At 44.0% G+C, this 288358-nt stretch overlaps 1 protein-coding gene across 3 annotated transcripts; it reads right to left on the bottom strand.

The window, feature by feature from the left end:
• Nucleotides 1–53170: 53170 nt before the first annotated feature.
• Nucleotides 53171–288095, bottom strand: LOC134956875 (putative ferric-chelate reductase 1). Of its 3 annotated transcripts, XM_063938760.1 has the most exons (17): nucleotides 288015–288095; nucleotides 189147–189348; nucleotides 178521–178657; nucleotides 145911–146002; nucleotides 142666–142729; nucleotides 142362–142550; nucleotides 137412–137510; nucleotides 134577–134730; nucleotides 129137–129247; nucleotides 128481–128593; nucleotides 113818–113904; nucleotides 108862–108959; nucleotides 108617–108675; nucleotides 108346–108483; nucleotides 97212–97325; nucleotides 55788–55810; nucleotides 53171–53367 (listed from the first exon to the last, which is right to left on the bottom strand). In XM_063938760.1, exons 2-17 carry the CDS (start codon nucleotides 189340–189342, stop codon nucleotides 53278–53280), a joined length of 1764 nt encoding a protein of 587 aa, XP_063794830.1. In that variant the 5' UTR covers nucleotides 189343–189348; nucleotides 288015–288095; the 3' UTR covers nucleotides 53171–53277. The 3 variants fall into 3 exon arrangements, with proteins under 3 accessions (XP_063794830.1, XP_063794829.1, XP_063794831.1); XM_063938759.1 differs by lacking the exon at nucleotides 55788–55810; XM_063938761.1 differs by lacking the exon at nucleotides 97212–97325.
• Between the last annotated feature and the right edge of the window lie 263 nt (nucleotides 288096–288358).

The following is a 288358-nucleotide window of genomic DNA, read 5'->3' as shown; positions in this document are numbered from 1 at the left end:
GTTGTATACTATCTCTTTATCAACCAGTCTATATTAGCAGCAGACACAGTACAGTGCGGTAGTTCACGGCTGTGGCTACCTCTGTGTCGGCAGTCGGCACTCGGCAGGCAGTCCGTCCATCCATAATTGTATAACTATATACCACCTAACCGTGGTATTTTTTTTTCTTTCTTTATACCGTCGTCATAGTCATACTAGTTGTTACGAGTATACTACTATCTCTTTATCAACCAGTGTACAGTGCGGTAGTTCACGGCTGTGGCTACCTCTGTGTCGGCAGTCGGCAGGCAGTCCGTCCATCCATAATTGTATTATTATAATATATACCACCTAACCGTGGTTTTTTTTTCATTCTTTATACCGTCATAGTGTCATACTAGTTGTTACGAGTATACTACTATCTCTTTATCAACCAGTGTACAGTGCGGTAGTTCACGGCTGTGGCTACCTCTGTGTCGGCAGTCGGCAGGCAGTCCGTCCATCCATAATTGTATTATAATATATACCACCTAACCGTGGTTTTTTTTTCATTCTTTATACCGTCATAGTGTCATACTAGTTGTTACGAGTATACTACTATCTCTTTATCAACCAGTGTACAGTGCGGTAGTTCACGGCTGTGGCTACCTCTGTGTCGGCAGTCGGCAGGCAGTCCGTCCATCCATAATTGTATTATAATATATACCACCTAACCGTGGTTTTTTTTTCATTCTTTATACCGTCATAGTGTCATACTAGTTGTTACGAGTATACTACTATCTCTTTATCAACCAGTGTACAGTGCGGTAGTTCACGGCTGTGGCTACCTCTGTGTCGGCAGTCGGCAGGCCGTCCGTCCATCCATAATTGTATTATAATATATACCACCTAACCGTGGTTTTTTTTTCATTCTTTATACCGTCATAGTCAGTCATACTAGTTGTTACGAATATACTACTATCTCTTTATCAACCAGTGTACAGTGCGGTAGTTCACGGCTGTGGCTACCTCTGTGTCGGAACTCGGCAGGCAGTCCGTCCATCCATAATTGTATTACAATATATACCACCTAACCGTGGTTTTTTTTTCATTCTTTATACCGTCATAGTCAGTCATACTAGTTGTTACGAGTATACTACTATCTCTTTATCAACCAGTGTACAGTGCGGTAGTTCACGGCTGTGGCTACCTCTGTGTCGGAACTCGGCAGGCAGTCCGTCCATCCATAATTGTATTACAATATATACCACCTAACCGTGGTTTTTTTTTCATTCTTTATACCGTCATAGTCAGTCATACTAGTTGTTACGAGTATACTACTATCTCTTTATCAACCAGTGTACAGTGCGGTAGTTCACGGCTGTGGCTACCTCTGTGTCGGAACTCGGCAGGCAGTCCGTCCATCCATAATTGTATTATTATAATATATACCACCTAACCGTGGTTTTTTTTTCATTCTTTATACCGTCATAGTGTCATACTAGTTGTTACGAGTATACTACTATCTCTTTATCAACCAGTGTACAGTGCGGTAGTTCACGGCTGTGGCTACCTCTGTGTCGGCACTCGGCAGGCAGTCCGTCCATCCATAATTGTATTACAATATATACCACCTAACCGTGGTTTTTTTATACCACCTAACCGTGGCAGTCCGTCCATAATTGTATACTAGTATCCAATCCATCCATCTCCATTGTTTACCTGAGGTGCCTTTTAGTTCTGCCTATAAAATATGGAGAACAAAAAAGTTGAGGTTCCAAAATTAGGGAAAGATCAAGATCCACTTCCACCTCGTGCTGAAGCTGCTGCCACTAGTCATGGCCGAGACGATGAAATGCCAGCAACGTCGTCTGCCAAGGCCGATGCCCAATGTCATAGTACAGAGCATGTCAAATCCAAAACACCAAATATCAGAAAAAAAGGACTCCAAAACCTAAAATAAAATTGTCGGAGGAGAAGCGTAAACTTGCCAATATGCCATTTACCACACGGAGTGGCAAGGAACGGCTGAGGCCCTGGCCTATGTTCATGGCTAGTGGTTCAGCTTCACATGAGGATGGAAGCACTCAGCCTCTCGCTAGAAAACTGAAAAGACTCAAGCTGGCAAAAGCACCGCAAAGAACTGTGCGTTCTTTGAAATCCCAAATCCACAAGGAGAGTCCAATTGTGTCGTTTGCGATGCCTGACCTTCCCAACACTGGACGTGAAGAGCATGCGCCTTCCACTATTTGCATGCCCCCTGCAAGTGCTGGAAGGAGCACCCGCAGTCCAGTTCCTGATAGTCAGATTGAAGATGTCAGTGTTGAAGTACACCAGGATGAGGAGGATATGGGTGTTGCTGGCGCTGGGGAGGAAATTGACCAGAAGGATTCTGATGGTGAGGTGGTTTGTTTAAGTCAGGCACCCGGGGAGACACCTGTTGTCCGTGGGAGGAATATGGCCGTTGACATGCCAGGTGAAAATACCAAAAAAATCAGCTCTTCGGTGTGGAGGTATTTCACCAGAAATGCGGACAACAGGTGTCAAGCCGTGTGTTCCCTTTGTCAAGCTGTAATAAGTAGGGGTAAGGACGTTAACCACCTCGGAACATCCTCCCTTATACGTCACCTGCAGCGCATTCATAATAAGTCAGTGACAAGTTCAAAAACTTTGGGTGACAGCGGAAGCAGTCCACTGACCAGTAAATCCCTTCCTCTTGTAACCAAGCTCACGCAAACCACCCCACCAACTCCCTCAGTGTCAATTTCCTCCTTCCCCAGGAATGCCAATAGTCCTGCAGGCCATGTCACTGGCAAGTCTGACGAGTCCTCTCCTGCCTGGGATTCCTCCGATGCATCCTTGCGTGTAACGCCTACTGCTGCTGGCGCTGCTGTTGTTGCCGCTGGGAGTCGATGGTCATCCCAGAGGGGAAGTCGTAAGCCCACTTGTACTACTTCCAGTAAGCAATTGACTGTTCAACAGTCCTTTGCGAGGAAGATGAAATATCACAGCAGTCATCCTACTGCAAAGCGGATAACTGAGTCCTTGACAACTATGTTGGTGTTAGACGTGCGTCCGGTATCCGCCGTTAGTTCACAGGGAACTAGACAATTTATTGAGGCAGTGTGCCCCCGTTACCAAATACCATCTAGGTTCCACTTCTCTAGGCAGGCGATACCGAGAATGTACACGGACGTCAGAAAAAGACTCACCAGTGTCCTAAAAAATGCAGTTGTACCCAATGTCCACTTAACCACGGACATGTGGACAAGTGGAGCAGGGCAGGGTCAGGACTATATGACTGTGACAGCCCACTGGGTAGATGTATGGACTCCCGCCGCAAGAACAGCAGCGGCGGCACCAGTAGCAGCATCTCGCAAACGCCAACTCTTTCCTAGGCAGGCTACGCTTTGTATCACCGCTTTCCAGAATACGCACACAGCTGAAAACCTCTTACGGCAACTGAGGAAGATCATCGCGGAATGGCTTACCCCAATTGGACTCTCCTGTGGATTTGTGGCATCGGACAACGCCAGCAATATTGTGTGTGCATTAAATATGGGCAAATTCCAGCACGTCCCATGTTTTGCACATACCTTGAATTTGGTGGTGCAGAATTTTTTAAAAAACGACAGGGGTGTGCAAGAGATGCTGTCGGTGGCCAGAAGAATTGCGGGACACTTTCGGCGTACAGGCACCACGTACAGAAGACTGGAGCACCACCAAAAACTACTGAACCTGCCCTGCCATCATCTGAAGCAAGAAGTGGTAACGAGGTGGAATTCAACCCTCTATATGCTTCAGAGGTTGGAGGAGCAGCAAAAGGCCATTCAAGCCTATACAATTGAGCACGATATAGGAGATGGAATGCACCTGTCTCAAGTGCAGTGGAGAATGATTTCAACGTTGTGCAAGGTTCTGATGCCCTTTGAACTTGCCACACGTGAAGTCAGTTCAGACACTGCCAGCCTGAGTCAGGTCATTCCCCTCATCAGGCTTTTGCAGAAGAAGCTGGAGGCATTGAAGAAGGAGCTAACACGGAGCGATTCCGCTAGGCATGTGGGACTTGTGGATGCAGCCCTTAATTCGCTTAACAAGGATTCACGGGTGGTCAATCTGTTGAAATCAGAGCACTACATTTTGGCCACCGTGCTCGATCCTAGATTTAAAGCCTACCTTGGATCTCTCTTTCCGGCAGACACAGGTCTGCTGGGGTTGAAAGACCTGCTGGTGACAAAATTGTCAAGTCAAGCGGAACGCGACCTGTCAACATCTCCTCCTTCACATTCTCCCGCAACTGGGGGTGCGAGGAAAAGGCTCAGAATTCCGAGCCCACCCGCTGGCGGTGATGCAGGGCAGTCTGGAGCGACTGCTGATGCTGACATCTGGTCCGGACTGAAGGACCTGACAACGATTACGGACATGTCGTCTACTGTCACTGCATATGATTCTCTCAACATTGATAGAATGGTGGAGGATTATATGAGTGACCGCATCCAAGTAGGCACGTCACACAGTCCGTACTTATACTGGCAGGAAAAAGAGGCAATTTGGAGGCCCTTGCACAAACTGGCTTTATTCTACCTAAGTTGCCCTCCCACAAGTGTGTACTCCGAAAGAGTGTTTAGTGCCGCCGCTCACCTTGTCAGCAATCGGCGTACGAGGTTACATCCAGAAAATGTGGAGAAGATGATGTTCATTAAAATGAATTATAATCAATTCCTCCGCGGAGACATTGACCAGCAGCAATTGCCTCCACAAAGTACACAGGGAGCTGAGATGGTGGATTCCAGTGGGGACGAATTGATAATCTGTGAGGAGGGGGATGTACACGGTGATATATCGGAGGGTGAAGAGGTGGACATCTTGCCTCTGTAGAGCCAGTTTGTGCAAGGAGAGATTAATTGCTTCTTTTTTGGGGGGGGTCCAAACCAACCCGTCATATCAGTCACAGTCGTGTGGCAGACCCTGTCACTGAAATGATGGGTTGGTTAAAGTGTGCATGTCCTGTTTTGTTTATACAACATAAGGGTGGGTGGGAGGGCCCAAGGATAATTCCATCTTGCACCTCTTTTTTCTTTTCTTTTTCTTTGCATCATGTGCTGATTGGGGAGGGTTTTTTGGAAGGGACATCCTGCGTGACACTGCAGTGCCACTCCTAGATGGGCCCGGTGTTTGTGTCGGCCACTAGGGTCGCTAATCTTACTCACACAGCTACCTCATTGCGCCTCTTTTTTTCTTTGCGTCATGTGCTGTTTGGGGAGGGTTTTTTGGAAGGGACATCCTGCGTGACACTGCAGTGCCACTCCTAGATGTGCCCGGTGTTTGTGTCGGCCACTAGGGTCGCTAATCTTACTCACACAGTCAGCTACCTCATTGCGCCTCTTTTTTTCTTTGCGTCATGTGCTGTTTGGGGAGGGTTTTTTGGAAGGGCCATCCTGCGTGACACTGCAGTGCCACTCCTAGATGGGCCCGGTGTTTGTGTCGGCCACTAGGGTCGCTAATCTTACTCACACAGCTACCTCATTGCGCCTCTTTTTTTCTTTGCGTCATGTGCTGTTTGGGGAGGGTTTTTTGGAAGAGACATCCTGCGTGACACTGCAGTGCCACTCCTAGATGGGCCCGGTGTTTGTGTCGGCCACTAGGGTCGCTTATCTTACTCACACAGCGACCTCGGTGCAAATTTTAGGACTAAAAATAATATTGTGAGGTGTGAGGTATTCAGAATAGACTGAAAATGAGTGTAAATTATGGTTTTTGAGGTTAATAATACTTTGGGATCAAAATGACCCCCAAATTCTATGATTTAAGCTGTTTTTTAGTGTTTTTGGAAAAAAACACCCGAATCCAAAACACACCCGAATCCGACAAAAATAATTCGGTGAGGTTTTGCCAAAACGCGTTCGAACCCAAAACACGGCCGCGGAACCGAACCCAAAACCAAAACACAAAACCCGAAAAATTTCAGGCGCTCATCTCTAATTTTCATATTTACTAAGACCCTACCGCAGCGTTTTCGGCGTCCAGGGTTTCGCCATCTCTGGATGGCGAAACCCTATAGAAGCCTATGGGCTTCTTTTCGCTGACCGCCGCAACCCGCCGACACCGTCGACCCCCGCCGCAGACGCCGACCCCCCTTCCCCCTGGCTTACCTTCCTCCAGGCTACCCTGGACCCGGAAGGTAGTGTCCTCCTCCCCCTAGCAACGCAGCCGGACGTCCTTCCGGCTGCAGGGGGGAGGAGGAGGTGCCGGGGACAGCCTGCTGCTGCTTCCCGGCATCTAGCCAGTGTGGGGAGCCCGGGGAGGTGACGGAGACCCCCCGCAGACCACCTAACAGGTATCGCGGGGGGCCTCCGTCACCGCATCGCGATGTTGATCGCATATGTTAGTACATATGCGATCAACATCGCTGCGGTAACCGGCGAGGGGCGGCGATGTATGTTAATACATCCCGCCCAATAAGTCATATGTGTACCAAGTTTGTTGTAAATTGCTGCAGGCATTCCAGAGTTATGCTGTCTGCTGAAATACTCAGTGCTGCTGCCTCACCCCTAAGGGAGCTAGGGATGTCTTCCACCCACAGCGTTTGTTACCAGATTGTAAGGCATATGTGTACCAATTTGTGAGTACATTGCTCCAGGAATTCCGGAGTTATGCTGTCTCCTGATATACTCTGTGCTGCTGTTTACCCTCTAGGGGTGCTGTGGATCTCAAATTGTTTTAGATGCCTCTGCCATGTTTTAATATACATGTATGTAAAATTTCACGATCTTCGCTTGTAAACTGTGGATTTGTATAGATAGACAGAAGGACACATTTTCATTTTTATATATTATATATATATATATATATATATATATACACACACACATACATACATACATACATACATATATACATACAAAGAATCCAGCGGGCAGCACATCCATACAATCCGTAATACAGGTGCCTTCCAATAGGTGCTCATTTGCATGAAGCCCAAAATAGCATGTGTGTTCGACGGCACTCAAAAATAAATGGTCAAAAGACAGGTAACTGCTTCAATGTTTCGATGGTTTATTCCATCGTCATTAGGAATCCTGATGACGATGGAATAAACCATCGAAACGTTGAAGCAGTTACCTGTCTTTTGACCATTTATTTTTTGATTGCCGCTGAACACACATGCTATATATAGATATACAGTATATATATACCGTATATACTCGATTATAAGCCGACTTTTTCAGCACGTTTTTTTGTGCTGAAAAAGCCACCTCGGCTTATAATCGAGTCAGCATTAGGAGGGACACGGAGAGCGCAGCGCGCGGCTCTCCTGTGTCCCTCCTGCATTTCCGGCGTTGCGTGTGTTAAAGGAAGTGCACGAACCGGCACTTCCTTTAACACACGCCGCTGCCGCCGGAGACGCAGGAGGGACACAGGAGAGCCGCGCACTGCGCTCTCCGTGTCCCTCCTTCAGAAGACAGCATGGGAGCGACGGAGGGTAAGTATCTAGCACTGTGGGGCACATCTGGCACTGTGGGGCACATCAGGCACATCTGGCACTGTGGGGCATATCTGGCACTGTGGGGCATATCTGGCACATCTAGCACTGTGGGGCATATCTAGCACTGTGGGGCATATCTGGCACATCTGGCACTGTGAGGCATATCTGGCACTGTGGGGCATATCTGGCACTGTGGGGCATATCTGGCACATCTGGCACTGTGGGGCATATCTGGCACATCTGGCACTGTGGGGCATATCTGGCACTGTGGGGCATATCTGGCACATCTGGCACTGTGAGGCATATCTGGCACTGTGGGGCATATCTGGCACATCTGGCACTGTGGGGCATATCTGGCACATCTGGCACTGTGGGGCATATCTGGCATTGTGGGGCATATCTGGCACTGTGGGGGCATATCTGGCAGTATGAGGGCATATCTGGCACTGAGGGCTGTGTACGGCTAGAGCTGCATTTCCTACCCTAGGCTTATACTCGAGTCAATAAGTTTTCCCAGGTTTTTGGGGTAAAATTAGGTGCCTTGGCTTATATTCGGGTCGACTTATACTCGAGTATATACGGTATATATATATATATATATATACACATGAGTCACATGTAAACCCCACACCTCCATGGTAAGGTCTAGACAGAACCAGCACATTGCGTGATATTCAAACCATTTTTACTCCATGTGTAAAGCAGGTAATGCAGTTCGACTTCAACAAATACTCATCGTGATGCAGCAGGTCTTGCACTGCACGCAGACACTTTTGTACATGGCACTATGGCACTTTAACTGGTTATTCCCCTGATGAAGGTGAGACACCGAAAACGGCTGTTTGGAAGCTTGCCAGTAGTCTACACCTACTGCATCACGATGAGTATTTGTTAAAGTCGAACTGTATTACCTGCTTTACACATGGAGTAAAAACGGTTTGAATATCACGCAGTGTGCTGGTTCTGTCTAGAACTTACCGTGGAGGTGTGGGGTTGACATGTGACTCTATAAATTTTACTTTAACCGGACACTTGCATCTATATCAGAGAGTGTCAGTGCGGCTTCCCGGGACTTTGTTCTGTGATTTCTAATATATATATATATATATATATATATATATATATATATATATATTTACAGATTTATATAGATAAATAGATAGATATAGATATATAGATAGATATATATATATATATATATATATATACACACACAGTATCTCAGAAATGCCATATAAACAGTGATAACCAGTATATATGCACAATAATATATGATTTCCTTCCTTTCAAATCAAGGGGGTAACGTCAGCATATCTAAATATATTTTGGGGTGAAAGGTAAAGAAGTTCCCTGACCCCTGCTTTAGATGATACTTATCAAAGTAGCTATTATTTTGATGATCTTTTTTTTTTTTTAGATATACAGTATTCTACTTTCTAATCTATATTGCACCATTGTATCATTGGCACTTTTCAAAACGTTTGGTATACCCCCTTGTTCTGCGCTGCTAACACTATGAGCGGGATTCAAATGTATTTCCTGCCGGCAGCCACCAGATGGCACCTAACTGAGCTATTCAATTGTAGCACCGTTTCGGGCATGATCACCTGCCGGCACCTGTATTCTAGATTGCACCCCGCAGGGGTGGCGAGCTGACATGTAGGAAAATTAAACTGTTTGGGCACCCAAACTGCACTTTTCTCGATTGTACCTATTAGTTCAATACTAATGGACGTGATCAGCGCGATAGGGGACAATTAAATCCCCCCTTTCATGGTGCACTTTAAATTACAGATAATAATAGTTAATATTATTAGTAGTAATGACCTCAAATCATTCAAGGTTTGATGATGTGTTTTATTTCAATTCAATTTCAGCAAATTTGGAATATCTTACCCCAACTTTCCAGGAACCAGGGAAACGATAACAAAACTCAAGAAAAGGTAGCGGTAAAACAGCATAGTCTGTCAACATTGTGCAGAAATTTAATTAATACAATATTTTAAATTAAATTTGTTGGACTTCTCTCTAACGTAAATCAATTGCATTTTATATGTATACGTGGGTGCATGCGTGTGATATTGTGTGTATGTGTGTGTAAATATAGTAGTATAGTGAACCGCCTTTCATCAAACTTTTGACAGGTGCCCCGCCCCCTTTAAAGCCCCGCCCCCTTTTAATAGTGTTTGATATAAAACTGATATCAAATGATATAAATCTGATATCAAATGATTATTGATTGGCTATTAAGAACAGAATCTGACCCTTAGACAAGCCGCATTTATATTAAATGGACAGCTAATAGCGATGTAATCTATACATCTTTGTTAAATGACATGTATACAATTATGTGAACCAAATGTAGGGTTTTTAGGTATTAAACATTATTGATGGGCAGTGCATTAGGAAACTAACATTGTGTGAACCAGATGTAAATGTTTTAGAAGTCGGCTCAGAGGATGGGGGATGATCTATCTGCACAAATGGTCAGCGTCTGGCTACGTAATACATCTGCCACTCATTATGAGGGCTGTAGAATCCCTGGACATATGGACAACTATTTGCCATGTAACCAATATTTGGGAACTGTAATGTATACCACCAATTATGAGGGCTGAAGTATCTGGACAAATGGCCGGCTATTTGATATCTTTGTTAAATGTAATGTATACCACTTATGTGGTCAAGCAGATGGACAATTAGCCCCTATGCAAGCATTGCGGTTTGTGTTGTAATCAATTAAAACTTTATAGTACACACAAGACAAAAAATATGTTTATTTGAAGAAATTAACTTTATTTTAAGAGCAAAAAAATGGATGTTTAAAACAACTTTTTGACTGTTCCCTTGATATTTTAGGAACAATAGTATATATTGTATTGTGATAATCTCCAGGGCAATTCCACTGGCTATTTATCCTATAATTTGGGTATACTTTTTAAACAAATTATACTATGTGATCATGTGCAATCTTCCTATCTACACCAGTATTATGTGTTCCAGAATCATAATATATATGATAAATATATATAATTTAAATAAGATACAGTAATTTCACACTGACATACATATGAAAACCTTGTTAAATGAAAGACACAAACATTATTGTGGCTTATAGAATATTAGTTCATCACATCATATGTACTTTCAAAAAGGGTCATGTTCAGACATGTTTGCTATATGTCTGTATATATATTAGATATATCAGTTTATCACCTGTGTATATTATATTGTTACACTGATAATATGTATCATAAAGGTCTGAGTATGTGATAAAATTGTTACTGTTCCCTTGATAGTTTAGAATATAAGTCATGTATATTAATGAAAAAAAGATTTACACCATTTATATCATTGCATACATACCACATATTATGGTGTATTAAACCGTGTATATCATTGCATACATACAACATATTACTGTGTATTAAACAGTTTATATCGCTGCATATCATATATTACTGTATATTACATCGTGACATGTCCAGACATGTATATTAACGAGAAAAAAAAGATTTACACAATTTATATCATTGCATACATACCACATGATCACTAGAGGTTCATCGTCTGCAGATCCACTCTGTCAGTCCCCCCATTGGTTACCTGTACTCTACCACATTCAATATAAAATACTTTTACTCACACACAAGGCCATTAACCAAACTACACCAACGTACATCACTTCGCTTATCACAAAATATCTCCCAACCCGACCTCTTCGCTCTTCACAAGACCTGCGTCTCTCATCCACACTCATTACTCGCTCCCACTCACGACTGCAGGACTTTCATCGGGCTGCACCCACTCTGTGGAATGCCCTACCACGCACAATAAGACTCTCCTCTAGTCTCCAAACCTGCAAGCGTTCCCTGAAAACTCACCTCTTTAGGCAAGCGTATCAAATTCCAGAACCGCCCATATAACTTTCATAAACCTTCCTATCAAATTGCATCCACTCTGTACAGTCCACACATATCCTCGCATGTCTTCTCATTCTATGCAATAGATAGGCATATGTACACAAGGAAAGGTGCTATTTCCCTATAGATTGTAAGCTTGCGAGCAGGGCCTTCCTACCTCTATGACTGTTATCACCCAGTTTGTTAAACCATGTTCCGGGACACACACGTCGGTCGATGTGCGGGCCCGGTGTCCGTGGTAAAAATATTGGGTGTTGCTGCTACACAATCAACTGCTGTAGTATTACCAGGAATACCTGCAACAACTATTAACATTTCACCAGAACTATTCTGCTGTTCTTGTGTCATTGTCTCTATTATGCTGTTACAGCGGACACGTTACTGAAAACTTGATACAGTTTGTAACGCAATCCTAATCCGTTGAGGCACATCATCTTCGGAATATGACAATTTCTTTTAAGATCGGTAAAATGCTGAATTATAACCTTTGTCGTTCATTCTTGGTCGAGGCGGTCTGCGTTTGTTCGGGTTGATACAGCCGTGATGTATCCCCATAACCAACGGCCTAGCAGGCCTAGCATTCTTCTTTAGGCTGTTATGTCCGATCGAGGGCGTTACAAATTGTTCATTCGCCGTTTCAGCGACTGTTGTACGAATTGTTGTTTTCCCAATTATGCTAGTCCTGTGCATTAGCGCATCTGTAACATTGCAACTTGGTATCGTTGAATCATATCGCTGCGCTACAGCATCATCTTTAATACATATATTGTAAAATAATTATAATAGCAGACACATGTAAAACAACATTTAAGTTACATTTGTGTCAATATGGTAATATATCATATAACGGTATTAAAAGTATACCTATAAACAATGTTTTAATAATTTTGATACAAGTGTACATAATAAATACATTTGGTCACTATTGAAATCCATTAATAAAAATTAATAAAAATAAAAGATAAAGTACTTCAAGTAAAAATCATTTAATTCATATTTCAATGTGTATTGTACACGGTTTACCTAAATAAATTATATGTGGTCCACTAATCATATGTGAAAGTACAAAAACAATAAAAAAACAAGTGAAAGATTTGGGAGAAAAACAAAAAATGACAGTATGTGTATAGTAATGTGTTGACAAAAAATAGAGAAGAAATATTGTGTTATACAGAATTATGATAAAAGAAGGGATGCATATCCATAATAAAAAGAGTGAGAATAAATATAGTGTAAATATGTGAGAAGAGTTATTGTGATTGATATATATGAATGGTATTGAATGTGAATTAAAAAAAAACAAATCATCTCTAGGGAACAGGCTATAATAGGTAGCATGTATCACAATCCCAAGGTTGTGATCATCTCCAGGGCAATTCCACTGGATATTTAACCTATAATTTGGGTATCATTTTTAAACAAATAATGCTACGTGATCATGTGCAATCTTCCTATCTACACCAGTATTATGTGTTCCAGTATCATAATATATATGATTAATATATATGTATTATGTGTTCCAGAATCATAATATATATGATAAATATATAGCGTTTAAATAAGATACAGTAATCTCACACTGACATACATATGAAAACCGATAATAAGCAGTTCCAGCTACTGTAATCCTTTACATGTTGATTTTGGTATATACACATATACTACAGGTCACTACAAAGATATGAATCATGATATATAAGATCGCTAAACAAAACAAAAGAGATCTGTAATGATGACTAACTATTTAACTCAGTATACAGTAATCATATAGGTCCCTGTGTCATATACATATGTGCTTGGCATAAATATTTCCAAACGTTTCGAAATCTAAGATGTTTCATGCATGTTGTACCACTAAATATTGTAAATAGAATATCAACATGACAGATGATATTACTGAATTTATCATGATGAATCTTATATATTCCTATATTTTACTAATGTAGTACCCTTATGGGTATAATTTTTTAAACAAATAATACTATGTGATCATGTGCAATCTTCCTATTTACACCATTATTATGTGTTCCAGAATCATAATATATTTGATAAAAATATATCGTTTAAATAAGACACAGATGAGTTAAATTTAATAGTAACAATACTCATATGTTATGTTGGTAATAATGTAATGGGTTATTTTAACACAACAGATCCTATTTAGGAAAATGATGACATGATATGCCTAGTGACCCAATAGTTATTAAAACTTTTTACTGTAAATATAATGTTTGTGCATACATACCCCATGAGATATGCCCTTCTATTAAGCACAATCAAACATATTGGCATTCTACTCTAACATTTAGGGTAAAAGATTAGAATGGATCAAGGTAGCATATCTTAAGGCCAGATATAGGTTCAGCGGCCTCTTTGCCAATCCATGTTATGGTTATGAAGTAAACCCACCATTAATAATCATTAAAAATGATACCAAGAATATGATTTTGACATATGGTCCCAGATTTTCAAATAAAGGATGTGTAGTGTATCTTCTTATTTAATCCTAATGGAGTCATAGTATTCAACAGGCAAATTGTATCTGGATAGTAATCTATAACATCTGAGGTGGATTCCTCACCTACATCTGCCAGCTCCCGTAGAGTGTTAATAGCATCCCTTCTAGAAACATTATTAAACTTCTTAATAATAGCTACTTAGTACTTAAATTTACATTGGATATGTCACAATAGTAATACTTTTCATGACTTGAAGATTTCCAAAACAGCCGTTGGAGAAATCAGCACCGATGTTTTCCGTAAGACCACGGCCGCCAGCAGCATTTTACATCACATCAGTTCCCATTATCCCGCCACTCTGAGATCAGTTCCAAATGGAGAATATATCCGAACCAGAAGAAATTGATCGGATGTTGAAATTTATAGAAAAAGAGCAAGATGAGTTAAAGATATACACTAAGATGGTCTATGAAAAACAGAACCTACAGAAAGCTTATAATGCCAACAGTAAAACCTAATGTATATCCTTACTTATACCCAAGACAAGAGAAATCACCTTGTGCCAAATAAGATACATTGTTACATACTATAAAGAGTGGATATACATCAATGCGTCATTACACAAATACCGATATATACTCAACACGGATGATGATCTGAAGAAAGAATTTGATAAGAACATACAGATTATCAGGATTTACGGGATAATTTGTTTAGAAGTCACTTTTCCAAGCATCAGAGGAAAAATCCATCATTATCTATCTGTTATCCCTGTGGCAAATGTCAAGCATGCCAACATGTTCATATCATTCAGAAGTTCTCTGACAGAAATAACAATGAAACAGAAATAAAAAGCTTCATTAACTGCTCCACACATTTGGTATAATTTACTGCTTAATAGGCCCATGCGTTTATAAATATATCGGCATGATTAAGATGCTTTTTAAAAACGAATATTGGATCATGTATATATCATTAAAAATACACAAAGAGCTATAAGCAACATGAAGAAAATTACAAGTGTGGCGAAACACTTTCTATGATCCACAATAGTAATCACAAAAAGGTGAACATTTATGATCTAGAACAGGTTGAGTTAGGGATAAGTGGTGGTAACATTACTAAGTAGTCACTTAAGAAAAAATCCAGATACAATTTGCCTGTTGAATACTATGACTCCATTAGGATTAAATAAGGAGATACACTACACATCCTTTATTTGAAAATCTGGGACATTTGTCAAAATCATATTCTTGGTATCATTTTTAATGATTATTAATGGTGGGTTTACTTCATAACCATAACATGGATTGGCAAAGAGGCCGCTGAACCTATATCTGGCCTTAAGATATGCTACCTTGATCCATTCTAATCTTTTACCCTAAATGTTAGAGTAGAATGCCAATATGTTTGATTGTGCTTAATAGAAGGACATATGTCATGGGGTATGCATGCACAAACACTATATTTACAGTAAAAAGTTTTAATAACTATTGGGTCACTAGGCATATCATGTCATCATTTTCCTAAATAGGATCTGTTGTGTTAAAATAACCCATTACATTATTACCAACATAACATATGAGTATTGTTACTATTAAATTTAACTCATCTGTGTCTTATTTAAACGATATATATTTTATCAAATATATTATGATTCTGGAACACATAATAATGGTGTAGATAGGAAGATTGCACATGATCACATAGTATTATTTGTTTAAAAAATTATACCCATGAGGGTACTACATTAGTAAAATATAGGAATATATAAGATTCATCATGATAAATTCAGTAATATCATCTGTCATGTTGATATTCTATTTACAATATTTAGTGGTACAACATGTATGAAACATCTTAGATTTTGAAACGTTTGGAAATATTTATGCCAAGCACATATCTATATGACACAGGGACCTATATGATTACTGTATACTGAGTTAACTAGTTAGTCAGAAATCATTACAGATCTCTTTTGTTTTGTTTAGCGATCTTATATATCATGATTCATATCTTTGTAGTGACCTGTAGTATATGTGTATATACCAAAATCAACATGTAAAGGATTACAGTAGCTGGAACTGCTTATTATCGGTTTTCATATGTATGTCAGTGTGAGATTACTGTATCTTATTTAAACGCTATATATTTATCATATATATTATGATTCTGGAACACATAATACATATATATTTATCATATATATTATGATTCTGGAACACATAATACTGGTGTAGATAGGAAGATTGAACATGATCACATAGCATTATTTGTTTAAAAATGATACCCAAATTATAGGTTAAATATCCAGTGGAATTGCCCTGGAGATGATCACAACCTTGGGATTGTGATACATGCTACCTATTATAGCCTGTTCCCTAGAGATGATTTTTTTTTAAATTCACATTCAATACCATTCATATATATCAATCACAATAGCTCTTCTCACATATATTTACACTATATTTATTCTCACTCTTTTTATTATGGATATGCATCCCTTCTTTTATCATAATTCTGTATAACACAATATTTCTTCTCTATTTTTTGTCAACACATTACTATACACATACTGTCATTTTTTGTTTTTCTCCCAAATCTTTCACTTGTTTTTTATTGTTTTTTGTTTTTGTACTTTCACATATGATTAGTGGACCACATATCATTTATTTAGGTAAACCGTGTACAATACACATTGAAATATGAATGAAATGTTTTTTACTTGAAGTACTTTATCTTTTATTTTTATTAATTTTCATTAATGGATTTCAATAGTGACCAAATGTATTTATTATGTACACTAGTATCAAAATTATTAAAAAATTGTTTAAAGGTATACTTTTAATACAGTTATATGATATATTAACATATTGACACAAATGTAACTTAAATGTTGTTTTACATGTGTCTGCTATTATAATTATTTTATAATATATGTATTACAGATGATGCTGTAGCGCAACGATATGATTCAACGATATCAAGTTGCAATGTTACAGATGCGCTAATGCATAGGCCTAGCATAATTGGGAAAACAACAATTTGCACAACAGTCGCTGAAACGGCGAATGAACAATTTGCAACGCCCTCGATCGGACATAACAGCCTAAAGAAGAATGCTATGCCTGCTATGCCATTGGTTATGGGGATACATCACGGCTGTATCAACCCGGACAAACGCAGATCGCCTCGACCAAGAATGAACGACAAAGGTTATAATTCAGCATTTTACCGATCTTAAAAGAAATTGTCATATTCCGAAGATGATGTGCCTCAACGGATTAGGATTGCGTTACAAACTGTATCAAGTGTCAGTAACGTGGCTGCTGTAATAGCATAATAGAGACAATGACACAAGAACAGCAGAATAGTTCTGGTGAAATGTTAATAGTTGTTGCAGGTATTCCTGGTAATACTACAGCAGTTGATTGTGTAGCAGCAACACCCAATATTTTTGCCACGGATGCCGGGCACGCACATTGAATGACGTGTGTGTCCCGGAACACGGTTTATCACAAGGCCATACTTTGCCCCGCTGTAGTAGTCCAGGAGCACTGGTTATCACCCAACATAGCTGGTGGAATTCAAAATTCAGAACAAGAAGACCAATACGCTGAAAAACAATTTTATGCGTTGATGGGTAAGATACGGGAAGATGTTGAGAACATGGGTGTAAATGCCGGATATTTGTTAAAACCCATTAAAGGTGCATGCCACAGTGCTAAATGTAAACATGACATTATTAAAGAAGTTGTTGAGACGTATATGAGTGGCCTGCCAAAATACATAGATCGGTCAGTTTAGAAAAATGCTTTCGATATATACAGTGTAATACATAGTAATATGTGGTATGTGTACAATGATATAAATGGTGTGAATCTTTTTTCGTTAATATACATGTCTGGACATGTCACGATGTAATATACAGTAATATATGGTATGCAGCGATATAAACGGTTTAATACACAGTAATATGTGGTATGTATGCAACGATATACACGGTATAATACACAGTAATATTTATTTATTTTATTTATTAACAGTTTCTTATATAGCGCAGCAAATTCCGTTGTGGTTTACAATTTGAAATAACAATAACAAACTGGGTGATAACAGTCATAGAGGTAGGAAGGTCCTGCTCGCAAGCTTACAATCTATAGGGAAATAGTACCTTTCCTTGTGTACATATGCCTATCTATTGCATAGAATGAGAAGACATGTGAGGATATGTGTGGACTGTACAGAGTGGATGCAATTTGATAGGAAGGTTTATGAAAGTTATGTGGGCGGTTCTGGAATTTGATACGCTTGCCTAAAGAGGTGAGTTTTCAGGGAACGCTTGCAGGTTTGGAGACTAGAGGAGAGTCTTATTGTGCGTGGTAGGGCATTCCACAGAGTGGGTGCAGCCCGATGAAAGTCCTGCAGTCGTGAGTGGGAGCGAGTAATGAGTGTGGATGAGAGACGCAGGTCTTGTGAATAGCGAAGAGGTCGGGTTGGGAGATATTTTGTGATAAGCGAAGTGATGTACGTTGGTGTAGTTTGGTTAATGGCCTTGTGTGTGAGTAAAAGTATTTTATATTGAATGTGGTAGAGTACAGGTAACCAATGGGGGGGACTGACAGAGTGGATCTGCAGACCATGAACGTCTAGTGATCATGTGGTATGTATGCAATGATATAAATTGTGTAAATCTTTTTTTTCGTTTATATACATGTCTGGACATGTCACGATGTAATATACAGTAATATATGATATGAAGCGATATAAACTGTTTAATACACAGTAATATGTTGTATGTATGCAATGATATACACGGTTTAATACACCGTAATATGTGGTATGTATGCAATGATATAAATGGTGTAAATCTTTTTTTCATTAATATACATGACTTATATTCTAAAATATGAAGGGAACAGTAACAATTTTATCACATACTCAGACCTTTATGATACATATTATCAGTGTAACAATATAATATGCACAGGTGACAAACTGATATATCTAATATATATACAGACATATAGCAAACATGTCTGAACATGACCCTTTTTGAAAGTACATATGATGTGATGAACTAATATTCTATAAGCCACAATAATGTTTGTGTCTTTCATTTAACACGGTTTTCATATGTATGTCAGTGTGAAATTACTGTATCTTATTTAAATGATATATATTTATCATATATATTATGATTCTGGAACACATAATACTGGTGTAGATAGGAAGATTGTACATGATCACATAGTATTATTTGTTTAAAAAGTATACCCAAATTATAGGATAAATAGCCAGTGGAATTGCCCTGGAGATTATCACAATACAATATATACTATTGTTCCTAAAATATCAAGGGAACAGTCAAAAAGTTGTTTTAAACATCCATTTTTTTTGCTCTTAAAATAAAGTTATTTTCTTCAAATAAACATATTTTTTGTCTTGTGTGTACTATAAAGTTTTAATTGATTACAACACAAACCGCAATGCTTGCATAGGGGCTAATTGTCCATCTGCTTGACCACATAAGTGGTATACATTACATTTAACAAAGATATCAAATAGCCGGCCATTTGTCCAGATACTTCAGCCCTCATAAATAGTGGTATACATTACATTTCCCAAATATTGGTTACATGGCAAATAGTTGTCCATATGTCCAGATTCTACAGCCCTCATAATGAGTGGCAGATGTATTACGTAGCCAGTCGCTGACCATTTGTGCAGATAGATCATCCCCCATCCTCTGAGCCGACTTCTAAAACATTCGCATCTGGTTCACACAATGTTAGTTTCCTAATGCACTGCCCATCAATAATGTTTAATACCTAAAAACCCTACATTTGGTTCACATAATTGTATACATGTCATTTAACAAAGATGTATAGATTACATCGCTATTAGCTGTCCATTTAATATAAATGCGGCTTATCTAAGGGTCAGATTCTGTTCTTAATAGCCAATCAATAATCATTTGATATCAGATTTATATCATTTGATATCAGTTTTATATCAAACACAATTAAAAGGGGGTGGGGCTTTAAAGGGGGTGGGGCACCTGTCAAAAGTTTGATGAAAGGCGGTTCACTATACTACTAAATATATAACAGCTACTCTAGGACTTCTTCAATACCAACAATAAAAATATTCTGGTCTGCACCAGTGTTATTACATATACACGTGTGTGTGTGTGTGTGTGTGTGTGTGTGTGTGTGTGTGTGTGTGTGTGTGTGTGTGTGTGTATATATTATAGCTACTCTTAGGACTTCTTCAATAACAACAATAAAAATATTCTGGTCTGCTCCAGTGTTATTACATATATACGTGTGTGTGTGTGTGTGTGTGTGTGTGTGTGTGTGTGTGTGTGTGTGTGTGTGTGTGTGTGTGTATATATATACACACACACATATATAATAGCTACTCTTAGGACTTCTTCAATACCAACAATAAACAGTGGGATCATTAACTGCACAGCTCATACGAACACACACTATAAAGATTATAATTGCAGTTCCCAATCCAAGGGCACATGAATGTGTGAGGAATGGCAGCTTGCATGTTATCTGTGAGACATACACTAAGTCAGATGACAGTGACTATATAAAATCTATATCAGTCTTAGTGATAAGAAGACAGTTAAATGCACGGATATTACTGAATAAATAAATGAGTACATCTTATCCTGCCTAATTTCGAGAGAAATCTATGTAAGGCAGATAATGAATGATTGAGGAAAGGATAATGAATGTACACTGTTTTCATATAAAAAGTAACAAATTGTATACCGTGTAACTAGATATCCACTACAGCAGTGGTTTCCAAACTTTATTGAATCACGGCACCCTAGAATATCAGAATTTTTTTCACGGCAACCCTAGGCCAAAAATTTCTTATTGAGATATTTAGAAAGAAATATTACATTAAGTAGATCGCGTTTATATGTCATTCTTGGGGTCAGTTGTGTGGTGAGGGACAAGATTTGCTTCTGTTTGGCCACATATTTTATAACTGGCAGCCACCAGCACTGGTTTTGCCTATTATATTGACCATGAATAATTTGAATTGGTCCTGAACCACCAACCCAGGGCACCCCTGCAAGTGTCCCAAGGCACCCCAGGGAGCCACGGCACTCAGTTTTGGAACCTCTGCACTACAGTCATACTCTGTTGCAATACACTGAGGGAACCACAGAGAGTGTTACAACTTATACATGCTTGCAACATGAAGGAGAACTAAATATTATAATGACAATTTGCTGTATAACCCACAGATGAATATTAGGACATTGGAATAAAGATACAAACACACACAGTTCCTTGGCAAAATAGCCCTTTATTTGGGATAATAATCACATTGGGTAACCATTGATCAGTCTTGTAGTTTTATATCACACTTTGTTTTTCTAATCACACTATATTTTAATATTTCACCAGTCCCCATAATTTTAATATATATCCAATAAAGAATAGATATTTTAACCATTATTGTGGTTCCTGTGCATCCGACAGAAAAACGCTTCTTTCTTCTTTCTTTGTTTTTGAATCACTCTATGGTTAGCACTGGACTGATAAAGTTGCTTCCACACTTTCCCTACCTTGCCTTATTGGATGTTATTTGTGCACTTGGGGTCAGATATAACTTATAGAGATGAGCGGGTTCGGTTCCTCGGAATCCGAACCCACCCGAACTTCATGTTTTTTTACACGGGTCCGAGCGACTCGGATCTTCCCGCCTTGCTCGGTTAACCCGAGCGCGCCCGAACGTCATCATCACGCTGTCGGATTCTCGCGAGGCTCGGATTCTATCGCGAGACTCGGATTCTATATAAGGAGCCGCGCGTCGCCGCCATTTTTCACACGTGCATTGAGATTCATAGGGAGAGGACGTGTCTGGCGTCCTCTCCGTTTATAGAGATTCGAGAAGAGAGTGAGACAGAGAGAGACACAGTAGTAATTTGGGGAGCATTAGGAGGAGTACTACTACTACTAGTACTTGCTGAAGTGATAGAGAGAGATAGTGTGACTGTATTATCTGACTTGTGGGGGAGACACTGACAGTGGGGAGCAGTTAGAGTCTGAGAGCAGGACTCAGGACTCAGGAGTACATATAACGTACAGTGCACACTTTTGCTGCCAGAGTGCCAGCCACACTGCCATTGTTTGTGACCACACTGACCACCAGTATAATATATATTGTGATTGTCTGCTTAGGACTCAGGAGTACTACTTGCAAGTTGCTGATAGTGTGACCAGTGACCTGACCACCAGTTTAATAAATCACCACCAGTTTATGAGTTTAATATATATTATATATATATATATATATATATATATATATAATTGTATATAATATATATATAATATTGTATACGACCTAGCACCTACCCGTGTTTTTTTTTTTTTTTTCTTCTTTATACATACTACTATAGTAGCTTACTGTAGCAGTCTGCGGTGCTGCTGAGCTGACAGTGTCCAGCAGGTCCGTCATCAGTCATTACATAATAAATATATAATATATACCTGTCCGGCTGCAGTACTAGTGATATTATATATACATATATATTGATTTCATCTCATTATCATCCAGTCTATATTAGCAGCAGACACAGTACGTTAGTCCACGGCTGTAGCTACCTCTGAGTCGGCACTCGGCAGTCCATCCATAATTGTATACCACCTACCCGTGGTTGTTGTTTTTTTCTTTCTTCTTTATACATACTACTATAGTAGCTTACTGTAGCAGTCTGCGGTGCTGCTGAGCTGACAGTGTTCAGCAGGTCCGTCATCAGTCATTACATAATAAATATATAATATATACCTGTCCGGCTGCAGTACTAGTGATATTATATATACATATATATTGATTTCATCTCATTATCATCCAGTCTATATTAGCAGCAGACACAGTACGTTAGTCCACGGCTGTAGCTACCTCTGTGTCGGCACTCGGCAGTCCATCCATAATTGTATACCACCTACCCGTGGTTGTTGTTTTTTTTCTTTCTTCTTTATACATACTACTATAGTAGCTTACTGTAGCAGTCTGCGGTGCTGCTGAGCTGACAGTGTCCAGCAGGTCTGTCATCAGTCATTACATAATAAATATATAATATATACCTGTCCGGCTGCAGTACTAGTGATATTATATATACATATATATTGATTTCATCTCATTATCATCCAGTCTATATTAGCAGCAGACACAGTACGGTAGTCCACGGCTGTAGCTACCTCTGTGTCGGCACTCGGCAGTCCATCCATAATTGTATACCACCTACCCGTGGTTGTTGTTTTTTTCTTTCTTCTTTATACATACTACTATAGTAGCTTACTGTAGCAGTCTGCGGTGCTGCTGAGCTGACAGTGTCCAGCAGGTCCGTCATCAGTCATTACATAATAAATATATAATATATACCTGTCCGGCTGCAGTACTAGTGATATTATATATACATATATATTGATTTCATCTCATTATCATCCAGTCTATATTAGCAGCAGACACAGTACGGTAGTCCACGGCTGTAGCTACCTCTGTGTCGGCACTCGGCAGTCCATCCATAATTGTATACCACCTACCCGTGGTTGTTGTTTTTTTCTTTCTTCTTTATACATACTACTATAGTAGCTTACTGTAGCAGTCTGCGGTGCTGCTGAGCTGACAGTGTCCAGCAGGTCCGTCATCAGTCATTACATAATAAATATATAATATATACCTGTCCGGCTGCAGTACTAGTGATATTATATATACATATATATTGATTTCATCTCATTATCATCCAGTCTATATTAGCAGCAGACACAGTACGGTAGTCCACGGCTGTAGCTACCTCTGTGTCGGCACTCGGCAGTCCATCCATAAGTATACTAGTATCCATCCATCTCCATTGTTTACCTGAGGTGCCTTTTAGTTGTCCCTATTAAAATATGGAGAACAAAAATGTTGAGGTTCCAAAATTAGGGAAAGATCAAGATCCACTTCCACCTCGTGCTGAAGCTGCTGCCACTAGTCATGGCCGAGACGATGAAATGCCAGCAACGTCGTCTGCAAAGGCCGATGCCCAATGTCATAGTACAGAGCATGTCAAATCCAAAACACCAAATATCAGTAAAAAAAGGACTCCAAAACCTAAAATAAAATTGTCGGAGGAGAAGCGTAAACTTGCCAATATGCCATTTACCACACGGAGTGGCAAGGAACGGCTGAGGCCCTGGCCTATGTTCATGGCTAGTGGTTCAGCTTCACATGAGGATGGAAGCACTCAGCCTCTCGCTAGAAAAATGAAAAGACTCTAGCTGGCAAAAGCACCGCAAAGAACTGTGCGTTCTTCGAAATCCCAAATCCACAAGGAGAGTCCAATTGTGTCGGTTGCGATGCCTGACCTTCCCAACACTGGACGTGAAGAGCATGCACCTTCCACCATTTGCACGCCCCCTGCAAGTGCTGGAAGGAGCACCCGCAGTCCAGTTCCTGATAGTCAGATTGAAGATGTCAGTGTTGAAGTACACCAGGATGAGGAGGATATGGGTGTTGCTGGCGCTGGGGAGGAAATTGACCAGGAGGATTCTGATGGTGAGGTGGTTTGTTTAAGTCAGGCACCCGGGGAGACACCGGTTGTCCGTGGGAGGAATATGGCCATTGACATGCCTGGTGAAAATACCCAAAAAATCAGCTCTTCGGTGTGGAAGTATTTCAACAGAAATGCGGACAACAGGTGTCAAGCCGTGTGTTGCCTTTGTCAAGCTGTAATAAGTAGGGGTAAGGACGTTAACCACCTCGGAACATCCTCCCTTATACGTCACCTGCAGCGCATTCATAATAAGTCAGTGACAAGTTCAAAAACTTTGGGTGACAGCGGAAGCAGTCCACTGACCAGTAAATCCCTTCCTCTTGTAACCAAGCTCACGCAAACCACCCCACCAACTCCCTCAGTGTCAATTTCCTCCTTACCCAGGAATGCCAATAGTCCTGCAGGCCATGTCACTGGCAATTCTGACGAGTCCTCTCCTGCCTGGGATTCCTCCGATGCATCCTTGAGTGTAATGCCTACTGCTGCTGGCGCTGCTGTTGTTGCTGCTGGGAGTCGATCGTCATCCCAGAGGGGAAGTCGGAAGACCACTTGTACTACTTCCAGTAAGCAATTGACTGTCCAACAGTCCTTTGCGAGGAAGATGAAATATCACAGCAGTCATCCTGCTGCAAAGCGGATAACTGAGGCCTTGACAACTATGTTGGTGTTAGACGTGCGTCCGGTATCCGCCGTTAGTTCACAAGGAACTAGACAATTTATTGAGGCAGTGTGCCCCCGTTACCAAATACCATCTAGGTTCCACTTCTCTAGGCAGGCGATACCGAGAATGTACACGGACGGCAGAAAAAGACTCACCAGTGTCCTAAAAAATGCAGTTGTACCCAATGTCCACTTAACCACGGACATGTGGACAAGTGGAGCAGGGCAGGGTCAGGACTATATGACTGTGACAGCCCACTGGGTAGATGTATGGACTCCCGCCGCAAGAACAGCAGCGGCGGCACCAGTAGCAGCATCTCACAAACGCCAACTCTTTCCTAGGCAGGCTACGCTTTGTATCACCGCTTTCCAGAATACGCACACAGCTGAAAACCTCTTACGGCAACTGAGGAAGATCATCGCGGAATGGCTTACCCCAATTGGACTCTCCTGTGGATTTGTGGCATCGGACAACGCCAGCAATATTGTGTGTGCATTAAATATGGGCAAATTCCAGCACGTCCCATGTTTTGCACATACCTTGAATTTGGTGGTGCAGAATTTTTTATAAAACGACAGGGGTGTGCAAGAGATGCTGTCGGTGGCCAGAAGAATTGCGGGACACTTTCGGCGTACAGGCACCACGTACAGAAGACTGGAGCACCACCAAAAACAACTGAACCTGCCCTGCCATCATCTGAAGCAAGAAGTGGTAACGAGGTGGAATTCAACCCTCTATATGCTTCAGAGGTTGGAGGAGCAGCAAAAGGCCATTCATGCCTATACAATTCAGCACGATATAGGAGGTAGAATGCACCTGTCTCAAGCGCAGTGGAGAATGATTTCAACGTTGTGCAAGGTTCTGATGCCCTTTGAACTTGCCACACGTGAAGTCAGTTCAGACACTGCCAGCCTGAGTCAGGTCATTCCCCTCATCAGGCTTTTGCAGAAGAAGCTGGAGACATTGAAGGAGGAGCTAACACAGAGCGATTCCGCTAGGCATGTGGGACTTGTGGATGGAGCCCTTAATTCGCTTAACAAGGATTCACGGGTGGTCAATCTGTTGAAATCAGAGCACTACATTTTGGCCACCATGCTCGATCCTAGATTTAAAGCCTACCTTGGATCTCTCTTTCCGGCAGACACAAGTCTGCTGGGGTTCAAAGACCTGCTGGTGAGAAAATTGTCAAGTCAAGCGGAACGCGACCTGTCAACATCTCCTCCTTCACATTCTCCCGCAACTGGGGGTGCGAGGAAAAGGCTCAGAATTCCGAGCCCACCCGCTGGCGGTGATGCAGGGCAGTCTGGAGCGACTGCTGATGCTGACATCTGGTCCGGACTGAAGGACCTGACAACGATTACGGACATGTCGTCTACTGTCACTGCATATGATTCTCTCACCATTGAAAGAATGGTGGAGGATTATATGAGTGACCGCATCCAAGTAGGCACGTCACACAGTCCGTACTTATACTGGCAGGAAAAAGAGGCAATTTGGAGGCCCTTACACAAACTGGCTTTATTCTACCTAAGTTGCCCTCCCACAAGTGTGTACTCCGAAAGAGTGTTTAGTGCCGCCGCTCACCTTGTCAGCAATCGGCGTACGAGGTTACATCCAGAAAATGTGGAGAAGATGATGTTCATTAAAATGAATTATAATCAATTCCTCCGTGGAGACATTGACCAGCAGCAATTGCCTCCACAAAGTACACAGGGAGCTGAGATGGTGGATTCCAGTGGGGACGAATTGATAATCTGTGAGGAGGGGGATGTACACGGTGATATATCGGAGGATGATGATGAGGTGGACATCTTGCCTCTGTAGAGCCAGTTTGTGCAAGGAGAGATTAATTGCTTCTTTTTAGGTGGGGGTCCAAACCAACCCGTCATTTCAGTCACAGTCGTGTGGCAGACCCTGTCACTGAAATGATGGGTTGGTTAAAGTGTGCATGTCCTGTTTATACAACATAAGGGTGGGTGGGAGGGCCCAAGGACAATTCCATCTTGCACCTCTTTTTTCTTTCATTTTTATTTGCGTCATGTGCTGTTTGGGGAGTGTTTTTTGGAAGGGCCATCCTGCGTGACACTGCAGTGCCACTCCTAGATGGGCCCGGTGTTTGTGTCGGCCACTAGGGTCGCTTATCTTACTCACACAGCTACCTCATTGCGCCTCTTTTTTTCTTTGCGTCATGTGCTGTTTGGGGAGGGTTTTTTGGAAGGGACATCCTGCGTGACACTGCAGTGCCACTCCTAGATGGGCCCGGTGTTTGTGTCGGCCACTAGGGTCGCTTATCTTACTCACACAGCTACCTCATTGCGCCTCTTTTTTTCTTTGCGTCATGTGCTGTTTGGGGAGGGTTTTTTGGAAGGGACATCCTGCGTGACACTGCAGTGCCACTCCTAGATGGGCCAGGTGTTTGTGTCAGCCACTAGGGTCGCTTAGCTTACTCACACAGCTACCTCATTGCGCCTCTTTTTTTCTTCTTTGCGTCATGTGCTGTTTGGGGAGTGTTTTTTGGAAGGGCCATCCTGCGTGACACTGCAGTGCCACTCCTAGATGGGCCCGGTGTTTGTGTCGGCCACTAGGGTCGCTAAGCTTAGTCACACAGCTACCTCATTGCGCCTCTTTTTTTCTTTGCGTCATGTGCTGTTTGGGGAGGGTTTTTTGGAAGGGACATCCTGCGTGACACTGCAGTGCCACTCCTAGATGGGCCCGGTGTTTGTGTCGGCCACTAGGGTCGCTTAGCTTACTCACACAGCTACCTCATTGCGCCTCTTTTTTTCTTCTTTGCATCATGTGCTGTTTGGGGAGTGTTTTTTGGAAGGGACATCCTGCGTGACACTGCAGTGCCACTCCTAGATGGGCCAGGTGTTTGTGTCGGCCACTAGGGTTGCTTAGCTTACTCACACAGCTACCTCATTGCGCCTCTTTTTTTCTTCTTTGCGTCATGTGCTGTTTGGGGAGTGTTTTTTGGAAGGGCCATCCTGCGTGACACTGCAGTGCCACTCCTAGATGGGCCAGGTGTTTGTGTCGGCCACTAGGATCGCTTATCTTACTCACACAGCTATCTCATTGCGCCTCTTTTTTTCTTTGCGTCATGTGCTGTTTGTGGAGTGTTTTTTGGAAGGGCCATCCTGCGTGACACTGCAGTGCCACTCCTAGATGGGCCAGGTGTTTGTGTCGGCCACTAGGGTCGCTTAGCTTAGTCATCCAGCGACCTCGGTGCAAATTTTAGGACTAAAAATAATATTGTGAGGTGTGAGGTATTCAGAATAGACTGAAAATGAGTGGAAATTATGGTTTTTGAGGTTAATAATACTTTGGGATCAAAATGACCCCCAAATTCTATGATTTAAGCTGTTTTTTAGTGTTTTTTGAAAAAAACACCCGAATCCAAAACACACCCGAATCCGACAAAAAAAATTCGGTGAGGTTTTGCCAAAACGCGGTCGAACCCAAAACACGGCCGCGGAACCGAACCCAAAACCAAAACCCGAAAAATTTCAAGTGCACATCTCTAATAACTTAAGGTGGTATATTTGCTAAAGGTCGATTTTGATTGTTTCTATTCAGTTTTAGATTGGTGTTAAATCGATTTTAATCGATGTTGAGCTTCCAGGGTTAAAACACAGATGATTTTTTAAATTCATTTTTAAATGTTAGTAAATGTGTGTTTTAGCCCTAGAAGCCCAATATCAATTCAAATCGATTTATCATTGATCTAAAATCGAACAAAAACAAAAAAATCGACCTTAAGTAAATATACCCCAAGATGTCATGGTCGAGCATATATACAGTATTGAGTGTTTCTCATTTTTTTTACCAAACATATTTGTCACCCACCCTAGCTAGGTCATGGGCCTTTCTTCCTCTTCTACTTGCCCTAAATTTCTTACTGAAAATGCTAATTAGTTCCACTGTTTGTGGGAAAGTTCCATGCAGTGTTGGACTGGGACATGAAGGGCCCACCGGGGGAAGGCAGGGATAAGGCCCCTTGTGTGAAGTTGTGACCCACTGCAAAAGAGGTTTGACTAACCATTAGAAAGTGCATGATCTGGGCTTCTTAATATATATATATATATATATATATATATATATATATATAGATAGATAGATACACACAGTATATATATATATATATATATACATATATATATATACATATACACACAGGTTGAGTATCCCATATCCAAAATGCTTTGGACCAGAAGTATTTTGGATATCGGATTTTTCCGTATTTTTGAATAATTGTATACCATAATGAGATATCATGGTGATGGGACCCAAGTCTAAGCAAAGAATGCATTTATGTTTCATATACACCTTATACACACAGCCTGATAGTAATTTTAGCCAATACTTTTATTAAGTTTATGCATTAAACAATGTTTGTGTACATACACACAATTAATTTATGTTTCACATACACCTTATACACACAGCCTGTAGGTCATTTAATACAATATTCTTAATAACTTTGTATACATTGAGTCATCAGAAAACAAAGGTTTCTCTAACGTCCTTGTGGATGCTGGGGACTCCGTAAGGACCATGGGGGATAGACGGGCTCCGCAGGAGACATGGGCACTTTAAGAAAGAATTTAGGTTCTGGTGTGCGCTGGCTCCTCCCTCTATGCCCCTCCTCCAGACCTCAGTTTGATACTGTGCCCAGACGAGCTGGGTGCTTTTCAGTGAGCTCTCCTGAGTTTGCTGAGAGAAAGTATTTTGTTAGGTTTTTTATTTTCAGGGAGCTCTGCTGGCAACAGACTCCCTGCATCGTGGGACTGAGGGGAGAGAAGCAGCCCTATTATCTGAAGCTAGGTCCTGTTTCTTAGGCTACTGGACACCATTAGCTCCAGAGGGATCGTACGCAGGATCTCACCCTCGCCGTCCGATCCCAGAGCCGCGCCGCCGTCCCCCTCGCAGAGCCGGAAGACAGAAGCCGGGTGAGTATGAGAAGCAAGAAGACTTCAAATCGGCGGCAGAAGACTCCGTTCTTCACTGAGGTAACGCACAGCACTGCAGCTGTGCGCCATTGCTCCCACACACCTCACATACTCCGGTCACTGTATGGGTGCAGGGAGCAGGGGGGGGGGGGGGGCGCCCTGGGCAGCATTTGGACCTCTATTTGGCAAAAGTAAACATATATACAGTTGGGCACTGTATATATGTATGAGCCCCCGCCAAGAAAATGCATATTTAAGCGGGACAGAAGCCCGCCGTCGAGGGGGCGGGGCTTCTTCCTCAGCACTCACCAGCGCCATTTTTTCTCCACAGCTCCACTGAGAGGAAGCTCCCCAGGCTCTCCCCTGCAGATACACGGTAGAAGAGGGTAAAAAGAGAGGGGGGGCACATAATTAGGCGCAAATATCAATATAAACAGCAGCTACTGGGTTAACATTAAGTTACTGTGTTATTTCTGGGTTTATAGCGCGGGGTGTGTGCTGGCATACTCTCTCTCTGTCTCTCCAAAGGGCCTTGTGGGGGAACTGTCTTCAAAAAGGGCATTCCCTGTGTGTGTGGTGTGTCGGTACGCTTGTGTCGACATGTTTGACGAGGAAGGCTATGTGGAAGCAGAGCGGGAGCAAATGAATGTGGTGTCTCCGCCGACGGCGCCGACACCTGATTGGATGGATATGTGGAAGGTTTTAAATGATAATATTAATTCCTTGCATAAAAGGTTAGAAAAAGCTGAAGCCTCAGGACAGTCAGGGTCTCAACCCGTGCCTGATCCTATGTCGCAGAGGCCGTCAGGGTCTCAGAAGCGCCCACTATCCCAAATTGTTGACACAGATACCGACATGGACTCTGACTCCCGTGTCGATTACGATGATGCAAAGTTACAGCCTAAATTGGCTAAATCCATCCGTTATATGATTATAACAATTAAGGATGTGTTGCACATCACAGAGGAAACCCCAGTCCCTGACAAGAGGGTACATATGTATGGGGAAAAGAAGCCGGAGGTAACCTTTCCCCCCTCACACGAACTAAATGAGTTATGTGAAAAGGCTTGGGAGTCTCCAGATAAAAAACTGCAGATCTCCAAAAGGATTCTTATGGCGTATCCTTTCCCGCCAACGGACAGGTTACGCTGGGAATCCTCCCCTAAGGTGGACAAAGCTTTAACACGCTAATCCAAGAAGGTAGCCCTGCCGTCACAGGATACGGCTGCCCTCAAAGATGCTGCGGATCGCAAACAGGAGGTTACCCTGAAGTCCATTTATACACATTCGGGTACCTTGCTGAGGCCGGAGATCGCGTCGGCCTGGGTGTGTAGTGCTGTAGCAGCATGGACGGATACCTTATCTGAGGAATTTGATACCTTAGACAAGGATACTATATTGTTGACCTTGGGGCATATTAAAGACGCTGTCCTATATATGAGAGATGCTCAAAGAGACATTAGTCTACTGGGTTCTAGAATAAATGCTATGTCAATTTCTGCCAGAAGGGTCCTGTGGACCCGGCAATGGACAAGTGATGCCGACTCAAAAAAGCATATGGAGGTTTTACCTTACAAGGGTGAGGAATTATTTGGGGAGGGTCTCTCGGACCTGGTCTCCACAGCTACTGCTGGAAAGTCAAATTTTTTGCCATATGTTTCCTCACAGCCTAAGAGAGCACCGTATTATCAAATGCAGTCCTTTCGATCACAGAAAAACAAGAAAGTCCGAGGTGCGTCCTTTCTTGCCAGAGGCAGGGGCAGAGGAAAGAAGCTGCACAACACAGCTAGTTCCCAGGAACAGAAGTCCTCCCCGGCTTCCACAAAATCCACCGCATGACGCTGGGGCTCCATAGGCGGAGCTAGGCCCGGTGGGGGCACGTCTTCGATATTTCAGCCACAAGTGGGTTCACTCCCAGTTGGATCCCTGGGCAATAGAGATTGTGTCTCAGGGATACAAGCTGGAATTCGAGGAGATGCCCCCTCACCGATACCTCAAATCGGCCCTGCCAGCTTCCCCCCACGAGAGGGAAATAGTGTTAACTGCAATTCACAAATTGTATCTTCAACAGGTGGTGGTCAAGGTTCCCCTCCTTCAACAAGGAAGGGGTTATTATTCGACCATGTTTGTGTTCCCGAAACCGGACGGTTCGGTCAGACCCATATTGAATTTAAAATCCCTGAACATGTACCTGAAAAGGTTCAAGTTCAAGATGGAATCGCTGAGAGCGGTCATCGCAAGCCTGGAAGGGGGGGATTTTATGGTGTCTCTGGACATAAAGGATGCATACCTTCATGTCCCCATTTATCCACCTCATCAGGCGTACCTCAGATTTGTGGTACAGGATTGTCATTACCAATTTCAGACATTGCCGTTTGGTCTCTCCACGGCTCCGAGAATATTTACCAAGGTAATGGCGGAAATGATGGTGCTCCTGCGGAAACAAGGGGTCACAATTATCCCATACTTGGACGATCTCCTCATAAAAGCGAGATCAAGAGAGCAGTTGCTGCTCAGCGTAGCACTTTCTCTGGAAGTGTTACGGCAACACGGCTGGATTCTGAATATTCCAAAGTCACAGTTGGTTCCTACATGCCTTTCCTAGGCATGATTCTAGACACAGACCAGAAAAGGATTTATCTCCCGATAAAGAAAGCTCAGGAACTCATGAAACTGGTCAGGAACCTATTAAAACCAAAACAGGTGTCAGTGCATCACTGCACTCGAGTCCTGGGAAAGATGGAGGCATCATACGAGTCCATTCCCTTCGGCAGGTTCCATGCGAGGACCTTTCAATGGGACTTACTGGACAAGTGGTCCGGATCACATCTTCAGATGCATTGGTTAATCACCCTATCCCCCAGGGCCAGGGTGTCTCTACTCTGGTGGCTGCAGAGTGCTCACCTTCTCGAGGGCCGCAGATTCGGCATTCAGGACTGGGTCCTGGTGACCACGGATGCAAGCCTTCGAGGGTGGGGAGCAGTCACACAGGGAAGAAATTTCCAGGGTCTGTGGTCAAGTCAGGAGACTTGCCTTCACATCAACATCCTGGAACTAAGGGCCATATACAATGCCCTACGTCAAGCGGATACCCTGCTTCGCGACCAACCGGTTCTGATTCAGTCAGACAACGTCATCACAGTGGCTCATGTAAACCGACAAGGCGGCACAAGAAGCAGGGTGGCGATGGCGGAAGCCACCAGTATTCTTTGCTGGGCGGAAAATCACGTAAGCGCACTGTCAGCAGTGTTCATCCCGGGAGTGGACAACTGGGAAGCAGACTTCCTCAGCAGACACGACCTCCACCCGGGAGAGTGGGGACTTCATCAGGAAGTCTTCACACAGATTACAAGTCGGTGGGAACTGCCACAGGTGGACATGATGGCATCCCGCCTCAACAAAAAGCTACAGAGGTATTGCGCCAGGTCAAGAGACCCTCAGGCGTTAGCTGTAGACGCCCTGGTGACACCGTGGGTGTTCCAGTCGGTCTATGTATTCCCTCCTCTTCCTCTCATACCCAAGGTGCTGAGAATAATAAGAAAAAGAGGAGTGAGAACAATACTCATTGTTCCAGATTGGCCACGAAGGACTTGGTATCCAGATCTGCAAGAAATGCTCACAGAAGACCCGTGGCCTCTTCCTCTAAGACAGGACTTGTTGCAACAGGGGCCCTGTCTGTTCCAAGACTTACCGCGGCTGCGTTTGACGGCATGGCGGTTGAACGCCGGATCCTAGCAGAGAAAGGCATTCCAGATGAGGTCATTCCTACGCTGATAAAGGCTAGGAAGGACGTGACAGCTCAACATTATCACCGTATATGGGCCCTCATTCCGAGTTGATCGGTCGCAAGGCGAATTTAGCAGAGTTACACACGCTAAGCTTACGCCTACTGGGAGTGTATCTTAGCATCTTAAAATTGCGACCGATGTATTCGCAATATTGCGATCACAAACTACTTAGCAGTTTTAGAGTAGCTCCACACTTACTCTGCCAGTGCGATCAGTTCAGTGCTTGTCGTTCCTGGTTTGACGTCACAAACACACCCAGCGTTCGCCCAACCACTCCCCCATTTCTCCGGCCACTCCTGCGTTTTTTCCGGAAACGGTAGCGTTTTCAGCCACACGCCCATAAAACGCCGTGTTTCCGCCCAGTAACACCCATTTCCTGTCAATCACATTACGATCGCCGGAGCGAGGAAAAAGCCGTGAGTAAAAATACTATCTTCATAGCAAAGATACTTGGCGCAGTCGCAGTGCGAATATTGCGCATGCGCACTATGCGGAATTTCACTGCGATGCAATGAAAAATACCGAGCGAACGACTCGGAATGAGGGCCATGGTGAAAATATGTTGCTTGGTGTGAGGCCAGGAATGCCCCTACGGAGGAATTCCAGCTGGGCCATTTCCTTCACTTCCTACAGTCAGGAGTGAGTTTGGGCCTGAAATTGGGTTCCATTAAGGTCCACATTTCGGCCCTATCCATTTTCTTTCAAAAGGAGTTGGCTTCTCTACCTGAAGTTCAGACGTTTGTAAAGGGAGTGCTGCATATTCAGCCCCCGTTTGTGCCTACAGTGGCACCTTGGGATCTTAACGTGGTATTGAGTTTCCTGAAATCCCACTGGTTTGAACCACTGAAGACGGTGGACTTGAAATATCTCACGTGGAAGGTGGTCATGCTATTAGCCTTGGCTTCGGCTAGGCGTGTGTCAGAGTTGGCGGCTTTGTCACATAAAAGCCCCTATCTGGTTTTCCATGCGGATAGAGCAGAATTGCGGACCCGTCCACAATTTCTGCCGAAAGTGGTTTCATCCTTTCATATAAACCAACCTATTGTGGTGCCTGTGGCTACTCGTGACTTGGAGGATTCCGAATCGCTTGATGTGGTCAGGGCTTTGAAGGTTTATGTAGCCAGATCGGCTAGGGTCAGGAAAACAGAGTCTTTGTTTATCCTGCATGCTTCCAACAAGCTTGGTGCTCCTTCTTCAAAGCAGACTATTGCTCGCTGGATCTGTAACACGATTCAGCAGGCTCATTCTGCGGCTGGATTGCAGCTGACAAAATCAGTTAAGGCCCATTCCACTAGGAAGGTGGGCTCTTCTTGGGCGGCTGCCCGAGGGGTCTCGGCATTACAGCTTTGCCGAGCGGCTACTTGGTCAGGTTCAAACACTTTTGCAACGTTCTACAAGTTTGATACCCTGGCTGAGGAGGACCTTGTGTTTGCTCAATCGGTGCTGCAGAGTCATCCGCACTCTCCCGCCCATTTGGGAGCTTTGGTATAATCCCCATGGTCCTTACGGAGTCCCCAGCATCCCCTAGGACATTAGAGAAAATAAGATTTTACTTACCGGTAAATCTATTTCTCGTAGTCCGTAGTGGATGCTGGGCGCCCGTCCCAAGTGCGGAATTCTTCTGCAATAATTGTATATAGTTATTGCTTCAATAAGGGTTATGTTATGGTTGCGTTAGGGTTGACCTGATGCTCTGTTGTTGTTCATACTGTTAACTGGGTAAGTTTATCACAAGTTATACGGTGTGATTGGTGTGGCTGGTATGGATCTTGCCCTGGGTTACCAAAATCCTTTCCTTGTACTGTCAGCTCTTCTGGGCACAGTTTCTCTAACTGAGGTCTAGAGGAGGGGCATAGAGGGAGGAGCCAGAGCACACCAGAACCTAAATTCTTTCTTAAAGTGCCCATGTCTCCTGTGGAGCCCGTCTATCCCCCATGGTCCTTTCGGAGTCCCCAGCATCCACTACGGACTACGAGAAATAGATTTACCGGTAAGTAAAATCTTATTTTCACTATCTCTGTATCACTCAAAAAATTCTGTATTTTGGAAAATTCTGTATTTCAGAATATTTGGATATGGGATACTCAACCTGTATATAAATAGTAAATACTGCTAGTGCATGCATGATAATGTACCAGATTAATAACAGCCATGCACTGTAGAAAATACACCATAGTCCTGTGCAGTATAAGGTAACATATGTATAATGTATAATTCAAGTGCACAGTCTGGAACCTGATCCCAAGAAGAGGAGGTGGATCCTCCCAGGCAGAATAATCCACCTGGGGTTTCCCCTGTAACCCTGTGGGCTAGTCCAACCCTGGTTCCATGGTCCGTCATTTTGTGCTCCAAGTTATGAGACATGTAAATATCCATTTGGTGACTGGGTATTTTCCCTGGAAGATGGGTGGTGCTGGGTATTCTCCCTGGAGACAGCATATGTCTGGCCTGAGACACAAAACTCAGAACAGGAGTCTGAACTAGAGAACTCAGGACTGTAGCCGGCATTAGCAAACCAAGGACTAGAACAGGCCTCGGGACACTCAGGACTGAGACCTGAACACAGGCGCCAGAACTGAAACCCACTAAAGGGATCAGAGAACTAAAATACACCACAGGAGACTCAGAACTGGCACCAGCTACAGAAGACTTGGGACTGAAATCTGCTGCAGTGAACACAGGACTGGAACCAGTTACAGAACATTCAGGACTGAGACCCGAACACAGGTGCAGAGACATGGGACCTGCCACATGAAACTCAGAGCTAGAACAAACCACAGGAGACTCAGAACTGCTACCTTGTGAAGCAACCAAAGAGAGACTGAACCCACAGTGAAGTCTGCAAGATGAAAGCATGTTGAGGATGTTGCATTTTTCCAGACACTCCCTGAAAACGTTCAGTTGCCACCCACAAATGGCCTATTCCTGTCAATCACCTTGCTTATGCCCGTGCGAATGGATCCTTTGCACCATCCTGTCTCTGACCAGCGATGCCCGTTGTTGCTGTCCTATGCGCCTGCGCATTGCGGTGCATACTCATGCGCTGTTCGGATCTGATCACCCACTGTGCGAAAACATACAACAGGTGATCAGATCTGAATGAACCCCATTGTCTCCCTAATGTCCAATTCAATGGTCTTTACCATTTCTACATCATTAACTTATTTTAATTTTAGACATTTCATTTAACTGAGTTTTCTGCTGTTATTATGATGTTAAATTGTGTTTTAAACCTACTCTCCTCACAGTCATCAACAATGCTTCATTTTTCCACTGTAACTTAAAGCAAGGGCTAGACCTATACAACATATTGGAGCACAGTATGGGAGCATTAACAAAGGCGAATAGTACTTGAAAAATGCAGAAATAGAGTGTCCAAGTCCATAGAACATTTTTTGTAAGGTATCAAGAAAAGAAAGTTGTTCTGCATTATGGGATCATAAATCCTAATTCACACCTGATCGTAGCCGTGCAAAATTTTGCACGGCTACGATCAGCTACTCAGATATACGGGGGGACACCCAGCACAGGGCTAGTCCGCCCCGCATGTCTGCTGCCCCACCCTGCACAAGTACAAAAGCATCGCACAGAGGCGATGCTTTTGTACTTGACGAGTAGCTCCATACCTGCGCAGCTTCTGCATGCTGGCAGGGAGCTACCCATCGCTGTCTGGGTCGCAGCGGCTGCGTGTGACATCACATAGCCACAGTGGCCCGCCCCGCCGCCCCATGGTCTGGGCACGCCTGCATTGCCCGGACCGCGCCCCCAAAATGGCGGCCAAACGCCGCCGGCCCGCCCCTCCCGTGCAGCGACCACCTTTGCTTGTCAATAAGGCAGAGGCGATCACTGGGCTGAGATAGCCATGGCGGTCTGGCATACGCCGGTGCACTGCGGCACCAGCACATGCGCAGTTCAGACCTGATCGACTGCTATGCAAAAACACACAGCAGAGATCAGGTCTGAATTAGGCCCATTGTGTTCTCAGAGTGGAGCAGTCCAGACAAAAGTTTGATCAGTCACAAGTTAAGTAGTTTAACTCACCTTGGCCTTTACTAAAGGAAATGTCACCAGAGGCAGATAAAACTGGATAGCATGTTAATTTAAAAAACATCTACAGGCCTTGAGTTCACCATCAATCTTCATAGGGTTGGAAATCTGCACTGAAGCAGAGGTTACAAAAGCATAAACTATGGGACTGCATACGTTGTCTTGGACTAGCCTCCTGTTTTCTGAGATTTTGAAAAGATTAGTTTACAGTCATTCATTACCAACTGGCTTGTTCTGATGTTTCCTTTTGGCTACTGGGTTCTCCTACAACTATCTTCTACCTCTGTACTACCAGCCTGTCACAACTATAGGCAATCCCATAGGCAACCCTATGGTTGCTCAGAATGTCCATTTCAAGTAAGCTGCCAGGACCAGTACCACTGCATTTTCAGTGGTACTGGCACCCAAACTGGAACCCACTAAAGGCGCCATAACTGGAACCCACTTAAGGGATCAGAGAACTAAAATACACCACAGGAGACTCAGAACTTGCACCAGCTACAGAAGACTCCGGACTGAAATCTGCAGCAGTGAACACAGGACTGGAACCAGTTTGGAACATTCAGGACTGAGACCTGAATACAGGTGCAGAGACCTGGGACCTGCTACATGGAACTCAGAGCTAGAACAAACCACAGGGGACTCAGAACTGCCATCTTGTGAAGCAACCAAAGAGAGACTGAACCCACAGAGAAGTCTGCAAGATGAAAGCAGGTTGAGGATGTCGTGGGTATAGCCAGAGTCGCTTTGTACTGTTTTCAGGAATTACAGCAGCCAGGAAAAGAGCACTTGGTAATGTTGGTAGGAGATACTGCTGTCAGGAACAGTAAACTTGGTAATGCTGGTAGGAGATATCTGCAGTCAGGAACAGAGTATTGGATAATGATGCAGCTGGATAAGAGCAAGGAGTCCTTCACCTAAAGGCTGAGAGTTGTTCTAGCAATGTGCGACGAGCAGTTCCTTGTTTAAGTATGGCATCATGTGCACCAATAAGCTGACTGAGTCATGTGACTGGAAAGCTGGAGACTGGTTTGACAGAATGCATCATGTGAAGTAATCCAAGATGGCCACGCTCATGAAGCAAGTAGCAGGGAGTGTTTGTTTACAGATAGTGACACAGCACTCAGGAGTGCCATTGGTGGCCAGGAGGGGTATGTATAGCCAGGAGGTGACACCACTGGACCAGGTTAGTGAGACTTAGACCCCAATGTATGACACAGGTATGCTCCCCTATTCTGGGAAGTTCCTTCCATCATTAATTCTTGGCAGCATGGTGTTCGTGACTGGAACTTTTCTTTGATTACTTTTATTTAATCTCACTAAGTAATCTTATGTACATTTATGGATATTGGAGGTCATTCAGATCTGATTGCTGGCCTGCGTTTTTGGCTATCCCGCGTTCAGTTAGTCGCCGCCTACAGGGGAAGTGTATTTTCGCTGTGCAAGTGAGCGATCGCATTTATAGCATGGCTGCTAAAAATCATTTTGTGCAATGTCTGCGCAGCCCAGGTCTTACTCTACCAGTGCGATTGATTCCTGCTGATCAGGGCCGGAGCCGATGTCAGACACCTTCCCTGAAAATGCTTGAGCCAACCTGCATTTTACCGGACACTCCCTGAAAACAGTCAGTTGCCACCCACAAATGGCCTCTTCCTGTCAATCACCTTGCGTATGCCCGTGCTAATGGATCCTTTGCACCATCCTGTCACTGACCAGCGATGCCCGTTTTAGCTATCCGACGCGCCTGCGCATTTCGGATCTGATCACCTGCTGTGCGAAAACACACAGCAGCGATCAGATCTGAATGACCCCCATTGTCTCCCTATAGTCCAATTCAATGGTCTTTACCATTTCTACATCATTAACTTATTTTAAGTTTAGATATTTAATTTAACTGAGTTTTCTGCTCTTATAATGATGTTAAATTGTGTTTAAATCTTACTCTGCTTCATTTTTCCACTGTAACTTAAAGCAAGGGCTAGACCTATACAACATATTGGAGCACAGTATGGGAGCGTTAACAAAGGCAAATAGTACTTGAAAAATGCAGAAATAGAGTGTCCAAGTCCACAGAACATTTTTTGTAAGGCATCAAGAAAAGAAAGCTGTTCTGCATTATGGGATCATTGTGTTCTCAGAGTGGAGCAGTCCAGACAAGAGTTTGATCAATCAGAAGTGAAGTAGTTTAACTCACCTTGGCATTTACTAAAGGAAATGTCACCAGGGGCAGATAAAACTGTATAGCATGTTGATTTAAAAAACATCTGCAGGCCTTGAGTTCACCATCAAGCTTCATAGGGTTGGAAATCTGCACTGAAGTGGAGGTTACAAAAGCATAAACTATGGGACTGCATACGTTGTCTTAGACTAGTCTCCTGTGTTTTTTCGGAGATTTTGAAAAGATTAGTTCGCAGTCACATGCAGTCACTGGCTACCCCCCCCCCCCCCCACACACACACACACACTCCTCTGATATGGTCATTCTGCATTCAAGGTGCAGTCTGCAGATGCATGTGAGGATATTGGCAAGTGGGAGCTTGGATGCTGGCACCCTAAGAAGCTGACAAGATTCAACTCACAGAGGGCCTTTAAGCTCTGGAAGGAGATCGCCCAGATGATTTGTGGTCGCTTAGTGCTATGTGTGAGGTCCCGACACACGTCTGGACACGCACGTTTCATATTTATTATAGACGAGTGCTCACAAAGGTTAATTTGTAGATGTAAAAATTTGTATTTTTATTCTGTAAATAAATTGCAATATCTATTGCAATTTCACTACCCTAGCACCAGCCCTATCCTGACCCCATATCGCCAGCGGCAATTCAAGGGTACCCCATATTTTCTTTTTTCTTTCCCCACCGGCACCAAAAGACATTCATTAACTTCACTACCAGCTCTGGACATTTTTTTGCACTTATTAAAGACTCCACTCAGAGGTGGGACGCCACCTTCTGTAGTGAACAGCATTACTTATATTCTTATCTGTATACACCGAGGAACTTCATCACTGCTATTGATAGCAGAGGAATCCCTCTACAACCTACTACCCCTCTCCCCCCTTTTTTTGCTTTAAAGCAATAGATATTGCAATTTATTTACAGAATAAAAATACAAATTTTTACTTCAACATTGTTTATTGCATATTGTCATTATCATTACCATAATTCTCATTGGTCAAGAACATCAATGTATTATTAATTAGGAAACAGGCCATTACACATTTCTTTTCAGACACAATCCATGCCAGGTGCACCTGTGAAAACCCATTACTAATATTGTCTATGTGAAGTCATTTTGAGGTGCTTCATTCACAGGGTGCAGCCCACGCAAAATATCCAAATACACGAGCGCCATTTACCCCTTTCTGTATAATTTGTAGATGTGACTGTTTCTTGTTTTTTTTCTGTATCCCTTTGTAAATCGGATTGCAATACTATAAATGGATTATTGCGTGTTTGACAGGTCTCTGTACTAGAGGGAACTTACACTTACATTAGACGTATAACAAATTAACAGAACTCCACCTTAGGTTTAAGGGACTTTAATCAACATAGAATGAGTGGGACAGTGACGTAAGTTCGTCCCAGGTGCCCGGAGGCAAGATAAATATATGTATGTATGTATGTATGTATGTATGTATGGAGTGTTCTGAAAAAAAATTATGTACTGTGTATATATACATTTCATTGTCTTTTATTTTAAATCACACATTTCTTAGCAGTCATTCCCAGGATTAGAACCAATGACCTGTTACACTGACAGCAGACACTTTACTGATGGAACTATTTGCTCTTGTACAGTAAGCATGAGCATTCTAACTATATGAAGTTGCATGTAATTGTCAGAGAAGTATCTTCATATAGTTAGAATTCTCATATTTCCTATACAGGAGCAAATAGCTCCATTAGTAAGGTGTCTGCTTCCAGTTTAATAGGTTGTGGTATCTAATCCTGGGTGTGATACTTGTAAAATGTGTATCTACAGTATAATAAAAAGTGTATGTTTTGTAAGGTGCAGGGACCAGTGAGGAAGTCGGCCACTGAAGAGATATTGGCAGCTATCAATTAACTTAATTAAATGGTGTCACAGAATGGGAGGAGGGGTGCCCCCTTCAGAGCAGGAGCCCGGTGGCAGATGACTCCGTTGCCTCCCAGAGTTAAGCCTCGCAGGATTAACAATCTCACATAGTGCATATCTTGTCAGATGTATGCACACTTGGAGCAAATGTTCCATGGTGAGTACCTCTGCAGGAGAGGTGAGCAAATGGTCTCCTTGGAAGCCCAGGAAACTGATCTTAAGCAGACCATTGCTACACTGAGGGAAATCTCTGATCTTGAACATAGTTTGCAGCTCACCGTGGAAGCATTGGGGGAGCAGGGGGAAGAAGAGAAAGAGGAGGATGGACAGGCAGGCAGTTGGGTTAGAGTTAGAAAAGGTAGCAGATGGAAAAAGAGGCAGGCCAGCTCTGACCTGACCAATCCCAGCAGATTTGCCCAATTGGATTAAGATAGTGTGGATGGCAGTGCAGATTTGGTGAAGCAGGTGAGATTGTTTCCTCTAGCAACCAGAGGAATGGTCCCTCTGGAACAGAGGGAAAAGTTGTTACTGAAGTACCTAGCCAGATTGTGGTGGTAGGGGATTCAATCATCAGAAGGTAGATAGGGTAATCAGCTACCGGGACTGTGATCGTTGTACAGTGTGTTGTTTTCCAGGTGCTTGGGTATGACACATTGCGGGTCGGGTAGACAGATTGTTGGGAGGGGCTGGGATTGACCCGGCAGTCTTGGTGCGTGTCGGCACAAACGACCAAGTTAGAGGTAGATAGGATGTCCTTAAAAATGATTACAGGGATCTAGTCCGTAAACTTAAGACAAGGACATCTCAGGTAATATTCTCTGAAATATTACCGGTGCCATGTGCTAGTCCAGGGAGACAGAGGGAGATTAGGGAGGTTAATGTGTGGCTGAGAGATTGGAGTAGAAAGGAGGGATTTGATTTTTTGGAACAATTGGGCAGACTTCTTGGTTGGTGCCATCTTTTTTGTCATGATGGATTGCACCTGAACGAGGAGGGGGCAGCAGTGCTTGGGGGAAGAATGGTTAGTAGGTTGGAGGAGATTTTAAACTAGGCGTCGGGGGAGGAAATAGCAAGAAATTTTGGGATGACCAGTGAGAGTAGTAAGAAGGGATGTATAAAGAACAATGGGGGTGGAGAGGGGGATAGCGGAAGGGGAGGAGGAGTATGGGCATCATTCAGAGTGGATAGCTGCAGTGGCAGCGATCGCAGTCTGAAGCCCAGTCAGATGCGAAAGCATCTCAGGGCTGCGATTGCCTCTGCCTCACTGACAATCAGAGGCATTCACTGGGCGGGAGGGGGCGGGCCAATGCTATTGCCTGACAGCAGCAGTGGAGGGAAGTTTTTCTACCCTGCCACTGCAAACACTCTCTATCTGACTGGTCGCATCATGTGCATCCATGACAGTTAAAGCACTTGCTGGTGTGGACGCATCTGATGCGACCATGCCAGGAAAGTGGTTAAGTACATTCTAAAGGACATTAATTAGGAAACATTGTTTGAAGGTAAGAACACTGTCAAAATGTGGGACACTTTTAAAATGTTGTTAGTCAAATATGAGTTAATTCCCATGAGCAACAAGTGCAAGAGTACAATGTATAAGCCAATGTGGCTTAACAAGAAAGTAAGAGTAGAAATGGAAAAAAAGAAGTGCACTTTTAAAGCATTCAAGTCAGATGGGAATGTGGGGGTCATTCCTCTACTATAAGGAATGTAATAAAAAATGCAAAAAGGAGATCAGAACTGCTAAAATAAATAACGAAAATCAAATTGCAAAGGAAAGTAAAACAAACCCCAAAACGTTCTTTAAGTATATCAACAGTAAAGGATTAAAAAAAAGACAATATAGGACCCCTAAAAAGGGAGTTAGGCACTTTTGAGTTTGAGCGAAGAAGTAGTGAGGGACTAAGCAAAATTAAGACTAATAAATCTCCTGGCTTGGATGGACTTCACCAAAGGGTTTTAATGGAGCTAAAATCAGAAATAGCAAGGCACTTATACTTAACCTTAGTGATTCAATTACATCTGGATTGGTACAGAGGGACTGGAGAAAAGCAGATGTAGTGCCATTATTTAAAAAGGGAAATAAAACCCATCCTGGAAACTATAGACCGGTAAGTCAGATATCTATAGTGGGGAAAATATTAGAATGTATTTTAAGGGATTACATTCAGGAGTACTTATGGTCCTGCAAGATTATTAGTAGGAATGAGCATGTGTTAATGAGAGACAGGTCACGTCAAACAAACTTAATTAGCTTCTACGAGGAAGTCAGTGTGAACTTAGACCAGGGGTGGGGAACCTTTTTTCTACCAAGGGCCATTTGGATATTTATAAAATCCTTCGGGGGCCATACAAAAATTATCAACTTAAAAATGAGCCTGCCCCCAGTAGATATGCCCCCAGTAGTTATGCCCCCAGTCAGTAGTTATGTCCCCAGTCAGTAGTTATGTCCCCAGTAGATATACCCCCAGTCAGTTGTTACGCCCCAGTAGATATGCCCCCAGTAAGTATGCCCCCAGTCACTTGTTATGCCCCATTAGATATGCCCCGTCACTTGTTATGCCCCATTAGATATGCCACCAGTCAGTTGTCATGCCCCATTAGATATGCCCCCTAGTAGCGATGCTTACGTACACACATTAAAAGAAAAAAACACACAATACTCACCAGCCCCGCTCCTGCTTCCGGACCGTTGCCCTCCGCCTGGCCGCCCGCGCCTCAGAACTATGGGAGAGAAATCATGACATCTCTCCCATAACACCGCACAGCAGCACACGCACACTGCCAGAGCCGGAAGCCGGAGCTCAGGAGTAAGCCCCTGCCTCCGGCTGCTGCTGAGGGTAAGAAGCCAGGCGCCCACTAGTAACAAAATCTCAGCGGGCACCCAGCTAGGTGAGCCTGGCCAGGCCGGATCAAGTGGCTCTGCGGGCCTTATACGGCCCTCGGGCCTAAGGTTCCCCACCCCTGACTTAGACCATGGAATCGCAGTGGATGTGTTTTTGTTTATTTTAGATTTTGCTAAAGCCTTTGACACATGCCGCAAATGAGGTTGATACACAAACTTAGAGGGCTTAGTCTGGGAAGCAAAATTTGTACTTGGGTCAAAAAAAAATAGTTGGAAAATAGGGAACAGAGAGTTGTGGTCAATGGTAAGTATTTAAACTGGGCTAAAGTATTAGGTGGTGTACCCCAAGGGTCTGTACTAGGGCCACTTCTGTTTAACATATTTATAAATGACCTGGGGGATGCTCTTGAGAGCAAAGTGTCCAATTTTGCAGATGACACTAAACTGTGTAAAATAATTACATCAGATAGAGATGTTGAATGTCTACAGAGTGACTTAATCAAACTGGAAGTTTGGGCAGATAAGTGGAGTATGAGGTTTAATATAGAGAACTGTAAAGTAATGATTTTTGGGACTTAGGACTAACATGCAATTTATAAATGAAATGGGGAAATGGTAGGGGAATCGATAATGGAGAAAGATTTGGGTGTGCTCATTGACAATAGACTTAGTAATAGTGCTCAGTGCTGTAGCAAAGACTAATAAGGTATTAGCATGCATAAAACGGGGGGTGGAGACAAGGGAAGAAAGTGTAATCCTGCCACTATATAAATAATTGGTATGGCCACATTTGGAATACTGTGTTCAGTTTTGGGCACCTCACTTTAAAAGAGACATATTGGAACTTGAAAAAGTTCAGAGAAGGGCTACAAAATTGATTAAGTGCATAGAGTCATTGAACTACTATGAAAGGTTATCTAGGTTAGATATGTTTACATTACAAAAGAGATGATATGATTAATATCTACAAATACATTAAGAGGCAATATAGAGAATTATCAGGCAATTTGTTTATCGAGAGATCTATACACAGGACACATGGCCACCCCCTAAGGTTGGAGGAGAGGACTTTTAATACCCAGAGAAGAAGGGTTTCTTCACAGTGAGGGCAGTAAAGATATGTAATTCTCTGCCAGAGAAGGTTGTAATAGCTGACTCAATTGATAAGTTTAAGAAAGGGTTAGACAAATTTTTAGCAGAAAAAGAAATCCAAAGATACAACCATCAAAAATGAGATTAAAAATAGGTTGAACTCGACAAATTGTCCTTTTTCAACCTATGTAACTATGTTACTATGTCACATGTGACTTGTAAGAATACAAAGACAGAACGTTATTAAACCAACTTTAATATGACATAGAAAATAATAATGTGTATTATACAAAAAGGAAGGTTAACATAATGACAGACAGAACTACATATACAATTCAGTTTCCTAAAATAAACCGGAATAAAAACACAAAATTCCCTTTTCGTGGAATTGCTGCCTGGGGTAAACTATATAATGTAGGCAGCTTCTTAATAGAAGACTACAGGTCCAAATCCTAGGGGTGTGCAAGGTATGTACAGTTGCACAGGGTATAGGGCCCTGGGGGAGGCACTGCAGTTGCACTGCAACACCTGCATTTGGCTTGCAGAGTGCAGTAGCACCCAGAGCATCCCTTAGGATGCTCTAGGCAGTCCTTGACATCCTGGTGCTAGCACCCCCCTTGATATCATGATATCACGTGTTTGGGGCGATGGGCTGGCACACTGCAGTAAAGAGCCCTGCTCAGTCACTGGTAGACTATCTCCTGAAAACAAATGATCACTCTTCACAATATCTACGTCTCTCATCCATACTCATTACTTGCTCTCATGCACAATTACAGGACTTTCTTTGGGCTGCACCCACTCTGTAGAATGCCCTACTACATACAATAACACTTTCCGCTAGTCTCCAAACCTTCAAACGTTCCCTGAAAACTCACCTATTCAGACAAGCTTATCAAATTCCAGAACCACTCACATTAACTTCATAAGCTTTCCTATCCAATTATATCCCCACTGTACAGTCCACACATATCCGCCACATATTTTCTTTCTTCACTCTAACTTCCTCCTGACCCTGCTTCATCACTGCTGTGATGTAATATCATGCAGCCCAACCAGAACATTTTCAGTCTGGTGGACAACTATGCAATAGATAGCACCTCTCCTTGTGTACCAATGCCAATTTCCCCATAGATTGTAAGCTTGCGAGCAGGGCCCTCCTTCCTCTATAACTGTTTGTTATTACCCAGTTCTGTGTTATCATTGTGTCCAGTTGTAAAGCGCAACGGAATTTGCTGCGCTATGTAAGAAACTGTTAATAATAATAATTCATTAGATTACTCTTTAAAAATATACTCTTGTTTCTTTAATTGCTTTTTACTGTGAGATAGCAAACAAAAGTACAGTATGTAACCCTTTTAATTTCTTTTTACAATTCTTTTATGGTACTTCTGCAGTTACGAATTCTACAGATAGGATATTTCTCATTGACACAACAGATTTAATAATTTCATTAAACAGAGAATATATTTAGACAAAAATATACATGAAATGTAAATATAATTAAAGTACTTGGTAAGATATATACAGTAGGTCTTCCTTTTTTCCTTTTTAGGCTGGCACCTGTGGTGCACATACAGTATTGGATGTCGTTCATTCCCTTGATTACAGATACAGTACAGTATGTCGAAGCAATATAGAAGTGGGACAGACCCTCAATCAACCATTATCTTCTGAAGTCACAGGGCCTGATTTAGAGATAAACATAGATGCTGCTTTTGGGGGTCATTCCGAGTTGATCGCTCGCTAGCTACTATTAGCAGCCGTGCAAACGCATAGTCCCCGCCCACGGGGGAGTGTATTTTCGCTTTGTAAGTGTGCAAACGCATGTGCAGCCGAGCTCTGCAAAAACAGTTTGTGCAGTTTCTGAGTAGTGCTGGACTTAATCAGCCCTTGCCATCACTTCAGTCTTTTTGGTGCCAGAATTGATGTCACACACCCGCCCTCCAAAGGCCCGGACACGCCTGTGTTTACCCTACCATTTCCAGGAAACGGTCAGTTGACACCCATAAACGCCCCCTCTTTCTGTCAATCTCCTTGCGATCGGCTGTGTGAATGGATTCTTCGTTAAATCCATCGCTCAGCAATGATCCGCATTGTACCCGTACGACGTGCGTGTGCATTGCGGTGCATACGCATGCGCAGTAGAAACCTGATCGCTGCGCTGCGAAAATCGGCAGCGAGCGATCAAATCGGAATGACCCCCTTTATTGCTTGCATCCATCTCTGAAACAGGCCCATTGTTCTCATAAAAAAACAAAAAAACAAACAAAGTAATCATGTTTTAAGAACTATTTTGTAACACATAGGTAATGGGGTTTCTACATATAATATCAGCTTTATTACAAAATAGAATATTGCTCTTCCTCTAGTTGGTAGTACAGTAGTAATTTAATAATTATAAAACCATTTTCCATAGCGGCAAATTTGAAGATCTCAAATTATTTCTGGATAGTTAAAATTCTCGATAATGAGAGTCGCATCTTGCTTCATGTCTAGTTGCATTATGGGAGTGTGAAACCAAGTTAATATACAGGTAGGGGACTAAATATTTAAATTCCCATTAAAAGGTTATTCAGCCTTTAACCTAAAAAGGCTGTAAAAACGTGAGGCATTATTGCCCATTTTTGGCCCTTTTTTTGTAGAAGAATCAAGAGAATTCAAAATATCAAATGTCACATATATCCTGTAATGCAGTTTTCCCTATAAAGTTTATTTGGTATTCAAGATAAAATAAACAACTATGTTTCCAAAGAAACATTAAGAAGCGCTAGCATATATGTATTCAAGATATCTTTTAATAATGCTTAGAACCATAAAATCAAAATATCAATATTCAAAAAAATATAGATAAATAATAACAAAGCTGTATAATAAAAACAGTAAAAGTATATAATCAGTACAAACTGCTCATTTTTTAAAGTGCAGTACTGCAGTCCATTGTTCTAAGGAGACGTGCTGGAATTATCCACAGATAAGTAAAACTCAAGTGCACTAGAGAACCTTCCCCAGGTTTTTAGAGGAATTGATTATGCTTAGTTCAAGCCCCTAGATTGCGGGGCACTAGTCTCACCCAAAGCTGGAGGTCTCCGCTGATTCCCGTCAATAGCGTGTTGCAGCATGTACTGAATGCGGCTAGAGTACTCTTGTCTCAATGCATCCGGAAGAAGAGCCGCAGATTCACATGAATCAGTCTGCAGACAGGGCTTTTCAAGCACAGCGGTCGACACTTGTGGTGTAAGGTCCGGTCAGACACCAAACGGGGAGAATTATTTCAGCAAATGCAGGGTTGAGAGCGGTAAAGAGAGGTCTCCTTTAGTGGACTAGCAGTTGCCACAGCCCTCAACGCGTTTCTCTGCCCAACGTAATCGGCAGTTTCATCAGGAGGTGTAGATACCAGACACGCAGGTAGAGAAGTATTTAAATAAGTTACAGCCAATCAACTCTAAGGTGTTGTTGAACACACCTGAGTAATCAGTCCTTGCTGCATAGTTAATGCAAAGTTCATTCACATGTTTTAATTAATGAAGGTGGTTTTATATAAAATCTCAGTACAACATATAAAATTCAAGAATATTTACATAATATCATTAGTATTAGTATTAGTATAAGTGGGTGGTATTTGGCATTCAGATGTTTTTAATTTAGTAAGTTATAGCAATGACTGTTCAAATTCTGCATATGTAAGATACAGTAGAAGAACAAAGGTTATTTCTCCAGTTTCAGACAGCTTCTTTCACAAAGTTGTGTGAAAGAGAAATTAAGGATGCCTTAACGTAAAAATAACTTATTCAGCCTCAAGATGACAGGTGGGATAATGTCATTCTTAAGAAGCGTGTGACACAGGATCCCCTCAGATCAACTCGTTAACATAATTACAAATTTGATAAAACAAAAATGTACCCAACTGCTTATTAAGGAGAACAACATGGCCGGGGATCAGAACTGAGAGGAATGGCAGATTTTTAAAGTTGTCATTTCTTGTGCGAGTTTGACTTCAAAATGTAAAGCAATACTAATATTAAGTACAAAGGCTGGAGTGTCTTGCGCTTAATATTTGTGCAGCTTTAAATTACACCAATCAGGCATAACATTAAAACTACTTGCCTGTTATTGTGTAAGTCTCCCTCATGTCACCAAAACACATCTGACCCATCACGGCATGGACTCCACAAGACCTCTGAAGGTGTCCTGTGCGATCTGGCACCAAGATGTTAGCACTGCAACAGATCCTTTAAGTCCTGTAAGTTGTGAGATGGGGCCTCCATGGCTTGGACATGTTTTTCGTGTGCATCCCAATGATGCTCGATCTGGTGGAAATACAGTTGTGTCCTCATACATTTTGCCTCAATGCACCATGCAGTAGGAGTGTGCCGACGCAGTAGGAGTGTGCTGACTTCACTAGCGTCAGGCATCTTTTTTCACCAAAAATGCATCTGATTTGCAACGCATTGCAACTAGGATGCACCAGGAGATTAATTTGATATGTGACACTTGAAGATCTTGTATGACTGAGTCTGTATATGAAGCACAACAGTACTTGGTATGGAAAAGCCTCAGCTGCTGTGCTTTTTTTTGTTTTGTTTTTTGTTTTAACTAACATTACCTGTTTATAAAGTATGGTATAGGGAATACCGCTTGGAGCTTTTATAATATATACAAGGAATGGCTTTTAAATAGGAAGACTGTACGTGTAATAAAAAAACATACTGCGTGAGCTAAAAGGCAGTGTGAGAGCATTGACCTTGAACTATCCCAAAACAGTTTTGTAGGTTTCACCCCTCTCGTACAGTTAAGTCTGCGGTCATACAGCGTTCAAAGAAGTTGTATTTTTCCCATGCTTCGCAAAAATGCTTAGTTCAAAAGTAGAGCAACGTGTTAACTTACAATTAGTAGTTAAATTGAACAAAATGCCCACCAAAATGCCAGGGTTGTGGAAAATGCTTTCATCATCCATCAGGACAACACACCAGCCTACACAGCTCTGTCTGTGAAGCAGTTTTTGGCCAAGAAACAAATTGCAGTGCTAGAACACCACACCGTGACTTCTGTCTTTTTTTCCGTAAAGTCAAATCTGTACTCAAGGTAAAGAAGAAAACGATGGAACTTTTGTGAGAGATGGTAGATAATGAGATACAGCACGGCTTTGACCAATGGAAAATAAGAATACAGCGGTGTGTGGATGCAGAAGAGGAGTACATTGAAGGGGAAGTTAGAATGTACTTAATATAATTAAAATGTAAATTATAGCATAAGTCTCGTTATTAATAACCACACCTCGGGCCAGTGTTAGTTACAATTGTTGCAATTGTTGTGGTGAGTGCAGAATTTCTGTGTGATATATATATATATATATATATATATATATATACATACATACACACATATTAACATGAGATGGCGCATTAGTCATATGTTGACTAGCTGCTGCCATGATGTTGTGCTTGAAAAAGGTCCCCCATGTCCGAAACGTTGCAAACTGTATGAATACAACTTGAGGATTCTAATCAAAACAAGATGTACAATTGAAGACTTGGTGAGTGCCTACTATTTTGATTTTATATATATATATATATATATATATATATAACATAAGCGAGTCCAACGGCACCCATACAGACATCAAGCTGGTTTACTGAAGTAACATTTAATCCATCCTACGGCGTTTCAGGGTATAACCCCATCATCAGGGACAAAGCGTTCACAGGTAAAAAATGAAAAACATTTGCAAGAGTCCTGCCGTATTCACTTATGTCCTGTGGGTTTGGTATTCCTAACTCACAGAGGGCACCGCAGTAGGTTACTCTTTGAATCCACAGATGAGTGCCAGGTGATTGTTGGTTTATATATATATATATATATATATATATATATATATATATATGTAATATTAGCATTTACCAGAGGCTTCACTCGCGTGGATGACTGTTATTGCTCAGTGGAACTAATTCGGTATCTCATATTAATTAATTATATCATGTCAATTTGATCTAATTTGAAGCCAACTCCTGTTGTTGCATGTTTTATTTATAAGTTATGTGGTTAATATGTGTTTACTAATAAAGGGAAATAACAATACCAGCATTAACAGCATGAACTAGTGTAAATTTAACACAGTAGTTCGTAGTACTATAAAATACATATGATGTGGTTCAGTTTGTATGCTATAATATTAAGACTTGTAAACCTGCAAGTAGGAATTTTGATTCTAACTTCTTCTAAACATAACCTTACTGCAGTCTTACAAAAACATGGTACAGGGGCTGCTTTGCATGCATTCTGTGCTATTATTTAAAACCTCTACATAAAATATTGACACATTTCTCATACAGGCACGGCTTTTTTAAACCTAACCTAAGGTGCAATAAACAGCTGGTTTAAGTATTATATTATTACCTTTGTGTTATGCTGCATGTGCATGCTGGATGGTTGATTACACTTCGCTATGGTCCTACAGGAAAGGTATCTAACCACTAGGTTATTGTTGTAAAAGTTATTTAATATAAAAAGGTCACAGATTATGAAGGACAAAAAAAATTACAAATAAAATGTATCAACAGGTGTTACATGCCTCTGACAACTGCAACCACAGACTGGTTCTGCTGAGGGCTATCCTATTACCCCCGATAAGTCAGCACGGTGGCTTATAGGGGGTTACCTTAAGCTGCACCGGTTGCCGGCTCCTGACAGCGCCCCGTGCAGTGCTGCTCCTCCGGCTCCCCCGTTCACATGACCACCATGTGACCGCTGCCGGGGGTGGAGGAGAGGGGGATGCGGTCACGGCGCTGCCCCGGCTTCTCCGCCGGGGGTCACCGCACATAGGGCAGCTTCCGGATGCCTGCAGTCCCAGCCTGCTGCTGCAGCGGGCATGGGACGCTGCATGTTGTCCCGCTCATCTGGGATTTTGTTTGAAAGCGGGGCTGTTTCTACCAAAAACACACAGGTTTGACTGAACCTGTGTGTTTTCGGTAGAAATGTCATTTTTTTTTTTACATGCGATCAATCTGGATAGCCTGTAAAAAACAAACAAACGGTGAAACATCTGGAAAAATCGCAAAAAAACATACGTTTTTCGCACCCGATGTTTCACCGGGCCTAATAGGATATCCCCCTGTATGAGACTTAAGATGATCTTAAATTAAAACAAAGAAAACAAAACAAAAACACACAAGCATTAGCATAGTGTTGTGAAGATGTGTCCATGTATCCTTTGTCCTCTCTTTTATGTCAATGAATCAGTCAATGTAGGCATTTCACCCGTGTCCTGCGCAGTGAATGTACTCTGGATCCAGACACATCAGAGATGGACTTTGGCAAATTAAATTTAATAAAAATGATTTATTGTAGCTAATTATTTCCTTCTACAGTCACAGTTAGTCCTTTGAAAGGGAAAGGGAAATCCCTCCAGCGAGTAAACAAAATCAGTTAAGTGCGTCCAATACCAACCAACAGGGATATTAGAAAGGCCAGATTTCCAGAAATGAAGACCAAAATAGCCACAGTCTCCACTTGCATCTGTAATATACAATTATGTAAATTAGTTGTATTTAATTCAAACATAAGTAAAATTATTTTATATTCCGTTCCATTGCTATGCTATTTCTGTGCACACTAAGTAAGACTACATGCCCATAAGCATCTTTCATTGATGCCCCATGCGGCCTGAGAACACTGTGCTCTGCTTGGAATGTCAAGAGCACACCGCAGTGCACCACAAACCCCAACATACATTTTTGTTGAATAATAAATTGTTCATAATTGTATTAGTTAATAGAATACTTGGGCCAAAGAGCTGTTCAGCCTAATTGTTTATAGGAATAATGACCGGTGTTTTCAAATAATCAACCTGATCAGAACAAACATTAACTATTGTGTGCATTAGTTTTACTAGAGGTGAGCGGAACCCCCCCCCCCAAACTTCACTGTCCGAGCCCGGATCCAAGTCCGGCTCAGGACTTCCCGCCAGACTCGGAAACCTGAACGAGGCAAAATGTCATCGGGATTCTCTCGGGTTTTGGATTCCATATAAACAGCCACGCGTTGCCGCCAATTTCACTCCAGACTTGGAGAGTGAGGGAGACAGACCTCTGTCTCTCTGTGGGTGATGGCGTTGGGTGGAGTCAGTGTGTACTCTGTAGGGGTGCTGCTCCTGTCACTGTGGTGTACCTGTGCCGTTAAGGGTGCTGTCCTGGCTGTCACTGGTGTTTCTTGTGCTGTTAGGGGTGCTGCAGCTGTACATGGGTGTTGCTGTCCTGTCTGTCACTGGGTTGTACAGGGGGCAGAAGCACTGTCCTCCTGTATGCTGTAAAAATTCAGGGGTGCTGCTGTTGTTTAAATAAAAGCACACTGGTCTTGGATGCTGCGAAAATACAGGGGTGCTAGCCCAGTCTTGTATGATGCAAAAATTCAGGGGTGCTTATGTTGTTAAAATAAAAGCACACTGGTCCTGGATGCTGTGAAAATACAAGGGTGCTGGCCCAATCTTGTATGCTGTAAAAATTCAGGGGTGCTTCTGTTGTTAAAATAAAAGCACACTGGTCCTGTATGCTGTGAAAAAACAGGGGTTCTGGCCCTGTCTTGTATGCTGTAAAAATTCTGGGGTGCTTATGTTGTTAAAATAAAAGCACACTGGTCCTGTGTGCTGGGAAAATACAGGGGTGCTGGCCCTGTCTTGTATGCTGCAAAAATTCTGGGGTGCAGTAAAATAAATGTACACTGGCCCTGTCTTGTATGCTTTAATAATTCTAGGGTGCAGTAAAATAAATATACACTGGCCCTGTCGCACCTCTTTTTTTTTTGCATTATGTGCTCTTTGGGGACTATTTTTTCAAACTGCCATCCTGTTTGCTACTGCAGTGCCACTCCTAGACGGGCCAGGTGTTTGTGCCGCCCACTTGCATCACTTAGTTTAGTCATCCAGCTACCTCAGTGCAACCATTTGGCATAAAAACAATATTGTGAGGTGTGAGGTGTTCAGAATAGGCTGGAAATTAGTGGAAATGAATGCTATTCAGGTTAACAATACCGTAAGATCAAAATGACCCCCAAATTCTGTGATTTTAGCTGTTTTTATGTTTTTTTCAAAAATCATCCAGCTCCAAAACCAAAACCCGAAAGGATGGTTTTGGTAAAACCAATCCAGATACAAAACACGAGCCGGGATCCAGATCCAAAACCAAAACACAAAACCCAAAAAGTGTCAACCGCACATCTCTAGTTTTTACACTCAATGATAAAAGTTGTATAGATTACTGGTGCCTCGCTGAGAAGTGTAGCTTTACCCTGCATCAGCTTTACCCTGCATCGGCCTTACTATCACTAAAAGCACACAAAAGGGCAAAATGTATTATAATGGGCATCTCAGATGTAAATGGGATGTCATAAATTCACCCAGACTTGCACTGTAATATTTGAATACATCACAAAAATGCATGAAATATCACATGCAGGGACAGAGCTTGCGCCCTGATCCCCCTCGCTAAGATGACACTTACCTCCATTCAGGAAAACAGTGATCCAGTCAACTGATTGCTGTGCTTGGAGTTACACAGCATATCAGTTCACAATACAGATCAGATGACGGGAGAAATAGCATGCATAACACCATCTGAAGATGATGTTATTATCACAAGGCTCCACCCCGGTATTTTTTAACAATTTAAGATTAGTAAATTTGTGCAGAACACATTTCCCATTACAATTATAAGAAATTAGATCTGATTACAAAAAATATGCAATATTAAGAGCTTGGAGTATAATTTTGCAAATTCTTTTCCAATTGCCCATTAGTACATTTACTTGATACTAAGATACAGTATTTTACTAAAAATAATATTGCGAAATTTGGCAAAAAAGTATGGCATTAATAATGAGCTTGTGTAGCAGGAAGCAATGCAATAATAAATAGCCACAACAAAATATATAACATAGTTTACCTTATAAGTATCGTCGTATATCTCTGAGGATAAAAAGAACACAACAAAATTGTGGGTTATATTATTATGTACTACGCTACTGATATACAGACCTAAAATGGTAATCATAGAATACTAAACACCAGAGGTCTTCCAGCTTATGATATCACCGCTAATAGTTATCTCTAAATAATACTTCCCTAACCTTTAGTACTCCCCTTCAGGAGATACCACACAGGAAGTAAAAGGGGCAACTGTGGGGTGACATGATTCCCATCCTGACCCCGTTTCAAAATATTGTGTTTGATGACATTTTGCTCCATTGGACTGGGCCATGATAATACATTTTCAGCAGTTGGTCTCATCACAGCTCTATTTGGATAAGGAAGAGAAAGAAGACTCTCATACCCTCCAGCTGTACCTTTTTGGCAGGTACAGTACCTTTTTTTTCTGGACTGTACCGATTTCTGGCTCTCCTGACTTCCATTGAAAGTATAGGAAAAGGGGCATGGCCACACACCCTTTACCCATGACCACGCCCCCTTTTCGAATTTGTGCCGATTTATATGTGTAAAATGTTGGAGGGTATGAACTTGTTTGGAGGCACTCTCTTGTATTTAAATATACATAAAACTTAACTTTTATTGTCTATCTCATAAAACTATGTCAATCCTGTTTTTTGTCACAAACACACACTCAAAAATAGATTAAATCATTGGAAGTATATTACCTTCTTTTTTCATTACAACGGGGATCAACAATAAAGTTTAAAGGTAACACAAATAACAGCAAACAAGAGTGACAGCAAAAAATTACATGACAACTCCAGTAAATCTCTGTGTGATCTGATTGGAGATCGTCAGGTCACATGTTCTCTTGTATTAAAAACCTAGAGATGTAGCCAAGCTCACTTTACTGACTTGATAGCTCTTTGTTGTTCATTCGCACTGTCCTTTATTACATTTCAGGATTCTGATGTGCCCAGGATTCAAACCCGTTGCCTATGGCATTGCAGTCGGACACTCTATTACCTGAGCTATCTGACCTTGCATAGAAAGCTAGAAAATTCCAACTGGAGCATTTTAACTGTTTGACGCTCACCTTGTACTTTGTGAATGGGTGATCAGCGCTGCGGCTAGGCAGATCTATGTAGTGTGTGGCTACAAAGGATTGGATGTGTGGCTGTACTCTGCATGGATCTGCTTGATTATGGTGCTGGTTATTTTTTTTACGGGGTGCAGGTAGCTTCATGAAGTTAGAAATCTCATTTTTTATGCAGGATTAAGTGGCTCGGTGGGTGGGGTGTTTGGCTGAGATGCAGCAGGTTGTGGGTGTGAGTCTTGGGTGTGGCAGTATATTGAAATATGAAATTTAATGAGGGGTATTGTTGATGAATGGCAGCAAGCTCTCAGGTTGAGTGCATGAATGTGGTATAAACAGTGGTGCACCAAAAATGGGTGTGGCCACATGCCACATGGGGCGTGGCCAATGAAAATGGGGGCATGATACACATATGGAGGGCCAGATACACATATCACCCTAAAAGTGCAGTGCCAGATACACATATGCCCCCAATAGTGCCAGATACACATATGCCCCAATAGTGCCAGATATACATATGCCCCCAATACTGCCAGATACACATATGCCCCAATAGTGCCAGATACACATATGCTCCCAATAGAGGAGTGTAAGATACACATATGCCCACAGTAGTGCAGTGCCAGATACACATATGCCCCCTCTGTGCCAGATACACATATGCCCCTATGGTGCCAGATATGCCCACACAGTGCCAGATACAAATACACCCCTACAGTGTCAGATACACATATGTCCACAGTGCCAGATACAAATATGCCCCCACAGTGCCAGATACAAATATGCCCCCACAGTTCCAGATACACATATGCCCCCTACAGTGCAAGATATGCACCAACAGTACCAGATACACAAATGCCCCTACAGTGCTAGGTATACATATGCCCCCAGTGCAAGATATGCACCCACAGTGCCAGATATGCTCCCACAGTGCCAGATACAAATATGCCCCCCCACAGTGCCAGATATGCCCCCAGAGTGCCAGTTACACATATACCCCCACAGTGTCAGATATGCCCCCCCAGATAGACATATGCCACCCCAGTGCCAGATATGCCCCCACAGTGCCAGGTACACACATGTCTCCACAGTGCCAGATATGCCCCCCACAGTGCCATTTACACATATGTCCCCCAGTGCCAGATTTGACCTCACAGTGCTAGATACACACATGTTCCCACAGTGCCAGATAGACATATGCCCCCCAGTGCCAGGTACACACATCCCACCCCCTGCTCACTGCTACTGCTGAGGTGTGAGGGAAGGAGAGTACAGTGCTGCTACTCGGTGCTCAGTCTGGTCTCTGGCAGTGGTGTGTCTCTCAAATCAGGCGCCGATTTGTGAACCAATCAAATTTCGCACTCTGGTAGCCAGTCAGGAGTCGCAACTGCTGGTCCGTGAGCTCTGATTGGCTAACGAACTGGAGCTTCATTTGAGAGTCAAGCTGCCCCTACCGGAAACCGGTCTGAGCACTGAGGGGCAGGAGAAGTGCACGCTGCGCTCTCCTCCTCTCACACACAGCAGCAGCTGCAAGCATGGCAGTCAGGCTGGCGGAACTGCATATCGGCTGGCAATTTCTAATGGTTTGCAGTACCGCCCCGTACCGCCATACTTGCAGCTCTTGGTATAAAAAGGATCTGTGTCCAAATCCATTTTCTTGCAGTGTTCTATAAATGTGTGCATAATATATATATATATATATATATATATTTATTGTGACAAGGATCACACACACGGGGACTCAGATGAACACTTTCATTGTTTATTTTGCACAGCAGGTCACCACATAGCAAGTTAAGTCCATATGCAGTCGGTATTACAGGCAGAAGCATACAGGCACTCTCAGCATAGCAGACTCTTGATAGGCTCCATAGCAGACTCTTGATAGGGACCCTAGTCTAACCCACACACCCCGGCCTATCGCTTGGGTAGCTAGTCCACCATCAAGAGCAAGGTGACTCTGCCCTGGAAACCCTTATATCAGGAAATCCCAGGTGCTGCTGATCACACACCTGGGATTCTGCTACTGCTTCCAAAACCTGGGCCAGTATTTACTAAAAATCCGAGTTTGGCCGATTTGTGTTTTTTTTTCTAAGTCCCAATCCGGGAATTCACTAAGCACCAATCTCAGCAGTGTCTGGTCTATTCGTAATGGTTTGAATGACAACCTTCCGAAATACGAATGAATAGACCATCGGTCAAACGCGGCTGTTATTTCATAGAATACGGGCATTCACTATTCATTCGTATTTGGGTGTTAGTTTCTGAGTGCTCAAGTGCGGGTCTGTTTTTTTTCGATTCGTTAAAAAAAGCAGCAAAAAAATAGACCTGCTTTTTCCAGTCGAGTTTGGATAACCATGCACGGATCAGTGAGATCTGTGCATGGTTATCTATGGGAAAGGGTCTGTTTACTGTAAAAACAGAAAAAAAAATTGCGTGGGGTCCCCCCTCCTAAGCACAACCAGCCTCGGGCTCTTTGAGCCGGTCCTGGTTGAAAAAATATGGAGAAAAAAATGACAGGGGTTCCCCCATATTTAATCAACCAGCACCGGGCTCTGCGCCTGGTCCTGGTTCCAAAAATATGGGGGACAAAAAGCGTAGGGGTCCCCCGTATTTTTAAAACCAGCACCGGGCTCCACTAGCCAGGTACATAATGCCACAGCCGGGGGACACTTTTATACTGGTCCCTGCGGCCCTGGCATTACATACACAAAAAGTCACCCCTGGCCGGGGTACCCTGGAGGAGTGGGGACCCCTTCAATCAAGGGGTCCCCCCTCCAGCCACCCAAGGGCCAGGGGTGAAGCCCGAGGCTGTCCCCCCCATCCAAGGGCGGCGGATGGGGGGGCTGATAGCCTTGTGAAAAATTGTGAATATTGTTTTTAGTAGCAGTACTACAAGTCCCAGCAAGCCTCCCCGCAAGATGGTACTTGGAGAACCACAAGTACCAGCATGCGGTGGAAAACCGGGCCCGCTGGTACCTGTAGTACTACTACTAAAAAAATACCCCAATAAAAACAGGACACACACACCGTGACAGTACAACTTTATTACATACATGCACACCAACATACACACATACTTACCTATGTTCCCACGAGGCTCGGTCCTCTTCTCCATGTAGAATCCTTGGGGTACCTGTGAAAAAAATTATACTCACATAATCCAGTGAAGAATCCGACCTTTGAATAATCCACGTACTTGGCAATAAAATAAAACGGAAACCCGACCACGCACTGAAAGGGGCCCCATGTTTACACATGGGACCCCTTTCCCCGACTGCCAGGACCCCCCCGACTCCTGTCAAAGAGGGTCCCTTCAGCCAATCAGGGAGCGCCACGTCGTTGCACCCTCCTGATTGGCTGTGTGCTCCTGTAGTGTATGACAGGCAGCACACGGCAGTGATACAATGTAGCGCCTATGCGCTCCATTGTAGCCAATGGTGGGAACTTTGCGGTAAGCGGTGAGGTTACTTTCGGTCAACCGCTGACCGCAAAGTTCCCACCATTGGCTACAATGGAGCGCATAGGCGCTACATTGTATCACTGCCGTGTGCTGCCTGACAGACACTACAGGAGCACACAGCCAATCAGGAGGGTGCCACGATGTGGCGCTCCCTGATTGGCTGAAGGGACCCTCTTTGACGGGAGTCAGGGGGGTTCTGGCAGTCGGGGAAAGGGGTCCCATGTGTAAACTAGTGATGAGCACCGGAAATTTTTCGGGTTTTGTGTTTTGGTTTTGGGTTCGGTTCCGCGGCCGTGTTTTGGGTTCGAACGCGTTTTGGCAAAACCTCACCAAATTTTTTTTTGTCGGATTCGGGTGTGTTTTGGATTCGTTTTTTTTTTTTTTTCAAAAAACCCTAAAAAACAGCTTAAATCATAGAATTTGGGGGTCATTTTGATCCCAAAGTATTATTAACCTCAATAACCATTATTTCCACTCATTTTCAGACTATTCTGAACACCTCACACCTCACAATATTATTTTTAGTCCTAAAATTTGCACCGAGGTCGCTGGATGACTAAGCTCAGCGACCCAAGTGGCCGACACAAACACCTGGCCCATCTAGGAGTGGCACTGCAGTGTCACGCAGGATGGCCCTTCCAAAAAACACTCCCCAAACAGCACATGACGCAGAGAAAAAAAGAGGCGCAATGAGGTAGCTGTGTGAGTAAGATAAGCGACCCAAGTGGCCGACACAAACACCGGGCCCATCTAGGAGTGGCACTGCAGTGTCACGCAGGATGTCCCTTCCAAAAAACACCCCCCAAACAGCACATGACGCAAAGAAAAATGAAAGAAAAAAGAGGTGCAAGATGGAATTGTCCTTGGGCCCTCCCACCCACACTTATGTTGTATAAACAGGACATGCACACTTTAACCAACCCATCATTTCAGTGACAGGGTCTGCCACACGACTGTGACTGAAATGACGGGTTGGTTTGGACCCCCACCAAAAAAGAAGCAATTAATCTCTCCTTGCACAAACTGGCTCTACAGAGGCAAGATGTCCACCTCATCATCATCCTCCGATATATCACCGTGTACATCCCCCTCCTCACAGATTATCAATTCGTCCCCACTGGAATCCACCATCTCAGCTCCCTGTGTACTTTGTGGAGGCAATTGCTGCTGGTCAATGTCTCCACGGAGGAATTGATTATAATTCATTTTAATGAACATCATCTTCTCCACATTTTCTGGATGTAACCTCGTACGCCGATTGCTGACAAGGTGAGCGGCGGCACTAAACACTCTTTCGGAGTACACACTTGTGGGAGGGCAACTTCGGTAGAATAAAGCCAGTTTGTGCAAGGGCCTCCAAATTGCCTCTTTTTCCTGCCAGTATAAGTACGGACTGTCTGACGTGTCTACTTGGATGCGGTCACTCATATAATCCTCCACCATTCTTTCAATGGGGAGAGAATCATATGCAGTGACAGTAGACGACATGTCCGTAATCGTTGTCAGGTCCTTCAGTCCGGACCAGATGTCAGCATCAGCAGTCGCTCCAGACTGCCCTGCATCACCGCCAGCGGGTGGGCTCGGAATTCTGAGCCTTTTCCTCGCACCCCCAGTTTCTGGAGAATGTGAAGGAGGAGATGTTGACAGGTCGCGTTCCGCTTGACTTGACAATTTTGTCACCAGCAGTTCTTTGAACCCCAGCAGACTTGTGTCTGCCGGAAAGAGAGATCCAAGGTAGGTTTTAAATCTAGGATCGAGCACGGTGGCCAAAATGTAGTGCTCTGATTTCAACAGATTGACCACCCGTGAATCCTTGTTAAGCGAATTAAGGGCTCTATCCACAAGTCCCACATGCCTAGCGGAATCGCTCTGTGTTAGCTCCTCCTTCAATGTCTCCAGCTTCTTCTGCAAAAGCCTGATGAGGGGAATGACCTGACTCAGGCTGGCAGTGTCTGAACTGACTTCACGTGTGGCAAGTTCAAAAGGTTGCAGAACCTTGCACAACGTTGAAATCATTCTCCACTGCGCTTGAGACAGGTGCATTCCACCTCCTATATCGTGCTCAGTTGTATAGGCTTGAATGGCCTTTTGCTGCTCCTCCAACCTCTGAAGCATATAGAGGGTTGAATTCCACCTCGTTACCACTTCTTTCTTCAGATGATGGCAGGGCAGGTTCAGGCGTTTTTGGTGGTGCTCCAGTCTTCTGTACGTGGTGCCTGTACGCCGAAAGTGTCCCGCAATTCTTCTGGCCACGACAGCATCTCTTGCACGCCCCTCTCGTTTTTTTTAATAATTCTGCACCACCAAATTCAAGGTATGTGCAAAACATGGGACGTGCTGGAATTTGCCCAGATTTAATGCACACACAATATTGCTGGCGTTGTCCGATGCCACAAATCCACAGGAGAGTCCAATTGGGGTAAACCATACTGCGATGATCTTCCTCAGTTGCCGTAAGAGGTTTTTAGCTGTGTGCGTATTCTGGAAAGCGGTGATACAAAGCGTAGCCTGCCTAGGAAAGAGTTGGCGTTTGCGAGATGCTGCTACTGGTGCCGCCGCTGCTGTTCTTGCGGCGGGAGTCCATACATCTACCCAGTGGGCTGTCACAGTCATATAGTCCTGAGCCTGCCCTGCTCCACTTGTCCACATGTCCGTGGTTAAGTGGACATTGGGTACAACTGCATTTTTTAGGACACTGGTGAGTCTTTTTCTGAGGTCTGTGTACATTTTCGGTATCGCCTGCCTAGAGAAATGGAACCTAGATGGTATTTGGTACCGGGGACACAGTACCTCCAACAAGTCTCTAGTTGGCTCTGCAGTAATGATGGATACCGGAACCACGTTTCTCACCGCCCAGGATGCCAAGGCCTCAGTTATCCGCTTTGCAGCAGGATGACTGCTGTGATATTTCATCTTCCTCGCAAAGGACTGTTGGACAGTCAATTGCTTGGTGGAAGTAGTAAAAGTGGTCTTACGAGTACGACTTCCCCTCTGGGATGACCATCGACTCCCAGCAGCAACAACAGCAGCGCCAGCAGCAGTAGGCGTTACATGCAAGGATGCATCGGAGGAATCCCAGGCAGGAGAGGACTTGTCAGAATTGCCAGTGACATGGCCTGCAGGACTATTGGCATTCCTGGGGAAGGAGGAAATTGACACTGAGGGAGTTGGTGGGGTGGTTTGCGTGAGCTTGGTTACAAGAGGAAGGGATTTACTGGTCAGTGGACTGCTTCCGCTGTCGCCCAAAGTTTTTGAACTTGTCACTGACTTATGATGAATGCGCTGCAGGTGACGTATAAGGGAGGATGTTCCGAGGTGGTTAACGTCCTTACCCCTACTTATTACAGCTTGACAAAGGCAACACACGGCTTGACAAATGTTGTCCGCATTTCTGTTGAAATACTTCCACACCGAAGAGCTGATTTTTTTGGTATTTTCACCAGGCATGTCAATGGCCCTATTCCTCCCACGGACAACAGGTGTCTCCCCGGGTGCCTGACTTAAACAAACCACCTCACCATCAGAATCCTCCTGGTCAATTTCCTCCCCAGCGCCAGCAACACCCATATCCTCCTCATCCTGGTGTACTTCAACACTGACATCTTCAATCTGACTATCAGGAACTGGACTGCGGGTGCTCCTTCCAGCACTTGCAGGGGGCGTGCAAATGGTGGAAGGTGCATGCTCTTCACGTCCAGTGTTGGGAAGGTCAGGCATCGCAAACGACACAATTGGACTCTCCTTGTGGATTTGTGATTTCGAAGAACGCACAGTTCTTTGCTGTGCTTTTGCCAGCTTGAGTCTTTTCATTTTTCTAGTGAGAGGCTGAGTGCTTCCATCCTCATGTGAAGCTGAACCACTAGCCATGAACATAGGCCAGGGCCTCAGCCGTTCCTTGCCACTCCGTGTGGTAAATGGCATATTGGCAAGTTTACGCTTCTCCTCCGACAATTTTATTTTAGATTTTTGAGTCCTTTTTTTACTGATATTTGGTGTTTTGGATTTTACATGCTCTGTACTATGACATTGGGCATCGGCCTTGGCAGACGACGTTGCTGGCATTTCATCGTCTCGGCCATGACTAGTGGCAGCAGCTTCAGCACGAGGTGGAAGTCGATCTTGATCTTTCCCTATTTTTGGAACCTCAACATTTTTGTTCTCCATATTTTAATAGGCACAACTAAAAGGCACCTCAGGTAAACAATGGAGATGGATGGATACTAGTATACTTATGGATGGATGAGCGACTGCCGACACAGAGGTAGCTACAGCCGTGGACTACCGTACTGCGTCTGCTGCTAATATAGACTGGATGATAATGATATAAAAAATATATATATATCACTACTGCAGCCGAACAGGTATATATTATATAATGACGGACCTGCTGGACACTGTCAGCACTGCAGACTCCTAAAGTAAGCTACTAGTATCAAGAAGATAGAAAAAAAAAACACAACAGGTAGGTGGTATACAATTATGGATGGACGAGCGACTGCCGACACAGAGGTAGCTACAGCCGTGGACTACCGTACTGCGTCTGCTGCTAATATAGACTGGATGATAATGATATAAAAAATATATATATATCGCTACTGCAGCCGGACAGGTATATATTATATAATGACGGACCTGCTGGACACTGTCAGCACTGCAGACTCCTAAAGTAAGCTACTAGTATCAAGAAGATAGAAAAAAAAACACAACAGGTAGGTGGTATACAATTATGGATGGACGAGCGACTGCCGACACAGAGGTAGCTACAGCCGTGGACTACCGTACTGCGTCTGCTGCTAATATAGACTGGATGATAATTATATAAAAAATATATATTTCTCTATCGTCCTAGTGGATGCTGGGGTTCCTGAAAGGACCATGGGGAATAGCGGCTCCGCAGGAGACAGGGCACAAAAAGTAAAGCTTTAGGATCAGGTGGTGTGCACTGGCTCCTCCCCCTATGACCCTCCTCCAAGCCTCAGTTAGGTTTTTGTGCCCGGCCGAGAAGGGTGCAATCTAGGTGGCTCTCCTAAAGAGCTGCTTAGAAAAGTTTAGCTTAGGTTTTTTATTTTACAGTGAGTCCTGCTGGCAACAGGATCACTGCATCGAGGGACTTAGGGGAGAAGAAGTGAACTCACCTGCGTGCAGGATGGATTGGCTTCTTTGGCTACTGGACATTAGCTCCAGAGGGACGATCACAGGTACAGCCTGGATGGTCACCGGAGCCTCGCCGCCGGCCCCCTTGCAGATGCTGAAAAGAGAAGAAGGTCCAGAATCGGCGGCAGAAGACTCCTCAGTCTTCTTAAGGTAGCGCACAGCACTGCAGCTGTGCGCCATTGCTCTCAGCACACTTCACACGGCAGTCACTGAGGGTGCAGGGCGCTGGGGGGGGGCGCCCTGGGAAGCAATGTAAACCTATTTTTTGGCATAAAATACCTCACATATAGCCTCCGGGGGCTATATGGAGATATTTAACCCCTGCCAGAATCCGTTAAAGAGCGGGAGACGAGCCCGCCGAAAAAGGGGCGGGGCCTATCTCCTCAGCACACAGCGCCATTTCCTCACACAGTTCCGCTGGTCAGGAAGGCTCCCAGGCTCTCCCCTGCACTGCACTACAGAAACAGGGTTAAATCAAGAGAGGGGGGGCAAAATTTGGCGAAATTGTGATTTTATAAAAGCAGCTATAAGGGAGCACTTATTATAAGGCTATCCCTGTAAAATATAGCGCTTTGGTGTGTGCTGGCAAACTCTCCCTCTGTCTCCCCAAGGGGCTAGTGGGGTCCTGTCCTCTATCAGAGCATTCCCTTTGTGTGTGTGCTATATGTCGGTACGTGTGTGTCGACATGTATGAGGACGATGTTGGTGAGGAGGCGGAGCAAATTGCCTGTAATGGTGATGTCACTCTCTAGGGAGTCGACACCGGAATGGATGGCTTATTTATGGAATTACGTGATAATGTCAACACGCTGCAAGGTCGGTTGGCGACATGAGACGGCTGGCAAACAAATTAGTACCTGTCCAGGCGTCTCAAACACCGTCAGGGGCGTTAAAACGTCCTTTTACCTCAGTCGGTCGACAGACACAGACACGGACACTGATTTCAGTGTCGACGGTGAAGAAACAAACGTATTTCCCTTTAGGGCCACACGTTACATGTTAAGGGCAATGAAGGAGGTGTTACATATTTCTGATACTACAAGTACCACAAAAGAGGGTATTATGTGGGATGTGAAAAAACTACCTGTAGTTTTTCCTGAATCAGATAAATTAAAGGAAGTGTGTGATGATGCGTGGGTTCCCCCCGATAGAAAATTATTGGCGGTATACCCTTTCCCGCCAGAAGTTAGGGCGCGTTGGGAAACACCCCTTAGGGTGGATAAGGCGCTCACACGCTTATCAAAACAAGTGGCGGTACCGTCTATAGATAGGGCCGTCCTCAAGGAGCCAGCTGACAGGAGGCTGGAAAATATCATAAAAAGTATATACACACATACTGGTGTTATACTGCGACCAGCGATCGCCTCAGCCTGGATGTGCAGAGCTGGGGTGGCTTGGTCGGATTCCCTGACTAAAAATATTGATACCCTTGACAGGGACAGTATTTTATTGACTATAGAGCATTTAAAGGATGCATTTCTATATATACGAGATGCACAGAGGGATATTTGCACTCTGGCATCAAGAGTAAGTGCGATGTCCATATCTGCCACAAGATGTTTATGGACACGACAGTGGTCAGGTGATGCAGATTCCAAACGGCACAAAGGTGTATTGCCGTATAAAGGAAGAGGAGTTATTTGGGGTCGGTCCATCGGACCTGGTGGCCACGGCAACTGCTGGAAAATCCACCGTTTTTACCCTAAGTCACATCTCTGCAGAAAAAGACACCGTCTTTTCAGCCTCAGTCCTTTCGTCCCTATAAGAGTCATATCTGCCCAGGGATAGAGGAAAGGGAAGAAGACTACAGCAGGCAGCCCATTCCCAGGAACAGAAGCCTTCCACCGCTTCTGCCAAGCTCTCAGCATGACGCTGGGACCGTACAGGACCCCTGGATCCTACAAGTAGTATTCCAGGGGTACAGATTGGAATGTCGAGACGTTTCCCCCTCGCAGGCTCCTGAAGTCTGCTTTACCAAGGTCTCCCTCCGACAAGGAGGCAGTATGGGAAACAATTCACAAGCTGTATTCCCAGCAGGTGATAATCAAATTACCCCTCCTACAACAAGGAAAGGGGTATTATTCCACACTATATTGTGGTACTGAAGCCAGAAGGCTAGGTGAGACCTATTCTAAATCTAAAAAATTTGAACACTTACAAAGGTTCAAATCAAGATGGAGTCACTCAGAGCAGTGATAACGAACCAGGAAGAAGGGGACTATATAGTGTCCCGGGACATCAGGGATGCTTACCTCCATGTCCCAAATTTGCCCTTCTCACTAAGGGTACTTCAGGTTCGTGGTACAGAACTGTCACTATCAGTTTCAGACGCTGCCGTTTGGATTGTCCACGGCACCCCGGGTCTTTACCAAGGTAATGGCCGAAATGATGATTCTTCTTCAAAGAAAAGGCGTCTTAATTATCCCTTACTTGGACGATCTCCTGATAAGGGCAAAGTCCAGGGAACAGTTGGAGGTCGGAGTAGCACTATCTCGGATACTGCCACAACAGCACGGGTGGATTCTAAATATTCCAAAATCGCAGCTGTTCCCGACGACAGGGATGATTCTGGACACAGTCCAGAAAAAGGTGTTTCTCCCGGAAGAGAAAGCCAGGGAGTTATCCGAGCTAGTCAGGAACCTCCTAAAACCAGGAAAAGAGGCTTCCTACGAAGCAATTCCATTCGGCAGATTTCACGCAAGAACTTTTCAGTGGGATCTGCTGGACAAATGGTCCGGATCGCATCTTCAGATGCATCAGCGGATAACCCTATATCCAAGGACAAGGGTGTCTCTCCTGTGGTGGTTACAGAGTGCTCATCTTCTAGAGGGCCGCAGATTCGGCATTCAGGATTGGATGCTGGTGACCACGGAGGCCAGCCCGAGAGGCTGGGGAGCAGTCACACAAGGAAAAAATTTCCAGGGAGTGTGATCAAGTCTGGAGATTTTTCTCCACATAAATATACTGGAGCTAAGGGTAATTTTATAATGCTCTAAGCTTAGCAAGACCTCTGCTTCAAGGTCAGCCGGTATTGATCCAGTGGGAAAAACATCACGGCAGTCGCCCACGTAAACAGACAGGGCGGCACAAGAAGCAGGAGGGCAATGGCAAAAACTGCAAGGACTTTTCGCTGGGCGGAAAATCATGTGATAGCACTGTCAGCAGTGTTTCATTCCGGGAATGGAAACTGGGAAGCAGACTTCCTCAGCAGGCACGACCTCCACCCGGGAGAGTGGAAACTTCATCGGGAAGTTTTTCCACATGATTGTGAACCGTTGGGAAATACCAAAGGTGGACATGATGGCGTCCCGTCTGAACAAAAAACGGGACAGGTATTGCGCCAGGTCAAGAGACCCTCAGGCAATAGCTGTGGACGTTCTGGTAACACCGTGGGTGTACCAGTCGGTGTATGTGTTCCCTCCTCTGCTTCTCATACCTAAGGTACTGAGAATTATAAGACGTAGAGGAGTAAGAACTATACTCATGGCTCCGGATTGGCCAAGAAGGACTTGGTACCCGGAACTTCAAGAGATGCTCACAGAGGACTTATGGCCTCTGCCGCTAAGAAGGGACTTGCTTCAGCAAGTACCATGTCTGTTCCAAGATTTACCGCAGCTGCGTTTGACGGCATGGCGGTGGAACGCCGGATCCTAAGGGAAAAAGGCATTCCGGAAGAGGTCATTCCTACCCTGGTCAAAGCCAGGAAGGAGGTGACCGCACAGCATTATCGCCACATGGGGCGAAAATATGTTGCGTGGTGTGAGGCCAGGAAGGCCCCACGAGGAAATTTCAACTCGGTCGATTCCTGCATTTCCTGCAAACAGGAGTGTCTATGGGCCTCAAATTGGGGTCCATTAAGGTTCAAATTTCGGCCCTGTCGATTTTCTTCCAGAAAGAATTGGCTTCAGTTCCTGAAGTCCAGAAGTTTGTCAAGGGAGTATTGCATATACAACCCCCTTTTGTGCCTCCAGTGGCACTGTGGGATCTCAACGTAGTTCTGGGATTCCTCAGATCACATTGGTTTACAACCAGTCAAATCTGTGGATTTGAAGCATCTCACATGAAAAGTGACCATGCTCTTGGCCCTGGCCTGGGCCAGGCGAGTGTCAAATTGGTGGGTTTTTTTCTCAAAAAAGCCCATATCTGTTTGTCCATTCGGACAGGGCAGAGCTGCGGACTCGTCCCCAGTTCTCTCCCTAAGGTGGTGTCAGTGTTTCACCTGAACCAGCTTATTGTGGTGCCTTGCGCCTACTAAGGACTTGGAGGACTCCAAGTTGCTAGATGTTGTCAGGGCCCTGAAAATATAGGTTCCAGGACGGCTGGAGTCAGGAAAACTGACTTGCTGTTATCCTGTATGCACCCAACAAACTGGGTGCTCTTGCTTCTAAGCAGACTATTGCTAGTTGGATGTGTAATACAATTCAGCTTGCACATTCTGTGGCAGGCCTGCCACAGCCAAAATATGTAAATGCCCATTCCACAAGGAAGGTGGGCTCATCTTGGGCGGCTGCCCGAGGGGTCTCGGCTTTACAACTTTGCCGAGCGGCTATTTAGTCAGGGGCAAACACGTTTGTAAAATCCTACAAATTTGATACCCTGGCTAAGGAGGACCTGGAGTTCTCTCATTCGGTGCTGCAGAGTCATCCGCACTCTCCCGCCCGTTTGGGAGCTTTGGTATAATCCCCATGGTCCTTTCAGGAACCCCAGCATCCACTAGGACGATAGAGAAAATAAGAATTTACTTACCGATAATTCTATTTCTCGGAGTCCGTAGTGGATGCTGGGCGCCCATCCCAAGTGCGGATTATCTGCAATACTTGTACATAGTTACAAAAATCGGGTTATTATTGTTGTGAGCCATCTTTTCAGAGGCTCCGCTGTTATCATACTGTTAACTGGGTTCAGATCACAGGTTGTGCAGTGTGATTGGTGTGGCTGGTATGAGTCTTACCCGGGATTCAAAATCCTTCCTTATTGTGTACGCTCGTCCGGGCACAGTATCCTAACTGAGGTCTGGAGGAGGGTCTTAGTGGGAGGAGCCAGTGCACACCACCTGATCCTAAAGCTTTACTTTTTGTGCCCTGTCTCCTGCGGAGCCGCTATTCCCCATGGTACTTTCAGGAACCCCAGCATCCACTACGGACTCCGAGAAATAGAATTATCGGTAAGTAAATTCTTATTATATCACTACTGCAGCCGGACAGGTATATATTATATAATGACGGACCTGCTGGACACTGTCAGCAGCAATGCATGACTCCTAAAGTAAGCTACTAGTAGTATCAAGAAGATAGAAAAAAAAAAAACACCACAGGTAGGTGGTATACAATTATGGATGGACGAGCGACTGCCGACACAGAGGTAGCTACAGCCGTGAACTACCGTACTGCGTCTGCTGCTAATATAGACTGGATGATAATGATATAAAAAATATATATATATATCACTACTGCAGCCGGACAGGTATATATTATAATGACGGACCTGCTGGACACTGTCAGCACTGCAGACTCCTAAAGTAAGCTACTAGTATCAAGAAGATAGAAAGAAAAAAAACACCACAGCAATTATACAATTATGGATGGACGAGCGACTGCCGACACAGAGGTAGCTACAGCCGTGGACTACCGTACTGCGTCTGCTGCTAATATAGACTGGATGATAATGATATAAAATATATATATATATATATATATATCACTACTGCAGCCGGACAGGTATATATTATATAATTAATGACGGACCTGCTGGACACTGTCAGCAGAATGCGTTTATAGAATAAAAACACCACACGACGAGTGTTTAACTTTTTCAGGCAGACAATCACAATATACTGGTGGTCAGACAGTGGTCACTGGTCAGTCACACTGGCAGTGGCACTCTGGCAGCAAAAGTGTGCACTGTTAAATAATATGTACTCCTGCTACTGCTCCCCAGTCTCCCCCACAATTAAGCTGTGTGAGCACTGAGCACTCAGCACAGTCAGATATACATAGATGATGCAGCACACTGAGGCTGAGCACAGATATGGTATACTGTTACTGTGTCACTGTGTATCGTTTTTTTTCAGGCAGAGAACGGATTATATTAAATAATAATATAATAAAACTGCACTGGTGGTCACTGGTCAGTCACTAGTAAACTCTGCACTCTCTGAGTACTCCTAAGCTCCAGTAAATCAAGTGTCTCACTCTCACTCTCTCTCTTCTAATCTAAATGGAGAGGACGCCAGCCACGTCCTCTCCCTATGAATCTCAATGCACGTGTGAAAATGGCGGCGACGCGCGGCTCCTTATATAGAATCCGAGTCTCGCGATAGAATCCGAGCCTCGCGAGAATCCGACAGCGGGATGATGACGTTCGGGCGCGCTCGGGTTAGCCGAGCAAGGCGGGAAGATCCGAGTCGGCCTCGGATCCGTGTAAAAAGGCTGAAGTTCGGGGGGGTTCGGATTCCGAGGAACCGAACCCGCTCATCACTAGTGTAAACATGGGGCCCCTTTCAGTGCGTGGTCGGGTTTCCATTTTATTTTTTTGCCAAGTACGTGGATTATTCAAAGGTTGGATTCTTCACTGGATTATGTGAGTATAATTTTTTTCACAGGTACCCCAAGGTTTCTACATGGAGAAGAGGACCGAGCCTCGTGTGAACATAGGTAAGTATGTGTGTATGTTGGTGTGCATGTATGTAATAAAGTTGTACTGTCACGGTGTGTGTGTCCTGTTTTTATTGGGGTATTTTTTTAGTAGTAGTACTACAGGTACCAGCGGGCCCAGTTTTCCACCGCATGCTGGTACTTGTGGTTCTCCAAGTACCAGCTTGCAGGGGAGGCTTGCTGGGACTTGTAGTACTGCTACTAAAAACAATATTCACAATTTTTCACAAGGCTATCAGCCCCCCATCCGCCGCCCTTGGATGGGGGGGACAGCCTCGGGCTTCACCCCTGGCCCTTGGGTGGCTGGAGGGGGGGACCCCTTGATTGAAGGGGTCCCCACTCCTCCAGGGTACCCCGGCCAGGGGTGACTAGTTGGGTATGTAATGCCAGGGCCGCAGGGACCAGTATAAAAGTGTCCCCCGGCTGTGGCATTATGTACCTGGCTAGTGGAGCCCGGTGCTGGTTTTAAAAATACGGGGGACCCCTACGCTTTTTGTTACCCGTATATTTGGAACCAGGACCAGGCGCAGAGCCCGGTGGTGGTTGATTAAATATGGGGGAACCCCTGTCATTTTTTTCTCCATATTTTTTCAACCAGGACCGGCTCAAAGAGCCCGAGGCTGGTTGTGCTTAGGAGGGGGGACCCCACACAATTTTTTCCTGAATTTTTAAGACTTTAATCAACTTTTTAAGGTACACAATGAAGCCCTGCACGGATCTCACAGATCCGGCCTGGATTCCTTGTGTTTTTTCAGGCAGTGTTTTACTCATCACTCCCGTAAAACGCTGCCTGATATTACGAATCACATCGAGATCGGAAAAAACGATTGTGCAAAACTCCGCAGCTTAGTGAATGATCGTATCAGGATTCAAAAAGTTGCAGTAAAATGCACCCGATACCATTCGAGTTCAAACACCCTTCAAAACGGCCAAAACACGACTATTAGTAAATAAACCCCCTGGTCTGGTTCCTCCACATTACTTTCACATGGAAAAATGCTGTCTCTGCCACAGTATATATATATATATATATATATATATATATACACACATATCTAAATTTTGTCATGCCCCTTCCTGCAAGGCATGCGCATTATGTCTCTATTGGAAAAAAGGGGGGAGGCACCAATTCTCTTTCTGGCAAAGGGCACCAAAAAGTCTATTTACAGCTCTGCATCTATAAATACATATCTCAATTTTGTCGTGCCCCTTCCCCACAAGGCATGCACCTTATGTCTCTATTGGAAAATGGGGGGAATTCTCTTTCTGGCACAGGGCACCAAAAAGTCTACTTACAGCTCTGCCTCTCAACTCATGTAGCATAATGTAATGCCCTGAGACCACATGCGATATTCCCACCATGTGCTAGTCTTGTTGTCATCATACACAAGTAAAAATGCCAATTATTTATCACACTGTAGATACAAAAGATGAGTCTCCCTATGCTATAAGAGACATATACAGATGGAGCAACGCTAGGACACGACGTCTCCATCTCCGACTGGGTGCGTGCGTCCGTGACTGAGACGCGCCCCATTAACTTGAAGGTAGAGCATCTCCATCCGCGTGTCCAGACAGAGACTCTCTGAATGAGAGCATCTCTGTGCACTCTCGGCGTGACTAGGCAGATGGATCGCCTAGTCACACCGGGAGTGCTCGTTTGCAATGGAGCCGCATGAGATGAGTGCGGTTCCATCTGTAAATACAATTTTTTTCTAATCTGTTTTTGTGTTATCGGAATATTGAAGATTTTCACAAGGTATGTCACACAGTGGAAAATAGTTAATCAGAAAAATATAAACAATTAATTACTTTTTATTAGAGATGAGCGGGTTCGGTTCTCAGAGAACCGAACCCTACCGGACTTTGCCTTCCGAGTTCAGTTTCCGAGCCAGGCTCGGGTTTTCCCGCCTGACTCAGAAACCCGAACGTGGCAAAACGTAATCATCCCGCTGTCGGATTCTCGCGGGATTTGGATTCCATATAAGGAGCCGCGCGTCGCTGCCATTTTCACTCTAGTCTCGGAGAGTATATTGAGAGGACGTGTCCTCAGTGTTCAGTGTCTGTGTGGGGGCGGGAAAGTGGGGTGGCGAGTCTTGTGCTGTGTTGTGCTGCTCAGTCCAGTCCAGTGTAGTCAGTGTATTGTGCTGCATTAGTCTAGCCAGTCACAGTGTTGGTGTCCTCTCCTGCCAGTGTAGCTGTATAAAGTGGTGCTGATTGTGCTGTCTAGTCCAGTGTAGTCAGTGTATTGTGCTACATCAGTCCAGCCAGTCACAGTGTTGGTGTTCTCTGCTGCCATATATCCAGTGTAGCTGTATTAAGTGGTGCTGTGTTGTGCTGTCCAGTCCAGTGTAGTCAGTGTATTGTGCTGCATCAGTCCAGCCAGTCACAGTGTTGGTGTTCTCTGCTGCCATATATCCAGTGTAGCTGTATAAAGTGTTGTGTTGTGCTGCATCAGACCAGTGGTAGTGTCCTGTTCATCAGTCATTCCAGTGACGATATACGCTGCTGCTATATGTCCACTGATGCCATATAATAATAATAATAACAACCACAAGTCCCTTACAGTGTTGTTGTGTTGTGCTGCATCAGACCAGTGGTTGTGTCCTGTTCATCAGTCATTCCAGTGATGTGGCAGTCACAGTGGTATACGCTGCTGCTATATGTCCACTGCTACAGTGTTATAATAATATTAACAACAAATACAAGTCCCTTACAGTGTTGTTGTGTTGTGCTGCATCAGACCAGTGGTAGTGTCCTGTCCATCAGTCATTCCAGTGACGATATACGCTGCTGCTCTATGTCCACTGCTACAGTATTATAATAATTATAACAACAACCACAAGTCTCTTACAGTGTTGTTGTGCTGTGCTGCATCAGACCAGTGGTAGTATATTGGCCATCAGCCATCAGTCATTCCTGTGCCGCATATTGTGTTATGTAACTCCAAAAAAATAATGGAGAACAAAAATTTGGAGAATAAAATAGGGAAAGATCAAGATCAAGAACCACTTCCTCCTAGTGCTGAAGCTGCTGCCACTAGCCATGACATAGAAATTACATGCCATCAACGTCATCTGCCAAGGCCGAAGCCCAATGTTATAGTAGAGGGCATGTAAAATCCAAAAAGCCAAAGTTCAGTAAAAAGACCCAAAAAAAGAAATTTAAATGGTCTGAGGAGAAACGTAAACTTGCCATAATGCCATTTACGACACGGAGTGGCAAATGGCATAGTGGCCTATGTTCATGACTAGTGGTTCAGCTTCACATGATGATGGAAGCCCTCATAACTGAGGCCTTGCCACATGTTGGTGTTAGACGTGCGCCCAGTATCTGCCATTAGTGCAGTGGGATTTAGACAATTGATGGAGGTATTGTGTCCCCGGTACCAAATCCCATCTAGATTCCACTTCACTAGGCAGGTGATAGCGAGATTTTGCCATTTAATTCCAGTGATTTGGATGTATAATTACAGTGATTTTGCTAATTAATGTCAGTGATTTATAATTATTAATTACAGTGATCTTGCCTATCAATTCCAGTGATTTTGACATATAATTACAGTGATTTTGCCAATTAATGTCAGTGATTTATAATTATTAATTACAGTGATCTTGCCATTTAATTCCAGTGATTTGGACGTATAATTACAGTGATTTTGCCAATTAATGTCAGTGATTTACAATTATTAATTACAGTGATCTTGCCAATTAATTCCAGTGATTTGGACGTATAATTACAGTGATTTTGCCATTTAATGTCAGTAATTTATAATTATTAATTACAGTGATCTTGCCATTTAATTCCAATGATTTGGACGTATAATTACAGTGATTTTGCCAATTAATGTCAGTGATTTATAATTATTAATTCCAGTGATCTTGCAAATTAATTCCAGTGATTTGAACATATAATTACAGTGATTTTGCCATTTAATGTCAGTGATTTATAATTATCAATTACAGTGATCTTGCCATTTAATTCCAGTGATTTGGACATATAATTACAGTGATTTTGCCAATTAATGTCAGTGATTTATAATTATTAATTACAGTGATCTTCCTATTTAATTCCAGTGATTTGGACATATAATTACAGTGACTTTGCCAATTAATGTCAGTGACTTATAATTATTAATTACAGTGATCTTGCAAATTCATTCCAGTGATTTGGACGTATCGTATAATTCCAGTTGTAATTGTTTGTGTCGCTTGGCTTAGTCATACAGCTACCTCATTGCACCTCTTCAATATCTTTTCATGAGGTGCTGTTTGGGGCCTAGTTTTTGAAAAGTGCCATCCTGTGTGACACTGCCGTATGAGTTCAGGGGTACTGCTGTATTAGTCCTGGGGTACTGCCGTATAAGTCCACCAATTGCAGATTTTTTTAAAAGTGACTTGAGCATGCTGGAGGTGCTGTTAGTGGACCGAACAATTGCAGCCCACTCTCGACATTCAGCCACTGCGTGACACTACTAGATGGGCCAGGTGGTTGTGTCGCTTAGCTTAGGCCTACAGCAACCTCGGTGCACCTTTTTTTCTTCTTTGCATCATGTGCAGTTAGGGGCCTTTTTTGATATCTGCCCTCCTGTCTGACACTGCAGTGCCACTCCTAGATGGGCCAGGTATTTGTGTTGTCCACTTGTGTCGCTTAGCTTAGTCATCCAGCAACCTCGGTGCAACCTTTTGGCCTAAAAACAATATTGTGAAGTGTGAGGTGTTCAAAATGGACTGGAAATGAGTGGAAATGAATGTTATTGAGGTTAATAATATCGTAGGAGCAAAATTACCCCCAAATTCTGTGATTTTAGCAGTTTTTATGTTTTTTAAAAAATCATCCAGATCCAAAACCAAAACCCGAAAGGGTGGTTTTGGCCAGACCAAGCCAAACCAAAACACGAAAGTGGAATTAGAACCAAAACCAAAACACAAAACACGAAAAGTGCCAGCCGCACATCTCTACTTTTTATATACATTTTCAAGGCATTCAGGAGATGTTGGAATATTGACTGTTTATACTGTAGGATGGAAAGAGAGTTGGAAAGGCATATGTATTGTGTCCTGGGTAGAATTCTACTGTACTTTTAGCCATGTGCCATTGGGCAGAGAATGGTTAATGAGAGTTTCAGATGCCCATTATGTACATTTATAAGGTTAACCCCATATCTGCTGTCAGCTGAAGGTTCTAGCTGATGAGAGTACGGATAGAGAAATGTTTTCTTGATTTGTGCTGGTTATGTCTCAAATGTATATTTACGGGCGATGGTTACCTTAACGATAAATGGGGAAGTTAACATATCCGGCCACACACCAGTACAACTTAGTTCTGTTTAGTAAACAAAACTTGTGCACACTACCACCCCCCTTTTTTGCAACCACTCATCACAGCTCTGCCGACTATGGGGAAGTGTACGAGATCTAGGATGGTACTGTATTTTACTCTCCGGAGAGTCCGGGAGAATCCTTACAAATACAGTAGTCTTCTGGACAGAGAGGAGACATGTACTATATGCTAAAAATATAAGAGACTTACATAACAATATATTTGGGATTTTGGACAATAAGAGAGCCCAGATCTTAACTTATACATGCTGTACACATATGTTGACAAAAGTAAACCTGAGGTAAGTACTGTAGGTAACTATTTTCTAATGAACATAAATACAAGTTGTTGCTGATTACTGCAATTGCTTGGCTTAGGAGACTTCCTGAATTAGATTTATGAGTATCCCAGATGGATAGCAAAGAATAATTACAGTAGTGCTAACTTATAATACTTTTTCATATCAGATTATCAACCAGATGTTGATTCATTTATTGAAAGATAATACACCAGCAATGTCTTTTTTTGGCTTTACTGTATACCATTATACAGTAGTTTGGAACATGAGTAAAATCCAGAAGCACCACAATGATGAAGTTAATGGAACCTCATATATGCCCAGTGCCAGATTAAGATCTACATGGGCCTGGATCCGAAATTTATGAAGGGCCTATTGTGTGCTGCTGCAGGGGGGGTGAGAAGCACCACATGGGTGTGGCTAGTGATGTGGGGGGTGACCAGTGTTGTGGAGGTGTGGTCTGAGAAGGGGTGTGGCCTGTGCATATGATGTGACTAGAGCCTAACTTCAAACACCTCACTCTTCTGTCCTTCACTTACATGAACAGTGCAATGCACGAGTCTATGCAACTGTATAGCTAACATAGGTGCAGGGAGTGCAGCTGCAATGGGGCCCAGAGCTGAGAGGGGCCACCTCCCCTGTCACAGTAACATGTGTTATATACAGGGGTGTAGCTACCATAGGTGCAGGGAGTACAGCTGCTATGGGGCCCAGAGATGAGAGTGGCCACCTTCCTTGTCACAGTTACATGTGTTACAGTGCAACTGGAAAGTATTCACAGCGCTTCACTTTTGCCCCATTTTGTAATGTTACAGCCTTATTCCAAAATGGAATGAATTCATTTTTTCCCCAAAAAATTCTACACACAATACTCCATAATGACGTGAAAAAAGTTTTATTTAGATTTTTGCAAATTTATTAAAAATAAAAACACTAAGAAATCACATGTACATAAGTATTCACAGCCTTTGCCATGAAGCTCAAAATTGAGCTCAGGTGCATCCTGTTTCCATTGATCATCCTTGAGATGTTTCCACAGCTTAATTGGAGTCCACGTGTGGTAAATTCAGTAGATTGGATATGATTTGGAAAGGCACACACCTGTCTAAATAAGGTCCCACACTTGACAGTGCATGTCTGAGCACAAACCAAGCATGAAGTCAAAGGAATTGTCTGTAGACCTTCGAGACAGGATTGTCTCGAGGTACAAATCTCGGGGAGGGTACAGAAAAATATTTGCTGCTTTGAAGGTCCCAATGAGCATATTGGCCTCCATCATCTGTAAATGGTAGAAGTTAGGAACCACCAGGACTCTTCCTAGAACTGACCGGCCATCTAAACTGAGCGATCGGGGGAGAAGGGCCCTAGTCAGGGAGGTGACCAAAACCCGATGGTCACTCTGTCAGAGCTACAGCATTCCTCTGTGGAGAGAGGAGAACCTTCCAGAAGGACAACCATCTCTGCAGCAATCCACCAATCAGCCCTGTATGGCAGAGTGGCCAGACGGAAGCCACTCCTTAGAAAAAAGCAATGGCAGCCCACCTGGATTTTGCCAAAATGAACCTGAAGGACTCTCAGACCAAAATTCTCTTGTCTGATGAGACAAAGATTGAACTCTTTGGCATTAATGCCAGGCATCATGTTTGGAGGAAACCAGGCACCGCTTGTCACCAGGCCAATACTATCCCTACAGTGAAGCATGGTGGTGGCATCATCACACTGTGGGGATGTTTTTCAGCTACAGGAACTGGGAGACTAGTCAGGATAGAGGGAAAGATGAATGCAGCAATGTACAGAGACATCCCGGATGAAAACCTGATCCAGAACACCTTGACCTCAGACTGGGGCGACGGTTCATCTTTCAGCAGGACAACGACTGTAAGCACATAGACAAGATATCAAAGGTGTTGCTTCAGGACAACTCTGTGAATGTCCTTGAGTGGCCCAGCCAGAGCCCAGACTTGGATCCGATTGAACATCTCTGGAAAGATCTGAAAATGGCTGTGCATCAATGCCTCCCATCCAACCTGATGGAGCTTGAGAGGTGCTGCAAAGAGGAATGGGCGAAAGAGCCCAAAGATAGGAGTGCTAAGCTTGTGGCATCATATTCAAAAAGATTTGAGGCTGCCAAATGTGCATCAACAAAGTATTGAGCAAAGGCTGTGAATACTTATGTATATGTGATTTCTTAGTTTTTTATTTTTAATAAATTTGCAAGAATCTCAAAAAAACTTTTTTCACATTGTCATTATGGGGTATTGGTGGTCATTCCAAGTTGTTAGCTCGCTGCCGATTTTTGCAGTGTAGCGATTAAGTTAAAAAAAATGGCAAAAAAGCACAAGTACTTTCACACAAAACTTTGTAGATTTACACAAGCTCGAGCGACGTTTTTTCATCGCTCAAGTGATCGTAGTGTGATTGACAGGAAATGGGTTTTTCTGGGTGAAAACTGTCCATTTTCAGGGAGTGTGCTAAAAAACGCAGGCGTGCCAGGTAAAAACGCAGGAGTGGCTGGAGAAACGGGGGAGTGGCTGGACGAATGCAGGGTGTGTTTGTGACGTCAAACCAGGAACCAAACAGACTGCAGTGATCGCAATCTAGGAGTAGGTCTGGAGCTACTCAGAAACTGCAGAGAAATATTTAATAGCAGAACTGCTAACCTTTTGTTAGCAATTCTGCTAAGCTAAGATACACTCCCAGAGGGCAGCGGCCTAGCGTTTGCAATGCTGCTAAAAGCAGCTAGCGAGTGAACAACTCGGAATGAGGGCCCTGGTGTGTAGAATTTTGAGGGGAAAAATGAATTTATTTAATTTTGGAAAAAGGCTGTAACATAACAAAATGTGGAAAAAGTGAAGCGCTGTGAATACTTTCCAGATGTGTTATATACAAGGGTGTAGCTACCATAGTACATTACATTCCTGGGTACATGGAAATGGACTCCTCTGGAGAAGAAGCGTCCTCAGCAGCATAAGAAGCAGAATCCCTAGACATGGCTATGTGAGAAAACATACACCCACACACACAGGAAAATGTCAGACACAGTTTCCCCCCAAGCATGCCACAGAGAAACACAGAGCTTGGAGCCAGCACACACACAGCGCTTCCCTAGGTAGATATAATACAACTACCTAGCACTGACTGTGTACCTTAATAGACTACACAGTAATTACACAGCCTCCCCCCCCTTCTACAACCCCCTGGTAACGCACAGGACAGCTGGAGTTGCGTGGAGGGACAGCACTCCCTGTCAGTGTCTCTGTAGTAGGATCTGCAGGCAGGAAAATGGTGCTGAACACAGCTGGGTCCACTCTGAGGAGAAGCTCCGCCCACGAACATGGCGCTGCTTCCCGCACTTTACATCTTTATACTGTCCTGAGGAATGGTGCTAGCAGCATTACCGAGGTCCCTGACAGCCTTGGTGTCCAGTGTAGGGCATAGGCGCTGGCTCAGGGTGCCCCTCATAGTGCCTCACTGTGTACCGCTGAGCCACCGGAGCGCAGTCAGTACTGCGCTCCCACCCTGTTGCCACCATTTTCACACCGGCTATCCACTTGCTGGGGAGCTGGTGACTCACTCGCCACCAGAATCTTCTGGCTCTGTTAGGGGGTGGCGGCATGTTGCGGGAGTGAGCAGTCGCCTGGGGCGGCTAACGATCATCACCCCCAGGAGCTCAGTGTCCTGTCAGCAGAGATTGTGGCCATTAACATCTTAGGGTTGGACACTTCTCCCCCCCTAAGTCCCACGAAGCAGAGAAGCTGTTGCCAGCAGCTTCCCTGTGCCTAAATCACTCTTAGAAAAAAATTTAACTATAGAAGCTCTAGGAGCTCCCCTAGCTGTGACCCACAGCTCCGGGCACATTTTCTAAACTGAGTCTGGTAGGAGGGGCATAGAGGGAGGAGCCAGCCCACACTATTAAACTCTTAAAGTGCCAATGGCTCCTAGTGGACCCATCTATACCTCATGGTACTAATGTGGGCCCCAGCATCCTCTAGGACGTAAGAGAAAAATAAATAAATAAATTAATACTTACCATCCCTGCTCCTGATTCCCGACCGCTGCAGACCTCCGTCTCCGGCCGTCGGCGCCGCTCCTCGGATCTATGAGAGAGATGTCATGACGTCTCTCCCATAGCACAGCATAGACACTAGAGGTCAATTATGACTGCTAGCGTCTATGTGCTGGTCCCACAATGCCATGTGGTGCACGATGATGTAATCGCGCACCGCACAGTAGGGACCGCTCAGCACCGGGGGGAACCACCAGTAGCGGATCTTGCCACAGCGGCGGCACCCTCCGGATGGCGGCGGCACCCTCCGGAAGGTGGCACCCGGGGCAAAAATCCTGTGTGCCCGTAGCAAGATCCGTTACTGCATGCGCAGTAGTTACCTGATCGCTGCGCTGTGAAAAACGGTAGTGGGAGATCAATTCGGAATGACCCCCATAAGGTGCATGCCTCGTGGGGAAGGGGCATGACAAGTTTGATCCCAGAGAAAGCCCATGCTATGACGCCCCTTACTACATTTTATATATACACTGCAAGAGAATGGATTTGGACACAAATCCTCCTTATACCACATTCATGCACTTAACTTGAGAGCTTGTTGTTATTTAGTTACAATACCCTTTATTAAATAACACATTTCAATATACTGCAATACCCAGGATTCAAACCTATAACCTGTTGAATTCTAATGAGACACCCTACTCATTAAGCTATTTGATCCTACATAAAAATTAACACTATATGAAGCTACTGGTTCTTTGTAATAATAGTAATCAGCATTGCAATTGAGCAGGTCTGTGTAGTGTGCAGCCACACATCCAATCCCTTGCAGCCACACACTACATAGATCTACTCAGCCGCAATGCTGATAATTTTTTCACAAAGTTTTTCAAGTAGTTAGAATTCTCTAACTTAGACGTATCTGCCTTTCTATGTAAGGGCAGATAGCTCAATGAATAGATTCTCTGACTGCAATGCCACTGGCAATGGGTTTGAACTCTAGGTATTTCAGCATCTTGAAATGTAATAAAGGACAGTGTGACTAAATAACAAAGAAATCTCAAGTGAGTTCATGAATGTTGTATAGGTATTAGCGACAGAAGGGGTCAGGGTAGGAGACAGCGGCGGTCAGGAGATGCTGTGCTTCAAAAAGGGGGGAAGCTGAAAGTGAAAGTAATTAAAACAGATAATTGACAAGTGCCACCAACAGCGCCCCCTACCCTGCAACGCCATGTGCGGTGCCCCCTCCACACCTAGTTACGGCCCTGGGCATATCTTCTAAAGGTACAGGGAGTGCAGCTGCTGTGGGACACAGAGCTGAGAGGGGCCACCTTCACAGTCACAGTCACGTCACGTGTTATATACAGAGTGTAGCTACCATAGGTGCAGGGAGTGCAGCTGCTATGGGGCCCAGTGCTGAGAGTGGCCACCTTCCCTGTCACAGTTACATGTGTTATATACAAGGGTGTAGCTACCATAAGTGCAGGGAGTGCAGCTGCTATGGGGCCCAGAGGTGAGAGGGGCCACCTTCCCTGTCACAGTTGCAAGTGTTATATACATTTTTCCTCATTGGGTGGTACACAGAGGTACTTACAAACTTTTGCCTTGTTATACTGTTACATAATATAAAATGGGGCACAGTACTGTGGCATAATATGCACTAGGGACACTGTATGTCATAATGTGATTTGGGGGTACTGTGTTACATAATGTGTACTGGCAGAAATATAGTGTGGCATAAAGTAGGGCACTATCATAGGGCAAAAAAATAACAACTGCTGCGGAACAGGGGCCTCTTCAAAATGTTGGTATTGGGACCACAAAGTGCTGGCTATGTCTCTCAGTCTACAAATGTACAAGCCCCTTGTTAATGTGACCGTAATATAACAAAAAAGAAAAACATCACTTAATGATAATGTAATGATAATAATGTAAGTGAAACCCCTCCACCAAAGAGCATATGGGTCACTTAGTTATGTCTGAATGTGATATCTACATAAAAAAGAGACATGTTACCTTATAAATAGCTATAGGGGCATAGTTATTATAATATGTGGTCTGCCCCCCAAAATTAAGAATCCTTATCGCCGCATATCACTGCAAAACGGATTCTTCTTCTGCTCAGAAAATCAATTTTAATCGCCCAGACACAGGCTCCAGTGAACGATCAGGAGAAATAAAGTGATTGCATCAGTCGCAAGTAGACCTTGTAAAGCCTTCCGCTCCACCGCCGTTACCAAAATGAATACAGTATGCCCGATTTTTAAACCCTGGAATGTGCGGCAGACACTTTTCGCGTTTTGTGTTTTGGTTTTGGAACTGGATATCAGCTCATGTTTTGGATCTGGATTTATTTTGCCAAAACCATCCTTTCGGGTTTTGGTTTTGGATCTGGATGCTTTTTGAAGCTAAAATCAAAGAATTTTGGGGTCATTTAGGTCCTACAGCAGGGGTGGCCAAGCAGTCGATCGCAATCGACTGGTCGATCGCAATCGACTGGTCGATCTCAGACATGCGACCAGTCAATCGCGATCCGCCGCCCATCCACCCGAAGCCGCGCCTCTCCTGCCTGCCGCCCTGCCCCTCAGTCTGGTCTCCGGCAGTGACGGCGGAGTGTATAGCTCAAATCAGGCGCCAGTTCGTTAGCCAATCAGAGCTCACGGACCGGCGCCTGATTTGAGATATACACGCTGCCGTCACCGCCGGAGATCAGACTGAGAGGCAGGACGGCAGGCAGGAGAAGCGCGCACTGCACTCTCCACACACAGAACATTGAGCAGTACTATGGGGGCATATCTGGCACTGTGGGCACATGGCACAGTGGGGGCATATCTGTATCTGGCATTGTGGGGGCATATCTGGCACTGTGGGGTCATATCTGGCACTGTGGGGGCATATCTGTATCTGGCACTGTGGGGTCATATCTGGAACTGTGGGATCATATCTGGCACTGTGGGGTCATATCTGGCACTGTGGGGACATTTCTGTAATCTGGCACTGTGGGGGCATACCCAGCACTGTGGGCACATGGCACTGTGGGGGCATATCTGTATTTGGCACTGTGTGGTCATATCTGGCACTTTGGGGGCATATCTGGCACTGTGGGGGCATATCTGTAATCTGGCACTGTGGGGGCATATCTAGCACTGTGAGCACATGGCACTGTGGGGGCATATCTGGCACTGTGGGGGCATATCTGGCACTGTGGGGGCATATCTGTAATCTGGCATTGTGGGGAATATCTAGCACTGTGGGCACATGGCACTGTGGGGGCATATCTGTATCTGGCACTGTGGGGTCATATCTGGCACTGTGGGGGCATATCTGGCACTGTGGGGGCATATCTGGCACTGTGGGCACATGGCACTGTGGAGGCATATCTGTATCTGGCACTGTGGGGGCATATCTGGCACTGTTGGGGCATATCTGGCATTGTGGGCACATGGCACTGTGGGGGCATATGTGTATCTGGCACTGTGGGGGCATATGTGTTTGAGGTTTTTACCTGTGGGGGCCAATGTGTTATTTTGTGCGAGACAGTCATTACACTCTGTGCAGCAAAGCTACGTCCCTTTTTTTTGTTATACCACGTCCACTTTTTGTTATACCACACCCACTTTTTGTTATGTCACGCCCACTTTTTGTTATGCCACACCCCTTTTTTGGGCACGCGCCTATGGTGCGCGCTATTATTCCACCTAGGTAGATCTCAAAAGCTTTTCAGCTTTCAAAGTAGATCGCCAACTCCAAAAGTCTGGCCACGCCTGTCCTACAGTATTAATAACCTCAATAATTTGCACTCATTTGCACTCATTTTCAGTCTATTCTGAACACCTCACAATATTGTTTTTAGACCAAAAGGTGGCACTGAGGTAGCTGGATGACTAAGCTAAGTGACACAAGTGGGCGGCACAAACACATGGCCCATTTAGGAGTGGCAGTGCAGTGGCAGACAGGATGGCAGTTTTAGAAACTAGGCCCCAAAGAGCACATAATGCAAAGAAGAAAAAGAGGTGCAAGATGGAATTGTCCTTGGGCCTTCCCACCCTCACTTATGTTGTATAAACAGGACATGCACACTTTAAGAAAACAATCATTTCAGCAACAGGGTCTGCCACATGACTGTGGCTGAAATAATTGTATTGTTTGGTCCCCCACACAATGGGAAGTAATTAATCGCCCACCAAAAATTAAGCAATTAATCTCTCCTTGCACAAACTGGCTCTACAGAGGCAAGATGTTGACCTCATCCTCATCCTCATCCTCCAATTCCTCACCCCTTTCAGTGTGTATATTCTCATCCTCACAGTGTATTAATTCGTCCCCACTGGAATCCACCATCACAGGTCCCTGTGTACTTTCTGAAGGCAATTGCTGGTAAAGGTCCTCCTGGAGGAATTTATAATTCATTTTGATGAACATCATCTTCTCCACATTTTATGGAAGTAACCTCCTACGCCGATCGCTGACAACATTACCGGCTGCACTAAACACTCTTTCGGAGTACACACTGGAGGGGAGGCAACTTAGGTAAAATAAAGCCAGTAAGTGCAAGGGCCTCCAAATCGCCTCTTTTTCCTACCAGTATACATACGGACTGTCTGACATGCCTACAGTGATGCTGTCACTGATATAATCCTCCACCATTCTTTCAGCGGTGACAGCATCATATGCAGTGACAGTAGACATGTCATTAATTGTTGGCAGCTCCTTCAGTCCGGACCATATGTCAACACTTGCTCCTGACTGCCCTGCATCACTGCCAGCGGGTGGGCTAGGAAATTTCATCCTTTTCCTTGCAGCCTCAGTGGCGGGAGAAAATGAAGCTGGAGCTGTTGACGGTTCACGTTCCGCTTGAGTTGACTAATTTTCTCACCAGCAGGTCTTTGAACCTCTGCAGACTCGTGTCCGCCGGAAAGATAGATACAATGTAGGCTTTAAACCTAGGATCGAGCACGGTGGCCAATATGTAGTGCTCTGATTTCAACAAATTGACCACCCTTGAATCCTGGCAAAGTGAATGAAGGGCTCCATTCACAAGTCCCACATACTTAGCGGAATCACTCTGTCTTAGCTCTTTCTTCAATTTCTCCAGCTGCTTCTGCAAAAGCTTGATGAGGGGAATGACCTGACTCAAGCTGGCAGTGTCTGAACTGACTTCACATGTGGCTAGTTGGAAGGGTTGAAGAACTTTGAACAACACCTAAATCATTCTCCACTGCTCATGAGTCAGGTGCATTCCCCCTCCTTTTTCTATATCATAGGTGGATGTATAGGCTTGAATGGCCTTTTGCTGCTCCTCCATCATCTGAAGCATCTAGAGGGTTGAATTCCATCTCGTTACCACCTCTAGCTTCAGGTGATGGCAGGGCAGGTTCAGGAGTGTTTGCTGGCACTCCAGTCTTCGTCATGCAGTCGCTGAATGTCGAAAGTGGCCCGCAATTTTTCTGGCCACCGACAGCATCTCCTGCACGGCCCTGTCATTTAAAAAAAAACCTCTGCAACACCAAATTAATTGTATGTGCAAAACATGGGACGTGCTGGAATCTGCTCAAATGTAATGCACGCACAATATTGGTGGCGTTGTCAGATATCACAAATCCCCAGGAGAGTCTAATTGGGGTAAGCCATTGTGCGGTGAGGTCCCTCAGTTTCTGTAAGAGGTCGTCAGTGGTGTGCCTCATACGGAAACCGGTGATACACAGCGTAGCCTGCCTAGGAACGAGTTGGCATTTGTGAGATGCTGCTACAGGTGCCGCTGTTGTTGTTGCTGTGGGAGGCAATACATCTACCCAGTGGGCTGTCACAGTCAAGTAGTCCTTAGTTTGCCCTGCTCCACTTGTCCACATGTCCATGGTTAATTGGACAGTGGGTACAACCGCATTTTTCAGGACACTGAGGAGACTTTTCTAAATGTCCATGTACAGTCTGGGAATCGCTTGCCTAGTGAAGTGGAATCTAGATGGGATTTGGAACTGGGGACACAGTACGTCCATCAACTGTCTAAATTCCACTGCATTAATGGTGGATACCGGATGCACTACTAACACCAGCATAGTTGTTATGGCCTCAGTAATCCGCTTTGCAACAGGGTTACTGCTGTCAAATTTCATCTTCCTCGCAAAGGACTGTTGGACAGTCAATTGCTTAGTTGAAGTAGTACAATGGTCTTCCGACTTCCTATCTGGGATGACAATAGACTCCCAGCAGCAACAACAGCAGTGGCAGCAGCAGTAGGTGTGCCACTCAAGGATCCTCCGGAGGAATCCCAGTTAGGAGAGGACTCGTCAGTCATGCCAGTGAAATGGCCTGCAGGACTACTTACATTCCTGACTGAGGAGGAAATTGACGTTGAGGGAGGTGGTGGTGTGGCTTGCGGGAGCTTGGGAACAACAAAAAGAAGGGATTTAGGTGTCAGTGGACTGCTTATGCTCTTACCCAAAGTTTCTGAACTAGACAATGACTTCTGATGAATGCACTGCAGGTGACGTATAAGGGAGGATGTTCCTAGGTCGTTAACGTCCTTTCTCTTACTTATTATGGTTTGACAAAGGCAACACACGGCTTGACACCTGTTGTCCGAATTTGTGGAGAAATAATTCCACACCAAAGAGGTGACTTTTTTGGTATTTTGCCCAGGCATGACAATGGGCTTTTTCATCCCATGGCCAACAACTGTCTCCACTGGTGCTTTATTCAAACAAACCACATCAACATCAGAATCCTCATCGTCATCTTCCTCCTCAGTGCCAGCTACACCCATATCCTCCTCATCCTGGTGTACTTCTACAGTGACATCCTCAATCTCAATATCAGCAACTGGACTGGAGGTGCTCCTCCTAGCACTTGCAGGGGGCATGCAAATGGTGGTAGGAGCCTCCTCTTTCCATACAGTCTTGGGAAGGTCAGGCCTATCGCAACCGCGGACACACTTGGACTCTCCTTGGGGATTTGTGATATCTCTGAATGCACAGTTATATTTTCCTGTGCTTTAACAAGATTCATTTTTTAAATTTTTCGAGAGAGAGGAGGGCTTCCATCCTCATGAGAAGCTGAACCACCAGTCATGAACATAGGCCAAGGCCTTAGCCTTTTCTTGCCACTTTGTGTCGTGAATGGCATATTGCCAATTTTATGTTTCTCATCAGATAATTTCTTATTTTTCTAATTATTAATTTTTGCTTCTTGGATTTTACATGCCCTCTATGACATTGGGCATCGGCCTGAGCAGGCGATGTTGATGGAATTACATTGTCAATGTCATGACTGGTGGCAGCAGCAGCTTCAGCACTAGTACTAGGAACTGGAAGTGGTTCCTGATCCTCCACTATTTTTTCCTCCAAATTTTTATTCTCCATTTCACAAGACAGCATCCCTTTATTATTACAGCACACAGAACAGTGCTTTATTTTAACAGCACCCCTGTATTTTTACAGCATAAAGGACCAGTGTACTTTTATTTTAACAAGAGCACCCCTGTATTTTTGCAGCATACAGTACCAGTGTACTTTTATTTTAACAACAGCGCCCCTGTATTTTTACAGCATACAGGGCCAGTGTACTTTTATTTTACCAAGATCACCCCTGTATATTTACAGCATACAGGGCCAGCGTACTTTTATTTTAACAATAGCACCCCTGTATTTTTACAGCATACAGGACCAGTGTACTTTTACTTTAACAGCAGCACCCCTGTATTTTAACAGCATACAAGACAGGGCCAGTGTACTTTTATTTTAACAATAGCACCTCTGAATTTTTACAGCATACAGGGCTAGTGTATTTATATTTTAACAAGAGCACCCCTGTATTTTAATAGCATACAGGACGAGTGTACATCTATTTTAACAAGAGCACCCCTGAATGTTTACAGCATACCGGACCAGTATACATTTATTGCATACAGGACGAGTGTACTTTTTTTTTTTAACAGCAGCACCCCTGTATTTTTACAGCATACAGGGCCAGTGTACTTTTGTTTTAACAATTTTTACAGCATACAAGACAGGGCCAGCACCCCTGTATTTTCACAGCATACAGGAGGACAATGCCCCTGCCCCCTGTAAAACACAGTGACAGCCAGGACAGCAACACCCATGTACAGCTGCAGTACTCCTAACAGGTCATGAAACACCAGTGACAGCCAGGACAGCACAGGGACACCACAGTGACAGGAACAGCACCCCTACAGAACACACACTGACCCCCACCTGACGCCACTACCCACAGAGAGACAGAGGTCTGTCTCTCTCACTCTCCAAGTCCATAGTGAAAATGGCGGCGATGCGCGGCTGTTTATATGGAATCCAAAACCAAAACCCGCAAGAATCCGACAGTGGGATGACGACGTTTTGCCTTGTTCTGGTTTCCGAGTCTGGCGGGAAGTCTCAGGCAGTGAAGTTCGGGGGGTTCAGTTCTCTGAGAACTGAACCCGCTCATCTCTAATATATATATATATATATATATATATATACATACACACAAGAACCTCCGGGTGTGGCACTCCAGGACTTAATAGAAATCACGGCTCCGGACCATACAGAGTTTTATGTATATATATATATATATATATATATATACACACAAACACACACACACACACACACACACACACACACACACACACCTCCCCTTGGGTGTGGAACTCCTGATACTTGAAGAAAAGACTCTTTACTCCAGCATGTGGTCAGCAATGTTTCAGTGCTTTATTCCCTGCACTGTCATCAGGTGTGTTATCAGCCGTGTGTTGCTTGTACTAGCAGTGTAAAAATGTGTGTAAAGATAATTACTTATTGTTGTCAGACCAAGCAGTCAACAATTTGGAGTGCAGTATATAGATGCAATTGTTTTTCCAAAGAATTATTACTAGGTTGCTTTGGTAATTAAACAGATAATAGAGTGCTCTACTGCACAAACTCCATGTCGATTCCTCAAGGGAGGCTTCATTCCCTTACCAAGATGGCCACCAAGGATAGTACTGTGCCTTCACAGCAGCATCTTGCCACTGTGTAGCAGTGATTTAGTGGGAGACAGACATCTCCTGTGTGACTTCAGTTAGAGATCTAGGCCCTCATTCCGAGTTGATCGATCGCTAGCTGCTTTTAGCAGCAGTGCACACGCTAGGCCGCCGCCCTCTGGGAGTGTATCTTAGCTTAGCAGAAGTGCGAACGAAAGATTAGCAGAATTGCGCGTGAAAAATGTCATGCCATTTCTGAGTAGCTCCAGACCTACTCCTATCTTGCGATGAATGCAGTCTGTTTAGTTCCTGGTTTGACGTCACAAACACGCCCTGCGTTTGGCCAGCCACTCCCCCATTTCTCCAGCCACTCCTGCGTTCTTGCCTGGCATGCCTGCGTTTTTTAGCACACTCACTGAAAACGCTGAGTTGCCACCCAGAAACACCCACTTCCTGTCAATCATACTACGATCACTCGAGCGACTGAAAAACGTCGCTCGAGCTTTGGTAAAACTACAAAGTTTTGTGTAAAAGTACTTAGCGCATGCACGCTGCATACCATGTGCTTGCGCATAATTGCCATTTTTTCACTTGATTTCTGCGCTGCGAAAATCGGCAGCGAGCGATCAACTCGGAATGACCCCCCTAATTACCTGCATCACTGCCATTCCAGCATCCCACAGCACTTCCCACTTGTCCACATGTTACAAGTGGAGTACGCAACTGCACAGTCTCCAGCAAAATGACTACTCTGGGGAAATATCATTCCCTAACCAAGATGGACACAGATAGTGTATCTATGCATGCCCTGCATCATCTTGCCACTGTTTATGAGCATGTATTAATGTAGCTCCTGAGATCAGCGACATCACCCTGCTGTAACTGCAGAACCCCACACCGCTACCTTATGAGACCACAGTCACTGTCTTGTGAGTTACCTACACCCCTGCTCCACTGCAGGCTCCACACCGTCATTGAATCAACCGATGTAACAGTTAGTATGGCTGAATATTCGCTTGCATAAATAAACCCCAAAGCCTGGTTAAGTTACTGTACTAGTCATTGCCTACACAATAACTGCTGGTGTGTACAGTACCCTGCTCAATGATAAAACTGAACTCACATTCCATTCCATACACCATATAGTCACCAGCTGTTTACTGTAACATACCCTGGGGCAGATGTATTAACCTGGAGAAGGGATAAAGAGGTGATAAAGCACCAGCCAATCATTACGGATTTGAAAAATGACAGTTAGAAGCTGACTGGTTGGTGTGATATCACCTTGCACTTATCACTGCTTTATCACTTCTTTATTCCTTCTCCAGGCTTAATAAATCTGCCCCCCTGTTCCGCTCAAGCTTCCATCCATTGTTAAACATTGTATCTCAGCTGTATGACACCTGTCTTCGATAAACTAACCACTGGTTGAGCAACTGGGCTTTTATAGTGTCAGGATATTCCGCTGGAGTGTACATAATTCTGTCATACCAAGGCATCTGTACACACATATTTTCAACAAGTTATGGGCCAAGGCACACAAGTGTAAAGTATCCAGATGCCTAGAGCACACATGTAAAGACACAGACTGCTACAGAAAAGTGAGGACAGCACATAGTGTTTCATATGCAGTGCATCAGTACAGAAATTGATTAGTGCACAGAAGCTGCATAAATATTTCTTTGATAAGCATGTACAAATGAGCTACAACCAGAATAGGGTTTATCAACTGAAAGATACAGAAAATTAATTATACAACATGGAAGTTTACTATGGAAATGCTACTACAGCATAAAAAATTGTGGAAAGTAACATTGTACAACACAAAGCTATGTGACTGCAGCAGTATGAGTGATTACATAGAGAAAATTATGTCTGTCTCACAGCAACTAATGTCTGTTGGAGTGCAAGTAGTTAGGAGGAGATTGCTACAGCGATGCTACATAACTTGAAACCTGAGTTTGACTTCATAGTTGTGTTGGTGGCAAACACAGCAAAGTTAACTACAAACACAGTCAGAGCAAAGTTATTCAAGTTCTCAGTGCATGTGCCTTACACACAAAGAGTAAAAAAAATCTGAAAGTTCAAGTTCAAATGTTATAATTGTCACAAAATAGGTGACAGAGCATTTGAGTGCAAGCAAAAGAATGTGAATACTATGCAAAGCAAGAAATGCAAGAGCAAAGATGAGGTAGCCCTGAGTGTTATAGATAGTCACAGAAAGGATTGTTGGTGTATTGATTCAGATACAACAAGGCATTTCAGCTGCAATGAGAAATGGTTCACCAAGTTACTCAAATGTGACCATATTATGATCAAAGGGATTGTCATTATCTCCCTAGCCGCATAAACTGTTAAAAAAATTTAACTGCGGCATATAAAGTAACACTTTTCAGAGACCATCTCGGGTTGCGAGTGTAAAGAAAAAGAAAAACTGACTGTGAACAAAGTATCATCTAAATATCAATATTGTGAATACATGTGCCGCAGAGAACATATGAGGACTCTTGTTGAAGTTAAAATTTCTCTTGCTGAATTAGCTGATACAAGGTGCAACAGCAAAGTGGGGAAAATTAGCTATAAAAGCTCGAGGTTGGGCACACTGAAGTTGGCAGCTGTGTGAAAATACCTGGATATAAATGTTACAAGTGTCCAAGTTGACAGTACTGTATATTAAAAAGGGCAGAAGCTGAATTATTTATCGGTAATTAGCATGTTGAAAAGACAATCAAAGGAATTAAACTGTACTGTATAACATCATTTTGCTAGAGACAAGTTATGTCTGCAAAAGCAATTAAAAGCTCTGCAAGCGAGTACCAATAAGTGTTTACTGGCAAAACATCAGCTCTGTAGTAAATAAAACTGTCTGCTAAGATTAATATATGCCTTGCTGAACTAACCAATGTACTACAACAGTAGTATGAGGGGAGAAAAAAAGATAAAAAAAAAAACAAAACAAACAAAAAAAACACCCAGCAAAATGAGCTAAAGGATTTGGACATTGACTCCAGCAGCTGTAAAATAAGGCAGTTTATATGTCACAAAAAACCCTACGGACAACAAATTTATAAGCGTAAAAGCTGGGATAAAATAAACTTGTGGACAATAAATGAAGTTGTAGATAGCATTGTTCCTGTTGTTTAGTCTTTGCGAAGAAATTTAAATTTGCAGTCGTAAAGCAATACTCTGCTAGAGGCAGAATGGGAATACTGGGTACGCAGCTGCCGCCGCCAAACTTGAGTAATATGCTAGAAAATCTGGGTCATTAACAAATGCTCCAGTGGGGGATATATCCCTGATGGCATCTAATGCTGCTACACCAAGGCCCCCACCTCCTCCAGAGGTGACATTACAGCAAGTATTAGATGCTTTTACATCTTGCAAAATAAAATTGGGAGATAAAATAGAAAAGGTTCAGTCTGATCTCTCCCAATTACGTAATGACGTTCAGCAGATACACAAAAGAGTAGTAGAAGTGGAGACCCACATTTCAACTCTGGAAGACTCCTACGTTCTATTAAAGACAGATGTGGCCTCTATAAAAGCGCAAATGTCTAATATGCAGAATAAAATCTCCAATATGGAAGAGAAATTGACAAGGGATAATGTGCGACTAGTGGGTCTCCCAGAGAAAGAAGAGGATCCCATGCCAGAGGAATTCATAGAAAAATGGCTAACAGTTTTGGATGCAAGGCGTTCACCCCTCAGTTTGCAGTAGAAAGAGCGCATAGAGTTCCAGCTAGAAAACCTTCTCCAAGGACATTCATTGTCAAATTGTTACACTACCGGGATCAGGACACCATATTAAGACTGGCAAGGACTAAGGGAACAGTGTTAATGTATTCGTATTTCCAAATTTTTCAGTGGCGGTTCAAAAAGACAGAGCAAAATTCATACCTATAAAGAAATGCCCCAGGGAATTGAATATTGCGTATGCCATGCTTTTATCTTCTCAGCTGCGTATTGTTGTGGACGGGAATCAAAAATTTTTACAACACCAGGAGAAGCTACAGCATGGCTGGATCTAAACTAACCAGGTCGTAATCAATTGCCTCTGACTAATAATAGTGTAGTAAATCAGTACACAATGGTGGTTATTCCGAGTTGTTCGCTCGTTGCTGTTTTTCGCAACGGAGCAATTAGGTAGAAAATGCACATGGTATGCAGCGCGCATGCGCTTAGTTATTTAACACAAAACTTAGTAGATTTACACTAGGTCGAGCGATGTTTTTTCAACGCTCGAGTGATCGTAGTGTGATTGACAGGAAGTGGGTGTTTCTGGGGGGAAACTTGCCGTTTTCAGGGAGTGTGCTAAAAAACGCAGGCATGCCAGTTAAAAACGCAGGAGTGGCTGGATAAACGGGGGAGTGGCTGGCCGAACGCAGGGCGTGATTGTGACGTCAAACCTGGAACTAAATGGACCGATCTGATCGCAATCTAGGAGTAGGTCTGGAACTACTCAGAAACTGCAAGGAATTATTTAGTAGCAGTTCTGCTAATCTTTCATTCGCTATTCTGCTAAGCTAACATACACTCCCAGAGGGCGGCGTCCTAGCGATTGCAATGCTGCTAAAAGCAGCTAGTGAGCGAACAACTCAGAATGAGGGCCCATATCAGTATGCATATACAAGTTGGATATTGAGTATGGAGATATAAGCTATTATTGTGGTTACTTTTTATGTTTCTTGATCTTGTCTTTACTGTGCTGGTATTAGTAAATTATCACTCAGTCCTAAACACAAATAAATCGATATTCAAAATAAGAAAAAGTTGTAATAGAAACTAGAGTCTATAGTAAGAATTAAGATTATCGCTGGGTGGTGGGAGGTTTGTGGGCACCAGTCAATTGGATAAGTGATATGATTGGAGAGCCTCTATTACTTTTTGGCTTTGGGAAGTAATAGCCATAACGATATCTTTGGGATACTGGAATAAGCTAATGGGTTAATTATACCTCAGGTAAAGGGGTGTATAGGGTCGTGGGGGAATTATGTGTGTCATGTTTATGTAAGAGAGTATTAATGATGTGTATGTTATGTTTTTGTAAGTGTGTAGACTATTGTTTTCTCCTCCCAAAATGGATGATTTTTTATTTATTTCTCTCAAAGGACACCCACACTGTCTCTTTTTATATGGTAAGCTTAACTTAGAAATGGTTAATTTTCTGACTTGGAACTTCAGGGGTCTTAATGATCGATTGAAGAGGTCATTGGTCCTTAAAATGCTCAAACAGTATGGCTTGAAAATCATATGTTTACCAGAAACACATTTAACAGGCGACAGAATACTAACTAAAATTATTATTATTATTACTAACTAAAATTATTATTATTATTATTATTAACTCTTAAACGCCTATGGGTAGGGTGGGCATACCATTCTGAGCACACTTCTGCATCTCGTGGAGTTTCGCTACTAATTAACAAATCAGTTCCCTATGTATTAAAGTCAATATCGATCGATCCCTATGAGCGATATGTGTTTATAGAATATAATTTTGCCTCTAACCCAATATTTATACTGGCGGTATATATTCCTCCTCCATTTACATATGATGTTTTGCAACGAGCTGCATGATTTACTGCAACAGCTCCTGCCACTCCAGTTATCTGCTTGGGGGACTTCAATGTGGTACTAAATAAAACTATGGACCATTGGCGCACAACTGCAGGCTCTAGTGGTCAGGATAAATGTGGGTTCTCTGGCTGTAAAGCAGAATTGGGTAAGTTTTATGCATGGAAGCATAAGCATCCTAAAGTCAAACAATATTAATGCTTTTCTCCCACACACCAAACATTCTCCCGTATAGATATGGTCTTGATATCTCATGATTTTCTTCCCAGAGTTCTTAATACTGAATATAAATCAAGAGGTATTTCAGACCACTCCCCATAAATTTTGAGTTTAGATATGGGTGGCCCAAGAGAGTTGAAACTCTGGAAAATGCACCCTTCATGGCTACCTTAAATGGGAGGCATTATGGGAAGGATTTTTTCTATAGAACTCCGTCAGTGCAGATATGTTCATAATATGGGATGCCTTTAAGGCTTTTCTTAGAGGCACCCTGATTCATTGGGTAGCTGAGATTAAACAGTCTTTTAGGCAAAAAGCTAATGCATTAGAATTTGATTGTATAAATAGGGAGACACAGTATCTGCAAACTAAAGAGGAGGAGGATTGTATTCAATGGTTAACCGCTCAGGAAGCATGGTGTTCTCATTTAACAGATATGGTAAATAATAGGATGATGTTTCATGTTTCAGTCGCATAGGCTATATATGCATGCGGATAGGCCAGGTAGCCTGTTGATAAAGCTAGTATGGGCAGACCTACCAGGCTTGTGCATTTCATAAATAAGGGCCATGGACGGCTCTGTAGCTATGTCTACACCGGAAATAGCAGAGTTATTTACTTCTTTTCAAAAGACCTTATATGTTGCCCAATCAAACCATGACCCTTTGGAAATACAATCATACATCGGAAATATCGACCTACCATGTCTCTCTTTGGAAGATATAGAATATCTTGATTCTCCTCTGACATTGGAGGAGGTAGGGGTAGCAATTAATTCGATCCTTGGTGGTAAAGATCCCGGTTCAGATGGGATCCCTATAGAAATATATAAGAAATAGTGACTGACTGACTGTATATGTATATATATATATATATATATATATATATATATGTATATATATGGGCACACTGGGCTAAACTCTGCTGTGCTGTATCCATCAAGACTCCAGATTAACTGTGCAGTATAGTGACTGACTGTATATAGGGGCACACCGGGCTATACTCTGTTGTGATGTGTCCAAAGGACAAGGACAATTCCATCTGGCCAATTTAGGAGGCTAAAGAAAAATTGTACAGATGAGAACATCTTTCTATCACAAGCAAATGATATGAGAGAAAATTTTGAGGCCTGTGGATACGACAAAAGTGAGGTGACTAAATCATTAGATACTGTAATCCAACTAAAAAGGGAAGACTTATTAAAGAAAAGAGTAAATAAGGGAAATAAGGATAGAGAAAATGAAAATAAAAATGGTCTTTCACATGTAATTTTTCAACTCAACACCGTGCGGTAGAAAGAATTATAAAAAAAACACTGGCCCATTCTAAGAAAAGATCCTATTATTGGCCAGGATCTTCCTCAGACACCTACTTATATCTTTAGAAGGGCACCTAGTCTTAAATCCCGGTTGGTCAAAAGTTTATTACCTACCATTCCTGAAAGCCCAAGGATAGTATTGGAGGGTTCTATAGGTGCAGAGTATGTGTGGCATGTAAAAATATCCCTAGTACTTAAGGTAATAAGAAAAAGGAAGTGGTCATTAATGATAAGAAACATATAATTAAAGACTTCATAACGTCATTCTGTGAATGTGATCTACTGTATAGAATGTACGTGTAATAAATTCTACAAAGGTCGCACTAGTCGTCAGTTGAAGGTGAGAATAGGGGAACATCTGCAAAACATCTGTAAAGGATTGGATGTTCATGCTTTGTCCTGACATTTCAAAACTACACACCAATGTAAAGTAAAATGCATCAAGAACTTCTATGGCCTTAAAAAGGTGGAACCTGATTTAAGGGGTCAAAATATAGCAACCAAACTAGCCAAGAGTGAGATGCAGATGATATATCATTTGAAAACTTTGAATCCAACTGGTCTTAATAAAGAAAATATAAACAATCCTTATATACACACAGATGTCCTGGGTGGTCAATTTAATGTCCCTCCCCGGACGTCTGTGGGTAGACAATATTTCAGGTGCACCAATAAAAGAGTTTTAATAAATATTGCCCCAATTCTATCAAGAAAAGGGACCGATAACTTTATACCGATTGCCTCTTATTAAAAACAAGCTGCTCCCACTTATAGCTAGAAGTATACTATACGTTAATCACAGATATATTATAGAGAGAGAGCGCTACACACCTGCAATGTCTATAAACTTATAGTGCAATTTAAGGTAACAATTATACCAACATAGTATATATAAAAAAGTGCTTAAAATATTCTTTATATATTATAAACAATTTATTGCACATAAAAAGCTAGATCTTTCACAACTTTATGTTAATCACTGATTCACATAAATGGAAACACTCAGAAAGCTAATGGTTACTAAAATAGCTATTGGGACAGTCCTTGGTCTCCAACTCCAGTGAGATACATGTGTTGCCACTCCTAATAACAAACTTTACTTTGTGTCAAACGACCATGATTGGTAATTTTGTATCGTTATTATTTCCAAACTCTGATTCAAGTGCTGAACTTTTGATTTAGTAGAGTAAGTCGGTGTAGGCTCATGCAATATTTCAATGTATCAGAGTTTTAGTGGAGGAATGTCATGAAATGGTGGTGCTCACCTCCCCAGCAGCAGAAGTCCAGATATTGTGCTCCGGAAAACACAGTGCCCGGCTGCGGCAGCGCGCCGCTCGATGTGTCTCTGCCGGAGTCGCGTATTCCCGGAGTAATTGCAGCCTCGCGTGCTGACCTCAGTTCTTCCAGTTGGGGAGTGAGAAAGCAACTCCCAGCTGTGGCTGCTCGCTGCTCAGCTTCTCCTCGTTGGTGCTTTTAAAGGAGATCCTCACCAAGATGTATGTTGGAGGTACTTTACCAAGGTATCAGTTCCGTGGTCCCAAACATAGGTGTTTGGGACCACAGAACTGATACCTTGGTAAAGTACCTCCAACAGAGTTTGGAAATAATAACAATACAAAATTACCAATGATGGTCGTTTGACACAAAGTAAAGTTTGTTATAAGGAGTGGCAACACATGTATCTCACTGGAGTTGGAGACCAAGGACTGTCCCAATAGCTATTTTAGTAACCATTAGCTTTCTGAGTGTTTCCATTTATGTGAATCAGTGATTAACATAAAGTTGTGAAAGATCTAGCTTTTTATGTGCAATAAATTGTTTATAATATATGAAGAATATTTTAAGCACTTTTTTATATATACTATGTTGGTATAATTGTTACCTTAAATTGCACTGTAAGTTTATAGACACTGCAGGTGTGTAGCGCTCTCTCTATAATATATCTGGTCTTCATAAAGACTTCAAAATCAAATGGTTTATATAAAGTTAAAATATCCATTTGAAATCATGATAACTTTTGGTGACGGTATTTGAAAGTTCTATATATTTTTTAGTTCTGTTTTTTTAATTTAGCTTTTTTAATTTTGCTTTTTTATTACTTCTCTAAAATGGCTACTTTGAGGTAATTCCATTCTGATACCACACAATATGGCGCCTATCTAAATAGAGGACATTAAATGAATTTGGTTTGGACGCTTAGAGTATGTGAACAATGGGATTACATCACAGGAAGTGACGCGCCAGTGGTGAACCGCAAGTGGAATGCACACCGGTATAGGGCATTTCGGTTGTGGGCGGAAGTCATATGGGAACCGAACTCCGCAGCAATACTACCTCAGAGGATCAGAGCTATTAACCGGACTGACACAGGGGGACGGGATATGTTAATGTTCATTACATGATAAGCTCTGTGCATTTTAGATTTAGAGAATCCATGTCTGGAAATAGGTAAAACCCTCATTGCCCTAATTGAGAGCAATTGACTAATGGGAGGAGGTATAAAAAGTTGCCCATGCTCCTGCTCCTCATGCCTTGAGAAAGATACTCTGGGAGGTATCAAAACGCATTGGTGAGGCGCATAAGAACGTCAACTCCACTGTGGTTTGCCACTAGCACTGTATTTCCGGGGACACCGGTTTTAACATACTGTTATATGCATACTGTCTACCACTGCGTGTGTAGACAATACATCTTGGTGCGAGTCCATTTTATTCTTTGTATGTCATGATTTTAATTAAATGTTTATTCAATTTATTACACTATGGGAGCTTCTTTGCATTCTTTGAGGTGAAGAACACCAGCATACGGATCTGTTTGGTTTTGTCCTCTCCATTAGAAGCGCATATGTCCACCTGATGAGTAGACCATCTACAGGGGTAGGCGTATCCAACCCCTTCATTACTTATTCTCATATGAATTTTCATTAATTCTGCACTATGATGTTTTAATTTATTTATTTTGAGGTATTTACAACAGAAAATACTGCTGAAAAACAATGTGCTAGTATCCAACTAGTCCTCAACTCTAATGAGCTGGATAAGCGCTTGAATACCCAGGTGGTAACATTATTCTTCTTTCAAGACTAATTGTGGCTCTGCAGTATAGTAACTGTATATAGGGACACGCTGCACTATACTCTTCCCTGTCCATCCAAAGACTCTAGACTAATTGTGGCTGTGCACTATAGTAACTATATATAGGGGCATGCTGCACTATACTCTGCTGTAAATTGTACTGTTTGGTGCACTGTGTTCACTCACATCTATAATCCCTATGATTCCATGCAGTGATCTGTGAACTGCAAGTTAAAAATACAAGAAAAAAAAATGTATAGCTATTGTTTATTTGTTTGTACTGTTTGCACTGCAGCTCTTTATCCTATTGCGCTGTGTTCACGTATATCTATAAGCCCTGTGATTCCACGCAGTGATCTGTAAACTAGAAGTAAAAAAAAAACAGAAAAATAAAAATATAGTTAAGTTCTATTGTTTGTACTATTTGTTTGCTGTACCCTAGTGCACTTTCTTCTTTTGCATCTAACCCTGTGATTCATGCAGCTTGAAAGAAGCTGCAAGGTATAAAAAAACATTAAAATAATATATTGTAAAGTTCTATTGTTTGTACTGTTTGGTGCGCTTTACCCTAGTGTGCTTTCTTCACGTTCATCTAACCCTGTGATTCACGCAGTTTAAAAGGAGCTGCAAGTTATATAAAACAATATATCATTATGGTCTAGTATTTGTAGTATTTGGTGCGCTGTACCCTAGTGCGCTTTCTTTACATGCATCTAATCCTGTGATTCACACAGTTAAAATGGAAAACAATGGGTTTAGAGCTCTCCAACCTACTGCCACCAGTCATGATGATGGCAATAGTCTAGCATCTGGTAATGTCAGCGCTCAAGGGCATAGTTGATCTAAGCCAGGGCATTTAAACCCAAAAACCAAATAAACAGTTGTAAAGATAAAGAAAAAAAATCTCTTATAAAGGGAAGGTTTGATGTACAAAAACATAAAATTGCCAACATGCCATTCACCACATGCAGTGGCAAGGACAGGCTCAGGTGTTGGCCTTTATTTCTGAGTGGTCTCATGATGCCTCAGACTCAGAGACTAGAAGAGGTGTAAAAAAACTGAAAACCAATAAGGCTGTAGTACAAACTGCAATCAGAAAAAGAAATGTCACAAATGCCTGAGGAAAGTCTAAGTGTGTCCCTGAGTGCTGTGTGTGAGTTTCAGATATTATACTCACAGAGAAGCCGCCTTCCACCATTTTTGATCCCTCTGTATATGTGGGGATGGTCAGCATAAGTATTGCTGATGACCTAGAAATTGAAGATGCCACCATGGAATTCCAAGAGGGGGAGGGGGAAATTTGTGTAGCTGACGCTGGCACTAATAAGGATGTTGAGGATGAGGATGTTGTTTGTGTTAGTCAGGCACCAGTGGAAACATCTCTTGGCCAGGATAAGAAGAAGGACATTGTCATGATTGGGCATAGGACCAATAAATCCACCTCTTTTGTGTGGAAATATTTTTACCAAAATCCTGACAACTTTGTCAAGCCACCTGAAGCCTTTCTGGAACCACAATAAGTAGAGATAGGGATTTAAGCATTTAGGAACCTCCACCCTATTACATCATCTGCAGCGAGTTCATGACAAGTATTTTATAACATACACAACTGGTGCTAAAAAAATAACAGCAAGCAGTCTAGCATCAGCTAGCTCCCTTCTCTCTAATAGATGCCAGCACCTGCAATCCCCACCACCAACATATTCATCCTCAGTATCCTCATTAATGATCAGAGATAGTCCTGCCACCATATTGTCAATTATAGGTGACTCCTCTTCTTTCCAGGATTACTCAGAAGACTCCATGAGAGCTAGGCCTGCTGTTGCTGCTTGGGGTGGTTCTTCATCCCAGAAATGAATGAAAAATACTGCTAGCAGTTGTTCCACAAAACATTTGACTGTTAAACAATCCATTGCTAGGAGGAGCAAGTATGACAGTTTTCACCCAGTCGCACAGTGCATCACTGACGCAAAAAATCCATTCCTCGGCTGTACCAGGATGTTAAATAAATCTAATAATTGCCCTACAAAATACCCTTGTACCCACTGTCCACGTAACCACAGATATGTGGACAAGCAGTAGTGGGCAAACTAAAGATTATTTGACTGTGACAGCCCACTGGCTGGGTGAATCGCCTTCAGCAACAGCAGCAGAAGCATTATCTAACAAATGCCAGCTCATTCAGAAGCAGGCTACTCTGTGTATCACCTGCTTCAATAAGAAGCATACCGTTGACAACCCTTTAGAAAAACTGAGGGATGTCATAGCAACATGACTTACCCCAGTTAGTCTCTCCTCAAGATTTGTGGTTTCTGACAACACTACAAATATCGTGAAACATTACAGCTGGGTGAATTGCAACACATCCCCTGTTTTGCTCACACAATTAACTTGGTGGTACAGGGGTTGTTGTTTTTTTTGACAGAGGCATGCAGGAGATGCTGTCTGTGGCCTGAAAGATTTCGGGACATTTTCGGCATTCAGCAACAGCATGCAGGAGATTGCAGCACCTGCAAGAAAAATGTAATTTGCCCTGTCATCTACTAAAGCAAGAGGTGGCAACAAGGTGGAACTCCACCCTTTATATGCTTCAGCAGATCAAGGAACAGCAAAAAGCTATCCATAGCTATACGACAAACCATTACTTTGGGAGAGGAGGGGGAATATACCTTAGCCCAGTGCAGTGGAGAGTACTTTCTGTCTTGTGCGAGGTACTCAAACCCTCTGAAGTAGCCACCTGTGAAGTGAGTGCTGACACTGCTAGCTTAAGCCAGGTGATTCCCCTAATTAGGCTTTTGGAAAATCAGCTGTAGAAATTGAAGCAGTAGATTAAACAAAGCGAATCTGCAAAGTATGCCGGACTTGTAGATCAAGTACATGATTTGCTTCACCAGGATCCAAGGGTTGCCAATATCTTGAAATCTATTCAATACATTTTAGCAACCATGCTTGATCCTAGGCTTAAGTCGCATGCTTTGTCTTTCTTTCCAACTGACCCAGATCTTAAAAGATACAAAGAGCTCCTGGTAAGCAAGTTGGCAGCTTAAGTGCCCTATGGCATGATGTCTCCTCATTTAGAGTCTTCAGTGGAAGGCCAGAAAAAAACTCAGCTTTCACAAAAGGCCCAGTGGTGATGCAGATAAGTCAACCCAATATTTTGACATCTGGTTGGGGCTAAAAGAATTGCCTAACTTTAGTGACACTTTTACCGTAACTCCATCTGATGCAATCACTATCCAAAGAATGGTGGAGAATTGTTTCATGACACCATAGAAATATAGATATGTCAGAGTCCCATTGAGTACTGGAAGGAATAAAATGGCAATTTGGAGGCCCTTGTGCAAACTGGCTTTGCATTACTTAAGCTGCCCACCCTCCAGCATGTACGCGGAGAGAGTATTCAGCAAAGCCGGGAACATTGTAAGTGATTAACGTAGGAGGCTGTTTCCTCAAAATGTGGAAAAGATGATGATCATCAAAATGAACTGGAAATTCCACGAGGAAGACCTTTTCCGGCAATTACGTCAAAGTACAGAGACTTCTGTAATGGTGGATTCCAGCGTGGATGAATTCATATTGTCTAAGGAGGATGTACACACTGATGAGGGTGAGGATGGCAATGATGATGACATCTAGCCACTGTAGCGCTGTTGCCTTAAGGCGTTTGATAGCTTGTTTTGTGGGGGCCTAAACAAACCATACACTTCAGCCACAAAAGCTACTGTCCCTGTTGCTGGAGGGCTTGGTTTGTTAAACTGTGCATGTCCTTTTTAATATAAAACATAGGGGAGGGTAGGAAGGGCCCAAGGACAATTCCATCTTACACTGCCGTTCATTTCTCCCACTGCTGTGTGTCAGTGTTTATTAGATATGCCATTAACTGCCGCGTGTTTGTGCTGCTGCTCTGTCACTTAGTAAACCAGCCAGCTCGCTGCAGACTTTGGCCTAGAGTGGATGAAAACAACATTGTGAGCTGTAAGGTGGTCAAAATTGTCTGCAAATGACTGGAAATTAAGGTTATTGAGGTTAATAATACTCTAGGGAAAAAAAGGCCTAGATAAAGTGATTTTAGCTTTTTTTGTAAATTGTGGCAAAAAATCCAAATCCAAAACTAGTCGACGAATTAGAAACAAATCCAAATCCAACAAAAATGGCCCGGTGCACATCCCTAGTTGAAAGTATTTTGATGGCCTTGGCCCCAGTTAGGTCTATATCATTGGTATATTTATACATAATGTCATACTGTTGTGGAGAGAACCTAACTGGACTTAGGAGCAAGAGGGTATGAGATTTGGGTCAAATGGATGAGGAAATGTGGTCCGCTGCTCTTGGGAAACCTAGAGTATCTACAGTATCAATCAAGTTTCGACAGATTCAATTATTCATTCTACATCACACATATACAGTAAGTCGATTAGTTAAGATTGGAGGGCAAACATCGGATTTATTTCCGAAATGTAAAATAGAGATTGGTACATTTTGGCATCTTTTATGGAGTTGCAGAGTAGTTAGTCAATTCTGGGATAAAGTTAATGATGTGATAGTGGAACTGGAGATATCAAGAAGATTAGTTACTCCAGTGGCTTGCTGTTTGGGAGTAACTGTAAGAGATGTTAGTGAATATGAAAAGCAATTAATTATAAATATGTGTGTGTTGGCGAGAGTCTCTATAGCTCGTTTATGGATGGCTTCAGATGGTCCTGATATAGGAGCATGGCAATCGTAGGTTAGATCAATGGTTCAGTATGTACAGTACATAAAGTTTGTGAGAGAGAATCCACATTTCAACAAATATGGGCTAATTGGAATGGTTCCAGATTTGATATGGGTTAGGGAAATTGAAGAGTCACTCTTAGCGGATTGAACCCCTGAAGGGTTAAGGGTATAAAAAAAAAAAGAGTAAAATAATTTAGATTATGTAGCAGAATGTAATATTGAGACAGTATGGGAAAAAGTGATTGAATTCAAAACTTTCTTGTGGGTCCCTTTTTTATTATGTAAGTGGTTATATAATTAATGCAAAGTGTTGAATTGTTAATGCTGTGCATTTCGGAAATGAATATGTAAATTAGAGGTCACTTAAATATTTATACACTTGAGAAATAAGGGAGGGTGGGGGGGGGGGAATAAGGATGCTTAACACAAATACATATTGAATACATGGATTTGAGGAAGAGTGGGGGAAGAGAAAGTGGGGACAAAAAGTGGTTATATTATTATTTAGTGGTGCAAGTAAAAACATTTCTTAGTGGTACTGCCGAAGGTGCACACGCCAAAAAATGGGTGTGGCCGCATGCCACACAGGGCATGGCCAATCAAAATGGGGGCAGGATACACATATGGGGGGCCAGATACACATATGACCCCAATAGTGCAGTGCCAGATACACATATGCCCTCACAGTGCCAGATACAAATATGTCACCACAGTGCCAGATACACATATGCCCCCACAGTGCCAGATACACATGTCCCCACAGTGCCAGATATGCCCCCACAGTGTCAGATACAAATATGCCCCCACAGTGCCAGATACACATATGCCACCATAGTGCCAGGTACACACATGCCACCACAGTGTCAGATACAAATATGCCTCCACAGTGCCAGATACAAATATGCCCCCACAGTGCCACATACACATATGCCCCCACAGAGCCAGGAACACACAAGCCCCCCACAGTGCCAGGTACACACATGCCCCCAATAGTGCCATGTACACATATGCTCCTCACAGTGCCAGGTACACACATGCCCCCCACAGTGCTGCTCACCGCTGCTAGCTGCTGCTGTGTGTGTGTCAGGGGAGGAGAGCACAATGCGCGCCTCTTCTGCCCCTCAGTGCTCAGTGTGGTGGTATGTATCTCAAACCAGGCGCCTGTTCATGAGCCAATCAAATCTTGAGGTCCGGCAGCCAATCAGGAGCCGCTAGTTTGAGATCCTACACGTCACCGCCGGACTGAGCAATGAGGGGCAGGAGAGGCATGCATGCGCTCTCCTCCCCTGACACACAAACACAGCAGTGGCTGCAAGTAAGGTGGATGGCCGGCGTTACTGCATACCGGCTGTCAATTTCTTACCGGTACGCAATACCACCCTGTACAGCCATACTTGCAGCACTGATTATAATCAATGTAAAATGATTGCAAAATGTTGTACTGTAAATGTTGATATTCCGGAAATATGTGAAAAATATTTATATACTTGGGAAATAGGGGAGGGGGGTTAAATGGAAATGAGGATACTTAACACAAGTACAGATAAAATGCACTGTTTTTAATATTTGTATATAGATGTCACTTAAATATTTATACACTTGAGGAAAAGGGGAGGGATGGGGGGGTAAAGGGAAATAAGGATGTTTAACACAAATAGAAATTATAAATATACGGAATGATATTCACAATATACATAATAAAGAAGTATGCAGTATTATACTAATATTAATATTATACAGGGAAAAATCAATACGAAATTAAAAATAAATTAGGACCTAATGCTAAAAATGTTATAAAGGTGTTTTTTTTTTTGGGGGGGGGGGTTTGGGGAGGGGGGATTTTTAATTGTTAATGTTTTTATTTGTTATGTATATGTATGTATTGTTGGAAAAAAAGATAAGTAAACAAAACTTAATTTAAAAAAAAACAAAGCCCACTTGACAAGAGTTGCAGAGATCCAAAACCAATTTATGTACCAGAAATTGGAACTAAACTTACCACCATAAGTGTTCTAGAAAATAGAGGCCACAGAGTTCACTAAAGAAAGTACATTGGGGGTCATTCTTAGTTGTTCGCTCGCTAGCAGTTTTTCGCTGCTGTGGTTCGTTGTAATAGCACATTGCGCCGCATACGCATGTGCAGAAGTGCCGTTTTTTAGCCTCATCGCTGCTCTGCGAACAAATGCAGCAAGCGATCAACTTGGAATGACCCCCATTGTGAGAAACAAAAGAGGGACCATCATAGCTACAGGCACAAGATGTTAGCAATCGACTTTGATACATAGCACTGTTACGTGATGATAACAATGGAGTCTCAGTCACTAGAACTGGTCTGTATATAGTGTCAGGACATGCAACTGGTGTGTATATTAATCTGCCTTACCACAGCTCCAGTACACACATATTTCATTTTCCAACAAACACAGCATAAGCATCATATTAACATCATTTTGTGTATAAGATGCATTAAAATGGAAAAACGTTGCACGTAAAGGCACTCAAAGTGACTAGAAGTGCTGTTTAATATGCAGAAAGGCTAGATGTGAGGGAATACATCTGTATGCAGCAAAATGGTGCATTTTAGTACAGTAAACATGTCACAAAAAACATAATTGCAGCAGTAGAGTATGTAGTAATGATGAACACATTTATAATATTACAAAAGATGCGTGTGTTATGTTCTTATTACAGTAAATGGGTACAGTAGTAATCTCAGGGGGTTTCTCACCTTTTATTTTGAGCTGCACATTTGTCTCCAGGATAACATAGAACAGAAATTCCCATGAAGTAAATCCACCCATCACCTTGGCCATCCATTGAGTTGGGCTCTGGTCCACAAGAATCAGGCCGAGGAAAATAGCAGTCACTGATGGAGGGTGGAATGTGGTATGTTTAGTAGTGGTAGTAAATGAAGATTTATTTACAGTCTAAATAAAGCACATAACTGTAGACATATATTAGACAGCGATATATGAAATATATAAATATTCTAGTATTACCTGCTAGTATCTTTATCACTAGTGCGTTGAGTCTATGTGCCCAGTTAAAGATGAACCGCCTGTGGTTAAAATACATGTTCGGATGGTCACTTACAGCTACTATTACAGTCACACGATTTAAGATTTGATAGAAATGAGATGATATTTGTTATATTCTTCAGGATTAGCACAGCTGTGTACCCAGGAAATGAACAGTCAGATAATAGTATTTTAGCTGAATAAAAATGTTTCCTTAGAAAGTTTACCTGCTGTTGTCTGGGTGTGGACGAAATAGAGCTGCGATGGGTTGGAAGAATGACAGTACCATGACTATGCATCCAATGACTGGATGGGCACCTGTTCCCTGTGGAAAAACAAAATGCAGTGCAGTTATAGAGACTAACCAATTCTACAATATCAGCTTTTGCTAATTGGTGGTTGTCATTTTACTGTAAATTGTTTTTCAAGATGTGAATTTGGAGATCAAACGTATCTCGATGCTGAGACAGATGCACTTCAAGAGAATAGAAGGCCCATGTACAGACTCTGTCTGGGCCCCCTCCTCTATAGCCACCTATGCTATAGAATCTGGGCAGTACGGTCACTATTGGACCCTAACGCTTTCCCATAGTCTAGTGCATATGCGCAGAACTCTTGTAAAATGGCACGGTGGCCATTTTCCCAGTTACTTTGTTACTGCGCAGGTGCGAAAAGGCAGGAAAATAGCCACTGCAAATTTTCCTGTTGATTTCTGCAGTGCTGCTGCCGACATGGGACTCCGGAGGGTAAGTATTGGCAAAAATGGGCTCAACTTTTCATCAATTGATAAGTTGTCATTACTGACTATGGTGGTGTTATTAACAGAAAACAAATGCGTCACTGCAGAAAATGTGAAAAAAAAGATTTATAATCACTTGATTCATTGGCCCCTTGATTGGTTAGTATATTAAAGTCTACTTGTGTGATATTAGTCTAATAAACCCTATCTAACAAGCTGGATAGTAATAATCATGGATGGTACAGCAACAGAGTCCCAGATTTGAGGCACTAGGCAGCAATATTTGTGGCATCCAAAGATAGGTCCCAATATGAAGGTACTGTATTGTATCACAGGCTGGAAAGTTGGGAGGTACAGTACAAGGTGTGTGCAATACGTTTCTGGATGCAGAAAAAGTATTTAATTTACAAACAAAGTGAACATTAAATTTTTTCAAAGTATTCGTCAGAGGAGTCCATGCAAAGTTGCATGTGCACAAACCACTTGGTGAAGCAGCTTCTACATGCCGGTGACACAAAATTAGACCCATGCAACTGTGATAACAGAAAGTCACAGGGCGCCAGGTCTGGACTATACAGCACATAACCAAGCTCCTGTGTGTGTTAATGGGCCAGAAAATCCACCATTTTCCCTCATTTGTAGGCAGGTGCATTGTTGTGATGAAGAACGGCACAACGAGTGCAAATTCTTGGAAAGCACCTGGAATTGGCTTCCAGCATTTGCGGCAGGCATTGATTGGCATGCCAGTCCACACTGTTACACAGTGGCATAGAAGCCAGGCCACAAAAACAGTCACCATCTGCTTGGCCATGCTGCGCTCACATCAGAACTTCTGTGGCAGTGCAGTACCAACTGTGGTCCACTGGGACAACTGTTATTTGGTCTCTGGATCAAAACTGTAGATCCAGGATTCATCGCCACTGATGATCTCCCATAAAGCACCAAGTCACCTCCATCTGCTCTTGAGTCAGTTGATGGGGCATCCAGCATGCAGAAACCTTGCTCAGTTAAGCTTTTGTGGCGTATCAAGCAGATGAATTCCAATGAGGTGCCAATCTCCTTCTCTAACTCGACCATGATCACCCTGGCATCCACCTCAGCCATGGTTCACATGGCAGCAACGTTGTCCTCAGTGATGGTAAACAGAGGTCAGCCGCAGGGTTCCTCATTTTCCAGGGACCATATCCCATGCCAAAACTCTGCAAACCACTCAAATACGGTTTGGTACGGTGCTTCCTCCCAAAAGGCAGCTCGCAGTCATTCAAAACTCTTATGCTGTCGCAGACCACTCTTGTTGTTGTAGAAGATCATGGCTCTACAGTGGCCTCTGTTGAGCTACATAACAAATTTGTGAAGGAAGTGAACATGCTAACCTCTTTGGTGTGCAGTGCTGCTTATAAACAGTTCTGTGCCTTGACATTTCGCAAGACCTATAGTCAGAGAATACAGTTCACAAACAGACAGTCAGATGTGTATACTCTACTCATGCACTGCACATCCGGAAACTTATTGCACACCTCTTGTATGTACTATCTACTGTTACTCTGAAAGCAAAGCAGCATTCGAAGGGTGTTAACTCAATTGACAATCTTAAAGTTATTTATTTACTTTTTGGTTTGTTAGGCATCATTCCAGATGTTTTATAATCACTTTTTTCCCTTAGAGCTCAAAGTTTGATTGTCTTGTTAGGCCTTAAATTAAATTAGTGGACAATTTCAGAGTTGAATACTGTCACTATATAAAATAGAATTTGAGTCCGCACTAGAAATGATATATTAGTAGACATCAAACAAAAAACAATATCCGACTGTAATTTAACATAGTGTTTATACAGTATACAATTGGTGGTGCTCCCAGAAATTTTGTAGATGGCAACTACATGAGTTAAAGAGAGACAGAAATAAAGATCTTTTTATAATTCAAAAAGAATATAGTAAATAATGACACATTAAAATAATTTTTTTAATATTTGCTATTTAAAAAAACAACAACCCTTTATAGTATGTGAGATTAAAAAGATAGGAACACATTGGTCCCAAAATGTGTGTGTGTACACAAGTGTGTCAATAATAATAATGATAGGGTTCAAAGAGCCAGTATTTGAACCCTACCACTATTATTGACATACTCTTGTACACACACAAATTTTGGGATGAATGTGTTAATGTCTTTTTAATCTCACTCACTAAAAAGGTTGTTTTAAAAAAAAAAAAAATTTGCAAATATTAAAAATTACATTTTAATGTGTCGTTATTTACCATATTCTTTTTTATTTATATTTTAGAGTTCTCCAAGATGATCTTGGAATACTTCCATCTAGTAATTTTCACTATCGGAAACTCACCAACAACATTCCTACACGGTGGCGTCACAAGGGGGGTGCGGCCCGCTCCCGGGTGTCACCCGCCGAGGGGTGACACCAAAATGCCAGCTCCTGCTTAGAGACAGGAGCTGGGTGCTGCACTGTTACATTATGTGCAGCACTCGGCTCCTGTCACTCTGTAGGAGCCAGCACTGCAAGCACAGCACTCCCCGGGAGTGAGCCTACACCTCCTAAACCCCCCAAGTGACAAAAAAAACGGGTGTCGGGACGCGAAGCTCCGCCCCTCCTCAGAAAGCACCGCCCCATTCCAGTCATTCAAGCAGTGAAAACGGATGCCAGCCCGTGAAGCCCCGCCCCTTCTCGCAAAGCCCCGCCCCCTCTTTTGCCGCCGCACCGGGTGTCCAAGAGGTGAGTGACGCCTCTGTTCCTACAAACTCATAAGAAAAGGTAATGTCTGAGGCAGGAGCAGACTAAGAGCCTAATTCAGATTTGATTGCTGGGCTGCATTTTTTGCTGCCCTGCAATCAGGTAGTCACCACCTACAAGGGAAGGGGAAAAGTCTGTGCAAGTGTGCGTTCACTTCTGTAGCAGAGCTGCACAAAAATCAGTTTGTGCTTTCTCTGCACAGCCCAGGACTTACTCAGCCACTGCGATGGAATCCTGCTGATCGGGGCCGGAGCTGACGTCAGACACCCTCCCTTCAAACGCTTGATCCTGCCTGCATTTTTCCGAACACTCCTGGAAAATGGTCAGTTGCCACCCACAAACGGCCTCTTCCTTTCAATCTCCTTGCGAACGCCTGTGCGTTCGGATGTTTAGCATCATCCCATCGCTAGGCACCGATGCCTGTTGCTGGTGTGTGACGCGCCGGCGCAGTGTGGCTCTGACGCATGCACAGTTCAGATCTGATTGCCCGCTGTGTGAAAACGCACAGCAGCGATCAGATCTGAATTACCCCCAAAGAGAGGAAAGGGCCTTTGTGCAGGCTCTATGCGGGGCCAGCTCTTCTCTGGCAGTTCATGTAACTGTATAGACTCTGACTTTGTGCCAGAGTCTACTGCTCATGTGCAGGTCTCCTGGAACATGGCACCCGTTCCTTATTTCCGGGGACATATCTACTAAGCCTACGCAAATCACTGTGAAAATGGACGTCAGGCCATTTTCCCAGTGATTCCTGTCTGCAGTGCTAGCTGCCACTGGACTCCGGAAAAGTAAGTATAATTACATTGGTGCAGGGTGTGCGGTGTAGGCCCCCTTGGACCTAGGGTCCCTGTGTACTACACACGCTGCACCCATTATAGATATGGCAATGAGCTGAAGAATACAAAACAGTATGTAAGTGTCAGGGGCATATCAAGATAGTAGGGGGGTCTGTGTGCAGTCTCCATGTGGGCCCCCTCCTTTCTAGCAGCCAGTGCAGTTGAGTAGACTTTGGTAGTGTGCCAGAGGCTACTGAACATGCACTGGTATCCGTGAACAAGGTGTCTGTGCCATGTTTCTTCTGATTGTTCTACTGCACATGTTCAAATCGCCGGAAAATGGCCACTGCGCCATTTTCCCAGTGATTTGTGCAGTGCCAACAAAGCAGAACTCCAGAGAGGTGTGAATTAATCATGGGTGAAAGGTGTGCAGTGTTGGCCCCCAAGACCCATTATAAATTCTCCTCTAGTAAGTGTTGTGACTAGACTAAGCAAATATTAATCTCTTTTGGCCACAATTACAAAAACAAAAATTTGACAACATCTATTGGAAAGGAGACTTTACTAATCATTAAGTATTATGGTGGCTCGATTATGCATTGAGATTGTGTAGAAGTCAATGACTTAGGAAATATTACGCAGAGAATAAATTGAAGTTGAAAAGATAATGGATATTTCAAAATGCAAAATTAACCATAAAGTAAAACAAATTCTCATAAATCTATATAACTCAGTTGCCCTTTACTACAACTGCAGACTGCATATTATCAATAGTTAGTTTGTGTTTAAATGGTGTGGTAAACCATATAATCCTTTTTTATTATTTTGAATGGGAACTCCTTCATTAAGCAATCTACATTCAATGCTTTCAAAATATTGCATGGCTCACATAGCATAAATTGAGAAGGCAAATAATACTTACATAGCTCCAGCCAGCAGCTTCAACAAACACCATAATAAAGGCAATTATTGTCAGAATTACAGTCAGTACCATGAGAAAGAAATGAGTCTGTAAGAACCAAAACAGACAGATAGGTATTAAATTCTGCAAATCATTGTTAGAACACAAAAAAGAGTTATTGTTAGTAGAGATGTGCGCGGACACTCCTGTTTTCATTTTGGTTTTGCCAAAACCACCCTCAGTGTTTTGTTTTTGTTTTTCAGTTTTGGCAAATCCACCCTCGTTTTGGTTCGGATTTGGATTAGGTTTTGGATTTTTTTGGAAAATTGGTAAAAATAGCTAAAATCATGTAATTTGGATTTTTTTTCTGTTCCTACGTTAACATTCATTTCCAGTATTTCGAGTCAATTATGACCCCCTCACAGCTCACAATACTGTTCACCAATATTGGTCAAAAGCTGTAGCGAGCTGGCTGGCTAAACAAAGTGACAGAGCAGCGGCACAAACACATGGCAGTTACTTTAATAATATAGCACATCTTTGAAACATTTCAGCACAACAGTAGCAGACAAGATGGCAGTTTAATAAACTATATAATCCCATAGAATGGTTTAATTAATTGAGAACTAGATAAGAGGCCCAAACCCAGTACCGGTAAATAATGGAGGTAGAGTATTTTAACACTAGTGGATGCCAGGTAAAGCATGTCATTGATGACTTGATTATTCATTTGCAGGGGTGAACTGGGCTGGAAATTTCTGGAGGCATCCCTAATGGGGGTGGGGTCTGTTGAGAGGGTGGGGAATGGTGATGGTCGGGGTCTAGGGAGGGGAGGAGCATTCTTTCCTGAAATGCAAGAGCATGGGGCCTGGCTGATCAAGGACTGACCTGGCATCCCAGCATCCCAATCCACCCCTGTTCATTTGATTAGTGCCATGGTGCACCATTAAGAATTGAGAAGCAGTTATAATTATAAATAATAGTCATAGAGGAAGACAACTGGGCCTTGAAAAAAAGAAGATCATCAACAGTGCCCTAGAAAAGGAAAGCCCAATAAAGTACAATGAAATGAAAAGTGGTGCACGATGGAAGTGATCCGCAGCGCCCAATTATAGAGTACATAAACAAATAAGCAAAAATGGAAAACAGTGACTTACAGTTAAAGATAATATAGGACAAGTACAAGGTACATCTGCATCAGCAGATGACACTGAAATACAGTAAGTATCAGGGTGGCAGAAAACTGCGGGATTTGGTGCCATAGAAGATGGTTTAAGCAAGAGAAGTAAAGCACATAATGGAATAGCTTACATTTTAATGGGGAGGGACAGACAGACCGGGTTGACACAAGTGGGGTAGACAGAGGGTTTGGAACAGAGGGTTAGGATGAGATTTCTCTTGGTTTGGTGAAGAAGTGGGTTTTGAGTGCCCATTTGAAGTTTTGTAGAGAGGTGGAGAGTCTAAGGGGGAGATGAAGATAATTGCAGAGAAAGGGAGCAGCATGTGAAAAATCTTGGAGGTAGGAGTGGGAAGAAGTAATCAGTAGTCAGGAGAAGCGGCGTGCAGTAGTGGAGTGACGACAAGATAAGGGTGGGAGTGTTAAGGGAGATAAGTGCAGGGATATAAATGGTAGAGGAGCAGGTGAGGGCTTTGGAAGTAAGTGTGAGAAGCCCGGGTTGAATTTTGAAAGGGAAGAGAAGCCAATGAAGGTATTGTAGGAGAAGGGAGGTGGACATAGTACATTTAGTGAGGAAGATGAGCCCGGCTGCAGCATTGAGTGTAGAGTGGAGTGGAAACAGGTATTTGTCAGGGATGCCAGATAGGAGGAGATTACGGTAATCTAGTCTGGAGATGACCAGTGAGTGGATAAGCGTGTTAGTAGCATCCTGGGTGTGAAAGGGTCTAATCCTGGAAATATTTTTGAGATGAAAATGGCAGGTTTGCGAGAGGTGCTAAATGTGCAGTTTGCAGGAGAGGGAGGAGTCAATGATTACTCCAAGACAGTGCACTTGGTGGCTACAGGAGATAGTAGTGCCATCAATAGATAATGAAATTGTGGAGGTTGGAGGTAGGAAGATGACCAGCTCTATCTTAGACATGTTAAGTTTAAGAAAGCACTGAGACATCCAAGAAGAGCTAGCAGAGAGACAGTTGGAGATATGCTTAAGAAGAGTGGGTGAGAGGTCATGGGTGGAAATGTAGACTTTAAAGATAAAATCATTAAAGAAGAGTGCATACATTGTTTTTTTAAGTTATATTAAATAATGGGTGGTACTCTTGTTCTTGCTGTAACTGCACAGTGTCTGAGTCACAAATGAATCAAGATCCAAAAGTAAACTTGCTCACGAGAGAAACAAATAATCTTCAATTAAAGATCATATACAATGTTATTGTTTGAAGATTATTTGTATTCAACAGAGGGGAAACACATACTGTAAGTAGCTGTTTATGTTGTCTCCATGGTTACTAGATCACTTGTAGTACAATAAAGCCAACAGTATACAAACATACAAACTTAAAGCCAATCTCAAAGTTTTATCCAAATCAAGCAAAAAGCCCCTACATAGAAATCTTTCAGAAGATGGTTGAGGAGGACCTAGAGAAAATCCAAGAATTAAAGTGGAATTAATCTATAAATTTCAAAGCAACAGAATATAAGGCCCTAAAGCAGGGCTTGCCAAACCGGTCCTCGAGATCTACCAACAGTTCATGTTTTCCAGGCCTCCTGGAGATCTGTAGAATTGTCAGTTAGGAATGAATGCAGCACATCTTAATTAGTAATGACTACACCTGTGCACCAGCTAGGTGGTCTGGAAAATGTGAACCGTTGGTAGATCTCGAGGACTGGTTTGGCCAGCTCTGCCATAAAGGAACTAAAAGAAAATAACTCCATTATCATCAAACACGCAGATAAGACGGTAAACTCATTATCTTAGACAAAGAGACCTACATTATGGAAGCAAGAAGACTCCAGTTTGATACCACCTCATATGAGCGGGCAACGAAGATAGTAAAAAAACAGCTATGCCCCGACCACAGCATGTTTAACTTGCAGCCCCCCCCCCCCCCACCTGCTTATCTGTTACCTACTTGGGTGTTGTATAACAAACCAAAGACAAATTCATAGTATATGCAAGTATACCTGGCCAATAAAGCTGATTCTGATTATAATATGTTATTCTGGCGTATGCTTAAAGGATTATTCTAAGGTCCATGGTATGAACCATGAACCTGTATGTGCATGTCCTTTAGATTTATTTATTTTATGTAATCTTATTTTATTTTATTTATCTATTGCCTTAAGACTTAACAGTATAAGAGGAGATGACCAATACCTGTATAGTTACAGAGGAGAGCACTGCAGTTGAACCCAGAAGATTCATATCTCCCATTTGGACAACCAGTAGAAACAATGTATTTCCTTTTAGCTGGGATATTTAAACCGTATCTCTGGCTGTACCTATCATCTCTGACAAAGCCCCTGGCAGAGTAAAATGCGTTAGTTGGTACTCTGGTATAGCACCTACACCTACAGAGCATTTTTATATGCCCTGCTGCATCAGAGAATTTTCTACTTGTGTCATTTAGCCACATGGAAGTCCCTGCAGAAGCTGAACTCCGGCACCATATCCAAAGGGAATGTGAGCATCAGAGCACCTTTCAGCCAGGACAGCGTCTCCCAGAGTAGCATGAGAAAGGGAGCCGCAGATCCAGTACCATCGGACCCCCAAGTTAAAGACCAGACCAGATGACATCTGGGTAATCAACATAAGGACAAGGCTCACATCTTCAGCACCAGGGATTCAGCCCCTCTTTGTATTTCACCTACAATCTTACTGGTAAGAGTAGTAAGCTGCTAAACTTCTTCAATACTTACTTTTAAGTAACCACTCCACGGAAATCCAACAAGCATATGAAATCTGGGTGTATAACCACCGTTCTTGTAGTACTTTGGACAAATAGTGTCCTCTCCTACATATACTGTATATGCATATTGTATATTAATGTTCTGCTTTTGACCTTTGGCATTTTTATCTATTTATCTAATAATATCTACTTGATATTTTATGTGACCTTTATTTTAGAAAGCAACTTAATTATGAAATAATACACTGATAATCCCTGGATATCTATCGTACTACAAGTGATCTATGAACCCACAAGGAGACAACATAAACAGCTACTTACAGTATGTGTCTCCCCTCTGTTGAATAGAAATAATCTTCAACAATTACATTGTATGTGGTGTTTCATTGAAGTTTGTTTCTTTCGTGAGCAAGGTTACTTTTGTATTTTGATTCATTTGTGCAGAGCCGGCCATAGGTATAGGCAAACTAGGCAATTGCCTAGGGCATTTGATATGCCCAGGGGCATCAGCAGCTTCTGCTGATTAAAATGATATGCGGCATGCCTATATTCTGTGTGTAGCATTTCATATGCAGATACAGCCGCAGTCGCACACAGTATATAGGCATGCTGCATATCATTTTAATCAGCAGAAGCTGCTTGTGCATCCTAGCCACATAGCAATGCAAATAAGATGCATTTTCATAAAAAAAGGTGCCCGACGTTAGCATTGAGGCAATATTTATGAGGACACATCTGTATCCAAGCAGAGGCAGAGGTCACAGTGTTAGTGGCAGTGTGAGTGCTGTGTGCATGTGAGTGGGTTGGTTGTGCAGTAGTGTTCGGAATATGTGTAAGGAGCATTATGTGTGTCATGTAAAAATGCATTAATAATATGCAACATATGTGTAAGGGGCACTATGTGTGTCATTATGTGTATAAGGGCATTAATAATGTGCGGCATATGTGTAACAGGGAACTACTGTATGTGTGTCATTATGTGTATAGGGGCACTAATAATGTGCAGCAAATGTGTAGGGGGCACTATGTGTGTCATTATGTGTATTAGGGCATTAATAATGTGCAGCATATGTGTAAGGGACATTATGTGTAAAAGGGCATTAATAAAAGAAGTCATAATGTGTAAGGTGCATTATGTTTATAAGGACATTAATAAGGTGTCTCATGTGTAAGGAGCATTACTGTGTGGAATGTGTGTAAATGCATTACTAATGTGTGGCATTATGCGTATAAGGTGCTCTACCATGTGGCGTTGCGTATAGAAAGGGCACTACTGTATCATCTAATGTGAATAAAAAGCAATAGGGTGTGGTGTAATGTGAATAAGGAGCAATTCAGTGTGATGTAATGTGAATAAGGGGCTCTACTGTGAGGAGTAACGGTTATAAGGTAAAGTGATACTTCTGTGGGATGTAATATGAATTATGGACACTTTTGCATGATCATATGTGAATAAAGTTGCAGTACTGTGTGACATAATTGGAATTGGGGTTATTGCGTGGCCATGCCCCTTGCCAGCAAAAACACACCCCTTTTTGGGCTGTGCGCCAAATGTGCAAACCGTTCCTATTTAAAATATAGGGGGTACAAGGTCAGAGGCGGAACCAGCGGTGGTGCTAGGGGGCACCAGCCAAAATCTTGCCTAGGGCATCATATTGGTTAGGGCCGGCTCTGCATTTGTGGCTAAGACACTGAACAGTCACAGCAAGAACAAGAATATCACTCATTTAATCTAATTTCACTCACTCACATTGTGAGCAAAGTTACTTTGGATCTTGAGTCATTTGTAATTTAAAACACTACGGACGGAATGTAATAAAGTCCGAGATCAGCTGCCATGCCGAATGCTGGCAAAACTAAGATGTTTTTTTAAAGGGGCAATCATTTACAAATGAGATTGCCAATAATTTATACTAAGAAAACACAGTACTTACAAACCACCAAAAACTGTTGAATATTTTCTACATATAAGATTCCTGCATCTCCCACAGGTGGTACTGTCCCACCAATTATATTATATACACAGAGATAGTAAATACTATCAAGGGAGCGCTGGAAACCTTGATAAATTTAAAACATATTCAATTTATTTATACTCCAAATATACATCATAAAACATATATATAAAAAATATACTTGGTCTATAGAAATCCACATGCAATATCTACTTAGTAAATTGCCCTTAACATCCACTCATAGTAAATGTCCATATAGTTACTCTTGTGCAATTGGTAACAAGTTGTTACTTTTGGACAAACATCTCTTTAAGCCGGGATATAGAGTTGCAGTCTCTAATTGAAGCCACTTGAGAAGATTTTTGCTGGCAATGGGAGAGCGCTGTGTTTATCAATGTCCACAATGGTATGCTACGACCCCAGTTGTGACTAGCCGCATTAGATGTCTCTTAGGCCGGGATAGAAAGTGTCAATTGCAATTTTAACCACTTGAAGAGATTTTTGCTGGCAGGGGGAGTACGCTGTGTTAAACAATGTCTACAGTGGTGTACTATGACCCCTGATATAACTAGCCACAAAAGGTGTCTCAAAGTACTCATGCCCTCAGCGGCTTCTGATATACAGGGTGCGGACCTCCTTGGCGAGGTCTCGCAATAGCCTTTACCCTGTTTAAGTGGCTCACCGGAAGGATCCTCTACGAAACCGCTTGCCAGTATAGCGGAGAAACGCGTAAGGAAGGCACCAGCACCTGCATCTTTCTGCCCGTTGGATCTCCACTACTTTCTCTGCCTTGCCGGTTGCCAGTCGTAGTACACCGCTATAGACATTGTTTAACACAGCATACTCCCCCTGCCAGCAAAAATCTTTTCAAGTGGTTAAAATAGCAATTGACACTTTCTATCCCGGCCTAAGAGACATCTAATGCGGCTTGGCACAACCAGGGTCGTAGCATACCCTTGTGGACATTGATAAACACAGCGCTCTCCCCCTGCCAGCAAAAATCTTCTCAAGTGGCTTCAATTAGAGACTGCAACTCTATATCCCGGCTTAAAGAGATGCTTGTCCAAAAGTAACAACTTGTTACCAATTGCACAAGAGTAACTATATGGACATTTACTATGAGTGGATGTTAAGGGCAATTTACTAAGGAGATATTGCATACGGATTTATATAGACCGAGTATATTTTATATATATATGTTTTATGATGTATATTTGAAGTATAAATAAATTGAATATGTTTTCAATTTATCAAGGTTTCCAGCGCTCCCTTGATAGTATTTACTATCTCTGTGTATACAATCATTTACAAGGCTAAATCATGCCTTGTAAATGAATGCCCCTTTAAAAAAAAGTCAGAGTTCGGCCGGCATCACGCTTGGTCGCCGTACTCGGACCTCATTACATCCCGCCTTACATGAGCACAGGAACATCACCTATTATTTTGATCTTATTTTAACTTGCTCATATTTAATTGCACTTGCCTATTCTGTGTCTTATATTTATCCTACATTTCTCTTTTATTGAATAAATATTCTCTAAAAAATAAACAATATATGCACTCTTCTTTAGTGCTATTATCTTTAAAGTTAACGACACATGTCCACTCAAAGCTTCTCTATAAACGGTGTTCTAGTTCTGTGCAAAAAAGGGGGGGAACCCCTAATCTGTAGAATAAGCAACAGGGTGGGTTATTATATTTAGAAATTAGCACAGTTGGGAAAAACCCACACTCAACTAATGGATTTAAGGTGGCTAACAGTGTTATTCCACGCCACCTTTGGAACATGTCAGATTCATCATCATTACCCTCCTCACTGTTGTTAATATTATCATCGTCATCACACAATATTAGCTCATCCCCACTGGAATCCACCGTTACAGTGAATCCACCATTAGAGAAGTTTCTGTTTGTTGTAATTGGTGGTACAGGTCTTTGTAATTAATTTTAATGAACATCAGTTTTTCCAGATTTTTTGGAAGTAGCCTCCTACACCGATTGCTCACAAGGTTCCTGGCTGTGCTAAAAACTCTTTCCAAATTCACACTGGTCCACCCTAGGGCAGTTTAAGTACACCAAAAATGAGTCTACACAAAGGGATCCAAATTGCCTTTTTTCCCTCCCAGTATTCAAAGGGACTGTGTGACATGATCATTTGTACATTGTCCTTAAAATAATCTCCCACCATCCTATTGATGTTTACTGTATTAGATTGAGTCACAGCCGGAGAGTGGCCAATACTTGTGATTACCTCTTGGTGTGCAGCTCAGCCACAGCGAAGAATTTTTGCAGAACAATTTCCCTTATCAGAAAAGTGCAGGCTTACTTTAACAAACAAAAGCCAGTTAGATACCGAAGACAATGGAAAGCAGTTGCCTCTAGGTGCCGGCCCTGTAGGGGGCACACTGACCTCCTCCATTGTTCCAGGTTTTGCTTTATGTGCACAAGAGCAGGAATAATCAGTGAGTACAGGGGGCATGAGTATGTCTGGGTACTGCTGGGGTGGTGGAATGTGCAGGGGGAGGGTGAATGTGGATGCATACCTCCCAACTGTCCCGATTTTCGCGGGACTGTCCCATTTCTTGGGGGAACTGTCCTGCTTTCCCTCCCGCGGGCAGTAGTGTCCCGCGGTGGGGAGGAGCAGTAGGGAGGCTCCTGTCACTGCAGCTCTGCTTAGCAGAGCAGCGGAGAGTATACACTGGGTGCATGCACACAGTGTCTATTCAGTGGAGACAGGGGGAGAGAGGGCATGCCAGCAGCTCATAGAGCGCTTGGCATGCCCCCTCACTGACAACGGGGCGTGGCTATCGATTGCCACAAAGTCACACCCCTTTTCCATAGACCACACCCCCTTTTTAGCCAGGCACGCGCTCCATGCCCGCAGATGTCCCTCTTCCTATGTTTCATATGTTGGGAGGTATGTGGATGTGATCAGCAGGATCAGTGGAGGGAGAATGTGTGGGACGGGACTGGAGGCTAGAGCAGTTTAAAAAAAAAAAACAATAACATTTATTAGCACACCATCGGGGTGCCATTAGGGTGCTATTAGGAGTAGGACTGGAGTAGACTCAGGGTTTTATGTGTCTGCATAATACATAGATACAACTTATTGGTGCCTGGGAATCAGAAGGATGACAGTGCCTGCAGGCATTATCATTGTCAGTGTTTGTTACACACACACACACACACACACACACTGCAGTGCAAACACATAATTATGTGTGGTGCTGCAAAAACAGGAAAAAAACAAACAAACCTAAAAGGCAGTGGCATAAGTCCATCTCCATCGCCTGGAGGCAAGTTAGAGTTTGGTGCCCCCACCCCTTGAAAAAAAAGGGAAATTTTTATTTAGTTTAGGGCTAGGACAAAGGTGACAGGTCCAGGAGGGACAGTGCCAGGACAGGGGTGACAGGGCCAATACTGAGTTGAAAGGGACAGTCCAGTGGGGCCAGGACAGACAAACTAAGACAGAGGGGACAGGAGCAGGACAGAGGTGACAAGGCCAGGACAGGAGAGATGGGTGACAGGACCAGGACAGAGGGGACAGGGAGAGGACAGGGGTGAAAGCGGGCCATGACAAAACAGAGGGGACAGGAGAGAAGGGTGTCAGGGACAGGACAAAGGTGACAGGGTCAATACAGAGATGACAGGGACAGTACAGTGGGGAAGAACAGAAATTACAGGGACAAGATAGAGAACCAAGATAGAGGTGACAGGGACAAAAGGAAGCTGACTGGACCAGGATAGAGGGGACAAGGACAGGACAGGGATGACAGGGGCAAAACCAGCACAGAGGTACCAGGACAGGACATGGGTGATAGGGATAGGAGAGTGAGGAGACAGGGCCAGGACAGAGGTGGCAGGGATGGGACAGGATAGGGGTGACAGGGACAGGACAGAAGTGATAGAGATGGGACAGGACAGGGTTGACAAGGACAGGAGAACAGGGAGATAGGGTAAGCAGAGAGGTGACAGGGATGGGATAGTACAGGGGTGACAGGGATGAAAGAGAGGGAAGGCAGGACCACCACAGAGGTGACAGGGATGGGACAGGATAGGGGTGAGAGGGACAGGAGAGAGGGGAGACATGGCCAGCACAGATTTGACAGGGATGGGACAGAACAGGGGTGACAGGGACAGGAGGGGCAGGGCCAGCACAGAGGTGGCAGGGATGGGACAGGACAGGGGTGACAGGAGAGAGGAGAGGAAGGGCCAACACAGAGGTGGCAGGGATGGGACAGGAAAGGGGTGTCAGGAGAGAGGAGAGGAAGGGCCAACACAGAGGTGGCAGGGATGAGACAGGACAGGGGGGACAGGAGAGAGGGGAGGCAGGGCCAGACTTAGTAAATAGACAGCGGTGACAGCAGTGGGCCATCTGGGAAGTTATCTGACACTTAAGGTGTGTACACATGGTGAGATTTTGGCTAACCCCGATTCTCACTATGCGACAGGGGCTAGGTCGGTATCGCAAGCACATAATGACCGTGCTTGCGGTACTGACTATGTGCGATTTTGGCTAAGTGTCAATTTTGACTATCTTTTCTATGAGATAGTCAAAATTGACTTGCCTGCACAGTCTATCTAGGCTTGCGATGCCGACCGCGTGGGACCGCGCATCGGCATCGCATCGGGATGGCAAGGTGACTTTCACCTTGCGATCTGCACTAACTTTTCTTACGATTTTGACTATATATCTCACCGTGTGTACACACCATTAGTTACAATACCTACAGTAACAGGACAAACACTCAGCCTCTTGCCAGCCATGCACCCTGCGTCATTCCCCATACCTCTGCCTCTCTGGTCCCCGTTAACTTGTTGCAGTCATCACTGATCCCTGCGCTGCTGTTGTCTTGTTTCCAAGCAGCCGGCTCCTGGATCACTGCAGCAGCAGAGGCCGGGAGATGGGAGGGGGTGGAGAATGCAGCTGTAGCACTACCTGGGCCGGCTCTCTGTATGTGGTGCTGCGTGAAGGAGCCGGTGTAAGTGCTGCACAGGGGCGCCTGGGACACCAGTCACCACGCACAGGGGACACTAGTACGTTTTTGTTTTCTCATGGAACGCTGCCTAACAAGGAACAATAGTAACTGTCAACATAGAACCTGGATCTGGTCTGGCTACTAGTAACCCCTTCGGTCTCAGGTTGCAGAGGGGACGGGGCACAGCCCTATTAGGTACCATGCTGCAGGAGCTTGGCTCTGTTTGTTCCGCTGGTCCCAGTGGCGTAACTAGGAGTCCGCAGCCACTGTGAGCACTTGGAGGCGTGCAGTGCTGCGGGGCAACATAGCCGCCATCACTGATTCTGTTTTGGGAAGGAGGGACACGGAGGGCACAGCGCGTGCCTCTCCTGTGTGTCCCTCCCCCTATGTTACATTGTAGGACTGCTAGTACACATTATGCCACACAGTACCCCCCAATCCACATTATGCCATACAGTGCCCCTTGGTCATATGTCACATTAAGGTGCCCCCAAGTTTATATTATGCCACACTATAGTGCCTCCACTTCATATTGTGCCAAATTATAGTGTTCCAGCTCACATTATGTAACATTACAGTTAGGCTTACTATAGTATCCCTTTAAACCCGGACACTCATGAATTACACAGGTCCTCTATCTGCTTAAAACCAGTTGAAATGTAGGCTTGAAGCCAGCCAGCTACAGAACCTATGTAATTCATGAGTGCCCTGGTTTAAAGGGATAGTATGGTAAGCCTAATTATAGTGTCCCCCAGTTAATTTTATACCAGATTACAATGAGCAGGTCCAGGGTCATAACTAGATATACTGTAGGCCTCAAGGTAAAAGTTTGAACAGTGTTTATGCATTTTTTCATACATATTTTATCTGTATGTAACTATGTAGCTATGAGCTTAATTCAGACTGGATTGCTGCAGCGATCGCAATCTGAAGCTCTTTGGGGAGTGCGCTCATGCAGCATGCAGGCCCAGTGATGCTAAAAGCATCTCAGGGCTGCGATCGCCTCTGCCTGATTGACAGGCAGAGGGGGTCGTGGGGCAGGAGGGGGAATGCCAATGGCATTAGAATGCCATTGGGGGGCGCGGTCCGGACAACGCAGGTGGCCACTGCGACCAGGGACGCGGCGGGGAGCCGCCTGCCAGCACAGCTAGGCTGCGCAGGCAGAGAGCTGCTCGGCGGGTGCAAAAGCATTGCTGCTGAGCAATGCTTTTGCACCCGTGCGGGGGTGGCCAGGGCCTGACATGCGGGGTGGACTAGCTCTATGCTGGGCGTCCCCCAAATGTCTTAGTAACTGATCGTAGATGTGCTAAATTTAGCACATCTACGATCAGATCTGAATTACCACCTATGTTTTAAATGCAATTTATGTTTTTTATTACATAATATTTTTTAGATTTCTCATACAGCTACTTCTCTAGCTGCATATATTCTAGCAAAGAGCACCTATCTATGAAAGTGGGGGCAATAGATAGGATGAATAGTGCATTACAGTTCATCAGAGAATATCAAGGGCCTGATTCTGAGTCACACACAGACCTGGCTGTGTCATTTGCCACAGCCGCATCTCATGCTAACGCCACAGACTATTTTATTAATACTGAGATGCCCACTTGAAGCGTCCTGTGGCATTGCAGTTCCATCTTGGTGCATCTTTAGACATACCATCTGTGCACCATCAAAACTGGCATCAGCCCTATGGAAAGTATAGTTTCTACATCTGAGCATGGCCTCCTGCAGTTGAGCATCTTTGGACACAGCTAGTTACAATGACAAGCCCATATCTGCTTAGCCACCCCTCGTTACCTTCCAGGCAATCCCACTGAATTAAGGTTAATACATCTGCCCCTTAGTTTGTTATGTCTTTTAATTCACCATGCATAAGTCTCATGTAACGTTATCTTATTTTATATCCAATCCATTTTAGACTATCAATTTATAATCCATTGTACGAATCTAGTGCTTCTATCTATTTTCTTATTTGGACTGAACACTGCAATTATTTATTGTTTCTGCAGGACAGACAGAGCCGTGGAGAAGGAGAGGCAACAGAGGACGAACGAACAAAGGGACAGCATACGGAGAGAACAACCGCTGCGGTCACGTGACCGGACCGACCGGGAAGGAAGAGAGGTTACCAAGGAGAAGAGATACCGGCTGCGGGCAAGAAGAGGACAGACGGAGCTGAGGGAATAAGGTAAGGGACCCCGTAGGAGAGGAGAAGGCAAAGCGGACAGCCGAACAGGGCTAGAAGCATTTTCCCTTTTCTCTCTCCAAGACGGTGACCACATCCCAGCTGCCCAGAGAACCACGGTGCGCTTGTCAGAGCGACACCGCGGCTGATCAGGGCGCAAGGGAAAGCGGTGCGTCCGGAATCCTAACTACCGTAGTACCAGCCCTAGTCATATCCCACATTGCCAGCAGCCCACCAGGGGTACCCCACATTCCAGAAACCTCCACAGGACTATCAGATACATCACCTCTTCGGCTCTGGTCACATAGACATTGAGAAGGACATAACACTACAGAGGTGGGACGTCACCAGTCTGAGTGTAATACAGACTAATCACTGCAGTGTATATCACTTTCAAACCTACCAAACAGTGACATTTCTGCTACGGTTTTCCTCCCCCTGAACACTGCAGAAACTGTTTTTCTTTTTCCTAAAACCCGTCTTCTACCCTCCCTCCCCCCTTTTTTTTTTTTCTCCCCTTCCCTTTTACACCTTGCATCATATTCCTACATGTATGCATCAGGTGAATTATTTCAAATACACTATTTTTCTGATTAAAAATACATTTTAAATCCCATAAGAAATCATTGTGTAGGTTATCTTTTCAGTTATTATTTATACTATTAATCCATCATTTCATGATATTTATTTGTGTACGCATCTATTAAGATAACTGACTCAGGCGCGGTTGTACATCTCCATTTCTATTATTTTACAGAATTACACAGGCCATACGTCAGCCTCTGTTCTGCGTATCTGAGTGCTAAGAATTGGGACGCATGTGTTATGCACACAGGATGCATACACAGACTTATAGCATTGGCAAACTGTGTGCAGCTCAGAATCAGGCCACAAATGTATAGCAGATAAAGAAACAGATATCAGAAAAGCAGTGTACAACAAACCAACAAATGCAGAAATACAGTAATGCTCCAATTAAGGGATTTGGGGCCTAATTCAGATCTGATAGCAGCAGCAAATTTGTTAGCAAATGGGCAAAACCATGTGCACTGCAGGGGGGGGGGCAGATATAACATGTGCAGAGACGCTTAGATTTGGGTGGGTTATATTGGTTCTGTGCGGGGTAAATACTGCCTGCTTTAATTTTACTCTGCAATTTAGATTTCGGTTTGAACACACTACACCCAAATCTAACGCTCTCTGCACCAGTGACGTGCTCACCGCACGTTCCTGCTCTGCACATGTTATATCTGCCCCCCCACGCAGCAGTGCAATGCACATGGTTTTGCCCATTTGCTAACAAATTTGCTGCTGCGATCAGATCTGAATTAGGCCCTTGGTTCCAATATGGCTGGGGGAAGTTAGACACATATCTAGTACAGCTTATAAGCAGCAAGACCTATGGAGTACTGGAAATAGAGTAGAATACACAAGTGCATACCTCCCAACATGACCCTCCCCAGGATGTACAGAACGCTCTGCTTCTGGACTTCCCTCTTAATTTATGATTGCCATCACCTGTGGTGAAACACCTTTCTTATCCAATAACCTGTTCAAAACAGGTGCCAGCAATCATACATTAAGAGAAAAGTCCAGAAGCAGAGCATGTGTCCCTCCTGGAGAGGGTCATGTTGGGAGGTATGCAAGCAGAGGACTAGGACAGAGAGTCAGAGATTCACCATCTCATCTCACCTGGAACCATGCAGCCTTCCCAAGGACTGGTTTTCCAGCTGCACTCTTCATATAACGAGCCATAATCATCCCAGTACTGCCAGTAGTCATCCAAGCAATCAGCATCAGGGACCCTGAGGAACAGATGAGGAATTAGAATGTGGTGTCTCCTCTAGGTGTGTGTTCCAAGTAATATGTAATAAAAGCAGACTGCAATTCTAGCATTAAGAATTTCAAACATCATTAACAGTTTAAGACTAAACAAAAAACAGACTGAGCTCTTTGGGTATTTAGGGCCTAATTCAGACCTGATCGAAGTAGCAAAATATTTCACTGATGGAAAAAAACCATGTGCACTGCAGGGTGGGCAGATCTAACATGTGCAGAGAGAGATAGATTTGGGTGAGGTGTATTCAAACTAAAATCTATATTGCTGTGTAAAAATAAAGCAGCCAGTATTTACTCAAATATATATTTATATTATAAACAAAATAACCCTCCCAAATCTAACTCTCTCTGCACATGTTATATCTGCCCCATATGCAGTGCACGTTTTTTTCCATTAGAGAAAGATTTTGCTGCTGCAATCAGGTCTGATTTAGGCCCTTAGTCATTGTACTGTACTTCTTGATTGTAGATATTACTAAAGGATAAAGTCAATCAGTACACATACTCACCATGAGCAATTACTAAAGAATTTGCTTCAGTCGGTGAAATGGCTGATCGATCATTTGAAAGGTTAACACTACTGTTGGACATGGTGGTCTTGTTGTGTTGTTGGATTTGTCCTGTGTACAATAGATTGGGTTTATAATTGTTTGGTTATTATTAATTCAAAAGACAATATGTGACATGTCTGATATCTGTTCTTCCATAGAGCCAAGAAAATGGAATCAAACATCTAAATGACTGCAGTGGGCTACAGCATCCTCTCTGCAAATTACCTGTGTAAGAGTATCTATAATACAATTCATATATTGGGAATTGATGTATATAATTTTGTTAGAATAATTTTGCAAATTAAAACAATGCAATTTCCACATCAGATTATTTGTTAATAAAGATTTATAGTACACGGTTTATTTAGTCTCAGCAGAGGAATGAAAATGGCAGCTCCCTGTCACCTAAGTACATGCAAATGTATTGGTATATTAAGTTAATAATCTAAATATAACAGTACACTTGAGCATTCACAGTGAACGCTGGTCCAATCTGTTTTGCAAAACAATAGGATGATCCATGATGATAATCTACAGTCCTTCCAATGGTCACAAACCATTCTACAGTTTACTGTCTGCACTTTCTTTATTGGGTTCGAATTAAGTAGAAATTAATCTAATCTACTGTAAATTTGAGCAGTAAAAGCAGCCGAAACAGGACATACTGCAGTCTCATTTAAATCACCCATTTGTTATGTTATAGTGAACATATTTAGTGTTACAGTATATACTTAGATTACAAATGTGACTTTTCCATTTACATGTAAAGTAAATGGATAAATAAGAGCAAATATGAACTCATTAAGCATGCACATAAAAAAGGTGAAGGTAAACAAATTACTGACAGATTATTAGTTGTGTGTGGCATGCAAAGACCAAACCAATCAAAAACCCTTTTTTGTAGTTATCATCTCCAACCTAATATGCCTGAGATTGCACCATTATCTTTATGTTAGCATCCGCAGGTAGCGGATCATTTTGCTGGCAGGTCCCGGCGGTTATTTGTTGCCATGGGTTATAGCTTTAAACATTGTTCTGTTTTCCTACAGCTTAGCTGGTCTTTCCTGCCTCCCTGTGTGTTCACATCATGTGTTCACTAAGTAATTAGCTGTCTGTCTACAGAGCAGGTACACACATGTCTTTGATTTAGAATTACTCTCCAGGAGCTGTCTGATTGGGCCCTGCCTTCTTTAAGTTACTGCCAGCCCTGTATTCAGCGCTGGTTATACTGTCTCTAAGGTCAGACTTTCCAGCGGCTTTTTGGCCTGCAAGTTCCAATGAGATTATTGCTTATTTCTTCCAGTAGTCAGCTCTGCTGGAGTGCCACCTTTTTCATCTGAAGGTTGGTGAAACCTTATACTTCACCTGCAGTGAGCTCCACCTTGTTACCTCCAGATTGTGTACCTGCATCATCCAGATCTGCCTGGTGGTTGTCTAGATCCTGCATTTCCAGACACCGGTCGCACCTTCAGCAAACAAACTACAATACCGGCTCACTAGCCACAACATTGGCGCAATCGCTGCACCTTCAGTAAATAAACTACAATCTCGGCTCACTAGCCACAACATCGGCACATTCGCTGCACCTTTAGCAAAAAAAATACAATACCGGCTTATTAGCCACAACAGCGGCACAAACGCCGCACCTTCAGCAAACAAATGACAATATTGGCTCACTAGCCACAACATAGGTGCAAATGCCGCACCTTCAACTAACAGACTACAATATCGTCTCATAAACCGCAACATCGGCGCAATCGCTGCACCTTCTGTAAACTTACTACTAGATCGGCTCACTAGCCACAACATCGGCAGAACTGCCACACCGTTTGATTACAAACTATTATACTGGCTCCCTGCCAATAATATAGACTCACTAACCACTTCCACAGCTCAATAGTCACTCTACATTTCATTTATCATCACCGGCGTTCAGCAGCATCATCGGCATTCAGCCGTCTCTCCTGCTTTGGACTCTGAGTGATTATTATTTGTGTCCAGGTTCTTTTGTGACAATAAAGTCACCATTTCTTATTTTATTATCACCTTGCCCGTATCTCTCTCCATACACGTAACTTCGGTCGTCTGGTTACTGACAACCGTAACACATTACCATCCTTTGTCACCTAAGTTACCTGTTAATCTATGAGTATTCCTTAAGGCCATGGGCATAGCATCTGGGTGCTAGATGTGCCATTGCTATGGGGCAAAGGGGCTTAGAGGGTCCTGGAGCCATGTTATAAAGTTGCATACTGTACCAATTTCCCAGATTTGCCTACTAAGCAATTGAGTCTGATCCATTGCCCAGACTGAATTGTGTGACATTACATTTTCAGTGAGAGGAGTGTATATAGTGGATATTATAATGGGGTGTGGTATTGAAAGTAGACAGTAACTTGGTCGACAATGTCTAGGTCGACCACTATTGGTTGACAGTAACTAGGTCGACAGGGTGTCTAGGTCAACAGGGTCTTTAGGTCGACATGTTCTAGGTCGACAGGTCAAAAGGTCGACATGAGTTTTTAATGTTATTTTGGTGTCGTTTTCTTCGTAGAGTGACCGGGAACCCCAAATAGTGCACCGCTTCGCTCGCCATGCTTCGGGCATGGTGCCTTCGCTCCGCTACCACTTCGCTCGGCACAGATTACCGTTCCAATCGTAGTCCACGTGGATCGTTAAGTATGAAAAGGTTAAAAAAAAGAAAAAAATTGTGAAAAACTCATGTCGATCTTTTGACCTGTCGACCTAGAACATGTCGACCTAAAGACCCTGTCGACCTAGACACCCTGTCGACCTAGTTACTGTCGACCAATAGTGGTCGAACTAGACATTGTCGACCTAGTTACTGTCGACTTTCAGTCCGGATCCCATTATAATGGTAAGAGGGCACTGTAATGTGGCTCATTATAATGTAGAGGGCACTATAATGTTGCATAATAAGAACTGGGCACTTTAATGAAAGCGATGTGGAGTCTCTACAGAATGACTTATTTAAACTTGAAACCTGGGCGTCTAAATGGGGAATGAGGTTCAATATAGAAAAATGCAAAGTTATGCATTTTGGGACAAAAAACACACATGCATCCTACACTCTAAAAGGGGAAAATATAGGGGTAACCGTGGTGGAAAAAGATTTGGGGGTGCTCATAGATAATAGGCTTAGTAACAGTACACAATGTCAAAATGCAGCAAAAAAGGCAAATAAAGTGCTGGCATGCATAAAACTGGGCATTGAGACAAGGGACGAGGATGTAATCCTGCCACTATACAAATCATTGGTACGTCCACACCTTGAATATTGTGTTCAATTTTTGGCACCATATTATAAAAAAAGATATCGGGAACTAGAAAGAGTTCAAAGGCGAGCTACTAAATTTATTAAAGCGTTAAAGACAGTGGAGTACGAGGAAAGGCTTACTAGGTTAAATATGTATACACTAGAAAAGAGGCATCTAAGAGGAGACATTATTAATATATTCAAATATGTAAAGGGTCATTACAAGGAGTTAACAGGGGATCTGTTTATTAAAAGAACTCTGTATAGGACACGTGGGCACTCGCTGAGGCTAGACGAGAGAAAACTCTGTACCCAACGTAGGAAGGGGTTCTTCACGATAAGGGCAATAAAGATTTGGAACTCCCTGCCAGAGAAGGTAATAATGGCAGACTCTGAAAATGCATTTAAAAATGGATTGGACACATTTTTAACTGGAAAATGTATCCAGGTTATAGCATTTAGCATAGTGACATAAATATCTGGGAGTGGTAGAATCATAGTTGTCAATTGGTACTAAACCATTACTTCAGCAGGTGCATTATAATGCACCTGCATTATAGAGGCCCCAACTATAGAATCCTTCAAAAGTATACTCAAAACTTTCCTGATTACTCAAGCATTTCCATAATGTCCCTTTTAGTATCTTCGTGCTTCTGTATTTTATGAAAAGCTGTTCTGTACTATATTATGCTATGTATCTGTTAAGAGCCTTGCGTCCTATTGGAGAAAGAGCGCTATATAAATAAAATTATTATTATAATATGAACAGCTTTACACAGAATACAGGTTGAACCCGATGGACATTTTGCCTCTTTTCAACCTCACTAACTATGTAATGTGGCACAGTATGAACGGGGGCATTGTAATGTTGCATAATATGAACTAGGGACGATGTACAGTATGTCATAATGTGAACTGGGGATAATGTGTGGCATAATATGTACTGACAACCCTACAATGTGACATAATGTAAACCTGGAAACTATGATGGTTCATAAAATAAACTAGGACACTACTATGGTGCATAATATTAACTAGGCAACTACTATGGTTTAGAAAATGAACTAGGACACTGTTATGGGGCATAACATTAATTACTGCTGCAGTGAGGTGTCTCTAACGAAGCACTGAGGGAGGGGCCCCTTCAATATGTTACTGTGGGGCCCACACAGTTCTGGTTAAGCACCTTCTTAAGACTGTCTCTTTCAGTGTTTTAAAAACTTGGGAGGAGATTTATCAAAGCTTGGATAGAGATAAAGTACCAACCAATCTGCTTCTAATTGTTGTTTTACTAGCTGTGTTTGAAAAAAATGACAGATAGGAGCTGATTGGTTGGTATTTTGGGGCAGATGTACTAAGCCTTGGAGAGTAATAAAGGGGAGAGAGATGAAGTACCAGCCAATCAGCTCCTTGCTGCCATGTTACAGACTGTTGGGTTGAATTATCAAGCAGTTAAAAGAGTGGAGAAGTGGACTAGTGGAGAAGTTGCTCATAGAAACCCATCTGTCTGTAGGCCCATCAGATTATAGCAACAGACCACAGGGGTTTCCTGAGATGACCCCTTGTGGACCTCCCCCTTTACTGTCAAGAGATTCAGGTGGAAACACAGCTGAGCCAAGAGCTATTGAGAAGAAAGTATAATGTCATGTGATCCTGTCATCTATTCCACATACAGGTGACCAGTTGTTATGCACGGGAATACTGTCAGATGGTTGCTGTCATTTTCTAACCTACAGTAGGCTACAAAACTTACAGCTACTGTAGAATCTGATTAGTTGTTGTAATGCAACACGATAAATCAATGAGCAATATTATATTGCTGGCACAAAACAAACACAGCTAAATTGCACGGACCTAAATCTGATCCAAATCCAGATCAGATGCCTAGCAACCAGGTCACACTACTTTGATTTGATAAAGATTATCCTAAAAATGTGTCAAATGATCCAACACCAGACAGGAAGAGACTAGGAGAAGGAATAGAATTTGAAGGAGTATGGTGATCACTTTGAGGGACTAAACATGGCATAGTGGTCAATGTATTTAGTCAAATCAAGCTGACCAGCGAAAATCTTTAATTGTGTGAGCAGAATAACTTCTCATCTCTATGTCATCACTCACCATTTGCCAGAGCTTGGCCACTGACCAGAAATACATAGTAGCTGGATGTGGCACTGGATCTTTGTTGGGAAGGTAGAACGATATCGTTTTGCGTGATGAAAGAACATTTCAACACCCCATTTATGTAAGATGTTACTATAGAGCCTGCAGTGCTCTACAAAAATAAAAATGAAGTTACACATCTGTTGGAAAACTATTTCACAGACAATAGAAATAGTGGCTTAATACATATAACAAGGCTTTCTTATTCAGGGGCGCAATGACTTCTCAGCTCTCCTACAATAATTCATATCTAGAAAGTCTGCTATGTCTACACAGGCTGCACAGCTGAATCACCAACAGGGAAGTGATCTGGATGTAAAACAGAAGAATGGGTAGATAAGCAGGGAGCTCAAAAATGCAAGGGGCAAGAAACTGTATTCTATCGGGATCCCAACACTTGGAATGCCGGCGGTCAGAAGACCAACAGTGCATCCTGATGCGCAGAATCACAACACCTGCAGTATTGTAACCCTCCCCCTCCCTAACCCTCCATACCCACAGCCTAACACCCCCCACCGCAGCCTAACCCTAACCCTCCCCACTTAGTGCCGAACCCTTCCCCCCACAGCCTAACCCTAATGGGCACTACACACTTTGTTGATTGTGGGGCCGATATGAACAATCTTGTTCAGTAATTGTTCATATCTTTCAGTGTGTAGGCACCAACGATTAACTATGCCCAGCCCCGCGCTCGTTCATCATTGGTGCCTGCTCGTTTATGCCTGCAAGCCAGTATGGACAATATCATCCATATTAGCATGCAGGGCTATGGGGCCTGGTGACGTCAGGTAGTGAAGAAACTTCATTCCCCCCCATCACCCCACCCCCACCGCCGGGTCATCCATCGGCCGTATCGGCCACAGGGCACCTCGGCAGGTGTGTAGGGCCTATAACCCTACCCCCTTAGTGCCTAACCCTAATCCCCCTTTGTAGTATACAATGCTAACCCTCCCTCCTTGCAGCCTAACCCCACCCCCCCCCCCCCCACCCTCGCGCAGCCTATCCCTAATCTCCCCGGCATACTTACTGTTGGGATACCGACAGTTGGGATTCCCATAAGAAAGACTGTACCTGAAATGTCTGTATCCATTACTTGAGCTAAAGGTACTGTAGGTTTACAAACATTTTTACTACATACTAGATTCAAACTACAAATCTATTTTCCAATACAAAAATTCAAACTGACGGGGTATTGCACTGAGCAAAGGGGAAGATTGTTGACAAGTACTTGTTACTCTATGGACAATTCAGGTGAGGGGGAAATTACTACAACAAACTTGACCAAATTATGATTATGTATGAATTATAATATAGGGGCACAATTTTATATTAATGTACTATGGCGCGCAATCAAATGTTAAGAATACAGTAGTATGGGGGCAAAATTATATATTAATATAACACTATGGGGTCACTGTTTTTAAAACACAAAGTGACAATCAACTTTTTCCACCTGCCATAGCTAGCAGGAGGGGTACAATGCCAATTGTCATTGGGCTGCTCATCCCCAAGTGTGCCCCAATGTCTACTTAGAGGCCTATTAATGAAGGGTTGTTGTTTTTTTTTTTTTTTGGGGGGGGGGAAGGGGGGGGGGCGGTTATGGCCTTCAATTAATGTAATACCGCATGCAATTTACAGGTTTCAAAACCCCTGCACATCACAGCTAATTTGTATTTTAAACAGATTGATATAAATAAATGCAGTGATTTGGAGGACAGAATCGGTATACAGCAGCTTTAATCCTGAGCAAATAACCGCTAAATGAAAAATGTACCCCACATTATGGCAAGAGAGTATCTTGGTGTATTGCAGCCCTTTCATATTGCCCCCACCCACGTCTACAGGTTCTTCAGTATCAGTGCTCGGGAAATTGTCTTATGCTCATACTGTATGTTGAACCTTAACTACAAGTATGATAAGGTTATAAGAGTAGCATGGGAATGATACAGCTATTTTGAAACAGATTAGTGAGGGATAAAAAGGTATATTAAATAGATCTTATAGGCGAGCCCCTAACAATTAATTAGACGTTAACTTGGTCAGTCTATTGGAAGCCGTGCTAATTAATAGAAGAAGAACGGAATGACTAAAATAGGAATGGCGAGGGTTAAACATTCATAGGCTGGGGATGATTCTCTGGGGACATGTGGTTAGACGTCCAATAGAGATACAGGTTGGCAGGATCTAGCTGGTTGATGTTGCTTGGGAAGAGGAGGAGCTTCCTCTTTTTCTGGTGCTTCCCGCCCTCCCTCCCCTTTTTTGTGGTAGTTGGGGGTGGATCGTTGCGTTGGCTGATTGGCGGGAAAGAACGGCAGGTTCATTGTTTTTAGGTCTGATCTAGATGTTTTAATGATTATTTCAGGTTTGGTTGGTGCGCTCACCTTTGTTGACTATAGGCATCAGCTGGATTCCCCGGTCGGGGACAGCGACACCACCCTGACGGGTGGGTAGTCAAGGTATAAGTGGATACTGTTTGTTGTTTTAGGCTGAGTTTTTAAGTTGGTACAGTTGTACGGGTTGGGGGTAGAAGTTAGCCGTTCTTTCTTAGCCACTACTATTTAATCTTTCTACAGACATTTTAGTTATAAGTTATTGAATAAATAAGCTAACAATTTCTTCCAAATCTAAGTCATCGAGTCTTTATTTTAGAGTTAAGTGTTAAGGGTTTAATAAATGCACAGAGTATCCATCAGCAGTTATGATGTTTAATGCTATACAGTAGGAAGAAGAACATAATTTAGTGTGTGGAATGACATTAAATAAAATGCACAGAAGAAGTGCTGCAGTACTTACAGAGTTGGTAATAACAGGAGCCACTTCTCCAGTGGTATATGCCCGTTGTACAATAATATTTCCAAAAGAACGGGTACAAATATAAACATCATCATTTCCCTGGAAGATACAATGGGATGAGATTTAATATGCTTTCATAATTATATGACACAAATATATTTGTCATGAAAATTTTACAAAAGGTAAACTGGGTATGGAGTCCTCATATTGGCAAATTGCAATGTTGACCGTCAAAAGGTCAGCACCATAATGTTGACTTTGTTAAAATATTGACACCTGCAAAATGTCGACATACTGTAGGGATTTGGGTTAGTATTTATGGTCACGGTAAAAAGAGTGTTGACATGGTGTCTATAAAATAACTGTGAAAACTGTACTTGTCAATAAAAGATACCATAAAAGTTGAAAAAAAGCAGCTAAAATTGAAAACGAAAAGCAAATCGCTATGAAGAGCAAAACCAATCCTAAAAAGTTTTCTAAATAAATAAACAGTAAAAGGTTAAAAAAGGAGAATGTAGTACCAATAAAAGATGAATTTGGAGTATTGATAAATGATGACGAAATAAATGCTGAAATACTGAACACATTTTTTTCATCAGTGTTTACCAGAGAAGAACTGACGGTGGGAGTAGTGCATAACGATAGTGACAGCAATGTTTCGTGTCTAGATTCTTGTTTAAGTGAAGAAATAGTCTGGGAGAGACTAAGCAAAATTAATATTAATAAATCACCTGGCCCAGATGGACTTCACCCGAGGGTTCTTATGGAGCTTAGGTCACAACTGGCAAGATCCCTGTACTTGATTTTCAACAGTTCAATTAGATCAGGCATGGTACCGATGGGTTGGCATATAGCTGGGGTAGTGCCATTATTTAAAAAGGGATCTACAAATCATCTGGGTAACTACAGACCAGTTAGTTTGACATCTATATTGGGGAAAATATTGGAAGGAATTTTAAGGGATAGTATACAGGAGTATCTGCAGACCGCTAAGATTATTAGCAAGAATCAGCATGGGTTTGTGAGGGACAGATCTTGTCAAACTAACTTAGTTAGCTTCTATGAGGAAGTGAGCGACAATCTCCACCAAGGAAAAGCAGTAGATGTGGTCTACTTAGATTTTGCAAAAGCCTTCGATACAGTGCCTCACAGGAGACTGATCATCAAATTAAAGGAGCTTGGCCTAGGAAAAACTATTTGTACATGGATAAGTAACTGGCTGGATAACAGGGTACAGCAAGTAGTGGTCAATGGGATGTTTTCCAGCTGGGCACAAGTAGTCAGCAGAATACCACAAGGGTTTGTACTCAGGTCACTACTATTCAACATCTTAATCAATGACCTAGAAATAGGCCTGGAAAGCACAGTGTCAATCTTTGCAGATGATACTAAACTGTGTAGGGTAATTAATTCGGAAATAGACGTGGAGTCTCTACAGAATGACTTATCTAAACTTGAAATCTGGGCGTCTAAATGGAGAATGAGGTTCAATATAGAAAAATGCAAAGTTATGCATTTCGGGACTAAAAACAAACTTGCAACCTACATATTAAATTGGGAAAAATCTAGGGGTATTGCTATTGGAAAAAGATTTGGGGGTACTCATTGATAATAGTGTTAGCGGCGGCGGGTTGCGCCAGCACCTGGCCATTGCTAGGCAGCGGGGCCGTCTCGTCACTTCCCCCGCTGCCTCCCTGCCCCCGGCCGGTTGCCTAGCAACCGGAGATGCCAGGCGGCCACCCAGCACTGCAGTCCCGGCTGTTACTAAGCAGCCGGGACACTGCGCGCCAGCTAACAGCTGGATTAATCAGGATCTGGGGGCTGGGCTGCCTGCTGATTGGGCTGCAGGTTTTTTTATGTGAGCCAGATTAGGACAGCCCCGCTGGTGATAGCTTCCTGTGGAGCCTGTACCTGCCTCTGGAGTGTTCCTGCTTTCAGCTACTACGTTGCAGCATCCTGTGTCCAGTTTTCCAGAATCCGGACTTGGGGATCTGTTTCTGCCTTCCAGTCAGGGAATCCTGAACCTTGAGCTTCTTGGGTCCTGGTTGCTCCCTGTGTTCACCTTCCCTGTGTCATGAGTAGTGGCTCTGCCGCACCGTACGGCGAAAGCTGTATTCTCTTTATTTTCTTGTCATTGTGTTTTCTGCGGAGGTTCCACTACTGTAGTCCTTGCCGTACTACGACGGGTTCGTGTATGGCACTTGGGCAGCGTTACTTTTGTTTGCTGTTTTTTCCTGACGGCCGCGCCGCACATAAATTAGTTATTTTGTTTTCAGTAGTTTTTCCTTTCTCTTTTGTATCTGTCTTAGTTTTCCCCTCGTTCTCTCTCTATCTCGGTTAACGCCTTGTCACCAACTAAAACCCGGGGGGCATCGGAGTTCGGGCAGACTTAATCCGCCCGTTCAGACACGGCTGCCCAAGAAACCATAGTCTCGCAGGCATTGACCGACCACTAGGGAGGGACAACGGAGTCAGGGTTTCCCTTTAGGGGTTTCTGCAAATCTCAGCTCAAACTGCAGCATCACGTTTCTATACTCGGAGCTCCTCTGTTGCCACCCTGTCTCTCGGGTTCCGAGTACGTTGAACATAACAAATAGGCTTAATAACCATATACAATGTCAAAGTGCAGCAAATAAGGCAAGTAAGGTGCTAGCGTGCATAAAATGGGGAATTGAGACAAGGGATGAGAGTGTAATCCTGCTGCTGTACAAATCATTGGTACGTCCGCACCTGGAATATTGTGTTCAATATTTGGCACCACATTATAAATAAGATATCTGTGAACTCGAAAGGGTTCAAAGGCTTGCTACTAAATTGATTAAAGGGCTAGAGGGACTGGAGTATGAGGAAAGGCTTACTAGGTTGAATATGTATATACTGGAAAAGAGGCGTCTAAAAGGAGACATTATTAATATCTTCAAATATGTAAAGGGTCATTCCAAAGAGTTATCAGAGGAATTGTTTATTAAAAGAACTCTGTATAGGACACAACGTCACTCGCTGAGGCTAGAGGAGAGAAAATTCTGTACGCAATGTAGGAAAGGGTTCTTCACTGTTAGGGCAATAAGGATTTGGAATTCCCTGCCAGAGAAGGTGGTAACGGCGGACTCTGTAAATGCATTTAAAAACGGATTGGATAAATTTCTGACTGAAAAAGATATCCAAGGTTATAGCATTTAAAATATTAACATTGATAATCTGGGAGGCACATGATTTACAGTGGTTAACTAGACATAAAACGTTATTTCAGCAGGGACATTATAATAAACTCGGCTTAATACAGAATACAGGTTGAACCCGATGGGCATTTTGCCTCTTTTCAACCTCATTAACTATGTTACTATGTTATAACTGGTAAGCTGTACAGTACTTTGTTACAATTTTGCTTAAAGGCATGATGTTAAATCATTTTATTAAACTAATACATACATATATAAAGAGAGGACAGGGGCCCATGTGCAGGTTCAGTACAGGACCCCTCTTCTCTGGCAATGCAGCAGACTCTGGCTGCATGATGCACTACGCTCCCTCAGACCTCTCTATTGCGCAAACCTCTGGGAAGATGGCCACAACACCATTTTCCTGGTGATTTATTCCTGCAGCAACAGCCAAGGGTGTAGTATGGTTTGCCAGCGGTCGGGGTCCCGGCAACCAGCATACCGGTGCCGGAATCCTGACCGCCAGCATACCGACAGCTGGGCGAGTGCAAATGAGCCCCTTGCGGGCTCCCTGCACTCACCACGTTGCGGGCACGGTGGCACGCTACGTGCGCCACGCTATCTATTCTCCCTCCATGGGGGTCGTGGACCCCCAAGAGGGAAAAAAGATGTTGGTATGCCGGCGGTCGGGATTACGGCGACGGTATGCTGGTCACCGGGACCCCGACCGCCGGCAACCTGAAGAACACCCCCATCCAACGTGGGACTCCAAAGAAGTAGATATAATTATATGGGTACTGGGTGTGCGGTGTGGGCCCAGGGCCACTGTGCTCCGCACACCCTACATCCATTATAGATATGCCAAAGAGTAATACTATCAGTGTAAGGGATTAAGCAAATCAGAAATGGGTGACGATCATCATCACTGAGTATTTTGCAGCAGGAGTTAAGCACCCACAAGTAATACACCACCTGCATTTTTAATATGATCTGAAAGGGAATCATTATTGTACTGTACATCATCCATACCACCTAGTGTAGATACAGGAGAAACCACAAAATGCATCTACAGTAAATCTACACAGGCATACTGTACATGTGTAAGAATGTTTTATGTACATACAGTATGCAGTACAAAAAAAGTTGTGTCAAACAAATGCATCTACATCCAAATCGACATTGTCCCCGATTTTGTTTCTATTGAATCATGCCACAAGAATGTGCACAAATTACAAGACAGAAAAAAAGGCTATTAAGACAATACTGTAGGCATGACTAGATTAAGGGAGGGGTGACAGGGGCAACCGTCCCGGTGCCCCTACACATTAGGGACCCCCACATACTGCATTTTGAATTGGAGGAGGGCAGGAGTTTCCCCCCGTGGCTCAGCTGTTTAATAACCGTGGATGCCAAGGAGCTCCTCCATGCAGAGTCAGTGTCGCGGGATAGGGAAATCCTGCGAGACAGTGACTGTGATGCTGGCTGCTGAGGCGCGCTGTCCTCTGTACGTGACTCAGTGTGCTCGTATGCATGTTGTGTGGTGTGTGTGTGCATTTGTGTGCGCATGTGTGTATGTGTGCGCATGCAGGGGGCAATCTTAGAGGTGGGGACCCCCACAACCTCCGTTGCCTAGGGCCCCTACAAGCCTTAATCCGGCCCTGACTGTAGGTCTATATGATTTGAAATACATTTACTAAATAGATTGTAACTTATTTAAAAGTCCCAATTTTAAAATCAAAAGATATTTGTCATTGTAGTTTATTAACAAAATTAGATGAGACATTTATCTTACCATTTTTGTATCATTCGAGAAACCAATGGCCACATAACCTGATGTTGTGCCGCTCATTTCAAATACGTAACCATTGCTAGAGGGAGCTGCTGACATGAACAGACAATTGTTGTCACTGGGACTGCAGTTCTCTGGACTAGTAAGGCAATACTTCTGAGAACCACATGTGGTATTGGACATCTGCAGCAGCTGTTAGGAGAATTTTGTAATTAAACTTTGACTCACACAGTACAGAACACATCCATATGCATGCAATTAATTTCAGAGAGAACATGCCATGCCAATTGGACCATGTATTACTTACAGCAACTATAATGTCACTCTGCACACCAGTCCAGAAGGTGGAGTAGCTACTCAAAACAGTTGCTCTGAAAATAGAGAAAGTGGTATACAGGTTATTGATTTCTGTATTATTTTTATTTATAAGGTGCCACCAAATGTAGCATCACAATACGTATTATACAGCATTAGCTATGTTACAACATTGTGACAGAGACATACTGTAGTTATTCTACAACAGTGTTTCTTAAACTTAGTCCCCAGGACCCCAAACAGTTGATGTTTTCCAGGTCACCCAACAGGTGCACAGGTGTATTCATTACTCACTGACACATTTTACATCTACAGGTGGAACTGATTATTTCACTTGCAATTCCATGAGGAAACCTGGAAAACATGAACTGTTTCGTGTCCGGAGGACCGAGTTTGAGAACCTAAGTGTAGTGGAAGGGGGAAGCAGGGTTATAGAGAATGGCATAAAGCGGATGAAGTTGTACACCTCATTCCAATAAGCTATTATATAGTTGTAATGGCCCTTTAATGGTAATAAACATTAAACAATCCCTTCCTACAAACAACAGATTCTTAAATGTGATAGGATTTATCATTACTTTACATTAGACAATTATTTTTAATTAGAATGACATGATAGAAACTTGCATGACCTAATCTTAAAATAATTAAAGCATGCCTAAAATAATTTAGTCAATTTTAAAAACTCCTATACATACACCCGAGCAATCTGCAGCCCCAATTGATCTGTGAAGTCCAACATGTTAGACAACATGATTTACCAATCCCAATCACTTTTTCGTTGGAATCTGTAATCTGTAAATCCCATACATTGCAGATTTATTTACACAATCATCTGCAAAATTTCCCAAATGTATTGCTGATGTATGTGGGCCTTACCATAGATCCCCTGTGCTTACCAGGCGCTTGGTAATGGGTCTGGGACTCAGGGTTGACACTAATTAGGTCGACACCAATTGGTCGACACACCTTAGGTCAACGCCAGGAATAGGTCAACATGGACAAAAGGGCGACACGGAAAAAGGGCGACATAAGTTTTTTGTTTTTTGTGGTTTTCTCCGTAATGTGCCCGGGAACCCCAATTAGTGCACCGTGTCCCCTCGCTGCGCTCGTCATGCTTTGGGCAAGGTGCCTCGCTGCGCTCGGCACAGGTTACCGTTCCCAATTGTAGTCCACGTGGATCGTAAAGTATGAAAAGCTTCAAAACATGAACATTTTTGAAAAACTCATGTCGACCCTTTTCCATGTCAATCTATTTCAGGTGTCGACCTAAAGTGTGTCGACCTAAGTGGCGTCGACCTAATTGGTGTCGACCTGGAGTCCGGATACCCTTGGTAATATATTGAAAAAATAAATTAACAACACCCTAACCTTTACCTTAATTTTCTCCAAATTTTCATAGAAAAGTAAGCACTCCTATCTGATTGCTGTCATGATACACTTTGGCTGACCATAGCACTGGAATGACCAGGCACTTGGCCTCGTACCCACTGACATAAATTTAAAGAATTTACTTTAAAAATGATAACGCTACCACAACCAATGTAAATGGGTCTGAAAACAAACCCTTTATTTCTAATGTCACCATAGTTTTACAGGCATCAATTAAAATTGCAAAGCCAAACTCTAAGCCTAACAATAATTATAGACCAATTATCTGCAACTCTGATGCGTTTAAAATGTTATATCCACCAACACATTTGTATTATGTTAATCCATTAGTTTTAGGCCTATTTATCAATATGCGAGGATGTTTTATTTATGGACCCCATTTATGTAGAAGTTTCACTACTCCAATATCTACAGTATATACATAATATGGAGACTCTGTTATGCAGTATCTCCTGCTTTTGACATTGTTAAATATATAATCTACTTGATACGGAATCGGTATGCACACTATTTATGGGACAGACTGGTTGAATTAGTAGGTCCTTTAAAAATTGCAATAAGAGGTGATAACAAAAGTGTCTCTCATCTCTACCATTTATTTAAAGTAAACAAGTTTTGCTGATACAGCCGAGCGATATTCTACCACCCAGGCAACATGAAACTAAAGTGAGATTTTACCGCTTTACTTGACTATTCTCCATAGGTACTGTCAGAAGTAATTCTTGTTAAATCAGAAATAGGCTGGTCTTCTGTATCCCTTTCATGTATAGGATTCAGGGCGGGATGTATTAACATACATCGATGCCCCTCGCCACCCATCACAGCGATGTCAGTTGCATAAGTACTAACATATGCGATTAACATCGCAATGCAGTGACGGAGGCCCCCCGCGATACCTGTGAGGTGGTGTGTGGAGCGACTCTGTCACCTCCCTGGGGTCTCCACCTGCTCACCTGCCAGGAAGCAGGCAGCAGGCTTTCCTGGGTGCCTCCTCCTCCCTGCAGCCGGAAGGATCTCCGGCTGTGTTGCTAGAGGGAGGAGGAGTTTAGCTTCCGGAACCAGGGCTGCCTGGAAGAAGGTATGCCGGGGGGAGGGGGGGGCCATCAGCGGCCGGCGATAAGAAGCCCATAGGCGTATTGCCATCCAAAGATGGCGATACCCTCAGGGGTGAAAACGCGGCGACCAGGGGTTAGTACATATGAAAATGCGATAAAACAGGGATTTTATTGCATTTTCCCTTTAGTACATCCAGCCCGAAGTGAGAAGGGCTTTTCAGGCTTCATTAAATCAGCCTCAAACTCTTTAAATTGTACATTGCATACTCTGCAGTCTAGGATATGTCCTTAGGGCTTGCCTCCTGTCATATTTACTTTGTACAACTTAGCAAACAAATGAGCACCACTCCTCTGCAAACCAGACTGATGATAACATTATGTTCCCAATGACGTAATAGATATGTTGCTCCTGAAAATGTTCTAAGGTTATCGTTAATCAAAAGACCTGTGTGACTCCGCCAGGCTCCTGGCCCTTTTAGCAATTACTGTAATCTAATCACAGATTGATCTCCATCTATTTGTACATAGCTATAAATGTATAGTTAAACACCTTTCCTTATTATGTCAAAACAATATTGCAATGCATGATGAAACATCCTTTCCTGTAATAAAAAAAAGTAGTATGCAAGATCAAAAAAGAGGAATTGAGTGGTGAGAATATTGAACAAAGTAAAAATACATAATTTTCGTATTAAGCGACACTTGTAAACGTACAGCATTCAATAGATTTATTCTGAAAAAGAAAATATGACCAATAGCTCAGGTGCAGTTCCAAATTCCCTATACATACCGGAAGCGCACAGGGCCTTCTCCTTCAGGAGCCGTCCATGAAGCAGTGATAGATGATTTCAAATTACTATTTGTGTGACTGACAGCTGTGTTCTGCATAAGAAAAAATATGAATGTTGCTTTAGTTTCAGCAGATCTTGTGCTTTAATTTTACTAAATATCTTTATTATTAATATACATACACTAGCCTGGCTGATTTACAGATGGGAGCGGAATTAGTAGCAGTGCAAACAATATTTCTCTTCTTTTAGAATGTAGTGCAAATGCTGTGCACACTTGCATGCTACCCACACATACAAATTAATATAATTGTATTTTGTTTTCACATATTTGGAATCACACACTGATTTAATATTGGTATACATGTTAGCAGAGACGGATCTAGGCATAGGCTTACTAGGCAAATGCCTAGGGCATTTGGTATACCAAGAGGCATAAGCAGCTTCTGCTGATTAAAATGAAATGTGGCATGCCTAAATTCTGTGTGTGACTACGGCTGTATCTGCATATGAAATGCTAAGGCACCCGATGTTAGCAGAGCTGCCTCTTGACTTATTCAAGGCATCTCCTGCTGCATGGCGTATTAAGGCAAGATGTATGTGGACACATCTGTATTCAAGCAGAGGCAGAGGTCACAGTGTTAGTGACCATGTGAGTGTTGTGCGCGGGTGGGTTGGTTGTGCAGTAGTGTTAGGCATATGTGTAAGAGGTAATATGTGTGTCATGTGTATAAATGCATTAATAATGTGCGGCATATGTGTAAGGGACATTATGGGCAGTATTCAAATGATATATCACACCCAATCTCCTTTCTAAAGTGATCCGAGTTATCACGCATATCGCACCCAAAGTAATCAGGTTTAGCTGCATAAAGGGTTGGGTGCCCTAGCTACTCCGAGGGTAGCGAGCTGAAATGTTTATACCATGCCCATCAGCAGAAATGGAACAGGTGTGGAAGGGGGTGAAAAGAATTGACTACCACCCAAAGTGTGTCATTATGTGTATAAAGGCATTAATAATGTGCGGCATATGTGTAAGGGACATTATGTGTATAAGGGCATTAATAAAGGTTGGCATAACGTGTAAAGTGCATTATGTTTATAAGGAATTAATGATGTGTATCATACATATGTGTAAGGGGCATTACTGTGTGGTATTATGTGTATAAAGGCACTACTAATGTGTGGCATTATGTGTATAAGGTGCTCTACTGTGTGGCGTAACGTATAGAAAGGGCACTACTGTGTGGTCTGTTGTGAATAAAGAGCAATATGGTGTGGTGTAATGTGAATAAGGAGCAATTCAGAGTGCTGTAATGTAAATAAAGGGCACCACTGTGAGGAGTAACGTATATAAGGTAAAGTGCTACTACTGTGTGATGTAACGTGAATTAGGGACTCTATCGCATGATAAAATGTGAATAAAGTTGCACTACTGTGTGGCGTAATTTGAATTGGGGGTACTATTGTGTGGCCATGCCCCTTTCCAGCAAGAACACGCCTCTTTTTGGGCTGTGCGCCGAATGTGCGCATTGTTCCTATTTAAAATATGGGGGTAGGAACACCAAAATGAGGACTACTATGGGTGAGGGGTGATGGTGCTGGAAAAGGGGCGCATGGTCAGAGGCGGAACTAGCGGTGGCGCTAGGGGGAACCAGACAAAATCTTGCGTAGGGCATTATGTTGGTTAGGGACAGCTTTGCATGTTAGAGGGCTACACTGTGGAATTGTTTGGGGGATTTTTCTTCTCCAACTACTCTGTTTGGATTTATATGTTAGGTCCTTCAAGAGGCAGATGTCTAGGCATACCAGGTTAGTTATTTGAGATTTTAGATTTTCAACCTATGCTACTGTACTTTACAACATAAGCCCTACTTGTATGAGATTATATTGTGATACAAGATACAGTATGGAGGGGCTCATACAGAAATGGGTGCAAAGCAAAATTTGCACTCACCTCACACCTCTGCAAATAACTCTTTATGCATTATAAAAGTGTTCTAGCTGCACTATGGGGGTCATTCTGAGTTGAGCGCTCACTATGGATTTTCGCAGCGCATCGATTATGGCAGAACGGGGCTAATCTGCACATGCGTATGCACCGCAATGCGCATGCGCTCATACAAGTACAACGAGCATTGTGGTTTTGCACAGGTTCTAGCGACGCTTCCATTCACACAGCCGAACGCACGGAGATTGACAGGAAGTGGGAGTTTCTGGGTGTCAACTGACCGTTTTCTGGAAGTGTTTGGAAAAACGCAGGCGTGGCCGGGCGTTTGCTGGGCGGGTATCTGACGTCATTACCGGTCCCTTCGTCGCAGCAATCATTGCACAGAATAAGTAACTACAGGGCTGGTCTAGTTCTGCACAAAATGTGTTTGCTGCCGCAAAGCTGCACAGGCGTTCGCACTCCTGCAAAGCGAAAATACACTACCCCGTGGGCGGCGACTATGCGTTTGCATGGCTGCTAAAAGTAGCTAGCGAGCGATCAACTCGGAATGAGGGCCAATGTACTTAGTCCTCCTTGCGCTAAGTGGACATGTGTTGCAGGTGCTCGACTCCTGGTGCAAAATATGAATTGGACATATGAATCCCTAATTCCTATGCCAGTACTGTGGTAATGTTTGTGTTGCAATCTGTTCACATTAGGAAACTGATATTAGCAAATTGGTCAACAGCAATAAACCTTTAAAGGGGAAGGTGATGGATGCGGTATGGGTCGTTGAGTCGACCCCACTTAGGTCGACAGTTATTAGGTCGACCACTGAAGGTCGACAGTTGCATTAGGTCGACAGGCACTAGGTCGACATGGGTGTTAGGTCGACATGTGCTAGGTCGACAGGTAAAAAGGTGGACATGAGTTGTTTTTATTGAGTGTAGTTTTCTGCGTAAAGTGATGGGGAACCCAAATTAGTGCACCGTGTCCCCTCGCATGGCTCACGTGCTTTGGGCAAGGTGCCTCGCTTCGCTCGGCAGAGGTTACCACTCCAATCGTAGTCCACATGGATCGTTAAGTATAAAAAAATCCCAAAATGTGAACATTTTTGAAAAACTCACGTCGAACTTATGACCTGTCGACTTAGTACATGTCGATGTAACACACATGTCGACCTATTGCATGTTGACCTAATGAGTGTCGACCTAAGCTGAGTCAACCTAACGACCGTATTCCGATGGATGTGTGTGACAATGTGAATTTAATAAAACCTTTAATCATACTTTCAATTTTCCCTGAAGGTCAGGGAGGCTCTCTGAAATAGCAACAATCTCCCTAACGCAATGAAGAGTATAGCAATGTCCCTGATTGCACCTTATACCCATTATGTAGCTGTTATATACTTGTAATAAAAAAAAAAATCAGATATAAATATAAAAATACTTGCATTGGTATTAAGGCACAATGATACCTATGGTTAAATGCAATTTCAGATAAGGGTTATCATGGCCACTTGAGAGTATAGTTATGTGCCAAACCATAACTGCTTTGGAGCTCGTTTACATTTGAATGTACAGTAAGTAAATTTTATGAAACGCCTTTAAGGCTGTGTTCATCCACAATCTCCCTGAAATGCTTTTACAAAGTAAAATTTGCATAATTTTGTTTTGCTATGTTACTCTAACTTCTTTTAACATAGAATGGCACTTTTTATTAGTTATTAATAACACTGGCCAAACATGTACTATATTGTCTTTGAATTGTGTACTATGGGTCTAATTCAGACTCCGTCGCTGATAAACAAAAGTCGCTAGGTAGCGATTTTTGTTCATCTGCGCATGCGCGTACGCCAGTTTGGGCATGTGCAAGGTCCTAAACTGCTTTTTTTGCAGAATGCAGTTTAAGACCTGGAGGGGGCGGGATGGTGCGTTTTGTGGGCATCAATGCTCCGTTTCAGGTGCGCTGTCCGGACAATGCAGGGGTGTCCGGACCGTTCCTGGGGCAGGTCCACAATGATTGAGGGTAGCCGCCTGCTTCCACCACTGTGCGATTCTTTTGCACCTCTGTGGGGGAGTAGGGCCTGGCATGCCAGAGATTTGGATCGTAGATGTGCGGTTTTTCATGGCTTAGTTTGAGAGGGGCGTGGCCTCGACCGAGTGGGCATGGCCGAGTGTAACGGACCCGTTTTCTGCATTTTGTGGGCGTGCCCAGCGCTCCCCGAGCAGCTGGGCAGCCCCCTGCTCTCTTCCCAGCATTGAATAGATGCCGTGCGCGTGCGCACAGCATCTATTCAGAGATCATTCGCTGCTTTGCAGAGCAGAGCAGCAGGTGATCAAAGCCTCCCCCAACTGCCCCCCCGCCCGCGGGACACTGCGACCCGCGGGAGGGACAGCTGGACAGTGTCCGAATAGCGGGACTGTCCCGGATATGACATTATGACCATGTCAGCATTCTCATGTCAACATGATTAATGTTGAAATTATGACTCTCAACATATCATATCACACTTCAAAATAGGGCAGTATTGGCAAGAGATTCTTCCTGCCCACCCTATGCTCCCTCCCATTATACCATAAGTACCCAAGCACACTGAAAAACACATTAGACAGACATTAGTTCAGCTTAACTATTTGTCAAGACGCAGCCAATTTAAACAATTCTGTCTTCTCCTGCTCACAGCAGTCATAAGCCTGGAACTATTCTACATGATTACTACAAAAACGTTCTGTGCTTCCTGGACAGCATGAACAGAAAATGATGAGGTCTCCCTCCTTTCTGTAAAGACTTGATATTGTGAGAAGAGCACCATATTACTGACACCTTTCCCATTTGTGTAATTCATTCTGTGCCTCTGCAAACAAGTCAACCCTTATGTGTATTCATAGTAGAGATGAGCGCCTGAAATTTTTCGGGTTTTGTGTTTTGGTTTTGGGTTCGGTTCCGCGGCCGTGTTTTGGGTTCGAACGCGTTTTGGCAAAACCTCACCGAATTTTTTTTGTCGGATTCGGGTGTGTTTTGGATTCGGGTGTTTTTTTCAAAAAACACTAAAAAACAGCTTAAATCATAGAATTTGGGGGTCATTTTGATCCCAAAGTATTATTAACCTCAAAAACCATAATTTACACTCATTTTCAGTCTATTCTGAATACCTCACACCTCACAATATTATTTTTAGTCCTAAAATTTGCACCGAGGTCGCTGTGTGAGTAAGATAAGCGACCCTAGTGGCCGACACAAACACCGGGCCCATCTAGGAGTGGCACTGCAGTGTCACGCAGGATGTCCCTTCCAAAAAACCCTCCCCAAACAGCACATGACGCAAAGAAAAAAAGAGGCGCAATGAGGTAGCTGTGTGAGTAAGATTAGCGACCCTAGTGGCCGACACAAACACCGGGCCCATCTAGGAGTGGCACTGCAGTGTCACGCAGGATGGCCCTTCCAAAAAACCCTCCCCAAACAGCACATGACGCAAAGAAAAAAAGAGGCGCAATGAGGTAGCTGTGTGAGTAAGATTAGCGACCCTAGTGGCCGACACAAACACCGGGCCCATCTAGGAGTGGCACTGCAGTGTCACGCAGGATGTCCCTTCCAAAAAACCCTCCCCAAACAGCACATGACGCAAAGAAAAAAAGAGGCGCAATGAGGTAGCTGTGTGAGTAAGATTAGCGACCCTAGTGGCCGACACAAACACCGGGCCCATCTAGGAGTGGCACTGCAGTGTCACGCAGGATGTCCCTTCCAAAAAACCCTCCCCAAACAGCACATGACGCAAAGAAAAAAAGAGGCGCAATGAGGTAGCTGACTGTGTGAGTAAGATTAGCGACCCTAGTGGCCGACACAAACACCGGGCCCATTTAGGAGTGGCACTGCAGTGTCACGCAGGATGTCCCTTCCAAAAAACCCTCCCCAATCAGCACATGATGCAAAGAAAAAGAAAAGAAAAAAGAGGTGCAAGATGGAATTGTCCTTGGGCCCTCCCACCCACCCTTATGTTGTATAAACAAAACAGGACATGCACACTTTAACCAACCCATCATTTCAGTGACAGGGTCTGCCACACGACTGTGACAGATATGACGGGTTGGTTTGGACCCCCCCCAAAAAAGAAGCAATTAATCTCTCCTTGCACAAACTGGCTCTACAGAGGCAAGATGTCCACCTCATCATCACCCTCCGATATATCACCGTGTACATCCCCCTCCTCACAGATTATCAATTCGTCCCCACTGGAATCCACCATCTCAGCTCCCTGTGTACTTTGTGGAGGCAATTGCTGCTGGTCAATGTCTCCGCGGAGGAATTGATTATAATTCATTTTAATGAACATCATCTTCTCCACATTTTCTGGATGTAACCTCGTACGCCGATTGCTGACAAGGTGAGCGGCGGCACTAAACACTCTTTCGGAGTACACACTTGTGGGAGGGCAACTTAGGTAGAATAAAGCCAGTTTGTGCAAGGGCCTCCAAATTGCCTCTTTTTCCTGCCAGTATAAGTACGGACTGTGTGACGTGCCTACTTGGATGCGGTCACTCATATAATCCTCCACCATTCTATCAATGTTGAGAGAATCATATGCAGTGACAGTAGACGACATGTCCGTAATCGTTGTCAGGTCCTTCAGTCCGGACCAGATGTCAGCATCAGCAGTCGCTCCAGACTGCCCTGCATCACCGCCAGCGGGTGGGCTCGGAATTCTGAGCCTTTTCCTCGCACCCCCAGTTGCGGGAGAATGTGAAGGAGGAGATGTTGACTGGTCGCGTTCCGCTTGACTTGACAATTTTGTCACCAGCAGGTCTTTCAACCCCAGCAGACTTGTGTCTGCCGGAAAGAGAGATCCAAGGTAGGCTTTAAATCTAGGATCGAGCACGGTGGCCAAAATGTAGTGCTCTGATTTCAACAGATTGACCACCCGTGAATCCTTGTTAAGCGAATTAAGGGCTCCATCCACAAGTCCCACATGCCTAGCGGAATCGCTCCGTGTTAGCTCCTCCTTCAATGTCTCCAGCTTCTTCTGCAAAAGCCTGATGAGGGGAATGACCTGACTCAGGCTGGCAGTGTCTGAACTGACTTCACGTGTGGCAAGTTCAAAGGGCATCAGAACCTTGCACAACGTTGAAATCATTCTCCACTGCGCTTGAGACAGGTGCATTCCACCTACTATATCGTGCTCAATTGTATAGGCTTGAATGGCCTTTTGCTGCTCCTCCAACCTCTGAAGCATATAGAGGGTTGAATTCCACCTCGTTACCACTTCTTGCTTCAGATGATGGCAGGGCAGGTTCAGTAGTTTTTGGTGGTGCTCCAGTCTTCTGTACGTGGTGCCTGTACGCCGAAAGTGTCCCGCAATTCTTCTGGCCACCGACAGCATCTCTTGCACGCCCCTGTCGTTTTTTTAAAAATTCTGCACCACCAAATTCAAGGTATGTGCAAAACATGGGACGTGCTGGAATTTGCCCATATTTAATGCACACACAATATTGCTGGCGTTGTCCGATGCCACAAATCCACAGGAGAGTCCAATTGGGGTAAGCCATTCCGCGATGATCTTCCTCAGTTGCCGTAAGAGGTTTTCAGCTGTGTGCGTATTCTGGAAAGCGGTGATACAAAGCGTAGCCGGCCTAGGAAAGAGTTGGCGTTTGCGAGATGCTGCTACTGGTGCCGCCGCTGCTGTTCTTGCGGCGGGAGTCCATACATCTACCCAGTGGGCTGTCACAGTCATATAGTCCTGACCTTGCCCTGCTCCACTTGTCCACATGTCCGTGGTTAAGTGGACATTGGGTACAACTGCATTTTTTAGGACACTGGTGAGTCTTTTTCTGACGTCCGTGTACATTCTCGGTATCGCCTGCCTAGAGAAGTGGAACCTAGATGGTATTTGGTAACGGGGGCACACTGCCTCAATAAATTGTCTAGTTCCCTGTGAACTAACGGCGGATACCGGACGCACGTCTAACACCAACATAGTTGTCAAGGCCTCAGTTATCCGCTTTGCAGCAGGATGACTGCTGTGATATTTCATCTTCCTCGCAAAGGACTGTTGAACAGTCAATTGCTTACTGGAAGTAGTACAAGTGGGCTTACGACTTCCCCTCTGGGATGACCATCGACTCCCAGCAGCAACAACAGCAGCGCCAGCAGCAGTAGGCGTTACACGCAAGGATGCATCGGAGGAATCCCAGGCAGGAGAGGACTCGTCAGAATTGCCAGTGACATGGCCTGCAGGACTATTGGCATTCCTGGGGAAGGAGGAAATTGACACTGAGGGAGTTGGTGGGGTGGTTTGCGTGAGCTTGGTTACAAGAGGAAGGGATTTACTGGTCAGTGGACTGCTTCCGCTGTCACCCAAAGTTTTTGAACTTGTCACTGACTTATTATGAATGCGCTGCAGGTGACGTATAAGGGAGGATGTTCCGAGGTGGTTAACGTCCTTACCCCTACTTATTACAGCTTGACAAAGGGAACACACGGCTTGACACCTGTTGTCCGCATTTCTGGTGAAATACCTCCACACCGAAGAGCTGATTTTTTTGGTATTTTCACCTGGCATGTCAACGGCCATATTCCTCCCACGGACAACAGGTGTCTCCCCGGGTGCCTGACTTAAACAAACCACCTCACCATCAGAATCCTCCTGGTCAATTTCCTCCCCAGCGCCAGCAACACCCATATCCTCCTCATCCTGGTGTACTTCAACACTGACATCTTCAATCTGACTATCAGGAACTGGACTGCGGGTGCTCCTTCCAGCACTTGCAGGGGGCGTGCAAATGGTGGAAGGCGCATGCTCTTCACGTCCAGTGTTGGGAAGGTCAGGCATCGCAACCGACACAATTGGACTCTCCTTGTGGATTTGGGATTTCGAAGAATGCACAGTTCTTTGCTGTGCTGCTTTTGCCAGCTTGAGTCTTTTCATTTTTCTAGCGAGAGGCTGAGTGCTTCCATCCTCATGTGAAGCTGAACCACTAGCCATGAACATAGGCCAGGGCCTCAGCCGTTCCTTGCCACTCCGTGTGGTAAATGGCATATTGGCAAGTTTACGCTTCTCCTCCGACAATTTTATTTTAGGTTTTGGAGTCCTTTTTTTTCTGATATTTGGTGTTTTGGATTTGACATGCTCTGTACTATGACATTGGGCATCGGCCTTGGCAGACGACGTTGCTGGCATTTCATCGTCTCGGCCATGACTAGTGGCAGCAGCTTCAGCACGAGGTGGAAGTGGATCTTGATCTTTCCCTAATTTTGGAACCTCAACATTTTTGTTCTCCATATTTTAATAGGCACAACTAAAAGGCACCTCAGGTAAACAATGGAGATGGATACTAGTATACAATTATGGACTGCCTGCCGAGTGCAGACACAGAGGTAGCCACAGCCGTGAACTACCGTACTGTACTGTGTCTGCTGCTAATATAGACTGGTTGATAAAGAGATGTCTATGTAACTATGTATGTATAAAGAAGAAAGAAAAAAAAACCACGGTTAGGTGGTATACAATTATGGACGGACTGCCTGCCGAGTGCAGACACAGAGGTAGCCACAGCCGTGAACTACCGTACTGTACTGTGTCTGCTGCTAATATAGACTGGTTGATAAAGAGATGTCTATGTAACTATGTATGTATAAAGAAGAAAGAAAAAAAAACCACGGTTAGGTGGTATACAATTATGGACGGACTGCCTGCCGAGTGCAGACACAGAGGTAGCCACAGCCGTGAACTACCGTACTGTACTGTGTCTGCTGCTAATATAGACTGGTTGATAAAGAGATGTCTATGTAACTATGTATGTATAAAGAAGAAAGAAAAAAAAACCACGGTTAGGTGGTATACAATTATGGACGGACTGCCTGCCGAGTGCAGACACAGAGGTAGCCACAGCCGTGAACTACCGTACTGTACTGTGTCTGCTGCTAATATAGACTGGTTGATAAAGAGATGTCTATGTAACTATGTATGTATAAAGAAGAAAGAAAAAAAAAACCACGGTTAGGTGGTATACAATTATGGACGGACTGCCTGCCGAGTGCAGACACAGAGGTAGCCACAGCCGTGAACTACCGTACTGTGTCTGCTGCGACTGGATGATAAATGATATAAAAAATATATATATATCACTACTGCAGCCGGACAGGTATATATTATATATTATATAATGACGGACCTGCTGGACACTGTCTGTCAGCAGAATGAGTTTTATTTTTATAGAATAAAAGAAAAAACAACACACAAGTGAAGTCACACGACGAGTGTTTAACTTTTTCAGGCAATCACAATATAAGTATACTACTAACTATACTGGTGGTCAGTGTGGTCAGGTCACTGGTCAGTCACACTGGCAGTGGCACTCCTGCAGCAAAAGTGTGCACTGTTTAATTTTAATATAATATTATGTACTCCTGGCTCCTGCTATAACCTATAACTGGCACTGCAGTGCTCCCCAGTCTCCCCCACAATTATAAGCTGTGTGAGCTGAGCAGTCAGACAGATATATAATATATATAGATGATGCAGCACACTGGGCTGAGCCTGAGCAGTGCACACAGATATGGTATGTGACTGAGTCACTGTGTGTATCGCTTTTTTCAGGCAGAGAACGGATATATTAAATAAACTGCACTGTCTGGTGGTCACTCACTATATAATATTATGTACTCCTGGCTCCTGCTATAACCTATAACTGGCACTGCAGTGCTCCCCAGTCTCCCCCACAATTATAAGCTGTGTGAGCTGAGCAGTCAGACAGATATATAATATATATAGATGATGCAGCACACTGGGCTGAGCCTGAGCAGTGCACACAGATATGGTATGTGACTGAGTCACTGTGTGTATCGCTTTTTTCAGGCAGAGAACGGATATATTAAATAAACTGCACTGTCTGGTGGTCACTCACTAGTAAACTCTCTGCACTCTCTACACTTCTACAGTACTCCTCCTAGTCCTAAGCTCCAGTAAATCTCTCTCTCTTATAATCTAAATGGAGAGGACGCCAGCCACGTCCTCTCCCTATCAATCTCAATGCACGTGTGAAAATGGCGGCGACGCGCGGCTCCTTATATAGAATCCGAGTCTCGCGATAGAATCCGAGCCTCGCGAGAATCCGACAGCGTCATGATGACGTTCGGGCGCGCTCGGGTTAACCGAGCAAGGCGGGAAGATCCGAGTCGCTCGGATCCGTGTAAAAAAAGCTGACGTTCGGGCGGGTTCGGATTCCGAGGAACCGAACCCGCTCATCTCTAATTCATAGCAATTGGTTTTGCATGTTTAGAGATTTCCAAATGAATAGTTATCAGTCCTGTGTTATGCTAAGGTGTAAATTGATAAATGTCAGTGCCAATGTCAATATGAAATAAATGTAACGTGTAACTGAACATGTCATGGCTTGCGTTTCAACCCCTACGTTTCTCTTCTATAACTTATATATCTTTAACCTCATTTATCTCACACAATCATACTGTATTTACCATTGTTGGTTGCTCCCTGGGGACTGCAGACTCATCAGACGACAGACACCCGCAGGTATTAAAACCTAATGACCCCCATAGGCCCTCATTCCGAGTTGTTCGCTCGCTAGCTGCTTTTAGCAGCATTGCACACGCTAAGCCGCCGCCCTCTGGGAGTGTATCTTAGCTTAGCAGAATTGCGAACGAAAGATTAGCAGAATTGCGAATAGAAATTTCTTAGCAGTTTCTGAGTAGCTCCAGACTTACTCACAAATAGCGATCAGTTCAGTCAGTTTCATTGCTGGTTTGACGTCACACACACGCCCACCGTCCGGCCAGCCACTCCCCCGTTTCTCTAGACACTCCCGCGTTTTTCCCTGAAACGCCTGCGTTTTTCCGCACATTCCCAGAAAACGGTCAGTTTCTGCCCAGAAACACCCACATCCTGTCAATCACACTACCATCAGCAGAACTATGAAAAAACTTTGTTACGCCGTGAGTAAAATACCAAACTTTTGTGCTAATTTACTTGGTGCAGGCGCAGTTTACGACTAATCGCTCCGTAGCGAAAAAAAATAACGAGCGAACAACTCGGAATGACCCCCATTGTTATTTGCAAAAAAGAGCTGTAATTATTGGACTTTTAATGCCGATTATCATAGTATCGCATCTCTGATTTTATTTTTTCCCGGCATACAGTATGTACTGTATCAGTATTGGATACGGTTATCGGGTCGACAGTCATTAGGTCGACCACTATTGGTCGACGTGCATTCGGTCTACAGGGTCACTAGGTCAACATGGTCTTTATGTCGACATGTACTAGTTCGACAGGTCAAAAGGTCGACATGAGTTTTTCACTTTTTTTTCAGTCTTTTTACTTTTTCATACTTTACGATCCACATGGACTACAATTGGGAATAGTAACCTGTGCCGAGTGCAGTGGTAGCGGAGCGAGGCACCTTGCCCTCGCCAAGCGAGGGGAAACGGTGCACTAATTTGGGGTTCCCTGTCACGATATAAAAATGTTAAAAAACCCATGTCGACCTTTTGACCTGTCGACCTAGTACATGTTGACCTAATGACCATGTGGACCTAGTGACCCTGCCGACCTAATGCATGTCGACCAATAGTGGGTGACCTAATGACTATCGACTTAAGTTGTGTTGACCCGACGACCCATACCCATCAGTATAGAGCTGACTGAAATTAAAATGCGATAAGCTATAACTTTTGCTATTTTTTCCCCCTGTACTTTCGCATTTGTATCACATTTTTATCACATTATTATCACATTTGGTTAACAGTATCATTACTGCCCATGCACAGCTTGTATACTCTGTGGAGGAAGGAATATGCCAATGCTAAGCTGATCGGCGTGTATCCTCTGGAGCCCATGTAAGATATTAATTTTTTTTCTTTTAAAAGTGTTTCCTATACTTTGTTTAGTATTTTTTTTGTTGATTTAAAAAACATATATGTTTATAAGTGTTTTGCTGTTCCTTTTTTATGTGTGCTTGATCTACCTAACTTGACAATAACATTTTATTAACTCAGTAGGGCATTTGTGATCAATATGTCCAAATATTTTTATCAATATTTGCCCACATAAATTCTGCTGCATGAGAGTCTCATATGCTCCAGCTTGATAGCAGCTGAGCAGTTTTTCTAAAAGTTGCCGGGATGAACTCTCCCTCATCTCCAGCATCTGCAGCTGTACTTGGCTCCCTGCAGCGCGCACACACACACACACACTGTAAGAAGCTGGAACTAAGGAGAGTGCAGGAGCAGGCCTGTCTTGGGTAAGTAAAATACTTATCAGCATCTGTACTCGGCTCAAGGGGCATAGAGAGTCATGCAGGGTCCCGGTAATGACCTAAAAAGGTGTGTGTTCACACATCCCACACACCCCACAGGGGGCACCATTATAATGCAGGAGAGGGCACGGGGGAGGTCACCCGTTTCTTACTTTGCTTGCGGGAAGCGGGTTCCTCCTCTTCAGCCGGCACCATCTTCCCAGTAATTTTTGGTAAGATGACGCATGTAAACTAGAGTGCAAAGACTGTGGCACAGTACTAGAGTCTTTGCTTTCAATGTGCGGGCACCATCTTCCTAAAGATATCACTTGGAAGATGGCGCCGACCTTAAATATACAGTATGTATACTCGGGAGGGGGGGCAGCAGACTCGGATCCGGGGTAATTAGTACATGCCCCCTCCCCTTCTCTCTCGTCACCACTGCTCGGCTCCCTGCAGTGTTGCCAGTACTGAGGAGAGGGCAGGCCTGTCTTGGGTAAGTAAACTAGAATGAGGAGTACAGGAGCACAATGAAGAATATAGTGGCGTGCAACGATATAAATGCCAGTAGAGGCACAGGCTAGTTGGAATATTTGTTGGGTAGGTTAGGGCACAAGTGTAATCACATTTATGATAAGTGATTAATGAAACATAAACCAGTAAATTATAACATCATAGTTGTTTTTCAGGATGATGGGTTTTCTGAAAAATACACAGCTCCAAATAGTTGTGCGGTGCTGCGCCCCCAGAGTCAGAAGATACAGTGTTTAAATGGAGAAAAGAAGACTCTTTCCTGCATACCATTTTACTTTTATTAGACATTCTCAAAGACAAACACAGAAAAATATCTATTTAGACGCACACAGGGCCGGACTGCCCATCTGGCACTTCTGGCAAATGCCAGAAGGTCCGATGGGCTGGCGGGCCGGTGCGGTCAACAGAAAGCCGGGACGGCCACATGCAGCTCAGCTTCTGGCTCTCCGGTTTGTCCCCGCTGCCACCGCCGCACGTAGCGTCCCATTGCTAAGCAGTACGGTGGCGTGCTGAGAGTCCACACCCCCTTACTCGCGGCATGCCCCCATTCTCAGTGTCCGTGCGCCCCTTTTATGTCCCGCACGCCCCCTTTCATGTGCATGCACGCCGAAGGCACACGGATGGCAGGGCTGAAAAGAGGTCCAAGTCCGTCCCTGGACACGCATATGTTAAAATCTAATTTAATGCTGTAGAGAAACTCCAATTGCTATACTGGGGAGACAGACCATTCTAGTGTGGCTATGCGTGATTTTATAACATAGCGAGTATCTATTGTAGCCACACTGCGGAATGAACAGTATGTATTAGTCACAAACGATGTAATGAGATAATTTATAAGACACTTGTTAAATTAATTTAAAAAATGCTGACTTTTAAAGATAAATTAAGTATATTTTTAGCAAATAGTCCCATTGCACAGGCTCTATAATAGCTAAGTTTAATTGCATACAGGCAGAATGTACAAATAGTATTCTGACTATGAATCAAGCAATGCTATAATGTTTGAACCAGTACAATGTTACCATTCACAAAGCTCTTCTAATAACATTGGCAGTCAATCAGAGTTGATCGCTCGCTAGCTACTTTTTGCAGCCGTGCAAATGCATTGTCGCCGCCCACAGGGGAGTGTATTTTTGCTTTGCAATTGTGAGAACGCGTGTGCAGCCGAGCGGGACGAAAAAGTTTTTTGCAGTTTCTGAGTAGCTATGGACTTACTCAGCCCTTGCGATCACTTCAGTGTTTTTGGTCCCGGAACTGACATCAGACACCCACCCTGCAAACTCCTGGACACGCCTGCGTTTTCCCAAACACTCCCAGAAAATGGTCAGTTGACACCCATAAACGCCCTCTTTCTGTCAATCACCTTGAGATCGGCTGTGCGAATGTATTCTTCGTTAAATCCTTCGCCCGGCTACGATCTGCTTTGTACCCATACGACACGCGTGCGCATTGTGGTGCATATGCATGCGCAGTAGTAACCTGATCGCTGCGCTGCAAAATACGGCAGTGAGTGATCAACTCGGAATGACCCCCATAGGCACTTGCACATGAGAAAATGATATATTTTGTAATACTCAAAGAGCTGTTAAACAGCACTCTAGCAGAAAAGGATTTATCCCGCTTGCAAGTGGTACAAATTCATGAACACTCAATCAGTGGTATGCTGCCCATACACTTGTGAGATGTCTGGTACAATCCTACGATTTCGACAGCATCGGTGCAATAAATCGCAGGATTGTATGCACATCTTATGTACCATGCGACGCGATGCGTGGGCACGCTTGTCGAATCTCGTGTCTCAAGATCTTATGTGCTGCACTTAATATTTATTGCATCGCACATGCAATCACATGCTGTTGTATACACATGCGATTTATCGCACTGCGATGTGCGATCTGTGAGGTATTTAGCTCACTTCCGGGACACTCCCCTCCACCCATTGTGAATCACCCGATTTCTGGTCGCAAGGGGCATGCGATAAATCGCATGATTGTATGCGCATCGAATGCACCAAAAAAGCACTTTTGATGCGATTTATCGCAAGGTGAGCTTCAAGGGAAATCGGCCCGATATCACATCACATGCAATCGCACAAGTGTATGGCCAGCAGTACAGTTTCATAAACAATATACTGTAGTAATCCACTGAGAAACACGTGTAACAGAGAAGTGCAGATCATTAAGAATATATACGTTTAATACATGAATACATGTTATAATGCTAAATGAGCTATTAAACAAAATTGTCGTAGGAAACATAGATATAAAAGCATTCCTATGTCTCAGAGACAGAAATCTACTTTCAGTCATGTGTCTTATAGGCAGAGAATGATTGATGACAGTTTCTGTTCCAGTATGTATGGTACACAGATTAACCCTGTATCTGCTGTCAGCTCAGAAATTAACTGATGAGAGTACAGAAAGCAAGATTCAGTCACATAACTGATTCATGTGGGTGATTTAGTGCAGTGGTTCTCAACCTCGGTCCTCAAGTACCCCCAACAGTTCATGTTTTCCAGGTCTCCTCACACGATTGCAAGTGAAATCATTTGCTCCACCTGTGGGTCATTTAAAATAAGAATTTACTTACCGATAATTCTATTTCTCATAGTCCGTAGTGGATGCTGGGGACTCCGAAAGGACCATGGGGAATAGCGGCTCCGCAGGAGACTGGGCACAAAAGTAAAAGCTTTAGGACTACCTGGTGTGCACTGGCTCCTCCCCTTATGACCCTCCTCCAAGCCTCAGTTAGGATACTGTGCCCGGACGAGCGTACACAATAAGGAAGGATTTTGAATCCCGGGTAAGACTCATACCAGCCACACCAATCACACCGTACAACTTGTGATCTGAACCCAGTTAACAGCATGATAACAGAGGAGCCTCTGAAAAGATGGCTCACAACAACAATAACCCGATTTTTGTAACAATAACTATGTACAAGTATTGCAGACAATCCGCACTTGGGATGGGCGCCCAGCATCCACTACGGACTATGAGAAATAGAATTATCGGTAAGTAAATTCTTATTTTCTCTGACGTCCTAGTGGATGCTGGGGACTCCGAAAGGACCATGGGGATTATACCAAAGCTCCCAAACGGGCGGGAGAGTGCGGATGACTCTGCAGCACCGAATGAGAGAACTCCAGGTCCTCCTCAGCCAGGGTATCAAATTTGTAGATTTTAGCAAACGTGTTTGCCCCTGACCAAGTAGCTGCTCGGCAAAGTTGTAAAGCCGAGACCCCTCGGGCAGCCGCCCAAGATGAGCCCACTTTCCGTGTGGAATGGGCTTTTACAGATTTTGGCTGTGGCAGGCCTGCCACAGAATGTGCAAGCTGAATTGTACTACAAATCCAACGAGCAATAGTCTGCTTAGAAGCAGGAGCACCCAGCTTGTTGGGTGCATACAGGATAAACAGCGAGTCAGATTTTCTGACTCCAGCCGTCCTGGAAACATATATTTTCAGGGCCCTGACTACGTCCAGCAACTTGGAATCCTCCAAGTCCCTAGTAGCCGCAGGTACCACAATAGGCTGGTTTAAGTGAAACGCTGAAACCACCTTAGGGAGAAATTGAGGACGAGTCCTCAATTCTGCCCTGTCCGTATGAAAAATTAGGTAAGGGCTTTTATAGGATAAAGCCGCCAATTCTGAGACACGCCTGGCTGAAGCCAGGGCTAACAGCATTACCACTTTCCATGTGAGATATTTTAAGTCCACAGTGGTGAGTGGTTCAAACCAATGTGATTTTAGGAATCCCAAAACTACATTGAGATCCCAAGGTGCCACTGGAGGCACAAAAGGAGGCTGTATATGCAGTACCCCCTTGACAAACGTCTGAACTTCAGGAACTGAAGCTAGTTCTTTTTGGAAGAATATCGACAGGGCCGAAATTTGAACCTTAATGGACCCTAATTTTAGGCCCATAGACAGTCCTGTTTGCAGGAAATGCAGGAAACGACCCAGTTGAAATTCCTCTGTAGGGGCCTTCCTGGCCTCACACCACGCAACATATTTACGCCAAATACGGTGATAATGTTGCACAGTTACATCCTTCCTGGCTTTGATCAGGGTAGGGATGACTTCATCCGGAATGCCTTTTTCCTTCAGGATCCGGCGTTCAACCGCCATGCCGTCAAACGCAGCCGCGGTAAGTCTTGGAACAGACAGGGTCCCTGCTGGAGCAGGTCCTTTCTTAGAGGTAGAGGCCACGGGTCTTCCGTGAGCATCTCTTGAAGTTCCGGGTACCAAGTCCTTCTTGGCCAATCCGGAGCCACGAGTATAGTCCTTACTCCTCTCCTTCTTATGATTCTCAGTACCTTGGGTATGAGAGGCAGAGGAGGGAACACATACACTGACTGGTACACCCACGGTGTTACCAGAGCGTCCACAGCTATTGCCTGAGGGTCCCTTGACCTGGCGCAATATCTGTCCAGTTTTTTGTTGAGGCGGGACGCCATCATGTCCACCTTTGGTTTTTCCCAACGGTTCACAATCATGTGGAAGACTTCTGGGTGAAGTCCCCACTCCCCCGGGTGGAGGTCGTGTCTGCTGAGGAAGTCTGCTTCCCAGTTGTCCACTCCTGGAATGAACACTGCTGACAGTGCTATCACATGATTTTCCGCCCAGCGAAGAATCCTTGCAACTTCCGTCATTGCCCTCCTGCTTCTTGTGCCGCCCTGTCTGTTTACGTGGGCGACTGCCGTGATGTTGTCCGACTGGATCAACACCGGCTGACCCTGAAGCAGAGGCCTTGCCTTACTTAGGGCATTGTAAATGGCCCTTAGTTCCAGGATATTTATGTGAAGTGACGTTTCCATGCTTGACCACAAGCCCTGGAAATTTCTTCCCTGTGTGACTGCTCCCCAGCCTCTCAGGCTGGCATCCGTGGTCACCAGGACCCAGTCCTGAATGCCGAATCTGCGGCCATCTAGAAGATGAGCACTCTGTAACCACCACAGGAGAGACACCCTTGTCCTTGGAGACAGGGTTATCCGCTGATGCATTTGAAGATGCGATCCGGAGCATTTGTCCAGCAGATCCCACTGAAAAGTTCTTGCGTGGAATCTGCCGAATGGAATCGCTTCGTAAGAAGCCACCATTTTTCCCAGGACCCTTGTGCATCGATGCACTGACACTTGGCCTGGTTTTAGGAGGTTCCTGACTAGGTCGGATAACTCCCTGGCTTTCTCCTCCGGGAGAAACACCTTTTTCTGGACTGTGTCCAGAATCATCCCTAGGAACAGCAGACGTGTCGTCTGAATCAGCTGCGATTTTGGAATATTTAGAATCCACCCGTGCTGTCGTAGTACTACTTGAGATAGTGCTACTCCGACCTCTAACTGTTCTCTGGACCTTGCCCTTATCAGGAGATCGTCCAAGTAAGGGATAATTAAGACGCCTTTTCTTCGAAGAAGAATCATCATTTCGGCCATTACCTTGGTAAAGACCCGGGGTGCCGTGGACAATCCAAACGGCAGCGTCTGAAACTGATAGTGACAGTTCTGTACCACAAACCTGAGGTACCCTTGGTGAGAAGGGCAAATTGGGACATGGAGGTAAGCATCCTTGATGTCCAGAGACACCATATAGTCCCCTTCTTCCAGGTTCGCTATCACTGCTCTGAGTGACTCCATCTTGAATTTGAACCTTTGTATGTAAGTGTTCAAGGATTTCAGATTTAAAATAGGTCTCACCGAGCCGTCCGGCTTCGGTACCACAAACAGCGTGGAATAATACCCCTTTCCCTGTTGTAGGAGGGGTACCTTGATTATCACCTGCTGGGAATACAGCTTGTGAATGGCTTCCAATACCGCCTCCCTGTCGGAGGGAGACGTTGGTAAAGCAGACTTCAGGAACCGGCGAGGGGGAGACGTCTCGAATTCCAATTTGTACCCCTGAGATACTACCTGCAGGATCCAGGGGTCCACTTGCGAGTGAGCCCACTGCGCGCTGAAAATCTTGAGACGGGCCCCCACCGTGCCTGAGTCCGCTTGTAAGGCCCCAGCGTCATGCTGAGGACTTGGCAGAAGCGGGGGAGGGCTTCTGTTCCTGGGAAGAGGCTGCCTGCTGCAGTCTTTTTCCCCTTCCTCTGCCCCGGGGCAGATATGAGTGGCCTTTTGCCCGCTTGCCCTTATGGGGACGAAAGGACTGAGCCTGAAAAGACGGTGTCTTTTTCTGCTGAGAGGTGACCTGGGGTAAAAAGGTGGATTTCCCAGCCGTTGCCGTGGCCACCAGGTCCGATAGACCGACCCCAAATAACTCCTCCCCTTTATACGGCAATACTTCCATATGCCGTTTGGAATCCGCATCACCTGACCACTGTCGCGTCCATAACCCTCTTCTGGCAGAAATGGACAGCGCACTTACTCTTGATGCCAGAGTGCAAATATCCCTCTGTGCATCTCGCATATATAGAAATGCATCCTTTAAATGCTCTATAGTCAATAATATACTGTCCCTGTCCAGGGTATCAATATTTTCAGTCAGAGAATCCGACCAAGCCACCCCAGCACTGCACATCCAGGCTGAGGCGATTGCTGGTCGCAGTATAATACCAGTATGTGTGTATATACTTTTTAGGATATTTTCCAGCTTCCTATCAGCTGGTTCCTTGAGGGCGGCCGTATCAGGAGACGGTAACGCCACTTGTTTTGATAAGCGTGTGAGCGCCTTATCTACCCTAGGGGGTGTTTCCCAACGCGCCCTAACCTCTGGCGGGAAAGGGTATAATGCCAATAATTTTTTAGAAATTAGCAGTTTTTTATCGGGGGAAACCCACGCTTCATCACACACCTCATTTAATTCATCTGATTCAGGAAAAACTACGGGTAGTTTTTTCACACCCCACATAATACCCTTTTTTGTGGTACTTGTAGTATCAGAAATGTTCAAAACCTCCTTCATTGCCGTGATCATGTAACGTGTGGCCCTACTGGAAAATACGTTTGTTTCCTCACCGTCGACACTGGAGTCAGTGTCCGTGTCTGGGTCTGTGTCGACCATCTGAGGTAACGGGCGCTTTAGAGCCCCTGACGGTGTTTGAGACGCCTGTACAGGTAATAACTGATTTGCCGGCTGTCTCATGTCGTCAACAGTCTTTTGTAAAGTGCTGACACTATCACGTAATTCCTTCCATAAGACCATCCAGTCAGATGTCGACTCCCTAGGGGGTGACATCACTATTACAGGCAATTGCTCCGCCTCCATACCATTTTCCTCCTCATACATGTCGACACAACGTACCGACACACAGCACACACACAGGGAATGCTCTGATAGAGGACAGGACCCCACTAGCCCTTTGGGGAGACAGAGTGAGAGTTTGCCAGCACACACCAGAGCGCTATATATATATATACAGGGATAACCTTATATAAGTGTTTTTCCCTTATATAGCTGCTGTATAGATTTATCTGCCAAATTAGTGCCCCCCCTCTCTTGTTTTACCCTGTTTCTGTAGTGCAGGACTGCAGGGGAGAGTCAGGGAGCTTCCCTCCAACGGAGCTGTGAGGAAAAATGGCGCCAGTGTGCTGAGGAGATAGGCTCCGCCCCCTTCTCGGCGGCCTTTCTCCCGCTTTTTTAAGGAAAAATAGGCAGGGGTTAAATGCATCCATATAGCCCAGGAGCTATATGTGATGTATTTTTTGCCATATAAGGTGTTTTTATTGCGTCTCAGGGCGCCCCCCCCCCCCCCCCAGCGCCCTGCACCCTCAGTGACCGGAGTGTGAAGTGTGCTGAGAGCAATGGCGCACAGCTGCGGTGCTGTGCGCTACCTTATTGAAGACAGGACGTCTTCTGCCGCCGATTTTCCGGACCTCTTCAGTCTTCTGGCTCTGTAAGGGGGCCGGCGGCGCGGCTCTGGGACCCATCCATGGCTGGGCCTGTGATCGTCCCTCTGGAGCTAATGTCCAGTAGCCTAAGAAGCACAATCCACTCTGCACGCAGGTGAGTTCGCTTCTTCTCCCCTTAGTCCCTCGGTGCAGTGAACCTGTTGCCAGCAGAATTCACTGAAAATAAAAAACCTATACTTAAACTTTTTACTAAGCAGCTCAGAAGAGCCACCTAGTGAGCACCCTTCTCGTTCGGGCACAAAAATCTAACTGAGGCTTGGAGGAGGGTCATAGGGGGAGGAGCCAGTGCACACCAGGTAGTCCTAAAGCTTTTACTTTTGTGCCCAGTCTCCTGCGGAGCCGCTATTCCCCATGGTCCTTTCGGAGTCCCCAGCATCCACTAGGACGTCAGAGAAAATATAATGAATACACATCTGCTAGGTGACCTGGAAAACATGAATTGTTGGGGGTACTTGAGGACAGAGGTTGAGAACCACTGATTTAGTGTGTGTGTATATATATATATATATATATATATATACACAATATATATACATATATAGAAAGAGAGAGAGAGAGATACAGGGCTGCCAAGAGAGAAATCCTGGGCCCCAGTACAACAACTTCCTGCCCCCCCCCCCCCCCGGAGGGGGTATGACCACAGCATGCTGGGGACATGGCCACACCTCTATGGAGGCATGTCTAGCACATGAGAGGCACCCACTCACAAGAGCATGGTCTTAGATACACAGACACATAAAGTGATTGAGGTTATTCATATGGGTTCAGTATGATATCCCAGCTGCCGGTTGTCAGGATCCCAACAGCGACATCCCGCCAGCCGCAATACTGGCAGCGAGCGCAGCAAGTCCCCTCATGGGCTTGCTACGCTTGCCACGCTTCAGGCCCAGTGGTGAGCTTTGCTTGCAATGGGCTCTAGTCTCCCTCGGTGGTGTGGACCCACCACCCGAGTGGAAATACTGGGGAGTGGTCGATATTTCGACCGCCGTTATTTTACCAGCTGTCGGGATTCCGGCGTCAGGATCCTGAATGCAGAGATCCCGACAGCTGGTATATTAACTACATCCCATTCATACCTCTGAACACAGACAGCAGTAATAATTGTATATCCTCATAATTTACATATTGTGGGACAGATATTTAATCCAAAGAATCTGATTTTAATAGGGTCAAAAAAATTAAAAGAAATGAAACTCCCCTTCCTATTGTCTTAAATCCCCCACAGCGCATGTGCTCAGAGAGCAGCGAATGCTCCATTAGAGACATCCATGATAGTACTGGAAGAGGTTTTTTTTAACAGTCTCTATTTTCCAGTGTAAATAGGTAAGGGCAGGGCCGGCGCTACCACTAGGCAGCTTTAGGCAGCTGCCTATGGGCGGCGACCACTAGAGGGCGGCAGCGCACAGTGAATGAAAGAGAGAACACATATTACAAGTTTACACTGTAGCTCCCCCCACGATTGGCTACCGCATGATGGCTGCTCTGGCGCTCCATCCCCCCATGATCGGCTCCTGCAACTTGTCACTACTCACCAGCTCCCCCCCACAATTGGCCTCCCGCTCCTGAATGTTACTGGCAGTGCTGCCTCCCCGAGTTCCCCCCCTCCTCCTGCAACTTGTCACCAGCTCCCCCGCCCCAGCAATTGGGCTCCTGCTCCCGCATGTTACCCGCTGCCTCACCCCCTTCATCTTGTTACCAGCTCACTCACCCCTCTCGATTGGTCTCCCGCATGGCAGGAATACCCAGGGCCAGGCAGTGGCAGAAGTCCGGGAGGCAATGGATTTGGTTGCCGCCGGGCTCCGGCAGTGACGGAAGCACCGTCTCCATTGCCTCTGACAAGTGCGGCTGGCCGGCTCTGGCTCCTGCATAATGGCTGGCAAAAGCATCCCCCCCCGCAAAAGTGATGGCTCAGCTGCCCTGCTCCGGCTTCAGCCAGATGACATGACGGCTGGCCGGCTCCGGCTCCCGCCTCACAGCACAGCTGGCCGGCTTCGTCTCCTGCCGATCAGCGGCGCTGCCCAACTCCCACATGCTGACACCTGGCAATGGTGAGGACTAAGCTGTAAGTGATGGAGCGGAGGAGAGTGTGAGGGTTGGGACAGTGTGTACGTCAATGTGGCTGTGTGTGTGTGTATGTGTGTATTTGTATAGGTATGTGTGTGTATGTGGCTGTGAGTATGTAGCTATGTGGCTGCGTGTGTGTATATGTGGCTATTTGTGTATAAGTGGTATAATGTGATGTGTGTGTGTATGTATATATGGCTGTGTGTATATGTGGTTGGGTGTGTATTTGTGTATATATATATATGAGTGTGTGTATGTGTGTATTTGTGGCTGTGTGTGCGTATACCATAACTGGGCCAAGGGGGGGGCAATATAAAAATTTTAGCCTCCGGCCGTCTGGTATTAACTTACGCCCCTGGGGTCAGGAGAGTGCTAGGAGGTTCAATAGGAGCAGGCGAACAGTGCACCATCCCATTAGTGCACAGTTTGCCAGCCGCCGCAGTTACCGATGGCTGCAGCTGACAGCCAGCCGCCAGCTGTACCTGGCTGGAGCTCAGGCGCTACTGCTGTCGCTGTCAGCGTGTATAATTAGGGGCAAACACAGGATTTTCATGGTCGGGGGGAGGGGGAATCCGTACACACGCACACAGCAAGGAAGGGGGTGGGGGGGTGTATATGTATGTATGTATGCATATGTGCTACAGTATGTGTTAGAAGACAGGTTGTAATGCGATTTATCATTAACACTTCCTTGGAGTGCCGGCCACTATCTTTGCTGAAAGTAAATAAATAAATAAATAAATAAGTAAAAAAAAAAATATATATATATATATATATATATTTATTTATTTTCAGCAAAGATAGTGGCCGGCACTCCAAGGAGGTGTTAATGATAAATCGCATTACAACCTGTCTTCTAATAGTATATACTTAATAGCCCCTGGTGCCCACATAGTCACAATTACATATACTTCAGCGGTATGGCACTCAGGGTAATAAACACAATAGACAGAGTACAAAAACGTTTCAGCGCTTTACCACTATCCTCAGGTTACCTTGTAATCTGTCTACTGTGTTTATTACGTTGAGTGCCGCACCTATGGTGTGTTTAGATTATATATATATATATATATATATATATATATATATATTTATATAAAATTACAGATTCTGCACTTCAATTAGGCAGCGGGCCCTGAGGGAGCGGACCCACTCTCCCCTCCCTAACCTAGGAGGATGACAATGGCTGTGGAACTTCTAGGAAGCCATTTACTTTTTAAGCCATTTAGACTTTACACCTGGGGGACTACAAAATTGGTATTGGTGTGTGTGTGTGTGGGGGGGGGGGGGGGGGGCGAAGGGGGAGGGCAGTAGACAGATGGTTTGCCTAGGGTGCTGGGAAACCTTGCACCGGCCCTGGGTAAGGGGTATGGATTCCCCTAGTGAGAATAATCTAACTGCCCATTCTGGGATGATAGATAGAGAATAGAAAAGTATGCATTTTACCTTGTCCTCAATAAATGAAATTGTCAGCTGCTGTCTGGTGTGGGTAACCCGGAGTGTGCACAGCCGGAGCTTCCATGAGACCAATGTGCACGTTTCATCTGTTAGGCCTTAATCACGATCAAAGTGTCTGAGGCACAGGCTAGTATCAGAGCCAGATTTACACACACTTACAGTATATGAACACAAGGGTTCACGTCGGCATTATACAAAGATGAAAGAGTATATAGCGCTGGAAATTCAGTGAGTTTTGATCACAGATGTGCAGACAAGGTAAGCACCTGCCATAGACCAGTATACTCCAGAGTTTTGACTATAAAAATTATTAGAATAATACAAAGAAGATAGTTCTAATATCTTTAGAAATTGTAAACGGAATATTGCGCTGTCTGGGTAAAGGAACACTGGTTGGAATGAACCCACAGATCACACTAATTTAATATTTCAATTGTGTTTTATTTAAAAAATATATATATTAATACTCCAAATTGCACATATTAATTCTTACAATACTGGTAACCATGCAATTTATAAAAAAGGCACCGTAGATGATTAGCCTAAAAGGTGGATCATATCAGATATTATGCATGCTGAAAAATATACATATAATTTTTTTTTCTAAAGATACTTGTAACCCCACACGTGCAAGAAGAGCAGCGCTTTTCCTGCACATGTGGGGTGACAAGCTTCATTAGGTAAGAGGGTTTCTTTGCACACTGTACACACCTTGACAAAGGGGCTACGGGCCCCGAAATGTTTTTTCTTTTGTAACTATGTTTTAAATATACTCAGAACTTTACCTTTATCAATCCGGGAGTGCCGCTGATTTTTTTTTTACCATATATATATATATATATATATATATATGCATTTTTTTTTGTATTTTTTTTTTTAAATGAATGACTAGTAGTTAATCAGGCCCCAGCAGTTGCAGGCCCCATAGTTTCACCAGTGGTAGTTCCGCCAATGATGTGGAGGATGTACCATTGCCCTGAATGTAAAAAAAAAAATTGGATGATTGTAGCCCTAATCAGCATGTATTATTGTACTTAATGTACGTTTAGAAGGCCCACATTGCACCTGGATCTTAAACCAAGAAAGGGATTTTAGATGTCCAGTTGAGTTCTAGTTCTGCTCACTAGTGGATACTATAGCCCAACTAGATCTTTGTGGGCCCCATAGCAAAACATTCTTGTTATGCTATCAGTCCCTAAATTGGCTGCTTGTATTTTACTGGAATCCAACATAAAATACTTGTCAACATACAAAACCATGAGTAAAATTGAACCAACATATATCTCTTCACTTGTTTCAAACTACAGATGCAGTCACACTGATTGTTGCCACAATAGGGGTCATTCCGAGTTGATCGTAGCTGTGCTAAATTTAGCACAGCTACGATAATCTTCCCTGACATGCTGGGGGACGCCCAGCACAGGGCTAGTCCGACCCTCATGTCAGTCCGGCCCCCCTTCCCCCACACAAATACAAAAGCATCGCACAGCGGTGTATTTGAGGAGTAACTCCCGGCCAGCGCAGCTCCTGCGGCTGGCCGGGAGTTAATTGTCGCTGCCACTGGCCGCAGCGGCTATGTGAGACGTCACGCAGCAGCCGCAGCCCGCCCAATGGTCTGGCCACGCCTGCGTTGGCCAGACCTCTCCCCCTAAATGGTGGCTTAACGCCGACGTTCAGCCCCCTCCCACCCAGCGTCCGCCTCCGTCTCAGAAGTGATCGCTAGGCAACGAAAGCTGCCATGCGCAGTTCCGACCTGATCGCTGCGCTGCCACAAACTGCAGCGAGCGATCGGGTCGGAATGACCCCCAATGTGTACACATGTGCACACGCATTGTGGCAGCGACTATACGCATCCAGGTGCATATGGGCCCTCATTTCGAGTTGTTCGCTCGCTAGCTGCTTTTAGCAGCCATGCAAACGCTAAGCCGCCGCCCTCTGGGAGTGTATCTTAGTTTAGCAGAAGTGCGAACGAAAGGATTGCAGCGCGGCTACAAAAAAAAGATTGTGTAGTTTCTGAGCAGCTCCAGACCTACTTCTATCTTGCGATCACTTCAGACTATTTAGTTCCTGTGTTGACATCACGAACACGCCCTGCGTTCGGCCAGCCACGCCTGCGTTTCCCCGGCACGCCTGCGTTTGTATCTGACACGCCTGCGTTTTCCCACACACTCCCCGAAAACGGTCAGTTACCTCCCAGAAACACCCACTTCCTGTCAATCACTCTGCGGCCAGCAGTGCGATTGAAAAGCGTCGCTAGACCTTGTGTGAAATTGCATCGGCTGTTGTGAAAGTACGTCTCGCATGCGCATTGCGCCGCATGCGCAGAAGTGCCGTTTTTTTGCCTGATCACTGCGCAGCGACCGAAAACAGCTAGCGAACAACTCGGAATGACCACCATAGTCTAACCCGCAATCACACAGTGTAATCTCTATGGATCTCATGTGTGACTATTTGCACATGCAAGTGAATGGGAATGCTATTCGCGAAAACCAGTCACGGGTGTGAATAGTCGCTCCCGTGAACAGTGTGGCTACATTGCAAGATCCACATTCCTTATTCCAAGTTACAGGACTTTTTGTCAGGCTGCATCCACTGTGTGGAATGCATACCCTTGCATGACAACACTTTATTCTAGCCACCACAACTTCAAGTACTCATTGAAAACTCCACTCTTAAGGAAAGCTTATCAAATTGTCAAAATTCCCAATTAACCTTCTTATACTTCTCTGCCAATTACCATTCCTCTTCACAGTTCACACAAAATTGACATGTTTTCTCCATCTATGCTCAAACAACCTTCTGACCCAAGATTATCATTGTTGTGTGAGTGAATTGTCTAGCCCCCCCAATGTCTTTTTACCCTTGCAATTAGGCTAACCCAATATGTAATATGTGGCATATGGGGACTTAGTTTAGTCTGTCCTGTTGTAAAAAGAAAAAAGTTGTGATCTGTTTCTAAATAGATGACACTATGCCAATTTACTTCATAAGGGAAATGAAAAAATAAAGGCTCAGGATACTTGTGGACAGAGGTTTTACTTATCAGTAGCTACTTTTATCAGTTTCACTAAATAAACTTCAAAACATACAGTAGCAGCAGAGGACAAAGAGCCTGTGTATCAAAGCAATTAGCTGGAACATGGGGCATTACAGTGCCTAAGATTGTTATAAAGGCTCATATTTATGTAACCCTTTGGTATCCTGCAGCTGGACTTGAGCGCCCAGGGGCTACTAATAACTTTTATCTCAGTGAGAAGCAAGTTGGACACTGTTTTCTACTAGTCCAGGGAGAGAAACTACAATTCTCGGAAGGCTGCTTTAAAAAAGGGGGCGGAGCCAAATGGGTCTTGGTGTGTATGGATAATATAAAATAATAAGGGCACCAAATGGTGATGTATTGGCTGCTGCTCAACCTAATTGAGGAGTGCTATACCTCCACACAATTTGAAATGTAAAAAAATGGAAATGGGAGCGCTACCAATGCATCATAGACATTGTAAGCATAATATAAAAAAACTACATTTAACAGCCAGTACATAATTGTGGAAAAAACACTTAAAAACATTGGGGGATTCTAAGAAAAGATCCAGTGATAGGCACGTCACTACCAAAAAATCCCAAATGTATTTTTAGAAGAGCACCCACAATTAAAACTCGCCTGGTAAAGAGTACACAACCTCCAAAAAAGCCAATGTGTACGATAAAGTCAAAAGTTTTTTTTTCGATGTGGGTTGTGTTTAGGCTGTAGGGGAATAAAAGGAGAATACAGCAAAACTACTGAATTAAATATTAACAAGAAGGTTTTTAAAATAAATGATTTTATTACGTGTAACACTTCTAATGTTGTGTATGCGCTAGAGTGTATATGCAGACTGTGGTATGTGGGTCGCATGTCTAGACCCCTTAAGACAAGAATAGGTGAGCACCTAAGAAGTATAACGAAGGGACTGACCACTCATGCACTTTCCGAGCACTTTAGAGTTCAACATAATAGCTGCACATCAGGCATTAGACGTTTTTGTGGATTGAGACATATGAAGGGATCATGGAGAAGAAAAGACCTAGATAGGCAATTGGCTACAAGAGAAATGAAGGCCATACATGAATTAGGGACCCTCAAACCAGAGGGCCTAAATGCCGATTTTGAAGTCAAATGGTTCCTTTAGTTTTTAATCTTAAATAGGTTTTCGATATGTATATGGGGTAATGTTTTATTTTATATGTATTTTACACTGAATATATATCTTTTATTATAGAATTTGACATCCGGATGTTTATTACTAAAATGTCACCTGAAGTGACGTGACGTTTTAGGCAATGGATTTCAATCTTATTTCGGCTATACAGCTTTTATATATATTAAATTAATGGATCTTGAACAGTAAGCGGACTTCACTATGTTTATGTGTTAAGAAGATCCACTATCTCGAACATAATGATCGAGGATGGACGGGAAGTGACGTCAGCGGGAGAAGGAAGTTCAGGTTACCGTAACAACAGCAAGACGCGTACAACGGAGGAGTCACGGTCGTCATGACAATGCATGACGTAGATCTTAGACACGCCCGCTCCCAGCAATGGAACCATAGGACAATTAGCTAATGGCTGTATAGGGTTCAGCTGAGGGCGGAGCGTCGGGATTGGTTAGAATGGATTTAAATACCTAGGAAAGCAGAGTTATTGTCAGTTGTTATTTGCACCTTGAAAAAGACCCTAGCAAAAGGGTGGAAACGCGTTGGTGGACATTTGGCATTCTGATTCTGCTCAAAACAGCAGTGATTACCTGGATAGCTGCTTGCTTGTGGGGATATCCCGAGAATATTTTTCCCACGGACTTTCATGCTAAATTTGATCTGTTTCAGTTCCAACATCTCTGGTAATTCTTCTCTAAATTGGGCACTTGATGGACTGCCACTTAAAGGGCTACTGCTTATCTTCTGAATGCATTTAAAAAATTGTCTTTGTTATATATTTATGTATTAAACTATACTTCACTATATAAACCTTTTCTATTTTGCATATTGATACAATCTCCCTCTGCAACGAGGTAATAATTAATGGAAATCAACAAAGAATAAAGTACCAAGGAGCGCTAGTTGAGTAATCCCTCAGTTTTTCTACTTTATATACACTTTTGGTGAAGGGTGGAGGAAACCTTCAAGGTGGCGTTACCAATAAGCTGCTCTTAGTGCGCACGGAATTCACCACTATTATATTCTAATATAAAAAAACATTTAATACCAATAGCATAAAATAATAAGCACATATACAAAACAAAAAATAACAAATGACAATCACATATAAAGATCAGTAATGCTGCTATGCATAAAGAGAATAAAAAGCCTTATTGGGTTAAAGTCCACACCTTATAAGCCGTTCTTATATGTCAAATAATGATAACCACTGTGAGCTGTAATAAGCATTATGCCAAAGTTAAAAGGGCTGCAATATATGTATCAAAGTTGAAGATGCCGTGGAGACTCTCGTCACAAAAGTCCCGTCAGTCTCAAACGCACCTAGCACTCACCAATGCTCAGGACGCTGAATGTGATGGAGAGCATGTCATGCAGGGAATAGCATCCAGAGCTCGTGACTCCCAGCCGGAGTCTGATGGGAGCAGAACCAGCTAATGCTTTGTTTCTGTAGGGAGCAGTATCACTGGCTGGTTAACCCCTTGCAAGATAATAGGTGCTGGGCAAATTGTTCCGGAGCAGGGCAGCAAATCAATAGGAGCAATCCATGATAACTGGCATACGAGTGGCAGCAGGTGGTACTGTATAGCCATATTCCTCAACGTGTTTCTCTGCAAATTGCAGCTTTTTTAAGAGGCAGATGATCTGTCTGCCAGCTATCATGGATTGCTCTTATTGATTTTAAATCATCCAGACCGTGGTACAGGTTGAGTATCCCTTATCCAAAATGCTTGGGACCAGAAGCATTTTGGATATCGGATTTTTCCGTATTTTGGAATAATTGCATACCATAATGAGATATCATGGCAATGGAACCCAAGTCTAAGCACAGAATGCATTTATGTTTCATATACACCTTATACACACAGCCTGAAGATCATTTTAGCCAATATTTTTAATAACTTTGTGCATTAAACAAAGTGTGTGTACATTCACACAATTCATTTATGTTTCATATACACCTTATACACACAGCCTGAAGGTCATTTAATACAATTCTTTTAATAACTTTGTGTATTAAACAAAGTTTGTGTACATTGAGCCATCAGAAAACAAAGGTTTCACTATCTCACTCAACAAATTCCGAATTTCGGAATATTCCGTATTTCAGAATATTTGGATATGGGTTACTCAACCTGTAATCAGGTTATAGCTGCAGGTGGTCTCCCTGCCCTATACAGCATACAGAGGTTGAGCTATACCACAGGAGGCAGCTTTCAGTGTGTGCTACATTTTTCCCGTAAGAGTAGCTGCATGTGACATCATGCAGCCGCCCCGAAAACACAGCTGACCCACCCCCGTTTTCCCCGTGCCGCCCTGCAACACTCCATTACTGTGGGTAATTGTATCGCCAGTAATAATATCGCCAACTGTATTGTCAGGCAGCTGAAGCATAACCCACGCTAAGCGGCTGCTGGAGCTGCGAAAACACATGAGATTGAGGACTTAACCCACGATCCCATGTGTTTTTCGCGTGATCGCGGGTACGTTTGTAGCTGATGAAAATGGACCCTAACTGGATACCGTGATAATAACCATCGTTCATTAATTGTGATATCCTTCCGTTTTCACCAGCCGAAAACGGATCAGATATAATTGGATTCCCCCCATTGTGTCCACAGATTAATTATATGTAGTGAAACTGTGAACACATTTTTCTTGGGTTTTAAAATGTAATTACATTTAATGCAAGTCAGTAACTTTTGTTTTCCATATTCCATTCCGTTCCATATCCATTCCATTCTTCCACAAATTGTTATAATCTTTATAGCTATTTTATACATACCTTTTATTATATACGAATGCAATTAATTGCTTATTGTACTATGTGCTAAATGTTATTCAGAGTATAATGAATACATTTTATTTTCTTTATTATATACAAATGTGTTGATATTATTTAGACATACCAGATTTTTTTTGTATTGATAAACGCAGTACTGTTCATTAATATCTTGTCTTGCAATGTTTTGTTATCCTCCATTGGATAACATTTTCTAATAAGGTGTTTTGTTAACTGTGTTGCCATGGAAACATAGGATAAATAGTGGTCGCAATGAATAAGGTGGTGCTAATAATGATGATGAGATTCTGTGTTCCTGTGCATGTAATCCCAAGAATATGGCGCACAATTATTCTACCACCATTCCTTAACTACATCTTAAACATGAGCATTCATTCACCACTGTAAAAAGGTAGCTCATTAATATTTAGCATAATAATGGGGGGGAAAAATAAATTGGTAATATGCTGCCACACACAGGTAAAATAGATGCTCCCGCATAATAGTAAAAATAATCAAATCATCCCAGTGTGTATAATAAATGATTAACTTACTGCGCCCGCACTGCATGTTAGTGTTTGAGCATTCCCATCTGTAGTGGAGAAACTACCAGTGATCCGGTCGCCTCCCACAGATCGAGCCTCAAGAAGGAATCCTTTAAACTTATTGCCTGATGTGGACTGTATGATAACTAAAGTAGAAATGAATAGAAAGATTAGTGGGCATTAAGACATGTCCTTTATTAATTAAAAAATGTGGAAGTTTGGATTGTCATTAATATACAGTAGGTTTAGAGACCATGCAGTATTGTTCTTTGGAGGATAGTACGCTTTTGTCTACTGTAAAACAAGTATAAATGTCTGGAGTAGAAAGGATATGCTTTCAAGGTCAAATGTAAACATATATCCTACTTTGTGTCATTGGAAAAGCCCATCTATTTACCAGTGACCACACAAATGCTGTTTACAGGTTACTTGCTTCATTTATTTTTTCATAGGTCTCTTCTGGCAATAATATATGAGCATCAGTCACTTACGTATTCACCATATCCAATATCAGCCAATAAGCCAGATAACTGTACTGTTTATGCGGGAGACTGATCTGAAAATATTGATCAGTCGGGCACGCCAGAAGTTGAAAGTTCTGCCAAGTTCTTGCACTGCCACAGCAAACCAACAGACATTTCTCCGGTTCCTTCACTATGCCTACTCCCTAGGAGCGGACCGCAGATATCTTGGCCAATACTCTGTGAGATATGGCCATGATGTTTGCAGAGTGTGAGGCTGCCAGATAAAATGCCTGTTGTTCTGACAGTCATTTTATCTGGCCCTGTATGCCCAGCTCCATGCTTCTGACTGAAGCCTCACCCCAGCCAAAGTATTGTCTCATGTGGATATGTTCGTATGAGAGAGTGATACTAAAATCCCTGCTTTGAAACTGAACTGGATCTACAGTACTATGCAGAGCTGGATTAAGGCTTTGGGGGGCCTGGGGTACTTACGACAGGGGGGCTCTAAAATGTAATATTAAAATCGTAATCACTACAAAGTATAATATAAATATACACACACATATATATATGTGTGTGTGTGTGTGTGTGTGTGTGTGTGTGTATATATATATATATATATATACACACATAGAGTGACACACACGCACATATACATATATATATATATATATAATAGATAGATATATATACACATATATATATATACACATATATATATATATATATATATATATATATATATACACATACATATATATATATATATACATACACACATATATACATATATACACATATATACATATATATACACATATACATACATATATATATATATGTATATATAAATATATACATATATATAAATATATACATACATATATATAAATATATACATACATATTTCTCTATCGTCCTAGTGGATGCTGGGGTTCCTGAAAGGACCATGGGGAATAGCGGCTCCGCAGGAGACAGGGCACAAAAGCAAAGCTTTCCGATCAGGTGGTGTGCACTGGCTCCTCCCCCTATGACCCTCCTCCAAGCCAGTTAGATTTTTGTGCCCGGCCGAGAAGGGTGCAATCTAGGTGGCTCTCCTAAAGAGCTGCTTAGAAAAGTTTAGCTTAGGTTTTTTATTTTACAGTGAGTCCTGCTGGCAACAGGATCACTGCAACGAGGGACTTAGGGGAGAAGAAGTGAACTCACCTGCGTGCAGGATGGATTGGCTTCTTGGCTACTGGACATCAGCTCCAGAGGGACGATCACAGGTACAGCCTGGATGGTCACCGGAGCCTTGCCGCCGGCCCCCTTGCAGATGCTGAAGTAAGAAGAGGTCCAGAATCGGCGGCAGAAGACTCCTCAGTCTTCTAAAGGTAGCGCACAGCACTGCAGCTGTGCGCCATTTTCCTCTCAGCACACTTCACACGGCAGTCACTGAGGGTGCAGGGCGCTGGGAGGGGGGCGCCCTGGGAGGCAAAATGAATACCTATTTTGGCTAAAAATACCTCACATATAGCCTCCGGAGGCTATATGGAGATATTTAACCCCTGCCAGAATCCGTTAAGAGCGGGAGACGAGGCCGCCGAAAAAGGGGCGGGGCCTATCTCCTCAGCACACAGCGCCATTTTCCCTCACAGAAAGGCTGGAGGGAAGGCTCCCAGGCTCTCCCCTGCACTGCACTACAGAAACAGGGTTAAAACAGAGAGGGGGGGCACTAATTTGGCGTTAGAAATATATAAAAAAGATGCTATAAGGGAAAACACTTATATAAGGTTGTCCCTATATAATTATAGCGTTTTTGGTGTGTGCTGGTAAACTCTCCCTCTGTCTCTCCAAAGGGCTAGTGGGTCCTGTCCTCTATCAGAGCATTCCCTGTGTGTGTGCTGTGTGTCGGTACGTGTGTGTCGACATGTATGAGGACGATGTTGGTGAGGAGGCGGAGCAATTGCCTGTAATGGTGATGTCACTCTCTAGGGAGTCGACACCGGAATGGATGGCTTATTTAGGGAATTACGTGATAATGTCAACACGCTGCAAGGTCGGTTGACGACATGAGACGGCCGACAAACAATTAGTACCGGTCCAGACGTCTCAAAAACACCGTCAGGGGTTTTAAAACGCCCGTTTACTTTAGTCGGTCGACACAGACACAGACAGGGACACTGAATCCAGTGTCGAAGGTGAATAAACAAACGTATTCCTTATTAGGGCCACACGTTAAAGGCAATGAAGGAGGTGTTTCATATTTCTGATACTACAAGTACCACAAAAGAGGGTATTATGTGGGATGTGAAAAAACTACCGTAGTTTTTCCTGAATCAGATAAATTAAATAAAGTGTGTGATGATGCGTGGGTTCCCCCCGATAGAAAATTATGGGCGGTATACCCTTTCCCGCCAGAAGTTAGGGCGCGTTGGGAAACACCCCTTAGGGTGGATAAGGCGCTCACACGCTTATCAAAACAAGTGGCGGTACCGTCTATAGATAGGGCCGTCCTCAAGGACCAGCTGACAGGAGGCTGGAAAATATCATAAAAAGTATATACACACATACTGGTGTTATACTGCGACCAGCGATCGCCTCAGCCTGGATGTGCAGAGCTGAGGTGGCTTGGTCGGATTCCCTGACTAAAAATATTGATACCCTTGACAGGGACAGTATTTTATTGACTATAGAGCATTTAAAGGATGCATTTCTATATATGCGAGATGCACAGAGGGATATTTGCACTCTGGCATCAAGAGTAAATGCGATGTCCATATCTGCCAGAAGATGTTATGGACACGACAGTGGTCAGGTGATGCAGATTCCAAACGGCACAAAGGTGTATTGCCGTATAAAGGAAGAGGAGTTATTTGGGGTCGGTCCATAGGACCTGGTGGCCACGGCAACTGCTGGAAAATCCGCCGTTTTTACCCTAAGTCACATCTCTGCAGAAAAAGACACCGTCTTTTCAGCCTCAGTCCTTTCGTCCCTATAAGATCATATCTGCCCAGGGATAGAGGAAAGGGAAGAAGACTGCAGCAGGCAGCCCATTCCCAGGAACAGAAGCGTTCCACCGCTTCTGACAAGTTCTCAGCATGGCGCTGAGACCGTACAGGACCCCTGGATCCTACAAGTAGTATCCCAGGGGTACAGATTGGAATGTCGAGACGTTTCCCCTTCGCAGGCTCCTGAAGTCTGCTTTACCAAGGTCTCCCTCCGACAAGGAGGCAGTATGGGAAAAAAATTCACAAGCTGTATTCCCAGCAGGTGATAATTTAATTACCCCTCCTACTACAAGAAAAGGGGTATTATTCCACACTATATTGTGGTACTGAAGCCAGAAGGCTAGGTGAGACTTATTCTAAAAAATTTTTTGAACACTTACAAAGGTTCAAATCAAGATGGAGTCACTCAGAGCAGTGATAACGAACCAGGAAGAAGGGGACTATATAGTGTCCCGGGACATCAGGGATGCTTACCTCTATGTCCCAAATTTGCCCTTCTCACTAAGGGTACCTCAGGTTCGTGGTGCAGAACTGTCACTATCAGTTTCAGACGCTGCCGTTTGGATTGTCCACGGCACCCCGGGTCTTTACCAAGGTAATGGCCGAAATGATGATTCTTCTTCGAAGAAAAGGGCGTCTTAATTATCCCTTACTTGGACGATCTCCTGATAAGGGCACAGTTGGAGGTCGGAGTAGCACTATCTCGGATACTGCTACAACAGCACGGGTGGATTCTAAATATTCCAAAATCGCAGCTGATCCCGACGACACGTCTGCTGTGCCTAGGGATGATTCTGGACACAGTCCAGAAAAAGGTGTTTCTCCCGGAAGAGAAAGCCAGGGAGTTATCCGAGCTAGTCAGGAACCTCCTAAAAACAGTGCATCATTGCACAAGGGTCCTGGTAAAAATGGTGGCTTCCTACGAAGCAATTCCATTCGGCAGATTTCACGCAAGAACTTTTCAGTGGGATCTGCTGGACAAATGGTCCGGATCGCATCTTCAGATGCATCAGCGGATAACCCTATATCCAAGGACAAGGGTGTCTCTCCTGTGGTGGTTATAGAGTGCTCATCTTCTAGAGGGCCGCAGATTCGGCATTCAGGATTGGATGCTGGTGACCACGGAGCCCAGCCCGAGAGGCTGGGGAGCAGTCACACAAGGAAAAAATTTCCAGGGAGTGTGATCAAGTCTGGAGACTTTTCTCCACATAAATATACTGGAGCTAAGGGTAAATTTATAATGCTCTAAGCTTAGCAAGACCTCTGCTTCAAGGTCAGCCGGTATTGATCCAGTGGGAAAAACATCACGGCAGTCGCCCACGTAAACAGACAGGGCGACACAAGAAGCAGGAGGGCAATGGCAAAAACTGCAAGGACTTTTCGCTGGGCGGAAAATCATGTGATAGCACTGTCAGCAGTGTTTCATCCCGGGAATGGAAACTGGGAAGCAGACTTCCTCAGCAGGCACGACCTCCACCCGGGAGAGTGGAAACTTCATCGGGAAGTTTTTTCCACATGATTGTAAACCGTTGGGAAAATACCAAAGGTGGACATGATGGCGTCCCGTCTGAACAAAAAACGGGACAGGTATTGCGCCAGGTCAAGAGACCCTCAGGCAATAGCTGTGGACGTTCTGGTAACACCGTGGGTGTACCAGTCGGTGTATGTGTTCCCTCCTCTGCTTCTCATACCTAAGGTGCTGAGAATTATAAGACGTAGAGGAGTAAGAACTATACTCATGGCTCCGGATTGGCCAAGAAGGACTTGGTACCCGGAACTTCAAGAGATGCTTACAGAGGTCTTATGGCCTCTGCCGCTAAGAAGGGACTTGCTTCAGCAAGTACCATGTCTGTTCCAAGACTTACCGCAGCTGCGTTTGTCGGCATGGCGGTGGAAAGCCGGATCCTAAGGGAAAAAGGCATTCCGGAAGAGGTCATTCCTACCCTGGTCAAAGCCAGAAAGGAGGTGACCGCACAACATTATCACCACATGTGGCGAAAATATGTTGCGTGGTGTGAGGCCAGGAAGGCCCCACAAAGAAATTTCAACTCGGTCGTTTCCTGCATTTCCTGCAAACAGGAGTGTCTATGGGCCTCAAATTGGGGTCCATTAAGGTTCAAATTTCGGCCCTGTCGATTTTCTTCCAGAAAGAATTGGCTTCAGTTCCTGAAGTCCAGAAGTTTGTCAAGGGAGTATTGCATATACAACCCCCTTTTGTGCCTCCAGTGGCACTGTGGGATCTCAACGTAGTTCTGGGATTCCTCAAATCACATTGGTTTAAAACCAGTCAAATCTGTGGATTTGAAGCATCTCACATGAAAAGTGACCATGCTCTTGGCCCTGGCCTGGACCAGGCGAGTGTCAAATTGGTGGTTTTTTCTCAAAAAAGCCCATATCTGTTTGTCCATTCGGACAGGGCAGAGCTGCGGACTCGTCCCCAGTTCTCTCCCTAAGGTGGTGTCAGTGTTTCACCTGAACCAGCTTATTGTGGTGCCTTGCACCTACTAGGGACTTGGAGGACTCCAAGTTGCTAGATGTTGTCAGGGCCCTGAAAATATGTTCCAGGACGGCTGGAGTCAGGAAAACTGACTTGCTGTTATCCTGTATGCACCCAACAAACTGGGTGCTCTTGCTTCTAAGCAGACTATTGCTAGTTGGATGTGTAATACAATTCAGCTTGCACATTCTGTGGCAGGCCTGCCACAGCCAAAATATGTAAATGCCCATTCCACAAGGAAGGTGGGCTCATCTTGGGCGGCTGCCCGAGGGGTCTCGGCTTTACAACTTTGCCGAGCAGCTACTTGGTCAGGGGCAAACACGTTTGCTAAATTCTACAAATTTGATACCCTGGCTAAGGAGGACCTGGAGTTCTCTCATTCGGTGCTGCAGAGTCATCCGCACTCTCCCGCCCGTTTGGGAGCTTTGGTATAATCCCCATGGTCCTTTCAGGAACCCCAGCATCCACTAGGACGATAGAGAAAATAAGAATTTACTTACCGATAATTCTATTTCTCGGAGTCCGTAGTGGATGCTGGGCGCCCATCCCAAGTGCGGATTATCTGCAATACTTGTACATAGTTACAAAAATCGGGTTATTATTGTTGTGAGCCATCTTTTCAGAGGCTCCGCTGTTATCATACTGTTAACTGGGTTTAGATCACAAGTTGTACGGTGTGATTGGTGTGGCTGGTATGAGTCTTACCCGGGATTCAAAATTCCTCCCTTATTGTGTACGCTCGTCCGGGCACAGTACCTAACTGGCTTGGAGGAGGGTCATAGGGGGAGGAGCCAGTGCACACCACCTGATCTGAAAGCTTTGCTTTTGTGCCGCTATTCCCCATGGTCCTTTCAGGAACCCCAGCATCCACTACGGACTCCGAGAAATAGAATTATCGGTAAGTAAATTCTTATTATTTGTGTATATATATATATATATATATATATATACACACACACAAACTGTATATATTATATATAACCAGAACCTAAACTTTAACTACAGCCACACTTACTTTCTTTGGACAGCTGTCACTCAGCTGTCCTGTGTGCAGCGCCGGTGGGGAGCCGAGACAGGCAGCGGGGAGCCGGGACAGCCAGTGTTGTAGGAGTCTGAGAGCTGGCTGAGCAGCCTGCGCGCCCAGCGGCAGCCAATGACTGAGCCGCAGGCTGCTGCTCTTCACGTTATTGGACAGCTGAGCCGTCGCTCAGCTGTCCTTCAATCAGAGGCAGTGAAGTCACTGCCGCTGCGTGTGGCGCCGGCTCCCGGGAGTGCAGCGCAATACGGCAGATCAGATCTCTGTTCCGATCTGCAGCGGCGACGGGGGGCCCTTTGAAAAAAGGGGGCCCGGGGTACTTATCCCCGGGACCCCCCTCTTAATCCGGCTCTGGTACTATGGCTATGTGCTCTGCATTTTATTGCATTGGCTGAAAATGGTTTTGTTGCAGTTTTGTGACATTACAGTTTCTATTTACCTTCTGCAGTACATCTGTAACAATATCCTTTTCTGCTGTAACAATAACAGTAGGAAATGTAGATCTCTACTGATTCCCCCTGGGTTATGATCTCTATATAAATCAGCCACGTACAGTAAACCTGAAACCAGCTGTCTCCTTCTAACAAGGTGTTTTCCGTCTGTAATCTCTCTGTACAAATGTTTAGTTTATCTGGGATTACACTCTGGATAGCAAGGTACAAAAGCCTGTAATCAATTAAATATTTAATTGGCATCTATTTTTAAAAAGGTTCCAGCAAATGTTCTATTTATTCATAGAAGTTAATTGAATGGTATAAAAACCATTTCAGCCAATCAACTTGTACAGAATTAAAAGTGGATAAGATTTATTTGTATCATTATGTGAATGCTATCGTTGTACAATTCTTCACTGCAGTGTATGTGTTATGCTAAGGTAAATATGAAAATCTTTGCATGTTTAAAGTAATCTTGGGGGTTGATCCAATTAGACACAAGGCAGTTTGTCCCATAAGTGCGACTATGTGCCGCACTTAATGTAGCTCCAAACTTTTTCGCAGCCCTTTAGGGGGTAAGATCAGGCAGTCTGGCTTCAGATCAGGCAGTGAGGGGGGGGGGGGGGGGGGAGGTGAGTAGCAGCTGCCATTGCTGGCACTAGCTCCCCCCAAAGCTAATGTTATTACCCTCTTGATTGTTTTGGGGGGATTTTTTTTAGTTGCAATCTGCAGTAATTAATTTCTTATAAATTGTGAATGAAGAGATTGTGTAAGCATTATTTGGGAATGTGCAAACATGGGTATGCTTTCAGATATTGCAAAGTTTTACCATTTTCCACTTGTAGCATTTTTAGAAAAAATACAGAGCTCACAATGAATTGTCTTAAAGGGGGTACTCACAGAGCGATAATCTAAGCAATCTGACTAGATTGCTTAGATTTTCAGCATGATCTGTCCATGTGTACCCCCCTTAACGATAGGAATGTGCGGCCCCGCGCGTCGCTATCGCTGGTGCTAGATTGGCCTCAATCTAGCAGGTCGCTCACTTCACCCGCTGGGTGAAATGAGCGCACCCCCCCTCCCCCCGCACGCACAGTACACATCACGCTGTGATGAGCGGGGGGAGAGATGTGTGCTGAGCGGTTCGCTTAGCACACATCTCTCCCCACATCTGCCTGTGAATATGGGCCTTTACTCTAAGTAAGTTATAGCAAGAGAGCAGTCCAGGGGCTTGATGAAGTAATTTGCAGCAACACAGGAGGTGGCAGATCACAATGACATGATTCATCAAGAATCTAATCACCACGTCACCACTTTGTCAGTCCATTTCAGTACAAAAAGCCTTATTCAGGTTTGTTATCAAAGCAAAAAAGTTAGCAATTGGGCAACACCATGTTGCACTGCAGGTAAGGCAGATATAACATGTGCAGAGAGAGTTAGATTTGGGTGGGGTGTGTTCAAACTGAAATCTAAATTGCAGTGTAAAAATAAAGCTGCCAGTATTTACCCTCCACAGAAACAATGTAACCCACCAAAATCTAACTCTCTCTGCATGTTATATCTGCCCCACCTGCAGTGCACATGGTTTTGCCCAATTGCTAACTTTTTTTGCTTTGATAACAAACCTGAATAAGGCCCAAAGTGGTTACAAGAGTGTGACCCGGTCTCTAACCCAGTCCTCATGGAACCCAACCAATGCATGTTTTCCAGGTCATCTAGCTGGAGTACAGATGTGTTACTGTAATTTACTAACAGAATATATCTACAGGTTGAACTAAATATTCCTGAGGATACCTTGAATACACACATTGTTAAAGTAGGTAAACACTCTATTCAAATATTGGGCTGATTTGGCAATAATTGGTAATCAGCCTGTTTTATTTTGCATGTGTAGGCATGATCGTTTTGGTGCTAAACCTGTAAAAAAAAAAATATTGTCCAATTATCGAATCTGTCAGACCTGCTAGAAGATATTGGCCGAAATTCCCAATATCATGCAGTGTGTGAGCATTAGGGCTGTAACTAGGGTGGTGCATGGTGTGCTCTGCCAACAGCGCAGATGCGCTGTGGGTAGAGCTGGCTGCCTTCGCTATTTGCTGAGCACCTGCTGTCATGTATTACTAATATACATAACAGCAGCGGGAGTCCGGCTCCTCCTCTGTGAGTGCAGGCTTAGCTGTGCCTGACTCTGTGTGTTGAGCTCTGCTGCCCCCAGCTACTGTGCAGTACAGAGCGCACTGAGTTCTGGCTGAGCTGTGATTGTGTGCAGTGGCGCCGAGAGGGGGTAAGCGAGTACACATTACCCGGGCCCGTGCTGCTGGAGCCCAATACCCCCACCCCCCAGTATACCTGTAGCGTGGCTGGCGGCGCCACCTTCTTCCCAGCGATCTCTTCGGGAAAATGGTGCCGCACAAAGAAAGCAAAGACTCTGGCAGTGTGCACCAGAGTCTTTGCTCTCTAGCTGCCAGAGTTATCTTCCCAAATATCACTGGGAAGATGGAGCTGACGGAGAGGAGGGACCCACTTCCTGATAAACTAAGGTGGGAAGCGGGTGCCCTCCACCGTGCCACCCCCTGCATTAAAATTGGCAATTATATTACCATGTTAATATTTTAAGAGTAAAGAGCATTGTCATACCCCCCCCCCCCCCCTTTACTGGGGCCCAGCGTAGCTCTCTCGCTAATATTCTGTGGCTACGCTCCTTCCCCACAAAGTCACACTATACCTACAGTACAGTATTTCAAATATGGGGTGGAGGACACACATGGCACCAAAACATCTAGTTATGGCACTAGTGTGCATACTTGATAATCTGCCCATATTTTTTGCGATTTATCGCTTCCTCCTTGTGGGCGGACATATGCAATTTCAGCGTGGCATGGGAGAAAATCAGTAACTTTATAAGCTCTCTTTGTAAGGCTGAAGACATGTGGCATCTTGTAATACTTGTTGACTGACTTCTACAGCATAAGTTACATGCATGGAGACCGTCCTAATTCTGGAGTAGGTATTGTTTAGTCTGCAAATTTGATGCGAATCAGTAAGAATCAGTGTATTTATTCTATTAAGGATACTAAAAAAAAACAAAAAAAAACGGTGGGGTGGGGTTACAGCATTAGAGAAACAAAGAAATATCCAAGAAGTGCCATTATCAGGTACCATTGACTCAGCACAGATCTACCTGTTTTATTTGTTTTATCACTTCAGTCCTTACCTGTTATAACGTCACCAGCATTGAATGAAGCTTTAGACACTATGATGTTGTAAGGGGCTGCAGATGATTGGGGGGTACTAACCCCATGTATTGGAAGCATGGTGTCACATGAAGTACTTATTTGTCCATTTGGATAGCCAGAGACAGCCACCAAATATCCAGCAACACAAATGAGCAGCATTAAACGATTTTCCATTTCCACCTGAGGAGACACAAATAGAGGGTGACTTGATTGCTGTTGCTGTATACATAGAAAGCATTGTATGCAAATGTATTTTAGTGTAAAGAAGGCATGTCAATATGACACAATCACAGTATTCTTGAACTTGTACTTTCAGTATTTATAGACTTTGTCAATGATTATTTATTGTACAAGGAACAGTGATACCCCTTTTCACCAAAATGTTTGAACACGGTTCCAACCCATGTCACAGTTGGGTCAGACCCCATTCACGCTGCAAGCTAGTAGACCTCTTTCAGACTGCACCCATGTGCAGTTCACCTGTTCTCTTGGTGCTTGGAGATGACATCATCTCCAAGTGCTGGTGATCTGGGTTGGATGACCATGTCGCTAAGTATAAAACCATACTGTCACCTTCCCAGGTTCGACCCTGGTAGCTACCAGAGTCGGATTACCAGATAACATGGATCTGGGTAATTTTTCTCAGACCCTTTCCCATCAAACCTCAACCCGGGTTGCCCCAGCAATAACTCAGGTAATATGTTTGTTAGAGAAGGGATATTACAGGTTTCATTAAATAGTTATACAGAAGTATCATATGCATAGTTTAATGCAAGATGGCTGTAATTGTACCCGCAGTGTGTGCACTGAACTAAATGTGGATACTTGACTCCTTTTGTATGTTTGGTTCCATAGCGTTCATCATTATCAGGTACAGTAAAAAAAGTCTTGGCGCAAGCAGTGTGCCCTGCTTGTAACATGTGTGGATCAAAATTGGGGTACAGGCAATGTAGCCTTAAAGCACATTAATTTTAAAACAAAATATAAAACAAATGATATATATTTTTAATAGCATATCATGTTCAATGATAGAAGCATAAAAAGGACATAGATATATATAAGTCCTAACAGGTAACTTGACAAATTTTATCCTGATTCTTGAATCAGTATTTGAAAGTTCCTTGTTAGGGAGACAAGTTAACTCCCTCACTGCTGGTTCCCCCAGAGTGTTAAACTTATTCAGTGTTGTTGGATCAGATATCAGGATGTCCATCGAGCAAGACTCCATCTTGACACAAAATGACGTATTTATTCATAAGTGAAGAGTTTCTAGTAAAAAGTATTTTTCTAGCAAAATAATGAATGTTTATAATATACAGGATCAGTATGTGATCCCGGCAGCCGGGATCCCGGCTGACATTATACTGACGTCGGGATCCCGGTCATTAGAATGCCAGCAGGTGGGACGAGCGCAACAAGCCCCTTGCGATCTCGGTGGCGAGCTTCGCTCAGCACAGGTTCTAGTCTCCCTCTATGGGTGTTGTGGACACCCATAGTGGGGGAATCACCTGCCTCGCCGGTATTCCGGTGGCGGTATGGTGCCCCTGACAGGATCCCAGCGTCGGTACTGTGACAGCCGGGATCCCGTCCATCGGTATGTTGACCACATACCTAATATATGCCTAGGTAAGGAATGTCCTGCAAAATAAGTTGAAATATGAAAACATAGATAAAGCTAGCACCTGCCAATTAAAAGTAATTGGGATAAGGTAAAATATTTGGGATGCGCTTGACATTTGATAAAAAAAGGACTATATGACCTCTGCAAAGTTATAAACAACAAATAAGGAAATACTTGTTGAATTGGCTATTAAAAATGATTGATATGTTCTAGGGATGAGCGAGTTGGGTTCCCCGAGAACCAAACCCATTTTTGAGTGCCTGACTCGGATCTGAAAATTAGACAAAAGTCTGCCTCCCACTGTTGGATCTCGCGTGTTTTGGATTCTATATATAGTCCCATTGATCGGCGCCATCTTCACTCTGGACTTAGAGAGTGCACAGTAAGAAAGTGTTCTTTCTGTGCTGTGTGCTGTTAGGGAAGGAGCAAGCAAGGAGAGAGCAAAGGGTGCAGGAGAGAGCAGAGGGGTTGTTTTGCAGAGAGTTGAGTTGGGTGTGCTGTCACTGTGTTAGGGCTCTGCATAGTAGCATACTGTGACTGTGTATATGTAGGACCAGGTGTTCTCTGTCTATAAGGGACTGTGTACTTCCATACACTACTACTATATATATCCTCTGTGTGTGATCCAGAGCAAAAAATATATTTCTATTGGTGCGTCACTCAGTGACGACTACCAGTACTGCCGTACACTACTGCTATACATCTGTGTGTGATCCAAAGCAAACAATATATTTCTATTGGTGTGTCACTCAGTGACGACTACCAGTACTGCCGAACACTACTGCTATATATCTGTGTGTGATCCAAAGCAAAAAATATTTCTATTGTTGCGTCACTTTGACTACTAGTACAGCGGCTGCCATACACTACTGCTATATATCCTCTGCGTGTGAGCCAGAGCAAAAAATATATTTCTATTGGTGCATCACTCAGTGACGACAACCAGTACTGACGAACACTACTGCTATATATCTGTGTGTGTGACTCAAAGCAAAAAATATATTTCTATTTGTACGTCACTCAGCTACTACTAGTACTGTGGCTGCAAGGAAAAAAACAAAATTTTCCAAAGAGACCCGCAGATCAGCCAGGAACAAGTTTTGACATCTGGTCCATACTGAAGGAGCCTACAATTACTTACATGTCTACTGTCACTGCATATGGTGCTGTCACCATTGAAAGAATGGTTGACGACTATTTCGGTGATAGCATCCAAATAGGCATGTCAGACAGTCTGTTTTAATACTGGCAGGAAAAAAAGGCAACTTGGAGGCCCTTGCACAAACTGGCTTTGTTTTACTTAAGTTGCCCACCCCCCAGTGTGTACTCAGAAAGAGCTTTTGGCGCAGCTGGGAACCTTGTCAGCGATCGGCGTAGGAGGTTACTTCCCCAAAATGTGGAAAAGATGATGTTCATCAAAAGGAATTTCAAATTCCGTGAGGGAGACCTTTACCAGCAAATACCTCCAAAAAGTACAGAGGTACCTGTGATGGTGGATTCCAGAGACGAATTAATAGTCTGTGAAGATGAGGATGTACACACTGATGGGGGTGAGGAATCGGAGGATGATGACGATATCTTTCTTCTGTAGAGCCAGTTTGTGCAGGGAGAGCTCAATTGCTTCTTTTTTTGTGGGGGCCAAAACAAAGCAATAATTTTAGCCACAGTTTTGTGGCAGTCCCTGTTGCTGAAATGATTGGTTTGTTAAAGTGTGCATGTCCTGTTTATACGACATAAGGGTGGGTGGGAGAGCCCAAGGACAATTCCATCTTGCACCTCTTTTCTTTGCATTATGTGCTCTTTGGAGCATTTTTTGGGCACAATTTGTAAAACTGCCATCCTGTCTGCCACTGCAGTGCCACACCTAGATGTACCATGTCTTTGTGCCACCCACTACTGTCACTTAGCTTAGTCATCCATCTACCTCGGTGCAACCTTTTGGCCTAAAAACAATATTGTGAGCTGTGAGGTGTTCAGAATAGACTGGAAATCAGTGGAAATTAATGTTATTAAGGTTAATAATACCATAGGAACAAAAACACCCCCAATTCTGTTATGTTTTGATTATTATTATTATTATTATTATTATTATTATTTTTTTTATCCAGATCCAAAACAAAAATAAAAACCCGCAAGGGTGGTTTTGGCAAAACCAATCCAGATCCAAAACACGAAGGAGATCCAGATCCAAAACCAAAACACAAAATCCAAAAAATGGCCCAGTGCGCACCGCTAATATGTATGCACAGAATGACACGTGTGCATGATTTGCATATCTTTTTGCACGGTTTGATTTTCCTATAAAACGCAGGCTCATGCACCTATTAAGTCAGTGGATAATAATCACACAAATGGCTTTGTGTCTATTCACTCTGATTGATTGTTAAACAGAGACGTCTTCCTGAAATCATTCAACTCGGCTATTGAACTTGACAAAACAGATTTGACATTGTTAATTTCCTCAAATGGGTGACCAGCATATAGTTTGTAGGTATTTATGATGTTTAAAAGAAAGCGCTAGGGATGTTAGATGAAATATTGCACATGATAGTTACTAAAAAACGTGAATATGAAATTACATGTAAAGCGGTACCTGTAAAAAAGAAAAAGTTGTTATTAATAAAATGTTTACACTCTTTTGAGTGAATGTGGAAGAGGAGGTGGCCGGCAACACTTTATTACTGCTGAATGTCCATGAATTCCTACCTTTCCCTGTGCTAAACTTCGGTGCCGTGGAGAACACTGATTGCAGGGACCGCCGGGTGCCAATTGAGAAGCCGCTGGACGCCGCTGTGAGCACTGCGGCTCCGGTGTTGTTCGTCCGCGGCTGATGGTAGTTGGTGGTGCTGGCGGTGCTTCCGAGTACCGCTGAGTCCAGGGCTGGCAGCGTTCGCGTGTCCTGCTGTGTCCTCCGAGATGTACTCCGGCGTGATGTTGGTATCAGCTGAAGTTGCAGCGGGTTCTGCTTGTGTTGCGGCTGTTGATGGATTTTCCTCTTTGGAGTGTGAATGATAATCTCCAACGCGTTTCATGCACTTTAATGCACTTTTTCGAGGAGTGAAGTGAAAAGAAATAATTTTATTGGGTTTATTTATACTAAAAATAACCGGAACTTCCGGTGGAAATGACCTCATTTTTTGGTGGCAACCATGTGTCTGGTTTTTTGCTGTTAAAAGATAAAAAAATTAATTATAACTGGTACCGCTTGTGATTGGTAATTTTTTCTTACTTTTAAAATTAAGTGAATGTGTAAAAATATTAGTTTTATGAGGAGAAATGGTTATTAATTTTTTTATTATTATGAAAAGATAATTTTTAATTTCTTTATTTTTATTTTCGTAGAAAAGGATTGAGTTCTATTTCTATGTTTAGACCTCTCGGTGTCATGGTTTTTAAGTCAAAGATCCATTTAGTTTCTGTCATTTTTAATTCTTCGGAGATGTTTCCGCCTCTCCAGTTGGTATAGATTTTTTTAATTACCAGGAAGCTAGTTCCAGTTGGGTTCTTGTTGTGAACTTCTAGGTAGTGTTTTGAGACATTATGTGTGATCAAGCCTTTTTTTATATTATTAATATGCTCAGCAAATCTGACTTTTGCTTTTCGTTTTGTCTGTCCCACGTACTGGAGATTGCATGGGCATTGTAAAAGGTAAATTACCCCTTCTGTGTCACAACTCAATGCTTGATTAATTTGATAAGTTTTTCCAGTGACTATCGATGAGAAGCTAGTTGTTTTCTTTGTTGTTCTGTTACTTATGTCACATGCCTTACAGTTGAGACATTGTCTGAATCCTTTGTTGTTTGAATCATAGTCTTTTTTGCCCAGTTGGTGTAGATGGCTTTTTGTTATTGTTTGTTTTATGGATTGTGCTCGTCGATATATTATTTTTGGATGTTCTGGTAGTATTTGTTTCAGTGTCTCATCTAGTTGTAATATGTGCCAGTGTTTCCGTATCATCTTTTCTACTAATGATGTGTTGCTGCTATATTGGGTGATAAATGATAATTTGATGGGATTTTCTTTTTTCTCTTTGTACTTGATGAGTTCTTTTCTATCAGTGTGTTTCAACTTATCGATATATTTTTGAATGTCCAAGTTGGAGTACCCTTTTTCCACAAAGTTGTTTTTCAAATGTTCACTTTGTTCTAAAAACGTGTTGTCGTCTGTACAATTTCGTCTTAGTCTTTGCATTTGGCCTCCAGGGATATTTTGATCCATTGTCTGTGATGATTGCTGTGAGTGGGAAGTGTATTGTTTCCATTGACTTCTTTGAAGTGTGTTCTGGTTTTTATTTTCTGATGTTCGATGAAGATTTCCAGATCTAAAAAAATCACTTCTTTTTTGCTTGTTGTTGCCGTGAATGCCAAATTGAGTGAATTGTTATTAATGTACTCTAAAAAGAGTTGCAGTTTTTCTTCTGGTCCGTCCCAAATGAACATCACATCGTCTATATATCGATGCCAAAGAATTAAATTTTCCGAAAAAATATTATTTGTCCAGATGGTGTCGTCCTCCCATTTTGACACGAAAAGATTAGCATGGCTTGGGGCTAGGGGTGTGCCCATTGCAGTGCCACATTTTTGAAGATAGAATTTGTCATTATACCAGAAATAGTTATGGGTTAAAATGAATTCGATGTTCGCCATGATGAAGTTAATTTGTTGATTTGGGATCGACGTTTGAGTGGAAAGGTAATGGCGGGTATGTGTGCATCCTGTTTCGTGTGCAATGCATGTATATAATGATTTAACGTCTGCTGTACCTAGTGTGTATGAAGGTTTCCATGTGAAATTTTCCAGGATTTGAAGTATGCTGATTGTGTCTTTCAGATAACTTCTTTGTTGAATGACCAAGTTCTGTAAAAAATAATCAGTGTATTTGGAAAGGTTTGAAGTGATGGAATTTATGCCAGAAATAATTGGGCGTCCTGGGGGGTTAGTGAGGTGTTTGTGAATCTTCGGCAAAAAATAAAAAGTAGGAATTTGAGGGTTTGATTGTATGAGGTACTGAAATTCTTTTCTGTTGATGATGCCAATTTCTAGGCCTTCTTCAAGATGTTCTTGTAATTCTTTCATAAATCTTTGTGTGGGATCTTGGTCTAGAATGATGTATGTGTCCGAATCACTTAGCAGACGTTCCGCCTCTCTTTCATATTGATCTCTTTGCATTATGACGATCCCTCCGCCTTTGTCTGCGGGCTTTATAACTATTGTGTCGTCATTCTTCAATTCCATCATTGCTGATCTTTCGTCTTTAGATAAATTATGTTTTATTTTTTGTTTTGGTGGAATTTGATCAATTTCTTCTTCCATCGCTTTTTGGAAAGTGTTGATGAATGAACCTTTGCAGTGCACTGGGTTGAATATGGATATGGGTTTGAATTGGGTATGTTGATATTCTTCACTAGATGTTGATGGGGCTTCAGATGGTATATTTTGAAAATATTTTTTGATTGTCAGTTTTCGAATGAATTTTTGCAGGTCTATATATAGACTGAAGCTGTCCACTTTGGAGTGGGGTGCAAACTTTAGACCTTTTTTGAGGAGCTGCATCTGCGGTATTGTAAGTTCTTTTTTACTCAAATTGAAGATTGTTGTTTTTGATTCTACTTGATCTATTTTCTTTTTATTTCTTTTTCCTCCTCTTGTTCCTCTTTTCCTTGTTCTTTGGTTTGCTTTGATCTTTTTTTCAAGGGTGATGTTTTTTGGTCTGGTGGTTTCCTGCTGATGTGACTGTTCTCTAAAAAAACTTGGATTTCTTCATCTGACGAATCTTAATCTGTGTCTTCACAGTGGTTCCTTTTGGTGGATTGTTTTCTCCCTCTATTTTCCAATGTTGTTGATGAATTTGTTTCTCTTTCTTGATTTTTTCTTTGTATTGTTGCTATTAACGATGAAAACTGATTCTCCTCCTCTTGTATTGCCTTGCGTTCTCCTTGATTGAAAGAATTTCTTGCTATGGAATCTTGATATGTGAAATTTCTGTAATTGTATGGTTTATATTCTCTTTGATGTTTGTATTGTGGTTTCTGTTGTATGAGGGGTCTCTTTTCATCTATACGTTTGTATGGTGTCTGAACGGAGAATTTTCTCTGAGTTTTTATCTCTCTTGATACAGTTTTTCTATTTGTGTTCTGGGTTGATTTGGTTGTCTGGGTCGTCCTTTTTTCATTTTGAAATCTATGATAAGCTTGTTGTTCATCTATGTCTCGTTTAAATTTCCTTTGTTTTTGGATCATAATGGTGTTTTCTAATTTATTCATTTTATCTTCTGTCATTCGCATCAAATTCTTGAAATCTTCCATGTTTGCCAATGGTTCAAATCTTTTCTCATAGATTTGAATGTTTTCATTAATTTTATTGATAGATGATTCTCTATCTTTAATAATTAATTTTATTAAATCTTTGGAACAGGTGTCTAAGATTTGGTTCCATTGCGTGTAGAAGTCTAATTGTGTGGGTTCAAATGTGGCGTTTTTTTGAACTCTCAACCCTCGTGGGATCATGTTATTTTCTAGATATTTACTTAAGGTTGTTATTTCCCACCATTGTTTGGATTCTTGTGTGTAAAGTTTCTCTAGTTTTAGAAATTGATTACAAAATCCTTCCTCTTCATCTGGAGGCTCATTGGGTATAATGGTAGTGGAAAAAATATTTTCTATGTTGTTCCTGTTGTTATTGTACGTTAGGTGGGTGGATTTGTAAGGTATCATATTGGGATTGGAGCAGCAGCAATTATGGATAAATATGCAGATTTGAACCATTGGCAAACATGGAAGATTTCAAGAATTTGATGCGAATGACAGAAGATAAAATGAATAAATTAGAAAACACCATTATGATCCAAAAACAAAGGACATTTAAATGAGACATAGATGAACAACAAGCTTATCATAGATTTCAAAATGAAAAAAGGACGACCCAGACAACCAAATCAACCCAGAACACAAATAGAAAAACTGTATCAAGAGAGATAAAAACTCAGAGAAAATTCTCCGTTCAGACACCATACAAACGTATAGATGAAAAGAGACCCCTCATACAACAGAAACCACAATACAAACATCAAAGAGAATATAAACCATACAATTACAGAAATTTCACATATCAAGATTCCATAGCAAGAAATTCTTTCAATCAAGGAGAACGCAAGGCAATACAAGAGGAGGAGAATCAGTTTTCATCGTTAATAGCAACAATACAAAGAAAAAATCAAGAAAGAGAAACAAATTCATCAACATCATTGGAAAATAGAGGGAGAAAACAATCCACCAAAAGGAACCACTGTGAAGACACAGATGAAGATTCGTCAGATGAAGAAATCCAAGTTTTTTTAGAGAACAGTCACATCAGCAGGAAACCACCAGACCAAAAAACATCACCCTTGAAAAAAAGATCAAAGCAAACCAAAGAACAAGGAAAAGAGGAACAAGAGGAGGAAAAAGAAATAAAAAGAAAATAGATCAAGTAGAATCAAAAACAACAATCTTCAATTTGAGTAAAAAAGAACTTACAATACCGCAGATGCAGCTCCTCAAAAAAGGTCTAAAGTTTGCACCCCACTCCAAAGTGGACAGCTTCAGTCTATATATAGACCTGCAAAAATTCATTCGAAAACTGACAATCAAAAAATATTTTCAAAATATACCATCTGAAGACCCATCAACATCTAGTGAAGAATATCAACATACCCAATTCAAACCCATATCCATATTCAACCCAATGCACTGCAAAGGTTCATTCATCAACACTTTCCAAAAAGCGATGGAAGAAGAAATTGATCAAATTCCACCAAAACAAAAAATAAAACATAATTTATCTAAAGACGAAAGATCAGCAATGATGGAATTGAAGAATGACGACACAATAGTTATAAAGCCCGCAGACAAAGGCGGAGGGATCGTCATAATGCAAAGAGATCAATATGAAAGAGAGGCGGAACGTCTGCTAAGTGATTTGGACACATACATCATTCTAGACCAAGATCCCACACAAAGATTTATGAAAGAATTACAAGAACATCTTGAAGAAGGCCTAGAAATTGGCATCATCAACAGAAAAGAATTTCAGTACCTCATACAATCAAACCCTCAAATTCCTACTTTTTATTTTTTGCCTGAAGATTCACAAACACCTCACTAACCCACCAGGACGCCCAATTATTTCTGGCATAAATTCCATCACTTCAAACCTTTCCAAATACACTGATTATTTTTTACAGAACTTGGTCATTCAACAAAGAAGTTATCTGAAAGACACAATCAGCATACTTCAAATCCTGGAAAATTTCACATGGAAACCTTCATACACACTAGGTACAGCAGACGTTAAATCATTATATACATGCATTGCACACGAAACAGGATGCACACATACCCGCCATTACCTTTCCACTCAAACGTCGATCCCAAATCAACAAATTAACTTCATCATGGCGAACATCGAATTCATTTTAACCCATAACTATTTCTGGTATAATGACAAATTCTATCTTCAAAAATGTGGCACCGCAATGGGCACACCCCTAGCCCCAAGCTATGCTAATCTTTTCGTGTCAAAATGGGAGGACGACACCATCTGGACAAATAATATTTTTTCGGAAAATTTAATTCTTTGGCATCGATATATAGACGATGTGATGTTCATTTGGGACGGACCAGAAGAAAAACTGCAACTCTTTTTAGAGTACATTAATAACAATTCACTCATTTGGCATTCACGACAACAACAAGCAAAAAAGAAGTGATTTTTTTAGATCTGGAAATCTTCATCGAACATCAGAAAATAAAAACCAGAACACACTTCAAAGAAGTCAATGGAAACAATACACTTCCCACTCACAGCAATCATCACAGACAATGGATCAAAAATATCCCTGGAGGCCAAATGCAAAGACTAAGACGAAATTGTACAGACGACAACACGTTTTTAGAACAAAGTGAACATTTGAAAAACAACTTTGTGGAAAAAGGGTACTCCAACTTGGACATTCAAAAATATATCGATAAGTTGAAACACACTGATAGAAAAGAACTCATCAAATACAAAGAGAAAAAAGAAAATCCCATCAAATTATCATTTATCACCCAATATAGCAGCAACACATCATTAGTAGAAAAGATGATACGGAAACACTGGCACATATTACAACTAGATGAGACACTGAAACAAATACTACCAGAACATCCAAAAATAATATATCGACGAGCACAATCCATAAAACAAACAATAACAAAAAGCCATCTACACCAACTGGGCAAAAAAGACTACGATTCAAACAACAAAGGATTCAGACAATGTCTCAACTGTAAGGCATGTGACATAAGTAACAGAACAACAAAGAAAACAACTAGCTTCTCATCGATAGTCACTGGAAAAACTTATCAAATTAATCAAGCATTGAGTTGTGACACAGAAGGGGTAATTTACCTTTTACAATGCCCATGCAATCTCCAGTACGTGGGACAGACAAAACGAAAAGCAAAAGTCAGATTTGCTGAGCATATTAATAATATAAAAAAAGGCTTGATCACACATAATGTCTCAAAACACTACCTAGAAGTTCACAACAAGAACCCAACTGGAACTAGCTTCCTGGTAATTAAAAAAATCTATACCAACTGGAGAGGCGGAAACATCTCAGAAGAATTAAAAATGACAGAAACTAAATGGATCTTTGACTTAAAAACCATGACACCGAGAGGTCTAAACATAGAAATAGAACTCAATCCTTTTCTACGAAAATAAAAATAAAGAAATTAAAAATTATCTTTTCATAATAATAAAAAAATTAATAACCATTTCTCCTCATAAAACTAATATTTTTACACATTCACTTAATTTTAAAAGTAAGAAAAAATTACCAATCACAAGCGGTACCAGTTATAATTAATTTTTTTATCTTTTAACAGCAAAAAACCAGACACATGGTTGCCACCAAAAAATGAGGTAATTTCTACCGGAAGTTCCGGTTATTTTTAGTATAAATAAACCCAATAAAATTATTTCTTTTCACTTCACTCCTCGAAAAAGTGCATTAAAGTGCATGAAACGCGTTGGAGATTATCATTCACACTCCAAAGAGGAAAATCCATCAACAGCCGCAACACAAGCAGAACCCGCTGCAACTTCAGCTGATACCAACATCACGCCGGAGTACATCTCGGAGGACACAGCAGGACACGCGAACGCTGCCAGCCCTGGACTCAGCGGTACTCGGAAGCACCGCCAGCACCACCAACTACCATCAGCCGTGGATGAACAACACCGGAGCAGCAGTGCTCACAGCGGCGTCCAGCGGCTTCTCAATTGGCACCCGGCGGTCCCTGCAATCAGTGTTCTCCACGGCACCGAAGTTTAGCACAGAGAAAGGTAGGAATTCATGGACATTCAGCAGTAATAAAGTGTTGCCGGCCACCTCCTCTTCCATATTAATAACAACTTTTTCTTTTTTACAGGTACCGCTTTACATTTAATTTCATATTCACGTTTTTTTGTAACTATCATGTGCAATATTTCATCTAACATCCCTAGCGCTTTCTTTTAAACATCATAAAAATCTATTCTAAGAAAGCAGCTCAATCCCTTAGCGCAGGCAATTAAATATATCTGCATATAGTTTGTAGGTAGTCCGTTCTCTGTACAGTTAAAGGAATATGATAACAGTATAAACACTGTAGAAGTCCATAGCCTACTGGTAAGCCTGGCTGGTTGATATCTGCTCCTCTTTCCCCACCAACCGATGGTCCAGGTGTGCTTTTACTGTGCCTTCCATGCTGTATGGGTGTTTGGTGTGCTGGGTGCCATGGAGATATAGTCGGGTCCACTGTGTGGCATGCAGCTCAGCAATCCCTTTCTGCACTCATCAAGGCTCCTTCCTTTCTTTCTGTACTGCCGGCAGCAGCTCCATTCTTACTACAGGGATGCGGACAATTGGCTTCACTCCTGGCAGTTTCTATGCCAACAGGTTTCCCCATCATAGTCCTGACAAAGCCCGCAAGATGGGGAAACACGTTGGTATAGCAACTGCCAGGAGTAAAGCCAATTGTCCACACTCTAGAAGTGAGAATGGAGCTGCTGCCAGAAGTACAGTGGTACGGAGCCATGATGAGTGCTGGTAGGGATTGTTATGCTGTACAGAGTACCTGGCCATCCTCCCACGGCTCCTAGGGCACCAAATACCTATACAGCAAAATGGAAAGCGCAGCACAAGCATACGCACCCGGACCACCGGTAGGTAGGTAGAGAGAAGCATACTTCACCCAGGCACGTATACCGGCTGAGAACTTCTACAGTGGTTATACAGTTATCATATTACTTCAACTCTGTACAGAGACCAGGCTACCTACATTATAACTCTTTGCACAGTGTTTATACTGTTATCATGTCCATTCAACTCTGTACAGAGACCGGACTACCTATAAACTATATGTTAGTCACAAATGGGGGAGATAGGTTTAATAAACTTTGTAGGCTGGAGGTATATTGGACTTTTTAACTAAATACACTTCACCCCCATTGTCTCAATGAATCCCTGGAGTTGAATTAAATTTTACAATAATGTGCAACCATTACCTCACTGTCATTTTGTAGAAAGTACCATTTAGCTATTGAGTTCTGTGACGGTGTCAAATTCTGGTGACCATTTTATGGCCTGTCGTCTTTTGTCTATAGGTGTGTTATGGATTTTCTTCAATATTACAATACAAATTTATATGCATATTATTACCTCCATCATGTGGTTTTTATTATTAGTATCACCACTTAGTTTAAAATAATTTACTGAATGATATTGTGGTTCTCTTAAGATAATGGGCCTAATTCAGAACTGATCGGTGCTGTGCATTTTCACACAGCAGCCGATCAGGTCTGAACTGCACATGCCAGACAGCCGACGGTCATCTCAGCCCTGCGATCGCCTCTGCCTGATTGACAGGCAGTGGCGGTTGCTGGGCGGGAGGGGGTGGGCTGGCGGCATCTGGCTGCTGTTTTAGGGGCACGATCTGGGCAATACAGGAGTGCCCTGATCGTGCAGGGGGCCGCCACGACTGTGTGACATCACACGCAGCCGCTGCGACTCTCACAGCGATGAGTAGCTCTCTGCCAGTGTGCAGGAGCTGTGCTGGAAGGGAGCTACTCTCTCAAGTACAAAAGCGCCGCTGCTGTGCGATGCTTTTGTACATGTGCGGCGGGATTGGACCTGACATGTGGGGAGGACTAGCCCTGTGCTGGGCATCCTCCCGCATGTCAAGGAAGCTGATCGTAGATGTGCTAAATTTAGCACATCTACGATCAGGTCTGAATTAGGCCCAATGTCTTTTACATTTTTATTATTGTGTTATTTGTATATTTAATTTGTTTTTATATGTGGGCAATTTGCCCTTACTTGTGGTGATCGCGAGAAAGGTCCGATCACGTAACAGTTCACATCTAAGAGAAATGGCAAACTATGACGTTTGGGGACATCTAACAGCTGATTCGCTGGGCGGATTAGGTCCGGACACGTGACTTGTTCCAATCACAGGACCGCTGCATCCAATGTAATGCTCACTTATCCTAGAGCAGTGGGTGAGCGGTTCTGGACCCCAGCCAATAAAGGCGGCGTTTCTGGACACTGTGTCACATGGTGCCTATGTCTGACAGCACCACATGATCCAAAGTAACCAATTGAATGAATGACTTGCACTTCCTGTGTATCATTAGCACGGTAGCGTCTAGATTCTCTTCGTGCAGAGGACCTTTCCCATAACCCCCTGGGTCCATGTCACAATCTAATTGGAATAGAAAAGAGTGGCGAGCGAAGCGGAGCGGAGCGAGACACCGTGCCCGATGCGTGGCGAGCGAAGCGAGCCCGCGAGGGTCCAATGCTGCATAGCAAAAAAAAAAATACCCCAAACGGACGGAGAACGAAGAAAACATTTAGGAGCTGTAAGGGCGGAAGTTCTCTCCTGCCCACTCGTTTTGTCACGTCCAGGTCCTTTGCACGAAGGCAACATAGACACAACCTCATTAGCACCGTGCTGATCACATGATCGGGATGGCGAAAAATAAAAAACTGATAAACCAACTAATTCTCATGACTTTCTAGCTTGTTCTAAATAGATTTTATATAGGTTTGGCCTCCTCTGTGTTCCCAGTTATATTATTAGTGTAGTAATGTGTTTATTGAGATTATTGGCTCGTTAACGAGAAACCAATAGAATGTAAGCATTAGTACCATATACCATATATAAAGGGGATCTGGACTACCATCATATACCTTTGATAAAGCTGTCTAGATCAGTGAAACGTGTCAGAGGACTGTGTCATATATGCAGGAGATTTGTGCCCACCTGTGACCCAATTTGGAAGGCGCTCATTTGGTGCACTTGACAATGCTTCATCTCAGGCAAATCCAGGATACCAACTGTGGACTAAGGATACCATCTACAGCACATTGAATCCTGCTGCCATTTGGAATCACTGCCAACTGGATCTGACGTTTTGGACCACAGAGCTGGTAATATAATTGCAACTGGATGCCTATTTTATAACCAAGCAAGCCTGCACTTTGAACTATCCATCTAAACCTATGGGACACTTTTATGATGCTCCTTCATTTGGCACATAATCAATTATTGACTTTCATATATCCCCATTTCTCATACGTCCCAGAGGATGCTGGGGATGACATCAAGACCATGAGGTATAGACGGGATCCGCAGGAGACATGGGCACTCCAAAGACTTTTCATTGGGTGTGAACTGGCTCCTCCCTCTATGCCCCTCCTCCAGACCTCAGTTTTAGAAATGCGCCCAGGTCGACTGGATGCACTCTGAGGAGCTCTACTGAGTTTCTCTGAAAAGACTTATGTTAGGTTTTTTATTTTCAGGGAGCTCTGCTGGCATCAGACTCCCTGCTTCGTGGGACTGAGGGGGCAGAAGCAGAACCAACTTCCTCAGAGTTTCATGGCTCTGTTTCTGGCTGACAGGACACTATTAGCTCCTGAAGGGAACTGAACGCTGGCCGTGCCTAGATGCTCACTCCCACAGCACGCCGTCACCCCCCTTACAGAGCCAGAAGTCAGAAGACAGGTGAGTATGAGAAGAATGATCTTCAATCAAGTAAGTGACGGCTGAGGTGCGGCGCGGCTGGCGGGAGCACAGCGCACCATTGCTGCCCACACACATAGGCACTGCAGGGTGCAGGGCGCTGGGGGGGGCACCCTGTGCAGCAAGAAAAATACCTCAAACTGGCTAAAAGGGGGCATAAGATGCCGCTGGCAAAGCCCTACCCCCGTCAGTATAAATATTGTCATGGATACTGAGGGGCGGAGCTTCTACCTCAGGCAGCCAGCACACTACTCAGTACCATTTTCTCTCTCTCCTCAGGCTGCAGAGAACACGTTGGTCCTCTCCTCCACTTCTGACAAGTACAGGGTGCTATAAAGGGGGACACAAAGCGATTGTGGTGCATTTGATAGTGTATATTACTATTTAAAAGCGCTGTTGGGCTGTGGACATACTGTGTTCACAGGCAATACTGGCGCTGGGTTTGTGAACTGGCTGCTCCTATCCTGTGTTCCTATGACAGATTTTACTGTGGGTCTGTCCCCAAAATAAGTCCCAGTGTGTCTGTGAGTGTGGTGTACACGTGCGAGGCATGTCTGAGGCAGAGAGTTCCTCCCTGGAGGAAGCCATTTTAGGTACACAGAGTTGTAATGTGGTGGCGCTACCGGCACACCAAGAGCCTGCATGGGTGAAAGAGCTACGTGACAGTATGCATCTGATTAACCGTAGATTAGATAAGTCTGAATCTAAGGCTGCATGCTGGAGAAAATCTGTGGAAGATGTGATTTTTCAGGATGTTGTTATTCCTTATGCGGGCGGCCCCTCTGGGTCACATAAGAGACCATTTGCAAATGTTGTAAACACTGATACCGACACGGATTCTGATTCTTGTGTCGACAATAGTGAATCCAGAGAGATAGATCATAAATTGGCAAAAATTTTACAATATATGATTGTGGCTATAAGGGACGTGTTGGAGGTTACAGAAAGCACTCCTGTACCTAGGAGAAAGCTTATTTATGTAAGGAAAAGAAATCCAAAGTCACGTTCCCTCCTTCACACAAAATAAATGCTCTGTTTAAAGGGATGTGGGTGAATCCTGATAAAAAAAATTAGTATTCCCAAAAGGATTCACATACCTTATCCTTTCCCGGTTGAAGACAGGAAAAAATGGGAGTCACCCCCTCTGTGAGACAGTGCACTTTCCAGGTTGACAAAGAAGGTAATTATCCCTGCTCCTGGCACGGCTTCTCTTAAAGAGCCGGCAGACTGCAAAATGGAAACGACATTGAAATCAATTTATGTTACCAATGGTACACTGCTCAGGCCCACTATTGCCTGCGCATGGGTGAGTTGCGCTATTGAAAAATGGTCAGAAAGCGTGTCATCAGAAATTGACATGATTGATAAAGATGAGATACTCCTTAAGTTAGGGAATATCAAGGACGCTGCCTCCTACATGCTGGAAGCAATGAAGGATATTGGACTCTTGAGTTCACAAGCCGCTACCATGGCAGTATCGGCTAGGCGGGCGTTATGGATTCGCTGGTAGAACGCGGATGCAGATTCCAAAAGAAACATGGAGGCTCTCCCATATAAAGGTGAGGCCTTATTTGGCGATGGCCTGGATGCGTTAGTCTCGGCAGCTACCACAGGTAAGTCAACATTTTTGCCCTCTGCACCTGCACCGGCAAAAAAGACCCATCACCCGCAAATGCAGTCCTTTCGGCCCAATAAATACAAAAAGGTGAGAGGTTCCCCCTTCTTTGCAGTTAGGGGAAGGGGAAAGAAGCCCACACCGGCTCCAGGTTCCCAAGAGCAGAAGTCTACCTCTAATTCTGCCAAATTCCCAGCATGATGCTGGAACTCCCTTGTGGGAGGCCGCTCGGGTGGGGGCACGTCTCAAACTCTTCAGCCAGGATTGGATTCTGTCTGGCCTGGATCCCTGGATGTTGCAAATAGTATCCCAGGGATACAAACTAGAGTTTCAAGACGTTCCCCCATGCCGATTTTTCAAATCGACCTTGACAGCTTCTCCGCCAGAGAGAGAAGCAGTAACAACGGCAATCAAAAAAATATGTCAAGAACAGGTTATAGTCCTGGTACCGTTGTCACAACAAGAACGGGGTTTTTATTCAAGCCTCTTTGTTGTTCCGAAGCCGGACGGCTCGGTCAGACCGATCCTAAATCTAAAAGATCTGAATTTCTTCCTGAAAAGGCTCAAGTTCAAGATGGAATCACTTCGGGCGGTGATTGCCAGTCTGGAGGAGGGGGACTACTTAGTGTCGGTGGACATAAAGGATGCTTACCTGCATGTTCCCATTTATCCTCCTCACCAGGCTTATCTGAGATTCGCGATTCAGGATTGCCATTACCAATTCCAGACGTTACCTTTCGGTCTCTCCACGGCGCCGAGGGTATTCACCAAGGTGATGGTGGAGATGATGGTCCTCCTTCATCAGAAAGGAGTCAATATAATCCCTTATCTGGACGACCTCCTGATAAAGGCGAGATCCAGGGAGCAGTTATTACAAAACATATCCCTCTCCCTGTCAATACTCCAACAACACGGGTGGATCATAAATTACCCAAAGTCACAGTTGGAACCGACGACAAGGTTGTCTTTCCTCGGGATGATTCTGGACACAGAAGTTCAGAGAGTATTTCTACTGCTGGAAAAGGCTCTGGAAATCCAGAAAATGGTAAAACAGATATTGAAACCATCAAGTCTGTCGATCCATCAGTGCATTCGGTTGTTGGGGAAGATGGTGGCGGCCTACGAGGCCATACAGTTTGGCAGGTTCAATGCCAGAGTATTCCAGTGGGATCTGTTGGACAAGTGGTCGGGGTCACACCTACACATGCACAGAAAGATAATCCTGTCATCAAAAACCAGGATTTCGCTCCTGTGGTGGTTGCACAGCTCTCACCTGCTAGAGGGACGCAGGTTCGGGATTCAGGACTGGGTCCTAGTAACCACAGATGCAAGTCTCCAAGGCTGGGGAGAAGTCTCTCAGGGAGAAAACTTCCAGGGACGTTGGTCACAACAGGAAGCCTGCCTTCACATAAACGTTCTGGAGCTGAGAGCCATTTACAACGGCCTTCAACAAGCGGTACGTCTTCTTCAAGACCGTCCCATGCAGATCCAGGCAGACAATGTAACAGCAGTCACATACATAAACAGGAAGGGCGGAACGAAAAGCAGAGCGGCAATGGCAGAGGCGACAAAAATCCTCCACTGGGCAGAAAAACATCTACAAGCTCTGTCGGCACTATTCATTCCAGGAGTAGACAAGTGGGAAGCAGACTTCCTCAGCAGACACGATCTCCATCCAGGAGAGTGGGGCCTCCACCAAGAAGTCTTCGCAGAGGTGACAAGTCTTTGGGGAGTTCCTCAAATAGACATGATGACATCTCTTCTCAACAAGAAGCATCAGAAATACTGTTCCAAGTCGAGAGACCCTCAAGCAGTAGCAGTGGATGCACTGGTGACCCAGTGGGTGTTTCCGTCAGTGTATGTTTTCCCTCCACTTCCGCTAATCCCAAAAGTACTCAGGATCATAAGAAAGACAAGGGTTCGAGCAATCTTCATTGCCCCAGACTGGCCAAGAAGGGCTTGGTACCCAGATCTTCAGCAGTTACTCATAGGAGATCCTCGGCCTCTTCCTCCTCGGGAGGACCTGCTGCAGCAGGGGCCGTGTGTGTACCAAGACTTACCACGGCTACGTTTGACGGCATGGCTGTTGAGCGCCGTATCCTAGCCAGGAAGGGTATTCCTAAGGAGATCATCCCCACCCTTATTCAGGCCAGAAAGGGAGTAAAGTCAAAACATTACCACCGTATTTGGAAAAAATATGTGTCTTGGTGTGAATCCAAGAAAGCTCCTACAGAAGAGTTTCACTTAGGACGTTTTCTCCATTTTTTGCAGGATGGTGTGGAGATGGGCCTACGATTGGGATCAATCAAGGTCCAAATTTCGGCCTTGTCAGTGTTCTTCCAAAAACAATTGGCCTCTCTTCCAGAGGTTCAGACCTTTGTGAAAGGGGTTCTGCACATCCAGCCTCCATTCGTGCCTCCAGTGGCACCATGGGACCTTAACGTGGTATTGCAGTTCCTTCAATAGGATTGGTTTGAGCCTCTACAAAAGATAGAGTTGAAGTTTCTCACTTGGAAAGTGGTGATGCTTTTGGCATTGGCATCCGCAAGGCGGGTGTCGGAATTGGGGGCCTTGTCTCACAAGAGCCCTTACCTGATTTTCCATGAAGATAGTGCAGAGTTGCGAACTCTCCAACATTTTCTTCCAAAGGTGGTTTCTGCTTTTCACATAAACCAACCTATTGTGGTGCCAGTAGTTACCGACACATTCACTGATTCAAAGTCTCTAGATGTGGTTAGAGCTTTGAAAATCAATGTTGCTAGAGCAGCTCGTATACGGAAAACAGAGGCTCTGTTTGTCCTGTATGATCACAACAAGATTGGCTGTCCTGCTTCCAAGCAGACTATTGCATGTTGGATTAGAAATACGATTCAGCAAGCTCATACTACGGCTGGATTGCAGTTACCAACATCGGTAAAGGCCCACTCCACTAGGAAAGTTGGCTCATCCTGGGCGGCTGCCCGGGGGTTCTCGGCATTACAACTTTGCCGAGCAGCTACTTGGTCAGGGTCAAACACATTTGCTAAGTTCTACAAGTTTGACACCTTGGCCGATGAGGACCTAAAGTTTGGTCAATCGGTGCTGCAGGGTCATCCGCACTCTCCCGCCCGTACTGGAGCTTTGGTATAGACCCCATGGTCTTGATGTCATCCCCAGCATCCTCTAGGACGTATGAGAAAATAGGATTTTGATAACCTACCGGTAAATCCTTTTCTCCTAGTCCATAGAGGATGCTGGGTGCCCGTCCCAGTGCGTACTTTACCTGCAGTTTAGTTATTAGAGTTACACAAGTTTTGTTATCTTGGTTTCAGCATGTTGCTGCAATTAGTTCATGCCTGTTGGTGTGTGTTATGTTGAATGCCATGTGTGTGGCATGGTTGAGGGTGTGAGTTGGTAGATATCTCACCACTAGTTAAGTAATTCCTTTCCTCGAAATGTCATCCTCCCTGGGCACAGTTCCTACAACTGAGGTCTGGAGGAGGGGCATAGAGGGAGGAGCCAGTTCACACCCAATGAAAAGTCTTTGGAGTGCCCATGTCTCCTGCGGATCCCGTCTATACCCCATGGTCTTGATGTCGTCCCCAGCATCCTCTACGGACTAGGAGAAAAGGATTTACCGGTAGGTTATCAAAATCCTATTATATGTTTTGAATTTTGAATTTAAGCAATTGCACCATAACAATATATTAAAATTAAAGATGTGCGGCGGGCACTTTTCGTGTTTTGTGTTTTGGTTTTGGATCTGGATCTTCGCTCGTGTTTTGGATCTGGATTGGTTTTGCCAAAACCACCCTTTCAGGTTTTGATTTTGGATATGGATGATTTTTGAAAAAAAACATAAACACAGCTAAAATCACAAAATTTGGGGGTCATTTTAATCCTTCAGTATTATTACCCTCAATAACATTCCTTTCCACTCATTTCCAATCTATTCTGAACATCTCACACCTCACAATATTGTTTTTATACCAAAAGTTTGCACCGAGGTAGCTGGATGACTAAGCTAAGCGACACAAGTGTGCAGCACAAACACCTGGCCCATCTAGGAGTGCAACTGCAGTGTCAGACAGGATGGCACTTTTAAAAACTAGGCTCCAAACAGCTCATCATGCAAAGAAGAAAAAGAGGTGTAATGAGGTAGGTGGATGACTTTGCTAAGCGACACAAGTGTGCGGCACAAACACCTGGCCCATCTAGGAGTGGCACACAGTGGCTGAATGTCGAAAGTGGCCTGAAATTTTTCGGGCCACCAAGAGCATCTCCTGCACACCCCTGTCATTTTTAAAATAATTCTGCATTACCAAATAATTGTATGTGCAAAACATGGGACATGCTGGAATTTGCCCAGATCTAATGCACGTACAATATTGGTGGACTTATACGGCACTAACCCTGGACTTATACGGCAGTACCCCTGGAATTATACGGCAGTACCCCTGAAATTATATGGCAGTACCCCTGGACTTATATGGCAGTACCCTTGGACTTACACGGCAGTTCCCCTGGACTTACACAGCAGTACTCCTGGACTTACACAGCAGTACCCCTGGACTTATACTGCAGTACCACTGGACTTATACTGCAGTACCACTGGACTTATATGGCTGCACCACTGGACTGGACTTATACGGCAGTACCACTGGACTTATACGACTGCACCACTGGACTGGACTTATACGGCAGTACCCCTGAACTTACACGGCAGTACACCTGGACTTATATGGCAGTACCCACTGCACCATTGGACTGGACATATACAGCAGCACCACTGGACTTATGGCAGCACAGGACACCACCACTGGACTTATGGCAGCACAGGACACCACCACTGGACTGATGCAGCACAACACAGCACCACTGCACTGGACTGGACCTATACAGCAGCACTGGACTTATGATAGCACAGGACACCACCACTGTGACTGGATTGATGCAGCACAAGACACCACCACTGGACTGATGCAGCACAAGACAGCACTGGAATGACACAAAAGAGCAGGTCGCCACACCACTTTCCCGCACAGACGCTGAAGAGACACGTTCTCTCGCTACACTCACCAGGACTGGAGTTAAAATGGCGGTGATGCTCAGCTCCTTATATGGAATCCAAAACCCGTGGAAATCCGACAGCAGGATGATGACGTTTTGCCTCGTTCTGGTTTCAGAGTCTGGCGAGAAGTCCCGAGCCGGATTCGGATCTTGGCTCGTGACGTGATGTTCGGTAAGGTTCGGTTCTCATGGAACCTAACCCGCTCATCCCTAATTAAAATGTGTGTTTTTTTTTATCATCATTATATACTACCATTAGTGCTGTTTTTTCATCTGCATCACTAATTGTTTTGGGAGACTGACCATCTCCCACCGTACATCAGCTGCATCAAAACAATCAAATTAGCGCCTGATATCATATACTTGGTATATATTCATCTCTGCATATGTTAGTCACATACCTCCCAACTTTCTGAAGATGGGAGGAGGGACACTGGTGGGTGCTTGACCTCATACGTATGAAGCATGGCCTCGCATGAAGTGCCACAATCGCAGGCCATGCCCCCATTTTTGCCGCTGTGGGGGGCATTCTGAGCACTCTGTGAGCTGCTGGTATGTCCCCTATCCCTCTCTCCAGGTGAATAAAGGCTGCAGCGGGTGAGAGGGTCTCCCAACTGCCCCCCACCCCTACCATGGGACACTGCGACATGTGGGTGGGACAGACCCAGAAAAATGGGACTGTCCCACAAAAATCAGGACAGTTGAGAGATATGTAGTCCATACTTGCCTACTCTCCTGAAATGGGCAAAAATCAGGAGCCACTCCCACCCCACCGGGAAGGTGGGCAAGTCTCCCGGATCTGGCTCCCACTCTGTCTGCCATCAGACCCACCCCATCCACCATGCAACAGATGACATTGTAGCCATGCCCCACACTGTGCAATGCTGGTAAAATCTGTATTTCTCAGTCGGGGATGTGGCTACAAAGATGTGAACATGCTGCCACGCCCCCCGCACAGCCTACACACCATGCCCGGACTGACCCCCCTGTGCTGTGACTTGCCCCCAATCCACCCCTCACTGGCTGACATAATTGTTCCCTCCTCCTAGAGATGGACTTTTGAAAGTAGGCAAGTATGATGTAGTCAAACATTTGTGGAAATTAATACCGAAAGAGTTTAACACTCTGGGAAACCAGCAGTGAGGAGTTAACTTGTCTCCGTAACAAAGAACTTTCAAATATGGATGCCAAGCTACCTATCAAGACGTATATGCATGATGGATTAAGGCTAATGGGGACCCCAGGCAACAAAGGTGTGGGGGCCCCCACCAATAAAATTGACTCTGCACCCCTGCTGCTGTCACTAATTTGCCACTTAGCGGAGTAGGAGAGAGAGTGAGGGGAGTGAGAGTAAAGGAGGGTGTTAGGGAGAGAAAGAAAGAAAGAAAGAAAGAAAGAAAGAAAGAAAGAAAGAAAGAAAGAAAGAAAGAAAGAAAGAAAGAAAGAAAGAAAGAAAGAAAGAAAGAAAGAAAGAAAGAAAGAAAGAAAGAAAAAAAGGGGGAGTGAGGGAGACAAAGAGGGAGAGAATGAGAGAAAAGTGGGGTCAGGGAAATAGAGAAGGTGGTGGAGCGAGAGAAAGAAAGGGTGTCAGGGAAAGAGAATGAATGAGAGAGAAGGGGGGTGTAAGGGAGAGAAAGAGGTGGGGACGGCTAGAGATAAAGAAGTTGTCAGGGAGAGCAAGAGATAGAGAGGAACAAGAGAGAGAGGGAGAGAGAAATAGGGTGTCAGAGAGGGGAGAGAGACAGAGAGAGAGGGGCAAACAGGAGAGAGAGAAAGAGGATGTCAGGGAGGGAGAGAGAGAGAGACAGAGAGAGAGAGGAGCAAGAGAGAGAGAGAGAGAGAGAGAGAGTCTGGAAGACAGAGAGGGGAGAGAAAGAGAGCGGGAGGGGGAGCAAGCAGGAGAGAGAGAGAGAGAGAGAGAGAGAGAGAAAGAAAGAGAGAGTGTGTCCCATTGAGGTGGGAGAGAAAGAAGTAGAGAGTCAGGAAGACAGAGGGGGAGGGAGACCAAGCAGAAGAGAGAGAGATAGAGAGCGTATGTCAGTGAGAGGGGAGAGAGTGTAGGAGAGGCAGGAATAAAGCAGGAAAAATGCTGTCAAACTACAGCAACAGCAGCATCAGAGCATCAGGTCACAGGTTACAGGTACTTTCAAATGGTAGGAACTGGCTAATTAACCCTGTATATATATATATATATATATATATATATATATATATATATATATATATATACTTCCGTATATTAGGAATTTGTCTTCGGATTGCTACACAACAGCCAAGTAGGTAACAGATAAGCAAGGGGGGGGGGGGGGGGGAAGTAAAGTCATACAGATAGGCATACCGTAGGGACACATTGAGTTACATGTACGTCTAGTCAGTCAATGTTCAGGAGTTCATCAGGCAGACCGCTTGGGGAAAGAAACTTTTGAGGTTTCTGTTGGACTCGGCGGGGGCAGCCCTGTAATGCCTGCCTGAAGGAAGCAAGTTAAACATGCTGTGGCAGGGGTGTAGCTGGTCCTTTACTATATTCGGTGCCCTCTTTTTAGCTCTGGACAGGTACAGGTCCTGGACTGAGGGCAGGTCGGCCACGATGATCTTCTTTGCGGTTCTGACCACCTTTTGGAGCCTGCATCTGTTCCTCATGCTGGCGGAGCCGTACCGTACCAGTATCGAGGCGCACAGTACCGACTCCACAATTGCGGAGTAGAAGAGGAGCAGAAGCTTCTGTGGGATGTTGAACTTCCTTAGTTGCCTGAGGAAGAACAACCTCTGCTGCACTTTCCAAAAAGTAGCATCAGCGTTGGACCCCCATTTAAGGTCCCGGGAGATTGTGGCCCCCAGGAACTTGAAGGAGTCCACTAGTGATACCACACTTTCAGCAATCGCTAGCAGAGGTGCACTAGCTGACTTCTTCCTCAAGTCCACTATCATCTTGACAGTTTTGAGGGGGTTGAGGTCAAGGTTGTTGTGGCTGCACCACTGGGCCAACCGGTCTACTTCCCGTTATAGGCCGATTCGTCCCTGTCCCTGATGAGGCCGATGACGGTGGTGTTGTCGGCGAATTTGATGATCTTTACAGATTGCACTTCTGAGATGCAGTCATTTGTGTACAGGGAGAAGAGCAGGGGTGAGAAGACACAGCCCTGAGGTGCCCCTGTACTAATGAACCGCGCTTGAGAGGTGAATTCCTTTGCTTTCACCACCTGTGTCCTATCTGTCAGGAAGTCTACTATCCAGGAACAGGTAGCTTCTGGGACCCCTAGGCAAAGTAATTTGGGGTGGAGAATGCTGGGGACGATTGTATTGAAGGCCGAGCTGAAATCGAGAAACAGGACCCTCGCGTAGGTACTGGGAATGTCTAGGTTCTGTAGAAGGTAGTGCAGGCCCAGGTTGACTGCATCCTCGACACACCGATTCAATCGATAGGCGAACTATAGTGGGTCCAGTTGGGAGCCAGTCACAGCTTTCAGGTGATTCAAAACCAGACTCTCAAACGTTTTCATGACTACAAACGTCAGTGCTATCAGCCTGTAGTCGTTCAGGTTCATGATAGAGGGTTTCTTGGGGACCGGGACGATAGTGGACCTTTTGAGGCAGGAAGGGACATTCTGTAGCTCCAGCGATTTGTTGAAGATCTTGGTGAATATGGGGGTGAGCTGATCCGCACATGCTCTCAGGGCAGATGGTGACACTCTGTCAGGACCCAGAGCTTTACTGGGTTTGGCCCTTTTGAACAGTGCCTCCACCTCTTCTTGGGCGATATATAAAAAGCATGGAGTTCCCCAATTTAACAATAAACAGCACCAGGCTCTTCCAACCAGGGTGATAATGTCATAGCAGGATGGACACTCAGTGGGGGTCCCCTTGCCATTATATTAAACAACCCCAAACTGGTCAGTCCAGGGCTGGAATTCCTCAGAAAGCAGGGACCCCCAAAAAATAAAATGGGGTTCACCCTCCCTAGCCACAACCAGCACTGGGCTACCGGTGGCCTACAGGTCCCAGAAAGCCTGCCCCAGCCTGCCGGTACTTGGAGAAGCACAAGTGCCAGCATGCCCAGACATTAAGGGTCCCCTGCCACCTGTAACCTGCCTGCAAAGAAAATATTAAAATAAAAACATGACACCTAATATTTTGATAGTGTTATTACACTGCATCTTCACCTGGTGGCGGCGGCCTTTCAACTCTTTTTCATGGCCGCCACCTTCCCATGGCTTCTGATGTCTTCTTCCTGCATCTTCAACTGGGGACGGCGGCCTTTATGCTCTTTTTCATGGCTGCTGCCTCCCCAGGGCTTCCGGATACTTGTTTCTCCGAGGGCTCTTCCGCTGAGGTGCCATTTTTTAAATGGGTACATGCTGCCGAACTAGAATGTTTAGCAGGGACTGGATCCTTCCCTATCCAGGCCTGCCACCATCAGGGGTGAATTGGGAAACAAAAGTGGCCCTGGAAAAATTTCTAAAAGTGGCCTCATGTGGGCGGCACCAAACCAACTGTAGGCGGAGCCAATACAAAAGTAGGTGGGGTTACTACTTCAAAATGTAATGTATGTGGAGTTACACCAACAAAATGCAGAGCATGTCATATTAGCTCGACCTAACACGTTAAAAAGTTTAAAACGTACTGTGTTGTAGCAGAAATAGTTGCTCCCCCTGCCGGCATTCTCGCAACCGGGATGCCGCTGTCGGTATAGTGATAGCCGCTATTCCGTATGCTGGGATCCCATACCGATCCCCTTGAGTGCATAACTTACAGTAGTTGATTTTTTTTTTTATTACTGAGTAGTAAACTCAGGCAACGTTTTACCTCACAGTGAAGCAAGTTAAGGCAGTTGTTCCCACACTGGGTACCTAGGGGGGGGACAAGCAGGTGTGACACGGGGTGTGGTCCAGGACCATATCAATGATAGCAAAACTACGGATAGTGGCTGCCAATCATGAAACATTCTGACAAATCAGGAGCACAACTCTGTACACCACCACATAACTGAACTAAGGATCACATGTAAGCCCAATTTACCTAACTTCAAATTTGTCAAAATTTATCAATAAGAAACTTTTGGAGTAGGGGTGCCGTGAAAAAAAGCCTGATACTCTAATACACTGTGATTCAAGAACGTTTGGGAACCACTGCTAATTGCATCACACAGTCCACATTATTTGAGCAGCTTAGCATTAAATAACCTTCCTCCCCCTATTACAGAATAGCCCCCCACTACAGAATACCCCCCATACAGATCTCTATGCATAGCATACTAATAAACAACTACACATAGCATATAAATAACTAACAATACATAGCATATACATGGCATATCCCATGGGCCAGGTGTTTGTGCCGCACACTTGTGTCGCTTAGCTTAGCCATCCAGCTACCTCATTGCACCTCTTTTTCTTCTTTGCACCATGTGCTGTTTGGTGCCTATTTTTTAAATCTGCCATCCTGTCTGACACTGCAGTGCCACTCCTAGATGGGCCAGGTGTTTGTGCCGCACACTTGTGTCGCTTAGCTTAGTCAAACAGCTACCTCGGTGCAACTTTTAGGCCTAAAAACAATATTGTGAGGTGTGAAGTGTTCAGAATAGACTGGAAATTATTGGAAATTAATATTATTGAGGTTAATAATACCGTAGGATCAAAATTACCCCCAAATTCTGTGATTTTAGCTCTTTTTGTGTTTTTTTCAAAAATCCTCCAGATCTAAAACCAAAACCAAGACACGAAAGGGTGGTTTTGGCAAAACCAATCCATATCCAAAACACAAGGCTGGAACCAGAACCAAAACCAAAACACAAAACACGTAAAGTGCCGGCCGCACATCTCTACTTTTTACCAATGGATATTCCCATGTTTTCCCCAGAGCATACAGTATTTCTTGCAGTTTCTTTCACCCTCCTACTTTCCCCTTTTAGATATAAGGGTATATATCTATGGACCCGAAAACCCCTATTCAAAAGATCGGCCAAATCCGACTGTCGGATTTGGCCACTCCCGTTGGCCTGTCCTGCTGCTGTCAGCAGCGGAGGGAGATGTCAGCGGCGCCGGGGGAAGGGAGCTGTCTGCGGCGCTTGGGGGAGGTGATGTCTGCGGCGCCGGGAGGAGGTGATGTCTGCGGCACCGGGAGGAGGTGATGTCTGCGGCGCCGGGGCGAAGGAGAGATGTCTGCGGCGCCGGGGGGGGGGGGGGAGAGCAGCAGAGGAGACGGAGCAGACGGGAGAGGAGAGGAGGAGACAGGGGGAGCAGCGGCTGCAGCAGCGTAACAACAGGAGGCTCACGGCAGCGTCCACCCAGCTCCAGCAAGTGGAACCTCGCTTGCTGGAGCTGGGTGGTGGCTGCCACTGGGTTCCTGCTCTCCCCTCTGCTCCCCCATCTCCTGCTCTCAGCTCACTCATCTCAATCCAACTATTTTAAAAGTCGGATTGAGACTGTCGGAAATGGGGCTAAAACCTGTCGGGTTTGGCCCCGCTTCCGACAATGCACGCTGATCGGCGACTGAAGCCACCGATAAACGTGCATTCCGACAGAATTCTGACAAGTTGGGTTTCCTGACTTGTTGGAATAAATGGGGCCATAATGAATAGGTCGGAACCCCTTCCGACCTAAAGCTGTGGGAAGCTGCCGTCTTTCCGACAAGACGGCAGCTACCAACAGTTATTGAATATACCCCATAAAATATGATTTCTAACCACTTAATAGGGGGATCCAGTTAATATGCTGGCGTTTGGGGTGCTGGCCATCAGAATCACGAATGATGGCCATAATTCCGGAGTCGTAATCCCGAAGTGAGTCAAGATACCGGTGTCTATATCCCAACAGTTGTTATCCCAAACATTAGTATAGCGGGATGCACTCGCATCCCACAGCAAGGGAGAGGAGGTTAGGTTAAGGCACTGGGGGGGAAGGGGGGTGCAGGGGGGGAACATTAGGGTTAGGCAGCAGGGAGTGAAGGCTAGAGTTAGACACCAAGGGTGGAGGGTTAGGCTTAGGCACCAAGGGTGGAGGTTTAGGTTTAGGCACGAAGGGTGGAGGGTTAGGTTTAGGCAGTGGGGAGGGTTATGGTGTGGGGGGTTAGGTTTGACACCAAGAAGGGCGGGTTAGGGTAGGGGAGGATACTTACCAGGGGGCTGTCTGCCTTCTGCACTCCGTGATGACATAGTCGGTATTCTGACTGCTGGCATCTCAAACGCTGGCATATCATACCCAACCCCTTAATAGAACACCACAATAATGTGCTTTATTTTAGAAATTAATAAAAGGTACTTACTACCTGGACTAACTTTAAATTACTTCATTCCATGGTACAGTTCACAATAAAAAGTCTATTCCAGGGTGAATTAAAAAGAAACGTTAGATGAAGCTAATTACTCTTACACTTTCTGGAATAGAATTATTCACTTCACATAACAAATAATAAATCCCCAAAATGCAAATGGCCTTGGCTGTAACCTGCTCAGAGATGTGCCTGGTACAACCTGGGCCAGATTATACCCCTTTCAGACTGTCTGAGGTGGGTAGCACCCGGGAGCTCCCAGGGTGCGACTCGCCTCAGATGCCCCACAGCTGCTGTAAGCAACCTGGCATATTGCTGGGTTGGTGACATCTGCAGTGATGTGGAGGGGGAGGCCCTTGGAGATCACATGGTCTCCAAGCACCACCTGTCCACACATAGTAAACGGGAAATAGGTTGAATTGACTCGGCTCCCGTTCACACCGCTCAGTGAGCCGGGTTGAACACATGTTCAACCCTGTCCGCTACCCGAGTTGGAATACCAGGTCACTTGACCTGGTATTTCGACCCTGAAACCTTTCAGACTGCACATGGACATGGGTTATGCACATTTATGTGCCAATAACCCGTGTTCATAGCTGGCGGTTTGAAAGGGGTATAACAGACATACTGTATATCTCCCAGCCTTCAAGTCCATTTCCTGAAAGCATCTCCTCTCTCTCTGTCCATCTCCTGCATTTGCCTCTCTGCCTCTTAGCCTATTCCCCTTCCCATGATGACCATCTACTGAGTATTTCTCCCAGCCCCTTTTCTCATTTTGACACCTATATTATTCTCCCTTCCACATGTTTCATGCTTATATTCACCTGCATATCTCCTCCTTATCTCCTTCCTTTGTCTATGAATCTGTTTCTTCATTGTACTGTCTGTATGTTGTCTATCCCTATCATTTACTTGTCCACCCCTCTCCCCCCAAACAGAAGTACATTTATCCAGACAGATCTCTGTGTACCACTGGCACTGCAGCTCTGCAGTCAGCATGTCAGCCTTAAAATAAAAAATAAAAAATGTCCTGCAAGCTGCAGTGCCAGTGGTACATGGAGCTCTCTCTGATTTGAGCAATCAGGACAGATCCACATGTTGAGATTGAGGATGTCACTGTAGAAGTACACCAAAATGAGGGGGAAATTGGTGTAGCAGGCACTAATGAGAATGTTGATGACGATGAGGATTTTGATGATGGGGATGTGGTTTGTTTAAAATACGGCCCCAGTGGAGACAGTTGTTGCCCATGGTATGAAAAATTAGCAGACAGTATTCATGCCTGGGCAAAAGACAAAAAGATCCACCTCTTCTGTGTGGAAATATTTCTTCCCAAACCTGGACAATCACTGTATAGCTATCTGTAGCCTTTGTAACGGTGTTGTAAGTAGAGGTAGGGACTATAACCACCTATGAACCCTCCTACCTGTTACGCCACTTGCAGCGCATCCATCACAAGTTGTTGTCAAATTCCAAAACTTCGGATAAGAACATAAACAGTCCGGCAGTACCTAGATCCTTTTTCTCTGTTGGATCCAAGCACCCGAAATCCAGACGACCAACACCCTCCTCATCATCATTATCCTCCTCAATCAGGATCGGAAGTAGTCCTAATGTATCCCATTTCATAGTCATTGCTGACACCTCTCAAATCTGAGTTTCCTCAGAAGGATCCTACTGCTGCTGCTGTTACAGCTGGGAGTGGATCGTCTTCATCCCAGAAGGGGACCAGGAAGACTACTTGTAGTTTAACCAATTGACTGTTCAACAATCCTTTGCAAGGAAGATGAAGTATGACAGCAGTCACCCTGTTGCAAAGTGGATTACTGAGGCCATAACAACTATACTGGTGTTAGACGTGCGTCCAGTATCCACTATTACTGCAGTGGGATTTAGACAGGTGGTTGATGTACTGTGTCCCCAGTACCAAATGCCATTTAGATTCCACTTCTCTAGACAAGCCATTCCCAGCCTGTACATGGACATTAAAAAAGTGTTGTTAGTGTCCTCAGAAATGCCGTTGTACCCACTGTCCACTTAACCATGGATATCTGAACAAGTGGAACAGGGCAAACTAAAGACTACATGACAGTGACAGCCCACTGGGTAGATGTATTGCCTTCCACAGCGTCAACAGCAGCACCAGCAGCATCTCGCAAATGCCAACTCATTCAGAGGTAGGCTACGCTGTGTATCACCAGTTTCGGTAAGAGGCACTCCACTGAGAACATCTTAGAAAAACTCAGGGTAATCATTGCACAATGGCTTACACCACTTGGACTCTCCTCTGGATTTGTGATATCTGAAAATGCCACCAATATTGTGAAAGCATTACATCTGGGCAAATACCAACACGTCCCATGTGATGAAGATAGATGTATTTAGCTTAAGCAGTGTCAGCCTTGTTAAGTAGCAGCCATGATGTAGTGAAGTAGAAGTATGCTTTGCTGGATAAATCATAATAATGCTGACATTTCACAGACTAACCGTTCTGTGCAAAGCAAGGTCGTAGCTATATCTTGGAAACATGTTATTAGACAGTTTCTGTGTGTTTAGATTCTTGTGAAGGACACGTAGAAGGGTGTCAGCCTGAAAGGAGTTATGGGAAGAGATGCATTATTGTTTTGAAATGTGATGTGTATCAAGTGCTCATGCAAGTACCTTTTTTCTCTTTATAATGTCATGCTGAATAAAGTGGAGGCAGTCTCATCTAGCGGACATAACTGCGTGTGTTGTCGGCTTCCTGGGATTCCCAATCGATTGGTAAACAAAGGATAACAAACAGATAATTGAAGGAGATTGATAGTAGGAGGTTTATCTCCAACAGTTACATGGGGGCTCTTGTTCCGGAATCGATGAGCTTATCAATATCAGAAGACGACACGACTGCTGGATGTGTGCAAGTACTGATATACCCGGATAAGTAATCTGAAGATTGATCATTATATATCAACCTGATTACTCTGGTGGTCATTCCGAGTTGTTCGCTCGCTGCTGATTTTTGCAGTGCAGCGATTAAGTAAAAAAATTGCAAAAATGCGCATGCGCATGGTACGCAGCGTGCATGCGCTAAGTACTTTCACACAAAACTTTGTAGATTTACACAAGCTCGAGCGACGTTTGTTCATCGCTCGAGTGGTCGTAGTGTGATTGACAGGAAGTGGGTGTTTCTGGGCGGAAACTGGCCATTTTCAGGGAGTGTGCTAAAAAACGTAGGCATGCCAAGTAAAAATGCAGGAGTGTCTGGGGAAATGGGGGAGTGGCTGGCCGAACGCAGGGCGTGTTTGTGACGTCAAAGCAGGAACTAAATGGACTGAGGTGATCGCAGTCTAGGAGTAGGTCTGGAGCTACTCAGAAACTGCAGGGAATTATTTAGTAGTAGTTCTGCTAATCTTTCGTTCGCTATTCTGCTAAGCTAAGATACACTCCCAGAGGGAGGCGGCCTAGCGTGTTCAATGCTGCTAAAAGCAGCTAGCGAGCAATCAACTCAGAATGAGGGCCTCTGTCAGTACTTATATACAGTCATGTAGTCTGTTCATCTGATTAGGTAAGCAATACTCGATCATTTAGACCCGATTGTCTGATAAACATTCATTATTTGTATGTGTGTGCTATTAAAGATTATAAGTTTTAGCTTCACTGTTGCAAGGGAAAAATGTGGTTTTAATTGAAAGTTTTAAGTTTCAGTTTCAGTTTTGCAAGGAAAGAAATGTGGTTTTATTTTTTAATGACGTGTCAGAAATTTTGTGGTATAATCCTGCTATTGAGTCTGAATATTGTGAATTTAAAGGTTTATTGCAATATAGTGATTTCAGTTTTGTAGGGAACCTAAGATTTTTGCAACAGTTGTGGTTGATAAGGTGGTGATAGAAAATGTATTTGTGATAAATTTCCATATTTTCTTGATAAATTATCTGTTAATTATATACCCCTTGGTTCCACAGTTATAGTTAGTGAAGGAAATTCTACTGATTGTATACAACATTTAACCAGTACGGTTAAGACACTGAACACTCACATACTCAGCCTTTTAAATCCAGAATCTGCAGCTGAGCTTTAACATACAATAACGGTATCAGTTTTTTTTTTTCATAGTAAAGCATACTAAGTCTTTTTGTCACTTAAAATGTATTTCTGGTTTAACATTATTAGAAGTAGACATTAAAGCCATTATTGACAAAGGTAACTTATTCATATATAAAAAACCTATGACTCAGTGATTTAATAAGTCTTTGTAAACTAGATAAAGTCAAGTCAATAATGACAGAATTTTGGTTTGTTGTGTGAGAGGATTAAGATCCAAGTGATTTGCTTCATTTGGTCCCGCATTGTTGAGGAATACAGAAAACACTTAAATAATATAAGTGTGACGTTTAAGAAGATATATCTTTTAAACTGAGGTATTTTCCTGAGAAGACACTTAATAGTAATACTAGTGTGATGTTTGCAAGACTAAGGGGTCTATTCATGTAAGAATGCAATGTTTATGTTTAACTTATCACTAAACATCGCATTCTTATTTCAGGGTTTTTTTCAGATTTTTAACGCAATTCATTAATACTTACCTGTTCCCTGATGCGATGCGGTATCCGGCTGTTCCGCGATCCCGGCTTCCCCAGTCTTCTCTCTTCATACCGCGGCTGGGATCTTCTGCACATGCGCAGTGTCCCCCCCCCCCCCTGCCTCCAGGTGTCATCTGCGCATGCGCCGGGGAAACGAGACTTCCAGCGGCTGGCAAGGGCAGCAAGGAGGAGGTGACTCGGCATATGCAAATGCATATGCCCTGGGTTCCTCTGATTGGCTCTTGTCTCGGGAGGGGGCGGGAAGAAGGCAGGAGATGGATGTCTTCACTGCTCTTCTCCTGTACAAGCCTCCCCATCGCCTGTCTGAGATGGCGATCGGGTTTTGCGAAGGGTAACGGAAAGCTGGGCTTTCCGTTCCTACATGAATTGCAGTCACAATACAAACGTATGGTGATGCGATTCAGCCACAGAGCGGGGGTGCCGCTGGGGAAGTTAGGGACTTCTCCATGGTAACCCGCTCTGTGAATTGCGTTAAGCAGAGAAAAGCCATGTTTACCGCAAAACAGGGCTTTTCTCTGCTGCATGAATAGACCCCTAAGTCTTTTAAACTGAGAGTTCCCTAGAAAACACTTATTACTATAAGTGTGATGCTTTAAAGAGTAAATCTTTTAAGCTGAGGTATATACTGACTTTTGTTTCTGATACTGCAAAGTGCAAGTAAAGGTGCAGCCCCAAAGGATTTCGCAAACTGAATTGATCAATCATGCGAAGGGACAGCAAAGTGAGCCCCTGTCAGTGCTAGGGAAGGAGAAATAGGCACTTATTAGTGCAATCTGTGTAAGGGGCAAAACTTCCCAGAGGAAGGGAAGTGTTTACTAATGAGGAAGCAAACAACAAACACTGGATTGACAAACAAGGTTTTACTGACACTGTTAAGAATTTGACAAACTGTTTAATGGGCATAAGATTTAATACATCACCTGTAAGAATAAGTAGTTAAAAGCGTATACACATGTCAACAGAAGACGTATGCTCATAATGTTTGTGTGTGGCATTTATAGAAAAGAAAGGGCAGTGCTCTTTTATATTGAGAGCCATTTCATTTTGTTCAGAACCAGGAGTGTGGAGAAACATTACGGACTCAGTAGAAAGTGTTTATATATTGATGGGATGTCACTTTGTTCCAAAACCAAGTGATATCGGAAGAGAGTGGCTGAGTTTCCTTGCTAGTTCAGGAAATCGAGCACATAGCTGCATATCCCACGATAATTTGGATCCTGGATATTGATACTTGGAAAAGTACCTAAGTGTTAAATGTTACCTAAGTTTAATATACTTGAGTGTTAAAATACTTAATGGTTTGGTTGTACCCAAACTCCAGAATAGTTTTATTGTGTCATCCACAAGAACAGTGGATCCAAATTGTTCCCTGGTTTATACAAAAGTATCAGGATGGAAATGCACAAATAGAGATTGTCAAAATTGTAATGTTCCTAGGTCTGAAAAATGCAGACTTAATAATTCTGGGATACTGCCCACAGCACGTAGTACTAGAAGTACTAGAAGCGTTAATAAGGGAAAGTTAAGGGTTACTCCCTGTAAGCAAGGTTCCTGGAAATGAGAATGTGATAAGCAAAGAGAAAGGAACCGACAGGCAAAGTAATCATACAGATACAGCCCGTCTGTGTTGTAATTCCCTCAGGGAAACCCCAGAAACTGATTCCATATGGTCGAAGTACTAGTGTGTAAATCCAAAATATTACAAAATCTGAACAATAGATAACTGATATATCAAGGTTTATTGTAATGGTAACATTATCAAGTATAATCTGTAATTCTATGTACTCTGCAAATATGCAGGTTGAAGATGTGAAATAAGGTAACAATTCACCTATTAGTTCTACGTGACTAATGACATGCGGATGTACAAATGTCTATGACTATGGATAATATAATATATATATATATAATATAACAGTAAACAAAAATTGTATTAGAAAAATAATTGTTATTTTATGCCTGAGAATGTTTTAAAGATAATTAGAAAGCATTAAGTTTTATAGAACATGCTACTGCAAAGTATTTTAATGGGTGACTATGCATAATTATGCAGATTTATATATATTTCCATAAAGTCATTTTTTTCACATATGCAATGTGTATTTTAGTTTTGGGTTAGAGAATAATTATCAGCTGTCAGGTAGCTGAAGGATAGTAAGCATAGTGCTCATTATTACAGTGCTTTATTATTATTATTTAAAATGCTAAAAGTTTTGTGATGCAGCTCTAAACATATTGATTGAGAACATTAAATACAATGGTGTCAGTCAAATGTGTTGGGAATTTTAAACAAGTTACCAGTTATGAGGGAATAGAATCCTGCAGCATTCTTTGAGTAAATATGTGTATGATAGATATATATATATATATATATATATATATATATATATATTAGAGATGAGCGGGTTCGGTTTCTCTGAAACCGAACCCGCACGAACTTCATGTTTTTTTCACGGGTCCGAGCAGACTCGGATCCTCCCGCCTTGCTCGGTTAACCCGAGCGCGCCCGAACGTCATCATGACGCTGTCGGATTCTCGCGAGACTCGGATTCTATATAAGGAGCCGCGCGTCGCCGCCATTTTCACACGTGCATTGAGATTGATAGGGAGAGGACGTGGCTGGCGTCCTCTCCATTAGAAATTAGATTAGAAGAGAGAGAGAGATTGTGCAGAGTCAGACAGAGTTTACCACAGTGACCAGTGCAGTTGTTGTTAGTTAACTTTTATTTATTTTAATATATATCCGTTCTCTGCTATATCCGTTCTCTGCCTGAAAAAAAACGATACACAGCAGCAGCCAGTCACACAGTGTGACTCAGTCTGTGTGCACTCAGCTCAGCCCAGTGTGCTGCACATCAATGTATAAAAGGCAAAGCTTATAATAATTGTGGGGGAGACTGGGGAGCACTGCAGGTTGTTATAGCAGGAGCCCCCAGGAGTACATAATATTATATTAATTTAAAATTAAACAGTGCACACTTTTGCTGCAGGAGTGCCACTGCCAGTGTGACTAGTGGTGACCAGTGCCTGACCACCAGTATAGTAGTATATTCATTGTTGTATGTATTGTATACTATCTCTTTATCAACCAGTCTATATTAGCAGCAGACACAGTACAGTGCGGTAGTTCACGGCTGTGGCTACCTCTGTGTCGGCAGTGGGAACTCGGCAGGCAGTCCGTCCATCCATAATTGTATTACAATATATACCACCTAACCGTGGTATTTTTGTTTTCTTTCTTTATACCGTCATAGTGTCATACTAGTTGTTACGAGTATACTACTATCTCTTTATCAACCAGTGTACAGTGCGGTAGTTCACGGCTGTGGCTACCTCTGTGTCGGCAGTTGGCAGGCAGTCCGTCCATCCATAATTGTATTATTATTATAATATATACCACCTAACCGTGGTTTTTTTTCCATTCTTTATACCGTCGTCATAGTGTCATACTAGTTGTTACGAGTATACTACTATCTCTTTATCAACCAGTGTACAGTGCGGTAGTTCACGGCTGTGGCTACCTCTGTGTCGGCAGTCGGCAGGCAGTCCGTCCATCCATAATTGTATTATTATTATAATATATACCACCTAACCGTGGTTTTTTTTCCATTCTTTATACCGTCGTCATAGTGTCATACTAGTAGTTACGAGTATACTACTATCTCTTTATCAACCAGTGTACAGTGCGGTAGTTCACGGCTGTGGCTACCTCTGTGTCGGCAGTCGGCAGGCAGTCCGTCCATCCATAATTGTATTATTATTATAATATATACCACCTAACCGTGGTTTTTTTTCCATTCTTTATACCGTCGTCATAGTGTCATACTAGTTTACGAGTATACTACTATCTCTTTATCAACCAGTGTACAGTGCGGTAGTTCACGGCTGTGGCTACCTCTGTGTCGGCAGTCGGCAGGCAGTCCGTCCATCCATAATTGTATTATTATTATAATATATACCACCTAACCGTGGTTTTTTTTCCATTCTTTATACCGTCGTCATAGTGTCATACTAGTTGTTACGAGTATACTACTATCTCTTTATCAACCAGTGTACAGTGCGGTAGTTCACGGCTGTGGCTACCTCTGTGTCGGCAGTCGGCAGGCAGTCCGTCCATCCATAATTGTATTATTATTATAATATATACCACCTAACCGTGGTTTTTTTTCCATTCTTTATACCGTCGTCATAGTGTCATACTAGTTGTTACGAGTATACTACTATCTCTTTATCAACCAGTGTACAGTGCGGTAGTTCACGGCTGTGGCTACCTCTGTGTCGGCAGTCGGCAGGCAGTCCGTCCATCCATAATTGTATTATTATTATAATATATACCACCTAACCGTGGTTTTTTTTCCATTCTTTATACCGTCGTCATAGTGTCATACTAGTTGTTACGAGTATACTACTATCTCTTTATCAACCAGTGTACAGTGCGGTAGTTCACGGCTGTGGCTACCTCTGTGTCGGCAGTCGGCAGGCAGTCCATCCATAATTGTATTATTATTATAATATATACCACCTAACCGTGGTTTTTTTTTCATTCTTTATACCGTCGTCATAGTGTCATACTAGTTGTTACGAGTATACTACTATCTCTTTATCAACCAGTGTACAGTGCGGTAGTTCACGGCTGTGGCTACCTCTGTGTCGGCAGTCGGCAGGCAGTCCGTCCATCCATAATTGTATTATTATTATAATATATACCACCTAACCGTGGTTTTTTTTCCATTCTTTATACCGTCGTCATAGTGTCATACTAGTTGTTACGAGTATACTACTATCTCTTTATCAACCAGTGTACAGTGCGGTAGTTCACGGCTGTGGCTACCTCTGTGTCGGCAGTCGGCAGGCAGTCCGTCCATCCATAATTGTATTATTATTATAATATATACCACCTAACCGTGGTTTTTTTTCCATTCTTTATACCGTCGTCATAGTGTCATACTAGTTGTTACGAGTATACTACTATCTCTTTATCAACCAGTGTACAGTGCGGTAGTTCACGGCTGTGGCTACCTCTGTGTCGGCAGTCGGCAGGCAGTCCGTCCATCCATAATTGTATTATTATTATTATAATATATACCACCTAACCGTGGTTTTTTTATACCACCTAACCGTGGCAGTCCGTCCATAATTGTATACTAGTAAACTATCCAATCCATCCATCTCCATTGTTTACCTGAGGTGCCTTTTAGTTCTGCCTATAAAATATGGAGAACAAAAAAGTTGAGGTTCCAAAATTAGGGAAAGATCAAGATCCACTTCCACCTCGTGCTGAAGCTGCTGCCACTAGTCATGGCCGAGACGATGAAGTGCCAGCAACGTCGTCTGCCAAGGCCGATGCCCAATGTCATAGTACAGAGCATGTCAAATCCAAAACACCAAATATCAGAAAAAAAAGGACTCCAAAACCTAAAATAAAATTGTCGGAGGAGAAGCGTAAACTTGCCAATATGCCATTTACCACACGGAGTGGCAAGGAACGGCTGAGGCCCTGGCCTATGTTCATGGCTAGTGGTTCAGCTTCACATGAGGATGGAAGCACTCAGCCTCTCGCTAGAAAACTGAAAAGACTCAAGCTGGCAAAAGCACCGCAAAGAACTGTGCGTTCTTTGAAATCCCAAATCCACAAGGAGAGTCCAATTGTGTCGTTTGCGATGCCTGACCTTCCCAACACTGGACGTGAAGAGCATGCGCCTTCCACTATTTGCATGCCCCCTGCAAGTGCTGGAAGGAGCACCCGCAGTCCAGTTCCTGATAGTCAGATTGAAGATGTCAGTGTTGAAGTACACCAGGATGAGGAGGATATGGGTGTTGCTGGCGCTGGGGAGGAAATTGACCAGGAGGATTCTGATGGTGAGGTGGTTTGTTTAAGTCAGGCACCCGGGGAGACACCTGTTGTCCGTGGGAGGAATATGGCCGTTGACATGCCAGGTGAAAATACCAAAAAAATCAGCTCTTCGGTGTGGAGGTATTTCACCAGAAATGCGGACAACAGGTGTCAAGCCGTGTGTTCCCTTTGTCAAGCTGTAATAAGTAGGGGTAAGGACGTTAACCACCTCGGAACATCCTCCCTTATACGTCACCTGCAGCGCATTCATAATAAGTCAGTGACAAGTTCAAAAACTTTGGGTGACAGCGGAAGCAGTCCACTGACCAGTAAATCCCTTCCTCTTGTAACCAAGCTCACGCAAACCACCCCACCAACTCCCTCAGTGTCAATTTCCTCCTTCCCCAGGAATGCCAATAGTCCTGCAGGCCATGTCACTGGCAAGTCTGACGAGTCCTTTCCTGCCTGGGATTCCTCCGATGCATCCTTGCGTGTAACGCCTACTGCTGCTGGCGCTGCTGTTGTTGCCGCTGGGAGTCGATGGTCATCCCAGAGGGGAAGTCGTAAGCCCACTTGTACTACTTCCAGTAAGCAATTGACTGTTCAACAGTCCTTTGCGAGGAAGATGAAATATCACAGCAGTCATCCTACTGCAAAGCGGATAACTGAGTCCTTGACAACTATGTTGGTGTTAGACGTGCGTCCGGTATCCGCCGTTAGTTCACAGGGAACTAGACAATTTATTGAGGCAGTGTGCCCCCGTTACCAAATACCATCTAGGTTCCACTTCTCTAGGCAGGCGATACCGAGAATGTACACGGACGTCAGAAAAAGACTCACCAGTGTCCTAAAAAATGCAGTTGTACCCAATGTCCACTTAACCACGGACATGTGGACAAGTGGAGCAGGGCAGGGTCAGGACTATATGACTGTGACAGCCCACTGGGTAGATGTATGGACTCCCGCCGCAAGAACAGCAGCGGCGGCACCAGTAGCAGCATCTCGCAAACGCCAACTCTTTCCTAGGCAGGCTACGCTTTGTATCACCGCTTTCCAGAATACGCACACAGCTGAAAACCTCTTACGGCAACTGAGGAAGATCATCGCGGAATGGCTTACCCCAATTGGACTCTCCTGTGGATTTGTGGCATCGGACAACGCCAGCAATATTGTGTGTGCATTAAATATGGGCAAATTCCAGCACGTCCCATGTTTTGCACATACCTTGAATTTGGTGGTGCAGAATTTTTTAAAAAACGACAGGGGCGTGCAAGAGATGCTGTCGGTGGCCAGAAAAATTGCGGGACACTTTCGGCGTACAGGCACCACGTACAGAAGACTGGAGCACCACCAAAAACTACTGAACCTGCCCTGCCATCATCTGAAGCAAGAAGTGGTAACGAGGTGGAATTCAACCCTCTATATGCTTCAGAGGTTGGAGGAGCAGCAAAAGGCCATTCAAGCCTATACAATTGAGCACGATATAGGAGATGGAATGCACCTGTCTCAAGTGCAGTGGAGAATGATTTCAACGTTGTGCAAGGTTCTGATGCCCTTTGAACTTGCCACACGTGAAGTCAGTTCAGACACTGCCAGCCTGAGTCAGGTCATTCCCCTCATCAGGCTTTTGCAGAAGAAGCTGGAGGCATTGAAGAAGGAGCTAACACGGAGCGATTCCGCTAGGCATGTGGGACTTGTGGATGCAGCCCTTAATTCGCTTAACAAGGATTCACGGGTGGTCAATCTGTTGAAATCAGAGCACTACATTTTGGCCACCGTGCTCGATCCTAGATTTAAAGCCTACCTTGGATCTCTCTTTCCGGCAGACACAGGTCTGCTGGGGTTGAAAGACCTGCTGGTGACAAAATTGTCAAGTCAAGCGGAACGCGACCTGTCAACATCTCCTCCTTCACATTCTCCCGCAACTGGGGGTGCGAGGAAAAGGCTCAGAATTCCGAGCCCACCCGCTGGCGGTGATGCAGGGCAGTCTGGAGCGACTGCTGATGCTGACATCTGGTCCGGACTGAAGGACCTGACAACGATTACGGACATGTCGTCTACTGTCACTGCATATGATTCTCTCAACATTGATAGAATGGTGGAGGATTATATGAGTGACCGCATCCAAGTAGGCACGTCACACAGTCCGTACTTATACTGGCAGGAAAAAGAGGCAATTTGGAGGCCCTTGCACAAACTGGCTTTATTCTACCTAAGTTGCCCTCCCACAAGTGTGTACTCCGAAAGAGTGTTTAGTGCCGCCGCTCACCTTGTCAGCAATCGGCGTACGAGGTTACATCCAGAAAATGTGGAGAAGATGATGTTCATTAAAATGAATTATAATCAATTCCTCCGCGGAGACATTGACCAGCAGCAATTGCCTCCACAAAGTACACAGGGAGCTGAGATGGTGGATTCCAGTGGGGACGAATTGATAATCTGTGAGGAGGGGGATGTACACGGTGATATATCGGAGGGTGAAGATGAGGTGGACATCTTGCCTCTGTAGAGCCAGTTTGTGCAAGGAGAGATTAATTGCTTCTTTTTTGGGGGGGGTCCAAACCAACCCGTCATATCAGTCACAGTCGTGTGGCAGACCCTGTCACTGAAATGATGGGTTGGTTAAAGTGTGCATGTCCTGTTTTGTTTATACAACATAAGGGTGGGTGGGAGGGCCCAAGGATAATTCCATCTTGCACCTCTTTTTTCTTTTCTTTTTCTTTGCATCATGTGCTGATTGGGGAGGGTTTTTTGGAAGGGACATCCTGCGTGACACTGCAGTGCCACTCCTAGATGGGCCCGGTGTTTGTGTCGGCCACTAGGGTCGCTAATCTTACTCACACAGCTACCTCATTGCGCCTCTTTTTTTCTTTGCGTCATGTGCTGTTTGGGGAGGGTTTTTTGGAAGGGACATCCTGCGTGACACTGCAGTGCCACTCCTAGATGTGCCCGGTGTTTGTGTCGGCCACTAGGGTCGCTAATCTTACTCACACAGTCAGCTACCTCATTGCGCCTCTTTTTTTCTTTGCGTCATGTGCTGTTTGGGGAGGGTTTTTTGGAAGGGCCATCCTGCGTGACACTGCAGTGCCACTCCTAGATGGGCCCGGTGTTTGTGTCGGCCACTAGGGTCGCTAATCTTACTCACACAGCTACCTCATTGCGCCTCTTTTTTTCTTTGCGTCATGTGCTGTTTGGGGAGGGTTTTTTGGAAGGGCCATCCTGCGTGACACTGCAGTGCCACTCCTAGATGGGCCCGGTGTTTGTGTCGGCCACTAGGGTCGCTAATCTTACTCACACAGCTACCTCATTGCGCCTCTTTTTTTCTTTGCGTCATGTGCTGTTTGGGGAGGGTTTTTTGGAAGGGACATCCTGCGTGACACTGCAGTGCCACTCCTAGATGGGCCCGGTGTTTGTGTCGGCCACTAGGGTCGCTTATCTTACTCACACAGCGACCTCGGTGCAAATTTTAGGACTAAAAATAATATTGTGAGGTGTGATGTGTTCAGAATAGGCTGAAAATGAGTGTAAATTATGTTTTTTGAGGTTAATAATACTTTGGGATCAAAATTACCCCCAAATTCTATGATTTAAGCTGTTTTTTAGGGTTTTTTGAAAAAAACACCCGAATCCAAAACACACCCGAATCCGACAAAAATAATTCGGTGAGGTTTTGCCAAAACGCGTTCGAACCCAAAACACGGCCGCGGAACCGAACCCAAAACCAAAACACAAAACCCGAAAAATTTCAGGCGCTCATCTCTAATATATATATACATACCCTGTTAAGTAAATTTAGAACAGGTTTTAAATGCACGGCAACAGGTTTCTTGTCAGCCACACAAGATGATAGAATATGAGGGTGTGCAACCCCTGTGTCGGCAGCAGTGTACTCAGTCGCCACTGGCAGTTCGACAAAAGTGCATATGGAAAAATAAAATTGGAGAGAACACTTAGCCAGCGCTGTCCTTATTTTCCTCCCTTTTTGGTTCCCCTTCAGTAGTATTCTCACAGATTTAATAGCATGTAAGATAATGAAAAAAATTGTATATAGTGAAGTACTGTTTAATACAAAACACATATACACAAAATACAAATTAAGATAGGATCATATTTGACAGAATCCTTTAGGAGGCATGTAAGATGGGTAATTACCAGGATTAGTGGGGACTGTGCACAAACAGTCCCTACAGCGTTTGTGTCCCAAATATGGGTGCTCCGGATCAGCCCACACTTCTCACTGATGGTAACTGCTGGATCTAGGTAACGACACTCCACTTATTCAGCGCCTCCACAGGAAAGAACCAACGCGTTTCCTCCCCTAACAGGGGACTTTTTCAAGGTGCAGTCAAGATACTGATCCTTTCCCTCCAACCCTCTATTTAAATGTCCATGCCCCAATAGGATTGGTCCATCCCAGCTGGATGTCATTACATAATCAAGTCTCTCACTCTTTTGTTGCTCATGGCTCTCCGTCCTTCCAGCACCAGGAGTGACTTCCGTGTGTGCTGGTTGCCATGGGCAGTGGAACTAAGACCTTTAAGATTTAAGGACGGGCATAGACAAAGGACAGAAAGAGAGGAGAGGGATAAGTGGGAACATAATAAATTTGTTTCCAATTATGAAAGAAGGGAAAGGCATAGAAGATCACCGAATAGGGATAGATGGAGGAACTGGAGAGAAGACACCCCCAGGAAAACATGGACATCAAACAGATTTAGACCTCTGGAAGATCAATTTGAAACACCAAATTTTTTGTCCAGACGGAGGAGTTTGAGAATGTTAAGATAAGAAAAAGAGGAAAGAGGGGAGGTAAGGGCAATAAAATTAGGAAACGGAAGAGGAAGAAGAAGAATAGGGATAAAGAGAATGCCAAAGGGGAAGTGAATGAGAAGGACAAAGTCACAGGGGGAAAGATGAAAATCTTCAATTTAACAAATCATGTCCTGGCTAAGGAAGAGATCACGTTACTAGAGAAAGGTCTGAAGTATGCACCCTCCCTCCCTCTCAACAAATTTAACACGTTTGTGGATTTGCATAAATTTATTAGGAAATTGAGTATTAAGAAATTCTTCTTAATTAATGAAACAAGCACTGAAAGGGAAATTTCTAATAAGGATAATACTCCTTTTAAACCAAAGTCAAATTTTAATCCAGCACATACACGGGGAAACTTTTTAGAAACTTTTTTAAAATTGGTCATGGACGATATACAGGAAATGCAGACAAAAGTCCCGAAGTATAACTTGACCTTTAAGGAACGGAAAGCTCTGAAAAGACTGAAGGAGAGTGAAGATTTGATCATCAAGCCGGCAGATAAGGGAGGGGGGGTTGTTACATGACCAGAGAGGATTATGAAGCCGAAATTTTAAAACAATTAAGTGAAGGAGATACGTATAAGAAATTAAAATCAGATCCAACCATTCAGATCAAATCAGAACTGGGAAAGCTATTAGAGGAATATTACAATAAAGGGATATTGGAAGAAAGAGAAAAGAAAATTATTTTTATTGAAGAACCAATCATCCCCGTTATATATGTTTTACCAAAGGTCCATAAAGACCCAATTAAACCACCAGGACAACCTATTGTGTCGGGTATAGGATCCATAACATTCAACCTTTCAGAATTTATAGACTTTTTTCTACAGCCGCTGGAGGTTAAGAACATATCCCATTTGAAGGATACCAGGGATTTCCTGAATTCTGTAAAGGAAATCAAATGGGAAGAAGACTTTTTAATGGTGACAGTGGACGTACGTTCTCTATACACTATTATTGAACATGCTGCTGGAATTAGAGCCTTATCTTTGGCATTAAATGAGAGTGATTTAGACATTGGTTTACAGGATTTTATACAGAAGGGAGTTTTATTCATTTTACAGAATAATTATTTTTCATTCAATAATGTTTTTTACCTCCAGACCGTCGGCACCGCCATGGGCACCAGGTTCGCTCCGAGTTACGCCAACATTTTCATGGGTCAGTGGGAGAAAGATGTAATTTGGAACCACTGCTCATTCGGAGCGAACCTGGTGACATGGAAGAGATACATAGATGACGTCTTTTTTATTTGGAGAGGAGGTGAGGGACTTTTAAAGGATTATATGGATCACTTGAATAACAATACTTTGAATATTTTTTGACTTTTGAATATAGTAATATTAAACTTAATTTTTTAGATGTAACAATTTATATTGAAAACCAGCAAATCCACACTATGAATTTTAAGAAGCCAACTGATTCAGGGGCATATATAGGTATAACCAGCTGTCATCACCCCAACTGGTTGGGAGCAATTCCAGAGGGACAACTTAGACATCTGAAAAGGAACTGTACCAAACCTGAAATATTCGAATTACTAGCGGAAGAAATGAAAGAAAAATTCCTAGCCTCAGGATACCAAGAAAACAAAATACAGGATGCCATCAATAGGGTTGCAAATATAGAAAGGGAAACATAATTGCAACCACAGATGATTACAAAAGAAAAAAACAAATTTGAATGGGCATTCATTACATCATTCAGTGGCCAACGTAATAACATTGAACAAACCCTCAATAGACATTGGGGGGTTTTAAGAAAAGACCCCATTATTGGAGATTTATTACCGGGTAAACCCAAATGTATATTCAGGAAGGCTCCCAACCTAAAATCCACTTTAGTTAGAAGTGCATAACCCCCCAAAAAAACTATGGGCACTATAAAGTCCAAAGGTTTTTTCAGATGTGGCTTGTGCCTAGGCTGCAAGGGCACTAAGGCAGGGACTAGTAAGATCACTGAAATTTCCATCAATGAAAATAATTGGAAAATAAATGATTTTATTACCTGCAACCACACCAATGTAGTATATGCGATAAGTTGTAGCTGCGGCCTTTGGTATATAGGACGCACATCAAGACCTCTGAAAGTTCGCATTGGCGAACATTTACGAAATATTAGGAATGGGTTGACAACCCACTCCCTGTCTGAACATTTTAGAATACATCATCAGAGTAATGTGGGAGATATAAAAATGTTTTGTGGGATTCGACATATAAAAAGGTCATTGGAGACACTGTGACAAAGCCAACCAATTGGCACAGGCAGAAATGAAGGCCATTTTTGATTTGGGGACACTTAGACCGAGGGGGTTAAACTCCGACTTTGAAGTCAAATGGTTTTTATGAGGGGTATTTGGTTATTCATAAGATAGAAGGGTCTCTATAATGAATTTTACTTTGTATTTATGCTTTCAAATATTCCCTTCAATTTTACCTGTATTTTAGGCCCGTTAATATTAATTAGAGAGTGTTAAATCCTTTTATGCAGAAATTGTGTACTAATTTCTGGTTTTGTATTTTAGAAAGAGAAGTCTATTTTCTGATTTTATGACGTCACCGGAAGTGACGTTCCGGCCCATTCTACGATTAGGAAATCTAAATAAAATAATGTTTTAAAGTTTTTGGTTTATTGCTATAAGTATTTGAGGACATTACATCGAATAAGAACATTGTTTAGAAAAACTGGACTCAATTCACCCGAAGGGAGACCGAAAGTGACGCGACGCACGGGCCAGGAAGTCCCGGTTACCATGGTAACCCGTGTTTGCGGAAGCGATTGCCGGGCGGCTGAATGAGGACTCAGGGACGGGGAAATTCCACTGCCCATGGCAACCAGCACACACGGAAGGCACTCCTGGTGCTGGAAGGATGGAGAGCCATGAGCAACAAAAGAGTGAGAGACTTGATTATGTAATGACATCTGGCTGGGATGGACCAATCCTATTGGGGCATGGACATTTAAATAGAGGGTTGGAGGGAAAGGATTAGTATCTTGACTGCACCTTGAAAAAGTCCCCTGTTAGGGGAGGAAACGCGTTGGTTCTTTCCTGTGGAGGCGCTGAATAAGTGGAGTGTCGTTACCTAGATCCAGCAGTTACCATCTGCGAGAAGTGTGGGCTGATCCGGAGCACCCATATTTGGGACACAAACGCTGTAGGGACTGTTTGTGCACAGTCCCCACTAATCCTGGTAATTACCCATCTTACACGCCTCCTAAAGGATTCTGTCAAATATGATCCTATCTTAATTTGTATTTGTGTATATGTGTTTTGTATTAAACAGTACTTCACTATATACAATTTTTTTCATTATCTTACATGCTATCATATCTGTGAGAATACTACTGAAGGGGAACTAAAAAGGGAAGAAAATAAGGACAGCGCTGGCTAAGTGTTCTCTCCAATTTTATTTTTCCATATGCACTTTTGGTGAGGGGTGAAGGAGACCTCATAGGAGAGAATTTCTGGTTTTCAGCTGCTGTTAATTGCGCACTGAAGTGTTTCTATTATCTACAGTTTATCCGATTAGTTCGACAAAAGTGACTTTACCCATAGGAGACACAAGGGCTTCAAGAACTGTTTTTTTATGCACAACCAGATTCCTCCACATTTACTTACAGATCGGGCCATCGAAACAACTGGATTGGGAGGTCAAGCCCTACCCCCTGCAAGAAAGTAAGATGTACCTTAACATTCCAGCAAGGATATAACCTGAAATACAAGCTGCTGTACAAGTCTACCTCTCACAGGAAAAGTAAGACAAAGAAGAACAACAACTCCCAGCATGGACATCATTGTGTTGAACACCAGCATGAGTGGACCTGGACTAAGAAGATGACAAGCAAGCTGCAGAAGAAATAAATATGCAAGTGAAGAAAGGACAAAGTATGAAGGCAAATGAATGATGCTTCCTCTGCCAATATGAAGTACAAGCTTCTTCAGGTGCCTCCCAGTGAACATAATGTCTCCAGAAGAAACAATGGAAGGTATAATTGCAGTCACCTTGCCCACTGGAGCAGGACATGCATAATTGTGTTGTGTCTAATTCATACTGGAGCCAGCAGACACAGAAGACAGCAGAGCGAGGTGTCACAAGAACTGATACATCAGAAACTCTTAAAGGGACAGGAGATGCAAGAACTACAGTAACTAATACCAGTCCAGGCTTGACCTCTGAGTACATGTCCAGTGACTTTGCTGGAGCACAATGTACTGAAGCTTATCCAAGTGAGAATACAGTACACACCAGCAGAAGTTGAACTTTCCAGCAACTTATCAAAGGAAAGAACAGAACCATTAAGAAGCAAGTTAGAACAGAAGTTCAGTATTGGCTCATTTCCACAGTACCAGTTATGGAAGAAAGTAAGCAATACTACTAGACCAGAGTACCCCAGGGAGGGGCTACATCACCAAGTGATTTATCCAGAAGACACACAGCTATTTATACAGTATGTGAATGACCTGCTGATTGCCACCACCACTAAAAGAAGTACCAAGAAGAGACAGTGTCCTTATTGAAGTTTCTGGAAGGACAAGACTACAGAACCTCAGAAGGAGAAATTGCAGCTAGCCAAGCAAGAGGTAATCTTCCTAGGACACTCAAGGTACCCGACATCTAACAAAAGTGAGAAGGAAAAAATTCATACTGCAAGCTAAGATGCCAACTAGTTTGAAGCAAGTCAGATGGTCATTCCTGGGCCTAGTAGGATACTGCAGAGAATGGATACCTCTAGCATCAGTCTACATGCAAGCATTGTATGACAACACTGAAAGGATGGAGGGTCCGCATCCTACACACAGCAACAGATAGATGAAGCAATTGAACAATTGTAAACAGCAGTTGCCTCATCTCAAGCCCTAGAACTACCTGACTATTGAAGAAGGAGGCCATACATAGAAGTCCTTATGCAAAATTATGGACTGAGGCAAAGACCAGTAGCCTACCACTCAAGCAAGCTTGACAGCATTACTCAAGGAGCACCTACCGGCATCAGAGCAGTGGCAGCATAAACAGTCCTAGAAGAAAGCAAGAGCACAGACACAGTCCTGAATCAGCAGTCCTAGAAAAGGACAAGAGCACAGGCATAGTGCTGAATCATGAACTTATCATCCAGGTACCACATGCAGGCACAGAGAAGCTTCAACAAGTTACAACCAAACACCTGTCAGCAGCCAGACTTACCAAGTATGAAGTAGCAATGCTGAGTGCACCAAATGTAACCATCAGAAGATGTACTACCCTCAACCCAGCAACCCTTGTCCAGCATTAATCAATAAAGGTGTTGAATCTCAAGATTCAAAAGGAGGGAAAAACAGATTATCTGGAGGGAAAAACAGATTATCTACTAATGAATCCGAAAGCAAGAAGTTAATGATAAGGATCAAGAAGGTGGCCCAGAAGAGCAAGATACAGACAGATCATCATGGATACAGGACCAGAGGGATGGTCCAGGAGATATAGAGAATAATTCTAGTAATCAAAATTTTTCCTTCTCCTTGTGTGGCTTTACTGGAACAAGAACTACCTTATGCTCAGCATGAGCTATATGTGGATGGATCAAGGTACCATGAGGATGGAATTACTCATACAGGATATGTAGTAACTACTGCACATGAAGTTGTGGATTCAGGATCCTTACCATCCCAGTACAAGAAAGTGGGCCAGATATGGAAAAGCAGAGGCTTCAAGAAGGCAAGTGGTGAAGACATACAACATGCTTCACTGATCAGACACCAGTTCAGAGCTCTGCAAGGGCCACAGGAAAGGTTGCCGTAATGAAGATCCAGGCACATGCAAGAAATGACACTCTTGAAACAAGAGGCAACAATCTGGAAGATGCTGAAGCCAAGAGGGAAGCAAGATGTCCCCAGCAAGCCTGTAACCATTCCAGTGCCAGACCAGATGCCTGATTATGCTACGGTGATTGAACTTCACAACCAAACAGGAGAGAGTGAGAAAGTAGCCTGTGGAAAGAGAAAGCAACCAAACAACCAGTGAACGTAGCAGTCTACACCACACAGACAGAAGGAACTGAAAGAAGCAAAGCCTCAAATGCCTGGTCTACAGGAAATGAAGAAATTTCAGGAACAAGCAGGTCCTGAAGAAAAAGCAGCATGGCAAAGAAGAAGAGCCAGACAAGAAGAAGACACTGGTTTATGAAAATTAGGAGAGAAATAATACTTACCCAGAAGCTTATATCCACTTATGTGTTAAGTCAGCCATGGACTCACACACCTGGGAGAGGATCAAATGGAAAATTCAGTTAATAAAAGATGGATAGTTCAAGGATGTTATCCTGCCGCAACCAAGTTTGTACGAGCCTACTAGATATGTAGGCCTACTGGAAATGTCCAATCCAGGACAGAAGGTCAAGTCAACCCTTGGAGCAATCCCCCAAAAGTTATTTTCCATTTCAAAGACTGCAAATTGACTATATCTAACTGCCAAAGATGTATTGGTAGCCACAGACATTTTCAGTTATCTGCCAATGGCAAAAACCACAGCAAAATCAATAGCTAGAAAATTAGTTTCAGAAGTTATTTGCAGATATGGAGTACCAGAAGTTATAGTAGCAGATAGTGGTATTTATTTAGATAAAGAAATAATGTAGTACATTAGGTATGATTTGGGAAAACAACAGGCATTCCATGTATCCCCCACAGGTTAGTGGGTGTGTCACAGAAACCAGAAATGAATGCTAAGGTGTTTATTTTTAGTACTGATTAATAGTAGAACCATATTCAGTAAAACCATAGGTTATTCACCTTATGAAATATTGTTTGATAGCATACCTAAGATAGGATGTTATTATCCATAAGAGTTACAGCATAAATATGGTAATTTGACTGCATATGTTAAAAAGTCTTACTGAAGAAACTGACACTTCTGTATTTTCTAGTTTGCCTTTCTCCCAGATTCAGGAGCAAATCTGAATCCCCACAAGCTTTAACCAGGAGATTGGGTGTATCTAGAAAGACATGTGAGGGAGTCACTTGAGCCCAGATTTGATGATCCATATTGAGTGCTGCTGACCAGACCCACTTCTGTGTCAATTAAGGAAAGAGAGACTTGGGTTCCACTGCAAGTTTGCTCAAGTTAAGTTTGAACAATGAAATACACAAACATGCAAAGGCTAATTGGGCCTAAACTAGACAGACCACTATGGGTCATTATATTGGGAACTTCAGTACTCATTGTTGTCATAATATACGCTATATCTCTCATAGGAGAGGGCAGGGAAACTGGCATGTCCGCCAATCCAAAGTTACGTACCAGTGTTTAGTATATGTATGTACTTCTTATATATGTGATATATATAGTATATAAGAAGTGTGGTATCACACTAGATCTTGTGTTAGTCAAGTTAAAGTGAAGATCATGAAATCTCTAGAAGTTCAAAGATACCAGTTAATTAAGAAATGCTGGGCTCACATGGACCCACATCTGGAAAAGGAGGGGACATCTATCCCCACTACACATAAGCGTATAAGGGTTGTAATTTTTTTTTTAAAGCAAATACATACTACTAAATAGAGTGTAATATTTTTTAGAATATGTATGAAGAGAACTCCAAGAATGTGTTGTATATTTATTACTAATGAAACAAATAGTGCGCAAGAAGTGGTTTAGATAAATGTCCTGCTCAAACCCAGCTAATTGGTTTAGCAGGATCAAATAGTAGATTGTTGAAATAGTGATGTTTTTATTAAAAATTGTTGGCTTAGCAATTTGCATATATCTGTATTTTAAGATGCTATTTTGTTTCCTATCCTTTCAGCTTAAAAGAAATCTGTAAACTCAAAGATGTGAATCCTCCAAGTTTAAGAAACTACAGAAAAGCTTGGCAAGAAGGAGCTGTAAACAGTCTACCTTAATGGATATGAAGCAAACGGTTCTTTACCTTCCATGGGATAGACTGACAAGTACGGTCCTATGGGAACATAGCCTTTAGCACCATTATAGCTAGACTGTTTGCTTAGTCTGTTGTAGGTATAGTTTGTGTGATGCCTTGTAGCTCAACTGTAATGTCATATTATTATCAACTGTAATGTCATTTTATTATGAAAAGGAGGGACTGATGAAGATAGATGTATTTAGCTTAAGCAGTGTCAGCCATTTTGTTAATTAGCAGCCATGTTGTAGTGAAGTAGAAGTATGCTTTGCTGGATAAATCATAATAATGCTGACATTTCACAGTTAGTACGTTCTGTGCGAAGCAAGGTCGTAGCTATGTCTTGAAATATGTCATTAGACAGTTTCTGTGTGTTTAGACTTCTTGTGAAGGACACATAGGAGGGTGTCAGCCTGAGAGGAGTTATGGGAAGAAATGCATTATTGTTTTGAAATGTGATGTGTATCAAATGTTCATGCACGTACCGTTTTTTCTCTATATAATGTCATGCTGAATAAAGTGGAGGCAGTCTCATTTGGGGTACATAACTGCGTGTGTTGTCTGCTTCCTGGGATTCCCAATCGATTGGTAAACAAAGGGTAACAAACAGACAATTGAAGGAGATTGATAGTAGGAGGTTTATCTCTGACAGATGTTTTGCTCACACAATCAATTTGGTAGTGCTGAATTAAAAAAAAAAATGACAGGAGCGTGCAGGAGATGCTGTTGGTGGCCCGCAAAAATTGTGGACATTTTTGCCATTCAGCACATGCATGTCAAAGACTGGAGCGCCAGCAAAAACTCTTGAATTGCCCTGTCATCAGCTGAAGCAAGAGGTAGTAATGAGGTGGAATTCTACCCTTTATATGTTTCAGCAGATGGAGGAGCAGCAAAAGGCCATACAAGCCTACACGTCCACCTATGACAGGGAAAGGAGCAACTGAGTCAAGCAGAGTGGAGACTCATTTCCGTGTTGTGCAAGGTTCTCAAACCATTTGAAGTTGTCACATGACGTTAGTTCAGACACTGCCAGCTTGAGTCAAGTCATTCCCCTCATCAGGCTTTTGCAAAAGCAGCTGCAGAAAGTGAAGGAGGAGCTGAAACGGAGCGATTCTGCTAAGTGTGTCGGACTTGTAGATCAAGCCCTTCATTTGTTTTGCCAGGATTCAAGGGTCCTCAATCTCTTGAAATCAGATCACTATATTTTGATGACTGTACTTGATCCTAGGTTTATCCGTGGTAAAGTGGACAGTCAGAAATGAGTCAGAAATATATATATTATTTTTATATCACACACTGCGTTTACAGTGTCGCACAAATGAGTCAGACATATATATTATTACACCCTGCAGTTTAGCTTTACTGACAGTGTCGCACAAATAAGTCAGGAATATGTATTATTTTTTATATCACACACTGTGGTTACAGTGTCGCACAAATGAGTCCAAAATATATATTATTACACACTGCGGTTTAGCTTCACCGACAGTGTCGCACAAATGAGTCAGAAATATGTACTTGTCACACCCCGCGGGCAGCGGCGGCCGCGCTTACCGCTGCGGGTGTCCTGGATGGCCTGGCGTCTCTCCCCTCCGGCGGCCTCGGGGGTCCGGCGTCGGGTCGGCGGGTCTCTCCGGCGGCTCCCGGAGCGAGGGCGCCGCCATGCTGCTTTAGATTAGGTAGGCGGAGCGGGGCTGACGTCATCTGCCCGCTCCGCCAATCAGACCAAGGCGGGAGGTTCAAAGCCAGACGCCGAGCAGGGAGCCGGCGCCTGTGTATCATCGTTCTGCTTGTCAGAAGCAGTGATTTCCAGAGCTCCCTTGTTCCTATTTTCCGCTGTGTCTCCAGTGTCTCCAGTGTCTCCAGTGTCCCAGTGTCTCCAGTGTCCCAGTGTCTCCAGTGTCTCCACGCACTTCCGTGCCTCCAAGCGCCCGAGCGCCATCACGCACCTCCGTGCCTCCAAGCGCCCGAGCGCCATCACGCACCTCCGTGCCTCCAAGCGCCCGAGCGCCATCACGCACCTCCGTGCCTCCAAGCGCCCGAGCGCCATCACGCACCTCCGTGCCCCCAAGCGCCCGAGCGCCATCACGCACCTCCGTGCCTCCAAGCGCCCGAGCGCCATCACGCACCTCCGTGCCTCCAAGCGCCCGAGCGCCATCACGCACCTCCGTGCCTCCAAGCGCCCGAGCGCCATCACGCACCTCCGTGCCTCCAAGCGCCCGAGCGCCATCACGCACCTCCGTGCCTCCAAGCGCCCGAGCGCCATCACGCACTTCCGTGCCTCCAAGCGCCCGAGCGCTATCACGCACCTCCGTGCCACCAAGGCGCCTGAGCGCCATCAGCACCTAAGTACCTCGGCACCTCAGTGCCTCTGTTCCTCAGCACTCCGGTGCCTCAGCACCATAGAACCTCAGCACCTCGGAGCCTCTGCACCTTAGTATCACAGAACTCCAACACCTCAGTACCTCAGTGCCTTCAGCACCTCAATAATACCAGCATCTCTGTACCTCAGCACTCAGCACTTTCACTAGTCTTGTTTTTCAGGAGACCTTCATCATTCCTCCGTGCTTCCTGCTTACCGTCTTCATCCTGTATGAAGAAGACCTACATCCGGCCGTCTCTATTGCGACCCAGTAGCGGTTCCTCTTCCCTGTCACCGGAAGAAGCCCCGAGTCCACAACACCCTTCGACCAGGTCAGTGATAGTATACACAGGCCACATGGACCCGGGGAATTGGAACCCAGAAGCAAGTGCCATCCAAGATCTGGTTTCCCGTGTACAGAGTCAGGAAGCGGCGCAAAACCAGGTGATGCGGTATCTCCAAGAGCTATCCGGCAGGTTGGATCAAATTCAGGTTTCCCTGGCTTCAGTAGTTCCAGTTCCAGCTCCAGTACCCACTCCGGCAGTCGTTCCTGTTAATGCTCACGCAGTGTCCGGTACCAGGTCACGCCTTCAGCTTCCCACTCCCTCTCGCTACAACGGCAACCCGAAGAATTGCCGTGGTTTTCTTAACCAGTGCGAGGTGCAGTTTGAACTCCTCGCACACAATTTTCCCACGGATCGATCCAAAGTAGCATACATTATTTCCTTGCTTGAGGGTTCAGCGTTGGAATGGGTGTCTCCTTTATGGGAGCGATCTGATCCTTTGGTTTCCAACTACACTAATTTCATCTCATCTTTCCGCCGGATCTTTGATGAGCCTGGCAGAACGGCCGCTGCCTCTTCAGATCTTCTTAGAGTTCGACAAGGCTCTCGTTCAGTGGGTCAGTATGTGATTCATTTTCAGACCATAGCTTCCGAATTGCGCTGGGATAATGATGCCTTACGGGCCGCTTTCTGGAACGGGCTGTCCGACCGTCTTAAAGACGAATTGATTACAAGAGATTTGCCAGATTCCTTGGAACAGTTGATCTCGCTCTGTGTGAAAGTGGATCTCCGCATGCAGGAACGAGTTGGCGAACGTTCTCGGTCTGATCGGTGCAGATTCCGGGCTCCTCCGTCTAAACCATCGGTTACGACAGCTCCAGACGAACCCATGCAGATTAATCGGTCTCGACTGTCTCCAGAGGAGCGACAGCGTCGGCGTGAGAACAAACTTTGCCTCTACTGTGGAGCCGCGGATCACTTCCTCAAGTCTTGCAAAGCTCGCCCGGGAAACGGGCAATCCTAGCCTGTTCCGGGGAAGTCAAGCTGGGTGTGGTTTCTCAATCTTCTCCAGAAGTGGACTGTTTACTCTCAGTATCTTTGTCTACTAAAACAAAAGTCAAGACCGTTATGGCTCTTTTGGATTCAGGTGCTGCGGGGAATTTTATTTCTCTTTCCTGCGCCCAGAGTTTGGGTTTGAAATTACAGTTGGTCGAACGACCTATTACTATTACAGCCATTAACGGGGTTCAAATTCCTAACGCCTTGATTACGAGTCAGTCTGAGTCAATTCAGCTACAAGTGGGAGCTTTACATCATGAACAACTGAAGTTTCTAGTTATTCAGGAAATGTCTCATGATCTCGTTTTGGGTTTTCCCTGGCTCAGGCTACACAACCCTCATGTCGACTGGGGGTCGACACAAATAATTTCTTGGAGTCCTTTCTGCCGATTGAATTGTCTTACTCCTGTCGTTCCACTCCGTGCGTCGGCCAAGTTGGACGTGGAGTTAGTTCCTGAGGCTTATCTAGAGTTTTTGGATGTCTTCTCGGAACAGGCGGCTGATAAATTACCTCCGCATAGGGCTTGGGACTGTCCCATTGAGCTCATTCCTGGGAAAATACCGCCTCGAGGTCGCACTTATCCTTTGTCGGTTCCAGAGACACAAGCTATGTCTGAGTACATTAAGTCGAATTTGCAGAAGGGCTTCATCCGTCCCTCCACTTCTCCAGCGGGAGCTGGCTTCTTCTTTGTAAAGAAAAAAGATGGAGGGCTGAGACCATGCATCGACTATCGTGGTTTAAATGAAGTCACCATTAAAAACAAGTATCCTCTGCCGCTCATCACAGAGCTTTTCGATAGAGTGCGTGGAGCTCGAGTATTTACTAAGCTTGACTTAAGAGGAGCATACAACTTGATACGTATTCGTCAAGGAGATGAGTGGAAGACGGCTTTCAATACGAGAGATGGGCATTATGAGTACCTGGTAATGCCATTTGGCCTCAGCAACGCCCCCGCTGTCTTTCAAGGATTCATTAATGAAGTCTTTCGGGATATGTTGTATCTGAATGTAGTAGTCTATTTGGATGACATTTTGATTTTTTCTAAGAATCTTTCTGAGCACCGACTACAAGTTAAGGAAGTACTCCTTCGGTTGCGCAAGAATCATCTTTATGGCAAGATCTCCAAGTGCACCTTTGAGGTTCCTTCTATTTCATTTTTGGGCTACATTATTTCTGGAACTGAATTGCGTATGGATCCGGAGAAACTTTCGGCCATCCGGGATTGGACTCAACCTCTTTCCTTAAAAGCAGTGCAACGATTTCTAGGATTCGCAAATTATTATCGGAAATTTATAAGAGGTTTCTCTACCATCGTGGCACCTATTACGGCTCTGACTAAAAAAGGGGCTGACCCAAGCAATTGGCCTTCTGAAGCAATAGCAGCGTTCAAACAGTTGAAGACCGCCTTTATATCTGCTCCCGTACTTCAGCAGCCAGATTTCCTAAAACCATTCTTTTTGGAGGTTGATGCTTCCACGGTAGGCATAGGTGCTGTACTCTCGCAATACGCCTCAGATGGGAAGTTGCATCCGTGTGGGTTTCATTCTCGCAAGTTCTCCCCTGCTGAACTAAATTACACCATCGGAGACAAAGAGCTACTGGCAATTAAATCTGCGTTGGAAGAATGGAGGTATCTTCTGGAGGGTGCTAAACACTTAATTACAATTTTTACGGACCACAAGAATTTACTGTATCTAAAGACGGCCCAATGTTTGAACCCCCGTCAGGCGAGATGGGCGCTCTTCTTTACCAGATTTTCCTTTATCATCAAGTATCGGGCTGGAATTCTAAATACCAAGGCGGATGCCCTATCCCGTTCAGTGATGGCTTCCGATGAGGAGAATACTATGGGGAAGGCATTAATCCTCAGTCCCATCTCTATTTCTGCAGCTCCCACTAGGTTGGGCCCTCCTCCGGGAAGAATGTCGGTACCAGTTAAATTTCGACCGAGACTGTTGCAGTGGGCACACACTTCTAAGTTTTCTGGTCATCCGGGAATTCAGAAAATGTGGGAATTTCTGCGAAGATCATACTGGTGGGACACTATGAAAAAAGATGTTCAAGAGTATGTCAATTCGTGTCCTCAATGTGCTCAGCACAAAACTCCACGTCTGCCGCCTACGGGTTTGTTGCATCCTTTGTCCATTCCTAAAAGGCCTTGGACTCATATCTCGATGGACTTTGTTACTGAATTACCGCTCTCTAAGGGTCATAACACCATTTGGGTGATCATTGACCGATTCTCTAAGATGGCACATTTTATTCCGTTGACCGGATTACCCTCCGCTTCCAAGTTGGCCCTGTTATTTATCCAAGAGCATTTCCGCCTGCACGGGTTACCTCTGGAAATAGTCTCAGATCGGGGAGTACAGTTTACAGCGAGATTCTGGAGAGCCCTCTGTTCAACTCTACAAATTAAGCTCAAATTCTCTTCTGCTTACCATCCACAGACTAATGGGCAAACTGAACGCGTCAATCAGGATCTAGAGACTTTTCTCCGTATTTACCTTTCCCCTTCTCAAGATAACTGGGTGGAGTTGTTGCCGTGGGCTGAGTTTGCCCACAACCATTTTTATCATTCTTCTACTGGTGAGTCTCCATTCTTTATTAATTATGGATTTCATCCCCAAGTTCCGGAGTTGCCCATTTGTCCTCCAGAAGAAGTTCCTGCTGCAGCCTCAACTCTTCGACATTTCACTCAAATTTGGAGCCGAGTTCATGCCAATCTTAAGAGGGTTTCCGGTCGCTATAAATTCTTTGCGGATAGGAAACGACGAGCAGCTCCTCAATATAAGGTTGGTGACAAGGTATGGCTCTCTACCCGCAATCTTCGTTTGAAAGTACCCACCATGAAATTTGCCCCAAGGTTCATTGGTCCTTTCTCAGTGCGGCAAGTCTTGAACCCGGTCGTTTGCAAATTGGAGTTGCCTTCCCACCTTCGAATTCCAAACTCCTTCCACGTCTCTCTCCTCCGCCCCCTCATTCTAAATCGGTTCCACTCAGCATCTCCTAGGCCAACTACTACCGTGTCTGAAGCTGGGACAGAATTTGAAATCAAAGCTATTCTTGACTCTCGTTATTTTCATAAGAAATTACAGTACTTGGTAGAATGGAAAGGTTATGGTCCTGAAGAGAGAAGTTGGATCAATGCTACTGAGGTAATGGCTCCCCGACTGGTTCGAATCTTCCATTCCAGACATCCAACTAAACCCGGAAAGTGTCCAGGGGCCACTCCTGGAGGAGGGGGTACTGTCACACCCCGCGGGCAGCGGCGGCCGCGCTTACCGCTGCGGGTGTCCTGGATGGCCTGGCGTCTCTCCCCTCCGGCGGCCTCGGGGGTCCGGCGTCGGGTCGGCGGGTCTCTCCGGCGGCTCCCGGAGCGAGGGCGCCGCCATGCTGCTTTAGATTAGGTAGGCGGAGCGGGGCTGACGTCATCTGCCCGCTCCGCCAATCAGACCAAGGCGGGAGGTTCAAAGCCAGACGCCGAGCAGGGAGCCGGCGCCTGTGTATCATCGTTCTGCTTGTCAGAAGCAGTGATTTCCAGAGCTCCCTTGTTCCTATTTTCAGCTGTGTCTCCAGTGTCTCCAGTGTCTCCAGTGTCCCAGTGTCTCCAGTGTCTCCAGTGTCCCAGTGTCTCCAGTGTCTCCACGCACTTCCGTGCCTCCAAGCGCCCGAGCGCCATCACGCACCTCCGTGCCTCCAAGCGCCCGAGCGCCATCACGCACCTCCGTGCCTCCAAGCGCCCGAGCGCCATCACGCACCTCCGTGCCTCCAAGCGCCCGAGCGCCATCACGCACCTCCGTGCCCCCAAGCGCCCGAGCGCCATCACGCACCTCCGTGCCTCCAAGCGCCCGAGCGCCATCACGCACCTCCGTGCCTCCAAGCGCCCGAGCGCCATCACGCACCTCCGTGCCTCCAAGCGCCCGAGCGCCATCACGCACCTCCGTGCCTCCAAGCGCCCGAGCGCCATCACGCACCTCCGTGCCTCCAAGCGCCCGAGCGCCATCACGCACCTCCGTGCCTCCAAGCGCCCGAGCGCCATCACGCACCTCCGTGCCTCCAAGCGCCCGAGCGCCATCACGCACTTCCGTGCCTCCAAGCGCCCGAGCGCTATCACGCACCTCCGTGCCACCAAGGCGCCTGAGCGCCATCAGCACCTAAGTACCTCGGCACCTCAGTGCCTCTGTTCCTCAGCACTCCGGTGCCTCAGCACCATAGAACCTCAGCACCTCGGAGCCTCTGCACCTTAGTATCACAGAACTCCAACACCTCAGTACCTCGGTGTCTCAGCACCTCAGTGCCTTCAGCACCTCAATAATACCAGCATCTCTGTACCTCAGCACTCAGCACTTTCACTAGTCTTGTTTTTCAGGAGACCTTCATCATTCCTCCGTGCTTCCTGCTTACCGTCTTCATCCTGTATGAAGAAGACCTACATCCGGCCGTCTCTATTGCGACCCAGTAGCGGTTCCTCTTCCCTGTCACCGGAAGAAGCCCCGAGTCCACAACACCCTTCGACCAGGTCAGTGATAGTATACACAGGCCACATGGACCCGGGGAATCGGAACCCAGAAGCAAGTGCCATCCAAGATCTGGTTTCCCGTGTACAGAGTCAGGAAGCGGCGCAAAACCAGGTGATGCGGTATCTCCAAGAGCTATCCGGCAGGTTGGATCAAATTCAGGTTTCCCTGGCTTCAGTAGTTCCAGTTCCAGCTCCAGTACCCACTCCGGCAGTCGTTCCTGTTAATGCTCACGCAGTGTCCGGTACCAGGTCACGCCTTCAGCTTCCCACTCCCTCTCGCTACAACGGCAACCCGAAGAATTGCCGTGGTTTTCTTAACCAGTGCGAGGTGCAGTTTGAACTCCTCGCACACAATTTTCCCACGGATCGATCCAAAGTAGCATACATTATTTCCTTGCTTGAGGGTTCAGCGTTGGAATGGGTGTCTCCTTTATGGGAGCGATCTGATCCTTTGGTTTCCAACTACACTAATTTCATCTCATCTTTCCGCCGGATCTTTGATGAGCCTGGCAGAACGGCCGCTGCCTCTTCAGATCTTCTTAGAGTTCGACAAGGCTCTCGTTCAGTGGGTCAGTATGTGATTCATTTTCAGACCATAGCTTCCGAATTGCGCTGGGATAATGATGCCTTACGGGCCGCTTTCTGGAACGGGCTGTCCGACCGTCTTAAAGACGAATTGATTACAAGAGATTTGCCAGATTCCTTGGAACAGTTGATCTCGCTCTGTGTGAAAGTGGATCTCCGCATGCAGGAACGAGTTGGCGAACGTTCTCGGTCTGATCGGTGCAGATTCCGGGCTCCTCCGTCTAAACCATCGGTTACGACAGCTCCAGACGAACCCATGCAGATTAATCGGTCTCGACTGTCTCCAGAGGAGCGACAGCGTCGGCGTGAGAACAAACTTTGCCTCTACTGTGGAGCCGCGGATCACTTCCTCAAGTCTTGCAAAGCTCGCCCGGGAAACGGGCAATCCTAGCCTGTTCCGGGGAAGTCAAGCTGGGTGTGGTTTCTCAATCTTCTCCAGAAGTGGACTGTTTACTCTCAGTATCTTTGTCTACTAAAACAAAAGTCAAGACCGTTATGGCTCTTTTGGATTCAGGTGCTGCGGGGAATTTTATTTCTCTTTCCTGCGCCCAGAGTTTGGGTTTGAAATTACAGTTGGTCGAACGACCTATTACTATTACAGCCATTAACGGGGTTCAAATTCCTAACGCCTTGATTACGAGTCAGTCTGAGTCAATTCAGCTACAAGTGGGAGCTTTACATCATGAACAACTGAAGTTTCTAGTTATTCAGGAAATGTCTCATGATCTCGTTTTGGGTTTTCCCTGGCTCAGGCTACACAACCCTCATGTCGACTGGGGGTCGACACAAATAATTTCTTGGAGTCCTTTCTGCCGATTGAATTGTCTTACTCCTGTCGTTCCACTCCGTGCGTCGGCCAAGTTGGACGTGGAGTTAGTTCCTGAGGCTTATCTAGAGTTTTTGGATGTCTTCTCGGAACAGGCGGCTGATAAATTACCTCCGCATAGGGCTTGGGACTGTCCCATTGAGCTCATTCCTGGGAAAATACCGCCTCGAGGTCGCACTTATCCTTTGTCGGTTCCAGAGACACAAGCTATGTCTGAGTACATTAAGTCGAATTTGCAGAAGGGCTTCATCCGTCCCTCCACTTCTCCAGCGGGAGCTGGCTTCTTCTTTGTAAAGAAAAAAGATGGAGGGCTGAGACCATGCATCGACTATCGTGGTTTAAATGAAGTCACCATTAAAAACAAGTATCCTCTGCCGCTCATCACAGAGCTTTTCGATAGAGTGCGTGGAGCTCGAGTATTTACTAAGCTTGACTTAAGAGGAGCATACAACTTGATACGTATTCGTCAAGGAGATGAGTGGAAGACGGCTTTCAATACGAGAGATGGGCATTATGAGTACCTGGTAATGCCATTTGGCCTCAGCAACGCCCCCGCTGTCTTTCAAGGATTCATTAATGAAGTCTTTCGGGATATGTTGTATCTGAATGTAGTAGTCTATTTGGATGACATTTTGATTTTTTCTAAGAATCTTTCTGAGCACCGACTACAAGTTAAGGAAGTACTCCTTCGGTTGCGCAAGAATCATCTTTATGGCAAGATCTCCAAGTGCACCTTTGAGGTTCCTTCTATTTCATTTTTGGGCTACATTATTTCTGGAACTGAATTGCGTATGGATCCGGAGAAACTTTCGGCCATCCGGGATTGGACTCAACCTCTTTCCTTAAAAGCAGTGCAACGATTTCTAGGATTCGCAAATTATTATCGGAAATTTATAAGAGGTTTCTCTACCATCGTGGCACCTATTACGGCTCTGACTAAAAAAGGGGCTGACCCAAGCAATTGGCCTTCTGAAGCAATAGCAGCGTTCAAACAGTTGAAGACCGCCTTTATATCTGCTCCCGTACTTCAGCAGCCAGATTTCCTAAAACCATTCTTTTTGGAGGTTGATGCTTCCACGGTAGGCATAGGTGCTGTACTCTCGCAATACGCCTCAGATGGGAAGTTGCATCCGTGTGGGTTTCATTCTCGCAAGTTCTCCCCTGCTGAACTAAATTACACCATCGGAGACAAAGAGCTACTGGCAATTAAATCTGCGTTGGAAGAATGGAGGTATCTTCTGGAGGGTGCTAAACACTTAATTACAATTTTTACGGACCACAAGAATTTACTGTATCTAAAGACGGCCCAATGTTTGAACCCCCGTCAGGCGAGATGGGCGCTCTTCTTTACCAGATTTTCCTTTATCATCAAGTATCGGGCTGGAATTCTAAATACCAAGGCGGATGCCCTATCCCGTTCAGTGATGGCTTCCGATGAGGAGAATACTATGGGGAAGGCATTAATCCTCAGTCCCATCTCTATTTCTGCAGCTCCCACTAGGTTGGGCCCTCCTCCGGGAAGAATGTCGGTACCAGTTAAATTTCGACCGAGACTGTTGCAGTGGGCACACACTTCTAAGTTTTCTGGTCATCCGGGAATTCAGAAAATGTGGGAATTTCTGCGAAGATCATACTGGTGGGACACTATGAAAAAAGATGTTCAAGAGTATGTCAATTCGTGTCCTCAATGTGCTCAGCACAAAACTCCACGTCTGCCGCCTACGGGTTTGTTGCATCCTTTGTCCATTCCTAAAAGGCCTTGGACTCATATCTCGATGGACTTTGTTACTGAATTACCGCTCTCTAAGGGTCATAACACCATTTGGGTGATCATTGACCGATTCTCTAAGATGGCACATTTTATTCCGTTGACCGGATTACCCTCCGCTTCCAAGTTGGCCCTGTTATTTATCCAAGAGCATTTCCGCCTGCACGGGTTACCTCTGGAAATAGTCTCAGATCGGGGAGTACAGTTTACAGCGAGATTCTGGAGAGCCCTCTGTTCAACTCTACAAATTAAGCTCAAATTCTCTTCTGCTTACCATCCACAGACTAATGGGCAAACTGAACGCGTCAATCAGGATCTAGAGACTTTTCTCCGTATTTACCTTTCCCCTTCTCAAGATAACTGGGTGGAGTTGTTGCCGTGGGCTGAGTTTGCCCACAACCATTTTTATCATTCTTCTACTGGTGAGTCTCCATTCTTTATTAATTATGGATTTCATCCCCAAGTTCCGGAGTTGCCCATTTGTCCTCCAGAAGAAGTTCCTGCTGCAGCCTCAACTCTTCGACATTTCACTCAAATTTGGAGCCGAGTTCATGCCAATCTTAAGAGGGTTTCCGGTCGCTATAAATTCTTTGCGGATAGGAAACGACGAGCAGCTCCTCAATATAAGGTTGGTGACAAGGTATGGCTCTCTACCCGCAATCTTCGTTTGAAAGTACCCACCATGAAATTTGCCCCAAGGTTCATTGGTCCTTTCTCAGTGCGGCAAGTCTTGAACCCGGTCGTTTGCAAATTGGAGTTGCCTTCCCACCTTCGAATTCCAAACTCCTTCCACGTCTCTCTCCTCCGCCCCCTCATTCTAAATCGGTTCCACTCAGCATCTCCTAGGCCAACTACTACCGTGTCTGAAGCTGGGACAGAATTTGAAATCAAAGCTATTCTTGACTCTCGTTATTTTCATAAGAAATTACAGTACTTGGTAGAATGGAAAGGTTATGGTCCTGAAGAGAGAAGTTGGATCAATGCTACTGAGGTAATGGCTCCCCGACTGGTTCGAATCTTCCATTCCAGACATCCAACTAAACCCGGAAAGTGTCCAGGGGCCACTCCTGGAGGAGGGGGTACTGTCACACCCCGCGGGCAGCGGCGGCCGCGCTTACCGCTGCGGGTGTCCTGGATGGCCTGGCGTCTCTCCCCTCCGGCGGCCTCGGGGGTCCGGCGTCGGGTCGGCGGGTCTCTCCGGCGGCTCCCGGAGCGAGGGCGCCGCCATGCTGCTTTAGATTAGGTAGGCGGAGCGGGGTTGACGTCATCTGCCCGCTCCGCCAATCAGACCAAGGCGGGAGGTTCAAAGCCAGACGCCGAGCAGGGAGCCGGCGCCTGTGTATCATCGTTCTGCTTGTCAGAAGCAGTGATTTCCAGAGCTCCCTTGTTCCTATTTTCAGCTGTGTCTCCAGTGTCTCCAGTGTCTCCAGTGTCCCAGTGTCTCCAGTGTCTCCAGTGTCCCAGTGTCTCCAGTGTCTCCACGCACTTCCGTGCCTCCAAGCGCCCGAGCGCCATCACGCACCTCCGTGCCTCCAAGCGCCCGAGCGCCATCACGCACCTCCGTGCCTCCAAGCGCCCGAGCGCCATCACGCACCTCCGTGCCTCCAAGCGCCCGAGCGCCATCACGCACCTCCGTGCCCCCAAGCGCCCGAGCGCCATCACGCACCTCCGTGCCTCCAAGCGCCCGAGCGCCATCACGCACCTCCGTGCCTCCAAGCGCCCGAGCGCCATCACGCACCTCCGTGCCTCCAAGCACCCGAGCGCCATCACGCACCTCCGTGCCTCCAAGCGCCCGAGCGCCATCACGCACCTCCGTGCCTCCAAGCGCCCGAGCGCCATCACGCACTTCCGTGCCTCCAAGCGCCCGAGCGCTATCACGCACCTCCGTGCCACCAAGGCGCCTGAGCGCCATCAGCACCTCAGTACCTCGGCACCTCAGTGCCTCTGTTCCTCAGCACTCCGGTGCCTCAGCACCATAGAACCTCAGCACCTCGGAGCCTCTGCACCTTAGTATAACAGAACTCCAACACCTCAGTACCTCGGTGTCTCAGCACCTCAGTGCCTTCAGCACCTCAATAATACCAGCATCTCTGTACCTCAGCACTCAGCACTTTCACTAGTCTTGTTTTTCAGGAGACCTTCATCATTCCTCCGTGCTTCCTGCTTACCGTCTTCATCCTGTATGAAGAAGACCTACATCCGGCCGCCTCTATTGCGACCCAGTAGCGGTTCCTCTTCCCTGTCACCGGAAGAAGCCCCGAGTCCACAACACCCTTCGACCAGGTCAGTGATAGTACTATTTTCTATATCATACACTGTGGTTACAGTGTCGCACCGATGAGTTAGAAATATATATTATTACACACTGCAGTTTAGCTTCACTGAAAGTGTTGCACAAATGAGTCAGAAATGGGTTCGGTATGATTCACCTACGGACACAATCCCAACAGTCATAATCCCGACAGCCATTAACTGACAGTCAAAATACAGACACAGTCAAAATACCGACATTCATTATGCTGACATGTTCAAAATACTGACATAGTCAGAATACCGACATTTGAAATGCCAACATTTTGGCATTTTGGACATGTCGGTATAATGAATGTCAGTATTTTGACCGTGTCGGTATTTTGACTGTTGGTCAATGGCTGTCAGGATTATGACCGTCGATATTGTATCCGTAGGTAAATCAACTGCTACCCGTCAGAAATATATATTATTATTTTCTGTATCACACACTGCACCCCTGGAGAACACAGCTCTTGATGGACAGACAGAGCAGTCCCTTTCAGTGAGACAGCCTCAGTTTATGGACAGAGCACAGCTGAAGCAGCCCCTTGTGTACACCAGCGTACCAACAGTAGCCCCTTCCTTCAGACAGCCCCTTAAAGAATATCACACAGCACAGCACTGACAGGCTGCACATGTACACTGTACAGTCCCAGTTTATGGACACCCAGAGCACCCATTTATGGACAGAGCACCCCTGCAACAGCCCCTTGTGTACACCAGAGTACCACAGCAACCCTTTCCTTAAGTTCAGATAGCCCCTTAAAGAATAGCACACAGCACAGCACTGACAGGCTGCACATGTACACTGTACAGTCCCTGTTTATGGACACCCAGAGCACCCATTTATGGACAGAGGACCCCTGCCACAGCCCGTTGTGTACACCAGAGTACCACAGCAACCCTTTCCTTAAGTTCAGACAGTCCCTTAAAGAATAGCACACAGCACAGCACTGACAGGCAGCACATGTACACTGTACAATCTCCAATGCCGGAGTGAAGACGGCTCCGATTCCCGGGGACTTATATAGAATCCAGACCTGCAAGAGTCCGACAATGGGATGATGACGTTTTTGACCTCGCTTTCGGATCAGAGGCTGGCGGGAAAACCCAAGCTAGGCTTGGATCCCGGCTCGGATCTCAATATTCGGGTGGGTCCGGTTCTCTGAGAACCAGACCAGCTCATCTCTAATATTTACATTATACACAGCTCAGCATAGACCACAATTACATTGAAATGCCTTTGTTATACTTAGCCTACATATAAATGCCCTCTTACATGCATTCAGTCACAAGTGGAGTTGCATACTATTCAGCATTGTCCATAGTTGCACCTGCTTGGCTCTGGATCATATGTTGACATAGAATTTATAGTTGTCCGCATAGGTATCAGTAATATTTTAGTCAATTTAATTAACAAATAGCTCTAATATTCCACTATATTTCAGTCTCATTATGCCATATCTTGGAGAAAGGGGGTCCTATCACTGACAACAAGTACAGAATATTCTCAAAAATAAAATGGTTGTCATTTGCTGATGCACAATAATTAAAATATATATTTTATTACATTAATTTAAAAGTCTTTAATCCAACAAGTCAATCAATAAAATATGTAAAAAGATAAAAAGAGTGTTCAAAGTGTTATAACTGTCCATAAAAAACACCATGTTGCATGGAGCTCAGGTACTGACTGCTTAAATCTATATTTTTTAGGATTTACTTAAATCTGATTGTTTATTATCCAAAAATATTAAATAGATTCAAATACACACATTCAAAGATAACAATGTCTGAGTGGTAATTTTTAAGTAAAGAACATGGAGTACACTTACCTGAAATAAGTAAACTAGTAATGTAACCTAAAAAGCATTTATCAGGTTTAATCTCCCTTAACCAAAATTCCGAAAATACTGCACAGACTCTTTTTTAGCATGACTGAGATAGTGAAACCTTTGATTTCTGACGTCTCAATTAGAGTTGTGCGCCGGACCAATTTTGCTGAATTTGGATTTGGCTCTGATTCGTTGTCCGGCTTTGGAATTGGATTTGTCAACCTGCTGTAACTGGTTTTGGATTTAGATTTTTTTTTTTTAACTAAAAAAAGTAAAATCACATAATTTGGCCCTTTTTTGTTGCTAGAGTATTCGCAACCTCAATAACATTAATTTTCAGTCATTTCCAGTCAACGCTGACCACCTCACATCTTACAATATTGTTTTCACCATTATTGGCCAAAGGCTTCGGCAACCTGGTTGGTTACTAAGCGACAGAGCAGTGTCATGAATACACAGCAGTTTATAGCACATTTATGAAACATTGCCACACAGCAGTGGCAGAAAAGAAAGATGGTGCAAGATGGAATTGAACTTGGGCCCTCTCACCCTCCCACCCACCCTTATGTTGGATTTTAAAAAGAACATGCTCACTTTAACAAACCAAGCACTCCAGCAGGAGGGACTGACACTTTTATGGCTGAAGTGCTTGGTATGTTTGGGCCCACACAAAACAAGCTACCAATCGGTTTAAGGCAACAGCTCTACAGTGGCAAGATGTCATTGTCATTTCAATCCTCACCCTCATCAGTGTATCATTCTCATACATTATTAATTCATCCCTGCTGGAATCCACCATTACAGAAGTCACTGTACTTTGACGTAATTGCCAGGAAAGGCCTTCCATGTGGAATTTCCAGTTTATTTTGATGAACATAATCTTTTCCACATTTTGAGGAAGTAGCCTCCTGTGCTGTTTGCTCACAAGGTTCCCGGCTGTGCTGAATACTCTCTCCGAGTACACACTGGATGGTGGGCATTTTAAGTAATGCAAAGCCAGTTTGAACAAGGGCCTCCAAATTGCCTTTTTTCCTTCCAGTACTTGAAGGGACTCTGTGACATGTCTATTTGTATGGTGTTATGAAAATAATTCTCCAGCATTCATAGGATAGTGATTGTATCATATGGAGTTACGTTAAAAGTGTCACTAATTTTGGCCAATTCTTTTAGACCCAACCAGATGTCAATTTTGTTGGGTTGACTTATCTGCATCACTACTAGGCCTTTTGGGAAAGCTGAGTTTTTTCTGGCTGCCACTGAAGAATCTGAATGAGGAGACATCATGCCGTGTGGTACTTGAGCTGCCAACTTGCTCACCAGGAGCTCTTTCCATCTCCTAAGATCAGGGTCAATTGGAAAGAAAGACACAGCATGCAACTTAAGCCTAGGATCAAGCATGGTTGCTAAAATGTAGTGATTAGATTTCAAAATATTGGCAACCCGTGGATCCTGGCAAAATGAATAAATAACATTATCTACAAATCCAGCATACTTTGTGGATTCACTTTGTTTAATCACTTTCTTCAATTTCTCCAACTGATTTTCCAAAAGCCTAATTAGGGGAATCACCTTACTCATGCTAGCAGTGTCAGCACTCACTACACAGGTGGCTACTTCAAAGGGTTTCAGCACCTTGCGCAAGACAGAAAGTACTCTCTACTGTGCTGGGCTCCCCCTCCTCTCCCAATGCCATGGCTTGTTGTATAGCCATGGATGGCTTTTTGCTGTTCCTCTATCCACTGAAGCAAAAAAAGAGTGGATGGAGTTCCACCTTATTGCCACCTCTTGCTTAAGTTGATGGTGGGGCAAATTAAACTGTTTTTGCATGTTCTGCAATCTCCTGCATGCTGTTGCTGAATGTCGAAAATGTCCCGAATTTTTCAGCCCACAGACAGCATCTCCTGCATGCCCCTGTCATTTTTTAAAAAGCCCGTACCACTAAGTTGATTGAGTGAGCAAAACAAGGGAAGTGTTGGAATTCTCCCAGCTGTAATGCTTTCACAATATTTGTGGCATTATCAGAAATCACAAATCCTGAGAAGAGCCCAAGTGGGGTATGCCATATTGCTACGACATACCTTAGTTTTTCAAAGAGGTTGTCAGTGGTATGCCTCTTATTGATATACAGAGTAACCTGTCTCTGAATAAGATGGTGTTGTTTGTTAGATACTGCTTCTGCTGCTGAAGGCAATTCACCCACACAGTGGGCTGTCACAGTCGTGCAATCTTTTGTTTGCCCACTACCACTTGTCCACATATCAGTGGACAGTGGGTACAATGGCATTTTGCAGGCCAATAATTACTTTTTTAATGTTCTGGTACAGCTGAGGAGTGGCTTTTCAGATAAAATGGAATCGAAATGGAATTTGGTACCGAGGACACAGGACCTCACTTAACTGTTTAAAACCCACTGCATTAATGGCAGATATTGGATGCAGATCTAATACTAGCATAGCCGTGATGACGTCAGTGATACACTGTGCGACTGGGTGAGAGCTGTCATGCTTGCTTTCCCTTGCAAACTATTGTCCCACAGTCAATTGTTTTTTTTACAATACTACTAATAGTCTTCTTGGTCCCTTTCTGTGATGAAGATCCACCCCAAGTAGCTGCAGGACTGGTGCTCAAAGATTCTTCTGAGGAATCCTGGAATGAGGAGGAGTGACCTAGCCTTGACAAATTGGGCGCAGGACTACCTCTGATGATTACTGAGGATGAAGGTGTTGGTGGTAAAGATTGCAGGTGCTGGGATCTAGTTGAGAGAAGGGAGCTAACTGATGCTGGACTGCTTTTTTTAGCACCAATTTTTGATGTTATCAAAAACTTGTCATGAGCTCGCTGCAAATGACGTAACAGGGTAGAGGTTCCTAGATGCTTAATGTCTCTACTTCTACTTACTGTGGTTCCACAAAGGATACAGATGGCTTGACAAATGTCAGGATTTGGGTAGAAATTATCTCACACGTAAGAGGTGGATTTGTTGGTCCTATGCCAGGGCATGATAATGGCCATCTTCTTATCATGGCCAAGAGTTACTTCCACTGGTGCCTGACTTACACAAACATCATCATTAACATCATCATTAGCACCAGCATCAGCTACACAAATAATCCCCTCATCCTCTTGCAATACTACAGTGGGATCCTCAATTTTTATGTTATCAGCTATACTTATGCTGCTCATCCCTACATTTGCAGAGGGAGCAGAAATGATGGAAGAGCAGAAATGATGGAAGGCAGCTTCTCTGCAAGTATAGTATCAGAAAAGTCAGGCTCACACTAACAGTAGCACTCAAGGACACCCTTAGACTCTCCTCAGGGATTGTTTCTGAGTGCACAGTTTGCTCAACTGCCTTAGTGGTTTTCAGGTTTTTTTTAGGTTTTTTTTACACCTCTTCTAGACTATAAGTGAAAAGGTCTTGCATCGTCATGAGAGGAAGAAGAAGATGCCTCACTGACAACTGTAGAACCATCACTGAGAAATAAAGGTCAAGGCCTGAGCCTTTAATTGCCACTGGGTGTAGTAAATGGCATGTTTTTCTGCACCAAATCTTCACTTTATAAGAGGTGTCTTTTTCTTTAACACTGTACAGTGTGTATATATATATATATATATACAGGTTGAGTATCCCTTATCCAAAATGCTTGGGACCAGAAGTATTTTGGATATCGGATTTTTCCGTATTTTGGATTAATTGCATACCATAATGAGATATCATGGCAATGGGACCCAAGTCTAAGCACAGAATGCATTTATGTTTCATATACACCTTATACACACAGCCTGAAGGTCATTTTAGCCAATATTTTTTATAACATTGTGCATTAAACAAAGTGTGTCTACATTCACACAATTCATTTATGTTTCATATACACCTTATATACACAGCCTGAAGGTCATTTAATACAATGTTATTAATAACTTTGTGTATTAAACAAAGTTTGTGTACATTAAGCCATCAAAAAACAAAGGTTTCACGATCTCACTCTCACTCAAAAAAGTCCGTATTTCGGAATATTCCGTATTTCGGAATATTTAGATATGGGATACTCAACCTGTATATATATATATTTTTTATTTTAGATACACTGACTTAGACCTGCTATGCCCTTGAGCATTGACTTAAGTAGATGACTTTGCTGGACTAACGTCACCATCATGACTGCTGGCAGCAGCTGCTGCACTAGTATTTGGTTGCTCTTCTCTAAACTGATAGTTATCCATTTATCAAGTCGCAGATCACTATGTGGATCACAGGGCTTATAGTTGCACGTAAACAAAGAACACTAGAGGACAGCGTACCACCCAGTACAAACCAGAGCCAGCCCTAGGCATAGACAAACTAGGCAAATGCCTAGGGCATTTAATATGCCTGGGGACACAATCAGATTCTGCTGATTAAAATGATATGCAGCATGCCTATATTCTGTGTGTGACTGTGCTTGTATCTGCATTCAAAATGCTATGTTACAGTGTATTCCTGGAAATCACTGTAATGTAGCATTTCATATGCAGATACAGTCACAGTCGCACACAGAATACAGGCATGCCGCATATCATTTTAATCAACAGAAGCTGCTTGTGCAAATAAGGCGCATATTCATAACACAATACATCAGAGTATAGAGCAGCACACAGCATGTTGCCTATAAACAGTCACTATACTGCACGGTCACTAATGAGTCTGGAAACAGCACATTTCAGCAGAGTATAGTGCAGTACACAGCAGCGTGCCCTCTATACACAGGCATTATACTGAACAGCCACCAATGAGTCTGGACACAGCACAATACAGAAGGGCAATTCTCAGTGATGCACTGGACAGCTACACAAATTCAAGCGACATATTACTCCAAAATACCAAGATTTTAGTGGGTCTTCAGTTATAGGATAAGGCATTGCTACGAAGCAATTAAGTTTTCATATAACAGCAATTTCTTAACAGACCAATGTCAAAGGAAAAAAAATTAAATGCATGTGATGCACGGGACTTTATGTTCACTTTCTGGAGAATCACCCAGCAGTGTATAGTGCAGCATACAACAGCATGCAGCATGCTCCCTATACACAGTCACTAAACTGCACAGCCCAGGCCCGGCGCTAGCCGCTCAGCAAAGGGATGCAAAGCAGGGAGGCACCAGGCTGGAGAGGCACTCTCCCTGCTCTAAATCCCTGTTCTGAGCTGTTGTCCCTGCTGCTGCCAGCTTCCACCAGCTGCGGCACTGGCAGCATGAAGCCTTCTCTGACCTCCCCTCCCCTGTGACAGTGCAGTGTGCGCCGTGTGGGACATAGAAATATAGAATTTGACGGCAGATAAGAACCACTTGGCCCATCTTGTCTGCCCTTTTTTTTTGTTTTTTACCATATTTTTAGCTCAATCCTTATTTGATCCTTATTTCTTTTTAAGGATAGCCTTATGTCTATCCCATACATGTTTAAATTGCTCTACTGTCTTAGCCTCTACTACCTCTGATGGGAGGCTATTCCACTTGTCCACTACCCTTTCTGTGAAGTAATTTTTCCGCAAATTTCCCCTGAACCTCCCCCCCTTCAGTCTCAGTGCATGTACTCGTGTCTTATTGCTTCTCTTCATTTGCAGAATGTTTCCCTCCTGGACTTTGTTAAAACCCTTGATATATTTGAAAGTTTCTATCATGTCCCCCCTTTCCCTTCTCTGCTCCAAACTATACATATTGAGATTTTTTTAGTCTTTCTGGGTATGTTTTGTGATGTAGGCCATGCACCATTTGAGTTGCCCTTCTCTGTACAGTCTCTAATGCATTAATATCCTTTTGAAGATATGGCCTCCAGAACTGAACACAGTATTCTAGATGAGGCCGTACCAATGACCTATACAGTGGCATTATTACTTATTTCTGCTGCTGATTCCTCTCCCAATGCAGCCAAGCATCTGACTAGCCTTCCTCATTGCTTTGTTACATTGGCCTAATCCACCATCACAGGTCCCTGTGTACTTTCTGGAGGCAATTGCTGGTAAAGGTCTTCCTGGAGGAATTTATAATTCATTTTGATGAACATCATCTTCTCCACATTTTGTGGAAGTAACCTCCTACGCTGATCGCTGACAAGGTTACCGGCTGCACTAAACACTCTTTCAGAGTACACACTGGATGGGGGCAACTTAGGTAAAATAAAGCCAGTTTATGCAAGGGCCTCCAAATTACCTTTTTTTCCTGCCAGTATACATACGGACTGTCTGACATGCTGTTAAAGATATAATCCTCCACCATTCTTTCAATAGTGACAGCATAATATGCAGTGACAGTAGACATGTCAGTAATTGTTGGCAGCTCCTTCAGTCCGAACAAGATGTCAAAACTTGCTCCTGACTGCTCTTCATCACCGCCAGCGGGTCGGCTAGGAAATTGTATTTTTTTCCTCGCAGCCCCAGATGCGGGAGAAAATGAAGGAGGAACTGTTGACATGTTCACTTTCCGCTTGAGCTGACAGTTTTTTCATCAGCATGTCTTTGCACCTCTGCAGACTTGTGTCCGCTGGAAAGATAGATACAACGTAGGCTTTAAACATATGATCGAGCACGGTTGGCGAACTTTGCACAAGACGGAAATCATTCTCCACTGCGCTTGAGTCAGGTGCATTCCCCCTCCTTTAGCATAGGTGGATGTATAAGCTTGAATGGCCTTTTGCTGCTCCTCCATCCTCTAAAGCATATAGAGGGTTGAATTCCAACTCGTTACTACCTCTTGCTTCAGGTGATGGCAGGGCAGGTTCAAGAGTGTTTCCTGGTGCTCCAGTCGCTGAATGTCGAAAGTGGCCCGCAATTTTTCAGGCCCCCGACAGCATCTCCTGCACGCCACTGTAATTTTTTAAATAATTCTGCACCACCAAATTAATTGTGTGAGCAAAACATGGGATGTGCTGGAATTTGCCCAGATGTAATGCTCGCACAATATTGGTGGCATTGTCAGATATCACAAATCCTCAGGAGAGTCTAAGTGTGTAAGCCATTGTGCGATGATGTCCCTGTAAGAGGTTTTCAGCAGTGTGCCTCTTACGGAAACCGGTGATACACAGCATAGCCTGCCTAGGAATGAGTTGGCGTTTGTGAGATGCTGCTGCTGGTGCCACTGCTGTTGTTGCAGCAGAAGGCAATACATCTACCCAGTAGGCTGTCACAGTCATGTAGTCCTTAGTTTGCCCTTCTCCACTTGTCCGTGGTTAAGTGGACAGTGGGTATGACACTGAAGACACTTTTTTAATGTATCCATATAGTCCGGGAATAGCTTGCCTAGTGAAGTGGAATTTAGACGGGATTTGGTACCGAGGACACCGTACGTCCATCAACTGTCTAAATCCCACTGCACTAATGGCGGATACCTGAAGCACGTCTAACACCAGCATAGTTGTTATGGCCTCAGTAATCCGCTTTACAACAGGGTGACTGCTGTCATATTTCATCTTCATCGCAAAGGACTGTTGGACAGTCAATTGTTTAGTTAAAGTAGTACAAGTGGTCTTCCGACTTCCTCTCTGGGATGACGATCGACTCCCAGCAGCAACAACAGCAGCAGCAGTAGGCGTAGCACTCAAAGATCCTCCGGAGGAATCCCTGATAGGAGAGGACTCGTCAGTCATGTCAGTGACATGGCCTGCAGGACTACTTCTGATCCTGACTGAGGAGGAAATTGACGATGAGGGAGTTGGTGGTGTGGATTGCAGGAGCTTGTATACAACAGGAAAAAGGGATTTAGGTGTCACTGGACTGCTTACGCTCTTACCCAAAGTTTATGAACTTGACAATGACTTGTATGCGCTGTAGGTGACGTATAAGGGAAGATGTTCCTAGTGGTTTTCATCCTTAACCCTACTTATTATGGATTGACAAAGGCAACAGATGGCTTGACACCTGTTGTCCGGATTTGTGGAGAAATAATTCCACACCGAAGAGGTGGATTTTTTGGTATTTTGCCCAGGCATGACAATGGGCTTTTTCATCCCATGGACAACAACTGTCTCCACTGATATCTTATTCAAACAAACCACATCACCATCAGAATCCTCACCATCAACTTCCTCCTCAGTGCCAGCTACACCAATATCCTCCTCATCCTTGTGACATCTTCAATCTCAATATCAGCAACTGGACTGGCGGTGCTCCACCCAGCACTTGCAGAGGGCGTGCAAATGTCTTGGGAAGATCAGGCCTAGACATAGCAACCGTGGACACACTTGGACTCTCCTTGTGGATTTGTGCAATGGTGTATCTAGGGGTCCGAGCACCCCTGGCAAATTAAGGGACTGGCACCCCCCCTCCCCCCTCTGATTTGAGATAGGGAAGATGGGTGTATGTATGTTTGTGTGTGTCTATATCATATATATATATATATATATATATAGTGGTCGAAGTGGAAATTTTGAAGTGGGAGTATGGGAAAGTAAAGGCTGTAATATGTGCACGCCCCGGAAAAAGAGGCATGTCCCTTATACACATTATTCACCACAATAGTAGGATTTAACATTATGCCTCATGGAATGAGCCAAAATTCACATTACGCAACATAGTATAAGCCGAAATTCACATACAGTATGCCACACAGTATGAGCCGAAATTCACATCATCTCACACAGTATGAGCCGAAAATCACATATGCCACACAGTATGAGCCGAACTTTAAATTATATCACACAGTATGAACCGAAATTCACATTATATCACACAGTATGAGCCAAATTCACAATATACCACACAGTATGAGCCAAAATTCACATTGTATCACACAGTATGAGCCGAAATTCACATATGCCACACAGTATGAGGCAAAATTCACATTAAGCCACAGTATATGCCGAAATTCACACTGAATGAGACAAAATTCACATTATACCACACGGAATGAGCCGAAATTCACATTATGCCACACAGTAGGAGCCACAAGTCACATTATGCCACACACTATGATCCACAATTCACACTGACTGAGACAAAATTCACATTATGCCACACTGAAAATTTGGGGACAGGGAGAGTGAGAGCAGTGACATAGAGACAGGAAAAGTGACAGCAGGGACAGTGACATAGGGACAGGGAGAGTGACAGCAGGGACAGGGAGAGTGACAAAAAGAGGGACATTAAGGACATACAGTATGGACTACGGAGATTACCTAATGAGCAGTGGTGGTGTGGAGGAGGCTGTGGTCACTGGTGCAGGGGATGAGGAGACTGTGGGCAATGGAGGCAGCTGTGGACGTCTGCGGCATTGAGGAGGCTGTGGTCGGTGGGGCAGAGGCTCTGGTCGGCGGCCTTCGGCGCTGCTCCTATGACCGCCACCATTATCAAATTTTCCGCCGACCGTCAGCCAAAAAATTGCGACGGCAGGGGTCCTCACTGTCAGTGCTCGTAGTGCCGGTACGCCATACCGGCCCACTTCAAGCACTAATATATATATATATATATATATATATATATAAAAAAAATATAGCAGTCGGCGGCACTCACGGCTCCATCAGAAGGATGACACAGACGCCGTCTGAACAGACTGTTCAGACCGCGTCTGTGTCATCCTCCTGATGAAGTCGTGAGTGCCGCCGACTGCTATATTATACGTCTAGTTACCATTTGCTCATCTGTGGAGGGCACCGGTCGTTTGATGCATATATATGTATATATATATATATATATATATATATATATATACACATACAGAGACACAATGAAGCAGCACTCCAGGCGACTAAACAGAATCACTCATTAGCACATAGTTTCCATTATGTGCTAATGAGTGATTCTGTTTAGTCGCCTGGAGTGCTGCTTCATTGTGTCTCTGTATTAATTTTGGATGCGGGCACCCGGCGCAATTAATCAGCAAGTGAGAGAGCCAGACCGCACTGCTTGTTTATATATATGTGTATATATGAGTGTATCCTGAAGACGGGGGCCAGTACCCCCGAAACGTTGATTAAACTGCACTGATTTTTTCACTTCTTTGAACTAAGTCTCCAGAGTGCCGCCATTGTTCTTCCATTCCATCCAGAGTGCGTCCTCCCGTACATATGTTTTCCATAAAAGCGGCACAGAGAGGCTTAATGAAATGAAAAATACAGTGCTTTTATTGTAGCATGCTACAATAAAAGCATTGTATTTTTCATTTCATTAAGCCTCACAGTGTCGCTTTTATGGAAAACATATGTACGGGAGGATGCACTCTCGCTTAAGATGGCACGGGAGCAGTTTACATTATGGAGGGGAGCTACAGGAGTGCCGGGTAGAGTGTTTCTGTATATATATATATATATATATATATATTTATGTTTTTTCATGCCGGGCATTGGAGGGACGTGAAGAGGCAGCACCTTTTTGCCCCCTTCCCCCGGCAGTTATTCACCCGCCCCGGCAACAGGCAACAACCAAGGCATGCAGCAGCTGAAGCCGCCGCATTACAATAAAGACTGTATAAACTAAAGCTCCCAGCAGCCCCTTCTTCTCAATATGCTGCCAGCCCCCCCCCCCCCCCCCCCCATATGCCTTCTCCTCAATATGCCATGCTCCCCATATTCCTTCTTCTCAATATACCATCCTGAAGATGGGAGATGGCACATGGGGGAAGATATATTTAAGTTCTATAATCTATTTGATTCAAGATACCCTCCTGCTAAACGCTCCCCCCACATCAAATCTCCCCTCACCATCAGTTCTCTGGTAATTCTGCTGCCCCCCGCCCTGTCCCCCAAGCACAGACATAGCCTCTGTTCGCTCCCTCATGAAGCGCTGAGCCCGCACCCACTGCACAGTTACCTCTGCCGCTGCCCTGTGGATCAGCGCCTGTCTCCCGCTGCATACTCACACACGGCGCCTTTTTGTGTAAGGGATAAGCTGAGCAGAAGAAAATGCAGACCCGACGGCCGCTGTCACACAGAGAGAGCGGCGTCTGTGGCCGGCACCTCCCCCTGGCTGACTAAGACACGGAAGGAGAGTCTCTCATGCTGCCGCTGAGAGTCATGGGCACGCAGCTCCCTGCAGACATGTCCAGTAGTTGCGGGTGGTACAGCCAGCGGCGCCCCGGCTCTGTAGGCGCCCCTGGCGAGTGCCATCCTCGCCAAAGTGTAGATACACCCCTGGATTTGTGAAATCTCTGAGTCTGAACGCACAGCTGTTTTTTTCTTGTGTTTTAACAAGCTTTATTTTTTACATTTTTCGAGAGGGAGGAGAGCTTCCATCTTAATGAGAAGCTGAGCCACCAGTCATGAACATAGGCCAAGCCCTTAGCCTTTCCTTGCCACTTTGTGTCGTGAATGGCATATTGCCAATTTTAAGTTTCTCATCAGATAATTTTTTTTTTGTTATTAATTTTTGCTTCTTAGATTCTACATGCCCTCTATCGGCCTTAGCAGACGACGTTGATGGAATTGCATCATCAATGTCATGACTGGTGTCAGCAGCTACAGCACTAGTACTAGAAAGTGGTTCATGAAATTTCACAATTTTTTCCTTCAAATTTTTGTTCTCCATTTCACAGAACAGCGCCCCTTTATTATTACAGCACACAGAACAGTGCCCCTTTATATTTACAACAAACAGAACAGTGCCCCTTTATTTTTATAGCACCCCTATATTTTTACATCATACAGGACAGGGTCACTGTGTTCCTTTATTTTTACAGCACCCAACAGGGCCACAGCATTCCTTTATTTTTATAGCACCCCTATATTTTTTACAGCATACAGGACAGGCCACATCATTCCTTTATTCTTACAGCACCTGACAGGGCCACATAGAGATGTGCACCGGAAATTTTTCAGGTTTTGTGTTTTGGTTTTGGGTTCGGTTCCGCGGCCGTGTTTTGGGTTCGAACGCGTTTTGGCAAAACCTCACCGAAATTTTTTTGTCGGATTCGGGTGTGTTTTGGATTCGGTGTTTTTTTCTAAAAACCCTAAAAAACAGCTTAAATCATAGAATTTGGGGGTCATTTTGATCCCAAAGTATTATTAACCTCAATAACCATAATTTCCACTCATTTTCAGTCTATTCTGAACACCTCACACCTCACAATATTATTTTTAGTCCTAAAATTTGCACCGAGGTCGCTGGATGGCTAAGCTAAGCGACCCTAGTGGCCGACACAAACACCTGGCCCAATCCGCCACACTTTGGAGGGTGAAACCAATAAAAAAAAATTAAAACATGTTTTTTTTTCTTGTTTTTTTTTTCTTGGTAATATCAGATCTATTTATATTAGAAGGGATTAGGTACTTGGTTTGTCTTTTTTGGAGGCACAGGTAATATTTATATATTTTTTAAAATAATATTTTTTTATTTTTTTTTATAGATGGATGGTAAAATCCCTGAAAAAAATGGCGTGGGGTCCCCCCTCCAAAGCATAACCAGCCTCGGGCTCTTCGAGCTGGTCCTGGTTCTAAAAATGCGGGGGAAAAATTGACAGGGGATCCCCCGTATTTTTAAAACCAGCACCGGGCTCTGCGCCTGGTGCTGGTGCAAAAAATACGGGGGACAAAACGAGTAGGGGTCCCCCGTATTTTTCACACCAGCATCGGGCTCCACTAGCTGGACAGATAATGCCACAGCTGGGGGTCACATTTATACAGTGCCCTGCGGCCGTGGCATTAAATATCCAACTAGTCACCCCTGGCCGGGGTACCCTGGGGAAGTGGGGACCCCTTCAATCAAGGGCTCCCCCCCCCAGTCACCCAAGGGCCAGGGGTGAAGCCCGAGGCTGTCCCCCCCATCCAATGGGCTGCGGATGGGAGGCTGATAGCCTGGAGTAAAATGTCTGAATATTGTTTTTTCCAGTAGTACTACAAGTCCCAGCAAGCCTCCCCCGCAAGCTGGTACTTGGAGAACCACAAGTACCAGCATGCGGGAGAAAAACGGGCCCGCTGGTACCTGTAGTACTACTGGGAAAAAAATACCCAAATAAAAACAGGACACACACACCGTGAAAGTAAAACTTTATTTCATACGTCGACACACACATACTTACCTATGTTCACACGCCGACATCGGTCCTCTTCTCCATGTAGAATCCACGGATACCTGAAAAGAAAAGATCAATATACTCACCTCAACCAGGGTCCAGAGATAAATCCACGTACTTGTAAAAAAACAACAAACCGGACACCCGACCAAACGGACTGAAAGGGGTCCCATGCTTACACATGGGACCCCTTACCCCGAATGCTGAGAGTCCTCTCCGTGACAGCTGTCACAGAAAGGTCCCTTCAGCCAATCAGGAAGCGCTACTACGTGGCGCTCACCTGATTGGCTGTGCGCTGTCTGAGCTGTGACAGCGCATCGCACAGCTTTCTCCATTACTTACAATGGTGGGAACTTTGCCGTCTGCGGGGGTTACCCGCGGTCAGCCGCTGACCGGCGGGTGACCCCACCGCTAGCCGCAAAGTTCCCACCATTGAATATAATGGAGGGAGCTGTGCGATGCGCTGTCTGAGTTCAGACAGCGCACAGCCAATCAGGTGAGCGCCACGTAGTAGCGCTTCCTGATTGGCTGAAGGGACCTTAGTGACAGGAGTCACGTGGGGTCCCGGCTCATTCGGGGAAAGGGGTCTCATATGTCAATATGGGACCCCTTTCAGTCCGCAGGACCGGGTCTTTGCGTTTTTTTATTTTGCCAAGTACCTGGATTTATCTCTGGACCATGGCTGAGGTGAGTATATTGATCTTTTCTTTTCAGGTATCCGTGGATTCTACATGGAGAAGAGGACCGATGTCGGCGTGTGAACATAGGTAAGTATGTGTGTGTCGACGTATGAATTAAAGTTTTACTGTCACGGTGTGTGTGTCCTGTTTTTATTTGGGTATTTTTTTTCCAGTAGTACTACAGGTACCAGCGGGCCCGTTTTTCTCCCGCATGCTGGTACTTGTGGTTCTCCAAGTACCAGCTTGCGGGGGAGGCTTGCTGGGACTTGTAGTACTACTGGAAAAAACAATATTCCGACATTTTACTCCAGGCTATCAGCCTCCCATCCGCAGCCCATTGGATGGGGGGGACAGCCTCGGGCTTCACCCCTGGCCCTTGGGTGGCTGGGGGGGGGGAGCCCTTGATTGAAGGGGTCCCCACTTCCCCAGGGTACCCCGGCCAGGGGTGACTAGTTGGATATTTAATGCCACGGCCGCAGGGCACTGTATAAAAGTGACCCCCGGCTGTGGCATTATCTGTCCAGCTAGTGGAGCCCGATGCTGGTGTGAAAAATACGGGGGACCCCTACTCGTTTTGTCCCCCGTATTTTTTGCACCAGCACCAGGCGCAGAGCCCGGTGCTGGTTTTAAAAATACGGGGGATCCCCTGTCAATTTTCCCCCCGCATTTTTAGAACCAGGACCAGCTCGAAGAGCCCGAGGCTGGTTATGCTTTGGAGGGGGGACCCCACGCCATTTTTTCCAGTTTTTCCCCGTTTTTTTAAATCGCGGCAAAATCCGGCAAATCGGCCGTTTTTCGCCCGCGGGAATGTCGAATCCGTTTTTCATTGAATATGGTGAATTCCGGCAGCCACCTGCCGGAATTCACCTGTCGAATTGTGTCGAATTAAAAAATGGCGATAATTTGCAGCGATTCACCGTGAATTGCATATACCCCTAAGTCTTTTCATTTTTCTAGCAAGAGGCTGAGTGCTTCCATCCTCATGTGAAGCTGAACCACTAGCCATGAACATAGGCTAGGGCCTCAGCCGTTCCTTGCCACTCCGTGTGGTAAATGGCATATTGGCAAGTTTACGCTTCTCCTCCGACGATTTTATTTTAGATTTTTGAGTCCTTTTTTTACTGATATTTCGTGTTTTGGATTTTACATGCTCTGTACTATGACATTGGGCATCGGCCTTGGCAGACGACGTTGATGAAATTTCATCGTCTCGGCCATGACTAGTGGCAGCAGCTTCAGCACGAGGTGGAAGTGGATCTTGATCTTTCCCTATTTTTGGAACCTCAACATTTTTGTTCTCCATATTTTAATAGGCACAACTAAAAGGCACCTCAGGTAAACAATGGAGATGGATGGATACTAGTATTAGAGATGAGCGGGTTCGGTTTCTTTGAATCCGAACCCGCACGAACTTCACTTTTTTTTTCACGGGTCCGAGCGACTCGGATCTTCCCGCCTTGCTCGGTTAACCCGAGCGCGCCCGAACGTCATCATGACGCTGTCGGATTCTCGCGAGACTCGGATTCTATATAAGGAGCCGCGCGTCGCCGCCATTTTCACACGTGCATTGAGATTGATAGGGAGAGGACGTCGCTGGCGTCCTCTCCATTTAGATTAGATTTAGAAGAGAGAGAGAGAGAGAGAGATTGCTGTGATACTGTAGATTAGAAGAGAGTGCAGACAGAGTTTAGTGACTGACGACCACAGTGACCAGTGACCACCAGAGACAGTGCAGTTGTTTGTTTTATTTAATATATCCGTTCTCTGCCTGAAAAAAACGATACACAGTCACACAGTGACTCAGTCTGTGTGCACTGCTCAGCCCAGTGTGCTGCACATCAATGTATTGTATATAAAGCTTATAATTGTGGGGGAGACTGGGGAGCACTGCAGGTTGTTATAGCAGGAGCCAGGAGTACATGATAAATAATATTATATTAAAATTAAACAGTGCACACTTTTGCTGCAGGAGTGCCACTGCCAGTGTGACTAGTGGTGACCAGTGCCTGACCACCAGTATATTAGTAGTATTGTATACTATCTCTTTATCAACCAGTCTATATTAGCAGCAGACACAGTACAGTGCGGTAGTTCACGGCTGTGGCTACCTCTGTGTCGGCACTCGGCAGGCAGTCCGTCCATCCATAATTGTATTATAATATATACCACCTAACCGTGGTTTTTTTTTCATTCTTTATACCGTCGTCATACTAGTTGTTACGAGTATACTACTATCTCTTTATCAACCAGTGTACAGTGCGGTAGTTCACGGCTGTGGCTACCTCTGTGTCGGCACTCGGCAGGCAGTCCGTCCAACCATAATTGTATTATATACCACCTAACCGTGGTTTTTTTTTCATTCTTTATACCGTCGTCATACTAGTTGTTACGAGTATACTACTATCTCTTTATCAACCAGTGTACAGTGCGGTAGTTCACGGCTGTGGCTACCTCTGTGTCGGCACTCGGCAGGCAGTCCGTCCATCCATAATTGTATTATAATATATACCACCTAACCGTGGTTTTTTTTTCATTCTTTATACCGTCGTCATACTAGTTGTTACGAGTATACTACTATCTCTTTATCAACCAGTGTACAGTGCGGTAGTTCACGGCTGTGGCTACCTCTGTGTCGGCACTCGGCAGGCAGTCCATCCAACCATAATTGTATTATAATATATACCACCTAACCGTGGTTTTTTTTTCATTCTTTATACCGTCGTCATACTAGTTGTTACGAGTATACTACTATCTCTTTATCAACCAGTGTACAGTGCGGTAGTTCACGGCTGTGGCTACCTCTGTGTCGGCACTCGGCAGGCAGTCCGTCCAACCATAATTGTATTATATACCACCTAACCGTGGTTTTTTTTTCATTCTTTATACCGTCGTCATACTAGTTGTTACGAGTATACTACTATCTCTTTATCAACCAGTGTACAGTGCGGTAGTTCACGGCTGTGGCTACCTCTGTGTCGGCACTCGGCAGGCAGTCCGTCCAACCATAATTGTATTATAATATATACCACCTAACCGTGGTTTTTTTTTCATTCTTTATACCGTCGTCATACTAGTTGTTACGAGTATACTACTATCTCTTTATCAACCAGTGTACAGTGCGGTAGTTCACGGCTGTGGCTACCTCTGTGTCGGCACTCGGCAGGCAGTCCGTCCAACCATAATTGTATTATAATATATACCACCTAACCGTGGTTTTTTTTTCATTCTTTATACCGTCGTCATACTAGTTGTTACGAGTATACTACTATCTCTTTATCAACCAGTGTACAGTGCGGTAGTTCACGGCTGTGGCTACCTCTGTGTCGGCACTCGGCAGGCAGTCCGTCCATCCATAATTGTATTATAATATATACCACCTAACCGTGGTTTTTTTTTCATTCTTTATACCGTCGTCATACTAGTTGTTACGAGTATACTACTATCTCTTTATCAACCAGTGTACAGTGCGGTAGTTCACGGCTGTGGCTACCTCTGTGTCGGCACTCGGCAGGCAGTCCGTCCAACCATAATTGTATTATAATATATACCACCTAACCGTGTTTTTTTTTTCATTCTTTATACCGTCGTCATACTAGTTGTTACGAGTATACTACTATCTCTTTATCAACCAGTGTACAGTGCGGTAGTTCACGGCTGTGGCTACCTCTGTGTCGGCACTCGGCAGGCAGTCCGTCCAACCATAATTGTATTATAATATATACCACCTAACCGTGGTTTTTTTTTCATTCTTTATACCGTCGTCATACTAGTTGTTACGAGTATACTACTATCTCTTTATCAACCAGTGTACAGTGCGGTAGTTCACGGCTGTGGCTACCTCTGTGTCGGCACTCGGCAGGCAGTCCGTCCATCCATAATTGTATTATATACCACCTAACCGTGTTTTTTTTATACCACCTAACCGTGGCAGTCCGTCCATAATTGTATACTAGTATCCAATCCATCCATCTCCATTGTTTACCTGAGGTGCCTTTTAGTTCTGCCTATAAAATATGGAGAACAAAAAAGTTGAGGTTCCAAAATTAGGGAAAGATCAAGATCCACTTCCACCTCGTGCTGAAGCTGCTGCCACTAGTCATGGCCGAGACGATGAAATGCCAGCAACGTCGTCTGCCAAGGCCGATGCCCAATGTCATAGTACAGAGCATGTCAAATCCAAAACACCAAATATCAGAAAAAAAAGGACTCCAAAACCTAAAATAAAATTGTCGGAGGAGAAGCGTAAACTTGCCAATATGCCATTTACCACACGGAGTGGCAAGGAACGGCTGAGGCCCTGGCCTATGTTCATGGCTAGTGGTTCAGCTTCACATGAGGATGGAAGCACTCAGCCTCTCGCTAGAAAACTGAAAAGACTCAAGCTGGCAAAAGCACCGCAAAGAACTGTGCGTTCTTTGAAATCCCAAATCCACAAGGAGAGTCCAATTGTGTCGGTTGCGATGCCTGACCTTCCCAACACTGGACGTGAAGAGCATGCGCCTTCCACCATTTGCACGCCCCCTGCAAGTGCTGGAAGGAGCACCCGCAGTCCAGTTCCTGATAGTCAGATTGAAGATGTCAGTGTTGAAGTACACCAGGATGAGGAGGATATGGGTGTTGCTGGCGCTGGGGAGGAAATTGACCAGGAGGATTCTGATGGTGAGGTGGTTTGTTTAAGTCAGGCACCCGGGGAGACACCTGTTGTCCGTGGGAGGAATATGGCCGTTGACATGCCAGGTGAAAATACCAAAAAAATCAGCTCTTCGGTGTGGAGGTATTTCACCAGAAATGCGGACAACAGGTGTCAAGCCGTGTGTTCCCTTTGTCAAGCTGTAATAAGTAGGGGTAAGGACGTTAACCACCTCGGAACATCCTCCCTTATACGTCACCTGCAGCGCATTCATAATAAGTCAGTGACAAGTTCAAAAACTTTGGGTGACAGCGGAAGCAGTCCACTGACCAGTAAATCCCTTCCTCTTGTAACCAAGCTCACGCAAACCACCCCACCAACTCCCTCAGTGTCAATTTCCTCCTTCCCCAGGAATGCCAATAGTCCTGCAGGCCATGTCACTGGCAAGTCTGACGAGTCCTCTCCTGCCTGGGATTCCTCCGATGCATCCTTGCGTGTAACGCCTACTGCTGCTGGCGCTGCTGTTGTTGCCGCTGGGAGTCGATGGTCATCCCAGAGGGGAAGTCGTAAGCCCACTTGTACTACTTCCAGTAAGCAATTGACTGTTCAACAGTCCTTTGCGAGGAAGATGAAATATCACAGCAGTCATCCTACTGCAAAGCGGATAACTGAGTCCTTGACAACTATGTTGGTGTTAGACGTGCGTCCGGTATCCGCCGTTAGTTCACAGGGAACTAGACAATTTATTGAGGCAGTGTGCCCCCGTTACCAAATACCATCTAGGTTCCACTTCTCTAGGCAGGCGATACCGAGAATGTACACGGACGTCAGAAAAAGACTCACCAGTGTCCTAAAAAATGCAGTTGTACCCAATGTCCACTTAACCACGGACATGTGGACAAGTGGAGCAGGGCAGGGTCAGGACTATATGACTGTGACAGCCCACTGGGTAGATGTATGGACTCCCGCCGCAAGAACAGCAGCGGCGGCACCAGTAGCAGCATCTCGCAAACGCCAACTCTTTCCTAGGCAGGCTACGCTTTGTATCACCGCTTTCCAGAATACGCACACAGCTGAAAACCTCTTACGGCAACTGAGGAAGATCATCGCGGAATGGCTTACCCCAATTGGACTCTCCTGTGGATTTGTGGCATCGGACAACGCCAGCAATATTGTGTGTGCATTAAATATGGGCAAATTCCAGCACGTCCCATGTTTTGCACATACCTTGAATTTGGTGGTGCAGAATTTTTTAAAAAACGACAGGGGCGTGCAAGAGATGCTGTCGGTGGCCAGAAAAATTGCGGGACACTTTCGGCGTACAGGCACCACGTACAGAAGACTGGAGCACCACCAAAAACTACTGAACCTGCCCTGCCATCATCTGAAGCAAGAAGTGGTAACGAGGTGGAATTCAACCCTCTATATGCTTCAGAGGTTGGAGGAGCAGCAAAAGGCCATTCAAGCCTATACAATTGAGCACGATATAGGAGATGGAATGCACCTGTCTCAAGTGCAGTGGAGAATGATTTCAACGTTGTGCAAGGTTCTGATGCCCTTTGAACTTGCCACACGTGAAGTCAGTTCAGACACTGCCAGCCTGAGTCAGGTCATTCCCCTCATCAGGCTTTTGCAGAAGAAGCTGGAGGCATTGAAGAAGGAGCTAACACGGAGCGATTCCGCTAGGCATGTGGGACTTGTGGATGCAGCCCTTAATTCGCTTAACAAGGATTCACGGGTGGTCAATCTGTTGAAATCAGAGCACTACATTTTGGCCACCGTGCTCGATCCTAGATTTAAAGCCTACCTTGGATCTCTCTTTCCGGCAGACAGGTCTGCTGGGGTTGAAAGACCTGCTGGTGACAAAATTGTCAAGTCAAGCGGAACGCGACCTGTCAACATCTCCTCCTTCACATTCTCCCGCAACTGGGGGTGCGAGGAAAAGGCTCAGAATTCCGAGCCCACCCGCTGGCGGTGATGCAGGGCAGTCTGGAGCGACTGCTGATGCTGACATCTGGTCCGGACTGAAGGACCTGACAACGATTACGGACATGTCGTCTACTGTCACTGCATATGATTCTCTCAACATTGATAGAATGGTGGAGGATTATATGAGTGACCGCATCCAAGTAGGCACGTCACACAGTCCGTACTTATACTGGCAGGAAAAAGAGGCAATTTGGAGGCCATTGCACAAACTGGCTTTATTCTACCTAAGTTGCCCTCCCACAAGTGTGTACTCCGAAAGAGTGTTTAGTGCCGCCGCTCACCTTGTCAGCAATCGGCGTACGAGGTTACATCCAGAAAATGTGGAGAAGATGATGTTCATTAAAATGAATTATAATCAATTCCTCCGCGGAGACATTGACCAGCAGCAATTGCCTCCACAAAGTACACAGGGAGCTGAGATGGTGGATTCCAGTGGGGACGAATTGATAATCTGTGAGGAGGGGGATGTACACGGTGATATATCGGAGGGTGAAGATGAGGTGGACATCTTGCCTCTGTAGAGCCAGTTTGTGCAAGGAGAGATTAATTGCTTCTTTTTTGGGGGGGTCCAAACCAACCCGTCATATCAGTCACAGTCGTGTGGCAGACCCTGTCACTGAAATGATGGGTTGGTTAAAGTGTGCATGTCCTGTTTTGTTTATACAACATAAGGGTGGGTGGGAGGGCCCAAGGATAATTCCATCTTGCACCTCTTTTTTCTTTTCTTTTTCTTTGCATCATGTGCTGATTGGGGAGGGTTTTTTGGAAGGGACATCCTGCGTGACACTGCAGTGCCACTCCTAGATGGGCCCGGTGTTTGTGTCGGCCACTAGGGTCGCTAATCTTACTCACACAGCTACCTCATTGCGCCTCTTTTTTTCTTTGCGTCATGTGCTGTTTGGGGAGGTTTTTTGGAAGGGACATCCTGCGTGACACTGCAGTGCCACTCCTAGATGTGCCCGGTGTTTGTGTCGGCCACTAGCGTCGCTAATCTTACTCACACAGCTACCTCATTGCGCCTCTTTTTTTCTTTGCGTCATGTGCTGTTTGGGGAGGGTTTTTTGGAAGGGACATCCTGCGTGACACTGCAGTGCCACTCCTAGATGTGCCCGGTGTTTGTGTCGGCCACTAGGGTCGCTAATCTTACTCACACAGTCAGCTACCTCATTGCGCCTCTTTTTTTCTTTGCGTCATGTGCTGTTTGGGGAGGGTTTTTTGGAAGGGCCATCCTGCGTGACACTGCAGTGCCACTCCTAGATGGGCCCGGTGTTTGTGTCGGCCACTAGGGTCGCTAATCTTACTCACACAGCTACCTCATTGCGCCTCTTTTTTTCTTTGCGTCATGTGCTGTTTGGGGAGGGTTTTTTGGAAGGGACATCCTGCGTGACACTGCAGTGCCACTCCTAGATGGGCCCGGTGTTTGTGTCGGCCACTAGGGTCGCTTATCTTACTCACACAGCGACCTCGGTGCAAATTTTAGGACTAAAAATAATATTGTGAGGTGTGAGGTATTCAGAATAGACTGAAAATGAGTGTAAATTATGGTTTTTGAGGTTAATAATACTTTGGGATCAAAATGACCCCCAAATTCTATGATTTAAGCTGTTTTTTAGTGTTTTTGGAAAAAAACACCCGAATCCAAAACACACCCGAATCCGACAAAAATAATTCGGTGAGGTTTTGCCAAAACGCGTTCGAACCCAAAACACGGCCGCGGAACCGAACCCAAAACCAAAACACAAAACCCGAAAAATTTCAGGCGCTCATCTCTAACTAGTATACTTATGGATGACGAGTGACTGATGACACAGAGGTAGCTACAGCCGTGGACTACCGTACTGCGTCTGCTAGTATAGAGATGATAATGATATAAAAAATATATATATATATCACTACTGCAGGTATATATAATATAATGACGGACCTGCTGGACACTGTCAGCAGACTCCTAAACTACTAGTATGAAGAAGATAGAAAAAAAAACCCCACCACAGGTAGGTATACAATTATGGACGAGCACTGACGACACAGAGGTAGCTACAGCCGTGGACTACCGTACTGCGTCTGCTAGTATAGAGATGATAATGATATAAAAAAATATATATATATCACTACTGCAGGTATATATAATATAATGACGGACCGGCTGGACACTGTCAGCAGACTCCTAAACTACTAGTATGAAGAAGATAGAAAAAAACCCCCCACCACAGGTAGGTATACAATTATGGACGAGCACTGACGACATAGAGGTAGCTACAGCCGTGGACTACCGTACTGCGTCTGCTAGTATAGAGATGATAATGATATAAAAAATATATATATATCACTACTGCAGGTATATATAATATAATGACGGACCTGCTGGACACTGTCAGCAGACTCCTAAACTACTAGTATGAAGAAGATAGAAAAAAAAAACCCACCACAGGTAGGTATACAATTATGGACGAGCACTGACGACACAGAGGTAGCTACAGCCGTGGACTACCGTACTGCGTCTGCTAGTATAGAGATGATAATGATATAAAAATATATATATATCACTACTACAGGTATATATAATATAATGACGGACCTGCTGGACACTGTCAGCAGACTCCTAAACTACTAGTATGAAGAAAATAAAAAAAAAAACCCCACCACAGGTAGGTATACAATTATGGACGAGCACTGACGACACAGAGGTAGCTACAGCCGTGGACTACCGTACTGCGTCTGCTAGTATAGAGATGATAATGATATAAAAAATATATATATATATCACTACTGCAGGTATATATAATATAATGACGGACCTGCTGGACACTGTCAGCAGACTCCTAAACTACTAGTATGAAGAAGATAGAAAAAAAACCCCACCACAGGTAGGTATACAATTATGGACGAGCACTGACGACACAGAGGTAGCCACAGCCGTGGACTACCGTACTGCGTCTGCTAATATAGAGATGATAAAGATGATGGAGATGAACAAAAAAAATATAACACTACTGCAGGTAAATATTTATATAATATAATGAATGACGGACCTGCTGGACACTGTCAGCAGAATGCGTTTATAGAATAAAAAAAAAAAACACCACAGGAGTGTTTGTTTAACTTTTTCAGGCAGACAATATACTGGTGGTCACTGGTCAGTCACACTGGCAGCAAAAGTGTGCACTGTACTCCTGCTATTAACTGCACCCCAGTCTCCCCCACAATTCAGCTGTGTGAGCAGTGAGCACTCAGCACAGTCAGATATACATGGATGATATTATCATGCAGCACACTGAGGCTGAGCACAGATATGGTATGTGACTGTGTATCGTTTTTTTTCAGGCAGAGAACGGATTATAAATAAAACTGGTGGTCACTGGTCACTATCAGCAAAACTCTGCACTGTACTGAGTACTCCTAATGCTCCCCAAGTAGTAAATCAAGTGTCTCTCTAATCTATTCTACACGGAGAGGACGCCAGCCACGTCCTCTCCCTATCAATCTCAATGCACGTGTGAAAATGGCGGCGACGCGCGGCTCCTTATATAGAATCCGAGTCTTGCGATAGAATCCGAGCCTCGCGAGTATCCGACAGCGGGATGATGACGTTCGGGCGCGCTCGGGTTAACCGAGCAAGGCGGGAAGATCCGAGTCTGCCTCGGACCCGTGTAAAAAGGCTGAAGTTCGGGGGGATTCGGATTCCGAGGAACCGAACCCGCTCATCTCTACACAGCACCACTATATTTTTACAGCATACAGGACAGGGCCACAGCATTCCTTTATTTTTACAGCACCCCTATATTTGTCAATATACAGGAAAGGGCCACAGAGTTCCTTTATTTTTACAGCACCCAACAGGGCCACAGCATTGCTTTATTTTTACAGCACCCCTATATTTTTACAGCACACAGGAAAGTGCCTTTTTATTTTTACAGCACACAGGACAGCACCCCTACCAGCATAGTACAGCACCCCTGTACAGCACAGGATAGCAGCACCGCTGTACAGAACCCCTAACAGCACAGGACACCTCAGGACAGCACCCCAGGACAGCACCCCTGTACAGCACAGGACAGCAACAACCCTGTGCAGCAGCCCAAACAGCACAGGACACCCAAGGACATCACCCCTGTACAGCACCCCTAAAGAGTACACACTGAACCCACCCAATGCCACCACCCACAGAGAGACAGAGGTCTGTCTCCCTCACTCTCCAAGTCCGGAGAGAAAATGGCGGTGACACGCAGCTCCTTATATGGAATCCAAAACCCACAAGAATCCGACAGCGGGATGATGACGTTTTTGCCTTGTTCTGGGATCCGAGTCTGGCGGGAAGTCCCGAGCCAGACTTGGACGGGATCGGATCCTGAACTCCGAGATACAAACCCGCTCATCCCTAGTGTGTATATGTGTATGTGTGACTGTGCAGCATAATTTGTGTAAGAATCACTGCTACGGTGGGCGTTACGTGTGTAAGCGTCACTGCTACGGTGGGTTTTACTTGTGTAAGCGTAACTGCTACGGGGGCATTACGTGTGTAAGCGTCACTGCTACAGGGGGCATTATGTGCGTAAGCGTCACTGCTACAGGGGGCGTTACGTGTGTAAGCGTCACTGCTACAGGGGGAGTAACATGTATAAGCGTCACTGGGTACTGGGGGCGTTACATATGTAAGCATCACTGAGTACACGGGGCGTTACGTGTGTAAGCATCACTGGGTACAGGGGGCATAACGTGTGTAAGCGTCACTGGGTACAGGGGGCGTAACGTGTGTAAGCATCACTGGGTACAGGGGGCGTAACGTGTGTAAGCATCACTTGGTACAGGGGGCATTATGTGTGTAATCGTCACTGGTACAGGAAGTGTTACGTGTGTAATCGTCACTGGTACAGGGGCGTTACATGGGTAAAGATCACTACTACAGGGGGCGTTACATGTGTAAGCGTCACTACTACAGGAGGCATTACGTGCGTAAGCATCAGTGCTGCAGGGGGCATTACTTGTGTAAGCATCACTACTACAGGGTCCATTGTGTGTATAAGCAGCACTACTACAGGGAGCATTATGTGTATAAGAGTCACTGCTACAGGGGGCATTATGTGTGCTGTCCCTTTGTAAAGTATGGGAGGACGCAAATTTATAGTTTGCAGTGGGCGCCGAACACCCTAGCATCAGTTCTGGCACAGCCATTGAGCCTGGACACAGCCCAATACAGCATAGCACAGCGAAACGCACAGCAGTGTGCCCCCTATATACACAGTCACTATACTGCACAGCCACTAACGTGTCTGGGCACAGCGCAATACAGCAGAGTATAGCGCAACACACAGCAGCGTGCCCCCTATAGCAGAGCCACTTGTGAGTCTGTACACAGCACACAACCAATAGAGCAGAGCCAGCGCAGCATACAGTAGCATGCGTTTCTGTGAAATGGCTCCTTATATAGGAACCAACTCCTGGGAGAATCCAACCTGAGAGCATGACGTTTGACCTCACAGTGGGATCCGAGTCTGGCCGAGCTGAACTCGTTTTCCCAATGTTCAGAGCAGCTCAGATTCCAAGCAATCCGAATTGCTCATCTCTAGTCTCAATGTACACAAATTTTGTTTAATACACACAAAAAATATATACACAAAAAGAAAAAGAAAATGGTTGTCATTTGCTGATGCTCAATAATTAAAATACAGTAATCCTTTCATTACATTAATTTAAAAGTCTTTAATCATACAGATCCGTAAATGAAATATATAAAGAGAGAGAGTGACATTTTCTTAAGACCGTGGGGGGTAATTCAGACCTGATCGCTAGCAAGCGATTTTTGCACTGCAGCGATCAGATAGTCGCCGTCTACAGGGAGAGTGTATTTTAGCTGTGCAAGTGTGCGAACGCATGTGTAGCAGAGCTGCACAAACTGATTTTGTGCAGTGTGTGCGCAGCCCAGGACTTACTTAACCGCTGCGATCACTTCAGCCTGTTTGGGACCAGAATTGACGTCAGACACCCTCCCTTCCAATGCTTGGACATGACTGCACAAACGTCCTCTTTCTGTCAGTCACCTTGCGATCGCCGGTGTGATCACTTTTTTCGCACCATCCCGTTGCTATTCACCGATCCCCGTTGCTGCCGTCCATCGCGCCTGCCCATTGCAGTGCATACGCAGTTCGGATCTGATCGCAGGCTCTGAGAAAATGCAGCCTAGCGATCAGGTCTGAATTATACTTTGAAATATTATCCTGTATCTTGCCGCAAGAATATGTTATCCAGTGCTGCAAGTATGGTGGTATGGGCCGGTATGGCGTACCGGTAAGAAATTCCAAACCGGTACGCCAAACCGCCGGGCCGTCCACCAAACCTGCATCCCGCTGCTGTGTGAGGGGATGAGAGCGCAGCTCCTCTCCTGCCCCTTAATTCTCTAAGATGTCCGGTCTCCAGCGGTGGCTGCAGCGGCGGCGGGTTGAATCTCAATAAGGCACCGGTTTGCTAGCTAATCAGAGCTCGCGGACCGGCAGCCGCGGCTCCTGATTGGCTGCCGGTTTGTGAGCTCCGATTGGCTAGCGAACTGGCGCCTCATTTGAGATACCCGTCGCCGGAGTCCAGAGTCGGACTTCACGAGCAATGAGGGTCAGGAGAGGTGCACGCTGTGCTCTCCTCCTCTCACATAGAAGAAACAACAGAGGCAGCGGTGAGCAGGTGGGGAGGGGTACACAGTGGGGCATTGTATATCTGGCACAGTGGGGCATTGTATATGTGGCACTCTGGGGCATTGTATATCTGGCACAGTGGGACATTGTATATCTGGCACAGTGGGGCATTGTATATCTGGCACTCTGGGGCAACGTATAGCTGGCACAGTGGAGCATTGTATATCTGGCACTCTGGGGCAATGTTTATCTGGCACAGTGGGGCATTGTATATCTGGCACAGTGGGGCAATGTATATCTGGCACAGTGGGGCAATGTATATCTGGCACAGAGGGGCAATGTATATCTGGCACAGAGGGGCAATGTATATCTGGCACAGAGGGGCAATGTATATCTGGCACTCTGGGGCAATGTATATCTGGCACTCTGGGGCAATGTATATCTGGCACTCTGGGGCAACGTATATCTGGCACTGTGGGGCAATGTGTATCTGGCACTAGTGGGGTCATATGTGTATCTGGTCCCCCCATATGTGTATCACGCCGCCATTTTCATTGGCCACGCCCTATGTGGCATTTGACCACACCAATTTTTTTATGCTCGCGCCTTCGGCACGCGCACACATTACCTATAAGACATTTTTTCTACTTGCACCACTGATGTTATCACAGACCTTTATATTATTTCAAAGACTAATAACAAACATATCCTTTCAAAGATACTGACAGCAATATTTGTGATGAGATTGAACCACATAGACTGTTATATGACACAAGATATTATTTCAAAGTACATACTGTCACGGTCTTAAGAAAATGTTGGAAAAATAACCATTTAGGCATCATTATTTGTGAATGTTTTTATTTAAATCTCTAGTATTCTTGGATGATAAACAATTTGATTTAAGACAATCCAAATAAAATATAGATATGAATTGCCCGTACATGAGCTCCTTGCGACATTGTGTTTTAATGCACATTTCTAACACTTTGAAGCTTAAACACTCTATCTTTTTACATATTTCACTGATTGACTTATTGGATGAAAGACTTTTAAATTAATGTAATAAAGGATATACTGTATTTTATTTATTGTGCATCAGCAAATGACAACCCTTTTCTTTTTCTTTTTGTGAATGGCCCTGGATCATGCAGAGTGCAAAATATGCAAAAGACATCAGCAAATTAGAATTTTGCATCAGCCCCATAATAAGTAACCAAAAGGTATTAGTCATATCATATTTAGGAGAAATATTGGTAATGGATGTACAAGTAACCGACGGTCCCTGCATCAGTGACATTTCTATTAGTGCTAGTCTCCAGACCAATCTATACACAGAGGTCTGTCTGCAGCTCCAGCAAGTGTAACAGAAATACAAAATCAGCTTTTATATATATATATATATATATATATACATATACATACGTACACATGTACATACATATACATACACACACACACTCGTAATATAACTTAACTGAATTTTTACCAGGTTTAATCTCCAATAGCCAAAGTACAGATTATTCTGAAATACTGTACAGACTTTTTTGAGCGTAACTGAGATAGTAAAACCTTATATTTTTGATGTCTCAATGTACTATACACAAACTTTGTTTAATGCACACAATTATTCAAAATATTGTATCAAATTACCTTCAGACTGTGTGTATAACATGTATATGAAACATAAATGAATTTTATGTATGTACACAAATTTTGTTTCATGCAGAAAACGATTAAACATGTTGTATAAAAATTACCTTCAGGCTGTGTGCATAAGGTGTATATGAAACATAAATGCATTCTATTTTTAGACTTGTGTCCCATCCCCAAGATGTCACATTATGGTATGCACATATTCCAAAATACAGGAAAATCCAATATCCAAAATACCTCTGACCCCAAGCATTTTGGATATGGGAGACTCGACGTGTGTGTGTGTGTGTGTGTGTGTGTGTGTGTGTGTGTGTGTGTGTGTGTGTGTGTGTGTGTGTGTGTGTTTTGTGAGCATTTGCACCTTGAAAAAAACGCCTGTGAGGCATTGAAACGTTGTTTTTTTTAATCATGCTTCTATTCACGATTTAACTTATAATTATTGGGTTTGTTCACAAAAAACAGTTGAGTGCTGCCTGGTTCCTTATATAGAGGAAGACAGGCCAGTCTGCCTCAGGGAACCTAATCTTCCACTGTGCAATTCAAGGAAGGCACCTCGGTGGTTGCTTTATCAGTCAGTGCCTGTTACAACTCTCTCTCTCTCTATATATATATATATATATATATATATATATATATATATATATATTATATCATACAAGTTTCCTCATGTTAGGTTAAATCATGAGTTTATGTATGTTAGATTAATGTACCCCATGATATATATATATATATATATATATATATACATACAGATGTGTCCCCACTTATCCTACATATAATAGCCTTCTGTGATGCGTATATGTGCACCTTGCCGTGAATAGTCGCAGCGGCTGCACACACCATTGATTGCAATAGGAGCAGGTGTGTAGGCACATGCCTGCAAATAGTTGCTGCATACTATTCATGGCAAACGAATCCTGCTCTCATACTCTGCTCGCACTTTACTGTAGCAACAGCAGCCAAATGATAACAGAATGTAAGGTACTGTAGCCAGTGTTTTTACATACCGTGCCCCCTTAAATAACAAGTACAGTACCAAAATGTACAATGAATGTGAGCAAACAAGCTGTTCAGAACAGTACACTAATATAACATATGTAAATATTTACTATACATCTACCTATATCTCTCTCAATATCTATCTATCTATATATATATATATATCTATATATATATATATATATATATATGCACACACACACATATATACACACACACACACACACACACACACACACACACACACACACACACAAAGTGTAGTCCGGCTTAATTGTTGATAATAGCTCCGGTGCCCTCTGAATATGTTGCAATAGAGAAAAAGTCAGTGGCACTCGAATTCTTGAAAAACCTAGATATCTTAAGTGAAAAAAAACATACCAATGTTTCGGGGCATCACGCACCCCTTTGTCAAGGTGAGCAAGTAAAGTTTACCTGTTTACCTTGACAAAGGAGCATGTGGTGCCCCAAAATGTTTTTTGTGTCTTATACCCCTTTAAGACATCCCGGGTAATTTGCATTCAGACATACCAAAATCCCGGCTTGATGTGCGTTCACTGGATTTTGATGCATTTCTGAAAGGGAACATTTATTTATTTATTTAACATTTATTTAAGGGTGCCATTTATTTTTTCCTTTCTCTCTCTCTATGTACTATATACATATATTATGAGTTTACGTTTGCTTGGTTAGTGTATCCCATTTTCTGAATTTTTACCACAGGATTTTTATAAATCAACCAATGGAAGGCATTGTATTTTATGTGCACTGTATGGTTGAGGCACACTAGCAGAATTAACAGATTTTCATTTCTTTATTACATTTGCATACAGTAATTCCATGACATCATTTTTCATTACATGTACATAGTTTCATTTTATACAATTTCCTGAATAAGCCACCCCTGATATTTTCCTAATAATACTAATTTTCACATCATTTGCTTTAGATAACTAACCACACAGATGGAAAATAACACATGATTTTGCACCACTCACTTGAAATACGCCTTCTCAGCTGAATGCTGCACACTCCAGTGCAGAAAAGCACAGGTAAGGGAGAGTGGTGATGTGTTGTTGTTTTACGGTCTGCAGCAGCAATAGTTTTCTAATCACAGGTGTCAGTAATGAGATTAGAGTCTGTGCTAGTTTTTATCCTTCACCTCAGAGGGTGGGGTTTATGTATATAAAGCTGTTGAGAGAAACTGCTCTCTAGGTTTATTGATAAAACCCCATTGTTGTTTCTTTTCTTCAACAGCAAAAAAAAATCCTACACTTTGGTTGAAGGAATGACTAACGATAATACATAAAAAAAACACACGGAGGCACAATGATAAGGGAAC

This window comes from Pseudophryne corroboree, chromosome 9 (assembly GCF_028390025.1).
Source record: "Pseudophryne corroboree isolate aPseCor3 chromosome 9, aPseCor3.hap2, whole genome shotgun sequence".
In the NCBI taxonomy this organism is placed as follows: Eukaryota; Metazoa; Chordata; class Amphibia; order Anura; family Myobatrachidae; genus Pseudophryne; species Pseudophryne corroboree.
This window is presented reverse-complemented; position numbering and strand designations above follow the sequence as displayed.

Coding starts and splice junctions, on each gene's coding strand:
- LOC134956875 (XM_063938759.1), bottom strand. CDS start 189,342: ATGGAAAATCGTTTAATGCTGCTCATTTGTGTTGCTGGATATTTGGTG. Junction 108,676..108,861: donor CCACACCCAGACAACAGCAG/GTAAACTTTCTA, acceptor TTTTAACCACAG/GCGGTTCATCTTTAACTGGG. Junction 97,326..108,345: donor TGTGCAGCTCAAAATAAAAG/GTGAGAAACCCC, acceptor ATATTTCTATAG/GGATCCCATCTGAACCGGGA.